The 288,358-nt window shown below is 45.2% G+C and overlaps 1 protein-coding gene across 1 annotated transcript; it reads right to left on the reverse strand.

The window, feature by feature from the left end:
- Positions 1-5,411: 5,411 nt before the first annotated feature.
- Col22a1 (collagen type XXII alpha 1 chain) lies at positions 5,412-238,658 on the reverse strand. Its single transcript, XM_037197519.1, has 64 exons — positions 238,501-238,658; positions 235,780-236,346; positions 216,634-216,701; positions 209,279-209,397; positions 204,738-204,861; positions 199,725-200,000; positions 195,428-195,508; positions 194,080-194,196; positions 187,051-187,095; positions 185,889-185,951; positions 184,112-184,150; positions 175,405-175,458; positions 175,182-175,235; positions 174,101-174,154; positions 172,742-172,786; positions 168,539-168,592; positions 167,119-167,163; positions 162,518-162,562; positions 162,088-162,117; positions 161,776-161,829; positions 157,478-157,531; positions 144,791-144,844; positions 132,362-132,415; positions 131,675-131,728; positions 129,273-129,326; positions 127,530-127,583; positions 124,592-124,636; positions 123,954-124,016; positions 123,438-123,491; positions 119,819-119,860; positions 117,546-117,578; positions 115,589-115,642; positions 115,259-115,312; positions 114,407-114,460; positions 112,451-112,504; position 112,327; positions 110,693-110,745; positions 107,848-107,952; positions 106,863-106,907; positions 96,550-96,627; positions 84,957-84,992; positions 83,299-83,352; positions 81,703-81,747; positions 78,392-78,439; positions 73,325-73,438; positions 68,622-68,675; positions 58,038-58,091; positions 56,237-56,290; positions 52,014-52,067; positions 48,028-48,081; positions 42,619-42,672; positions 37,698-37,751; positions 32,113-32,157; positions 31,299-31,352; positions 30,206-30,259; positions 24,597-24,650; positions 23,198-23,269; positions 21,664-21,699; positions 18,580-18,624; positions 14,700-14,879; positions 12,674-12,740; positions 10,673-10,855; positions 8,890-8,967; positions 5,412-6,447 (listed from the first exon to the last, which is right to left on the reverse strand). Exons 1-64 carry the CDS (start codon positions 238,589-238,591, stop codon positions 6,260-6,262), a joined length of 4,815 nt encoding a protein of 1,604 aa, XP_037053414.1. The 5' UTR covers positions 238,592-238,658; the 3' UTR covers positions 5,412-6,259.
- Positions 238,659-288,358: the final 49,700 nt, after the last annotated feature.

Raw genomic sequence — 288,358 nt, forward strand, 5'->3', positions numbered from 1 at the left:
GACACTGCTACTCCCTAGAAAGATTACTGGAACTAAACAGCTTCAATGTGGCTCTCCATCAAATGGAAGGGACAACTCTTTACTGAATAATTAAAACTACATCAGTCTGAAACTCAGCACAGCCATCATATCGAAGCAATCAGACAGAGGGAGGACCTGGTCCCCAGAGACTCCACAGGGTATACAGGGCTTGACTAACATTTGCTGTGTGGCCAGAGCAATACATCTCTCGAACTATTATATTGTTAATTATCAATAACAAGGTTAGAAATAACCACCCCTTGCAATTGTGAAACAAAGAATATGGGCACAAAATAGGTACAACAACTGCCAAGTGACATTTATACCTTTCCTGTCCAGAATTCGGTAATATTTGTAGATCTTATCATTCGTGCAGTTAATTGAATTGTGAGATTCTGTCTGTATGTCTGTCCCACTGTGTGTTGCTTAGGAACATTTTCTTTTGAAGTTACCAAGGCACTAATCTCACCAGACTTTGAGCTCCTTCAGAATTGGCCTGTGACTTGTTCTCTTTAGTATCTCAGCACCGGGGGCTGGGTTTGTAGGGCTTAAAGGACGTTCAGGGCTGCTGCATCCCACCCACTGGCACCTTCAGAGCAGAGGCTCTGCCGTGGCAACCAGCACAGACCTTCCTGCCAGCATCTCTATTCTTGTGTGACTACAGACAGCATTACAGAAGGAAGCCAAGGTGAGAGCAGGCCAGCCAAATTGAGAGATATCTCCATGACAACAGCTTGTCCATTAAGCAAAAGATACTGACTTGTCAAAGGTCAAGTTGTCCAGGTGAGGCTTTCTTTCCCAGCATATCCCTCAGAAACGTTCATCTTCCTTGTCAATATCTCTTTCCCAAACATCAGGGCTATGAGATTTGAAGACAGTGACCCAATTAGCTACTGAGAACATCTAACGCAAACAATAACAGGTCCAGCCTATATTGTTTGCTCCCAGGGTCCGCGGAGGAGTCTACCAACCAGCTGAGGATTCTAATCTGAGGGATATTCAATGAATTTAAGCACACTGAGTTCTTTAGTCCATTCACTTTATTCTTCCATGGTGATTCTATCTGCACAGTTTCTTTTCTGCTCTCTTACTTAGCTCCTCAGTCCCTCCTGCTCTTAGTCCCTCCTGCTCTTAGTCCCTTCTCTCATCATTCTACCTAGTTCTTTCCATCTCCGTCCTCATTTTTGTTCTTCTCCATCAATCCTGTTCTCCTCTCCATCAATCCTCTTCTCCCAGTGCTCACAAAGAACCAGTATATATGCCCACACAGTAATTCTTTTGTAAAGCAATGTGGGGCTTGAAGTTTTCAAGGTCTCAGAGAGAGGTGATAAGGACCCACTCATAAAGCAATTAATTGTCAGCTTCCAATTACAACTCAAAAGGGGAATGACTAAAGGGGAGTTCTCTGGCAGGGGCAACTAAAGGCTAAGATCAATTAGGGAATTTATGTGCTAAACTATAATCTAGAAATGGCTAGATAGAATGTTAGGGTCAGTAAGTCACAAGAAAGTAAACTGTCTTTGGCACTGCTTTTCCCACTCATCCCAGCTGCAGCTGCTTTCTGATAGGGAGGGGGACATATGTTAGGTGGCTAAGCAACCTATGTCAGAGCATGTAGTATTTGGTTAGTAAAAGCACTTTCACTCAGAGTAATTGCCAAGGAGAAAATCTAGGAATAGCACCTGGCTGAGGAGGAATAAAAACTTAATTTGCACAAGAAAGAAGCTTGGCACCTATTGCCTGCCTGGCCTAGAGGCAATCTCCTTGGGTCAGTGGGAAGTAACTACCTTAACTCAGTATCTAGCAAATGGCTAAAACTTCATCCCAGGAATGTGAGCAGTAAATCTCCTAAGTTAGGGTCCTGTGAAAATAACTCGGGGTGAAGGTAAGGGGTTGAGGATTTAATTGTTAGTGGTTCTTTTCTCTATCTGTGAGTGAGATGAGCTAATGTTTATCTATGTGCAGTTTTGTCCTTGGAAAAATGTATCTTTGCTGAAATACTTTTGTCAGGAGAATGGCCCTAGCCAGATATATGTTAATGAAAAATAAACACAGCTGGAGACAGTTGTCCAATTACCTCAAGTGTATAGGGAAAGTTGTGCCCAAGATTGAGATGCAATTGTGAGATTACATATACACGTAACATGGAGATGCATGGTAAGTGGGGAGACTCATATCTGTTATTGCACAAGAAGTTTACAACAAGAAACAGCCAGTTCATTCAAAAGTCAGTAATTCCATAACACCTTATGTGATGGTCCTCTCTATCAGAACCCTTAGTTCTGATAGGTTGACCTTCTGAACACTAGTTGTCACTGCTGTATACTCTCATGGACTTTCACTACCAGCGGCTCTCAATAAACACCTGAATATGTCCATATGTAGCAACAGAGAACAGGTCTTGATGTGGTTGGTGAGGCAACACTTGGTTTCCCTGCACCTTTTCAGGCTACCAATGTCTTGAGGACAATCGTAGCCCTCACATCACACATCTCAGCTGGGTCTGAGGCTTTAAATAGCTTCACTAGCTTACTATCTATAACTTTATACATTATGGCATACATTGCTTCTAAGGATACTAGTGATAGGACCACCCAGAGATGGATCTTCACAATGGGTAAGAGAGAAAGCAAGGATGCAATAATAATCCTGAAGCAGCACTTCCAGCCACATGATAGAGCAGCCAGAAGTACGCCACACTGAATTAGACATTTCCTTTACCTGTGTGGCATATCTGAGAAGCTCATTTGCCAAGCCCTCTGCATACAATCAGGAGTGCTTAGGTGCTTTTTAGAAAATGATAGCAGAGAGCCCCAGAGCCCCCAGCCTTGGGCATCAGGGGATGCAGATGCTCCTGCAGCTTGTATCACTGACTGGGGAGAGGGAAACTTTTTCCTGGCAGCTGGGTACTTGACTTGTGTATGTTCTAGAATGAGTCATTTTCAACTTCAAAAAACAGACAAACCTGTTTCATGATGAAGGACCACCCTTTCTACTTCTAGTGTGACATATTTGGTGTTGTTTTCTCAACCATGATTCCTTTGGGACAAAACAAGGACACCTGATTCTGCAGCAATCCAGGGCCCAAGGATGGTCAGGTTTCTGAGAAATAGCTATGAGCTACTATATACAATAAAACCCAATATTAAAAACAGATTTTAAAAATATACAACAAAAATCTCTCAACAGACATCTTACCAAAGAAGACATACACATGAGAAATGATGCTTGCTTCTCTTTGTCATCATAGAACTGCTAAGCAAAACAAGTAGTACTTCCATACAAGAGAAGAGCCAAGATGCAAAAACGCTGACCTCACAGAATGTGAACAAGAACTCTCCTTCACATTTAATGAATGGATGCTTACAGGAGTTTTATTCACAATTATTATAACTAGGAATCAACCAAGATGGTAGTCAGTGGATGAGGTGATGCAAAAGCTATGGTATGTCTAAACAATGGAATATTATTCAGAATAAAAAAGGAATGAGCCATCCAGCCACAAAAAGACAGAAGAATATTAAATGCACATTGCTAAGTGAAAGAAGCGAGTTTGAAAAGGCTCCAATCTATATGACCCTAACTATGGGATTCTGGAAAAAGCAAAAGTACAGGAAGAGCATAGAGATCCTCATTTATTGGGGGTCATGGGGGAGAAATGAATGATCTGACAGAGTACAACAGGTTTTGGGGACAATGGAACTTCTCTATGTGAAACTATAATGGTGGGTCCATGTATTGTAGGACCAAGTTGTAGTAACTGTAGCAAATGTGTACTCTACAGTGGAGTTTTGATAGGGGGATGTTATGTGTGCATGGGGACAGGGCATACATAGGAAATTTTACTACTTTACCCTTAATCTTTTTTGATGGCTTTGAATTTTCTATAAACATATTCCATTTAAAATAGTAACAAAAAATAAAATAAAAATAAATGTTAGAGGGCTTCTTGCTTTGTCAGGGTAAATATTTTATCCCAAAATTCTTGGTATGCACACACACAGAGAGAGAGAGAGAGAGAGAGAGAGAGAGAGAGAGAGAGACAGAGACAGAGACAGAGAGAGTTTAAATGCACCTCTTGCTGCACGTCATGCTCTCACTGAAGAAGAGTTTTAAGACCTTGAGATTTCTTCAAACAAAAATATTACATTACTTTGGCATCTCATATGTTGTTGAAGAAAACTGAGCTGTAGATGTGAAAGAGGCTCCAGAGGAACACTCTCCTGCACTGATGTATGCTACCCCTCAAATCTACCAAAAATCCACCTTCTGCATCAACATCAATTTGCCTAACAGGAGGAACAGTCTCAGATTTTATCTTAAAATTACTACAGTAATACTTCTTCTCTACCTAAGCAATCATCAGCATTCTTTGGATACTTACACTTCTGGTTCCTAAATCAATCAGAAGTGTCTAAGTCAAGGATGCAATGGAGTGGTGCGGCAGACCAATGTTGTCTAAGTGTGGCCACTTGGACGTGTGGACATGTGTGTTGGTTAATTTTATATCAACTTGACATAAGCTAAAAATCATTTGAGAAAAGGGACTCAACTGAGAACATTCTCCCATAAGACTGGCCTGTAGCCAAGTCTATAGTGCACTTTCTTGATTAATGATTGATGTGGGTGAGCTCAGCTCCCTTGGGTTTGTTTTTTCTCAAGGAAGATGGTCCTTGATGAAAGTTATGGAGAGAAAGCCAGTAAGCAGCATTCATTCATGGCTTCTACTTAGGTTCCTGACTCTAGGTTCTTACCTTGAGTTCCCCCACTGATGGAGTGTGAACTGAGAGTTGAAAGCTGAATTAAACCCTTTCCTCCACAACTTGTCTTTGGTCATGGTGTTTTATCACAGCAATTGAAACCCTAACTAAGGCAACATATGAATAGACAGCTTCATCAGACAATCCAGCAATGTCCTCAGTGAAGTGGAGAATACAGGCAGGAAGAACAATTCTTTCAGGCTGCTGGTGAGGATGCAGAAAACATCCTACTGAAGTCAACTTTCCAGTTTGCAACAAACCCTGCCCACAGTGGTTCTGAGTATAGGAAAGGGGCTTCTTTCCATATGCAAAACAGAAGGATGCATCCAAAAATGGCATGGGGATGAAGTACCCCCGGCTACTCCATGCCACACTTGTTTGTCCCAATATCTGGAGGAAACAGGTAGACAAGGTACTGCCGTTCCAAGAAGACTCACCTAGTGCTCAAGAAGTTCAGAAGATGCTAGAGAAGGGAAATAAATGCTGGAGAGCAACTGAGACAGAAACACATTTAGTGAGTGACTGTTCATGGTGTGTATATCACACACACACACACACACACACACACACACACACACACACGTGTGACTGATACAGATCCCCAGGTATGCAATAAAAAAACACCCCAAGTAAGATAGGCAAGTGGCCACTGGAAACCTTTATTTTGCAATTCACACAACTGAAACCAGCATGAGGAAATTAATGGGGTCCAGACCATGTCTCAGAAGCAAATTCATACCCCAGACCTCTTCTTCAGCAGCACCTTGTCCAGTGAGGGCCCAGACACAAGCGACTGCCAACCCCCTGTGTGACTCCTTTTGGTTCCGGTAGCTTGAAGCACCAAGGATGTCACCCCCCGAGGGTAGTTCTGAACTCCAGATGTGCACCTTGTGTCCAGAGGTCAATGCATTCTTCCAGGCTGCAAATTCTTCCTCTTTCTGCTTCAAGTCTCTCCTGGGAGGTGGGAATTCCAAACTTACTTTTTCCCTGGGCCATCTCTAGGCACACTGAGAAAAGAAGCTCCTGGGCTCCAATCCCTTAAAGTTTCCTTTCCAGGAAGGAGGTAAATTCAGCAAGTGTGTGGGCAGGGCTGCATAGCACCGAGGGTTCCTCAGAATTGGCTGCCACACTTCTGCTACTGCTGACAGGGGAGCTGAGCCAGGAAAACACTTCCTGTCCATGAGCATGCTCCCCCAGACCCATTAACATTTGAAATAACAAATAATAACAATATTAATAATAATCTGGCTGACAGCATCTGTTGGTTTTAATAACTGTGAGGTCTCTGAGGAAGAGAAGAGAGAACTGAAGGTAGGCAGGCAAGGAGGCAAGAGTATGAGGGAGGGAAACAGGATGAAAAGGTGGGAGAAAGGGGGAGGAGAGAAAAAAAGGATCTGAAATGTTTCAAGGCTTCTGGCTTCCCACTGAGCTCTGAGTTCAAGTTTCAGAAATCCATAGTAGTGATGTTCTAGAATCTTCTATGGGCCCTTCACATTACTTGGCCGGGCAGCAAGACTGGCGAAGTATGCACACTGGGAGGGGTCACACTGGCCAGGAGGGCCGGGAGGGCCTGGGGGACCAGGATGTCCAGCTGGTCCTGTCTCTCCTTGAGGGCCAGGGCTTCCTGGGAGTCCATCTTTAGCATAGCCGGGTTCCCCAGGTTGACCTAGACCAAGAAGCAAAAGAAACAGAAGGCATTCACATTCAGAAGGATTATATCCAGGAGTGAAAGATCCCTGTAATCTTTGTGACTACATGATATGAAATAGGATTCAACATGTACTCAGAGAGATTAGCCTCTGCCTGATGCTGAAGACTGAGAGAGAGAATGGCCCACGTGAGCATCAAGTAGAACAGCAGAAGGGCATCTTCACTGTCTGAGCTGGGAAAGGAATCCAGACACCATGGAGGAGAAACAGACAAAGGAAAGTGCAATCTGTTGGTGTGCAAGCTTTCCACTCCAGTCAAATGAGAAAGCAGGGCCCTCTGCTCTTATATGACATATCTGAATTCTGAGTGGGATACCAAAATAGTGAGCCTCAGCCCAGTGTACCTGTCCTTACAGGGACACCTGATGACCCTGTATAATTCAACACTCAAATTGTCTGAGATCTATTATCTTTTCTCAGTTTTATCTACATGCTAAGCTTGAACCACATACTTGAATTACATTATTTTATTATACCACGTGAAAAATATAGCATCCGGGATATACATAACTGGTCATTATAGAGTCCAAAAACTCTCTTTAGACTGAGAGAATATTACCTATAAATAAACTTCTATGCCTGCACTTACCAAATGCTATGGTATCATATGTACTAAACTCCCTCTTTTGCCTCAACATCTGGGAAGTTTGGTGCTAGATGTGGTGGCCAACCTGGGTATGTCACATTTTCCTTCACTTCTTAGCACTCTGTCAAAGTATTTTTTTAATAAAGTAAACAAGACGCAAACCTTTCCTTTGTGAGTGTCTTTAGAATTCAGGAACTCTGCTGATGGTCTGGCAAGAGTTATTTAATGCACAGCCCTGCTTGTGAGAAGTCCTTGCTTCAGCAGTGCTAATCATGCCTTCCACTGGGATGCCCTGAGGATGGTCCCTGATTCAACCTCACACTGGTGTAACCTACCCGATAGTCTACACACAGCCCCTTCTGTTCCCTTTCCTACAAGTTCTCCTATTTCAGAATAGTATTTCTATTTCATCCCATTTGAAACTCAGCAAGATATAAACAATATTTATGTCAAACCATCATCTCTAATAAAAATCAGAGCAGGTGTCCAACTGTAGCAAATTTGGAAAATCATAGAAGAATAAAACTAAAGTTAAATTAAAAATAGGTCAAATGTTCATAAATGATTCAGAGTAAGCATAAAAGTTAAGAGTTAAATTTAAAAAGTAGAATCCTCAAGTCTGGGGTAGGGGTAGGGTTCGATGGTAGAACATGCATGAGGCCTAGGTTCAATTTCTAGCACTGCCTCCCAAATACACACACACACACACACACACACACACACACACACACACACACACACACACTTAAAAACATACACACGCATGCACATGACTGCTTGTGAGATAGAATTTGACAAGCTAGAGTTGAGGGTCTTCTACACTCACACCTCCTTTCCAGGGTGACAGCTGCTGCCCTCAGGAGCTCTCCCAGTACAGACATCAAGGCATGGTGGTTGACCAGTTGCCATTTTCCCCATTATTTCCAGGTTTCAGAAATGAAAATCCCAAACCCCCACAAACCCTGAGCCTCAGGAGGCTCACCTTTGGCTGAACCTTTGGTTAAGGTTTCCTGGCCATATTTCTGAGAAAGGCTAATGGGGCATGAATGGGTGTGGGGTTTAAGAAGATGAATGTCACCTTGCCGGTGGGGAGTCTTACCACTTCAGGTGAGTTGAAGTGTAGAAGGAAAGTCCTAAAAAGAGATGTATCTCCAACATGCCTAGGCTTATTTAGCATATGCTGATCCCTCTCTCCCCTCAGACCATTTCTCATATTTGGTCATTTATTATTTCTAATTGCAACATAATAATTCTGTATGTTTCTGGGGCATGATTTGCTTTTTGATGGATATTTATTTATATTTTATGTACATTCTGTTTTTCTTGCATGTATGTATTGTGTACCAAGTGCTTCCATCCCGGTGGATACCAGGAAGGGGCAGTAAATCCCCTAGAAGTGAAGTTACAGATATTGTGAGCTGCCCCGTGGGTGCTGGGAATCAAACCCAGTTCCTCCACAAGAGCAGTGTGTTTTCTTTTCAGGACATGGGTACAATATGTAATGAACAAATCCAAACCAAACAAATCCACACATAATTAGCTTCTATACCATCCCAAATATTCATCATATTTTTATGTTGGAAACACCAATATCCGTTCTTCTGGCTATTTTGAAACAGTAAATAAGTGATTGAGACTTTTGATTTAAGAGGTATACCTTGAGGACTTGCAAAATATTTCATTAAACAATGAGTGCTCCTGTTTCTCCTTAGAGTGGCCCAGCTCCTTCTCTTCCCACAAGCAGGGGTACCGCTATGTGCCCCCTGCCTCTATGGTTGATGTTCACCCAGCCTGAGGCACTGAACCTTCATACCTGGTATTCCAGGGGGACCCATCTCTCCTCGGAGGCCAACTCCAGGTGTGCCAGGGTCACCTTTGACTCCTCTTTCACCTGATGGGAAGATATATACACCTTGAGTGGTGCAGACTCATGATGAGAGTAGAGACAGCAAGGTCCAACTCACAGGGCACAGATGCACCCCAGTATCATAGAAGCGTTCCGCTCACACCAGCTTGTTCACATCTACTCCTGTAAAATACCCCAGCTCTCATGTACACACACACACACACACACACACACACACACACACACACACACACACAGAGAGAGAGAGAGAGAGAGAGAGAGAGAGAGAGGCATATTTTTCAGACTCAAAATATGTACATGCAAACACTAAAGGAAGCAGATACTTTCTCCTGAACACATCCTCAGATACACTTCTCTATACATACACATTCACTCAAGCACCTATCTATCCAGCTACATACATATTTACACATTCGCACAACCAGAAGTAAATACAAAGTACACAGATCTATACCTACACTAAACCACAAGCAACTAACTTCACATACCCACAGCTCACTCACACACATATCAGTTTTTATGTGTGCCCTCATCATTGGTGTCCTCACTCACTCACACACACATCAGTCTGCATGTGTGCCCTCATCATTGGTGTCCTCACTCACACACACATCAGTCTGCATGTGTGCCCTCATCATTGGTGTCCTTGTCAGTGTACTCAAAGCTTTTCATCCAAACCTTCATGAAGAAGGAACTGGGTTGATAAACACATGAAGTCAACATGTACCACATGTGTGCCTAGTACCCGAGAAGGGCAGAGTACAGCACTGGATACCCCAGAACTTCAGTTGTGAGCAGCTATGTTGGTATTGGGAACTGAACCTATGTCCTCTCCAAGAGCAGCAAAAGCTCTTAACCACTGAGTCATCTCTCCAGCTCCTCGTTTCCACTGTTTTAACTGTTACATTTGTCAATATTCTGCCACAAACCAATGTAGTCTATAAATTATGCTTCCTATAGACAGTTATTTTATGCAATAGTCAAGAGCACACAAATTTAACAAAAACCCTTTAAATGGAAGAAATACCACAGGGGATGGATGGCTAAATAATCATAAGGATATGAGCGATCAAAAGAGAAGATGGTAGGTTCATCCATTTCCCTAGCCTAAGGTCACCAAAATGAACCCGTAACTCCATCCACCAGAAGGGAGTGAACCCCAGGCTGGGAAGTTTGGAGCCTAGTCCTTCCTCCCTGCTCTTCAGATCTGCTCACCTGCAAGGAAAGCATTCTGACCTTCTTGCCACTGGGCAACTTGGGACGGCCTCCCCCACTTGAGAGAGAGCCTCCTATTATCCAGAGCTCCATTGTTCAGATAGGTTAGCCAGACAGCCAGACAGTTAGTGCCCATTTTAGCTGTAGCTCAAAGTCATTTGGTTGGATTTTAAAGCTGACATTTAATATCCATTGCCTGGAGATTAAATGTCATATCACTCAGTCACAGTTCCCACTGGGTGGGGGAAGAAGAAAATATTTGCACCACCCCTGTAACTTGAGCAAGGGAGATGGAGAGAAAGTAAGAGAAAACAGGTTCAATCTTCCTGGCATAATTTCTCAAAACTGTCAAGTATGAAAATCTTGAATGTATGAAAAAAAATTACACGATGCCAAAATTCAGTGTTGCTGAGCTGACGGGAAGGAAAACAAGATAAATAATGCAGGCTCTGCCGGGGATGCACCCCATACCCAGACCCCACTCAGTCCTGTTTCTGAAATGCTGTCCACTCACCTTTGGGGCCCATAGGTCCAGAGGGTCCTTCCAGACCCCCTTGGCCAGGCCGGCCTGGCTCACCTATGGGGCCTGTCCTGCCCGGAAGCCCATCTTTTCCAGGGGGTCCTGGGGGCCCAGGTCTGCCTTGGGAGGACTTCATGTGTGCGGGAGGCATCTGGGCCACGAGGTAGGCAAGTTTAGCTATGGAATAGGAAAATCAGAGATGTTTATGAAGAATGGATCGAGGATGAGGGACAGAGTGGCAGCTCACTACAAGCTAGAAATGAGCAACAAAACCAACAGGACAAGGGACAGCTCCTGTACACACACTTCTGTGGGACCACTGCAGCATCCGCAGTAATAGTGATAATTAACAGCAGTATTAACAATACAGTAGCATTGGCTCTGGAGACAGCCGCATTATTGGTGTTTGTGATGACAGCAGCAGTAATAACAGTCACGGAGACTGCCGGTTGGAGAAACTGAGGCCTGGGATGTTTAAGTGGCTTACACAAAACTATTTATTGACTTTTATCTTTTGGATATCAGGTCCCTCATCTACAACTGAAGGGATGAATGAGCTGTTAATAATGATGCTTATACATCTGTGATACAAGCAATACAGAATTAATTTAAAACCTAGAGCTCCAAATAGATGGGCTCATTTTCCTGATTGACAAGGGATCCAGTGCTCACCTAGCAGTTGACAAGAACCACCTAGGTTTATATAGTCAGAGAGAACTGGATCCAAATGCCAGTCCAGTGGGTGGAGTGACCAGGATAAGGACTGGCATTTTGGTTGGTAAGTGTGGTGATATTTTATTTGTGTACTCCAATAAAACTTATCTAGGGATCAGAGAACACAGTCAGCCACCAAATTAGACATTGAGGTCGGGCGTGGTGGCACACACCCTTAATCCTATCACTGGAGAGGCAGAGATCCCTCTGGATCTCTGAGTTCAAAGCTACACTGGGAACAGAGCCAGGCATGATGGCACACCTTTAATCCCAGCACTTGAGATCTCAAGTCTTTGCTTGGGAAGGACACACACACGCCTTTAATCCTAGGGAAGTGATGGCAGGAAGCAGAAAGGCATGAGGACCAGGAACTAGAAGCTTTTGAGCAGCACTTCAGCTGAGATCCATTTGAGTGAGGACTCAGAGGCTTTCAGTTTGAGGAAACAAGATCAGCTGAGGAGTTGGCAAGGTGAGGTTGGCTGTGGCTTGTTCTGATTCTCTGATCTTTCAGAATTCACCCTAATATCTGGCTCCAGATTTTTTATTATAAGACATTTTAAGATTCATGTTATAAGCAAGAGTAAGGAAGAGGTGGAACTTCTCACAGCCTCATTGACTCCCTCTGCCATTGCACCTTCACAAGGCGCCAGGGCTCTACGGAGTCCACCTCAGTGACCTTGGTCATTTGCTGAACTTTTCAGGGTCTTGATTTTCTTAATTTTAGTGGAAGTCGATGTTTCTCCCTCAAAGGCTGTTTGGAAAAAGGGACTCGTCCCAGCAGATGTTCCCAGATCCATTCAAAACCAGGGGCTGGCAGTGCACTAGAGCAGAGGCCATTCCATCACTAACAGCTCTAACACTCAAGAGGTAGAACTTGGAACTCTGGGTCACTCCTCAGATCTGCCCTGCCCAGTGGGGCTTACACTCTCTCCAGCCTACCTCCTGCCGACTCCCTTACCTCCCTCATCCATAGCCCATCCATGTCCAGCTAGACTCCCGAGGGGCAAGGGGGAGTCACAGCAGGTGGTGATACGTGCTGTCATCGTTCACTAGGAGTCACTTTCACTAGAGGTGACAAGGCAGAAGCTACAGCCCCATTTGAGGGAGGCTCTGGAGCGTGAGGCCTCAGTTTAAGTAAGGCTGGGCCTTCAAGGAACCTCAAAAGCCTGTGGCTCCACTTTAGCCTGCCCCCAGGGTGCTGCCCTGGTTCTTAATGATGAAAGCAGCAGTTGCTCCCTGGGGATCTTACCCTGAAAGCTGCAGTGAAGTCCAGCTACTTACCTTCTAGCTGCTTCCCAAGCTCTTCCTGAATGAGGCGCCGCAGGGTGTCAATGGATGGAGACTCGCCCTAGGATGGAGGTGTGGTAGTTGAATGAAAATGGCCCCCATTAGGCTTATAGGACATGGCACTATTTTTAGTAGGTGTGGCCTTGTTGGAGGAAATGTGTCACTGGGGGGAGGTGGAGAGGCTTTGAGGTCTCTGAAGCTCAAGCTAGGCCCAGTGGCTCACTTACCCTACCTGCTGCCTGATGATCCAGATGTACAACTCTCAGCTACCTCTCCAGCACCATATCTGCCTGTGGGCCACCATGTTTCCTGCCATGATGTTAATGGATTAAACCTCTGAACTATAACGCCACCCCAGATTAAATGTTTTCCTTTATAAGAGTTGCCCTGGTCATGGTGTCTATTCATAGCAATAAAACACTAAGACAGGGGAGAAGCAGAGTTACTTGTCTTCCCAGTAACTCTCATCAAAGACCCCAGTGTCACACCCGCCCCCAAATCAAGAAGCTGGTGAGCAGCGCAGAAATGGGCAAATCATACCCTCTGTCTACCCCATTCCATATCTGCAGCCCATTCCTTTCCTGTCTGCCATTCAGACCATGCCACACCATCAGCAAAGCAGCTTAGACCTTCAGCTCTCAGATCTATAATGTCTTTCCCTCAAGACCTTTATTTATTCTTCAGGTTATTTCCTCCTAGTACAAACCATTATGTTCATAAAACCAGCCCCACATTGGGTCTAGACAGCATGTCCTCAAAAGCTTGCCCACCTCCAGAACATAGCTTATAGGCAACCTGCTACACAAGCTCATGTTTAACTCTCCTGATTGGTATCTTGTCCCTATACTCCCCAGGGCCAGATCTGTCCTGTTCAAGTCTATACTGGCCATGTACAAATGAGTGATCCATGGAAGCTGAGGAATTTATCTACAGGAAAGACTGAATGCTCACATTCTGACAACAGTTCTCAGAAGGGTCTAAGAAAGGATTGTCTATGCCCTATCAGGATCCACCCTTCCTGTGTGACTCCTGTAGGGTAGCACTCCCCTCAAGAGTGGGCCCCCCTGTGCTTCTATCAGTTCAACAAGTTGCATGGAATAGATTCCATTCCCTTGCTCTCTTACTCTTATATGGCCAGAAACCTCAGATGTATAAACCTCATATGGTTCATTGCTCCCACACAGCACAGGACACACAGAGCTTGGCAAGGCTTCATGGGGGGTTTGGATGCCAACTGAGCCTTTTGATTTCCCCCGGATTTATCCAAGAGGGTAGGCTATAGGCAGTAAGATTCTTAAGAGTCACCACAACCAGAAGCAAATGAAACCATGGAGTGTCGATGCTGGCAGGGACAGAGAGTGACCACATCTGTGCTTAGAGAACATATAATTTTCCAGATGACTAAGTTTGGTGCTAAGGAGAAGAGGCAGTCACAGGGACTGGACAAAAAAACCCATCAAGAGTTCAGCTCTTGTTATCTAGCTGGCAACCTGTGTCTGTGATCCAAGAGAGGCTAAAACAAGAGTTCTGCCACTAGAATGACCTATGTGAGAAGACAGTAACCAGGCTCTCAGCTGACATTCAGTGCCAAGGAAAGCACAGAGAAGAAAGTCAATGCCTGCCACGAATGGATGGTGAACCACCTACAATGCAGGTTGGACCACTGAGATCCCATCTTCTCAATTACCTCTGCACAGGGCACCAAGACCAAAGGGATTTACAGCCTATGAAATGAATGAAGCCTTGCAATTCATCATCCCTGGGGTGGAGGACACAATAGAGAAGAGACTCTCTTTCTGAGCACCCCTTGAGTTACGTGAATCACATCACTGCATCCTAACAAATTTAAAGAGCATTTTCTCAATAGGATAGGCTCAGAGAGAGGGAGTACCCTGCCCCCTGCCATATAGCAAGTCCCCAGAAACTTGGTACCCACATGCCATATACCCTGAAGGTCACAGACTCCGCTTTCCCTCCATTCTCATGGAATCTGTGTCTGAAATGTTATCATCATCCTTACCCGAAGTCCTGGAAATCCTGGCTGGCCAGGTGGCCCTGGAGGCCCAGGGGGGCCACTTTCCCCTGGTTGTCCTTGGGGACCCATCAGGCCAGTATGACCCTTGTGGCCTGGGATTCCAGGGTCTCCAGGCTGGCCCTTCCCGCCTGGTAATCCTTTGTCACCTTTGGTCCCAGGGTCTCCCTAAATAGGAGAGAAGAATATCAGCAAATGGGTATGGGCTGGAAACTGGCCTGGACACACAAGCTGCAGCCCATGGCACCATCATCTTCCTGCTGGGGCCCTGGCAGGGATAGATGGGTCTCGCAGGGGTGGGGGTGGGGTCTCAGTACTGAAATGAGTCATGGATAACTCCAATAAGAAGGGCCTAGAATTATCCCACCCCTAGTCCTGATTGTACAAAACAGGGCAAGGGAGCCCAAAAATAGAATCCTACCTTACACAGTATGTGTGCAAGTCAGGAGAACTTTTATTTTCACACCCACACCAAATAAGCCACTAACCGGGCTGACACCATAGGAGCAGCAAGGCATACTGGCATTCTCATACCACAGAACACGCTACAGTTGTCAGCACTGGGGCTGTGCATCAGGGACTATGTGGACCGGCCACCAGGTATCATTATTATATGAGAAGTTCAAACTGTAGAACAGTGTCCACAGTATGCAAAAGTTGGAGAAGAATAAAAATATCCACAAATTTTCTTTGTGGGCATAAAACATTGAGAAAGGCTCCATAAGTCGGTAATTGTAAGGATGACAGGAAGGGGACTGAAGAGATAATTCAACTCTGTAGTCTGCCTCACAAGTGTGAGAATCTGAATTTGGATCTCAAGTATCCACACAAAAACCAAGTGTGACTACTTATATCTGGGGCCATAGACAGGCAGAACCCTGGAACTGACTAGGAAGCTAGCCTAACAATTTGGTAATATCTGGATTCGATGAGAGAACCTATAATCTCAAACAATGGAGAGTGATTCAGAGAGACAGCCAATGCCAACCCTGGCCTGAACATACACATGTACACATTCACAGATGCATTCACCCACACACCACATATGCCATATACCATATATATACAACACACACATACACACATACACATACACACACACACACACACACATACACACACACACAAGTGTAACAAGGAAAAGCATAGAAACACAGCTGTCATTTTACACAATCTTTAAAAAGGAAGAATTTTCAATGGACTTAGTGACATAGACCTGTCATTATAACTACTTAGGAGGCCAAGGTAGAAGGATTGCAGCTTAAGACCAGCCAGCCTGCAGTGTGTTCAAAGCCAGCCTGGACAACTTAAGTGAGACTATTAAGTCACAAACTACTATGTCAAGGGATATAGCTCAGTTATAAAGTACTTCCTTAGCATGCACAAGGCCCTACATTCAATCTACATTACCACAGCACATGTGCATGCACACACACACACACACACACACACAACACACACACACACAATAATTTCCTAGTTCCAGACCAAACCACAAATGTGCATCCCTGGAGAAAGCTGCCAAGCTGTGGAAACTGAGGCCAAGCTGTCACTACATTCCTAGAGTGGGTTTGGCCTCTGTCGATAGGAGAGACAGTCTATTAGCTCAGCAGCCTCTCTTTGCCAGCCTCCCTTCAGCTCCAACAAGTTCATGGAGGATGGGCAGGCTCACTCTATGATGCACTCCCTGGCCCCTTTTCCCCCATACGTGAATCAAATCCTAAAGTTCTGGGTCAGTGACTTGGGGCACAGCAACCTCAGGGCAGACAGCCTAGTTGTTGTTCTTATATACTACTGTGTGTCTAGACAGCAAGCTTCTGTGGCTAGTTAGGTCTGAACACACAGTAGTTTTATTAAGACCATCACTACTATTAAGCCATAACTACTGTGATACATCACAGAAAGGGAGGGGCAGGAGAAATAAGGAGGATCAAGATGGAACCACACATGTGTTGCCACGGGCAGGGCAGGAGCCTCTGAGAAGTATTAGAGCATGCTCACGGTTCTGAAATGCAATTATTGTGCATGCTAAAGCAAGCAATGACAGGAACATGGTATGGAGAAGGTGTGATGTGCTGGAGTCAGGGAGGACAAAGGTGAAGGCACATGCATGTTTGGAACACCCTCCTCTGTGTACATAGACCCCAGAATGAAAGACAGCATTACAGGAAGGGGAGCTTTGAGGCGAGGTGGGAGGGATACCTGAGTTCCACTACGTTCACTCTTGTAATTTCTGTTTTTTAACCAGGCCCCTGCATGGCTTTCAATTTTTCAACAATAATCCAAGTATCAATGACTTTTTGCATTATAATTTAAGGCAAACCCAAGAGAGTTGCTCCAGTTTTCCAGATCTGATGTACTTCATGGGGTCTTGAAATCCATTGGATGATCTTGGACTCAGAGGTCTAGAACACCCTGGTCCTGAGTTACCTGGAGGCCGGGTACCATCACACATGTGGCACAGCCTTTCTATTTAACAACCCCCCTATCTCTATCACTTTGCTATGAAATGATATGATCCCCTATTTTATTTATTTATTTATTTAATGATTATTTATTATTTATTTGTATTTTATGTGCCGTGGTGTTTTGTCTGTATGCATGTCTGTGTGAGGGTTATCAGGGTACTGAATCCCCTGGAGCTGGAGTTACAGACAATTGTGAGCTGCCACATGGTTGCTGGGAATTGAACTCAGGACCTCTGGAAGAGCAGCCAGTGCTCTTAACTGCTGATCCATCTCTCCAGGCCCTGATTCTCCATTTTAAACATTCCAGGATGAAGGAATAAGGAATCTAAGGGCTTGGTGGCAAGGTTCCATGGAACCACGTACCAGAGGACAGACAAGCTCCCTACCTATTGATTGTGTATGAAGAACAGCTTCCTGTCTGTGGGCTGAACGCCCTGGCTCTGAGCCAGGACTCAGGCCCAAACTCCTTGGCAATCGCTCTCAAGACCCTGATGTGGCACTCTCAGGAGAAAATCATTTCAGTGGCAGGCAAGTACAAGGTTCCAATATTCAAGATCAAACAGCCACAGGACAGGGGCAACAAAGTCATCAGAAGGAGAGACAGGCGGGGAAGGAAAGAATGCCAGAGACCACTTCCATTTTTCTCTTCCCAAATTGCAGGAAAAAGCCTGCCAGCTCACTACCCATCCAACTTGTGAAGAAAGCTGAGATAAATTCTTTGCAGGACCACGGAAAACAAGCATGGGTGGGCGGGGGAGGGAGGGGAGAGTCGGGTACCGTCCATGTAGTACAACATCCTGACAGCTGACCAGACACAGGACTGTGGGCAAACCAGCCATGCAGAGCCCTGAATGGAGCAAGAGTCCGTGAGTGTGAGCATGAGCATGAACATGCTCCCTGCCCCCACCCTAGCACTTCCGCAAGGGAAAAAAAAAATGACTCTCCCCTGTTGGTTTTTGGAGAAATGAAATGTAAAGAAAGGCTTTCAGAGTGTGGCGCCAAGGCGACTCATTATGGGAAAATCTGTTCCCTTGTCACCTCCAGTGACAAATCTGGCTCACAGCAAATTGGCACTTAGGGAGCCAGGCACATCCTGCATGCGCCTTCACACATGGTGAGCATGGAATCTGTCAGAGTCTCCCAACACTTGCCTTGCATTGATAATTACGGTCATGATTTTATTCCTCAAAATAACAACCAAAAAGAAACAAGAGAGAAAACTGACTATTGGGAGAAAAGAGCCCCACTGCTTGAAGGGCTTGAGCTGTTTCATGGAAAGTCACTGCAGGGGACAGCAGTTCCACTGGGCTGCTTATTAACTGTCCTGAATAAATTCCGGCCTTGCGACTGGAGGAAGGTCACCTTGAGCTTGCTCAGATGGCTGCCCATCCCCCACTTACCCTCTCTCCTTTGGATCCCGGCTCTCCAGGCTTCCCAGGAGCACCCTGCAATGGGATAACAGGACAGGAGTCACTTCACCACGGCCATCTCTGCCTCCATCTTTGCCTTTCTTGGTTTTTCTACACAGCACTTGTTGGGGGAAAGGGAGATTGGAAAAAAAAAGCCCGCCCCCCTCCCCCAAACTCCTACCAGGTCAGTCTAGATAGGCAATCAAGCCTCTTCCTCTTCGTTTCACTACTCCTGACCCTGTCCATTCTTGATCTGGGGCAACATGAGCCAATGGTGTGGCTTCCAACTCGCCTTGGAACACCCCTGGGGCCTTCCACACACTGGCCTTTAGATGAGCTAACATCACCTCTGATGTTCTGGCTCACTCCTCTGCAGCCAAACATAGTAACCTTAGGTTCCCAAAGCAGAGAACCTGCTGGTCTGCAGTTTCACAGCCTCTGCCTACCATCTGCCCCTGGGCCCTTCATCCTAGATGACCTGGCCTGGCCTCAGACTTCCTACCCAGAAAGCTCTCTCTTCTTACCCAACATATGAAAAAGAATCAGCCTAATGCTATGTTCTCACAGCCCTCTCAGGGTATGGGGACAGTCACATGAGGAATAAAAGACATATCCCCATACTTGCTACTGCTGAGACACTGTTGCCTTCCCACCTACGTTACTGCCATCCTCTCCACATGGAATATCATTTCCTTCCTTCTCTCCCTCCCTCCCTCTCTCCCTCCCTCCTCTCCTCTTTCCTCCCTCCCTCCCTCCCTCCCACCCTTCCTCCTTCTTTTTCTTTCTCCCACCCTACTTTCTTCCCTTCCATCCCTCTTCCTTTTCCTCTCCTCCAGACTCTTGACATCCCCTCTGAGAAGCTTTGGCTGTGGTCTCTGACCAGTATCTACCCTCAGACAGGCGTCACCTTCCTTCCAGCTGCCACCTAGCTTTCTTCTTCCCAGATGTGGAAACACAGACATGCTTGTTTGCTTATCCTTAGGCAGCAAAAGTTTGGCAAGCAGGGCCTATGTTTATTTACTAAACGAGGGCATCATATTCCTATCCCAAATCCTACCCTTGTGGTGATGTTTTGTTAGTGCTCTAACAAGTAAAGCTTGACTGAAGAACAGAGGGCAGAGCTAGCCTAGCCACTAGAGGCCAGGCAGTGGTGGCACACACTTGGGAGGATGAAGCAAGAAGATCAGGAGTTCAAGGCCACCCTGGGCTACATAAGATTGAATCTGTCTAAAAGAGAAACAGAGCCACATGGTGGTGGTGGCTCACACCTTCAATCCCAGCACTAGGGAGGTGGAGACAGGATCTCAGTCCATTCAGTCTGGGGATTTGTAGAAAGAGGATCTTGCCCCCGCTTCAGCCTGAGGATTCGGTAGAGGTAAGAAGTCTCTCTACTGACTGATCTTTCTGCATTTACCCCAATATCTGGCTCTGAGTTTTTATTAAAACCAACTAGGGTTCGTGCTACACACCCTGCACTTGCAGGTATTCAAAATATGCCAACCCCAAGGTTTGCCACTGCAACAATCAGTACAGCCTAGCCTGTCATAGATGATAGACACAGTTAGACACTTAGAATGCATACATGATCTGGAGAGATGGCTTAGAAGTTAAGGGCATGTACTGCTTTTGCAGAAAATTGAGCTCAGTTCCAAGCATCCTTTCAGAGGGCTCACAGTAACTTGTCACTCCAGCTCTGGGGGATCTGATATCTTCTTCTGGCCTCCAAGGCTACTCACCTGCACATATCTACCCAAACACACACACACACACACACACACACACACACACACACACACACACACGTAACATATAATTAAAAGTCAAATAAATCTGCGTTTTAAAAAGGGCCTTTTGTGTATATCCCACCAAAAGGGAGGAAGTCACATTTGAAAGAGAACATTTGAAAGAGAATGTGGGTCAGTTTAAAGGAAAATTTGCTAGGCCTGGTTAGACCAAATTTTATTCTGGGGGGCAATGAAAAGGTAGAGAGAACTCACATATGCAGCAGCCCAACTGAAAGCTCACAGAGTTGATGCAACCCTGAGAAATGGGAGCTGGGGTATTATTACCTCCAACTCAACCCAGTAAGCAAGAGCAAGGACTGGTCAACAAGTGAGGAGCAGGTCTAGTGAGTGACAAGCTATGTCTGGGCCCAAAGCACAGGGTACTCAGATTTGGAACATCTGATCCAGCCTCAGAGAAGGCAATCACTTCTAACAGTGGTCCAAAGGCACACAGTGACAAGGGTGTTCTCTTTCAGGGCAAGAGTGCGGGCTTTGATATACACATGAGCAATTTCCCTGAAAGTCTTTTCTCTACTCCTGTTCATCTACTCCTTCATCATGGAACACTTTTAGTGTCTTGTCTGGGACAGAACAGAGCAGGTGATCAGTAGAGCAAGTCAATAAGTGCTACCCTCTGGTGGTCCACAAAGTCCACAGAAGTCTACAAAATTCCACAGAAGTCCACAAGAGAAGGAAAAGGGATAGTAGAAATGAAGGCATTTGGGGGAAGAAAAAAGGGGAACCTGTAAACTAATTTAGTATTTCAGGAACAGACCAGAGTGGATGGAGCTGATAGGAGGAAGAAAAATGAGAAGAACCAGGGCACCTCAGGGGCCATTTGCACTGCAAGGGAGATCACAACTGCCATTTGAGCTGTAGAGTGGCATGAAATGTCATTGTCCCACACATCTCCAGCTGTTGTGGAAGGTCATGGTTGGGCAAAGGAAACCATTAGGGAGACGACAGCAGTGGTCCTTTTAAAAAAGGACTCAGGATTGGACAGGCTCCACGGACAGAATTGAGAAGCATCACAAAGACAAAGATGGAAGGATTTGTTGACAATGACACTGAAGGAGGGTGGCTAAGGAGATAGAGTCATCTACCTGGTGTCCCTGGTGGCTGTATAACCTGAGATTTTGTGAAGTTAAAAAGCTCCCGAGTCCCAAAAGCACACTGAAGCTTTTGAGGGGTTTTGATAAGCTCGGGAATTACTTCTCAGCCTTATCACCTATCTGTGGTTTCCACAGGAAAGGGCTACCAAGTGGAAAGGGCAGGGTTGGGTAATACTTGCCTCCTTGCCTGGAGCTCCTATCTCTCCTGCTTCTCCCTGTGAAAAAAACAACATGAGGTCAGGGGGGCTCGGCAGCATCAGCCCAGTACATGTCCGTCTTCATGACAGACATTTCATACATCATGTTCCAGAAAAGACAGCAATCAGTGGTCCAAACAGTCTACCTGACAAGGCCATCCCACATGCGGCCTTCTGGTCAGTTTATGCAGGAGACGGTAGAGAATTGCCCTAGCCTGTGAACAAACTCTGCTTCTGGGCTCTTTGTCAATGGGGTGGATGTATCTGTACTAAGCATGTCTTTAAGAAGATAATTTTACCAGTTGTCTAGTGTGAGGAAGGTCACTCTTATCAACAAGGGACAGTGTGTTAAATAAGATGGTGGGTTCTGACTTTAAATTGATTCTTCTATTGATTGGTTTTTCTGACCTTAGATGACCTCCTTGCTAATCTCTTAAGTTCACTATGCTTCAGTTTACTCATCTACTAAGTAAGAGGAGTCACGTCATCTATGTCATAGGTTACAGTGATACTTATTTTCATTGAGATATGTAAAGCACAGTGACTAGCATGTACCAAAGCTGGATAATTCATCTGTTTTTATGATTAAGGAGTCATTTTTGCAGAAAGTATGTAATTGGCTGCTGAGTGGCAGCCAAATTATAAACCAGGACTGGAAAAGAGAACAATTGAGCAAATGCATGTGACTAGAGAAACCATCCATACACATCTTGGAACAGAAGTGGAAAACAGTAGACAGGTTACCACGAGGAAAGGATGGAACCAGCTGGCCCTGTGGTCACATGGAAAGGGCAAAATCAAACTGGAGGGTATATGCAGGACCATGGGAGCATTTCTATCGTGAAGTGTCACATACAACCTTTACCCATCCATCAGTGCAGGCCAGAGTCTACAGCACACTCCAATGACTTCAGTGTGGCTATGAATGAGTACTCACTATCCCTTTAACAGCTTCAATATACACTACAAGGCCAAGTCAGGGGACCCAGACTAAAACTCCAGATAGGTACAAATGTATATACTGTGGCCTTGAATCAATCACCGATACGTTCTGACCCTGTGACCCAAACTTGTTCATCTTCACAGTCATTACAGGCATCCTTCAAGTTCCAAGGCCATCACTGCCAGCACTGTCCACCACAAGCACCAACAAATACCATCACAACCACCTGCACTTATTGATCACTGCAATGGGGTGGACATTGCCACAATCCTGTATGTGGACTATAGCATTTAATGAGTGATTCTGTCACACCATTAGATTAAGGCGATAGCCACATAATGAGATTTTACACCACTTTCCTAAAGTCTCATAATTAGAGCAGTGGATCCCATAGAAATGTCAATTATGAGCCCTCAACTGTCTCCTAAATCATGAGGCACTCTGACTCCACAATATCTCATCATGACATGAAAAAATAATGGCCCTGAAGACATGAGTTGGCAGGGACAGTAGTGAAACTCCAGGTCACATCTAGATCCAGGCACCTTGGCCCCCATTAGGTTCTCTGCTTACCGGAGGCCCACGGGGACCTAGAAAACCCGGAAGTCCTGGGCTGCCATTTTCTCCTTTGTTTCCCTTCTGTCCCTGTGAAGGAAAGACAGGGAATTAATTATCCAAGGTCAAATAAGAGTTCATCAGTTATAGAAACTTGATGATACTCCCAATCTGTGGAGCCCTGACATCCCCTACCCCTTCCCTGCATTGGAGAGAGGATGGGTCAGTAAGAGATATGGGGTCTGTGAAACTTGCTATCATCAAAGAGGGTCAGGGAAGGAAGATGAGATGAGGGGAAATCTCCACAGACAGAGGCTAGCCTTTCCATTCAAGTGGTGTCATCTTATGAAATGGAGTCTTAGAAGCAACACCTAGATCTAGATGTGTGCAGCCTCTCTGAAGTGGGCATGGCTTCCCGTGATGCTCCCAAGGCTCAAGGTGTGATGGTTGCAGCCTTTGCAGTCCAATGCTTTAGTTTTTCACCAAGTGACCACAAGTGGGTCAGCTCCTCTGGGGCAAGTTCCTCCCCTGCATGGGTCCATCCCTCAGGATCCACCCCTACCCTATCTACTGTGTCTCAGTAGGACTGACAGATCTTACATTGAAGCTCCTGGTGAAGATGACTGGAATTGTCAGAATGATAGACACTCACTGTTGTTATCCCTGGACCAGCATGGTGACTACCTGCTGTGACTAGTCGTCCTGGGATTTTGTGGGTTTCTGGTCACCCTGGTTTCTACAGTTCTAGCAATTATATGGAAAGCATTGTCTAACACACTGTCCTGGCCAATTTTTAAATGACCTTTTATACTTGTAAGTGGCTCCTGAATAGATCTCAATATAAGCAAATAAAGCATATAAGCAGGCTTGGCAGGAAGGAAATTCATACCCAGACTTGAACGTACTGAAACCTAGAACCCATAAAGAACCATCTGCTCTATTGTGTCTCCCCACTGACCTGGCATGAACCTCAAAACCAGAATCTACTCAGTGCTCAGGAGCCTACCCGCCATACTCTTTCCACTACCTACCACTGAACTTCCTTGCTCTCCACCCATGACTGCCCTCTCTGTTCCCAGGCTGCATACCACCTTGTCACCTGACATGATCAAGGTTGCCTGGTGTGACCCTGCCCTGTATTTCAGTCATTAGACACTCACTGTGAATCTTACTATACAATTTTGACATTGACTATTTGGAGGTATCCATGGTTTAAACAACAGAGATTGCGCGGGGTAGTTAAGTGTATGGTAAACTTTTCAAGAGCTAAATACTCTGATTCTCAGGCTTCGGGACTATTTGTACCATTAAAATAAGGATTCACTCTCCAGTGTTTTCAGGGATAGAGAACAAACAACCTGTGGCATTAGACCCTTCTTGCCCCAACACCATCAGGAAGCTGGGGATGAGCACTCACCGGGGCTCCTGGACGGCCAGGGTCTCCTGGGGCTCCAGGTGATCCACTGCTACCCTGGTGGGAGAAACAGAAATGTTTATTCCTGCCAGCACTCTGTGCCAGGGCATCACCAAGCAGGGCACTGGAGCAAACGTGGCTGCAGGTGGACGACTTAATTACACAGGCTGTTCTCACTCAGGCTGGCATGGCTCTCTGAAAAAAAATCACTTCATTTTGCAGAGGATGTTTTTCAACGTGTAAAAGGAACCCATGATATTTAATTCGTAACATTATTATGGCGTGAAATGAGTCCATGGGCATGAAAAGGCCTAGCTCACTGACTGGTGCCCACTGCACTGCACAGTCAATGAGGAGGACCAGCTTCATTCATTCTTCCATTCATCCTTCAACTCGCAGGCTGGGCTATGAACAATAGCCATGTAACACAACCCAACTCAGGAATAGTTGCTTACATCATAAGGCGTGTCTGAGGAAGCAGCTTGGCCTGCTCTTCCCATTGCAAACTGCCTCCCCCAGAGCATGATCACAAATGCAAAGAATACATTAAAGCACAAAGCTATCAGGGGACTAAGGTAAACACTGGCTTGTTCTGTCATGCTGTTGGAGATTGAAAGAATCCCAGGTTATAGGAATCTACTATTCTCTAACTTGACAGTCATTTTAAGCACATTTGTAATCTTGGCAAATACTTCTCAATAAGATCTCTCATAGTGGCACTCACTTGTGATTCCAGCCACTCTGTGAGTAGTGGCAGGGGAGGGGGGGTCAGGAATTCAAAGTCATCCTCGGCTACACAGTGAGTTAGAAGTCTGCCTCAGCTATATGAGACCATTTGTCAAAGTCAACACATACAGAAAGATCCATTATAGAGTAAATGTCAGGAAGCTGAAGAATTCTCCTAGCTACCCCGTTTCGCTCCCAAATAAATCCCTATTGCCTAAAATGCACAGCTCAACTTCCCAAGGCTCAACACTTTCTGCCCACCAGACTTCCTACGGGGATGCTCTCTCTGCTCAGCTCACATCCCTGCCATTAGTCTGTGGCTTGTGGCTCTTATATCTCCAGCATCAAGTGAGTGACAGACACTGGAGTTCTCTGTTTATTGAAAAGACCAAGAACATTACAGAGATCTATTCGGTGTTAATCCTGAAAATGTAAGATTTGAATGATGTCTTACAACTGTGAATTATGTACTCAGGAAGGTGTCATCCCCAAAATTTGATAGAGTCAACAACCTTCAGCTGACCCTGGCCAGGACCTCTTATATTACATACCAGTCCCTCTTATAAATCATTCACGCCTCATACCAAATGCAAATGTCATTACCATTTTACATGTGCAGAAACTGAGGCACAGAAATGCTAGGCCACATATCTGAGAGAGAAGTGGAAAAGCTGAGTTCTGAGCATAATCAGTACTCTGTACTGTACTGCCCTCATTACAGATGTACTTGTAGATCAGTAACCAGAAAAACAGTCTCTGCCTTTTGTCTAAAATGTGCCCATGAGACCATGGGTATTCAAACACCTCATCTCACCAGATGCACCCAGAAATCATGCAGCATAGATAACCTTACTTCATGAGGAAATCAAGACACAGAGAAAGTCCAAGCTCTGCCTGGGATCTCTGCTAGTGGGTGCAGAATGGAAGTCCTGAGCATTATTTCTGATTGGCAGGCGCACTCAGACCTTCTAGTGAGTGCTGCCTGCTGCCCCTCCCTATACTCCCTCCACCCACCAACCCATCTGTGTCTCTCTAAAAATATGTACTTTGGCTCATCCCTATGGAAATGATATCTCTCCTGCTTCTTGCTCTGGTCCTCCCTCTGCCTCTGTGGAAGGAGGAGGACCACCAGACATTAGCACATGGTGCCAACACTAGTTTTGGTGGCCACCTGTTTTCATTCCCTGTGAACTTTGACCTTTTGATGTTAGGACCAGGTCCTCCCTGGTCGGTCTGTCTATCTATCTATCTATCTATCTATCTATCTATCTATCTATCTATCTATCTATCTATCTATCTACCTACCTACCTACCTACCTATCTATCATCTACCAATAAGGAGCCCCTCTGGGTACTATGCTGCCCATAGTAGTCACCTTCCCAAGCTTCTGGTCTCCAGACTCCTGTTTTAAACCCTTTCATGCAGGACAATTTTTCTGACAAGACAATCTAGTCCATAGACATTTAAGGTATGGTCTTAAACTTCAGACACTTGGCCCAGACTGTTTGAGTCTAAAGGCTGACATCAATTGCTGATGAGCCATGTGATCTTGTACAAACTACGAGCATCTCTGCATCTTCATTCCTTATCTTTGCACATGCAGATTCATAATGTAGTTTCATAACTCAGAAGTCTTAGGAGGAAACCAAATGAATGATATCTGTGCTTTGCACAGTGAACACTCCCATCTTTCTTTGAAGCTAGTGGCTGTGAGGTAGTCATCCCTATGTGAGTGTAGATTTTAAAGAAAGCAAAGTGAAGAATTTGTAGATGTAACTATCTACAATTACCACAACATGAATGAAATCGATCTGCAAATATGATCATGCACAAGAGTACACAATTGTTGTTATTGTTCCCCAATATTTGTATTCTAATAATTTATCTGTCAGAACAGACAGCACTAGATACAAGCTAGATGTGCACACCTTTTCCTACATTCAGAGATAGAAATCCCCTGATCTTGTGAGTCAAGCCATGAAACAGCATGTGACACTTTAATCAGAAAGCATAAAATAGAAAAGAAAAAAAAGGTGAGAAAGAAAAGAAGGTGGTTAAGTATTTGGTTAAGATTCGGCGGTTAAGCTTAGCTTGGAGAACACAGCTGGACCATCGATAGACTCAGAGCTCTAGTTGAGAGACAAGACAGCTGAGACCAGCGAGTGAGATAGCTGTGGCTTATTCTGTCTCTCTGATTCCAGTATTCACCCAATAACTGCTCAGTTTATTTTATTTTTAAGATCTGCTACAATGTCCATGCCCAAGCATGCAGCAGAGCCAAAAAGTTCATACTTCTGAGTAACATCATATCCATCCCATTGTCACAGCACAGTACATCACTTAGACATTAGCAACTTCATTGAGCAACCAAACTATAGCAACAGGTATAAAAATGCTACAAGCTAAAGTGATCCATGGAACACTATACTTGCCAATGACAATAAACAAGGGTACTGGTTTACATATTTCAAATGATACACTTTTCATCTTTTAGAGTGCACTCCCACTTACTAGAAGCAAAGTTTATTGTTCATAGTATGCTAAGTTACATGCACAGCTGCCTCTTACGGGTTTCCAAGGCTTTTCTCTTTACACAACACTGGGTATCCTGACACCTACTTTCTACCTTTGCTCATACTCTATGGACTTGCCTACATATATGAATGAAAATAGGTAAACTCCAAATATTTACCAATGTGGAATATTATGGGTTAAATTCACATGTTAAAATGCTAATGCCTATGCCCTTGGAATTTGAATTTGTTAATAGAATGATCAAAGATGTAATCAGTTAAGTGAGTTTATGGTTAATAGGTTGGACCCTTAATTCAATAGGACCAATGACTGTATGTAAGGGTAATTTAGGATACATACATTCACACACACACATACACACACGCACACACACATACACCATATATATATATAGTGAGAAATATTCCATGAAGACAGAAACATAGATGGAGTGATACCTCTCTAAGCCAAGGAATATAATTATAGTCAGTCAACTCTAATATTGCTGCATGAGGATCAGCCTTCAGCAGCTCAGATACTGAGGGGGATCCATGGAGTCAGTGAACTAATCACTCAACTTGACTTTTCTATCTGAGGGAGCAAAACTTAATTCTCTAGGGCCAGCAAAAAATGGGAGAAACACATACACATGCATGGGCGCGCGCGCGCGCACACACACACACACACACACACACACACACACACACACTCCCCTCCAACATGTCAGGATCTCCCCTAGGGTGCTAATGAATGGAAAGCCTTCAGCAGGTCAGAGAAACTGAAGAGGAGATGCAGGTGAACTACTGGACAGACAGACACATGAGGACATTTCTGAGGGTCAAAACTTAATTCTTTATTAGTCTTTCTCTTGCTTGTTCTACACTATTCCTTTTCTGTTCTTCTCCCTTGATGTTTCCCTCTGTCTCTTCCTAATTTTTTCCTTCTAGCTAACTTTATTTTTTCCTTTACAGCTTTTATACTCCAGAAAAATCTTTGAACCTGTATGAAAATTACAATGTGGTTACATTCCATTTTTCAAGTAAATGGTTACAATGAATACAAGTTAAAAAAAAAAAAAACAACAGCATGTTCTCCATAACCCTTACATGATTAAGTATTTTACATATTACAGGTGAAAAACAAGTTGCCCCAAGAACCCACATAAACTCATACCCAAGCAACTTGTTATAGATTAGCAAGTGTAAGCAAGCAAGGTATTTTTCTCAGTCAGTTCTTTTACTGGTAGGCTGCATTTTGCAGTTACAAAGAAAGGATCAATCATTTTACTATTTATCTCAACAGATAATCTTATAAAAAAAACTTAAAAGAATCACATATCTAAACTTCTATATATGAAAACCTGTCAGCTCTACTTTAAATCCTCAGGGTATATACCCACCCACAAAGATATATTTATATATATATAAGCTGAGGGTAGAAATGGGTACAACTATCTGTCATCAACCTATCCTAGCAAGAAAGGTACATCAGCCAGACTGCCATTGTTCCTGTTCACTGACCTTAAGGAGTCCCTTGTTCAACTGTTAAAAGTGTGTCTTTATAAACTTTAAATTGTTTCCCAAAATTTTCCACCTCAAATCCATTAACAAAAGCATCTTACCCTAACCTTGCTAACAATCTACATGTCTAAATTCTAAGGGTGGTGGTTGAATCATTAATCTGCTCCAGCAGCAATGCATGGGAAAAGTCAGTCACTATTATTGTTAAGTACCAGTAACACTACCCAGTGAGGGATTAGAAACTCCTTGAAAGTTTTCATACAACACACAGATAATGATGTCCATGAACGCAACAATCAGAGCTGTGCTCAATAACAGCATGAGATCCTCAGGACACACAGTCCTCAGGGTTTTGCCACTCCAAGGCTCACTCAGGTGTGGCTTTGCCAACCACCCAGCCATGTTCCATGAGTTCTAATGCTGCCTGTTGGTCCCTTCACATAGCCCTGGACACCCTAGGAAGCTGAAGATGCAGGGATGCTTTCCCTCGTGGCTGGTACCTTAAGTTCCTTCCTCTTGTTTCCATAAACAAACGTAAATGTTTCTGTATAGAAGCTACTAGTTGTGGTACTTACAGGAAACTCATGTGTGGTACATAAAACTATGTAATGGCCCCAAACTGGAAGTATGGCAGCTCTTGGAGTCTCTGTGGGTAGACTGTCAGTGGGTTGTCCTAGGGTACATATAGGAAGGCACTTGGGGCAAAGGGCAGTGGCTGTTTAACATCCTCTAGGACACAGAGCATCATTTTAAAACAATACATGTATTCATACCAGGGTGAAACACCAAACGTCACCATGGTAACAGCTTTACAGTACTGTGCAGCAAGTTAATGTCAAAAGAGAACTCACCGGTGGGCCCCTTGGTCCTCTGGGACCCTGTGGTCCTACAGGTCCAGTGTCACCCTGGAACAGAGAGGGGTCATAAAATCACCAAGCTACATGAGAAGATGACAAAGGTCTAATTTGGACCAGATTTTACCAACAGACCCAAGAAGCCAGCACTGTGTCCAAACACTTCCTTTTGAGTGTCAAGGACTTCAGACACATACAAGTTTGTTTCCCCCAGATGAGGAGATGCTTTTCAGTTCACATTTATAAATGAGTACGTTTATTTACCTGCATAGGCATAGTTTACCTCTTTCCCCAGTAGTTTAAGGTAGTCAGATCTCAAACCAAGCAAAGTCAAAATGACAAATTCACTGGACAATAACCTAGAACCATTCCTGCCCGAGTCACCACAGTATGAAAGCGCCACCCAACACCACCACCAGCCCACACTGTGTCTTAGGTAGCCTCAAGGGCTCTACCTACTAGACTGGTTTTTATAACTGTCTTAGTTAGGGTTACCATTGCTCTGCAATGAAACACCATGACCAAGAACAACCCAGAAAGGAAAGAGTTTCTCTTACTCTTCCTTATCACAGTGCATCATCTAGGCAGCCAAGGCAGAAACTCTGATGCAGAGGCCATTAAGGAGTCCTGTTTGCTGGTGTGCTCCTTAGTAATGGTAGTAATGATGGGGGATGTGGTGCAGTGGTGCTGTTGATAATGGTGGTAACCACAGTGGCAGCAATAGTGGTGCTGGTGATGGCAAACGTGTTGATATCAAATGATGGTAGGGAGTTTCAGGGATTCAGAATTGCTATGAGCACCAAAAAGATCAAGAGATGGAAAAGCGATTTGGGAGAAAACATGAAATGCCTCTCAAATCATGTAAGATAGATATGGTGGGACCATCATTAGATACTAGACAAATCAGATGAACCCAAAAAGCCTCCATGAACGGTGAAATAAATCCTGACCCCAAGGATAGAAGAAAATGAAAACCAATTATGTGTCAACCCAAGTCCTTCACAGAACTGCTACCTGCCACTGTGGTAGGGTTTCTAGGTGCTCCTCCCTTGTTCTCTGAACCACTGAAGGGCAAGGCATCCCAACTTACATCTTTTCCTGGTGATCCTTCCCTTCCAGGGGGGCCAATAGTCCCAGGTTCTCCCTAGGAACAAAAAATTACTGTTAGGGACAGGGGTGATTTAGATATAGGCCATCTCAAACACATGGTATCTCAAGGTGTGGGAGAGATCCAAAGACCCAGGGGGATGTCAGACAGAAGGGTCCCCCACAGAGTATGGCAGCCTCTGCAGCAGAACTGGATCCCAGGAGAGTAGGTGGAGCCCTAAGTGCCTCCCAACAGGGAAGGCGGGAAGAAGACAAGATGATGGGTCAGGGGAACCTATTTGAGCCTCCTGTTATCTGCTTCTCACTGGCTTCTCTCTATAGGATAGCTCTGTCCTGGTTATCCACAACACTCAGGGAATCTGACCACTGACTCAACCGTCTCTTCAGTTTGGGGCATTTTGAAGAGACAAGTGTTAGAGAGTAAGAAAAGGTTCTAGGGTCTACCCATCTGGGATAAGGCCTATGTGTTAACATACATTCTCTATGACCGGGGAAAGTTACCCATGACCTCTGACCTGAGTTTGCTCCTCTGTAAACGAAGCCTAATACCATGGCTTGCTTCCCAGGCCTTAGGGGACATGTGAACAGCCCACATAATACAGGCAACCTGAGTTCAGGTTCCTTTAGCTAATTTGGCTGTATGTCATTGTGGGCCCAGAAGAACCATTTACAAGATTCAAATCAAAAGATGGGAGGGTGCCACCCACTGTTCTTTCCTAAGTAGAACAGCAAGGTGATGTCCTGCAAACCCTGGAATCTTCTCCCTGGTGAGTGTCATCACAGAGTCACCTACTTACCCTCAGACCAGGTGGGCCAGGATCACCTGTGTGTCCCTTGAAGCCCTGGAAGAAATATGAGGAAGTTATGACTCCACCAAAGAACAGGCTGGGACAGCACAAAGGCAGAGAGCTGCAAAGATGTCCTATGCCATCCTATCTTCCTGTCATGGTTGACCCTGCTGCTTCTCACTTGCCACCAGTTTCAGGGTGTCATGGGTGGGTAGAAGAAAAGCAGAGAGGAGAGGCAAGAAACAGGAAAGAGAGAAGGTCTTCTCTATGGAGTCCGACTTTGCATTGGGATATAACCATTCAAAATGCTCATTTAATGGTCTTGAAGTCCTGAAACATGGGTTCTGTTTTCCCCATTTTATAAAGAAACCCAAGCTCAGTCCTGTGCATCATTCAGTAGTGAGGAAGTGCCATGATTCACACATAGGCCCATCTGATATTGAGGACACCTCTCTATGGCCATTCTCAATGCAAGGAGGACAGAGAGCCCATGGAATCAAATTACCACCTGGCTGCATCCACCAGGCTCCACTCTGATTTCATCTCCTAACAACACAAGCAAATGAAGATACAACCAGGGACCAGAAAGCCCTAGGGCAAGGCCTGTGGGAGCCCATTTTCAGGTTCCTAGTGGCTTTACCCAGCAGGTCTGCATAGAGAGGATGATTGGACCACAGGCCTAAGTGCAGATGTCTGAGATGGTCTGCATTTGGTTGTGCTGGTGGGGAGGTCTTTTGCTCCACCCCTTGGCATTTCTATAAATACCCTGGAGCAGAGACAGTCAGGGCCCAATGGACTAGGTTCCAGGCCCTCTTGAGGCTATCCTGTATTTTCTATCTTTATCTCCCCTCTCTAATTCTTCTATCTAATATTTCCCGCTGTTACTACTCAAGAGCACTCTGGGGAAATGTGGGGGTGGTGGGTAGCCCCTCCACAGAGGCTATCCAGGGAAAACTCCATCTTAACAGGCTCTTCAGGGTATTAAGGTCACAACTGAGAAATGCAGTCTGTGCATCTGCACCCACCATGGCTGACTAGAATATACAATCTCCTATCCTCTATAGGATGAGACAGTAGAATGAGGTAGCAGAATGTGGTCCCTCTAGAACCCAGTAAGGGCAGTAGACAGGAAGACCCAGTCTAAATATATGATGATTTCTTCATCCAAATCTAGGCTTATAATTGGGGTTCAATGACATTCTGTCTAGCAACTATACAGTCAGCTATTAGAGCATTGTATCCATTGATGGGGAAAGATGAAATACGGGAGGCTAAGAGGGGGATGGAGTCACCTAATATTTAGATTCAGTTTCAACCACTCTATGCCATACCTCAGAAGGGGTATTTGCCCCTGGAGCCCTGATATCACTATGTGTAAGATAACGGAAAGACTGTGACGCCTAGTCCTCTCTTTCCAGCTGCCAATGCCCACTGTGCCCCTGCATCTGATGCACCAGGGCTGATCATGGGCTGGGGGGTAAATCAAGTCTCTGCTCTCCTCTGCCAAAGTGGGACCGAAGTGCTTCACTTCTCTTTGCTGGGATTCAGTTTCTACACATTTCTGTAGGGCTGCTGTCTGGAATGAATAAAGCAACGCTCTTCGATTATTCAGAACTTGGCAAGGTTCTGGAACCATCTTTAAATGACTGAATTCCACAGCTACCTGGGTCCAAAGATGGGTCTCTAACTTGCTCTTGTTCCATAAACTTAGGACAAAAGCCCCAAGTAGGGGTGGGTGTCCCACACTGCCAGGCACTCGCTGAGAGTTTTATAGGTACTCTTCTCTCCTTTAACATGTGTAGCCACTGCACAAGGTGTGGCAACTACTATCATCTCCATTACATAGATGAGGAATCAGGTCCAGAAGTGCCCTCTTTGATCAATAAATGACAAAGGAAAGGACCCAGGTATATCTCTATCCAAACTCAAAGCCAACCAGAGGAACCTGTGCTGTGGGATGGTCTGTATGTCAAATTGCTCTGATTGGTCAATAAATAAAACACTGATTGGCCAGTGGCTAGGCAGGAAGTATAGGCGGGACTAACAGAGAGGAGAAAAGAAAGAACAGGAAGGTGGAAGGTGTCACTGCCAGCAGCTGCCATGACAAGCAGCCTGTGAAGATGCCAGTAAGCCACGAGCCACATGGCAAGGTATAGATTTATGGAAATGGAATAATTTAAGCTATAAGAACAGTTAGTAAGAAGCCTGCCATGGCCATACAGTTTGTAAGCAATATAAGTCTCTGTGTTTACTTGGTTGGGTCTGAGCGGCTGTGGGACTGGTGGGTGACAAAGATTTGTCCTGACTGTGGGCAAGGCAGGAGAACTCTAGCTACAAACCTGTCATTTCACCAGCTTAGGTCTCTACACTGCACCCCTACCTTGAAATCCCAGAAATGCAGAAATGGATCCAACTCCTAAGTCAGAACCCAGCAAATGGGTCCCTCCAGCTAACAGGGAACCCCTCTTATCCCTTGAATCCAGGAGCCACCTGATAAAACTGGGACATTATTCACCAAAATCACTTAGTTAAAGGGAATAGACTGTGAGTCACAATATGTAACCATCTGCCATATTTAAGAAGCTTTAAGAAAGGATTTAATGGGACCATCAATTTAAAGTATGTTTTAGAGAAAAACAGCCAGCCACTGATTCATGGTTGTAGTCTGTATAGGCCAAAGCATTCATCCCCCTGCCTGGGTTCCTCCTGCTGCATGTGGGAGAAGCAGGGGGATTGGGGAAAATGAACATTGATTTTCATGTTTTGTTTCCTCCTTAATGAATAGTTGCCAGATGATTTATTGATTTTTCAAAAGAAAAATAACACAAAGGAAACAGAAGCGGTGTTCTGATCCATTACCTCTGGACAGATAATTGGATTTCAGGATTTTCATTAAGCACCATTTTTTTAAATTAAAAAATTACATTAAAAATTCAACAGCATGAAGAGGTAAAGCATTTAAAAACTAAAATCTTAAAAATATTTTTATTATTTCAGAAAATAACCTGTGTTTAGTGCAATAATTAGATATAGATTTAAATAAAGCTATAATCCATATAACGATAGACGTTAGGCATAAAGAAAGGGACTAGGGAAAGGATCTCCTGAGAAACAGAAAATAGAATAAATACATAGTTATGAATTAATGGAGTGGTGTTGGGGCTACCGCAGTGGAAGTATTGAGGGGAGGGGGTAAGGAAGAGCATATGGGGAGAGACAAAAGAGTCATATGGAAACCTACTCCAGTAGATGCTTTTTAAAATACATACATGTATATATATACATATGTATATGTATATATATACATATGTATATGTATGTATATATATAAAAAAAATTTAATTGGAATTACCAAATAATGGAGGAGACAAAGCCCCAACTAGATGTCTCTTGCCACCAAATGAAATTTCCAGTGCCAGGTATGGGTTACATCTAATTGAATTCTTGGCCAAAGAGACTTTATGGATACCACCAAAGAACCCAGGCTATTGCCAAAGTTATGGGTTTGTCTCCACAAACTGATAAGACCTACTGCTGAAGAGGTCTAGACAACTACATACCTACACAACTCATTCAACACGGAGAAGATGAGTTAGTGCCTACTTCAAGCCTTCACCCCTAGTGTTCATGTTACTGGAAGGTGCACTGTACACTACCAGAGGAAAAGGCATTCTATCTACAGTGGTGTCCAGCCTGCATGTTATGCTGGTGCCAAAGTGGAACAATAGTTGTGGGAGTAACCAACGACTCTCTGATTGTAGTTAGGTCCACTCCATGAGATCAAACCCACGCCTGTGACTGCTCGGGTGGCCAAGAACCTGAGACTAAATAGGCCACAGGCCCAGGGGGCAAACCAAATACTATTGCTCTGCTAAAGGGACATAGCAATAAATACAATGATTCCTAATGACATTCTTCTACACTCGTAGATCAGACTCTTGCTCAGCCACCATCAGAGAAACTTCCTCCTGTAGCAAATGGGAACAAATATAGAGACACACAGACAGTGACAGACCTTGAAACATTCAGTTCTAAATGGGATGTCCCCATGAAATACTTCCCCACCTGGGCTCAAGGAACTTAGCAGAAGAGGCAGTGGAAAGATTTTAAGAGCCAGAGGGGATGGAGAACACCATGGAAACAAGGCCTTCTAGACACAGCAGAGCTGACACCCATATGAACTCACGGACACCAGGGCAGCATCTACATGGCCTCCAGGGGCCTAAGCCACATGGGGTACCAGTGCTAAGATGGGAAGTGGACACAAGCTCCCATCTATAACCCAGAAGCTATCTCCAGCTGAAAACATCTTGCAAAGGAAAGATTAGTTTTCTCCAATGGAGTCATAGCGGGCATAAACCACATTTCAGGGTAGACTCATGCCCAGCAGTAGATGGCCAACACAAAACATCAATGATTTTTTGGAGGGTTTTTTTTTCCCTCATAATGCTTTCTGGGCATTTTTTTTTTTTAACCTACAGGTCTTTTACTTATAGTTTCTGATTTTGTGTTTTTATGGGATTTCTGTGTGTGCAAGTGTGTGTCCCTGCATCTTTAAGTGGTTTTATTCTCATTCTCTCTTCTCTCTCTCTCTCTCTCTCTCTCTCTCTCTCTCTCTCTCTCTCTCTCTCTCTCTCTCTCTCTCTCCTGATTGTTTTGTCATATTCTGGTTTGTTTTTTTTTTGGGGGGGGGCTTTTTAGTTGCTTTTTTGTTTTCTAATGAGACAGGAAAAAAGGGGTGTGGATTTGGGTGGATGGAGAGATGGAAGGAACCTGGGAGGATCTGGGAAAGGGTGAACAGTGATCAGAATTTACTATATTAAAATAATCTATTTTCCATTTAAATGAATAGAAAGGCCATAATTCATTTAAGAAATAATAAATGTGGTAACACAGTACGTGTTGACTGTCCTTCCTTCTGTTGGAGAAGCAGAAGCGGGTCACTTTCCTCTTTACACCATGCTTGCCTTTCTTTCTAGTGTCACCATCACGACTTAGAATGGATTTCCACAACTGGAAAAGGGTTATTAGGGCACTGAAGGAAAGGGCAGGAGATGTTCTTCTGGTGACCAAGAACAAGCATGTCCAAGGCCCTAGGCACCCCCATTCCCAGCACTGCAAAACTCAGCATAGTGCTGTGTGCCTGTAATCCCAGCAAGCAGAAGGGAGAAGCAAAATCAGAACTTGAACATCATCCTCAGTGACATAATGAGTTCAAGACCAGCCTGGGTTACATGAAACTATGTCTTCAAACACAAGTTTTTTTTTTTTTTTTTTTTTTTTTTTTTTTTTAAAAAAAAAAAGCCACTAACGTCAAAGCAAACAAAAAGCCAGGAACAAACAAAACACCCTGTTTTTTTCTTTCAGAGTAGAGAACATTCATGTTGGGATAAAGAGGGAAAGAATGAAGCAATTTTAAAATGCTAACTAGCCTGAGATAACTTTCAATCTAGGGGATAGATGCTACAGCAGCCTGCAGAGAAAGCAGAAATGGTCACAAGCATCAGAATGTCGGGAGACAGACTTCGGGAACTCAGAAGGCCTGCACACATTCGTTCCTGGGGACAGCGGCACAAGACCAGACCGACACTTACCTGTGGACCTCTGGCTCCCTCTGCTCCTGCTAGGCCTGGCTCTCCTGCCTTGCCCTGAATTGAGGAAGAAAAGAAGAGGCTCAGTCTCCCATCTTTAGGATCTTTAGATGTTCAGCTGCCTGTCCTTCATTCACTGCATTCCCACACGCCATTGGCCAAGCAGGCTATCAGCCCTGGTGCCAGCACTCCTAATGTATTTCCTCCAGTCCCGCCTCCACAGCACATTCAGGCCTGGTGTATTCCCAGTCTTTCTGCTGGGAAGATAGTTCAAGCCTTATCCCCCAGTTAACCATTCACAGGGATGCTTCTCTGTCCGAGAGCCCTGCCCAGATGAAAAACTATAAAACCATCTTAGTTATTAATTGACTTGATTCCCAAGAGCACTAGGAACTACTACATTTTTCCAATGGCCACATTAAAGACCAGAGCAGTTTTATTTTACCAGATTTCTAAGGACAAAGCTAAAGAACATCTCAGCTTCCTGTCACCCAGGCAGAGGCTCTGCTCAGGCTACCAGGGGCACCACTCACCAGGGGCCCGTGATCTGATTTACACAGCCTTTCCATACCCTATGTTCTCAGATACAAAGAAATACGAGGATACAGTTGCTACACAAAATTGCTGCCTACAGTTTGATATAATTCCAGACAGAACCAAGGCATGAAGAAAGGCAACTGAGGTCCAGACAAATGGCTCAGAGGTAGGGGTGAGGATGCTGAGGAAAAGGTGAAAGGGTGCTGTTTGATGGGCAGCTGTGCCAGTTCTGGATCTCTCTCCATTATAGCTTGAGAACACGGCCCTCCTTAAATACTCTGCACATCATTTTACACAGAGTGAATTTTTAGGACTTATGTGAAGCAAGTTCACATTACAAGAGAAGGGAGAGAGAATGGAACATTCCTAAATTTAGAGGGAAATTTTGAACAGAAGCTGGGGAGCAAAGGTTGGCTTTCAAGTTATCTTTCTTGTGGCTTTCTGACCCAACTTATCCAAGTCTATCTGTGTGGTGTTGATGTCATTTCCCCCAGCATCTGTTTCTGCAGTTTTAACTTTCAGATGGTCCTCCCTTGTAGGTCTTGGCCTTGACCCATAATCAAGATGATTATCATTACTAGTCCAGTTACTAGCAGACAAACAGCCAGTATCAAAGGAGAGTTATTCCTGCATTAGACATAATTAAAGTGTGTTTGGAATTATGATGCATCCTCACTGAGAACCAATGGAAGATACCTCTTAGGAAAACCACAGGGGCAGAGGAACACACAGTGAGGGTTGTAATTGGAAGGATAACTGAAAATCTGTGCTTCATCCTAAACAACAATAGATGATCAACTGCATCTTATTAAAACACTTAACAATTTGAAATGTTGTTTATCTGTCTATCTACACATTGAAATGTTCATTCATCCACTGGGCTATTATCTACCACTTATCTGTCCATCAGTCTGTTTCTCCATGTACTCCTCTCACATGAGAATGGGTCAAAGTGGAGAAGAGCCATGTACTAACCATTGCTATTCGCTATCCTCCTACCCCAGCCTCAGACATAAGGGCACCTGCTGCAGTGGAAAACATAGATGTTCTCAGTATGCTCCTTACAGCTTCTCAGGCGACCAAGAGAGCCTGGATCCCAGCTGTTTCTAGAGGTACCACTCAACAACTGTCTTTTATGACCTCCCCTCCCCATGGTCCATTTGTTCCCTCACTCTGTGGGGCTCCACTGTGTAGAATACCCTTCTGGAACCAGAGTCTCTACCTCAAGATCTCAGGGGAATCTCAGACTCCACCCATCCAGTGCCAACTTCCTCCTAACACAACTCAGGGTAATAAACTACCAGAATGACTCTATAGTGAAATTCCACAGCAAGCCAGGATGACTCTGGGCTACATAGCTCAGGGTCTCAGAGTCCTACTCTCTTTGAGGGATCACTGAGTCTGACCTGGTCCATGAGAACCAGCTACCTCCTGTGTGATCCTTGATGGCCTGGAACAGGACTGGTCTTGTACCACAATGACAGACCCTGGAGCAGGCATTCAATAAACTGATGGAAGGAAGACTAGTGACCCTGCCCTATAGGGACAACTTTTAGGGACAATACTCATTCAGCACACAGGTAGATCCTGACTCTTGAGATCTGAGCACTGAGCTCTGGGTCAGCCTCAGAGATACGATTCCCAAAGACTTCACTCACCAGCTGGAGAACCTTGGTCCAGCTCTTAGCCTCTGTGTATCCTGTTTCCTCATCTGGGGACAATAAGGGCTTTCCTGAGGTAGAAATGGAGTGAAGTGCTGGCTGCTCCCAGCCCCAGGTATCCCCAAGAATGCCTCTCTGTCCCTCATGCACCCCCTTCCAATCCCTCCACCCTCTGTCTACCATTTGCCTCTTTGGGTAACTCCACAGAGCATCCCACTTTGTTCTCCCTGGCAAGGCTCTTTCTTTTCCCCGCAGCAGTGAGCTTGGGCTGTTGCAACCGGTAAACAGTCTAAAGTGATGAAGAAGGTGCTTTCGGGCAAACTGTGTAAGATTCGGAATGAGTCATAATAGTTTACGGCCGAGCAAATTAAACAGACCATGAACCCTGCTAGAAAAACTTTTATGTAATCCCATTTAGTGGCTGTAAAGGCTCCACAGTTCTGACCTCACCAGCAGTTAAAGTAGGGCAGGTGCAAAGAGGACCTCAGTAAAATAATTAAGAGTTAGATAAACCTGGTGCACTGTGCATTCCTCACCTCATTTGCTCTCCAAATTCTAGCAAGTTAGTACATTACCCTCCATCTAATTGAAGAAGACTGAAGCTCAGGGAGGTTATTTGACTCACTCAAGGTCACACAGCTTATGAGAAGGGACACCAGCCTCCAACACCACTTTGTTGCTATTGTTATTGCTGGGGCAGGGTATAAAAAGAATTGCATTTCTTCTATTAAATTTAGTTCTACCAATAAGTAGTACATAGAGATTGCTTTAAAATATTGGAAGAGGGACTGGAGAGATGGCTTAGCTGCTAAGAGTCCTTGCTGTTCTTCTGTAAGATCAGAGTTTTGTTATCACCACCCACATCAGGTGGTTCACAATTGCCTACGACTCTAGTTCCTAAGGATCTGATGCCCTTTTATGCCCCATGCTCTGGCACTGCACAGTCACAGTACACATAAACAAACGCAGGAGAGAAACATTCATTCATTCATTAAACTGACTGATTTATTTCAAAGACAGAAATCAGCCCAGTGAGATGTCTGGCAGGTAAAGGTACTTGCCACTAAGCCTGACAACCTAAGTTAGATCTCCGGAACCCACGTGATAGAAGGAGAGAACTGATTTCTGCAAGCTGACTTCTGACCTTTGCCTGTCTACTTCACAGACATACACAAATCAACAAGCAAATGCAATTTAAAAAAAAAAAAAACTTTTTAAAGCTAAATTTTCATGGAGTATAAAAATTGCAAATGCAATTAAAAAAAAAACTTTTTAAAGCAAAGTAACTAAAATATCACGAGGTATAAAGTCACCTGCCTGTTCCTTCATGCAGAACAATCCCTCCATGGGTGGAGCCTTCACTCTCCTCAGAGCTGCCCCGTGTTCTAGGAGATGCACTCCTGTTATGTAAGCAGGCAGACACGGGGAGAACCAGGCCTCTCTCTCCCTATCCCTGTAGCCCTTTATTCCCCCCCACCTCATGTGTGTGGTTTGCTAGAGTATTGTTTTGATTTGTGGTGCATTGCTTCCCTTTGCTGCAGTGGACCCAGGGCCCCGCATGACAGGAGAACACTCCACTGAGCCACACTACAGCTCTAGATTTGTGAAGACAAAAGTAATGCCAGAAACTCTGGAGCCATCATCATCATCATCATCATCATTTCAAAACCCTGAATCTGGGCAAGAGAGGTCCCTGACTCCTAGGAACAGACTTTGAGCTCATAAGTAAGTCATGAAGCTATCGGACCACCTTAAGCTAAGATAACCTTAGGAGTACTGTGTATGTCCACCTCACTGGAGGCTCCTAATGAATGTCACTATAGAAAAATAAAAGCAACAACAAACACCTGCAGCCAGATTTAAAACATGAAGCTGGGAAGCAGCTCTCAAGACCAGCAGTCAGTGAAGCTCACTTTGCCCCCTAATTCCCTTCCATACCCACAGGGCTGAGGCTATGTGGGCAGTAAAGTACAGTGTGGAAGGATGGGAGACCTGAACTCAGAATTTCTGGACTGTCACCAGACTATTATATGACTTTAGGCTGGTCAACTTCCAACCTAAATAGTTTCTTATTTCATTTGCAAAGCATGGCTGTTTTCCTTGCAGGACTATGAGAAGTAAGGGAAGTGATATATGGGTCATGACTGTGTGTGTAGATCATAGGAGCCCTTCAATACTCAGAAGAGCTGTTGAGAATGGACAGACTTAATAATGTGGTAATACATTTTGTACCCTAATAAACTTGCCTGGGGATCGGAGGATAGAGCCAGTCCCTAGATTAGATATAGAGGCCAGACAGTTGTAGCACACACCCTTAATCCTATCAGTCTGGAGGCAGAGATCCATTTGGATCTCTGAGTTCAAGGTCACACTGGAAATAGAGTCAGGCAGTGGTGGCACACACCTTTAATCCAAGTACTGGGAAATACACACGCCTTTAATCCCAGGAAGTGACTGGAAGGGCAGAGAAAGGTATATAAGGCACGAAGACATGGGAACTAAAGCAGTTCAGCTGAGATCCTTTTGGGTAAGGATTCAGAGGCTTTCACTCTGAGGCTGAGGAGTTGGTGAGGTGAGGTTGGCTGTGTCCTGTTCTGCTTCTCTGATTTTTCAGCTTTTACCCTAATATCTGGCTCTGTTTTTTTTTTTTTTTTTTTTTTTTTTTTTTTAAGACCTTTTAAGATTCATGTTATATTTGACATGAGAGTAAGTGTAGAGTCCCTTACCGGTTCTCCAGGGGGACCAGGCTTTCCATCTCTGCCCTGTTTGCCTTCTTCTCCCTGCAAGATAAACTCAAATTGCTTAGTGAGCCAAGGAAGATTAGAGAGAAGGAAGGGCAGACACAAAGGCAACCATGTGCATCTCTCTGTGCAGCAGCAACAGTTTTATGTTCTGGTAGCAGAACATGGGCATCTCCCCCAACTCCTGGAGTCTGGATGAGGATTTCTGAGTGAGAACCTGACATCATGGAAAAGCAGACGTTTTGCGATTGCACCGTGAATCTTTTTATTTATCTACAAAAGCCCCCATTTTGTTCCTCACCGTGGGCCTCTTTAATGAGTAAGTTGACTAGGGTATGGGTGATGGGAGAAAGAAGAAAACACACAGAAAATCACCTTTCAACGCTCCCGAGGCATTATGGGGTACAGGGAAAGAAGGCTGGTGCTGCTTGGTTCTAGAAAGTCCAGTGATGCTTTATATGTCTCTCCACAAAACTAAGCTATGAGTCTCTCTCTAGTCCCTGTACCCCAGTTGATCTCAGCTCTAGATGAGGATACTGTAACCTTGACATTTGTTTGATAGCTAAATACACATTCAAGCTCTCAGAAGACAAAGCCAGAAGAGCATGCAATCCCAGGCCATCCGAATTCAAAAGGAAGTAGCAAAGCTGAGAAAAAAAGAATTCAGTCAAGTGAGGCTTAAATTCTACTTGCGCTCCTGAGGCATAGGAACTTGGCGTCTTGGTGGCTTTTAGCCTAAGAAGACATACTAAATATGCCCTGTGGCGAGTCACAGGCTCCCGTTCACAATGCTCAGCAAAACACTAACACTGTCCAGTGAGTCAGCCATTTACAGACAGCTGTCAAGGCAAGTGTCCACTAGTGCCCTTAGCCTGTAGTGTCTGGGCGTGGAGGATGCTGCTGCAAGCAGTGATCAGAATGTACTGCCTATCCAGGATGCTGTCCCATTGCTTGCTTCATTGGTACCTGTCATATTTTATGGATGCTGTTTCCAGCATTATTATATGAACTTCAAATAAACCAACTCATGGACCCATCTTCTCTGCAGTTAAAAGCTCCAGGAACATCAAGGAAGAAAGAGCAGAAAGACAATACCAGACAGAGAATCAGAAAGTCTGCTGTGAAATTGTATCTCCTAGAAATGACCGGAAAGCTTCACCAATGATACCGTAACAATACAGCAGCCTATACAAGAGCCGGTGACACCAATATACATACTAATGTAGAAGGAAGAAATCTCAGGGTACCGTTACCAGACAAAGAACTACAGGAAACTCAGGAGTGAGTGCTGGAAGAGAATTAGTCTTCCCCAGGAATGATGCCCCCAACTGACTATCCATACCAAATGACCTTGAAATCATATACATACAAGCCAAGCAACACTAAATTAACTCAGAAGGTTGTATTTACATATACATGTAAATACATAATTATTTATAAATTTATATATAACATCATATACATATGTATACATATAGCTATATAATAATTAAAGAAAAAGAGGCCATGAATTTGAAAGTGAGTTCATGGAAGACATGTAGGAGGGAGAGAAGGGATGGGGAAATGATATAATTAATATTTTAATTAAAATATGCAAAGATTAAAAAGTTCAATTGTTCCTCCCTCCACACAGAGGCCATGGGGAGGAGGGTCCAGAGAGCTGTACAGCCAGTTTGACAGAGGCCATGGGAAAGAAGGACACCAGCAAACTTGGGCTAGAGAAGGCAATGTCTGGGGACTTCAGGTGTGACCCTCTGAGACTGAATGCAGTGACTTGAGAGTCTTCTGTGGCCTCTTGTGCAATCTGAGAAATAAACAGGGCTTCCCAAGACAGGAAGGCTGCCTTTTGGGAGTTGCTTGGATGGACAGTTCCTAACCTTCGCAACCTTGGCTTCTTCACTTTAAATTAACAGACATGCATTTGAGTCCGTACTGCAGGGTTAAGATTATATAAAATACGACAGATGCAGAGAGCTCTAGGCAGCAAGAATGGCAAGGAGATGGCCCTCAATAAATGGACAGATTCATTGTTTCACTTTCTGGTGTTGGTCCTTGGATATTAGTCAGCTTCCTGGTTCTTGCATTCCTCAAGGCAACCAACAGAAGCAGAAGGGGTTAAATTCTGCCCATCGGTAATACATACATACATACATACATACATACATACATAATCATGTCTGTCTGCAGCTGCTTTTACCTGTCACATCTTCTTCCTTACCCCTGTCAAAACTTCTCTGCATACATACTTTGACCTTGACTAAGTTCCTCTATACCTTTCTCAGGAAGCTCCAGGAGTCTCATCAGTCCAGCTTGGGTGCCCATCCCTGAGTCCCTATAGCCTTTATGGTCTCAAAGATAACTCAGCACATCTTGCTCTGTACCAATGCTTCTCGCTCTTTGATTTGTCTTCTCATGAAATTTCAGTCTACTGTGGAACTGGGACTTTGCATGCACAGTTCAGGGGCTTGCTGTCACTCATGTATCACTCATTTGGCTTGTCCACCATTTAGACCAGACTGAGAAAGTACTTACTTGGGACAGAGAAGGAAGAGATGTTCAAGGCTATGTCCTAAATTTTGTGGTAGGGCTTTCAAAAGCTGGTATTAAGTTTGGGTTTCATTTTTTAATTTTAATTTCATTTTTATTAATGTGTGTGTGCATACCCCATGTGTATGCACAACCACACAGGCCCAAAAAAGGCATTGACTCCCCAAGAACTACAGGTGATTGTGAACTTCCCAGTGTGGGTGTTGGCAACTGAACTCATGTTCTCTAGGAGGACAGCAAGCACTCTTCAGAGTTAAGCCAGCTCTCCAGCCTCTGGTTTTAAATCTAGTTCAAGTCCATACCTAATCCTGCTGGGAGGTCACAGGCATGTCTCAGGAATACATGTCTAACAGTGTGGTTTAGTAATAAGTGGGATACACTCATGTGTGAAAGGTACTATGTACACAGCAAACTATGGGGACTGTGATGCACCTGGAAATCATAGTGGTTCTCACTGTTCAGGTACAAGGCAAAGGTGGGTGTCTGGTAGGTACTACTTGATAGAGGAAGGAAAAGGAGCTGGAATGATTATGCAACTAGGGAGGGAATTAAGAGAAATGGATAAGAATAAGCTGGAGAGGAAAGGCGGCTGGGTAACGTGAGCTAAGGAGAAACCATATCCTTATTCTGCCCTTTATACAAAAGCCACAGGGAGGATGGCCCACTGCCATGCACAGAAAGAAGCCAGTCTTGGTATAATAGTGATGGCAGGCAGTAGAAAGACAGTGGTATGATTAGGGCTACATTGAAAGGGAAGAGGGAGATGGGAGAATAAGTAGAGAACGCAAGGAAAGTAAGACCTTTAACCTCTGTGTTAAAGGCCAGAAAGGAGAAGAGTGAGACAGAGAACTGGACAGATTGAAGAAGACACCACGATTCTATCTATGGCTTCCTGCCTCTAGTCTCGTCTCATACTAAGGATAAGGGGTGGGTGCAAAGCCCAAACTGGAGATTTTCTTTACTTGGCTTTACCTGATAGAATCAAATCACTACGATTTGAGAGCCTCAACAGGTTCCTTAACTTCTAGGGTCACAATGGTTTACATGATAGCTGCCTAGGAGAGGTCTTTTCCATGGTGGTCATGACTGTTAGACAGGTGGGTAGGAAGGGACCTCAGAGAGCTATTTACCCACTCCCACATTTCTTTTGTTACTCTTCGTTGTGTGGAGAACCAAGACTGAACACAAATACATGGCTTCATTAGAGAAGCTGAAACCCATAATATAATTCCCAATTATGCTTCCTTATTTTGTCCCCCATTCTAGTATATAGGAACTTACTAACTAGAGATACAGAATATTAATAAAAGAGGGAGTATGACCAGAGCCAGAGTGGAGATTCAGAAATAAAGGAAAAAGAGACTAGAGACTAGGAGTTGACTCTGACTGAGAAGGAAGCAGGAATGGATGCCTGGGCTGGGATTGGGATTAAGAACAAAGGCTTCAATCAAGGGGGGCTGCAACTGCCTAGCCTGTTCAACATACTAGGTCTGATCAGAATCAGTAAATAGTAACAACATAAATGTGTCTGTGTGTGTACTTGCACACACATGCATGATTTCATAATATACATATATACACAATAAATCTAAGGAGGAGGAAAACAGATCAGGAGATAAACTGAATTAGGGTATAGGATATGACTCAGTGGTAGAGTATTTGCTTAGTGTATATGAAACCCTAGAATCCATTCCCAGTACCCAAGAGTTGAGGAGCATCAACTAATAAAGAGAGGTAATCAGGGGTCATTCTGGGCAGACAAAAATACACATGCAAAATTCCTGAGGTTGGGAGAGGATCAGTTGGGTCAGGGGAGACCATATTGTGTCCTAGGAGACAAAAGAATATCAGTGAGGCTGGAATAAAAGAATGCATGATGGAGAGCAGGAGGGGGATTCTGTGGGGCGTTAATCAAAAGAGCTTATTCTCACAAGACAAGAACTTCCCAGACAGACAATTAGTATAAGCTGGAGATCTCAACCCTACTGAGGTGTATATTAAATAGCAGAGCTGAGAACAAACATTTGTGTGAGGTCTTTCCAGCATATATATATAAAAAAAACCTTGGCTATAACTACAGTATAACAATTAAACTCCACTCTAAGGAGTCATCCCAAAGGAACTGGATTACTGTTCTGCATGTGAAGCTGCCCACTATATGTCTTAAATGAAATAATTGGTTTTATGAGGCAACAGAGGAGCATCACATGTAATGCAGTACCCATTACATATTATATGCAAATTTTATGAATATGTAACAGCAGTGCTGTAAATAAAAAATGTATGTGTCTGTGCATGTAGGCATACATACATACACATACACACACACACACACACACACACACACACACACACACACACACACATATATATATAGTTGTGTAACTATAGGAGGAGAAAGAAAATGAGAATGATTTAAATCAGTAAGAAACCTCAATTTTTGCGTAAAGGAGATAAGACATTTAAGACATGCTCTACTCAAGTTTAGAAGTCCTTTATAATAACCAGATGCAAGACTATTTTCCTTATAATTTTCTAAAATACCATAAATTCCACTAATGGCCACTTCTTGCTATTATGACACATTCTTTTGGGGGAAAGAGAGAAATTTTTTATTAAGAAAATTTCTACTCACCCTACATACCTCCCACAGATCCCACCTCCTCCCTCCTACCACCCCAAGAGAGAAATCTTTTAAGATAGCATCTCCTGTACCTCAGGCTAGCCTTAAGCCTGCCTCACCTCCTTAGTGCTGGGAATATAGGTGCATCACCACATCTGGCTGAGATACATTTCTGCTTGCTAACTTTTCTGATGAGAAACCAGACCCTTCGAAATGATACTTACTTGGAGTCCTGGAATGCCTGATGGACCTTGGGGACCAGGAGGGCCTTCTTTGCCCTGAAAGAGCCAAGACATAAGAACATCATGAAATCTTTAGTCAACTGCTCTGGAAAGAAATCTCACAGGAAGCTGTCCTGTGAGCTAGGAGGAGTTGATTAAAAGCTAGGGTGTAACTGCAGCCTCCTTGCTTCACAGGCTATGCCCCTATCAAGAGTTGTGATAGCGTCAACAAAGCATGTTCACATAGTGCTGGCACAGAGAGACCCACTCTACATTACAGAGACTTGGGGAATCCAACATCAGAAGACGTGGAAGATTTGGGGCATTGGCGTTCATAAGACTTGGGTCCAGATTCAACTCAGCCTTTGTTCATTCCCACAGAACCACCGAGGACTATGTTCTGCACCTACAGAGCCCAGCACAAGTGAAAGGCTGGTCAGGAGGCCTGTGTGATCTATGGTCTCATTATTTTCATTGTGTATTTTTCCCAGAGATTCCCAAACTTTTAACCAGAAATAGCTACAAGTCATTATTCCCTCCATGGAAAACGTGTGGTATTTTGAATGTCTGTATTGCCAAATTGCATCAATTGGTATTTTGTTTCCCATTTTATTCATGAAGGCCTATAGCTGCCACCAGGGCTTCAACCTCTGTTCTAACCACACTGCTCAGCTTCCTATCACCCCATGTCTCTGCCATGAGTATGTGAAGCTCTTGACAACTTTCCAATCTCTGCCAGTGCCTTTGCAAGACAAGATTCTGATGCCTCTAATCACATAAAATAGGATAGTCTAAAGCAGTGGTTCTCAACCTTCCTAATGCTGCAACCCTTTAATGCAGTTCCTCATGCTGTGGTGACCCCCAAGCATAAAATTATTATTTTTGCTACTTCCCAACTGCAATTTTGCTACTTTTATGAATAACAATGTAAATATCTTTGCTTTCTGATGGTCTTAGGCAACTCTTGTGAAAGGGACATTCGACCCCCAAAGGGTTATGACCCACAAGTTGAGAACCTCTGTTCTAAAGGGTTATGATTTTACCATCAAAATATGAGTGAAAACAAGCAAAAGTGTGTATTTATTCTACATTTATATAGATTTTTTAAAATGGCTCCATCAGTGGACCAAAACACAGTTCCTTTATGAAGCACTAGTTGTACTGTATGTAAACTGCATGACTATGTTTTAGCCAAATCTAAACCATGAAGAAGATAGCAACACATGCTTACAACATAGAGAGATTGTTGTACAGATACTTGAGTTTGGTGCAGAAAGGATCATGCTTTATTTTTATCATTGTTAAAAGCTTCTGCAATGTATTCACATTTTTTCATATGCATGGAAAAAAGTTACTAAAATAATATAGAGAAGGTAATATGCCTTTGGGTTGATTTCAATTTGCTGCAAGACATTTAGGACAATATGAACACACTGCCACTCAGATCTATGGCGAATAACTGATCCAGTGAAACACAGCATCTCTCCTCCATTACAGAATCTACCATCACATATGCAAATAGTGTAAATATATACTATCAAATATTCAATTAACACTGGGGAATTTTAAATACTGATAATAAAACATTCTGGATACCTCTCTAGATGCTCCTTGTTCCAAGAACCTTCAAATGGAAAAACAGTGATTCCAGAACAGGGTCAACAATTTCCAGTCCTCTGTCTGTTCTTGTAAATAAACTTTTATTAGCAGAAATTCATACCCTATCAGTATATGTATTGTCTATGGCTCATGCTGCCTTACTGAAGCTCAGTTCAGTAGTTACAACACAGAATTGTGTGTCACAAGTATGAAAAGTCTCCTATTTGTTTCTTCATAGATAAAACTAAGCCTTGAGCTAAACCATTCACTTGATTCTCAGGTGAGGGAGACAAGTTCAGGAGAGGACTCTGCCTCTTGACATCCCAGCCATCATAAACACTTCTCTAATATTTACAAAGCAGTTCTCTTGACTGAGAGCAGGAGACAGACACTCTCTAACTAGCTTCCAGCGACAAATTCCAGCACACAGAGCCAGCTCTGCCAATCTTCCAGAACACCCTGGCCCAGTCTGCACACAGCATCTCCCCAATCTCTCTTTAGAGCTGAATGCTCACAAGGTGACATGGGACTTTCCCCCTTAACTTTGCTTGTACCAATCACTTACTGTGGAATTAACACATTTAAATATTTATTAAGCAACTAATTGAAACCAGGCAGAAAATAGAAAATAATGATTTTTTTTCAAATTAATTCAGCTTTGAAAATTCGAGCTCCTTGCCATGTAAATAGATAGCTATACAGCAGCTATAAAAGATCAACAGAAATTCCAACAATCTAAAATTCTCCATTCATGTTGCTTCAGAGGAGCTATGTCCTCAAACCACTTTTAGTACCAAGGAGTGGCTATTTAGACATTGTATTCTACAAGAGTAATTGTAACAGGTGCCATCTGGGGACTCAATGTCATACTGTGGCCCTTCATGTCATATCAAAATAATGGTGAATGGTTCATGTTTTAATTCAAAAAAGTGAGAATACTCAGGATTTCATGAACTGTGTGTATCCATATTACCCAGCCAACATCATTTCACCTAAGAAAACTTTACCCATACCCGAATTTAATATTTATAGTAATCTATCAGGACTATGGGCAGCTCCAACTGCTCCCATAGCTTTCCAAGGGGTCCCATGACAGAATCAAAGTTTTATTTAATAGAGTTTAATTCGTAGCAATGTAATGATTTTACAACTGGGCTCAGTATCTTATTCTCCTCAGGCAAACAGTCCATTAGTTTTATTGGGAAAATCTTTTATGGCCTGAGAATCAATAAAAAGCTGCCTGCGGTACTTTCTACCCTGGGATTTATGCATGGGCTGCTTCAAACGGATTGACCGCGGGATGATCCTACAAAGGGCTGTGGGACTGCCAGCTATTCAATCTCAGCGCTCCATGGTGAGCTGGGGTGAAACAGTCGAAAGAACACCAAAGTGATGTCTTCAAATTGACTTAAGTCCCAAGCTGAACATTAATTTCCTGTGTGCCTTTGTCTACCGGGCACCACTTTTCCATGCTGGCAAAGAATGATGTGCTGTTGCTAACTGCACCCTCAGGGTCCTTCTGCACAAAAGCTTGCCAGAGACACAAGAGCAGGAGCCCAACCTCATGCTTGTGACAATGCTGCCGGGCTTCCTGCAACCAGCTGTTGGCTCTGACTCTTCTCTTAAAGGCTGACTGCTTCTCCAGTCTCACTTTCCTTATTCATAAAATGGGCATGACAACTCTAGGCTTCTCTATATTACAAGGCTGACATGGCTGGAGAGAAGCCAGAAGGGATAAGGAGTACTGATATATTGGATGTATATCTTTAAACGCTACGCATGTATTCAACCAGCATGATGCACCCCCAAAGTTGTATTTCAGCTTTTGCTTTATGGCGCTGAATCCAGATGTGGTTCTAGCAGCTTGATGAAAAGAAAAGAATTCTAGGTTTTGAGATTAAAGAGCATTGAGTTCAACTGAAAACAACACCAGCTGTGATTTGGGGATCTTGAGCAATGACCGTCCTTTCCCGACTTGTACCTTCCTCTGGAACAGTTGTGATAACAGAGCTGTCGCCAGCCTGAAACACAGCTGAGCATACCATAGCCCAGGATGGGTGTCTCCATCACCTGCGGTTACTCAGAACCACACTCAGACACTATGCTGATAAGGAGAGATGAAATGGACATTTAGAGCTTGTTTTCACTGGGGAATCACAGGTCACCAGACCACTCCATCAAAACCTTCATTTTAACGGTAAAGTAATGAGACACCTAGCAGAAGGCAATTTGCCCTGCATTTTCCCTACAAGAAACCATGGCAGTGAACAGAGCCTCAGGAATATGGGGGGCTCACAATATGAGAGGACAGGAGCAGAGCTGGCAAACACAAGGCTCTAAAAAGTCCTAACGGTCAGCGTAAGGATGATTCTGTCTCCCACAGAACTTACCGGGGGCCCTTGAAGTCCTGGTGGTCCTGCAGGGCCTGCATTTCCATCCGCTCCCTACAAAGACAAGGCAGAAGACCAGTTTCAGAGCAGCTGGAATGAGGCTGGGGGAGCAACCACAGTCCAGGAAAGGGCGAAGCATTGATCAACCAGTCATTCCTAAGACAACAGAAAATCTTCACACTTGCAAAAAAAGGTGGTAGAAGAGTTCCGGAGAAATGAGTAGGCAGTGCAGGGTGAGCCCCAGGCATGATACCTATACCATTGCTTTGGGGGCTGTTGTTCCTTCTGCCTACAGCCTTGTCCCCATATCCACAGGTTCACCTCAGGCACCAGTTTCTAAGAGAGATACTCGATACCTGCAAGATTGAGAAGTTCAAGCACTGGCCCTTCACAAACCATGGTAATGTCTTTCTCCCTTTTGTAGCTATTTTTTGCTGTAGCACGTGTCAATGTCTTATACCCCAGTGTTCAATGACTTCAAATTCATTTATTGCCTATATTCCTCTTTTCCAACCCCTCCTACATCACAAACTTCATGATTTCTTCTCTTCCTGGGAACTTACGAAGCTCCTGGAGTAGACTGGATACTTAGTCCATATTTTTGAACAATCAGACGGGAGTAGGGGGCAGAATGAGCTAGGGGATGAAGGGAGCAATTCTTTAGGTGAATTTAGACATTTGCCTCTTGCTAGCATTCAAAAGCTGCATGTGAGCCAAGCTCAGTTTCTGCCCCTCTGAATGTATGGAAACTGCCTCCATCCTAAGGAGATGGGGAACGTTTGAGATGGGTTGGAAGAAATGCTGGGTATAGGACAGGGGGACTGGCTCAGACAGAACCTCAGACTCAGAATTCTGGGTGTGCATCCTACCTTTTCACAGAGTAGCTCTGCAACCCAGTGCAGGTTACGTTACCCCTCCACATCCCAGAAATGCAGAAATGTGAAATGCAGAAAAAGAGAGCAACTACCACATGTGGGTTGTTGAATGGGTTGAAAAGAGCAACACGTATAAAGAAGTAGCCATCACCAAAAACACCCCAAGGACTCTCTCTGCACAAAAGGCCATCCATCTAATACCAAAAGTCTATCTTCCATCCAAGGACCAGAGCCACAGCACTTACTGACTAATGGTGGAAGCATGCACAAACAAGTTCTCACAGAACTTTATTGATAACTATTCAGAGGCTTTTGATTGATTTATATGTACCAATTCAGTGTTGTTGGTGGGTTTTCCCCCTTGGGTGCTAGTCATGTTATAGGAATAGAGAAATAACCATATTATAGCCTTGCACTTCAATGAAACTTGATGCTATAAATATGACTGTTTTTCTATGGATTGCAAGTTCTTAGGGCAGAATGCTGTTTGATATGCCTACACCTCTTAGGCTAGATAAGAAGCCAAATAATGTTCATGAACTACAGGGATACGGGTAATAGTTAAACAAATAGCATGAAGTTCTGTTTTGTTTTTCTACAAAAATTTAGCCAAAGTTTCTTTCTCCACACCCTGGACTTTGTAAAGTTGGAATCAAAAGCATAGCAGGAAAGTGGTAAAAGTTTTATCTGGTGGAGGCACACTGGCTGGAAGAGCTCTGAGGCTTGGAGCCTAGACCATGGGATACCCTGGACAGGACCTGCCAAACAGTAAGCACTTCTGCATAAATGGCCAAGCTGCTTGCTTCTCTGCTCTGGCATTGCTTCTGTGGGACCAGCCACTGAGCCTATGGGCTGACTCATCACCCAAGCTCCAGCACAGCAGCACAAAGCACAGCATAAGACAGATGCTCAGTAAGCATTTACATAAGCTGAAAGCATTCCTCCTTGGAAACAGACCCACTGGCTTCTGACTGTGACCTGCCTCTGTGTCTCAGACTCATCCTTTTGCATGAGCATTCAAAGCCAGGACCTGTGATTATCAAGGAACTCTAAGTTATAGCCATTTCTGGTGGGAAGGTACTAGAGCCATGTACCCATTTTGGAACTCTCAGGATGAAGGAAAGAAGGTTTAAGGGTGGGTCCATCCTCTGTGAGTCTCAGCTGATGGGGTGCACTTGGAGGTTAAAGCTACTATGGCAAGAAATTACTCACCAATGAACTGATTTTTAATAAAGCCACTTGTCTCTCATATGATCTTTTTTGATTAATGCCAATGGCATTCCTCGATATCCACTGGAGTCCCACCTTTGCCAGGATTTCATCTGCCTGATTTCTGGATCTAACAATAAAATAGGTGTTCTGGTTGTGTTGTGGTTTCTCTCTCTGTCTCTCTCTTCTCTCTTCTCTCTCTCTCTCTCTCTCTCTCTCTCTCTCTCTCTCTCCTTCTTCCTTCCTTCCTTCTTCCTTCCTTCCTTTCTTGTCAACTTGGCACAGCTAAAGTTTTCTGGGGGAAAAGAGGAACCTCAACTGAGAAAATGTCTCCATCAGATGGGACTCTGTGCATATCTATGGAACATTTTCTTGACTAGTGATTGATATTAGAGGGCCCAGCCCACTTACAGCAGTACTACCCCTGGGAAGGTGGTCCTAGGTGCTATAAGGAGGCAGCTTAAGTAAGCTTTAGAGAGTAAGCCAGTAAGCCGTGTTCTTCCATGGTCTCTGCTTCAGTTCCTGCCTTGAGTTCCTGCCCTCAGTGATGGAATGTGACCTGGGTTGTGTGAAACAAATAAATTCTTTAATCTCCATGTTGCTTCTGGTCATGGTATTTTATCATAGCAACAGGAAGCTTACTGGGACAGTATGCAAATACAATGCAACATGATTTACTAAGGAAAATTACAAACCTTGAAAGAATTTTAAAGCTCTATGCAGTTCAATGATAACAAATGAATCAGTCTCTTATGATTTCCTCCACAAAAGCACATAGCAGAACAAGATCAGGTAGGAATTGAGGCTGGGGAATTAAAAAAGCTGTTGACATCAGAGATATTAGGAGTGGGGAGATGATATCAGAGATTTAAAGTGAATTATTCATTCTTTGAAATGACTGATTTTATTGTGAACTTCATGTAAAGGTTTACTATAAAAGGCCAATTGCTGTTTCATGCTCTTACATGATTTCATTCAACAAATACTTTTTTTAATTTGATTTTTAATCAATTAACACAACTAGAAGTCAGTGAGTTGCTATTTAAAAAGACAAAGCAGGGACAGAAAAGATGGTATAATTGTTAAAAACATTTTCTGCTCTTGCAGAGGACATGGGTTTGGTTCATAGCACCTACAAAGCATCTTATAATTATCTGTCACTCCAGTTTGAAGAGCTCTTATGCCCCCTTCCTGGACTCTGCAGGCATCTCCATGCACATACATGTACACATGCATATACATACACAAACACACACATGCACCCACACACAGTCTATAAAAAGCAAAGAAAACAACAAAAATATCAGGCTTAATTTCGAAACTTTTAACTTCATAATCCAATCTGACTCCCTTTTACAAAATTTACTTTAAAATCCTGTTTTCTGTTAGGCCCAGGTTCCTTTTCAGTAGGCTTTGAGTCATCTGGAGTGGCTGTGTTTGCAAAGTCTGAGAGACAGAGTTTCATAAAGAATCCATGAAAATCTCTGGGGTCCTGGGCCCAGCGTGGACAGTAATTGCCACTGCTGGTTGTCATGGCTACCTTCCATGAATCTAAGAGCTGCAATTGCAGTTGGCTCTAAGCAGAGAAACAATGTGACTAATCTGTAGGAGCAGAAAAATGCCAAGGCCCTGTGTCAATGTCATGGCTACAGTTACTACAAGAGCAAGGAAATTCTTTGCTTAAATGGCACACTAAATTGAATGGTAGAAATAGTAGACGTTTATAGTTATCAAAAATGCCAGAGAATAACAATAAGTGGTTAAAAAGAATAATAGTGAACAATAATTTATTATTGTTAGTTATTGATTCCAGAAAACTGGAGAGGATCTAGCTTACATGGGCATCTTCAAGTTCAATGTAAAGGAGTTCTTTACTCAAGAGCCTACCTTGAAATACTTGCTTCAACATTCCTTACCAGGGACCCTCAGGCCTAAGATCACCCTGAGTAGCCCATCTTTCAAGGCTACTCAAATCCCTCAATATTCATCCCATTCACTTCTTTCTTACTCCTGGACACTTTAAGGGTAAGCCATCCCTTCAAATATGATAGGTCCAGTGTGATGCAATCTCCATGGAGAATGGATACATGCCTTGAATACCAAAACCAAGAGACAAAGGTCATTAGAGAGTCTACTTACTGGTGGCCCAGGATTCCCTGGTGGGCCCATGAAGCCTGGAACTCCAGGGTGACCCTAGTAATACACAGAAGATAATTATTTTAAAAGTGACTCCTTAAAAGAGCTTTCAACTTGAAATAACAACAGTTTTCAACTGAAACAAGGTAGTTTCAACAACCAATCTAGAGTCTGCCTCTTAAGCTGAGTGACAAGTCTGGTTGAAGTCTCTGGGAACAAAGGGTCTCTTTATCATGTACCTTTAGTGACTCCATAGGTTCAAAAGAGTTAATTATAATATTTATAAAAATTAATAGATCTTGAGAGAGAATTTGCTTCAAAATCATCTGTGGTGGAGAAAAAGCATATGGAAGTAGCTGAGGATGCAGATCAAAACAAAATGGACTGTATCTTATATCTACATGGAACCTGAAAAATGATTTGTATTATACTCCCAACCTTCCAGATATGCATCTGGATATGCATGGATCATGTGTTTGCACTATCCCAGTGCTGAGATTACAACTGCAGGCCACCACAATAGCTTTTTGTTTGTTTGTTTGTTTGTTTTGTTGTTTGTTTTTAACGTGGGCCCTGGGGAATCAAACTCATCCCTCATGCCTTCAAGACAAGTACTTTACTGTTACCCACCAAGCTCCATATCTATAGTGTGTGCTTTCTGTGTGTGTGTGTGTGTGTGTGTGTATGCATGTGCGTGTATGTGTGCGTACCTCCTTAACAGAATAAGCTTGGAGTAATTTAGCTATGACAACAATACTATGACAATATTACAGAAATAATCTATTTTCACATCTGGAGTTTCCTGTGAGTTATAGAATGAGCCGTTCATATATATATATATATAATGAGAATTTAATCTTTCTCTCTCCTACGTCTCCAAACCTGCAATTGGAAAACACAAGCACTACTCATCACAATGCATAGAGTAGTTGCTGCTGGCAGGCTGTCCTTGGTATAATAACCCAGATACCTTTTGTTTTTCCAGATACAGGGGAGAAAACCTTAAGCACAGCTCTCCTTTGGCTGCTTGAGGATCCCTGGCTCGGTAGCTCACCCTCCACCCACCTGCATCAATATGCCCTGAGGTCAGGATCCACCCTTGCTCATTTTGTATCTCAGATTCTGGAGCAGGGCCCGACAGGGAATCGGTTACCGTGAGCACTGGAGTGAGATGCAGAGCAGTGTGAAAGCAGAAAGGGGAGGGCTGGTGGAGACTGGGAAAGAGAAGGCAGGGGAAATGATGGCTGTGGAGACAATGCACAAGTCACTTAGTAATCACGAAAGCTGCCCAGGCAAGGCTGTATGGAATCAGCCAGCGCTACTTGTTAGGGGGCAATGGGAAAGCAATATTTCAGAATCATATGGGGAAGAGCGCTTCAGTATTGGTGCCAGCCTCCCATGCATTAGCAGAAGGGTCCAGCTAGCCGGAAGGGGCAAGGACTGGCTCAGGGAGTGCTGTGAAGCACTTCAAACAGTGCCATGAGTGTAAAAAGAAGTGCTCAAGAAATGGAGGGAGGGATAAAGGGGTGCTTCCTGAAGAATGAAAACACCAGTGAGGGAGAAGCAATCATGGGGAGGGAGGGGAGGAAATGAAAAGGTGAAGGCTCCTCCGACAACTGGGAGATGGATCAGGATGAGCGTAAGCAGAGCAGTCACGATGGAAAGCAGGAAATCAAGACCTATACATTCCTCTGCAGGCACAGAAGAGGCAAGGATGGAATCAGAAGCAGTGGGTGGACTCAGCTGAGAGCAAGGCCTTTCTCACAACCAATGAAAGCTTCTTTATGATGGAAATCGGCTTTACCTGTTCGCCTTTCTGTCCCACCTCACCCTCTGCGCCACGCTCTCCTTGGTTTCCCTTGGAAAGAAAACAGAAAGGACAAGTCAGGTCACAAGACATTTCACTAGAGTGTCCGTCACTGCAAATATACAAGTACGCCTCGGTGCTTTTGCTCACTCTTCAAATTCTTAGCAGATTATTGCTGCACACCAACCACGGTGACAGCAGACAGACGCAAGCCCTGATTGAAAGACTACTGGTGACATTGTTTAGTTGTGTTTCCGATCCCTTGGGGAAGCATAAGCAAACAGGGCTGGGAGGAAGGCAGGATTGAGTTCTCTAAGTCTGGTATATCACTCCCGAAACCTGAACACAGGGATGGATGGCAGATATCACTAGAAGAGTGGATGGTGGTCCTAGATTGTATCTGTAACCACAGTGAGAGGTGGACAGAAAGGCCCAGGTTGAGGGAAAGAGAAAGCATGAGGTCTTCCAGGAAGGTGAGACAGAGGAAGAAGTGTGGGTCGCTCGGTGGGTCTTGAAGAGCAGGTGTGTGAGAAAGGGAGAAGGAAGGTAGAGACAGGAGACCAGGGAGCGCTGCACACTGAACGCTGTGGTCACTTTCTCCACATACATGTTCTGTAGGCCCCTAGTATTGGCTGTGGGACCTGAAGGAACGACTCAAACACTCATAGTACTTTTCTTAACAAATTACCAGCAACGACAAAAATAATTAATGATAACCACCTCAGAGAATGCCCAGATTAAACTGCTAGATGATGCATGGAAGCATTTCACATAGAGAGTGGTACTATTATAACTATTTGTTATAATTATCATTTTCTTATTTGGCGCTTTGATCCTCACTTTATCTTTTGCTGCCTGCCACTGGGAAGAGGGCTTGGACCCCTCCCTTCCGTCTATATGAGAGTGGTGATAATGACACATCTGTTAAGGAGCTACCGTGAAAACTATAAGTAACCTAAAAATCCATTGAAGTTCATAGGCCAGTGATAGGCTCAGGTAGAGTACTTAGTGACCATCTGCATCATCATCACTACCTGACAATCATTCTTACCACTGTCAGGACCACCACCATGGTCAGCAGCATCACTATATCCTAATCATCACCTCTATCACCATCTCCACCTCACTACTATCACTACCATCACTGTCACTATGGTTACCATCATCAGCACCACTGTCAACATGATCATCACCATCCCCTTTTCATCACTAGCGTCACCACCATCGTTATGGTTACCACCACCAGCACCAGTACCTAACAGTCATCACCCAATCCCTACCCTCTTCTTATCACCATTATTATCACAACAGTCACCACAATACTTATAGCATGCAACCTATGGGAAGTATTTTTATAGACTCAACTTAAAAGTTATGATTCAAATTTCCAAAATTTTAACTGTCATCTCTCCTGGTTCTGCAGTTTTAAACTATTTTGAGATTATAATATTTCTCCTTTCCTTTCCTCCCCTTCTGCTCTCCTTCAAATCCATGGCCTTTTATCATTGTTATTACATGCATATATATATGTATATATATATATATATATGTATATATATATGCCTAAATATCCCTAAATATAACTTACTCAGTCCATATAATGTTATTTGTATATATGTTTTCAGGGCTGACCATTTGGCACTGAACAACTAATTAGTATGCTCTTCCCTAGGGAAGGCCACCTCTTCTGCTCCCAGCATTTCTTAGTTGTCTACAATTCTTTGTATAGGGTTGAGGCCTTGTGGGCTTTTTCTCACCCACTTTGGCATGTCTGTTGGTATCATCCTTGTTCAGCTCACGTTTGGGCAGTCATGTTGGTATTTTGGTTTTGTTTTGTTCTTTGAGACTGAATGGCATAAAGCTCAAACTGACCTCAAACTCACTATGCAGCTGAGGCTAGCCTTGAACTCCTAATTCTCCAGCCTTCATTAGTGTTGGGGTTATAGAAGTGTCCACTTCATCCAGTTTACTTGTCATGTCTTTTGCTTTTGGGTTTTTTCTGTGTTTTATTTTGTTTTAGTTTAATTTTGATACAAGTTCTTGAACTATAGCCCAGGCTATCCTGGCACTATGTAGATGAAATTGGCCTCAAACCTACAGCAACACTCCTGCATTTGCTTCATGAGAACTGGAAATACAAGTGTGAGCCACCAGATGTGGCTTTTTTTTTTTTTTTTTTTTAACTAGGACAGGCTCTTATGCTGTATCCAAAACAGCCCTGAGACTCATTTTGTAGCACAGGCTAGGCTCTAACTTGTACCATTATTCTTGCCTCAGCCTCCTAAGTGCTAAGATCACAGAAGTGAGCCACCACACCAAGTATACTTACTGTATTAACAACTGTATTACAGTAAACTTGAATACAGCATCTCTTTGGTTCCTTTAAAATAATCTACTGTGCTATGAAGAGTCCTAGGCATTGAATCAGTCTAGTACTCGTTTCATTCCTGTTCCCCCTCATCTCTGCATCTAAGCAGGTCATACCCCTCCCTAGATCTCAATCTGTCCATCCAGAATGACTAGGGATGGGTGCAGGTCAAAATGAGAGAGTCCAGAGAGTCGAAAGCCACAGTTTTCTCATGAGGTATGAAGTCTAGTCCTCTTCCCATCCAGCTCATTCTAGTGCACGGTGGCTCATTGATGTCATGCTAATGGCACTCTTTCTCACAGACCCCAGGCTGTGCTATGAGGGTTAGATGAACTGACCCTTATAAAGTGCTAGGTGTCATTGTTTAGAGGAAGGAATAGACTAGTTCATAGGAAAAACACTCATTCCAACATCGTTGCATGCTATTATATCTAGTGTTGCTCGGTGTCTAAAGTTGGCACTCTGTCTGCAGCCACTGCATAATCAGAGAAGTGCCATAGAGCTTGCATGCTGCTTCAGTGACATTCAGGACAACTGGCCTTAAAGGTAAATGGATCTCTTTCAAATTGCAGCCTTCAGCCTAGCCGTAGAGTGGTTTCAACGTGCAGCTGGCAACAATAAAAGTGCCAGCAGCTCAGAATCCCCACAGTTGTCCCTGTCTCTGTGCCCACTACAGCCGAAGAGCTGTGCAAACACAGCCACCTCCAAACATGACTCACTTCCTTGCAGGAAGGGGTCTGACATTTATGGATACCCTGCCTTGCTGGGCACGGTGTCAGAGCTTTCCACAAAAGATCCTGTTCCATGCAGCTCTTTGTCTACAAGCTGAGCTCATGGCTAAGTATGCATAATGTCTAAGACACCTGATTTTTTGCACTGAAACTGCTTCTGACCTTGATCTTTGCAGACTGATAAGAAATCTGGGCTGAGAACTGTGGCACCTGCTATATATAATTCCCATACTTGGACAAGGAGGGCAGGAAGTTAAGAAGTTCAAGATAATCAGCATTTACATAGTGTGCTCCAGACTAGGCTGGGCAACATGAGACCCTACCTCATTTAAAAAAAAAAATCAGTCAATAAGCAGATCAAATCCCCACCTGTGGTCACAAAACATCAGTAAGCTCTGGGATCTAAGCTAGGTCAATCTGCCTGATTATCAAATACCCAAGCAGCAGCCTTCCCCAACCACGTTACTTTCCTGACTCTTCCAAGGTCATGATGCCTGGTTTGGGTGGCTTCTGGCATCCTGAGATTTAATTGATGGTGGAGAAAACAGATCATCCAGGTTAACAGCAGATGGAGCACATGGTTGTTCACTGAAAGCACCACAATCAAAAGACAGATCTAAATCTCATCTTCCCAGGTCTTTCTCCTTACAAAACTATAGGACCATTTCACTCGTCCAGTTCTCTATAGATGTTTATTGAGCAACTTTTCCAAAGGCTTCATTTTTGTTTCTCAGTTCAATACTAAAGAAAGTACTCTAGGCCACTAAGGAGTGAGGAGAGTGGGAGAAATAGTCTTCCCCAGGGAAGAGCAGAGCAATTGCTTGTCTGTACCAAGTGGTCAGCCCTGAAAACATACATATGAGTAACATTATATGGACTGAGCAGGTTATACTTAGGAAACACAAACACAAACACACACACACACACACACACACACACACACACACACACACACATGCATGCAAAAAAATCAATGATAAAAGAGGAGACGAATTTCAATGAGAGTAAGGAGGGGTATATGGGGAGACCTGAAGGGAGAAAATGGAGAAAGGAAGAATGTTGTAATTATAATCTCAATTTTAAAAAAAAAGATTTTAAAAAATAAATAGGATTGGGTACATTTTGCCTGATATCTGTTTCAAGTAGCTAATTACAGAACAGCAATAAACTTGATTATATAGTAAAAAATTAATTAATTAATAATAAGATATTATATCACACCACAATACAGTTTTCTTAAAATACTTGCATAGTTATGACCAAATACCTGAGAGAAAGAGATGAATTATTTATTTTGGCTCACATTTTCAGAGATATTAGTCATCATGGTAGAAGCAGCACAGGAGAGCAGAAAAGTTTGTATCAGGGAAGTCATGAAGCAGAGAACAGAGAACAGAGGCACAGGAGGGATCTGGGGCAGGGCATACTCCAAGGGCCTGATGACCTGCTTTCCACTGCTGTGTTTTATCACAGCAATAGAAAGGTAACTAATAGACAAATCTTCTGCCTATTTATTGCCAGGAACTCAATTATGTCTTTCTCAGAACCTAGTAATCATCTCTTTGGAATTTAATAAACATGGGGAAAAAAAAATACTCCCTTTCCCCGTTCCTGCTGGAAGGCAGGAACTAACATTGGCAGAAGCCTGGACCACAGGCACAAAACTACCCGCTGTGACAGAGACCGGAGATGCTTGTATGCCCCCTCAGTTCTACAACAAGCAAGCCAGGGAGCTTATGGATGACTACCCGGGTACCTAGCACATCTGGAATGAATGTGGTTGACAAATGGCGTCACCACGTCTTCTATCTTAGTAGCAGTTAGCACTCCCTGAGATATGTAAACTGCACTCCCTGAGATATGTATACATGCTGAGGTCAACCATGCAGACTGGCTCCCTAAGACTAAAGTCTCTCTAATCCCCAGCCTCCTATTGAGCATGTGGTTGGTACACACTGCATTCTGGATCAGTGTTTGGGTATTGATAAGATTGTTTCTTTTTCTATCTTTGAGGAGAGGTTTCTTAGGCTGGAAAGAGACTTTGATTTGATTTTTTAAAATTATATATTAATATAAGCATTAATTTTCAAACCATGGTACCATTTTATTTATATTTCCACTATTTACAGTCTGCCTTTGTGCTATCCTTTGTAAGTCAACTCTGCTGGATTGATATCCTAATGGGATCTGTAAGCTGTGGAGGAGAAGGCATGAACTCCTGAAGCAAATAAGGCTTTGCTCCTCTCACATGAGGCCCAGCTGTTTCCTACCTAGAATGCCCCACACACTGACCCCATCCCGACCCAATGCATGGCAAATCCTGCCTAATCCCTCTGTGCAACTAAAGTCCACCTCCTCAGGGGGCATCATGGTTGCCCCTTATCCCATGACACTAGTTTCTTTAAAGTTGTCTGCTCTTCTCCAGATTCCTGTTGTGTTTGTTATTAAGTCCAATGACCTAAGAGCCATAAGGACCACCATCAATCACGTGTATTAAATGCTTCCTACATGCCAGACTTTATAAATGTTCTTTTGTTTGGTTCCTAGACATTCCTGGACACTTAGATTTTACAAAGAGAGTTATAATCAGGTTTGGGCTACTAAAACTCATGAGCAAACCATCTGTCCAGGCAGAATCTTTAAATAGCTGACTGAAGAGTAGGAGACGTTGACTAAATGTCCAATTACTGTAATTAGTGAGTCAATTCATTCAGGTAGCAGAAGGCAGGGGAGTTTGGAGAGGTACCAGCTTCTAAAGCCAAGCCCATGACTGCCGATATAAGGGTCTCCAGCCACACTGCCTTCTCTGTGTGCCCCCACAAGACTGTTGGTTTCTTCTCTGCATCAAAAGAATGGCCTATATCTCATCTCTCCCTGTACCACTTGACTTGGAAGACAGGTATTAAAGGGAGCATGTGACAGCCCCCAGGACTGAGCACCTGTGGATGGAAGATATGCCTGCTCATACAGATCATAGAGCAAATGGCCCTGATGACCTCTGACAGATGGGGTTGCCAGGTACTATCTGTCAATAGGAACAGCAATAAGTATTACCTCTGCCTCCACAAAATTATTTGGAACTTCCCAAAGAGGATGTCTGCTCTCTGGGATATCTCCAGGTCCATTTTTGGGTCCCATTAGACCCATGGACTGATTGCGAATGTGCAGTGAGCAGGAAATAAAATGCTTTGCAGAGGCAGCTGTTAAACAATCACCATGACCAACGCCAGAGAAGCTCCTATAGCTGAATGAAGAAACACGTGCTCCAGGGCTGTCACCATGACTGCCATCTTACCCCCTGTTCCTCCTCTACAAGGACATCCAGCACAACAGCACCCAGTCTCTGGGCCCTGGCCCAGAGTTTCAAAACTCAGGATGCAACCCTGAAGCTATCCATGGTGCTGGCTCCTCATCCCCAGCCTCAGCTTCTGCAGACAGCCTAACACAGAGGCAGGCAGGATGAATCACAGGAGGCTGCTGGCCAGATACTGAGTCATAGCAGCAAACCAAGAGCCAGGCCTTCTTTTCTTGGCAATGCAGGGAGACCAGTGAACACTCAAGATCTTCAGTGACCAAAGGATGCTTACAGTGGCTATTGTCTCTCTGTCATGGGGGCATTTTCTGCTGAATAAATTCATCTTTGTGTCCATAAATCTTGCAAAGCTGTTGTTTGATGGGTGAGAATGAACAGAGAAGAAACAAGTCTGTTTTCTGGAAAGAGGCATGGGGAAACGGAAGAGCAGAAAATGTAGCTTGATTTCAAAACCAATAACCAAGATGCCAACCTGTGGGCTTTCAAATGAGGCACCAATGCCTCTGTGACTCATTTATTAACACTCCATGGTGACAAGGACAGGCTACCCCCAAGGGTCTTACTTTCAGTCTAGAATGAAGGAACACTGGTTTCCACTGGAAGCTGTTCTGGGTGCTGGTGCTGGTGTTGGTATTAGTTAGAAATATGATGACCTACAGACTTGTAGGTCAACTTCAGCTATACTATATGTAGGCTTGGTTCCTCACATCTTGTATTGCTAAATTCTGGCTTCCTCATCTCTAAGATGAGAAAAGCTCCCCCTTGCAGTATCATGTTCAGTTCTGCAGGAGGCCATATCATCTAGGCAATAGCCTGGCCCTTTAGAACATTGCTACTGTAGAGGCTCTCCTTGAGCACCAAAGACTTTTCAAGATCACTAACCAGAAACCAACGGGAGGAGCAAAGGCCTTGGCTTTTAGATGCAGCACCAAGCTTTGTTCTTTTTCTGGTGAGAGTTCTTTCAAAATATTTAAAGAACGCCCTCCCTTGCAGTAAGTCATGAGAGAACAAGAATGGAGACTCCATCCCAAAAGATCAGCGCTTGCTGCCAGGTTGAAATGACAGAGAAATTGTCTCTTTTCAATGCAGGAAGTGCACTGGTTTAATTGATTTACTTTTGTCTCTCTGGATAAAGGCTCCTTCTTGTCAGAAACTAAGCCCAGCAGCCAGCATAATGGCAGCAAAGGTCAACTAAGGAAAAAGCTGAAGTTGCTGCATAGAATTCTCCAGGGGAATGGCTGAGCCTTCCCTGCAGGATCAGAGAAGGAGATTCGCATGCAGTGGCTAGTGGTACATTCAGTGACGCCACACTTTCTTGGTATTGCTCACTATATAAAAGTGCCCTTGGCAAAATCTCCTGGTCTGTACAATGGGATCTAATAATGGCAGTTTTTGAAGCCAAACTCTTTTTTTTTTTATTATTATTATCTTAATTCATTTTTCTTTTATTTTTGGAGAGGATAAAAATAAAAAAGTGTTTGAAACACTAGATTAGTAAAGCAAGTTTTATATATATATATATATATATATATATATATATCCCAAAGAAGCTTATGAATTATAAATGTTTCTGTTTTTTTTTAATTTTTTTTTATTTTACAATACCATTCAGTTCTACATATCAGCCACGGGTTCCCCTATTCTCCCCCCTCCCACCCCCTCCCTTACCCCCAGCCCACCCTCCATTCCCACCTCCTCCAGGACAAATCCTCCCACGAGGACTGCAATCAACCTGGTAGACTCAGTCCAGGCAGGTCCAGTCCCTTCCTCCCAGACTGAGCCAAGTGTCCCTGCATAAGCTCCAGGTTTCAAAAAGCCAACTCATGAAATGAGCACAGGACTTGGTCCCACTGCCTAGTTGCCTCCCAAACTGATCAAGCCAATCAACTGTCTCACCTATTCAGAGGGCCTGATCCAGCTGGGGGGCCCTTAGCCTTTGGTTCACAGTTCATGTGTTTCCATTCATTTGGCTATTTTTTTCAATAATTGAGTAAAACCGAAATTTATTATAAGCCACAGTCGTCCTAGGGACCTCCATGCTATATATATAGCCTCCATGGTTCTATGGGTTGTGGTCTGATTGTTCTTTATTTTATATCTAGAATCCACTTATGAGTGAGTACATACCATGACTGTCTTTCTGGGTTTGGGTTACCTCACTCAGGATGATTTTTTTTCTAGTTCCATCCATTTGCCTGCAAATTTCATGTGAAGCCAAACTCTTAACTGTATCAAAACCATCTAAATCTTGACAAAGTATATGGATCACAAATGGTAGCCATCTCAAGCTGCCAGCAGGGCCCGGGAGACCTAGATATTTCTCATCACGATCCATCCAAGGTCTGGTTTTGGTCAGACCACTTGTTTTTACTTGCTTGGTTTATTGCTTTGTGATAGTAGTAAGTATGACGCTGTTGGCAGTACTGGCTGCCCTTGCAGAGGAACTGGGTTCAGCTTGTAGCAGCTTACAACTATCTGTAACCCTAGGTCCAGAGGATCCAACAACCTCTTCTAGCCTCCCTAGGCACTTCACACATGTAGTGTACATACTTACATCCCAACAAAATAAACGTGGCTAAATCTAAAATAAGTCAACACCACGTGAAAGGGCTGGGTCTAGATTAAGACAAGGCAAGGATTCACCTTTGAATATTTTTTATGTTTATTTATTTTGAGGGGAGTCACACACCACAGGGAATGTATGCTGGTCAGAGGACAACTTTCAGAAGTTGGTTCTCTCCTTCTACCAGATAGGTTCTGGGGATTGAACCCAGGTCATTAAGCCTTGAAGCAAGCACTTTAACCACTAGGCCATCTAAACAGCCCAAGCACTTGGATTAAAAAAATTTTTTAATAACCAAGATTAAAGTGCAACACCAAGCAATATTTTAAAACTCTAAAATCAATTAAGAGAAACCAAAATGAACAGAATTTCAAAATGTAACCAGGCAGAGGTTCTGACCACCTGGAACTAACATAAAGGGGGTGAGGACAGTCAGTTAAGTGGGGGTTGGTCTTGCCTTTGCTTAAATTGTGATTTTTTTTTTTGTTCCTTTTGACTCTACTATTTTCATTTCAAGTTTTCCAAAGGTATTACATGAAAGTCTTTTCTTCTACCTTGGTTACTGAGATTTCTGGCTACCTCTTGGATTTTCTACCTACTATCGTTTTTGGCCCCCTCCACAGGCCGTGACTCCAGGGACTTAAAGAACAATAAACTGAGAGTCTGCAAGTTGCCAGGTGCTGGTGACAGCATTTTACCTTCCGGTTGTCAAGAGGACACTTCCCAGTTTACTAAAACAGCAAGGCAGCACAGTGAAGAAACTCTAAGATGCCAGGCTGAGAGTCCAAACCCATGTCTCCCTCCTGACCTCAAATCCCTCCTACCCACACTATTTGAAGAGTGGCACTCTACTCAGGCAGGACACAGGAAGAGGCACACAGAACCACTCCTCCCTACCCACTGGTACCGAGGCCACAGGAGACCAGAGAGTACTTACCAGTGAGCATGAAGGGGGACAGCGGTGGGAGGTGAGCCTGCCTCTGCTCTTCCTCTCCCAGCTCTGTGCATTCTCTTCTTATAGCTGAGTCCTGACCCTGACAGTCCCTGTGGCTCCAGGCCAGGAACACCTGACAGCCAAAGAGCATTTCCCTATCTACTCGTTGGTTGAGAGCATGCCTCCCTTCTCAGTGGTGGCCTCCCCCACTCCATCTTTGTGGCTTCACATAGCTGACTTTAAATGTGTGTCTCGTGTTCCCATGGAGGTAGCAGGGCCCAATTACATTTATGAATCACATTCCTCACTGCTTTATTATTGATCACCTTTATTATTGAACACCCATTATTTTATGCATCCTACAACTCAGTGCTAACACTCCTCTGAATGTTGTCTTATTCTATGCACTGAAGTTGAGGTGTCTGATACCAAGTTCATTATTAGTAAGTACCACACATTCCAGAGCCCTTGATGATCATAGTGTGCATACCAGGTGTAAGGGAGAAACTGAGGGTCAGTGGGCTGCATTGAGTTTCCCAGGTCACTAGAACATCAGATACACAACCAGGGACCTGACTCCCCAGATATTAAGGCTATTGGGCATTACTTACCTCAAACTTAGATGAAGCACTGAAGTGAGAAAATACAGGATGTTTATTGGGATTCACTGACCTGTGGTCCAGCTACTCCTGGAGGCCCTGGGAGGCCTTGGGGCCCAGTATCTCCCTGTAATAGAGGCAAATGGACAAAGTACACCAAGAAAATAGTAATTCCAAAGATGAGCTCAAATTGAAATCACCACCAGGCATCAGCCTTACAATGCAGCCAGAATCTTCCTAACATATGGACAAGGGGTCTAGGCAAGCAATGGTATCAAATGTGGCCATGAAATCAGAGGCCTAAGCACCACTAATACATCTAGCTAGTGTTGATGTGTTATCCAGGTATCAAGCCTGATACCTCCTTCCTTCCATGTTCACATGAATCATAATTGGTCTCTGTGGCCAGCAGAATAGGGTAGGAATTAATAGTGTACTGTTTTTGCAATCAGGGCAAAAAAATATGACAAGCTCCCACCTTGTTTTTTTTAATTATTATTAAGAAATTTTTTATTTATTTTACATACCAATCAAAGATCCTGCTCTTCTCTCCTCCCAATCCCCCAGCCTCTGCTCCACCCCCACTCACAGCCCATTCCCTCCTACAAGAATGTAAGGCCTCCCTTAGGGAGTCAGCAGATCCTGGCACATTCAGTAGGGGCAGGTCCAAGCCCCTCCCCTGCCTCAAGGCTGCATGAGGTATCCCACCATAGGTAGTGGGCTCCAAAAAGCCAGCTCATGCACCAGGGATGGATCCTGATCCTACCGCCAAGGGGTCCCTTAAGCAGATCAAGCTACACAACTGTCTCGCCTATGCAGAGGGCCTAGTCCAGTCCCATGGAGGCTCCAGCTGTTGATCTAAAGGTCATGAGTTCCCACTAGTTTGGCTTGGTTGTCTCTGCAGATTTCCCCACCATGATCTTGATGCCCTATGCTCACAAAATCCCTCTTCTCTCTCATTGACTAGACATCTGGGAGCTCCACCTCGTATTGCCTGCTTCATCTTTGCTTCATGCCAAACCACTCATTTTAGGAAAACCAGCTTCTCAGTCTTGATCTCACTAGACAGCTCTATGGCACATTCATGTGGAAAGAGAGGGATGGATGAAGACAGTGTGGAGACCAGTGTGGAGTCAGCACTGAGCTGAAAGCCATGGAAAAACCTTGCCTGTTTGTCATACAGAACTTAAAGAAATTATAGTTCAGGGATTGAGAGCCACCACACAGGGCACCTGATACAGAACTAAACAACATGGCCACGTACTCTTATTGCTTTGAGCAAAAGTGTAATGAACTGACAAATATCCAGTGTACTCAAGGTGGGTGATGAAGTTGGGATCATGGAGTGCCTCACTTATGTATGTCCATGTGCTTCATATGTACACATACATACATGATCATACACAGTAGGCACTTTGGGATGGTTGTTCTTGCCTTATAAAATCTAGAATAGCAGATGTTCAACTCTGAAGAGCGGCTTCCCAGAGGGCAGGATGGGAATCACAGATAACCACCAGCTCCTCCAGGAGGAACAGAACAGAGTGGATCTGAACTTCAGAATGGCTTGAGTTGCAACTGATGTTTTCAACCCTCAGGATGCATATCCCTTTGCTGGCACTGTGATGAAAGAGTCTGTCGTGGGGAGTCCTGAAAGGATTTATCTAAAATGCTCCCTCAGTGATTTGGAGCAGTCACCCCGAGAGCCACCTGCTGGCAGCACCCCAAAGTGAGGGCTCCTGAGAGTAACCATAACATGTTCAACTTAAACACGAGGCTGCCTTTGTTTCTTTCTTCTTTCTCTTCCTTCCTTCCTTCTCTCTTTCTTTCTTTCTCTCCCTCTTTCTTCATTTCTTCCTTTATTCATTTGTTTATTTATTTTGGCTTTAAAACTAATTGTTTAGTATGCAGAGTTATGGACTTTTTATGGTATGTTCACATCTTTATGTTGTTATACTTTATTCTTATTTACCCATATGCTGCCCTTCCCTGCCCTCACATCACTGGTCCCCTGCCTCCTGCAACAACCCTGCTTGCATGTCATATACATTCTATCACTGTCTCCTTTTCCCTGCCCCCTATCCCTTTAGAACACTTTCTCCTATCTCCTTTCTTCATGCAGGCCTAGAGACTAAATTAAAAAGTTCCTTGTGTTATTAAAAATAAGCCAGGAGAAGAAAGATCTGTAAGAATCCAACATACCCACTTCACAGCCTATAAGATATTGCATGAGAAATGTCACAAACAAACACGTTTACTTTGATGACTTCATCACCTGGAGAACTGGGTCAAGGGCAAGTATTCTTACTTAAGGTGGTTCTAGGATTCATTTTCTGACCCTAGTTCCAGAGTATCTAGAGGGATGTCTGGGTTCCTGTCATACATGCACAAGCTAAATGTACCTACATGTGTGATCTCTGCAGGGGAAACAGACAGTGTTTAAGGTACAGGAAAGAAAAAAAAAAAGACTGTATTTCAGATCTGTGTTTCTATTTGTCCCATAAAAGTATGGAATTTATTATTAATTAGGAACTTGACTCTTCCTTTTTATAATAAGAAAAGACACACCCCGCCGCCCCTACAAACCCATTTCCTGAGCAGGCACTTTGGATAATGTAATCGTGAGTTCTCACATTGAAATATACACAAATGATTTTCAAACCTAAATGGGTTTTTTTGCCAGATTTTTAACTCATGAGTGACTTTCTCTCAAGGGTCATCTCTGGAATACAATCAGCAAGGAAGTGTCTCTAACATCTGATTTCTGTAGAATGCTAACACAATCCATGTTCCAAGTTTCATAGCTTCCTCCTATCACACAGAGGGAAAATATTCTCTCTCTCAACTCCAGATAAAGCCAATCAGCTGACCCAGTGTCACAGTTACCAGGTGAATATATGGCAAGAATATATATTAAAAAATGGTATTGTTGAGCCCTCTTTTTAAAGGGCTTACTGTGGCCTTTCGTGAGAAAATGCCTACAATGGGCGGTTGGTGTGCTTAGCTATATGAAGTGGGAATTCTCTTTGCCTTAGCCACCTCTTAACATATTGCCTGCAGTGTGCCACATATTCTGTCTAGATGCTTATTTGCTGTGGGATGTTCTGTATGGCAAATTGCTCTGATTGGTCAATAAATAAAACACTGATTGGCCAGTGGCTAGGCAGGAAGTATAGGCAGGACTAACAGAGAGGAGAAAAGAAAGACCAGGAAGGCAGAAGGAGTCACTGCCAGCTGCCGCCAGGACAAGCAGCATGTGAAGATGCTGGTAAGCTATGAGCCATGTGGCAAGGTATAGATTTATGGAAATGGAATAATTTAAGCTATAAGAACAATTAGCAAGAAGCCTGCCACAGCCATACAGTTTGTAAGCAATGTAAGTCTCTGTGTTTACTTGGTTGGGTCTGAGCGGCTGTGGGACTGGTGAGTGACAAAGATTTGTCCTGACTGTGGGCAAGGCAGGAAAACTCTAGCTACACTTATTCAATATCAAAACTGTTTTTTCTTCTTTTCTGCATTTGTGGAGTAGTTTTCACTGCTAGAATGGGATTTTGCTCTCAGTTTTATCCTTGTACTCTAGGAGAAACTACCTATGCATCATTCTACCGAAGCCAGCCCTTAAATTCCATGAAAACCAGCCTCAAGCTTTTGATTTTGGATCTCTCCAGTGCCTATTGACCAACATACAGAATACACATTTTTGTGGAGTAGGGGGATGATAGATGGTCTCACTGGGCTGGCCTGTAACTTATTATACAGTCCAGGATAGCTTCAAACTTGTGATCCTCCTCTTCAATCTCACAAGTACTGAAGTTACAGGTGTGTGCCACTAGATCTTAGCACACATTTAATGGAGTATCAAAAATAGGTAGTGGCTGGTCGGTGGTGGCGCACGCCTTTAATCCCAGCACTCAGGAGGCAGAGGCAGGCAGATCTTTGTGAGTTCGAGGCCAGCCTGGTCTACAAAGTGAGATCCAGGAAAAGCACAAAGCTACACAGAGAAACCCTGTCTCGAAAAACCAAAAAAAAAGGTAGTGATGAAGTGAATATATGGATAAATGGGTAAGAACAGCAGATTACACTCTATATTAGAAGAATACATTTGGACTTTATCCTAAAGGAAGGAGTCTTTATGTACACATGACTTATGGTTGGCTTATGCTGGGTTAACCTTAATTCTAGGTGTCATAAAATGTCTTGGGATGTATGTAAAACCCAATTGCCTAGGTGTGTCTCTGCCCTGCCACTAAAAGATGATAACAGAGAGAGGGGAATCTCAGAAACTAAACCCAGAAGGACACAACTAAATTTGGATTGATTGACTGCCTCTGATCTGGTTCTCTATAAAAAATGTTAAAGAGAAAGAGAATCTGGAAGGCAGAGTTTGCTCTGAGTTCCCAGACTGCTGGCTCCAAAGAAGGCACCATTTCTTCAGCTCCTGGGCTTTGTCTATGTGACAGGTAAACATGGGTTTGAAGGTCCACTGTGGCAACTAGACATACTAGATAGCTCACTATCAGACAGACGGACTGACAAGAGGCAGTGGGGAAGACCCATCAAAGAAGCGTGGATGTCTAGATATCACCACACACTGGAATGCCACAGGCAGTATTTTCATAAAATGGCAAAGACCTACAGATATCCAGTTTGCCTTCTTTGCACTCCCCTGTGGCCTAAACAGTCCCCAAGTCTGAATCCTTCTAGAGCAATGAGGGCCATGCTGGGATCTAGTGGAATTCTTCATTGCTGGAATGGAGACTCGGCTCCCCTTCTCCTTACCTTTTTGCCTTCTGTCCCTTCTCTCCCTGGCTTTCCCGGGAGCCCTTTGTCCCCTTTGAAACCTGGAAGACCTGGGAGGCCTGGGGGACCAGGAGGGCAGTCGTTGCACACATCCTTAGAGAAGAAAAAGAAACTTAAGTAAGTAATGTAGCTACTTACAAGACAAAGTGGCCCCAGGCCCTACCCCTCTGGGTGATATTTGGTTATAAATGCCAACAAAGATGGAAAAACAAATTGATGGATTGTCTTGACCCAGGCACTTTTGTGTCCAAATTTATTTCAGCACAAATGCATCTGGATTGTTACCCCATTTTTTTCTTGAGTTCTAGCCAGTCACCTGGCTGGAAGTATGGCCTGAGAAAATGATGCCAAAATGCATATAAAAATGCCTGTGGGCATGAACAAAAACATTAAGAGAGCACACTGAAGGCAAACATTTAGTGTTACTAGAAATAGAATGCTCTGCCCTGAGGACAGAGTCAAACAAAGCTGGGAAGGACAGTCTCTGTGGTGTGCCTTCCTAAGGAAGGAGAACAAAGGGGGCCGCAGGTACCTAGCACAGTGTGTCCTGGCTGTGACACAAAGCCTTGCTCTGACCGTGCTTAGCACTGTTCTTTTCCCAGGACAGGCATTCAATAAATGTTCCCAGGAGCTCAGCTTTGTTCTTCAAGACAGGCAAATGCTGTTCCAGGAGTAAATGTAAGCTTTCACACCCGTCTGTGTCACCTCTAGATCTGAAAAGTTCACAGCATGCTAAGTACCAAGTCAGGAGACTACGCTCGCGCAACCTCCTCCAACACTCCTCTCTTGGATGACTTCCTCCTAAGCTCTTCTGTCCATTCTCCCATCCTCCCCCTCTCTCCTCTTATAGTAAAGTTAAATAAGATAGCACGAAGAAACACTAAGAAAATTGTGAGACCAGGTAGACAATGCCCAGGACATTCAGGCATTGTTATTGGCCCACTATTCGTTTAGAGGAAGCACTCTTATAAAAGATATTGCAAAGCCTCTGGTCTACTGGATGCTATGCTGAGCTTTGAGACTACTACCTGCATGAACCTGAAGTTTGCTAGGTGTTAACCAACGCAAAGTAAATGCACTAGCTAAGGTCCACTGAGGGCTCTGCATGGAAGGGTGAATAAAAACATGTGGCCACTCTGTGGGTTCATACTCAGTGACCTACAGTCTAAAGGAATTCCACATTCACCTGGATTGATCTCTAATTTCAGAATGTAGTTTTTCTGTTATAAAAGCAAGCTCTCCTTTCTCTTGCTTCTCTCCTATGTAATCTCCAAGTATACTTTATGCATCTTCTACTCTAAGCTTCCCTGATGGCATCTGGACAGGGAAAGCTCACCATGCCCCATGGACTTGTCTACTGGGTACTCCAACTGTAACTCCATTCTCTCCCCACAAAGTAGAGAGTGGAACAGTCTTGATCTTCGCAGGGCCAGGTCATAACAAATGGTCTTTCATGGTGCTGAGGTTAATAAATGAAACAAAACACCCAGCCAATTGCTTAACAATGAGCCAACTAATCAACCACTTGACTTTTTCATGTCTTGTTCTATCATCTTTCAGTATGCTGTTTGAGAAACTGACTATTTGGAAGGACTGATTGTTAGAGTATATGAAGCAAGGATGAGTGGGATAAAATGGAGCAAACTACATGTTTCCAAGTTTCATTCTTTCTTTAAAATTAGAAAAGCAGAGAAGAACTGGGCTTTCTATTACAGTACTTTTAAATGAGATACATCAATGGACCACTGCAACAATGGATGGATGTACAGATGGATGGCTAGAGATGTCTGTTGGCAGATGGATATAAGGGTAGGTGGATGACTGGAAGATATAGATGGGTGGGTGGATAGATGGCTCGTGGATTATATTTCAATGAATAAGTGTATGGGTGGATGGAGAGAGGGAGGGGGGAAAAGGAGGAAGGGAGGGAGGTGGGAGGGATATATAAATGAGAATGAAGCTAGCCTGATGACAAAGAATTTAAGCCACTAAGACTTTTTCTGGACTTGGAAATATAAAATGCTTACCACATTTTGTTCCCAGAAAGCTTTCAGCTCAGATCTTTCCTAGTTGCGGGCTATGCAAGGCTGTTGCCTGAAGATCAGAGCTATCTGTAATCCCAGTTGTTCCAGTATGAAGACTAGACTCAACCCACTGGACCAGTCTAGAATATCAGTCAGCACAAACTGAGAGGAGTACCACCTATAGTCCTACTGATGCTCTCCTTGGCTGTTGACATCCTGGAACCCCAATTTCTCTAGATTCTACAATCTAGAGGTGCCGAGAACATCAGAAGAACATTGCCCACAGAATCAACTAAGCAGGGCTCAAAAGGGCTCAAGACTGAAGCAGCAATCATGGAGCCTGCGTGGGTCTGTGCTAGGTCCTCTGCATACAGGCTATGGTTGTTTAGCTTGGAGTTTTTGTGGGATTCATAACAGTGGAAGTGGGAGATGTCTCTGACTCTTTTGGATGCTCTTAGGACCCTTTTCCTCCTACTGGGCTGTCTTGTACAGACTTGATATGAGGGTTTGTGCCTAGTCTTATTGCATCTTGTTATGCCATATTCAGTTGATATCCCTGGGAGGCCCACTCTTTTCTGAAGGGAAATGGAAGAACTATGGATCTGGGGAGGAGAGGGAACTCAGAGGAGTGGAAGGAGAGGAGGCTGTGGTCAGGATGTATTGTATGAAAAAATAGATAAGAAAAAAAGAAACCAAATTATTTTTAAAAACAAATAAAAAAAGAAAGAATGGAAAATGTCCAACATTTCATCAGGCACAAAATGAAAGCACAATATAGTCTAGTCACTATATATTTGTGTGCTTTATTATTTTACAGCCCAAATCTGATGTCTTGCTCCATTTATAGACTCATCCATGCCTCAACCTCCTATTCTATAAAAGGAAGTCAGTAATGGAACACTGCCCAAGAATTTAGGGGAGGAGGTGGATAAGTAAGATTTATAAACGGAGTCATTTCATGAAGACACCCTGATGTTGGCCTCCCGGGGCACAAATCTCACTACAGAAGTCCATCTCATAGGGCGGGTCTTAGATGAACCCTCTACCTAGGCAGTGTCCATCCTGCCATGATGAGAGATATGGGCTGTTCTAAAATGCTTAGGTGCAGCAGTAATTTTTGTAATGAAAGATACCTTCTGAGTCCCAGTCACCTGGACTAGACTGTCAGATGTTACCCTATAGCATCACAGTGGCAGTAGACTCCAAAATCAGAAAGCTAAAGATGGCCAGCTCCAGCCAAAACCAGTAGAATAGGCTGGAGTCTACAGTTTTCCATCACGGTGCAGCTTCCCTGACCACAAGTGCTCACGTTTCTCTGAGTTTTCGGATGCCCAGATGAGCACAACTGCATCCTTCAGAGCAGCTGCGGAATCAACACTGGATTAATGTCTGTCTCAGTGCTCTCTCTGGCACTGAGGTGTGAGGTTTGGTCCTTGCAGCTGCATCCTCTCCCGTGTCATTGGCATACCCATCAGGATATCCTAAGGTTTAAATCCTGAGAAGTGGCAGATGATACAAACCCAGGTCCTCACAGAACCTGGAAACCATGAAGAATTATCTAAGCTAATAAAAGCCTTTAATAAAGAAGAGATCAAATCAAGGAACAACTATTTCTTATAGTCTCCTTGATGGTTAAAAAAAAACTGTCAATAAAAATCTATAAAGATTAGTCTACTCTTCATATTTTAATAAAGTTTGATTTTTTCCATTAATACATCTCAATGTTTAAGAAGATTAAAAGCCTCAAGCTTTATAAGGTTATTTGGGGAGTTTTGTTTTGTTTTTTTTGTTTTTCCATTTGGGTTCATACGTTAACCAGAGACCTTCTGCTATCATCCAGTGGCTTTTAGAATACAAGAAGATGAGGCCTAGAGTCACATGAAATATAGCACTGTGACAAAGGCTTGAAGCAGAGCCAGCCAAGGGGTCTCCGCTCCCGCCACCATGACAACAGTGTTTCTTTCTGAATAGAAATCCAAAGCTGCTGTAGCCCTGCCCAACTATTCACCAGTCAAAACTCAAGGCCCTGAAGCAAAGCACCTGGGCACCTCCACAATTCAGCTTCCAGGTGTGACTCTGGCCAGATCCCACTTTATTCCAGCTATGATAAGCACTTTGTACCTCTCAGAAAAGAAAAAGAAAAAACCATTCTGGAAAACAGGTAAGCACCCCATCAAGTCAGGACTGTGAAGGCTGCAGAGCCCAGCATCTGTCCTTACTTCCATGGGCCTGTGCTTCTATTCTTGAACCAGCAGGATCCAGAAACCAACTGTTTGGCTCTGCCTCCTGCCATTTTCCAAACAGAAGACATTCTTATATAAGCCAAGTCCAGTCTTTGACTATGAACACTGGATTCTGTTTCTGAGATAATTTATTCTATCCATTGACTCTATTTATGTGTCTGGTTTCATATATGCAAAGCAGTAACATGAATCACACCTACCTCGTGGAATCTAAAATTGAATAAACAATGTTCATTAGGCATTTCAACATTACCCTGTGAAGAACTTTCTGCTCCATGTCTGTACTGTCCCATAAGGTAGCTCCCAACTGCATGGGGGCACTAGGTACTTGTAAAGTGCCTAGTATGGCCATGGACCTTAATTTTATTAGGTAGATGCATGTGAGTACTGGAGTAATGGCTCGGCAGTTAAGAGCACTGGTTAGTCTTCTAGAGGACTAGTCAGATTTCCAGCATCTACATGGTGGCTCACAATCATCTATAACTCCAGTTCCAGGGGATCTTCTTCTGTGGGCACTGCATGTACATAGTACCCATTAATACATGCAAGCAAAATACCCATACACATAAAACAAAAATAAGTACATCTTTGATGTATGTGGATGCTTGCTGCCATATTGGATCGTGTAGATTTAGCAGACACTGGTCACACAACGGTTTCATAACAGATGTTGCTGGGGCTGTACTTAACACTACAGGATATTGGTTCAGAGGGGAAGAGAAGAGGGTTTTGAGGTCTATACTCGCCCAGCACAATTTTCAACACACATGCATTTTTACCTTTACTAAGAGATTTATGTCCTCTGGAGACAGCAGTGAAGCAGGGCCCTGTCAAAGCAAAAATAAGTAAGTGCAGACACACACGCAGACACGCAGTATCGTCCCTGCATCTTCAGAGAGTGAATGGCCTTCAAGAGCATAAGCTGTAACTCACAACCGATTTGAGGAGTCATTGGATGCAAACAGGTCTATCAAAGTCCCAAGCCTGGGAATCACCAAAGGAGACTCAGGCTGCCTAGCTGTGGACATCTCTGAAGGACTTCAGGTCTTCTTGTCCCCAATCTCCTCAGGTTCCCTTCTGTTCTCCCTCCCTCCCCTCATCAAAGCATGACAGGTCACATAGACAGTATGGAAAGCAAAGGGATGGACTGCCTACAATTCACCTGTCACGAATCTCCCAGATGGCCCATAGCTGTTGCTGTTAATCATTAATGGCCTAGTATGAATGTAAACCAGTGTCTTCTGCTCGGTAAAAGAGCATTTTAAATGCCATCCTTTATTCTGGGATGAAAGTCTCTGGTTCTGTAAAGGGAATCTGAGACATGTCTGAAGGTATGTGTGCAAGATGCTGCAGCCACCAGACTCACAAACCCACCAAATTGGAACATGCCCTGTGATAACCATAGCCAACCTGTGGCACAGGACAGGAGGAGAGCTCAGAATGCACTGGGCACAAGGAACATGGAGTACATGGAAAGGAAGACAATCCTTCTAGGGAACAAGGACCCATAAGTATTCACTAGGGATTGGAACTCTCTGCTGCAAGTTACAGATTGTGCAATGGGAAGATGCAGATTGTGCAGTAGGAAGAGGCACACAGGATCATCTTCCCAGAGACAGGCATGACTCCATCCCACATCATGGGATGCTTGGGCCACCATCATCGATAGCAGTGACTCTTGAGGAGCGGAAGGCCTAGACAATTTTTCTAGAAATTTCCATTTTTTCCCTAGATCAGCGGCTTTGTCTCATCCTGCAACTAACTGACAAGCCATCTGACTGTTTCACAGAATTAACCACTGCAGCATCTACAGGGGGTTGAGGTTGTTTCCTGTGCTGAGAAGTTCAACAATTCAATCAACTCTCTGGGCAACTGTAAGGTTTCTGAGAGACATTGGGTCTAGAATTCCCAGATTTGGGAGAGAGGGGGGGTAGAGTCACTAGCCTGGCAAGCAGAACCTATTTAGCATGCATTTGCTAAAGACACATCAGAGTGAGACACTCCCTTGCCCCCAGTTGTCAGAGTGAGACACTCTGGAAAAAAATCTGACCTTCTAAGAGCAATTTATTAACCTTTTAACTCAAAAGGGGAAAGTTTTAGTTTGAGGTCTTATATGTTTCCCTGAGAATGTCATGAGTTTTCGGGGCGGGGGAAGGAGTCTCATATAGCTCACAGTGAGACATTCTTAGACAGCTGGCACTGTACTGTCTGTGAGGTCATTACACTGTCATTTGTGCTCCTTTAATACCTGGCATGAGCCCTTTGACTATGTTGGGCATTATTCACAGTGAGACAGAGAACAAGGGGTAAATACAGTCAGCAGCAAGGCTTCTTGATGACTTCTCTGGGGTCTCACTCATATCACTTTCCTATCACCCTCAGAAGTCTGAAGAAAGTCATTTGGGCTTTGTATGGAAGTGGTAACCTTACGTCACAGGACACAAGATGCACAGCAGGGTGTCATGGATGCCTTGCAGAAGTTGATCACATGCCGGAGGTTAGGTTCAATGGCCTTAGGTAACACATGGTGGGACGTGTTAGGACAGAGAAGACACGATCTATACCCACCTAGAGTCTACTTACTCCTGGCCAGCCTCTGCTGCTGGGAACATTGGTTAGAACTTCTGGAGAAGTCCTACTGCCAGTGACTGACATGGAGGTGCAGAGGTCAGGCCTTGCCTGCAGGCGAGACAGCTCTATAGGCCTCTCACTGTACATTTCCATGCAGGATCTGGACAGTCGGATAAAGATGGAGCTCTCTGTTCTATGGTGACCATCTGGGAGACACAACTGCCTACATTGTCTGCTGTACTCTGCCAGTTTATCTTTGCAGGGTGGCATCAAGGACTAGCATGTGGCAGATGGGATTTAAACTTTCAACGCCTCTGGCCTGAGACTCTCTCTTTCACCTGCTTCACGATGGCCTTGCCCTTTGATGATGACACAGCATGCAAACAACGTATCTGGCTGCTATCTAGCTGCGTCCATGGAGGAAAAGAGGTATTTCCACAGTTCCCAATGTGACTCGTACTCATCCCTTTAGATGTTGTCAGTGAAAAGTGTCGTGGCCCCAGAAACAGAACAAGACCCCACTTTTGCTCTCTGCTGTGGCCACCAGCTCTAACAAGATAAGGGGGGTTGTATGGGTCCACAACATTCTCTGTACCTTGGGCACTTGTCTGAAACCAGGTCACGCTTGCAAAGAGGACAAGCAACCCTTCAGACCCAACATGGGATGAAGCTTCTTCATTCTGGTGAGCAACTTTATTCCAACAGCAGACTGTGGGGTGAGTCTTGAGGTCTGAGATACTTGTCTGATGGCCACTTTCTCTTAGACCCTGGTTAGCATCTTCTAATGGTCTACCTCCTCCAGAAGCTGCCTCTTCCACCCCCCCAGGCATGATCAGGCTCATGAGTCCTTCCCTGGATGGAGGGTCGACGAATGACCTGGTCACCTGGCTAAAACTATGGGACTTCTTTGTCATTGCCAATTCAGGGGGTGCCCCAGAAGATGACGGTACTGTATCTCAGAGACACATGCTGGACCTCTAATTTGCCTGTTCTCAAGCAAAGGGCCTGTCAATATCTCCTCAAGCTCTTAGAGAGTCTCCCATTCTCATGTGAAACAAAACAACTGATCCTGGCTGTCTAAACAGTGCCAATAGGCAACCTAGGCAAAAAACAGGAAATGGGCAAGTTTCTACCCTAGTTCCACACTCTGTCTTCTGTCTTGTTTCACTACATCTCAGGACTGGCCTGTTCGCTAGCCCCTGGCTGAACTGAACCAAAAGGAGGCATTGCCAGGGGCTTGGAAGGTAAGAAGATATCCACCTGCCTCGGGCCAGGCTTTCTGGCAGTGGCTTTGAATCCACAGCCCTTATCCCACATTCTAGCCAGAGACCAAGCTCTGCAGAGCGACGACATGGCTCCCCACTATGGCTTATCCCTGGTCGCACTGCACCCAGAATCACTTCCCTCTGCCCAGTGTGTCCCCTGGTTAAAGCCTCTTGAACTGCCTCAGTTGTGCTTTATTTCTTGCTGGCACCCTGCCTGACAGTCAGCATTCATCCAGACCCGGAAGGTGACATACTGGTTTTCCAGGAGGCCCTCTTTCTCCTGGATTTCCTGGTGCACCCTAAGAGAGAAAAGAAAGAAAGCCATGACTGTGGTGATGAGGTCATTCCTATCTATCCTACACGCCCCTCCAACCACCTCTGTCTCTGCTAACTGTGACTTGGCTGGGGAGGAATTCCCCCAACTCTAAGATGGGCCCAGCTGACCTTCCAAGTGACAGTAGCAAGTGTATAGGGCAAAGTAAACCTTCCTAAAAGTCCCTTCCAGAACCCCAAACTAAAACCACCTTGTGCACAATGTGCCCGTGCAAACACAATCACATACAAACCTGACTTAATCTTTTATTCCAAATATGAAGGGTACGAGTAGCTTTGAGAAGAAAATGTTTTCATTGATGACTGGCTATAAGAATGCAAGAATGATAGGGGAGGAGCTAAATAAAAATGTTGGGGAACAAGAACTAGAGGGGGGCTGTGGGATGTCTTTTTGTATGCTATGCATGTGTTTCTCTGATCGGTTGACAAATGAAGCTGTATTGGCCTATGGCAAGGCAGCTTAGAGGCAGGCAGAAAATACAAGCGGATAGACAGAAAGAAGAAGGGCAGAAGAGAAGAGACACCATCCCACCATCCAGGGAGCAGCATGTAATGGCACACAGGTAAAGCCACAGAACATGTGGCGACATATAGATTAACAGAAATGGGCTGCGTTTAGTTATAAGAGTTACCTAGTAAGAAGCCTGAGCCATAGGCCATGTAATTTACAAATGAATATTAAGCCTCTAAATTATTATTTTGTAAGTGGCTGCAGGACTGTGGGTGAGAGATTTGTCTGGACTACCACGAGGCTGGGCAGGACACAGAAAATTTCTGACTACAAGAGGGGATTTCTTTTCAGGAGCAGAACCCAAGGAAGGGAAGAGGCTGTATGGTCCCTGTCTGATGGGGACTAAATGGGGACTAAGGAAGCAGAAGCAAGGGAAGGCAGATAGGCAGTGAATACTGCTGCTTATTGAAGCCATGCATCTTGTGCCTCTAAAACCTCCTTGCAGCCACTGATTCATTTTGCCAGTGAGTATAATCTGAATGCCTCTGATGCTTAGCATGCTACTGAGTATCCGGGACCTACAGACACTGAAGACTCAGGAGTTCAGAGCTATCTGATTGAAGGCCAAGAGAGGAAGACAAAAGGTGACTGCTGTCATCATCATAAAAGGGTTTTGTCCCAAGGGGCCTCATCTGAGCCTCTGTAATTCCCTGAGGAGAGGGGGCCAAAACAGGGCCAGGAAGAAGTGCATGGAAGAATCAGACCTCACTCATTTCATCAAGACAGATGAGCAAGAAAGAAGAGACAGTGATTGGAGACCCAGGAGTATTCAGGGTTTTGAAAACATGACAAAAATGCTTAAGAAAGAAAATCTGAATAATGCAAAAAGCCACAACAGACAGAAAATCAAAAATACATAAATAAATACCCTGGGCTTCACAGAAATCCCTGACTGAGCAAGGATTTGGTGCTGGCCATGTGGACAAGGGAGGCCAGGAGATGGTAGATGAGCTCACAGGGGTGACTCTACACACTCTCTAAGCCGGTGGCTTTTCTCTTTACTTACATCCTGGCCAGCTGGTCCCTGGGGGCCGGGGAGTCCAGGTAAACCTCGAGATCCCTGATGAAAAAGAAGAAAAGACAGGATCCAACTGTGGGAATACAGGGCTCACCTTTGTCTGACAATAGTTGGCTACGGCTATACAAATGATCGACTAATGGGGAACCATCATTGGTGTGAACTGTCAACCTAACAGAATCTAAAATCACCCTAGAGATGGGCCTCTGGACATGCCTGTGGGGATTATCACAATTATACTAAGTGATGAGTGTCCCCTGACTGTGGATGAGATGTGAGCAGCTGCTGTCTGCTCCTTCTGCTTTGACTTCCCTGCTACAACAGACTGCACCTTGAACAGAGCTAAAGTCAGTCCTCTCTTCCTTAAGGTGCTTCCATCAGGGTTTATTACCACAGCAGCATGGACAGAAATCCCACAATAATGCATGTGTCAAAAGTACCCTCCTCATACCCCACTGAGCAGGACCTGCTCTGTGGACATCTGTGCTCTGTGCACCGATACAATGCTCAGGGAAACGCTCTCTGGGAACCTAACATGAGCCCCATGCATTGTCCCCTTTGCTAGTGTGGATGACACAGCTCCTGTGGAGAACCAGCACCCACCTTAGAACACACCTCCCATGCACCTTGACGACAGCCAGCCCCTTGAGCTTCTACTTGGTTACAAAAGTTTCCTTGCACAAAGCCCAACAAAATGCTTGGCTCCTGATGACCCTGGTTGCTTTCTATAAGATCACTCTCATTATGTTAACATTTTCTGGGTGGCATCAGAAAGTGGCACAGGCAACAGATCTCATTACATTTATAGGTGGAAATCAGCCCTTCTCAGGTCATTGGCTGACCTCAAGCCACCTGCTCTGCAGGAGTTAACCTGCCTCCTCTGGAATCCACAGACCTCTCCTCAAACCTACCCTTCATCCAGAATCCCACCTTCCTCAGCTTTACTCAGCATAATTTACTTTGAAATCTCATGGTCATGAACCTCAATTGTTCTGAGCCTCTGTTTCCTCATCCAGCAAAATGGGTACAAGACTCCCTTGCCCTCCTTAATCAGAAATCATGAATGAACATTACTTTAAAAAATGTGCACAGAGCAAAAGGCTAGGCATCAGCCCAGCTGTTGACATGTAGCTCTTCTGCTCATGAGGTGACTTAAAAGCGGAAGACACAGCAGCAAACATTTAGTGAATGCTTGAAAATGGCCACCAACAATGGTGGCTCTTCCTGAGAACAATGCACCCTGGGAGCTCTTGTGTTGCATTAGCATAAAAATGGGCCCAACGGATTTCTATAATGGCTCATAGGTATTGCTGCCTCCATACTACAAATCAAGAGACGTGTTCTTGGCTCTGTGGCTGTTAAGCCAGAATTCAAAAACAGTTCTTCTAGCCATTTGACTGAATTCCCTAACCTGAAGCTCCACTTCTGTAGTGGAGATGCTAAGCAATGAAGCCAGTCTCAATGTGCCCAACTATGAAACAGTTGTGCTGGATTAAATGAGTTCACCTCTACCTCCCTCCCCATATGTCCCATAAGCCTATGCACATATTTTGGAGAGTCTGTCTAGTGCAAAGAATTTCTAATAACTTTTGATTGCCTCTAATTTAGAATTGGGTTGACAGTCCTCCACCTAAAGCATACTATACCGGGGGTCCTTTGTCTCCTGGTCGTCCTGAAGGGCCCTAAGAAAAGAACAAACAGATTAGCAAACAAAATAGGAATGCTCATTTCAACATTTCAACATGCTATGATATCTTAAAACAAAACAAAACAAAACAAAAAACAACAACAAAACAAAAAAAACCTAGGGCTTCATGTAGCCCAGGGTGGCCTCAACACTATGTAGTCAAGGATAACCTTTAACTCCTGATCCTTTTGCCTCCACTTCCCAAGTTCTGGGACTAGAGACATGTACCACCAAGCTCTGTTCTGTAAAGTTTATTGCTAGGCCAGGTTTCCTCTGTCCTTTCTTAAACAACTACCACCCACTGTTATTCCCACATGCTTCCTCAGTCCTGATCTACCACTTCCTTATACCTTATAGTGTGCCCAGGGTTTCCCATATTTCACACCCTTGGAGAGGCACTGGTTCTTCCTGCTTAGGCTAGATTTTTATCAATGAGCAGCTCTCAGTTTCCCACGACCAGATCAACCTGCACCCTGAGCCTCTGCTACCAGATTGATGTTTCCATATGGAAGGCTGACAGGCCTTTATGTCCGGACTCACCCTGTCACATTTGGGAAGGCCTTGCACAGTGGAGTTAGTTAGGCCTCTGTCCTCAGCTCAAGAGGTCCTGCATCTTGCTGTATGTAGCAACTCCCAGGAGAACATGGTAAGTATTCCCAAGAGGGAGAAGGGCTTTCCCAAAGAGGCATATGTCCCTGCACTGTGATGAAGTAGCCAGATCTCCTATTGTTTATGACCCTGGGCGGCCAGACAGCAGATCAGCATCCTTTCAAGTGCATAGTGGAGCATAAGGGAAGCAGATATCTAGAGACACGGGAGAAGCAGAGCCCTGAGGGCAGTAGATCTGTTGGGGCTGTAATGTTAGGAGCTTTGTAGGGGCAGAAAATGAGGACAAGGGCTCTTTAGATTAAGATGTTTGAAACACACACACAAACAAACAAAAACAAAACAACAATTTGAACATTTAGTGGATCATAACAAAAACTCACAAACATTTATGTCATTTTTTTCTTTTTTCTGGAGGAAGTATCACAAGCTTGTATGACAAGGTCTCTACCATAACACCACACTCTGCTAGTGAGTAGATCATCAGCAAATGATCCCTATAGACACAAGCATTTCCACTCTCTGTGTGCACTGTTGACTGGGATATGATCATCAGTGAGCAAGCAATTTTCTAGTCAGAGGTATTCCAGCTAATAAAAGCTGATGGGATGTGAACAGCATCACTTAGCCATTGATAAGTTCTTATTATCCATCTCTCAAACTTTTACAGCACTCAGTAATGACTGAATCCTTATCCACACACAAGAAAGACAAGTTAAATGCATACAGAGCTGTGTGAAGAAGGGGACCTTCCATTTTTGTTCTCCATGACAGGAGAAGCACCAGATGCTACACACACACACACACACACACACACACACACACACACACGGGTTGGGGGAGGCACAAGCTTCACTTTAGCTCCAGCAGGATGCCTGCACACTGGATACCCTCATCATCCCTTTGGCATAGAAAAAGAACCTGAAGTTGAAATGCAGTTAGTAACTTGGCTGAAGTCAAACAAACAGGCTCAGAAGTCACCCCTGCTGCATTGGCTCAGAGGCTACTGATTCCTCTATCATAACACATTGTGAATCTGAATTTTGTTCACCCCAGGTAGTTTCCAATGGGGTTGTAATATATTACTGAAAGAACTGCAATGAGGGCAGCTTGTCCCTGGCATGAGGAATGTCACCATTTCATTTTTAGTGTCACTCTTTGTTTTCAGATTAAAGTTCCAACTTTAAAACATTTAACTTGCTCATGAAGCCAGGTTCCAAATTACTTTCTTATGCTACTTTGATGGATGGATTTTGCAGTCAAAGATGTTCATTTCAAATCTTAGCTTTATCAAATATTAGCTGTCTGACTTAAAAAAAAATCTTTTATCTGAGTTTTTTTTATTGTAATACAAAGCTAGATGGTCACTTTTCCTCGTGTTATTAAAAATAAAAGAAAATGGAGTTGAAAAGCCACCTGATGTCTGTATCATAAAAAGCATGCCCATGGCTATTCTGTATACTTTTAGAGGTTTTTTGTTTTTGTTTTTGTTTTTGTTTTTTTTTTTGTGCATCGGATGAAAGTTAATATGGAAATCCACAACTAAGAAAAGTGCAAAGAATAAAGTGGAAATGCTCAGCCACTAATGGGACACCTATGCCATGTCCCTCTGCCCAAGACTCATGGGCCATCACAGAAGAAGAGACAGAAAGACAGTAAGAGCCAGAGGTCAGGGAAGACCAGAGCAAAACAGTGTCTTCTGGATAGGACAGGACTACTGTGCTCATGAACTCACAGCAACCGTGGCTGCCCATAAGATCAACCCAGTGAACACGCCAACATGGAGGGAGTAGAAGGCCATGAGCTCCCCGACCCCCAGCTGAAGAACTATGGACAGTTGGTGGCTTCTGAGAGAAGGAAAGTCAGTATTCTTCAAGGGTGTGGTTCATGGGAGATCACCCACACTCCAATGGAGAGTCCCATACCTGAGTATATGGGTTACACAAATGGAATCAGTAGACTATGAAAAATTATGTTTAAAAAGAGGACATGGATTTGAGATTGGCTTAGAGATGTATATGGCAGGAGTAAGGGGGAGGAGTAGGGGATGAATATGAGCAAAATACCTTGTATAGATGTATTAAATTTTTAAAAAATCAATTAAAATGTTTTAGGTGTCGTGGAAGAGTCATTTCCTTCCTAGTTCTGATGTCTAAGCATCTCTTTGTATGCTATGGTTTGAATGTGAAATGGTCCCAGGAGAGCACATCTCTCAACAGTTGGTCCTGAGATGATGATGCTGTCTGAGGAAGATGTGAAACATGAGGGAGCTGAAGCCTACCTGGAGGCAGTGGGTAGTTGCTGTAAGAGTATGCTCTTTTGGGAATACACTAAAACAGTTCAGATATATTAAAACACCAAATGCACTTAAATCCTTGAGTTCAAGCATTCTTTAAAAATATTCAAACAAGTCTAATGAGTATTCTTTATAGAAACATCTAGTGAAAGTATTCAATGAGGAAGACCCAGCATTCCAATTCACACTAAGTATAGAAGCTGTGTAGACCAGTTGTAGAGGAGGGAGCTTTCCTCTACAAAGAAACAGCCCAGCTAATAAAAACAGACCCTGACGAATCAACTGATAGAACTACCATAGCACCAATTTTTCAGTCCTTGATGTGTTAATTGATGGGGCTTTGGACATCAAAGGGTGTGAACATCACAGAAAGAAACCCACCAGACATCCTCAGTGTCTCCTGATGTGCAACAGGCCATCTGTGAAGTCTTGCCAAAAACATCAAACCTGAGTCTGATCAAGCCTCTGGACCTGGATACTGACTAATGAGAACCACAGGGGTGGCGGCTCCTGCTAAACCATCATATTAGCCAATCCTATTAGCAAACCAAAAGCAACCCCATGGACCAAAATAAGAATAAGCCCTATTTCCTCTATAAACACGTAACAAAATGAAAAGGGAGGGTCTACAAATTAGCCAGAGATCTCCTTTTGAAGATTGAGCAATTGCTGTTTGTTCACTTGGCTCTTGATTCAGAGACAGAAAGCAGCTGACCAGGGTACTGGTCAGACAATCAAGGGGTGAGCGGCGGAGGCAGCATATTTGGCACTGTGCTTTCCATGTGTGATGATGAAGTTGTCGCTAACATTTTAAAAGTTCTTATTTGTCATCCATACAGTCTAAAAATAAGCAGGGGATAAAAGTATGTATACCTGGGCATGATTCAAAATAGGAGGATCAAGAGGATGATAAAAGGAAAATAGGGATCACTAACTGAGAGATCCTGGTAGATGGCTGTTTTAAGGTTTATGTTGCTGTGATAAAAAAAAATACCATAACCAAACGCAGTACGGGGAGGGGTGTTTCAGCTCACAATTCCAATTCAAGGCAACAGTCCATCAATGAGGGAAATCATGAAAGGAACTCAAGACAGAAAAACATAGAGGCAGGAGCTGATGCAGAGGCCATGAAAGAGTGCTGCTTACTGGCTTGCCCCTCACAATTTGCTCAGCCTGCTTTCTTATAGTATCCAGGACCACCAGCCATGGGGTGGCAGCACCCACAGTGAGCTGGGCCCTCCTACATCAATCATCAATCAAGAAAATGTACCACAGGCTTGTCCGTGGGCTGATCTAGTGGGGGGGAGGGGCATTTTCTCAAATGAGGTTCCTTCTTCAAAAATAACATTAATTTATGTCAAGTTGACATAAAAACTAGCTAGCACAATAGCCACATGGCTGCATGGAGTGGCATTGGGGGGATCATTATACTGTTCTGCCTACTGTTGGTATATCTAGCATTCTGTATCATTATAACAGAGAGAAAAAGAGACAGACAGACAGACAGACAGGAGGGGATTAGTTCTCTTCTGTGCAAAGCCTGGCACTCTTTTCTTGCACGGCATCTCCTCTGCAAGGACAGACACCATGTATCTCTTCTCTGCAAAGCTCCTTGCTCTTAAGCTTTCCTCACCTGTATTCCCTCTGAGTAGAGTCCCCAGCTTTTCTGGGGTAGATCTCATTGGGTCTTAGTATCTCTTAACCCTGATGTACTGAGTCCTGATGAGGTGTCACAGGATGGCTTACTTCATTCCTTTGCTGTTCCTGGTTCTGTGAGTCAATGCCCTCTGCCCTCAGCATATAAGACACATCATAGGCATATAGGAACAAAAGTTCTGGAGAATAAAAACTTGCTGCTTTACTTCCTCATGTCTATGGCAAGAGGAAGAGAGCTGATCAAATTTGTGAAGATGGAACGAAGTGCAGTGCAACAGCAGAGATAAAGGTGTGCGCCACATGCTAGACCCTTGGGACTCCATCTTGTCAGTTTCCATTAGCCACACCTGTCAACAAGCACCAGTGTAGCAATGTGTATGCATTACCAAGTGTATTAGTATTTGCGCATGTGTGCCTGTGTGATATATATCTGTATGCCTGTGGTGTGTATGCAGCTTAAAGACAGAGGTATGCTCCAACAATGCAGTGTTAGGCAATTTCATCATTGTCCTTATAGGAACTAAGATGGCTATGGCATCACTAAACAAAATAGTCTTAGGGGACTTTATTACACACACATCGCCCTTCATTGGTTGGAGTATCCTTATGTAGAGAGGGCACCAGTCAAAGAAAGTTTGTCAAGACTTTCTGCACAGAAGAGAACTAGAGGCAGTTTCAAAGGAAACTGAAGTCTGGAGAGGACTGGATGTCTCCAAACAGGCGAGAAGTGATTCAGGTCTAGGGTTCAGAAAGACAACTGTAGGCTTGCATTCTGGGAAGAGTACAGGGAACAGAAGAGAGATGCAGAGGCCTGGAGTAAGAGAGACCAGTGGCCACTCAGGAGCAGAGGGAGATAAAATGAAGACAGAGCCAGCTGGATGTTGAAGCAAGGAGTTCCAGGCGGGTCCGTGGCAAGCGTGGGGGCTATGGAAGAAGCAGTGACAACAGGAGGCCAAGGTCTTTCTCATCAGGACCAAGAGCACTGTCTTGTGATGACATTAGTGTGTACAACCAGAACTAGCCTGGAGAGCTAAGGTCCCAGCATGTCATGAAGCAAGCAGGTACCCCAGACCAGCAAAACAGCAGAGGCTGAGGACACTGCCTCCATCCAGAGGAAAGAGCAACTTGTTTCAAGGGGATCCCATGCCTCTCATGAGTAGTGGCAGGGCCAGGTGTCTAGCACATCATTTTTCTCATCCTTAGAGTGAGACTGTAACCATGGTCACCTCACAGACTAAAAGTACAACAGAGAAGACATGCCCAGAGCCTGGTCTACTTAACTGTGCCCTAGGAAGCATTGGTGACAACAGATGTCTGTTCCATTTATAAGGGAGAACGCCTGAATTTATGGCAGAAACATCTTTTTTTAAATCATCCCTTCCCCACAGAAGAAGGTTCTTGACTTTTCCCTAAGGCTTCCTTTTGAAATCTGGCTACACAGAAAGCAGTGCTGAAGCCCAGGAGTCTGGAGGAAGGCAGATGATCACACCTTCTGTAACCTCCTTTGCTGTCCACAGGACCTACAGAGCTGTGAGAGGGCTTCAAAGAATCCAGCCCTGTCCCTTTCCTGCATGCCACCATGGCGGGGGTGGAGGGGCAAGGCTGTTGTGAAGATGGCCCTGGTTCACTACTGACCAGCACCCACTTATCCCCTACAGTGACCAGAGAAGCCTGGATAGTCAACTGTAATCTTATCTAAAAGAAAATAGCTAACCCAACTCTCTCTTTCTACAACTAAACAACATAGACCAAATCAGATAGATAAGATACATAAACAGAGAGAGCATTTGGTTGGCCACATAAGTCCAGTCCAGGAACAATAATGGACATAAAAAGGCATAAGGAGACCTGAAGATTGGACATGTGAAATGGACACAGCCCCCCTGTCGTCCTGCTAGAAGAGCCACTTTGGCATCTGCTTTCAGGGTGCTGAGTGTTCAAGGCCAGTTTCCCATGTCCTCGATGTGCCTTCAGGGGAGTGGATTCCCATCTTCATGTCTGCTTCCTCACAGGCAAGCAGAGATGGTTTGGTCGGCTGTTGGAAGGATTAAATGAGAACAAAGGAGGAAGACCTGACCTGAGGCCTCTGTTCAAACTGCCAGCCAGAGGCAGTGGATGTTAGATAACACTATTCTAATTCTCACACTTCATTGGCTGCCAGCTCTATGATTTTTACATTATCCCATAGAAACTAGAGAAATGCACAAAGCACACTTATGCTTTGGTCTGGGGTACATGCTTTAGAATGCTTCCTTGCCTGAAATCAGTTAGCTCTGGGCTTCCTGCCACTCTCTTAAGCTATCAAGCCATTGGAGGGCTGTAATGATGCCTCAGTCCATGTGCACTTTAAGCATCTTGACTGGTCCAGGCATCCTATAGCTATCTTTTGGACATTTCAGGTTTTGAAGGCTCAGAAGTACAGAAGAGGAATTCAATGACACCACAGAAGCAAAAGTAGGGTGCTAGACATCATCTCCAATAGCATCAGGCCACATTCTCCCAGTTCCCCTGATGGTGTTGCTGGAATTGCTGGCACTTGGTCCACAGGGAAACTGATGATTGGAATAGGAAAGAGTCTCGGATTATGTGGCTGTCAGTGAGAGCCTTGTCCTTACAAAGCTCCTGGTATCAACCCCATGAGCACTTTGATCTCACCAAAGCCTGAAAGAGCTCATGATTTTAGCTCTTAAATCTTACCAAAGGAAGATCAGAGACAACTTGAAGATGAAAGGAGAATTTTGTTTGTGAATTCTGGAAACAGAAAGTTAAAAGCTCAAACAACTGCATAGCCTCACTGTTGATGGGTCAACCTAGCAGGATCAACATACCAGCCCCTGGCTCCCTTCCAGTGGGTAGCAAAGCCTATGAATGAGAAAGGCTTGAGGAACAAGCTCCAGAGGAGGCAGGAGGCAGAGGACAACTCACAACAGAATCTGCCTCATGCTCCGGGGTTCTTTATCCAGAGTGAACATGTCAGCCCAAGGTCTGGCTGACAGTTCCTGGGAGCAGCTCACAAGCTACGGTATTGATACATCAAGATTCTAGCTCCCTTATTCTTTTTGCAGGCATCTCTGAGAGTGTGCCATGTAGTGACTCAGGGGTCAAAAGAGCAAGACTCAACTGCCCACAGTGCCCATCTGTTCAATAACAAACTCTACCTGGGCTCTCTTCCTATCTCTACTCACTTTGTTACCCTCTAAAAGTGAATTTCTGAAATCATCTCTCAAATAAACTCATACTTGGGATACCTACCTTAACCCTTAACTCTGAAGGATAACCCATCTCCTCCATGAGTGGGGTGGGGGATATGATCCTTTGTACCCCAATATAAAACAGAGAGAGACATTGGGCTGCTGAGAAAAGATCCATATTCCCCAATAACTTGACACACCCCTTCCTCACTTCTACTACATGCCTGCTATCAGCAAATCCTTGAACCTTCCATGTAGCTCCTCTGGCCATCACCAGCCTAGGCTGCTGGCCAATGAGATTTATGGCAATGCAATAAGGTTTCATCCACCAGGAAGCTTTTAATAAGCCCAAGTGGTAGGAACACACTAAAGAGTTGATTTACAACCTCTTGGCTGCAGCCAGCAAATTATTTTTCCTGTGGAATCAGCTAGGCAGGAAGATATTTCATGGTGATTTCAGCTAGTTAGATTTGGGGTGAATTGTGCCACCTCTGTTGCCTGGCTGTCTAAATGAGCTTGATGCAGTGTATCCTTGGAGAATAGACAGGACACGTGGGGACAATCATATCCTAGGCAATCAACATGGACTGTCTAAAGATGAGCTTGATGGGGTGGATCCTTGAGGAGTGGACAGGAAACAAGGGACAACCACATCCCAGGCACACAGCATTAGGTATTTTCTGTTCTAAGGCTCAAGTCCATCAGGAGTCAAACTCCTAACTTTAGGGCAAGGGGCCCTTCTGAGAGGAAGCCTCCAGGAATAAGAAGTCTGGGCTACTGTTTCTTTATCTGTTGCCCTAGTATCTAGACACTAAAATTACAAAGAAATCCAAGACCAAGAAATATAATCAATGTAATGGAGAACATTGATTGTCAGAAATTCTAGCTAACATTTTCTATGAAATAGAACAAACCAAACAGGGATTCCACGGGGGAATTCATTTGCTCCTGCCACAGTGTTTATGGAACTCTAGGAAGACCGAGAGCCCCCCTGTAATTCTGCCACCTTGAAGGAGTCCCCATTGCTGTAGGAGGGAGAAGTAGGTGGTCTTCTCCAGTGGGGAAGCACCCAGGCCTATTGGAAAGAACCATGTGTGAGGAGAGAGGCCTAAACTGACTCAGATGTTATTATAGATAATAAATTAGATCTCTCTTCTTTTTCTTCGGGAGTTATATATGAAGAATTATGTTAGTTGGTCTATGAATCACAACAATGACCAAAACAGCAAGATAGGGATGAAACCGTGTCACTTACATCTTAGGGATAAACAAATACTGTCTAATTGGACTTAAGGGCTGCTCAATAGGAGAGAATTTATGCCTGGTACTATAAATGTAGCCAACTACCCACAATGGTAAGGCCATGTGCCCTGGAAAACCTACTACTGCCACTATCCTAAGCCAGTATCATTTTAAGTACATTTAAATATTTACTCTTATACCCACAGATAAATGTAGTTTGTAACCCTCATCAAAAAAAAAAAAAACCTTTTGCAGCAAAGAACATTCTAGAAATGCACAACTAGTCAAATTGTAGAGAACAACTGGCCATGGGCTGCCCAACCTCAAGTGATATATCAACAACACAACTCTTTTTTGTTTTTTCGACACAGGGTTTTTCTGTGTAGTTTTGGTGCCTGTCCTGGATCTCACTCTGTAGTCCAGGCTGGCCTCAAACTTACAGCTCTGCCTCCTCCTGAGTGATGGGATTAAAGGTATGTGCCGCCACCACCACCCATCTTAACAACACAACTCTTTATACCAAAGGCTCAGAGAACATTATGGAAGATGGGGAAGGAAAGATTGTAAGAGTCTAAGGACCAAGATGTCTGCTGGAAGAGTGTGTTTTCTGTATATGACAGAGAATTTGCACCTAGGAAATCTCAACAATATTATAGATAGGGGAAATCTTACAAACCTCACCCCTAAATGAAGAGATAAAGGCAATTAATAGTTCTCTAATACCAAGTAGTCAGCCCTAAGTCAGCCTTAAGCATATAAATACATGAGCAACACTACATGGATTCAATAGGCTGGATTTACAAGCATATAGACACACACACACACACACACACACACACACACACACACACACACACCCAACAGTAAAGATAAGAGGTAGTGATTATGATAGGGAGTTTGAGATGGACACAGGAGGAGTTGGGGGGGATAATGTGAATACAGAACTCTACATGAAATTCTCCATAAAATGAAGAAAAAAAATGGTATTACTTGAGATCTTTTTGGTTGTGGTCTGCATTTCTCAAATGTGGAAAAAGCAGAGACTGGGCGATGTGCTCTTTTGGTTTCTATCCAGGTTATGTTTAGCAGGGGTGAAGTTAAGACTAGGCCCATGGCTTAAAATAATAGTTATATGTGGGTAGCTGAGCTATTCCAAGGCTTAGCTGAGTATTTGAGTTTCTCTCAAGTAATAGTAAGACATGGTTGGCTGTCAAGAAAAAAAAATGCAGTTGAGGCTGAATCAATATTCTGCCTTTAGCAAAGATGAGAGCAGATGGAAAAATAGACAGCCTCAGATTGGAAGCTGTCCTTAAGTTCTGAAAGCTATCATTCAGTGGCAGAGAGAAGAAAAGACACACTTCCGTGATGGTGAAAAGACACAGAACGTGATTCTATTCTCAAGAAAAGAAATTTAGTTCTTCACTGAAAACAACTCTAAATTTCAACACCATGTGTCCTACGCTTTGGACAAAGTGTGTCTTCCACAGGGGATGTCTGGCTGAGGACCTGGATGAGCCTGGATAACTCGGAGATAACACAGCTACAAGCTCTATGGGTTTAAGAAGCCTGTACCTACTACATGATGTAAACGACTCCTTAAAACCAACAATACGAGGGCCATTTGTGGATGCTGTTTTGGAGCCATGAGATATGTTCTCACCTTTACCAATTAGAGGAATCAGGACAATTAGCTTATTTTGTTTTTGTTTTGTTTTGTTTTGTTTAGTTTGGGGCCTAAGATATACAAAACCACAATGTTTTCCCAGATCACACTCCTTCCCCAGCTTAGTTTTATTAGCTATGATTTTATTACTCATAGTTTGGTCCATGGGTCTTTTATTTTTCTTTAAAATCATTGGGTAGCATCACAGCAGCAGTAACTACCACACAATGCTGGGCGCATCAACACAGCATCATGAAAATAGGCAGGACTAACAAGACCCCACCCAACCCTGAGAAGCTGTAGACACTCGCTGCTGCGGATAGAAGTCAGACTCCTCAGTGGTAGTCACATGTAGAGTGCCCTTGCTCAAGTAAATAAGCGCACAGATGTATTTACACAGGCAACCCTAATTAAGTTCAGTTGGCAATACGCAAGAGACATGGAAATAGGAAGATAACTTGGTGGGAAGAAGGCCTTCAGTAGGAGGACAAGAAAAAAAAAGGTAATAGCGGGGAATAAGACGTGTGTGTGTGTGTGTGTGTGTGTGTGTGTGTGTGTGTGTGTGTATCACACTTCATATGTGTGTAATGGAATTATAAAAGAACCAATACAAAGTTAGTGAGATTTGTTGTTGTCCTTGTTTTGAATCAGACCCCGTGCATTGGTCCAAAGGTTGTATTCTTCTTATTTCCATTAGAAGTACAAGTTTTGCACCAACTGCAGCCATGTATACAAACCCTGCATTTAATGGACCCAAGGATTCACAGCCCACTGCCATACCAGCTGAAACAGGACTGTCTATTCAGGAACCTATGCTGTAGACTCCCAAGGGAGCCAGCAGGGATCTGCAGTGTGAATGTGACCTGAAAACAAGGATGTTAGCTGAATAAGGACTCACGGGTGGACCAGCAACCCCGATGCCTGGGTCGCCACGGCTGCCAGGAGAGCCAGGGATCCCAGGTGTTCCTCGGTCACCCTAAGGAGATAGAAAAGCACAATAAATAGGTCAGCACTGGCAAGATCAGGAACAATGTACAGGAATAATTATGCTTCTCACAGAATCCTGACTGTTGATCCATCAGCTCCTCTCCTATCTATCCTTCATTCATCCTCCATTCCATGATGTACTAAAGGAGCCCATGCTTCTTCTTGGTACAGTACCACATGAACCATAGCCCTATGGCTGTGATAGCATACCTCTCAAAGTTACCCCAATTTGAACATGATATTCACTCTGACTAGAACACTAAGTCTACTCCCCATGTTTGGAGCACCTAGCTACGGTGTTTCCCCCATGCCCATCATACCTCCACCCCAACCACATATGCGCCCATATTTCAACTCAGATCCCACATCATCAGTAAATAAATACATTGATGTTTCAACATTTTCCCAATACCTACACTTCATGAGTAGCTCTTCATGGTGTGACAGAAGAGCCTCAAAGATAACTCAAGTAAGACCATAACTTCAAGCAGTGCGCTTAAAAGTATAGATCTGTGGCCAGGTGGTGGTAGCACATGCCTTTAATCCCAGCATTTGGGAGGCAGAGGCAGGCGGATCTCAGTGAGTTTGAGGCCAGTCTGTACTACAGAGTGAGTTCCAGGGAAGGCGCAAAGCTACACAGAGAAACTCTGACTCAAAAAACCAAAAAAATAGATAGATAGATAGATAGATAGATAGATAGATAGATAGATAGATAGATAGATAGAGAGATAGATTTGGCACGATGAACTGCTAACTTAAACCATGACAAGAGGGCTGGAGAGATGGCTCAGCCGTTGCCAATGTGGTAGTATGCTGATTCAATGGGTTCAGCACAAAGGGAATATGTTGTGATCCCACCACTCAGTCCACACAAGCCACCTGCTGCATTTGCTGCTGCTCTCACCGTGTGACATTCTGGACTTGACGGGAAAAATAAGAGAGGAGAGGGATAAAAAGACTTGGCCATTTCCCATAGAAGGAAGCTGAGGTTCCGGGTTCTGGTGTTTTAAATCCCTCAGTGGCAGACAAAGAAGTGTCTCCGGCTAAGGCTGACTCTGAGGGGGGCAGCGAGCCTGATTTGTACTGACGTAGGCATTTCCAGTCTTGGATCACCACATTTTGTACAAATACTCAGGTTATGGGTACCTAGTGGCTAGTGAGTTTGTTTGCTGTGCCTCTCCAACCCTACAGGCAACATGCTGCGGGCCGCAGGAATATCATAAGAACTCAGCTGGTTATGGCAAAGTCACTACCTGGAGGAATCAGGGAATTCCTCCAGAGGAAGCCAAATCCCAAGGAGTTTTTGGTGTTACTTGGCTTGTTATATATCAGCTGTCTTCTGTTATGAAAATCATGTGTGCCTTCATAGTTTTCCTAATTGACCTTTCCCTAAGAAGGGCTAACAGTGTGGACTGTTCACTCTCTGGACATACACATTCCAGGTATTTGGAGAACAGCCTCAGGAAAGGCTTTCCCTGGAATCAGATATCTCCCTTAGCCACTTTCAAGGACTAGCAGTAATAACAGCCCACAGGCAAGTCTCCTGATTTAAGGTAAATTCCACAAGGAGACACCACCTAGGTCAGGTGGACGTTAGTAATAGCTTCGCACAATTCAGCTCGGACCCTCCTTTCTTACAGCCTTACCAACTTTATAGACCGCTAACTCCTTACCTAACCACTTCTAGGAATATTTAGATAACCTTCTTCACTGACAGCTATGCTCAGCCAAAACTCCCAGTTCAAGCCTCCCTGTAATTATCATTATTGGTAGCATCCGGCCAGGTCCATCCCTGGATGGAGGAAAGTACCTTATCAGAGATACCTCTGTACTCTCTAAGAACAGACTTAAGCATCCAGGCTACCTGTTTGAGAAGGCCTGGCAGATGTGTCAATTAAGCCTTACTTCCTCCTTTCCTAAACTTTACCTCTGGTTCCAGATCTCCCTTTAACTATCACCAGAGGCATCTAGCTGTACACAGGTTGCCTAGCAACTGAGCACACTTTCCCCCACCCTGCAGAAAAACGGCAGATAGCTTGGACAGATAGGAGCTACAGGAAAAAAGAAGACAGTTTTATTTTCTCCCATTGACCTAGCAACTTATAGATTCTTAACACTTTCTACCAACCACGTTTAAGATTATAGTTGAGCACATAAGAGCCCTCTTCTTAGATATTACCTGAATTTAGCCTTTAGTTAATTCATTTCCCCATTGGTCACTTCCCTTTGGGGTTGCAAGTGATAATTAACGGTTATTGCCTCCCTGTGTGATTCTTATCACCCCTCCATTTGACCCTGGAAGCCTGGCTTTGCACTGCTAAGGGAATAATGCTTGTAAGTGTATATATATACCAGGACTCCCAGGGCACGAGAAGACAGAGAAGAGAGAAGAGAATGGAAGAACTAGATGGGTAAGAACTTGAGAGGAACAAACTGAGATGGGGAAGAAGTAGATTGAAGGGCTACAGAGAGTACTAGAGGAACGAGATGGAGATGAGGAAGAGCCAGATGAGAGAGAAGAGATGGAGAGGAAATGAATGGAAGAACAAGATGGAGAAACTAGAAGGCAGAACTAGATGAAGGAATTAAGATAGAATTAGAGGAGATCGCAGACATGTGTAGAGAGAAATCAGGCTAAAGATGACCTAAATATGAGAGCAGAATATAAGCTTATAACTGTCACAGAATAATAAAGTATATGGACTAAGGAGTTTTGTGTACATAGACTCATTTCTTTTCAAAGATTAATTATCAGCTGGTTGTAGATTCTTCCGACCTGGAGGGACTATCGAGGGTGGAATAGGATAGCAACATTAGGAGATGCAACTTGCCTAGGACTCTTTCTCACAACCCAGATTCAAAATACGCATTACCAGAGGCTCTGCTGACTCCCCATGGGAGGCCTTACCTTCTTGTAGGAGGGAATGGGGGGTAGCATGGGAGGGGAGGCTAGAGGGGCGGGAGGAGGGAAGATGGGGATCTGTGATTGGTATGTAAAATGAATTTTAAAAAATCTTAATAAAAATACATATTACCACATTACATAAAAGATTGTCCACCTATCCCTCCAGTCTGAAAATGCAATGTTAGGTGTCCTTACTCAGACCACTTACGATCCCTGGGATGAGTCAAGCAGCCCAGAAGCTAGTCACAAAGAGCCAAAGAGTTGCTTTCAGAAAGCTGACTCTAGGAAACACTGATTTATTAACATCTATGTTTTACAGCATTTAAAATATATTGTTAATAATCAGGCTATAGTTTGGCCCATAATGGCTACTGGAAACCCTTACATTTAGGTTTAAGAAAGTAATTCTGGTCCTTGTGCAGGTCACCATCACTGCCAAGAGTTTGTGTGTACAACAGTCATGTCATATCCAAACAATATTTCACAGAACTCTTTCTCATGTGCCAAGCCCTGCAGGCTCTCCTCCTGCTCCTCTGTGTTTTCTGAGCCTCATGGGTGAGAGGATGGTAGAGATGCATCTTCTAGAGCTGATACTCATGTTTATCTATTCCCAGCATGTTCAGTCTCTGCACTAACAACTGCCCATGGCATAAAAAAGCTTCTCTGACCACAGCTGATAGGTCGCCCATTCCTTATGGATAATCCCACTTGCATACAGGAAGCCATAGTTACACTCAGTGGGTTTTGTTTGTTTGTTTTTTGTTTTTTTTTTTTTCAAAAAAGGAGGACATGAAGTTGGGCGTGAGATGTACTAGAGAGTCCAGGGAAATCTGGAGAGGGGTAAATGGAAGGATGGCTATGATAGAGATAAATTGGGTACATGTATGAAATCTTCAAAGAATAAGTAAAAGACATTATTCAAAAATAAAGAAGAAAAGTCATGCTTCTAAGATAATTTGTTTTTTCCTGCTCCTGTGATGACTACAGTTAGATTTTCATTCAGCTAACACTCATTGTGTGTCCCATGTAAGCCAAGATCTAGGCTCCAATCCCCACCTGTGATTCAGTCACGATGCCTGCGTACTGTAAGTACTCAGTGCTAAGTCCTGAAGTGGAGTATCAATCACGAAGCTGAAAAGGAAGCTTAAAAGTCCTTCCACAAAAATGTAAAAACTAAACTCAAATCCCTCACTAAGCCCCCTGAATAACCTGCTATTTCTCTTCCTTGTCCTTCCAAGCCCAACATGGCTATTCCACCCATCGTTAACAATCTCTGAGAAACAGATCAGCCATTGCCCCACCCTCAACTCTTCTACTAGATCTTTCCTAATTTCTCTTCAAAAATTCCTACTTAGTACATTCCATTTCTCTGGGGTGCTATAATATGGCCTGGCCTGGGAATCGTAACATGCTTTGGATCTAGAAACTCTAAGAAGTATAAGGAAGGGGGATCAAGAAGATAAATACAGAAACAAGTGTGAACCTGACCCATGACTCATCTGCCAGCAGCTCTTTACAAGAGTGAAGGGGGCCAGGTAGGAATATCTCGGGCATAGCTGAATGACTCTTGGTCTGGCCCCAGCATAATGTCATGCTCCTACCTTGGGAAGGCCTCATGGTGTCTCTACACTTTAAGACCTTCGTCAATAAAATATTAAGATTTTACTAAGTTCCTCTGCATCTTGTGTATAATCACTTAGAAGGAAAATGACTATGAAGTTGAGAGATATACCAAGTACTGCAGTTATACCATTACCATTTTATTGAGGGTTAGCAGAAAGAAAAATTAGATGGATACATAAAAGTCAAATAAATCCATCATCCATTTTGTACCTTGGTTTTGCTTTGACTTGACTGACACAGACTTCCCTGCTGTTGCTAGCCTCCTGTTCCCTTCCCAAGGCCACATTCCATGTACATTAGTAACCCCAACACTCAAATGACAAGTTACACTAGGAATCTATATTCTTCTGTGTTGTTTTTGTGGTTTAGATGAGAAATGTCCTCCACTGGCTCATGGATTTGAACATTTGGTCCACAGTTGGTGGCACTGTTTGGGAAGGTGACAGAAACTTTAGGAAGTACTTCACTAGGGTAGGGGTGGGGCCAAGGTTTTATAGATGGTCCCCACTTCCCGTTTTCACTCCCTCCCCACTCCTCTCCCCCACCTCTGCTTCCGGCTTCTTTCATATAGATAAAATCTAATCTCTCTGCTTCCAGCTGGGGTTATCCCCCAACCTCTGCTTCCTTGAGCCTATTGTGAGGCTTCCTGTGTCTGGACAAAGTGTGATCACTCTGCTTCCTGTCATGCTGACCTCACATTCCGGATGTCATGCCTTCTCGATAATGGACTCAACCCACTCTGGAACTGCAAGTCAAAAGAAATTCTGTCTTCTGTGGCTTGCTTTTTGTCATACTCTTCTGTCACAATCAACAGCAAAGTAACAGATACACCCCTGCCTGGTGCACATACCATTGCCTCTGAGAGCATGCTTAAACTTTCATGCCCCAGGCTCCCCAACACTGACCCAGCCACTGCCTGGGTCCAGTCATTCCTTCCACAGAGCTGTCTCAGCCCGCGCTCCCTGTCTGTCTGTCGGATATCAATAATTTGCACATACCTTCATTAATCTTCACATTAACCTCCTACTTTCCATGTGTCCACCTCACCTCTGACTTTTCGGTAAACTACATTAAAATAGACTTCCTATTCATTTGCTTATTCAACAAAATTTACCACCACGTATTTCAAATGAGTCAGACCCAACGTAGAGTAGATATCTACATATCTCTGCACCAAGTGTCCGGTTTAAGGCCTGATCCTGGCTTTAATGCCCTCTGCCTGGATGCCAGAACAAGCAATGCACAGCTGCATTGTGTCAGCCACTGAATTCTGCCTCCTCCCAAATAAGCTCCTCTCCTACACCCCAGAAGAAAAAGCATGCTAGCAAGGCCTCTCTGACCCAACTTAGCAGCAGTGAGTCTATGATTGATTTTTCTGCACAGTGGCCAGGTCTGGTCCCATCTGTGTCTATAGCCTATTGTGATGCTAAAAATTCCCCTCAAGAAACCATTTCCTAGCTTTAATGAACAGACACTTTTAGAAAATGTCCCCCAAAGGACAGAAAAATAAACCTAGCCCTCTGTCATCAAGCACAAGAGGACCAGTGGGTAGGAAGGGACAGGGCCCAAGAGTGAGCATCTGGGAGTCACACTCCAGGAGGAATGTGTGAAGAAGTTTGGGGTTCTGCAAAGAGATGGAAGTTACAGAATGGTGGCTATGTGCCGTAAGATCATATCTCTCTCAAGGAGCCCGTTAGTGGCAAACATTCATTAGTCCTTCAAACAGAAAAGTAGGAGTGTAGTAGGAATCTTAAAACGTACTTATTAATAAAATCAAACATGAGGCCAGGTATTGGGGTGAACCTTGGAAGATCAGAGAAGTAGAACAAGCCACAGCTACCTCACCTCACCAATTCCTCAGCTGGTCCTGTTTCCTCAGACTGGAAGCCTCTGAGTCCTCATCCGGAATAAATCTCAGCTCAACTGTGCTGCTAGAAGCCTGAAAGCTTAACCAGCCAAATGCTTCTAGTTGCTGGTCTTCACACCTGCCTCATATACCTTTCTGCTTTCTGCTATCACTCCTAGAGATTAAAGGCTCACTTCTTGGGATTAAAGGTTTTGTTACCATGCCTGGCTATTTCCAATGTGGCCTTGAACTCACAGAGATCCAGAGGGATTTCTGCCTCTGGAATGCTAGAATTAAAGGTGTGAGTGCCACCATTTTCTAGCCTTTGTATCTAGTGGCTGTTCTCTCTCTGACCCCAGATAAGTTTATTAGGGTGCACAATATTTTGGGGAACACAATAACACCACATAAGAGTCTCAGAAAGCTAAACCCATTTGCTTTCCAATCATCTATCCTGTAGATAGTTGAGCTAGAATTTAAAATAAGTTCTCTATGAAGCCCAAACATGTTCACTTTGCAGGAAACAAATGTCACTCACCGAGTAACGTGGAACTTAGCACCAACCAGGAGGCATTAAGATGTGCAAAAGGAAAACTTCTAGATTGCTTCCTCCGATAATCCAATGAGGCATATCCTCTCAACACCTGGGACAAGGCTGAACACAGCTCTCCATATTTCTCCTTTCCTTTTCTCTTACATCACTTCCTCTACGCCCCACCCCCTGAGCAATCCATTCTCCAAATAAAGACGTCCTTGAATCTTGACTTACTTTCTAAATTCCTCAACAGTGGGAACCTCTAAACCCCAAACACAGTAACTTACACATCTGTACATCATCCACAGTGTGATGAGTGAATATTTAAGGGGAAAGGTTGGTCCAGAGACAGCATGACTTACCCTGAGCTCCCATGATAATGAAACTGCTCAGCTACACTGGGTCAGAAGTCCGAGCCCACCTTCTACATTTATTGATGTTTTCACTGGTTCCCACATGACTTTTTCCAACAGTGTGTGTATAGATTAGATATAGGCTACCTAGGTGAACAACTTCCTGTTGCAACAGAAAAGCTGAAAACACAGGATAACAATGTTTTAAGCCCCACAGTAGGGAGTTATTTCTTATAGATATGGGAACATGCCCCCCCCCACACACACACACTTTTCTTGGAAGAAAGAAAAAAATATATTTTATGGCTCTATTGTTAAGATCCTAAGATACAACTGCGGGATAAAAGGAATTTAAAGTGTCTCCTACTGTTAGATAAAGGTTATATTTGATTATGGTGGAAAATGAGACAAGTCAAGCCATTTACTTCTCTGCCACTTCTGACACCCTGTTTTTGCTTCTAAAAGGTTACCACTGTCCTCTGGGTCCTGAAGGTCCTTCTCAAGAGAGAAGGGTCAAAATGCTTGGGCACTGAAGGAGAATCTGGACAGGACTCACCAATGACAGACAGACTCCCTTATACAATCCTGATACTACCCCTGCCCCAGAAAATATGCAGCTGATATACATTTACTCCTACCATATAGATAATTCTCTCACTTAGGGAAATGTTTGATCATAGGTAATGCAATCAAATTAACATACTGCAAACAAATTAGTATACTACAATCTCGCTTAATGAAGGTTTAGGATAGTTACAGAGATAGCCTGCTTGAACAGGGAGAAAATTATGATGCTGAGACCTACGCTTTGCTCCTGTCAACATCTATGGAATCTCAAACTTCCTTATGCTAGATATTAGTTTGGTAAGTTTTTAAATTCAATTCACTCTGTTGTCATCAGATGTTTCTCTCCCACATACCTGTTCCCAAATACCTGGCAGCCACTTTCCAAATAATTGACTGGGAGCTTAATATTACTTATAAATGCTTGGCCACTAGCTCAGGCTTGTTACTAACTAGCTCTTACACTTAAATTAACCCATAATTCTTATCTATGTTTAGCTATGTGGCTTGGTACCTTTTCTCAGTACAACATTCTCATCTTGCTTCTCTGCGCTTACTAGTGACTCTCTGAATCTGTCCTTTTCTTTTCCATCATCCTTAGTTTGATAGCCCTGCCTATACTTCCTGCCTGGCTACTGGCCAATCAGTGTTTTAAACCAGTTAGAGTGACAAATCTTTACAGTATACAACAGGATTATTTCACAGCACTCTGTAGCTGTATAACTGAGCCAAAAGTACAGCTGTAAAATCAAAGGAACAAACAGAGCAATGGTCACCTGTCATGTGGGTGGACTCAAGGGCTGGGAACCAAACTTCCGGTCACAGCAGCATATATGGAAGCTTAAAACGACATCTGGGATGGGAAGCAGTGCACTTCACACAGTGCTGGCTGGCTCAGGGTGACTTGGAGGACAATAAAAACCATAGTGTGGAAGATAAATAGGAATAGGTTCTCCATGTTTTTTAGGATGTTTTTGTTCATTGAGAGACACCTTTATTCTGTAGCCCAGGCTGGCCTAGACCCAACCTAGTGACCCAGTCTAGCCTCAGACCCTAGATTCTCCTAATCCTATCTCTACCTCTTAAATTCTGGGATTACAGGCATGTACCACCACTCCTGGCAAGAAGGATTTTTTAAAGAAATGGTTTTTATAAATAGGCACAAGTGTTAAGAAGTGATTTTATAATAACATCTTTATGTAATTTAAATATGCATGTCCCATTAAAGCCAAATATCCAAGTATCCCATTCTGACATCAATGAGTGATTCCGGCCCACATCTTCTCAAGTTATGTATCCGAGTTGATGTCATGATTCTCCCTGTGTGTGGGTATGGATATAGTTAAATTTGCTTCATTCCCTGCCTCAGTGTCCCTCCATGCTCAACCTTGCCAAGGCCTACAGCAGCATTTCTTCCCACACCAGCTGCCACATGCAATTTCAAATGAGGACAAGTACACCTCACTCTCCAAGTAGCCACTCACAACCAAACCAGGTTAAGAACCTCCCTGAACATGCTCGGAGCTCACACTCCCCCAAACACCTGCCTGCCTTTGCAGTTTATACCTCCATATGTCCCCTGAGCCATGAGCCAACAGAGGCCCAGGAATGTACCAGAATCACTATTATGTCTTACAGTCCATTCTATAGATGTGCCATGATGGAACTAATAAGGCTAGTCATCCAGGCAAGCTTGAATAAATGAATGAGGGATTCAGTGTTGAGAGACCTTGGGGCAATCCCCTGCTTGTTCAGGGGGATACTGCCTTTCAGGCCCATGGCTGCTGATGAATTGAGGTAGACTCGGGCTGGTATTCATCCATTTCCTTCTTCCTCTTTGGTGCCCAACTAGGTGACATTCTCTGGCCTTCCTTGTCATGAATGTCACTAGAATTTAGTGGGTGGACATAATAACCAATTTCCAGTGCTGACTCATAAAATTCTGCCTGCAGGTCCTTCCCTCTCCCTCTACCCACCAGGTATGCCAAGGCTTGGGGAAGGAGAGCAGTGTTGGCACAGTGCTGGAGTGTTTAGACTAGGACCACCCCCCTCAACACCACACACACACACACACACACACACACACACACACACACACACACACACCAGACTCCTAGACTCCCATTAGAATTACGTTAAAGTTTGGGGATCATCCACTACCAAAATCTCACCAGTAACAAGAGAAGACTTAGCACACAGCCTGGCTTAGGTAAAAGGCAACAGCTCTCCAAAGCTCATTTAATTAGCATTTATGAGGCACTGCTGTGGACATTACCTCACGATCTCAGGAGTCTCAGATGAGAAATGTGAGCGTGGCTGAGGTGACCAGAGATGCATATAATAAAAATGTCCACACTCTCTAAAGGTTCATCTCCAATTTGCTTGGACAAGCACTTACCTTGGTTCCCAAGGGACCAGGTAAACCAGGCGGTCCACGAAGTCCCTGTTGAAATGAACAACAGGGGACCATGAGAGCTGATCACCCAATCACTCACCACATACCTGGCTGCCTGCCCTCTGCTGGAGCAGGAGTATAAGGGCAGCTACCGAGGGGACTCTCACTCCAATGTGACTACACTCCGTCATAGGTCCTGGGTGTTACTTCTGACTCTTCCATTCCCTGCCCCTATCTGGACAAAAACAAGCCTCTCTACCCCTTAGTGTATTTTTCCTCTTCAGATCTTCATGCTAAGGGACCCCAAAGGAAGCAGCAAGATCAAGCTTCAAAGCAATGCTCACCTGACCCCATGACCCCAAAGCTTAGTCTCTTTCTTCTTATCACACTTACAGAGACATGGGGCGGCCTATGGGAGGGGCTTCTATTCCCAGCCAATGAGCTTGGCCTACCATGTCACTCATGAATACACTTGACATCCAGATCTATTTTCAGCCAGAGGAGCTCAGTGTGGACCAAGAAACCCTTTTTGTGTGTGTGCGCGTGCCATGACCACTGGGTAATTTGAAACTCATTTGCATGACTGGCTCCCCTGGATCCTGAGCATGCAGCCAGAGCTCCACGTGCTCAGGGCTGGCTGTGAGCAATTGCCCATCTGTGGTTTCACTTCCAAGGATCCAGTTTCCTGTGGTCAACCACAGGCAGAAAGCACTAAGTCAAAGATTTCAGCAATAATTCACAAGTTAGTGAAAACCGTCATGGAAGTACAGTGTTATACATTTTCTACTTTATTGTTATTATGAAGCAAGCTGGTTGGCAGGACTGTATCCCTGGGTTAAGGGGCACCCCAAGCCTTACAGCAACCCTTCCCACCCAGCTCATCAACTATGGCTCACTTTCTAAAACGAGTCTCTGCTTTTGCTCTTGTTTTATTTTCCATTGCTAGCCTGGCTTCCCAAAGTTCAAAGCACGTCAGCCTGACACTTACCGGCTCCCCATCCTTCCCTTTTCCAGGTGGCCCAGGGAGGCCAGGAGCACCAGGATCGCCCCGTGGACCAGCTGGCCCAGGGCTGCCTTCCTCCCCTGCTGTTCCCTGGAGAGAAAAGAGGACACTGATGAGCATCTGTAGTGTGCAGAACTCAGCTTTCCAAATGGCAACTGAGCCCGAGCCTTTGTGGAGGCTTTTGGAGCTGCCTGGATAACTTTAAAATACTTGTCCCGGCTGGGCGGTGGTGGCGCACGCCTTTAATCCCAGCACTCGGGAGGCAGAGGCAGGTGGATCTCTGTGAGTTTGAGGCCAGCCTGGGCTACAGAGTGAGACCCAGGACAAGCACCAAAACTACACAGAGAAACCCTCTCAAAAAAAAAGAAAAAGTAAATAAATAAATATTAAAAAAAACTAAAATAAAATACTTGTTCCTCTGTGGCATCAGAAGACAGACTGCTCGTAACTATCAAAAGTTCAATTCTGTCCCCCGACACTGGTGTGCTGAAGTCCTTTACTGGGCAGAGCCTCCACCAAGCTTCACCCTGCCTGTCCCTATCCCTTCTCTGATGGAGAAGTGCAGGAAAACCAGCCAAGGCTGCAAGCCGGTGATGGAGAGGGTCTCTTCAAGCCTAGAGAGCAGCTTTCTCAGGCCGCCCCAGGCCAGTCACAGGACATGCTAAAGAGCAGACTGTGATTTCAGGAATTTTGCCCTTTTGCAGAAGTCTGGACCCTTGGAGCCCTGGGCCTGGCTCAACCTTCATGACGTTTCTGATCAGTCAAGAGGTATTTGGCTCCCCCTGGAGGACAAATGGGCCAACAGCACACATGAAATTCGGATTTATCCATCTCTAAGTTAGGTGCTCTTTTGTTTCTGCAACTTAACTTGGCATTATTTTTTTTTTTAAAGCACCAGCAGTGTATTGTAGCATACATTTATAATTCCAGCACTTGGTAATTAGAAGAAGGGGAATTATTGCAAGTTGTATGCCAGCCTGGTTGACAAAGAAAGCTCCAGGCATCCAGGACTACATAGTGAGACCCTGTTTCCAAAACCCAACATACACACACACACACACACACACACACACACACACACACACACACACACACACACACCAAAAAAACATTGTACCTGCACCACCCAGGGCTTATTATTAAACTTGCAGTCGTCAGACAACAAGCCAAAGATATTTTCTATAGTTTGTTTTTTCCTCTAGAATAAATCATTTCTCTCCCCCCGCACGCTGGAATTTGTATTTTAAAATCAAGTCTTTTGCTAAAATTAAAAATACACTTACTCTTGTTAAATTTTTACTGAAATAAAAAAAAATATGCCGGGCAGTGGTGGCACACGCCTTTAATCCCAGCACTCAGGAGGCAGAGGCAGGTGGATCTCTGTGAGTTTGAGGCCAGCCTGGGCTACCAAGTAAGTTCCATCCAGGAAAGGTGCAAAGCTACACAGAGAAACCCTGTCTCGAAAAACCAAATATATATATATATATATATATATATATATATATATATATATATATGATAAAAATGATCACTTCTTTAAAAGTTTCCAGGAGAAGCATCTAGAAGGAATCTACTTGATGAATTTGGAATAGCTCTCACCTCTAATCATAGTACTTGGGAGTTTGAGGCAAGGGAATTACCATGGATAAGAGGCTGGCCTGAACTACAGAATGAGTTCAAGGCCAGCACGAGGCACAGAGTGAGACGCTATCTAAAATACAACTCCATGTTTGAGCAACTGTGTAGACTTCTGCAGATGATACATCTGAAGAAAGGATACCTGACTTGTAAAGGGAACAAGACACATCACTATGTCCTTGTCGTCACACATTTTCTCCCAAGGCCATGCCCCTGTCCCCAGTCCTTGGAGTGATGGTCATAAGCCTGGACCCAATGTCTGCTATTGCCTTCTTCACTTAACACCTGAGCAAACTCAGGTGCGATGAGAATATGCCATGTGCTAGGGTGATTGTTTCCCAGCCTTGGTCCTGCTGACACTGAGGACGGCTGAACTGTGGATGTTGTGAGGTTTGGCTCATGTGTGTTGTGATAGATAGATAGATAGATAGATAGATGGATGGATGATAGATATGATGATAGAGTAGATAGATAGATAGATAGATAGATAGATAGATAGATAGATAGATAGATACAGAATCCTGTTCTGTATATGCTATGCCAGCTTCACCCCTCCCCCTTGTGGGAGGACAACCAGATGTCAGGAGGAGGTGGGACTGTCCCTACGCTAATCACTGTTGTCATCCTAGTCCAGAGTCACACAACCAGGACATGGAACCAGCTTTAATGAGTCTGAACCTCTAGATCTCCCTTGGGCACCGAGGAGCACTGTGGGTTCCCCAAGCTCTGACTCAGCCTCACGAACACATAAAAATGTGCAGCAAGGCTGTAGAGGTTGCCTTGCTCCTCCCCAGACTGTAGGCAGTTTCTGATGGTTAGAAACTAGGATGTTGTTTCTTTCTTCTAATAAACAAAACACTTTCCCAGGCTCGGGAAGGGTTCCCTGGCAATCATGGTGCTCGGTGAATGATGGGACGCTGAGTTCAAAGAGGGATGTACAGTGAGATCCAGTTCTGCTGCTCACCAGCTATGAGATATGGGACCATGAAGTCCCTGGGAGCTTCTGTTGGCATCTGTAAAGGGGGCATTACTCTGACCCCAGGGTGAGAAGTATGAGATGTCACATTCCCTCGCACAGTCCCTTCTTGTGCCTGGGCCCTCAGGCAGCCCTGAGCAATGCAAGCTCCTCAACTACTGCCCACATGAAGCCTTCAACAACAGAATGTCTTTCTGCAGTCTGCATTGCTCTTACCTTCTCCCCACGCTCCCCGTCTTTCCCAGGAGCACCTCTGATGCCGGGGGACCCTGAAAAAAAAGGAGGGTTGTTCACACGGTCAGTTTTTGAAGGACATTAGTCCCCATGGGTATGCCCCCAGGCTTCCTTTCTCTTCTTCGCACATGTTTCCCATCCTGTCTTAAACTCACTAATGCCCATCTCCTGGCCAGGGGGCTTGTACATCAAAACTTTGAGAATAGATATGGTCTGCCCAATGCTTGACCCTCATACCCTTAGTCTTTGAGTGGACAGACCAGGTAAGGGCAGATACCAAAAAGGTTTCAGTAAACCCCAAAAACCTGACTTGGTGTCAGAGACCTACCCTTCCAGTGTCTGAGGTTCTCCCCAACACCTCAAGGATAAACATTCTGTGGACACACCAGGGTGGGCATACGGTCATGAGAAAGAAAACAGCCAGCTAGTCACTGAGCAACTGGAGCTCAGCCCTGCTGAGGACTCTGGAGCCCACCTAGGACATCCTGTAGAGCAACCTCACCTTAGGACAAAGTACGAAGCTACTAGGAGTAGGGAGATGGGTAAGTGGTTAAGAGCTTCGCCTCCTCTACCAGAGGATCTGGGTTCAAATCTCAACACCTGAACGGTAGCTCACAACTACACATTCCACTTCCAGGATACCTGAAGCCCTTTTTCTAGCCTCCATAACCACCAGCACACAGTGGTACACGATGTGTTGAAGGCAAACACCTAAACACACACAAAGTATTTTTTTATATATTTAAAGAGGTGGCTGCTTCTTCTCCCACCACCTTGCAGATACTTCAGGTATCAATTCTGCCCCTTTCCTGTGGATGACTGGATACAATGCTCTCCAATAGCTGGGGGCAGGGATGGGCAAAGGAAAAAGGGTTGCCTGATGTTGACTATGTATGCATGTGGGAAAGGAAAGACTGGACAGGAAAGAGCCACTCCAACCACTTCCCCCATGACTCAGTCTCCTCCTGCCTCCATTTCCTTCTGTATAAAATGGGGTCAAGGATGGTATCCACCCAACAGGCTTGCTATGTGGATGAAATTAACGTATTGTGCATTAAGACTCTAAATGCCATGCAACTGTCCTCTGAGTCACAGCTACCTGGGAAGGTTTAGAGAGCAAGCCTGGCCTAATCTATTGCAGAGGACAAAGTCTCTGTAGCCTGTGACCAGATGCCACTGTGTATTTTACTGAAAATCATGAAAGGCTAAATCAATGCTTATGCTGAATCATAAAACTAGCCCATTAAGAGACATCTTGGAGCTCCATCCGGGAGAGGGAGGGGAGGAATCTCAGCAGCTGATGTGGGACCTAAAAGATAAGCTGGCCTAACCCTATCTCATTTCTTCAGATGAAAGATTTTAGGAACGGCTGACCAAGGTCTTAATACCAGTTTGGGGGAAAGCTGGGTTAGAATCTGGGTCTCTAACAGCCATCGGGACCTCTGACTTCTTTGGGGTCACTTATTTCTTGATGTTGATTCCAACATCAGTGAAATGTCCAACATCAGCCTCTCTGTCATCAGTCCAAGTCCATCTATCACTTATGGAGCTGGAGTGCTACCTAGAACCTTGGGTTGGTAATGTTCTGGGTTGCCCTCATTAGTGCCCTGATGAACCCTCCTGTGGGGAAATCCTGCCCACACTCTGTGTGGATGGGAAGGAGGATAAGGTAGGGAACCATGACAGACACTGCAGGTTCACGACCCACATTGACACTCTTGCTCTCTTCATAACACTCACCAAACTTCCTGGAGGGCCACTGAGACCGGGAGGTCCTGCAGGTCCTGGAGCACCCTAATCAGAGATGGAGCAATTGAGAAAAGCCAAATGTATTGGCTACAAACAACTGACCCCAGCCAGACTCCCCATACATGTCTTGTATGACTCAATTCACCTTGAATTGCCAGAACAACCTTCAAACTGACACTCATAGATGTTACAATCTACCCCTCCCTGAGACTATAGTATCCCCACCATCCAGACTCAAGTGAATGGGCTTGGAGGTGGAGTGAACAAGAGACAGGGAGATTCTTATAGCTCCTCAAGGCCAGGTTATGATGGGAGCGTTGCTGAGGAGCAGGGTAGTGTAGATGGCAAGAACAAGGCAGAGAAAAAAGCCATCCAGCATGCTTAAGATGTTTAGGTGACCATCAGCCTTGATCCTATGCATAGGGAATTGTTATGAGTTGAGTTAGGAAGAGGCCCCTGGCACACTGAGGTGTTGAAGGACTTTGGGCAAACCTTGCAGGACACAGATGATAAACGACAGGGTTGAGCAGTGGCTGACCATGAGGTGGACAGAAAGGGACTTTTGGAGGGTACGTAGAGAGGGCTTGTGATGAGCTACTGGGTCGCAGGTGATCACAGGTCTATGCGTCTGAGAAGGCTGCTTTAAGATAGCACCATGCTGAAGATGCTGGCACCATTCCCAGAGCAAGAGCATCTGGGGAGGGAGGGGAGGAGGGAGTGTGAAGGTATGTGTGTGAGCTGTTTGCACATTACATGTGTGTGCTTGACTGGATGATGGGTGACTGGTTCCTGAAGTGGACTTTAATTAGAACTTGACGACTGGGTTGTGACTCTGAGAGGGGGTGTGGCTGAGTTCATTTTGGAGGTCAGTGCCACAGAATGGGAACTAAGGGATACTCAAAGTATTAGAGATTGCTTAGGTTCTTGGTGTTATCTACTATCACAGGCCCTGTGTGTCGGTAAGAAATCACAGGGCACACTCCTAGCCTCCTTACCCAAACTGCTTCCATTCTACCCAGGCTGAGCACAGGGCAGGCTGCCTTTGCTACAGGAAACACCCATATCTGCACCTTCTGTGTCATCCACACTAGCCACTATTCATGGCGACCCCATCTCCTCTAAGCCATGGTCACAGATGATCTGATCATATAACGATGTTCTGGCCTGTACATTTGATCTCTGAGGTCCAAGGACCAGATTGGACACTGGATTCTCCTGTTGCTAACTGGCTACCACTCCTGGGAGACCAGTCAGGTGTCTGCAGGGAAGAGTGAATCTGTAGGATGCCTTGACTGCTGCTTTGTGTTTGAGGGTGTGTGTGTGTGTGTGTGTGTGTGTGTGTGTGTGTGTGTGAGAGAGAGAGAGAGAGAGAGAGAGAGAGAGAGAGAGAGAGAGAGAGAGAGAGAGAGAGAGATGAAGACAGGCATAGAGAAAACACAGAGCGATACAGAGACACACAGAAAGAAAGAAGTAGAAAAACACTTAAAAATAAAGATCTTTATCCTTAGAATGTGTATACATGGCTGTGAACCCTGACAATTCTCATAATGGCAAACATCTTGGAATGATCCTCTTTGTGCATGAAGATCCTTTGAGTGTCTTCTATGTGCACCGAAGATTTCTCTCACTGATGGGCATGCAGATACAGCATGGGCTTGCACTGGGATCGTGCTCTGTAGCACCCATATGTACAGGAGGAAATGTGTCTCGGGGTTGGACATGTGGACAAAGTCCAGACCTGATAAGAATACTGTGCAGACCAGAACAGCTCCCATTTTGCTTCAGGTTCAAATGCCACCCCACCCAGGTCTGGACAGCCCCACAAGTGTGAATTTTCTTTTTTAGCTACATCCCAGTAGTAGTCCAGAACTATGAGACAGGGAAAAGATGCTCATCTGCCCCCCTTCTAGGAAGTCCTCAGAAGTAGGGCAGGGCAGAAGGACTTACAGGGTTTCCAGCTGCTCCAGGAGTTCCATGTGCACCATCATGTCCCTTGGCACCCTGTGCAGGAAAAATAAAAAAGGAGGTGGGTCAGAGGCCTACCATCTTGTGTAGTGCTAGCCTGCTGTCCAAACCTGACTCACCAAAACAAAGACAGAACAGAAAACAGGTTCTATCAGGTGCAGAAAAGCCACCATTCCCTGGCCCAGCACACCTCCATCACTTCCCCTAAAATCATGTATTTATCATCATTGACCCACTATGTAAATGAGGTACACAGAGTTAGATAGCTGTGACCTCGGGGGTTTTAAACAACTAATAGGTTCTTTCAAACCATATAGGGTCCCTTCCCCCATCCCCAAAATAACTGAACAATTGTCAGGAAACATCCTCTCAGCCCAAACCATACCAGAAAAATAAAATAAAATTGCTAATATGTCCCAGGCATCTTATAAACCTGCTTGCCCATCAATGGCTGGGGAGGAGAAGCCCTGCATCTGAAAATGCACAGGACATCGAGAGAAACCCTGCTTCCTGGGCAACCTGTCTCCAGAACACTCTGAGTCTAAGGGATCTCTCCTCAGCCACAGCTGACTTTTAGTGGAAGGGCAGGGACAACTAGCGTCCTAGCGCCTGGTCCAGGTAGTTGCTTTGTGAGGTGGGGTGGGCAACTTTGCAAGATGCTGAGACCCTTAGTTCTGGGGATTGCCACAACCCATGTCTCCAATACCCCCGCACACACCCTAGTAAGAATTCACAAAATGTCAAGTCAGAAGACTGGTGAGTAAGGTAGGAAGGAATACATGACCAGGGGCAGCATGGGCCAGGAACTAAGAGGTGGACAAAGAGCTCTCTTACCGGAGGTCCAGTGGGTCCTCGAGGGCCCAATTCTCCAGGATGACCCTGGGGTCCCTGCAATGAAAGAAAACCATGCTGGTGAACTAGCTCAGCACCTTTGTTCTGAGCAGATGGGGCTGTGTGCGGGGATGTGCAATGGCTGTAATCTGAAATCCACAGAAGAACTAATACCGAAGTTCTGAGGACTGAAACAGGATATATTCAGTTTAACTAATCCTCCAGTGTGTAGTGTGGCCAGTGGGGTTCAGACCTAGAGCCAGCTAGGCCTGGACTCCTGGTCTTCAGGGAACTTGGGGAATGGTAAGCAGTATCTGGGGTGTAGATACTCACCAGAGCACCAGGGTCACCAGGGTCACCCTTTTCTCCTTTTGGCCCTTGCTCTCCCTGTGGGTTAGAAGCACATGGTACAGGTGACTCGAGAATGACCCCATCTAATGCTTCTAGCACATTGCTCCACCCCTCAGCATTGACACCAGGATCCCTTCCATGGTAACCACATCCAAAGATGTTCCTGTTGGCTGGGTTTGGTGCTCTTCCCTCTCCTTCCTGTGCCTCAGAGTGATCCTAACTTATTGTACAGAAGAGCTCATCCATGAACGCAATGCAGAGCGAGGTCTTTCAAAGTCAGTCTCTTTCTTGAAGGAGACGTGGAGAGATATTTGCTGAGCAGATTCGGCTCTTGACAAACAGGAAAAGGGAGGAAGCCTTTGCCTCAAAATGCAGAAATTTTTCTATAGATGTAATTTCCTTGCTTTGATTCTAAGAGTGGCTACTGACTTCCTCAAAAGCACACATTCTGAAAGAAGGACGCCCCACTGAGACACAAAGTGGGGGACAGGCAGCACACTCTTCCACCTGTCTCCTTAGTTGCTCTTCCAGTGAAATATTCTAGACATTGTCTCTATGGAGCATCTATAGACTAGCTTTAATTCCCCAGGCTCGGGTGCATCCAAGAGGGGGAAATGGGAGGGTTCAGAAGCAGGCATTCAATTAATAGATGACAGAGGTGTGCAGGGAGGGAGGTGGTGAGGTGGGCAGCCTGCCTGTATATGGGAAATGAGCCTTGAAACACCAAGACAGATGAAGACATCACTAAAGGCAGCTGCTATGGCTGACAGACATCTCCTGACAACCCCTGAAATCCAGGTGGCATGGAGATGGGCCCCCTGCACTCCCTTCCCCGTCTCAAGTTCAAAGCTTAATGTCCTTCCTTATCCTTCAAAAACTTCAGCATCGGACTCAGTGTCCCCTGGCTCCACACCTTTCTACCAGATACAAGATCTGTGTCTTTGAAGTTGCATCGACTTATTAAAGAAATGGAGACTGTATGTCTTTCTACTCCATCCTCTCAGCTGTCCTGTGTTGTAAAACACAGAATATATCATAATGAGAGAAGAACCACAAAAGAAGGAGAGGAGCCAGGCATGGTGGCCTTTCATCCAAGCACTCAGGAGGCAGAGGCAGGAGGATCTCTGCATTTGAAGCCACCCTGGTCTCCACAGTGCAGTTAGAGATCAACCAAGGTTATACATTGAGACCCTGTATTAAAAAGAGGAGGGTGGTATGGGGTTATGGGGTGGTGGGGTGGTGGGGTGGGGGGGGGGTGGGGTGGTGGGGTGGCGGTGGCGGTGTCATCAAAATAACATTTCCTGGCCTCAGTATTGCCAGTTGCATAAAGAGATTCTGAAAAGAGTTATTTTTCAGAGCACTTCATGGAAGAAGGAGGAAACGGGCCTTCAGTCTGCAGGCTGTGGAGCTGATTTCCACCTTTCTGTTGCGTGTCTCAGTATCTGCAGGAAGCCACTGAAGCTAAGACTCCCCAAGCAGTCTGAATGGAATATTCTGAAAATCGTCTCTATGGAGCAACACAACTTCAGGGGATTAAGGGTTTGAAGTGTTCCCATCGCTGATCTCTTCACTGCCAACATTGACAGAGAATGTTTTGGCGGCTCAGATAGCCTTCATTTCAAAGCAATCAGCAGTTCTGGCCACAGCAAAAATAAATTCTACTCAGAGAGTATGGCCTTTGCTCTTGACCCCTGAGCTATGTCCTGAGAATGTCTACTGGCCATGAGAACCAGGTTCTTGTAATAATGTATCCCTACGTTTGCTGGAACAAGCTCTAGAAACCCTGATGCTGCCTACCCAGCATGAAGGGCTGAGAATGGAATCCAGAAAACTCCAACTGCCAAGGTCACCCCCACCCCACCCCCACCCTACCCCCACCCCGCAGCACCAGCAGATGTGCTGAGGCACCAGGCTGCATCCAGGGCTCACTGTTACTTACTGGCATTCTCGGGTGTGGTGTGAACATGGATGGCTGAAAAGAAAACCACACGGGTTAGAAAGTTCAGAATCTAAGGCGTCTTCCATTTCATTTTTAAAATCCTGCTGCCTCTAAGAGATTTGCTGAGCCAAAGAGCATAGCCTTGAAGTGCCTTTTTTTTAATATCTTTTCTTGGGGGGGGTAGTATTCTTTATACATTCTTCAAAATATGAATCTATGTGTACCATGTATCTTGATCACATTCATTCCCCACTACCTCCCTCCAACTATCCCCAAATGCTCCCATCGTATGTCCCTCCCTCCCAGTTCCATGTCCTCTTTTTTTAATGGCCTACTGAGTATTAGTGCTGTCCATATGTACATGGTATGGAGTTGTCTGCTAGGGTATGGGCAACCTACTTGATGTTTTATGTAAAATATATCATCAGCAAATATGGATAATTTGACTGCTTTTCCTATTTGTACACCTTAATTTCCTTCCTCTAGGAGCCTACATGTTCTCTGTGAGGCCTGAGACCTGCCAGTGGTTGGCCCAGAGCCAAAGCCTGAGCGACAAAATGAGTAGGCTGAGGAAATGAAGATCCACCACAAAAGATAAAATGTAGCTTCCTCTCTTTCCCTTCAAGTCTCCAGTTCCAGACTCCTCCCAGCTCAACCAATGTTTTGTTTCACACATTAGAGCCCACGTGAATGTTTACAAGCAACTATGAAGATGTGGAAAGACAGCATTTTGTGCAAGAAGTATATGAATAGTAAACCTGAGTACATTATTGATAGTAGATCACATGGACCAAGGGATGATCACCAGCCGGTGACAGGTGGTGATCTGCCTCCGCCATGCTTTAAGGACAGAGACATGAGCTTCCTGGAGGCATCTGAGCAAGAGACCATGTAGGGTCAGAAACTGACATCCATGCAGAGGATGGGAGCCTTTGCTCTCAGTCCTTCAACAACCAATGATTTACAAACTGGTTTTTCCTGCTTAGCTTGTTCAATTTAGTGTGTTTATCCATAAAATTTCAAGACCGCAGAGTGTGTGTATGTGTGCACGGGTGAGAATGAGTGTATTTGTATGCATGTGTGTGTGTGTGTGTGTGTGTGTGTGTGTGTGTTTATATGTCTACGGGGTTGTGTAAGTGTGTGTATGCGAGGATATGTGTGCCTATGTGCATGTTGTATAAAATTGGGTTTTGTCATATGGATATTCCACGACTTACTTAATCCTAAGCTATAGTCATGTAGATATTTTGTAATTTGTCATCATTATAAGCAACACTACAATGTACACAAAGTTTTTAGATAAATGTAGCCATCCTGGCAGGAGAGAATATATTCTAAAGAAAGACATTGGTACCCGCCCTATGAACAAACCCCTCAAGAAACTTTATTTTCCCCAGGACACTGGTGCTGGTAGAGGGAAAAGGCTAAAACCTGGTTCCAGCCAGAGGGGGAATCTGCCTCCAGGCCTGCCAGGACTTGCAAATGGAGCCACATGCAATGTCTCTGTCAACTGCCCAAACAGATTCATAAAAAGCACAAGAAATATTGAAATAAAACATAATTCCCAAACCAGGCCCATTGCAGAATTCTTGGGAATCAAGTAACTGATAACAAAAGTAGCCATCTTATATTTATTAGTATAAACTAAAGATCCCAGATAAAAGCTACATCTACACTAAATATGCTAACAGGTTCTGATTAGACCTTTGTGATCACGGGAAAGTGGAATGTTGCCAATACAGAACCATATTATCTTTTGCTGTCTTTCCTCCCTTCACAGCCATTCATGTTCAATTCTGTACCTGATCTAAAACTCTACTCAGTATTAGGCAAGAATCTATTGGAATATATTAACAGACCACCAAATGACCAGCTTTCTAAGAATGTCATCAGACAGCCTTGAAAATCCCTAGACACTGAAAATGCCTGTGGAAGGTGGGAGAGGAATCCTAGGTTATGATACTGTGGTCCTACCCTGAGCAAATGGCTTCTTGTCTCCAAATCTCAGCTTCCCTGTATGGATGGATGGATATACTCTCAGTGTCTATGATATATTCTGATAAACAGTAATTGCGCTTTTGTTGAATAAAGTGAATAAAACAAGGAAGAGCTTCCTAGCTAATGGTGAACTTATCAGAGCATATTAATAACTAAGCGGTGAGGGGTGTGTGTGTTGTGTGTGCATGCACACATGCACAAGTGTGGGTGTAGAGGGAACCCCATTGCCTTGCGAATTCAGAAGAGAGGATAAGATTAGGGTCAGAGTAACTTACACTTCCAGGTAAGCCAGGGGACCCTGCTGGACCAGCCTCACCCTAGAAGAAATGAAAAAAAAAAAAAAAAAAAACATGATCTTAATCCTGTCGATTCTGCTTATGCCAGAAAAGGTCTATAATAACACATCCCCCCAGAAAACAGAACCATTCTCCATGGAGGACTTTGATAGATTATAGTTAGGTGGGCCAGGACATGGGGGGATAGGCAGACAGATACACATATACACTCTAAATTATAAAATATCTCAGACATGTATTTTAAAGTATCTAGACTGACCTGTGTATCTACAGGTTAACTAAGTACCATGTATCACTCTAGAATTTTGAAATAATAGTGAGGATACTGAATTTGTTTCTACTGCTGCCATCAAAGGCAGTGTTTGACCTGTTATAGCGAATGCTCCCACACACGTGCTTTAGCTCAGTGGCCACACTGAAGTCTAGTCCCTTGGAGATACCCCAAGAGCTGCCCAAGCCCCTCTGAAGAGGCAGGTTGCTCTCATATGCATATATCCCTACGTATACCAGGGTTGTTACCGTAACAGCACAAGTTTGGGAGCTGATTCAGTTGAACTTGAAACCCAATTCTACCATATCCATAAGCACTAAAAAGGTAGGATTCCTTTGCTTGTTTCTTCTGTTACAAAGCACATTCTAACTTATGGATCTCACCTTTGTGAACTGATTTATCTCTGTAGGTAGGTCCACAAAGTATTTATATTTTCAGTTTTTCATGTATGCAAAATGATTGGTTTCCTAATGACATTTTCATGTATTTATATAATAAATACATGATGCACTCTGCTCCTCAACCTCATCCTCCTGATGGTCCCTTCCTTATTCAAATAGTCCACCTTTACTTTAATGTCATATATATTCACCTAATCATATATGTCACCCACATACACATTTTATAAAATCTAGATGCCACATATGAGAGGAAGCATGTGGTATTTGTCTTTCTAAGTCTGATTTATTATTGTTAATGTGATTTCTTCTGTGTTGTAAAAATAAAGACTCCCAAGACGCAAAAGCCTCAGCCCTGCTCCACAAACACAGGCGAGCAGCCAGACAAGCAGCCAGTTTCACATTCAGAACCCAGCTTTTCACTTGGACTGACATGGCAGAAATTCCAGGAGCACCTCCCCGAGAGTCATGGGATGACTGACTTCTCTGCCTCCTTCCTCATAGGGCAAGTCCATGTTCTAGAGCTCTGGAGACAATCATGCCTACCCTATCATCCTGCCATTAACAAAGCCAGGGGATCTAAACCCAACGCTTCCTTGTGGGGGCTGTGGACGAACACACAAATGGGTGCAAATGGAGAGAGAGGCAGAAAGAGGTGTCTAAAGCAGAGGACACAGGATGCCTTGGCAGAAGTCTCCTTGCCCATCCCCAGATCTGTACAGGAAGAATGGTGACCAGTAGGGCAGGTTGAGGGAGGGACACTGTCCAACTTTGAGTGAGAGGCTTGACTTCAGAAAAGCCATAGGTTTGAGATGACTTTGACATCGATAGGTCTGGATTCCAATCCTGTTTCTTTGTGTGTTTTCAACTCTCAGTCGCCCTTGACAAGCAAGAAATACTATCCCCAGTTCCAAGATGCTAAGTGTAGGGCAAAAGGACCAGGACTAGGAATGCATCAATGGAAGGCAAGGCTGAAGCAGGGACTTGCAACGCCCAGTCAGAGAGGGGCAGTGTTGCCTTAGTGTCTTATTTTACACTTATTACCCAAATCTCTAGGGAACCTAACGTGACCCAGATTCCTTAGCAGCCTACATGCAATTCTGTCAAAACAATTACAGCTTTGTGGTCTCCCTAAGCCTCTGTATTCTGGAAAGGAGTATCTCTAACAGAAATTGCATTTCTGAGAATCCAAGTTTGAACATAAGTTCCTGGAAAGAAGAGGCATCTTTTCCAGAACCTTCCATGGCTGATTAACTGATGAGGACTTCAAATGAGGACTTTGTGAATTCCTCATTGTTGGAATGTTGCAGGAGCCATTCCTTTCCCACCCATGTCTGATCTAACAATCCGTGGCTGTCAGGAAACCTTTTTGAAATGTATTAACACACAGTACTAGCTTCCACTAACCCAAAAGCTAAGAGTGTCATCATGTAACATCTGCGGCCTGCAACAGAAGTTTCCCCCACTCTGTGGCAAACCCCCTCATCTGATGTTTCCACTGGTGTATCTGGAAAGCATCTTCACATCTGACCTCCTTTGTTCTGTTTCTACTAAACCTTTGTGAAATCCCTACCTCGTGGGAAACACAGTATTCGGGGTGACCTAAATCTGTGTTCCCAGGTCATGGTTGCTCGTATTTCACGCCAGGACAAACTATCTCTTATTCATTTGAAGTGAGAGCTATTTCTTAGACATTAAGAAATCAGCAGACTTGCAGAGCCTCACCCAGGGCCATGCTGTCAACATGGCCGAAGTCAAGGAATGGGAAAGGCAGAAGGTAAGCTGAAAATGAAGTGTGGAAAGTGCAATGTCAGAGCAGACACCTTTCAGGAGGAAGGAGACTACAGGCCTCTAAGCATCGCTGACCCCTGGAACCAAGAAGTCAGCTCTACATGCCATCACTTGTAGCTGAAAGATTTCCTGTGTCCTGGCCTGCCGACAGTCGGGACAAATCTCTCCCACTTGCACTCCCCAAGTAAACACACAGAGGCTTATATTAATTAAAACTGCCCGGCCATAAACTCAGGCTTACTACTGACTAGCTCGGGCTTACTACTGACTAGCTCTTACGCTTAAACTCAGCCCATTTCTGTTAATCTATATGTTGCCATGTGTTCTGTGGATTTACCTGTGTGCCATTACATGCTGCTCCCTGGATGGCAGGCTGGCATCTCTTGACTCAGCCTTTCTCTTCCCAGAATTCTCCTTGTCTGTTTATCCCACCTATACTTTCTGCCTGGCTATGGGCCAATCAGCATTTTATTTATCATCCAATCAGAGCAACACATCCACAGCATACAGAACATCCCACAGCAATCACTCTGTGAGTCTACTGGGAGGAAGTTGGTCAAATATCAGTGGGATTGGAGGTCAATGTGGATGAATGAATCTCCTTCCTTCATGATCAGCAGCTTGTGACACCAGGAACTGAAACTGAATGACTTTGACAACTGGTCAGAGTGAGTTCTGGGTCCTACTCTGGTCCTGGGTGGAGAAATGACATTCTAAACTGCCCCAAAGATCATAAGATCCCTATCTAGCCAGAGGCTTTCTGGGGGTAAAAAAAAAAAAAAAAAAATGTCAGTGTTGACAGATCCTTAAAACAGAGTAACAATGCTTCTGTGTGTCAGGGTTACTCAGAAACATGCTTTGGAGCAATACAAATGCATCCTGTAAAACTCACTCTCTGTTCTCTCTCTCTCTCTCTCTCTCTCTTCTCTCTCTCTCTCTCTCTCTTCTCTCTCTCCTCTCCCCTCTCCCTCTCCTCTCTCTCTCTCTCTCTCTCTCTCTCTCTCCCTCTCCCTCTCTCCCTCTCCTCTCTCCCTCTCCCTCTCTCTCTCCTCTTCCTCTCTCCTCTCTCCTCTCTCCTCTCTCCTCCGGAAATCAGCTAGGAAAGATTGTGATGAGGATGAAAGCAGGCAGCTCCTACCTTTTCACCTTGGGCACCTTTTAGCCCAGGAAGTCCCAGTTCACCTTTTTCTCCCTAAAATAAAAAATACAATTCAAAATTATTAGAACCCAAAGCAATGCTAACCACTGACTGTCAAGGTAAGGGCACTTTGGCCTTAGGCAATGGGGCTGTGCGTTCACACCTGTTCCCCATCCTTCATCACTGTCCTTGCCTCATTGCCACAGTGAAGCCTGACTCCAAGCAGGCTCTTGAAGCAGCTGACTCATGACTTCGGTGTCTCACATTCCTCATTTCCTCTGAAGATGCCCTGCTCTTCCCAGAGGTGTCTCCCCAACAGTCCTTTCATCTCCACTTAAGGGAATCTAGACTCTGATCTCTGTTCATTTCTCCCCCCTCAACACCGGGAATTATTCTATTCTCCCAGTCAAAATCACCACCTCATCCCAAAGGTCTTAGACTCCAGAAGAGGCCCTCCCTCCTTGGGCACAATCACAGTGCCCAGTAGCCCTGGTGGGAAGAGGCAGTCACACTTACCTGGTCTCCTTTCTCTCCACGCACTCCTGGGAAGCCCGGAGAACCTGGAAGGCCAACTTCCCCCTATGAGAACAAAAGCAGTAGGTACCAGTGGGAGGTTCTCCCTGTGAAAGAGGCCCTGGGTCACATGCTTTATGTCCCCTCAAAGATTTCGAGCTTAGTGACATGGAAAGTAGAGCCTTGCACAAAGGGAAATTCTAGAGAATCTGTTTTAGGGTACCCCAAGCTCCTTCCTGCTTGGGTCATCTCCTCTCTCAGGAACCATCATCCTACCTCTCTGGGTATCTGACTTCTCCATCCTTTTAGAACTCAGCCACAATGTCAGCCCTTCCTTCACCATCCTTCATGACATCCCTGGCTCCCTCCTTAGGGTGGCATGTCTCCCTCACTACCCTGTTCAACTGTTCTTGTATCTTCTCAGTTCCTAACTGGGCTCTAATGCTCAAGACAACTACTGAGGCATAGGCCACGCTGAAACCTACTAATCAAACAAATGAAGGCATGCAATAACTGTAATGAACTTTCAAAAGACAAGATTCTTCTTTAAAGTTGAAAATGTTTATCTAAGATATAATGTATAATGATGATTCTTTAGTTAAAAGAATGAGTTGAACAAGTAAAAATATGAGCAAACCAACCTTTTCACCGGGTAGACCTGCAAGGCCCCGCTCCCCAACTTCACCCTGTAGACAGAGTAACAAAGCTCCATCATCTTCTATGCACACCTTCAAACATGGCTGTCATTCCTCAGTTAGACCTACACAACCACAGTACCTGCAAGCCACTGCTCTGGGCTCTCTGAAAAGGAACATTAAGTCCCAGAGACCCTGAGGCATAAAGTCAAAGTATTCATTATTTCTACAGAGAGGCATTCCACGCTCTCTCATCCTGCCTTCTGCTTCCCCTCAAACAAAAAACAACTCTTGACATGTCCAGAGCTCATGCACATTGTGTCTGCTCATCATGAAGCCAAGCATTTGCAATTCAAACCATCAAGGAGCCCATACCTAGGACTCATGGACCCACCCCAACTCCAGGTCTCAGACACATCAGGGAGCCTGAGACCCCACTCTTGGCTCACAAATGAAGAAGAAGCTGGGGCAGAATGTGTCCCTATGACTCAGGGATCCTGGTTATTGTTCTATCTTTTCATAAAAGCAGGCAGTCCCCCGTGCTCAGAAGCAGGGAAGAGTTGAATTTCTTCTTCTCCCAAATGTGTTACAATGGGGGAGCATCCTGGGAGACTATGTCTGTTAAGGAACCCAAGTTTCTAGGAGAAAGTGTGCCCTGAAGAGGTTCACATGAGTTCTTGTCCCTTGTCAGCTTTGTTCTCATCCATAACATTTCTGCTGTGGTCTGAATGCTCTCCCTAAAAAGTATATATTAAGACATACTGTTCAGTGAATTACTATGGGGTGGGCCTTTGAGAGGTGATCAGTCATGACGGTAGATTTTTCATGAATGGGATTCGTGCCTTTACAAAAAAAAAATGCTTGGGTGAACCCACTGGTCTCTTCTGACACAGAGACTGCTATCCTGTAAGTGTCCATCTTATCCTGTACCTCTGGTGCCACCATAGCATCTAGAGATATAAGGATCATCTATCTGTAAAGCAGAAAAGAGTCTGGCAGTCTCCAAACCTCCCACACCTGGACCTTGAACTTCCCAGCCTCCAGAACTGTGAACAACAAATTTCTACTGTTTTTAAGTCACCTAGCCTGCAGTAGTTTGTCATAACATATCAAAGAATTGAGACATATCTCCCACTAGCACTAAGCAGGCAGGCTGACATGAGAGAAGGGATCAGAAGGGCCCCATCCCAAGGCTGTGTCAGCAGGCCCTTGCAAGAACAGGTGCATGGCAGGTTGGTTTCTAACTATAGGCTTAAAAGTCACCAATTCCTTCAAAGGAAATCTATGCTTAGTATCTGTCACACTATTTAATAAAAAGCCTCAGTATACATATCCATAGGAAATGTGGTTTTCTGATGCATAGACACATGAATGAAAGATTGAACCAGTTGGTGATGTGGATTTTTCCCGGAGCTGGGCCAAGGCAACTAACTGGTAGTAAAGGCTTATCAGAGAGGAAGACAAAGAAAAGATTGCGGAAAAAGAGGAAGGAGATACAGGAGAGGGAAAGGAAGACCAGGAAGGCAGTAGAGATGAGGAAAACCAATGCGTGTTTAGTGTACACATCCGTCTCAGCCTGGAGGTTTGGTTCCATGAAATGATCCAACATACGGAGTTAGCACACTCTGGAATCCTCTATGCCTCCTCCGGTACCCATCAATACTCCCACGTTTACAGCACATCTCATAAAAACTGCCCTAAATGGAGCTGTGCCAATTGTTCGCCACTCAAGGTTTCAGTTGGATTCAGCTGGGATGGACTCATCTGCTGTGTGAACGGCTTCCTGAGTGGAGCCGAGGAAGAATACATGACACAGTGTGGCTGGCAACTCTGAACGTCACTCAAGTGCACACTGAATTCGATCAGTGGCCATTCACAAGGTGACCTGATAGGCTTTCCTCTGGCTCAGTCCCTGTCAGTACCATCTACAGTCCAGGCCACTCTGTACTCTAACTGGCTGTGTGATTAAACCCCTCCATATTCTGCATGTGCTTATGTAGGATCCACACTGCTCCTGATTGTGGGCTGGAAGGGGACACTATAGAGCTGGGAGACAGCATGTCAGCCACTGTGTTTAAACAGCACACACACACTGTGGAGCAGATGGAGGGTGGAGGGGCAGTTCTCCTAACACAATCTGGCTGGTTACAATGTCCCTCAGAACGAGAAGTTGGCAATATGCGTAAATGCACATCAGGGTATAGCTCTCCCCTCTTCTGGGTTGACTATTCTGAGCCCTAACTGGGCTGGGATTTTTTGAGCTGCAGGCTTTGGGAAGCAAGATCTGCAGCCCACCAGGAGAGTCCACAGTGAGGAACCCAGGCAAGGATTGAAAGCCATTGCCACAAGGCACTGGACTGTCCACTTGCACAGCAGTGTCCTGCCAATCATAGGCTAAGGGGCCTGCTTCCCCAGTCAAGCCTCATGCTGCTCCATCTGCTGGCAGTCCAGTGGGTGAGGAACTTGCAGTGCCCCAGCTGGACTTCTCTGCCACTGCATTTATGAATGGGCCCAGACACCAGAGGTCATGGGAGGGAAAACTAAGAGAAGAAAGACAGAAATACGGGGAGGAAGAGAAGGAGGAAGTGAATTGTCCCTGTCTCCTTGCTTATTCTTTAGCCAGACAAACAAGTCAGTGGATGTAATGTCTTTTTCCCAGGTCTGCAGCATTCCTTGAGGCCTCCCCTCTGCAGCAAGTCTCTCTAGCAGGACCACGCCATCCCGTAGCACTTTTCCCCAGGAGGCGACCTTGGTTCTGCTGTGTCCAGACTGGGGATCCCAATGAAGCCCCATGGATCTGCCAAGCCAGCTAACTTGTCTTTGCCAATCATCTTCACACTTCTATTGAGGCCCCCAGTGACACACCCAGATGAGGAAAGTTACCCATACAGCTACACAACCCCAACTGGAGGCACAGATATAATATGAATGGGAAGAGTCATACCCGAGGTCCAGGCATTCCAGGCACTCCACTCTCCCCAGGGTCCCCTGGTGCTCCCTGTGGGAAGACAATGCAGAGTCAACACCAAAGGGACCTAATGTGATTGAAGACACCCATTGCTGGATGTGGATGGGTCGGGAACAGGGCCATCTGTGTATAGGCGATTCTGAACTCTCATTCTTTCTGGCACTCTAAATGCAGGGCACATCCTATATCCCATACTCCCTAGCTCAGTTACTTAAAACGTTTGAGTACAAATGGCATTCTTTCCCTTCCGAGAGATTTAGACTACAGAAAGTGTGACGATACCCTTTGATTTTAAAATAGGAAGGACTCAGTTAGCCACGGAGAGGAATAAATAATATTTACATAAATTACCTTAAATAGTGGTATCCCAGGGATTCTAAATCAACATACCACAGAGATACTGTACCATTCACAATAGTCAAATTATGGAATTGTTATGACAAGCCCAGGTGCTTGTCAACAGATGAATGGAAAAAGGAAAATGTGAATATATGTATATGTGTGTGTGTCAACTTTATTCAGCCATAAAGAAAAATGAAATTATGCCATTTGCTGAAAATAGATGTAACATCAGATCACCGTATTAAATGAAATAGGCCAGATAAAGAAAGAAAAAAAAAATTTTCTCTCATTTGTGGTTCCTAGATTTTCTAGACACATAGAATCATGGGTGTGGATATGGGATGAAAGCAGACAGCTGAAGGAAGGGATGAGAGTAACGAGGAGAAGGGAGAGAGGAGGACTGACCCTGGTCAAAGCCCATGGTACACCTGAATAAAAACGTCTTTCTGAAACCCATTACTCTGCTCAACAAAGATAAGCAAATAAATGTATATGTGTCCATATCCACACTTATACTACATTTGTTATGAGAACAAACCTGAGTCTAGTTCAATGAACTTCACCAAAATATTAAAAATTTTCTTCTATAGCTCCCTCTCAAGGGCTGTGGGTAGGCACATCTGACCAGATATACAGTTACAATTTAAGAATAAAGTTTATGGCTGGGCAGTGGTGGTGCATGCCTTCAATCCCAGCACTCGGGAGGCCAGCCTGGTCTACAGAGCGAGATCCAGGGCAGGCACCAAAACTACACAGAGAAACTCTATCTCAAAAAACCAAAAAAGAAAAAGAAAAAAGGCACACATGCAGACAAAACATAAATGTTTAAATTCTTTTTTAAAAATGAAAGAGTGAAGATCTCAAGTAAGAGCACTGACTGTCTTCAGAGTCTGAGTTCAACTCAGCAACCACATGTGCTCACAAATCTGTAATAGATCTTGCCCCTTCTGTATACATAATAAATAAATAAATAAATAAATAAATAAATAAATAAATAAATAAAAAAATAGAAAAAAAAAAAAAAAAAAAAAAAAAAAAAAGAGTATTCACATGAAGCATTTAAAGTATAGATTTGATTTCTTACTTCCTAGGATCTAATCTTGACTCTCCCCGCCAAAGGTCTGTTTGAATGATCCCCGCTGGAGACTTGTATAAAAACTGAAGTCTCCCATGACTGATTTCTCTCCAGACTGACTTTAATACTTTCAGGGCCTTCCTGGGTTGCCCTGTTACATCTGACCTTGTAAACCCAGTCATTTCAACTAAGCCTTGGTCCAAAGCCCAGGCGAGGGACTCATTTCAGAGTTCAACTACCAGGAACCTCCTTTGCTCTTTGGTTTTTGATTCTCAAACTCATGCCACCCTGTGTGGACCCACCTTGGAGCCAGGCAGGCCAGGCGGTCCATCCAGCCCATCCTTCCCAGGTGGCCCCTGGAACAAGAGAGGAAAGAAATCACATGAAAACAAAGGCGGGTTTAGGGAAGACTTGTGGGGGATTGATTAAAACCAGGAGGCGACTCTGCAGTGAGACTGGGATGCACGGCCCCACCCACTCTCCAGCTATCTCTTTTTTCAAGAAGCACCCATCTCTGCCAGCCAGGCTTTCCTCACATTTTGCCAGGACTACACAGTTATTACCCTCTGGTCCACGCCCTGGCTCATTTACTATACATGCAGATAAATGAGGGGGAAGGAAAGGACTCTATTCCTAATCTTGGCTTCTAAGAGGCCCCGTAGACAAGGAGCACCATCCACATTGATCCTGTACTCTGCTCCTGAATTTCTTGGTTGCATGTCTCTTTCTTCCCACCAAGATCTTCCCTTCTTCCTGTCCTTCAAAGAAGCCAATCCCAAGCCATGGGAAGTCATGGCAGCCTCCATCACGGCTGGAATCCTAGCTGAGGAGTTTCATGCTGTATCTTCTGATTTTACTCCACCCCATCCCAAAGATGCTACCCCAGCTGTAGGGGCAGATGAGAAGACAAGGAATCCCAAGGTGGAGTGGCCTCCTTGGAGTCACAGAGGCTCCTGGATATCACTGTGAGTTCCCCCCACTACACCTAAGATGTGTTATCATTTCCGTGCATCTTCAGCACACACACTCCTTCATGAGGACAGATGGGAAACGAGTTCTTCACAGACCACTTTAGGGGCTATTTCTTAGTATCTATTAGTACTATTAAGTCAACTTCTTGTTTGTTTTTGATCTTTGAAAAAAGAGGGGTTCTCACCAAGTAGCCCTAGCTAGCCTGGTACTCATTATGTCGTCCAGCCTAGCCTTGAACACACAGCAAACCTCCTATCTCAGACTACTACATGCTGAGATTATAAGTATGTACTACATGTCTACCTTAAATTTTCATGGCTTTTTTTTTTAATGATCCTGCTTGCTCTTCTAAATGAGAATGTTCTGCCATCTGATTAAAGAATCCTCTATCTGTGTGTCCGCAGCTTTGGAAGGTGGCAGTAAGCAAAAGGCGAGAGCCCCTGCCCAGAGTAGGTCTGCAGAGTACCACAGCCACAGGAGAAGGGGTCACTAACAGCAATGGAATCATGGCAATGAACCAGAAAGATCAAAGTCCAAAGCCAGAGCTGAGTCACAGCCTCATCTTGATAAAACAGTCATATCTTTTCTAAAAATGCTGTCCCCACAGTCCCTTCCCTCTTCTGATGGTCCATGCTCATCTGAACACTTTGTTTTCTGTTCTCTTCAAGGTAGAGTCTAGCCATATAGCTCAGGATAACTTAGAACTCGGGAACTCTCCTGTCTGAACCACTCCAGTCCTGGAATTACGAATGTGTCCCATCATGCCCTGACTGATAAGCACACTTTCAAATCAACTCACTGCCACTTGTATCCTCACTGGTGACACTGCAGTTGACTGCTTAAGGAATGTCTCTTGGGACCTATGCTTTAACCAGGTGTTCCTGCAGGTCACATTCCTGCAGGTCACCTGAGCATGAATTCACACTCATCCATTCACACTGGCTTGTGCCGTTTGGAGAGCAGAGTTTCAGTTGCTGGGATGGCTTTAACCTCTGGCCTATCTCCCATGTCTAATAGCTATGTCCACAAAGGGCTCTATGACCCACATAGAATGGAGAGAGCTGCTGTGTGATGCACATTCTGCAGCATCCAGAGCCTTCATCCGTGCCCTGGCCTTTTTACCCAGCTGCTCCACAAGAAGCTTGTGGTAAATAAATCCCTCAAAGTAGGCTCCTCAAGTTGTAGGGCATTGAGTCAGTGCAGTACCTGGATTTGGGGTGAGAGACTATTCTTAGGCCACTCCACCAGTGTGTCTATAAAGAGTCTTGTACCCAAGTATCAAGGTAACATATCTACCTTTAGCTGCATAGCTATCCTGTAACATTAAAGCCAGCTAATTTCCTAGGTCTTAGAAGAAACTAGAAGGCTCTTAAATTCCTAGGGTCTTTCCTTGTATAAGTGGGAAACATAGTAGAATATAAGGATGGGGTAGTGACCCTTTGGGTAGTCCTTAAGAACAAGTTGTTACATTTTAGTGGAGGGACTTAAGGATGTGCCTTTGGAAATGAGAACAAGGGTAGCCCAGGCTGGTGGGAGGCAGTCCCAGGAGACAGCAGGAGAGAAGGGAGAACCAGCCTGTGCTGGCCTCAAGCTCCATGCTAAAGGAAGGGGCTTCTGAGGGTGTCACCAGCTCTGGGAGAGAGAGAGTCCCGCAGCTAGGGACAAATGTCTGCCTATTCCTGACATGGGACACTGTAAGGGGACAGGCAGAAGATAAGATAAAACAACTCACCATGTGACCAGAGGGCCCAGGTTTTCCGGGGAAGCCCAGCTCTCCAGGTAAACCCTGGAGAAAGGAAAAATATAAAAACTGTTAGTCTATTTGATTCTAGAGTCTTGTCTTGATGCCATCCCTGGCACAAGATCGGGCCTCGCTGGCCCTAAGGAGCGTACATCAGGGTGTCTACTACCCTCCCTGCCAGCCATTGTAAACCATAGAATTGTCCTATATTCACAATTGGTGAGTGACTTCACAGCTTGTCTGCTCTGCAGCTGAGAATACTGCCATGTCCACCCATGGCCAAATGCTTGTCAGGACTCACTCCCTCTGCCCACTGGAGGGTCTACTTTGCCCAGTACCTGCTAGTTTCCCAGCTAGCTCTTAAAGGATGAGAAGGAAGGATGTTAACAACTACTGTCCTTGATATTCTGTTTTCTGAGGCCAGACCACAAACAGCTATGTACACTTGAATAGTGGTCCAGCATAAGACACCCCCCATGCCATGTCACAGGAAGGTACCAAATGTTAGGTTGGCTTGTATGCTACTTATAACCACTGGATCCATGAGCCTCAGAGGTATCTGCATTCAGGGTCTTCCTGTCTGTGGCTTTATCCTGGACTTGGGCAGAAAAGGGCCTTTCCCGGCCCTTGAAAATGCTATCCAAGGTCCTCTTTGAGAGAAAGTCAAGCCAGGCTTACCGGGGGTCCTCCAGGTCCAGGGAGCCCGGGAACACCGGGTGGTCCAGGCGGGCCCTATATAGAGAGAGGGTGTGGTTATAAAAGTACACAGAGAAACTACCTGGGACAAATGCTGTTGGAGAGAGAAAAGGGTATGCAGCGTGGCAGTGTGGGAGGACTTCAGTTTCATCAGCCTTGCCGAATTTCAAGCAGAGAGAAAAAAGTAATAAAGGGGAAAATATGAAGAGAAATTTGCAAATTACTAACAAATGTCCTATTTGATGTATTGTGGGGGGGTATTAGTGTATTGATGCAAAAATGAGTTGCATTCTTTTACGTTGCATTTGTTTAACTCTGTGAAGCTGTGTTACTTGGCCTGTCTAAAACACCTGAATGGCCGAAAGCTCAGCAGGAGAGAGAAACGGGTGGAGCTGCCAGGCAGAGAGAATAAACAGGGGAAGAGGAGGGAGGAGCAAGAAAATGAGAAGGAGAGGAGGACACCAGGGGCCAGCCACCCAGTCACCCAGCCAGCCACAGAGTAAGAAGGGAAGAAAAACATAGGGAATAGAGGTTAAAAAGCCCAGAGGCAAAACATAGAAGAAGTGAAACAGGTTAATTTTAAGTTAGAAAACCTGGCTAGAAACAAGCCAAGCTAAGGCCAGGCATTCATAAGTAAGAATAAGTCTCCATATATTTATTTGGTAGCTGGGTGGCAGACCCCCAAAAGAGTAAAAAGAACCAACTACATGTACACTCGTTAGCTTGGGGCAATTTAGCACAAACAAGGGTCATCTGGGAAGAGGGAACCTCAACTGAAGAACTGCCTCCCTGAGACTGGTCTGTGGGGGCATTATCTTGATGGCTGATTCATGTGAGGGAGGCCCAGACCACTGTGAGCAATGTCACATATATATAGCAGGTGAGCCTGGGATATATATGAGAGATAGCTGAGCAAGCCAGTGAAAAGCAAGCCAGTGAAAATCAAGCCTGTAAGTAGCTCCATGGTCTTAGCTTCAGTTCCTGCCTTGAGATTGGGCCTCACTGGCTTTGCTCAATGATGGACTATGACACCTAAGACAAATAAACTCTTTCCTCTACGCCTTATTTTTAGCCAGTGTTTTGTCACAGCAACAAGAAACCAAACTAGAAGAAACCTGATTTATGACCTAGCATGCTGTATGGTTAAATTATTGGAACACTTAAGGAGACCACACACACACACATACATACATGCATACACAAGACTCTCCCAGAGTACTCTTAAGTCACCAAACCCATGCCACAGCTGATGTCAGTGTCAGCATCACAGAACAGACTGTAGGTCTTCGGCCATCGTCTGCTGATTTCCTAGGTTCATCTAGACCTCTCCCCTGCACACCCCTACTCCACGGGGACCAGTCTGGCCAGGAGTAGGGATGTGCATGTATGTGTACAGTGCACAGGGGTGTATAGAACTAGAGATGTGTACAATCCCAAATACCCATTACCCATGCTGATACTTTTGGGTCCTGTAAAGGCAGGGGAAATGGTAAGTATTATCTGACAAGAAGGCAGAGCTCATGTGTCCATGATCATGAGGTGGGGAGGGGCGGGGTGTGGAGAGGAACCTGTGAGCAGAGTAGGAGGTAACCTATGGACATGGAAGGCTGAGGCAAGGGGCTCGGAGGAGGCCCCTGAGCCCTGAGCAGAAGAAATGACCAACAGGCTAGACACACGACAGCAGGTCGGAACCAGCTGCATGAAGGCCAGTAGAGTCCGCTTTGTGCAATAGCCAACAGCTCCATAAGAGGACAGGGTGCTCCCACAGCAGGCCTTGAGATGCCAGTGTGAAGAGCTGAGATTTTACCTTAGGAGTAACTGGGGGGTGGGGGGGTGTTAAAAAGACATATGTCAGCCATGTGTATTTTTAGATTTTTAGATGGCATGTGGAGGCCACCAAGGGCAGAGACATGTGCTGGGTCACTATGCAATGATAGAGCCATGAGAGGGAGTGGGGATCGTTCTGTATCTGTAGGTTCGTGACAGTCCTGCCAAGTGACTGCTTCGCTGAGAACGTTCAGGCACATGGTAGACGAAGACTCTGCAGGGGCTCCTGTTCTGGGTTCTGGTGGCGGCCCGTCCTTGCTTTTTTTTTTTTTTTTTTTTTTTTTTTTTAGCCTGGCATTTTGTATTCTTCCAGAAGTATTTACAGCCTCTGCCAGCCCCCCCATACACACACCTTCTAGGCGCAATAGAAGGCACTAAGTCATGTGCTTGCCTAGGTCACCCTCTGGACGAGCCCGTCTCTGGATGTGTCCTCTCCCACTCCCACCTCTCCTCTTCATAAGCCCCCCACACACACTTCTGAGATGGCTCCTGTTGCCTGGGTCTCCTCTGTGGCCAAGGCCAGGGTAACTTCTAATCTTACCTTCGGCTACTCAGGCATCATACATTCTTGTTTCCTCTGCATCTCACCAAGAAACTAACCCAGGCCCTGGCAAGGAGCAGGCACTCAGAAAATGACAAATGTCACCTGAAAGGAATACTTTTAAGGGGCCGTTTTGCATTCAGAGACCAATAATATGACATGGCCACTGGAGGGCGACAAAAACCAAAGAATGGCATATTGGTCACCATCACGAACTGTTCCATTTACAGGCTCTGGGTGGCTCCTGTGAGTCAAACGATCATACACAAAAGCATTCACCAAACAGGGCGTTGGGACAGCATCTGTCCTGTCTGAGATGTTGGCACTGAGTCAGGGCAACCCGGGAAGGCAGCTGTCATTTCCACAGCAAGCCAGGAAATGCCCTCAGTAGGGATTAAGCTGTCCTGGTAGGACAGGGGCTGGTGAAGGAAGGCATCAAGGGTGGCTGCCCACCTCACCACATCATCCAGTCCACAGCACCGCGCCATGTGTTGCTCTTGATCGACTCTGTTCCCCTCTCTGCATATTAAGGGACCTGCAGAAACCATCAGGCCCATGAACGCACATGCCGGACCCCGCACCCACCATCACTGCAGAGGATCACGCCGGCCTCGCAGCACCCAACAATGGAGGTCAACAGCGGGCTTACCTAGACAGACCCTACCCGGCTGGCCATGGGTACATTTCTCTTTCTTCCCTCCTTACATACCTGGCCATGCAGATGGCTCTGCAATAGTCTGTGCCTTCTAAAACACTTCTCTCAGAAATCGGGCCCCCCTGGCCAGCCAGCTTATTACTTCTCTGACCTCCTTCTCCTCCTCCCCCCACCCCCACCTTACCCCCACCCCCACCCCACCCCACCCCCGCTGCTCCTTTCTGCAAACATCCTTGCTCTGCTGCTATTGCTGATGCCCTGGCTCCCAGCATTCCAGAGCTGATGATCTTTGGTGACTCCCTAGTCAAAACGAAACCTTTAGCGTGTGACAACCAAGAAATAAGCCCAGAGAGCTGAAGGACCATGCTACAGGTCACACAGCTATCTTCTCCGGGGGGGAAGAGAAGTATATGCCTCCTGAAGGGTCCAACTGGTTCAGAGCCACCTGAATTAGAGGTCATACACATAGGCACAAGAGCTCCCCGTTTAGACTCCCATTTAGGATCAGGTTCTGAAAGTCCGGGACAGGTGTGATGCCAAGTGGTCCTGATGCCTCTAGTACAGGATCATTTCACCATGTTACCAACTCTATCTATAGCCACCCCCGGTCTAGCCCTATTCCTGACGCTGTATGCATTAACAGGACAGAGAGGAGGCACACGATGCTTGGGAGACATAGGAAAGGAGGCAGAAGCCTGCAGCCGCCAGAGTGGAGCACTCCATTTGGCGTTTACACAGTCCAGAGTTTGTACACCTGCTCTACCTCGCTTTAGCCCCCACACTGATCAAGTGAGGCAGACCTTTCCAACCCAAGCTGCAAAGAAGGGAATGAGAGGGGAGTTAAATCAACTGGGAGTCCACAGGGCTGGTGTTGGAAGAGAGCAGAGCACTGTGGTCCAACGCAACTCCCAACCCTGTACTCCAGCCTGGCCTGCCAAAGTCCTGCTAAAGAAACCAGCCTCATGCCCTTCTTGCAGCCTCATTCTATGGCTGAGAGAGAATCTAGAGTAGAAATACATCTTTGGGAACTCTGGGTCCAAACCTTCAGCACCCGGTTCTCTGCCGTGCACACAGTAGGGGCTTCGAGAAGGTTTGAGGCTGTAAGCACAGGACAGCTAGGGACATCCTTGTGAATTAAACCCACCCACTGCAACAGCCATGCAGAGGAAGAAAGAGGCTGAAAGCAGCTGGAGACACTTGTTAGAAAGCTTGGAAACTGTTCCCAGGAGGCATCACACAGCTTTCAGCATCCATTCCAATTTACATAGAGCATCTTGCAAGTCTAGCTGGGGGGGGGGTGGGGGATATTAGGCAATGCAAAGCAGCATCCAGCCTGCCCCAGGGACGTGTTCCACTGGCCTTCACTGTCTTCTGATGGTAGAGATGTTTACAGGTGACAGCAGATTTGCATGAACAGCTGTCTTGCCTCTGGATCCTCTTTCTATTCAGCCTCCCGTTGTTGTCTTCATTTTTTTCCACGGCTACATAACTGGCATGTGGGTTCTCATAGGGCAAGGAAGCGCCTTATTCTCCCTACTTGCCCTCTCAAAAGAAATACCTTTAAAAACCAGAATGCTCACCACCTTTTCCCTTTGTTACAGCAAAGGTATGAGTGTCCTGAGAAAGGAATGTGGCTAATGGAAGATGGAGGATGAGATGCAAGACCCTTCCATGTCTGCAGCTTCCCCGGATGCTGCAGTCAAGAAACTCATCTTCTCTGGGCCAAGAGAAGAGCAGGCTGGAATTTATGTGGAAATTTAAGGCTTGAAGCTGGGGACATAGCTTAGTGGTATAGTGTCTGCTTGATATGCACAATTCCACATCACTGCAAAATAAAAAGATAAGATGTCTAGGACTTTGGATGCCCTAGATAAAATTCTAGATGGCCTCATGCTACCTCAATGGACTTTACCTTCAGAACCTTTATCTCCCAAAATAAAGCATAAGGGTTATACATCATTATCTGTGGACTCGTGTGTGTGTGTGTGTGTGTGTGTGTGTGTGTGTGTGTGTGTGTGTGTGTGTGTGCTATTTTTTCTTTTAAACATTAATGAAAACATCCAGCCAAATTAATCAGACTATTAACAAGCAACACATTAGCCAATAGATATAAATGTTGACAAAATGCATGCCTGTTTGTATTATCACTAATGAAAACAACAAAGCAATTACTCTCCATATTAATTAACTAATCAGTTCACTAATTATTAATGAAGCAACATTTAATCCCTATACAGTGACTAAACAGCTATCTGATGTAATTAGTAGATACAATGATGACATATAAATAGCCAATTAATCTAATTATTATTAATAAAGAAATAGCAAATAATGATTTCTACCACAGTAGTTCCAACTATGGCACATTTAGGAAGTAGGAGAGAACTTGAAGGCACATTGAAAATTGCCTGCATGAATTAATACAGCAATCAAGTTAATTCCATGTGCAGCTGGGACACTTTTGAGAGAAAGGTACTTATAATTTGTGTTTCCCCCCTGAGATGTAACTGTGATCACGGCCCATCGCAGGGAATTTCTGCAGAGTTCTACAAGCCCCCTCAGCTCTCAAACCAGCCTGTCCTCTGGCTGTGTCTCCTCCCATCCAGGGGTTTTCATTCCTTACACAGTACCAGGTATCATCCCCTTTGCACAAGCATGTAGATGTGTTCAGGTCCCACACAGACTTCTATTGTCCTCATGGGAGAAGATTCCTGCATGGATGTGTGTGTTGGACTCTGAGAGCCTACTGTTTTCTGAACACCTGAACAAAATTGGAAATTGTGGCAAAGCTAAACTGCTTCAGGTGGCAGTTCCTATTGCAACTGGTATCAGAAAGGGACAAGCATCTAAGCATGAGATTGTCACAGACAGCATGCTACCAACTTGCTAAACTCAAGAGCAACTTCCTAGGCAGTTCCAATGAACTTGGGTTTACATTGCTTCCTTTAAACATTGGCAGTGTTTAATGTTCCCATTTCCTAAAAGCACCTGTGAGGCTATGGGATAATTAGAATATGGCATGCAATTCCATCACTGTAGGTGGTATACAGGGAACACATGCAGTACTTGGTGCAGCCCTAACTCAGTGGGTAAATTTCTATGTTCCTACTCGGGTTTTTGGTTGAAGACTGCCTGATTAGAAAGCAAAAGTCTACCATTCGTTGATATTTTAAGATTAACATTTAAAAAGCTTTACACCTGTTCACAATTTAGGGATGAAAAGACAGACTCCACTTTCGGTTTAACAAAAACTGGCTCAAATATTTGTAAATAAAATTAACAAGAGAACTGTACAAACTCATACATTGAAAAATGTAATACAAGACTGTGAGAGGGCTCCATGGTTAAGAGTGCTTGCTGTTCATCCAGAGGACCTGAGTTTGGATCCCAACACCCACAATCACCTGGAACTCCAGCTCCAAAGGGTCTGACACCCTCTTCTGGCCTACAGGACACATATGTACATGTGTACACACACACACACACACACACACACACACATTAAATCATTTCTAAAAATATACCAGTGTCATGAATTTATAAAGTACTTGTTATTTGAGTTGTCTGAGCCAACACAGTTATGCATTCTTTATCTACTTAGGTAGCAATCTGTACAATTATACACAGTTTATAATACATGGAAAACTTTTAGCTATAAACATGTAGTGCAAAGAAAGTACTCAAAAAAAAAACTGAAGGAAAAAAAAAAACCAGCAAATGAAATAAAGTCCCAAAGAGAATCTTGGAAGATAACAACTTCCCTGGGGTTTCTCACGTTTTCACACCACATGGTGGACACAGCCACAAGCTACTCAACTCACTGAGGCCAGGGACACATTTGACTCAGGAGAAGGCACACTCCACTGGAAGGCAGTCAACAAGACTAGATGCAATAATGTGTGAATTCTCCAGCAGTGTTTGACAACAGCAGGAGCTAGCACATGTGTCTGCCTTCTCTCCACCCTGGCTTCCCTTTCGGGTCTTTGCCTCCCACCGTGGAATCAACTCTGACTCTGCAGGTCTGTGCAGGAGCTCTCTCAGGGGCTCCCAAGAGCCAATACTCAATGCACAGCACTGCACTCGTCTTCTCTACTGATTATTTTCAACTGATGGTTTGACATCAGGAGGCTTTGGGAATGTACAAAGGGACTGCCCCTCCCAGACTAAGCTAATCCTTAAACATAGCCAACTAGGTTCCTGAGGACAAGATTTTGCAGTGCAAACCAACCAATCCCTGGTTCAGGTCTCCATTTACTGCCTTTCAGCAGGTTCTTGGCGTGTGGACCTTTATAATATCCCTGGGCCAAATTGCTCTAGGACAAGACCCTAGTAAATAGAGGGGCACCCCATCACCCAGAAAGTGCTGAAACATTTCCAATAGTCCAGTCTTCAGCTGCTACACAGCCTTCCTTCCTCATTGTGCCTTCACTGAAAACCACAATAAAGGCTCTTAGCCATGCCTGCCCTGGATCACTCTAGGACTCCCCTGCACAGCTTCATACATATGGCACTCCATGTTATGAGAAGTGTGAGGAACTGCCTTACCAGTGGCTGTCATTTCTCATCTTTTGGTCTGGCATGTTTGGATACCAAGAGAATCAAGAGTGAAAGAAAAAGAAAAAAAAAAAAAAAACATTCTCTCTGCCTGAGTCTCTTCCTGTCCCACTAGCATGAGGGTCCTTAAGTGACAGGTTCTGGCTATTCAAGTTGTACATCTCCGGAGCGAAGTTGATATACAGCAGGTACTTAGAAGTACAGGCTAGGTTAGGAATCAGTGAACCAAAGGGGGAAATGAGGATGGAGAAAATGGTGACCAGCCCAGGAATGGTGGGGGACATGTGCCAGGAAAACAAAGGAGAAATGGCAGAGAAGCAGAAAAACTTGCCTTCTAGTAGGCATGGCTGGCTTGAAGGAGGCTTTATGTCTGACATCAGAGACCCACCCAGTGTACCAAGCAGTACATACTGTAAGGATCATAATCCCTTCTGACCCAACCCAGGACAAAAGGAAGTACTATAGGTTCTGTAACACATCTAAACACTATGAAGTACCTACTGTAAACCCCACATGGCCTGGATCTGAACACAATTTCTGTGTGAATCAGGATGCAGCGTGCTTGGCAAAGCCACCATAAGAAAGCTGGTGATGTGTGTCTGTAACACTCAGCTCAACACCTGGCGTCCAGTGACGCTCTGCCAAATGAAAATGGCCTCGATGTTAGACGTGAACACAGGAAGAAAGGAGTCTATTTTTCCAGGTAGCAAACAAAGATACAGTAGAAAAAAATTACAGCTGAAAATAATTTTGTAGAGCTACATTAATATTGAATTTTTTAAATCAAAATCTTTGAGATAATGTCTCAACCATGTTGCTCAAGCTAGCCTTGAACTCCTGGGCACAACAATCTTTCCTTCTTCCATAGCAGGTAGGTCTGTGGGTATATATACTAGAGGGACTGCTGGTGAATACTACCCTGTCCCACTTTGCCTCCTTATCTCATCCCATCTTACCTTACTAGTCTTTATGAGTCAGTGACTCACCCAATAGCCTAGGCTGGCTGAACTCACCCTGTACCTCAGCTTTTACAAAGAAGGGATGGAGGAAGGAATATGATCTAGTGAATGTTGCAAAGTATTTGATTACACAGTAAAGATGTGTCTCTGCCTAAAAGGGCTTCTGATTGGTTTAAGAAAGAGCTAAATGGCCAATAGCTAAGTAGGAGAGACAGGCGGGATTTCTGGGCAGAGAGGAAACTCGGGATGAATCTAGGTGCATGAGAGACTCCAGTCAGACACAGAAGAGTCAGACACATAGAATGGATAGAGGTAAAAGCCACATGGTAGAACATAGATTAATAAAAAAGATGAATTAAGTTATAAGAGCTAGTTAAAAACAAGCCTAAGCTAAAGGCCAAGCTTTCATAATTAGTAAGAAGTCTCCCTGTCATTATTTGGGAGCTGGCTGGAGGACAGAAAAAGACTTATTATGTATGGTATCTAATGTGGGGACATGTATTTCCAAATAAGAACTGAGAATGCTTTTTTAAAAAGTTCCAAACATGCAAACACAAAGCCAGACGCAGCTTCCTAGTTCTGCAATCTTTCGGGCAGGCCATGGAATACAGAGATGCAGTTCCTGGCTATTGCCTACAGGCTTGAGCCAGCCAGCACCATGTGCAGAGTTGGATGGCAGGTTTAAGGCTTGGCTCATGTGCTTTAGAGAAGACTACAGGCATGCAGTAAAGGGGTCCAGACGGAGAAAACCTTTAAACAAATACAGTAAAAAAAAAATGGGTATAGACAGTCATAGAAAGAAAGAGTTTAGAATAATAAAATCTTTAAAGAAAGAGTAAAGTAATATAAAAAGAATAAGCCACACAACATTGGGAAATACACAGGACATCCAGATCCTGAATGGTGTTTTGTTAACTTGGAATTTTTAATATGCTGATGAGCAAGTAGCAGATGCTGGGAGACACTGGATTGGGAAAGAGACTGCTAGATTAACCAGCCTATAGACTTTAGGGATGTCTTGGCTTCAGAATGGAAGTCAAAAAATAAATTGCATTGGGAGAGAGTCTATGCCTTTGTTTCCACAGGAAACAAAATGCTATGGATTCCTTTGAAGTTAAAAGAGATCAGACATGACCAGGGGAGACCTCCTGAGGATCTTTAATACAAACATGAGGGAAGAAGACAGAAAAGACTACAGGACGGGTGATGTATATGCTGATCCTGCTGCATGGAGCAGTTTTGAGACTGGATGAGACATGATAAATCTTCTTGGCTACAGAGTCCTCATGACTTATTATTACATGCCATCCTTTCATATTGCATGGGAAGAGGTTTGGTATATAGTCCAAACAGACTTAATAAAGTTGACAGAAGCCTTTTACCTACTCAAAGAGAAAAAAGAAAAACATCTATAGTTGACTTGTAAACACCACATGTTCCATACTTGTGTTAATGCAGATATGTATATTACCTTTAAAAGTCTGTGTGTTTTCAGAACAAAAGGAATAGACATCAATGAAGACAAGTAGCCCAGGTGATCCCACCTCTGAGAATGCCTCTATTGCAGCTTCCTCAAAAGTGTGCATTAAAAACAACTTCAAAGCTATTAGCTGAGCTGGTCCAGCCTCACAGACTATTCCAGTCAGAACTTCAGATAAGCCCTACACTTTCCCATCACGGAGAGACTAGACAACAAATGATACAGCTAGCTCTCCCAAGACCTGACCATTATCTCAATTTTCTCAGGGTCCTTGAAGATGTTGTCTCCCCCAGACAACAGGAAGTAATTTTAAGAACACAATGCCCACATTCCCAAGAGGTGGGGTGAGTAGTTTTTGGTCATTCAATGGCTGTTTGTCATTGTTTAGGAGGGTTGGTTACAAGTTGTTATTGGTCAGGGAGGAAACTAAGCAAAGGAGATTATATTCAAGGATATTTTTCTGTAAAGAAGAAGGGGAATATAGGAATGATAAAATAAAAGGGTAGATTATTGAATCTACTTTTAAACTGAAAAAGCACTTATTAGTCTTAAATATTTTACATTGGTATGAATATTTTTATACTGATACAAATTTAAGGTTACTTTTGTTATACTGTATATTTTTCTACTCTTATTTAAGGTATTAGACATATGCAATGCATTTAACAATGTAATGTAAACTTCTAGCCCTTGAAAGTTATTATTACTATTTAGGAGAATTAAGAAATACAGGTTAGTAGTTAGTCATCTAACAATCAAATTTGTGGCCATGTTAAGTATGTTTTCAAGATCAAACAGAGATAATTTAGATAGACAGATGGTCTTAAAACACTTCAGAGATCTACAGAATATAGCATTTAAGATGTTTTAATAATATAAGGCTATTCATGATAGTGAGACACATCTGCTCCTGTCAGCACCAATTTACTTCAAAAAAGGATGGTGGGCATCAAAGAACCTCCATAAGAAGTTGGATTTCATTGTGGCAAAAGTTAGCCTCTGGGCAAAAAAACTGCCCTTGCCTTGACTTCTAACAGTATGATGTCCAAACTGGACAAGCAGGACACAAAAGAATGCAACTGCGGAACTTTGACAAGGTAGGACAGTCCTTCAGAACTCCTGCTTCACAGAAGAGTCTGTCAGATATTCTAGGCCTGTAGGCTGAAGTTGGATGCCCCACCATTTCAGAGGAAACGGGTGAGTGTCCAGGCAGCCAGCTGTTTCTGTCATTTCTATAGTTTTGGAATTTGTTTGTTCTGTACTTCCTATTTATTCATGTAATATTATATCCTCTCAGTTCTCTGATGGGGTTGAAGATTGGATAGCTATATTTACAGTTTTCCACAGTTTTGACAGAAAGTAAGTCAGATACAAAACTTTGGACTCACCAAGATAGGATAGATAATGAAGTAATTTCTACAATTTGGCAAATGCAAATGGACTAGACATTGTGAATGTAATTCTTACCTGATAATTGCTCTTATTGTATATTAGTTTTACTGTATAAAATTAAAACCTTTCCCTTTTATTTAGACAAAAGGAGGTAAATGTTGTGGGATATTTGTATACTATGTAAAGATATATTGCTGTGATTGGTGTAATAAACAGCTGAATAGTGGCCAACAGCTAAGCAGGAGGTATAGATGGGACTTCCGGGCAGAAAGAGGAAGAGGAGGAGGAATCAACGTGTGTGGAGACATCAGAAGATGCAGAGCAAATAGGATGCACAGGAGAAGAGGTAACAGCCATGAACCACATGGCAGAGCATAGCTTAAGATAAATGAGTTAAGTTACAAGACCTAGTTAGGAACAAGCGTAAGCTACAGGGTGAGTTTTCATATTTCAATAAGAAGTCTCCATGTCATTATGTGGGAGTTGGTAGGATAGAGAAAGGCTCATTATAAGTGACAACCCCTTTTAGCTTTCTATTTGTGTGTTTGCTTTTATAACATTTTTACTTTATTAGTGTATATCCGCTGTATGGAACAAAGGGCTTCAAATTCTAATTTTTGTTCAATTATAATATGTCTTTGAGCATATTCACCCCCATCTCATTCTAGTCCCTTTCCTCTTCCCAAGCAACTCTATTTCTACTTTCATGTTGAGCGTGTATGTGTGTGCATGTGCATTGTGTGTCCCAGTGTGTGCATGCATACACATACACATATGATCAGGGCTCCAGATAAGAAAGAAAAGAGTCTAGCTTACTTTTTTTTGTGTTTTTTTGTTATTCGGAGTTTTTCATTTGTTTGATTTTTTATATCAGAAAATGGATGTAACTGAGAATTCTTTGATGGTGACTACCAAGATGCTGGCTGTGAGCTAAGAACTGCTACCAGGTCACTGAGTCAGAGAACACAGCATTGTGATGGAGGAACTGACAGGGAGTCCTTACCTGTGGCCCTAGTGCTCCTGGGGTTCCTGGTGGACCCACTTCGCCTTTTTTCCCCTGAGTACAGAAGAGAAGCCAGAGTTAATAGTGAAACATCATCCCATAGAGCCCAAGGAATAGTGTCTCTCAAGGAAATCCTTTCTCGATGACTCAAGCTCCCCTGCTTAATAGGTTGCATCCCCAGGAGCGCCCAACAGAGGTGCAGTGTGGTATCAGTAAAGGGGGCACATGCTTAGGAGTCATTCAGGAGGCTAGTTGGTTCCTAGCTCTGTAAGTAATTTTAAAGATAGCACATGGCATATAGCTGGGCAGAGGTGGCGCACACCTTTAATCCCAGCACTCGGGAGGCAGAGCCAGGTGGATCTCTGTGAATTCAAGGCCAGCCTGGTCTACAGAATGAGATCCAGGATGGGAACCAAAACTACACAGAGAAACCCTGTCTCAAAAAAAAAAAAAAAAAAAAAAAAAAAAAAAAAAAAAAAGAATGATAGCACAAGGCCCAAAATTCCCAAGGCAGATCAAACAAGAGCATTGGTTTTTGTGTGTGTAGTTTGTTGTTGATATACAAACATATATATTTGAAAATATTTTTCATATTTTATATATATATTCATATTTTGATTACATTCTCCCATTCCCCCAACTCCTCCCAGATCCTCCTCACCTCCCTGTACACCTAACTCCATTACTTCATAACTCCTGGGTCCCTTTCCTAACCTGCCTGATGATGCTTACTCTCGCCAAAAAAAAATGTCTGAACAAGTGTGAATCTCCCTTCTTGTCTCTCCTCTCTCACTCCTCTCCCCCACACTCCATTCTCCAGAATTCCTACATGGTACCTACTGTCTTCATGAGCCTTGCTTTCTAACAATAATTTCCCTGAGCTGCATCCTACAAGATGTGCTGAGTGCCTCTGCCTCTACCTTGTAGTCACATAGTGTGACCTCCTCTATTCATACAGATAATCCCCACCCATGGATGGGCAGGCCACTGAGTGTGTTTGCACCCTTCTGGGTGATAATCTGTGCAGCAGATACAATGCACCACTGATGAGATCATGAGGGCAGTCACCCTCATTAGACCCCATCAAACCAGCTGGGAAGTGTATTGTTGCATTTAATTTACACAATGAGCTTCATGATCTGAGTGACAGAAAATGGTCTCTTCTGCATTACTCCCTTGTTCCTGGAATGTTGCCTGATTAAATAAAGGGACTAGTTAGAAAAGAAAAAAAAAATCTGTAAAACCCACATTTCTCAAGACAGGTTTGGCAGGAAACTCTGCCTAGTTTCCCTACCTATGTATTCCAATTTAATCTGTTCATCAAGAGGACCCTGTGCAGATGTTCAGAGGCCCAGCCTATCAAGTCTGAACCCCAAAGCCTGCTTGTTATACAGATGGGAAGGCACAGGCCTGGGTTCCATCCAGTTACAGTTGAGAGCATGCTTAGGCTTAAGACAGCTCTCCAAACATCTCTGCAGATGTCTGCTTAGGTGAAAAGGACTTTAGAATTTTAGATCTCTCACTTAATGCCTCTGACCTACTGCTCTCTGTTCCCCAGTGACTCCTGCTCTTCCCTGGTGATCCTGAACCCCATCTTGTACACACAAAGCAGGCGTGGTCTCTCCCTGCACCCAGCCCCAGGTACTTTGCTTCTTGTCTTTTTCTTTCCCTTAATCCCTCCTACCCTCATTTTCTTCTTCCTATCCCCCTCCCCCTCCCTCTTTTCTCTCCTTCCTGTCATCCTTTCTTCAATCTCTCTGTTTTTTCTTCCTTCTCTTCATCTTCCTCCCATATCACATGAGCACTTAGGACTCAGGACTCAGGAAGACTCCCCTGAGGAGAGGTGCTGAGGTAATGTTGGAAGGTTTAAAAGGAGCCTTCCTGGGGATCAAACCAAGGGCAAAGAAAGAAGAAATGCAGATGTGTCCTCAGGAAGCACATGAGAATGGGACATCCTCACTCACACACTGTGGGAAACTGAGGCACATGAATAGGGGGAGGCAAAGGAGGTCAGCACAAAGCCCCAAACAGTATGTGCGTCCTGGACTTAGCTGAGTCCCGGGCTGAAAACAATCACATCTGGTTTACCGTGTGCAGACTCTGGAGCACACAGGAAATCAAGTGGGGCTTGGAGACAGAATAAGGCTGGTCAAGCCACGCCTGCATGCTCAGCACACGCCATGCCACCCAGGCATCAGCTCACCCCTGGACAACCTCAATACCCCCAGACAGATATCTTCCTTCACACATTTTCCCCTCTAAGAAGCCAGGATTATATTCATAAAACATCCATTGCTTTCCTTCTGCCCAAACATCACAGTGTTTCTTAACTCAGACCAAAATTTCAATGCCCCCCAGCCTGTCCTTCAGGATCCCATTCCTGCACGTTTTGCTCACTTCTTTCTACCCTCCCTCCACCTCTAAGCATGATGGCTCCCCGCCTCTGTCTTGAATTGGCCAAGTAACCACAAACCCAATGCCTTTTTCTCAGGTCTACCTCCTGCCTGGAGAGCTGCTTCTCCAGAGACTCATTTGGTCTCTGCTCAGTGGTCTCTCCCCTGACTGTCTCCTTGGAAACCTCATGCAAACAGCACTCTCTCTGCCTGCTATAGCCCCTCACCCTGCTGGACCTCCCTCGGTGTGTGTTACCACCAATACCCCATTGATGTCCCTGTTTATTTACTGTCTCTCTGTCCTACGGGACACACATCATTAAGTAGCAGGTACCGGTTCTGGTTTTATTTGATATTCTACCTTGAGGTCCCAGGACAGTAGCTGCCACATAGTGGATGCTCAGTGCACACTTGTGGGCTGGATAGATAAGTCGCCTTTGAGGTGGATGTGAGTCATAGCAAAGACCATAGCAGTGGGGAGATCTGTGTGGGTCGGAAGTAGACGATATTAGAAAGATAGGAGGAGTCTATGTGGTGATGCATGGTCTTTCAGAGTGTGACTGTCTGGCCAAAGCCCCTTGATCCAGACCTGGCCCTAGAGCACTTGTCCTGCAGGTGACACAGGATCCACGCCAAAATGAGTTTCTGGACACTTGTCAGATGAAATTCAAAATGTGGTCACAGATACCTTCAGAAGCAGGCTATGCCCTAGAGGCACCCAGCCTCACCTTTCATTTGGCCCTGCTCTGGTGACAGCAGACATTAAAAGGCTGACCATAAACAGAGCCCATTCCCTGCTCCTCTTCCTCAGGAAATGGAAAACAGACCCTTTAGTGTTCTACCTGGACAGACGCCCCTCCTCTTTCCCAGGTTATTTCACAGAAAGTTGCCGGTTATTCACAAGATGAATTCAGGACCAATCCAGCGCCATCCCTCTGGTGGTAGGAATGAAATACCGAATCGGTCTTGGGAGGAGTCAAAGAGGAGAAGAAAGGATGTGAAAGCCTGGCTGTTGGCTGAACAGAGTAACTCAGATGCGTGCCCACCTGTGCAGAGCAGGGGAACAAGAGCGTGAGCCCCCCTCACAGACGGGAGGCTGTGGGGTCTGTAGACGAATGTCTAAGCAGTCTTATTAAATAAAAAACATGGAACCAAATATAAGAGTGAAAGCTTTAGATCAGGAAAATAGTGAGAGCCACCAGCCAATCAACTTCACCAACTCTGCAGCTTCCAAATTCCACAACTTCTTGTCTGCCCAGGCTTTTATTGCCTTGCTGTTCTGCCCTCTCATCGGCTCTCTTAGCCTAGCTACCTCACTTCCCCTTCCTACACAGCTCTGTCACTTTCTGTCTGTCTGCACAGACTTCCAGGTCTCTATGGTTGGCACTGGGATTAAAGGCATGTGTCACCACGCTTGACTCTGTTTCCTAGTGTGGCCTTGAACACATAGAGACCCTGCCTGCTAAGTGATAGGATTAAGGGCGTGTGCTACCACTGCCTGACTTTGGTATTTACTTGCTTGCTATTTCCTCTGATCTCCAGGAGAACTTTACTTGTTAACATACAAATAAAATATCACCACAGGGGTCTCTGCTTCTTCAGCAGGCCAAGATCTTACGCTACTCAAAGGATGACATTCCCTGGAATGAAATGATAAGGAGGTATGTAACAGCCATGGGTCCAGGAAGTGCCCCACCCCTTGCCAGGATGTGAAATACAACACTCTGGAAGGGCAGACACATGTAGTAGTTTGAATGAGAAATGTCCCACATGACTCAGCTCTCTGAACACACAGTGCCCACTGGATGGCGCTGTCTGAAGAGATGGAGAGGGTATGGAGGCCAATGTTGCATGTTCATAGTCTCACTCCACTTCCTGTCCTCTTCTCCGCTGCAGATTTTCAGTTGAAGACACCGGCAGGAGCTTCCTGCTCCTGCCACCACGCCTGCCCTTTGTTCCCACGCTTCCCCACTGCGGCGGACTCTCAAAGCTCTGGAATCATAAGCCCAAGTAAACTCTTCCGTAAGTGTCCGGGGTTATGTTTTATCACAGCACCATCAGAAAACTAACACAGAACATGATGGCATGGGTTACGGCAAGAAAAGAGAACTGCAAAGAACTCTACCCACTAAAGCAAACATAACTAACATTAGGTTTTCAGTATGGAGGGAGAACCTTAGGGTGTGACGAGGGACCAGGGAAGGCCATGAAAATGTGTCCTCAAACTAGCATCATGAGGCTGCCTCTCTCCCGAAAAGAGCAGAATCTTCATCATCTATGTTGGGCATCAGCCAGAGAAACACCAGGGGAGCCATGTTCTGGCTGGCTGTGTCCCCTGAGGGCATGCCTTCAACATCCTAGCACCCAGAGCCACCGGGTGCCTCTCGGCTGGCTCTCTCTCTCTCTCTCTCTCTCTCTCTCTCTCTCTCTCTCTCTCTCTCTCTCTCTCTCTCTCTCTCTCTCTCTCTCATAGTCACAGCTCCTGAGATCATCCCCTCTAGAACTTGCTGGGCCGCTTGGTAGCAGGTCAACCCTGCTAAGGGGAAAGAAGCTGAGTCGAAGCTTCCCACCTCTAAAACAGTCACAGGCTGAACACCATATCTAAGACACATGGGAGCTATCTGGCCTGAAGATCCCTCACCCAAAATATCCTACCCTCTCTTTCAACAGCATCCAGCATTAAAACCCCCATGCCTGAAAGACAGTTCTAACACCCCTTTGGGACTTCTGACCTTTGAGATCACGGCCGCATCATTTCTGCCCCTCTAAGACGTCCTCCCCATTTCGACCTTTCCAAAAAAATCACATCCTGGGGGCAATTGCACCTCTTCCAGGAAGGCCAATAATAATAAGAAGTATAGGCAAACGTGGGGTGGAAACACACGTGAAATATGCATTCCTTTGTATCACTCACAGATGAATGAGTTAGAATCTCAAGAGCTGGACACAACAGCTGTGTTAGCGTCAGCTGAAGTCAGTGAGCAGCTGCTACACACTTCCTGAATTGGACAGGTTCTTCTGTCATAAAGAGTTATTTTGCTAACAGTAGGTCTGCTTCCTGAATTTTTAATTTTCTTCTCTTTCAAACTGCGGCCCAGCACAATATCTGGGTAAGTATTCATCATTTCTCACAAGGGCAGATTTTTTTCAAGGGATTCTGGGTGCCAAAATGTTGAGCAAAGCAGCTATTTCCAGGGCCTGTCCGCCCCGTGGAGAGCGGAGAGGCCTATAAATTCTGAACAGCAAACTTCTCCTAGCCAGGATGTGTTAACACAGCCACAGGCAGGGCCATTAGCACACAGGAGGCTTGGCTGTGCCTCTCAGCTAATGTGTGCCGTATGGTCTCTTGCTCGGCCCCTCTTCTCCATTCCTCCAAATGTCAAGAATGATCATTTTCCACTGTTTGGATCTGAAACCTGGTGTTCAGGGACTACTTAGAATGTCCTAACAAAAGCCTGGCGCCGGGCCCTGGAATGAACCACATAGTAGCCTGTGGCCCAAACACAGGGCTCCCATCTGCTCCAGCAGCAAGTTTTAACAATGGAGAATGGACGGAATGCCACCCAGACTGCCATTGACAAAAGTCTGCCCATGTTTCCCTCTGAAACCCGACAGAAGGCAGAGCTGGTGCACATACATAATAGTGTTCGGCAATCATGAGAGCTCAGCGCCAAGGGAAACAGATTAAAGTGATACACATCTGCGGTACACATCTGGATGTGCCTGGTCGCTTAGGAAGAGCCCTGGATCTCTGCAAGGCGCTCACAGCTGGGAAACCAGCTCCTGGCTTTTATCTCCGGGATGTGGAAAACACAAAGTTCTAAAGCTGGGAAGGGTGTGGAGCCAGGCAAACCTGGTTCTGACCAATCCCACCTTAGAGTCTGGGTAGCACTGGGTACTCTCACCCATTTCTTCAGGACTGGGATCTATGGTTGGTCAACAGAGACTAAGATACCATACCCCATGATACCTAGAGAAAAATGACAAGCAGGAAAACAAAATTCACAAAGCTGGGATGGGGAGGCGGCTCGGTGGGTAAGGTGTTTGGCACAAAAGGATAAAGGCCGGAGACTGGAGCATCTGTAAGCCTAGCACTAAGGGGAGGAGACAGAATTCTGGGACTCCTGGGCCTTCCAGTCTAGCTAACCCAATCGATGAGACCTTGTATCAAATAGAAGTATAGACAGAGCGGGGGAAATGCCTGATACTGACCTCTGGCCTCCACAAACATGCATTTATGCACTCACACATATATAAACTAATATACACACATGCAGAGAAGAGATGGCAAAGTTGCAGACCTGCCCTGCAGTGATGGGCCAACTATTTGCTCCCACCTCCTATCAGCTCTGTGCCTGCAAAGATGCACTCCGTTGGAAGAGCGTGCCCTCCTGACACTGATATGTGGGAAAGCAGATGAGCCATAGAGTGAACCTCTGTCTTGAGAAGAGGAGAATGAAATCTGAGAGGACCATATCTTCAGGTCTCATTAACTGATGAGAGGAAACCAGAGGATGGTAAAATCATCAAAAGGCCAAAACGATTGCTGTGAACTTGAGCAAACAGCAGAGAACAGAGATCAAGAGGCGCTTGGGAAGGGCACTGAGTTCTCACTGCGAGTTCCCAGGACCCCTTTCCTCACGATTCAGTACTCCAGATTTTATACTTCATCAAAATTTTGATATATTTTTGTCTTATCAAGACAAGAGGAACAAAAAATATTTAGGCTATACCATTAAGGGCTCTTCAGCAAAGAGCTAGGTGGCAACCACATTCTCTCCATCCATCCTGGGCACCCCCTGTCCAAGGTCAGTACCTGGGTGACCAGATATCAGTCCTGAGTCCTGCCCTTCTCCACACCACATAGTCATGTGTGTGCCCAGAGACCTGATTCCATGTTTGATTTATTTCCTCTGGCACACAAATTATCCAAGAAAATCACCAATGTCATCATATACCACTGCATATTCCCTCATGATTCTATATATTGGGTAAGTATTTCACATGTATACAAATTTATGTTTTATGCCTGTGAAATACTAATACTTCAGACATAAAACCAAGAAGAAAAGTTCTAACTCTTGTGCTTTTATATGCTAGTGTTGAGAAGACAGGTTCTCAACAAGAAGAGTATCAACAAAGTCCTATTCAGAACATGGACACAGGCTGATGTGACAAGTGTCTGGGGGTGGACAATATGGATGACAGACCTTTTGGCATGAGTTTCCTGGAAGCCTGGAATATGCAAGAACTGGAAGAGCCTTAGGCTGGCTCTGCTTCTTCCACTGGAACATTCCAGATCAGATACCACTGCTCATGTCCTCACCCCAGCTGACAGTAGTTCCTGCCTCCGCCTCCTCCTCCTCCTCCTCCTCCTCCTCCTCCTCCTCCTCCTCCTCCTCCTCCTCCTCCTCCTCTCCGAGGTCAGGCAAACAGGAGGAGGCTTAAGCAAATCACACCATTGCTTGATCCACCCTGGGCAAGCATTCCTTATTTACTGTGCTGTAACAAGGGCTGGGCATCTCTGCAGCTTAGGTACCAATTCTCTGCCTTCACTATGTCATTGGAGAAAAACATCAGCTTTGTCTAAAATGAATGCATTCACCTTGCCAAAGATTATGCTGTCTGCCTGTGGCTAAACTCTAAAGCAACTGGCCCAGATTCCTTCCCCTACCTGATGATTTAGTCTGTGTCTGCATTCACAGGTCTCTATGCCTGGTTTTATTTGCTCTATTCTTTCACACAGCCCGAGTGTGTGTGCATCTTGATGTTCAGGAGTACTTCTTGGTGATGTTTCAATTGAAATTGATGAGGAGAAAATGACAGGTCACAAGCAAGGGAAACAGATATAATTTTTTGGGTAAGTCATTCTGTCTCAGGTTTTCCTCACACAGCCAGGGACTAATGGCACAGGAAGCTGCTTCCGAGCTCACAGCATCTCAATTAGCATCTTCTCTCTTCCGTGTTGTTGCAGGCACTGAACTCAAACATTGTAGGAAATGGTGAGCAGCCCCAGACTATCAGAGGAGCAGAGGCTCCTGAATACCTCCAATCACCACTTGTAACTAGAGGTAACAGGGCAAGAGACACAGCCCTTAGCTCTCCCAATGCACCCTGGAGCAATGCCCTCCCCCATTGCTTCTCTCTGTTCTTCAAGAGCCCTTCAGGACCCAACTTCTGCCTCTTCGCCAGTCTCCTCACTGCCCAGACTGGTTGAACGGGGCCAGGTCGGGACCTCAGCAACCTCTCTTGCCTCCATGTCTCCAGCTCTGGCCTGAGCTGCCATTTTTATCCTTTGATTATCAGGGAGCTCCCGAATGATCATCTCCCTCCTCCCTGTAATTGACTCCAAACCCAAATGGATATGTTTAGAATGCAAGTCTGGGTCTCCACCATGGTATCCAATATTACAGTAAGCAAATGCAGCCAGGCACAGAGAGGACAAACCATGCTGAGCAGTGGGGTAAATATTTGATGAAATTTCAAACAGATTGGGGTTGGATAATGGTATTATGGTTTGGTTTTTCTTAAAATCCTTTATCTTTGGGAGACAGTGTGCTGAAATATTCATATACAAATGATGGGACTAAGAATTGCTTCCAACTAACCCAGTGGTGGGTAGAATTGAGTATAGCTATAAATAAAACAGACTTTTCAATGACTTCATAAATGTTAAAATGGATATTGGGGAAATAGAGGTTCACTTGGCTATTCTTTCAACTTTTGCATATTTTTTTTCCATAATAGAACATGGCGAAGGCAGACAATTGCCCCACATTTCAGACACAATGAAAGCCACAGTCCTACAATGGCCTCCAAGGCTAAATGCTAATTGCTCTGAGGTTCTCTTACTTAAGGCCCCTGCTAGACCCTGGATGGCTCTAACAATGCCTTGACTAGATAAGCCCCTGCCCCAGTCCCTCAGCTGAGACTGTTCCCTCTGCTTGCTTTCTACAGCTGTCAAGCCTGAGCAGCTACCTCACTGCCTGAGAGCCTGCTGAAATTCATCATTCTCTTGAGGGTCTTTCAGCATCGCCTGCTTAAATGCTAACTACTATATCTGCTTTTCCTGGCCTGCCAGACCACCACCAGCATGACGGCAGTTACCCTCAGGGAGCCACCAGCGTGCCCAGTCAATGACGAAGAGACGTGTTGAAGAATGAACTTAGAGTAGAAGGAAAGGAGGAAAAGGTATGGCTAGGGTAGGAGAAGAACAAGAAGACCAAAAAGAGCAAGAATGAGAAAGAAAAATAGGTAGGAAGGGGGAATGGAAGGTGTAAAGTCCCCAGTACGGTTTCAGCAGGGCTGGAATAAGAAACCATGCCATGGCTCTTTGGGGTGATAACTGATGCATACCCAAACTAGAGAATTATAAATGACACTGCTGGATGGGACCAATGCAGAGAAGCCATAGTAGTCCCCTTTGTGGGACACTTTCTATGTCCTATGGCCATCTTCAGCATCCCTTTAAGTACAAAGCTGCCCCAGACAGCACCTGCTCCCACATCACTACTCTCCGAAAGCTCAGCAGCTTTGTCTAAGTGAGCTTCCCTCGCCTCTGAGTATCCCGTAGTCCTTATCCATCTCTCTGGAGATGTGACAAAGCTTAGCCTTAGGTGACTTTGAGCATCAGCCTGGAGAGCCCTATGTCTTTCTGGCAAATCCTATGGCAGATAACAGAACATCTGTGCTTCAAACGAGCTCAAAATAAAGTTTGTGGACATATGGTACAATGAAAGACTGAGCAAAAAGTAAGACAAGTTTTGCAGAAGGGTGTATAGTCCTGGGTAGAAATACCTGAGGGGGCCACTGAGCAACTGTGTTCTGTAAGAATCTGGCCTTGACTTACAGACATTATTGCCAGGTCTAGCACAGAGCTGGAGCTTGCCACGTCTCAACCCACACCACCCACAGCTCTACCCTAGCCTCTCAATCCTTTTAGATTCCCTTGAGCCTCCTTGCTCTGTTCATCAAATCTCAAAAACTGATATACCCACTCTGTTCTCAAGTCCCTGGAGCTGTGTTAAGTAAGACCTAATCCAAGCCCACGTTTCATCTGTGGTTAACGTGGCTAACACAGAGTTAAAGAGCTTCATAGCATGATAACAGCTGATTTTGGAAGCACACACAGTAGGTTCTAGGCAATCCCAGCTAATAAAGCAAGCCCCTACAAGATGCCCCTTCTCCTCTGGGTGAGTAAACTAAAGATGTGAATAAAAATTGTTCATAGTCATCTTTACGTAAAGAGTTCTATGTACCATCTATGTCGGGAAGAGTGGCACCTGCAGAAGGTCAATGCCAATGAAGCAAAGGGCTCATAAACATTAACTATAGAACATGTGAAGATGTTGCCTTCTCTTAAGATTATATGTGGACCTAGTGAAGCCCATGAACTGTGGACTGGTGGCTGTGGAGTCCCCATGGGACTGGACTAGGCCCTCTGGATATGAAAGATGGTTGTTTAGCTCGAAGTGTTTGGGGAGCACCCTGGCAGGGAGATAGGGATCCGTCCCTGGTGCATGGGCAGGCTTTTGGGAATCCGGTGCCTGTGGTATGACACCTTGCACAGCCTTGGTGCAGTGGGGAGGGGCTTGGACCTGCCTAGGCTCAGTGTGACAGGCTCTGCTGACTCCCCATGGGAGACCTTGATTTGGGAGATGTGGGGGATGTGGGGTGGCTTGGGAGAAAGAGCTGGGAGGTGGGAGGAGGGATGAGGTGGGATCGGTAGTTGGTATGTGGAGTAGAAAATTTCTTAATTAAAAAAAAAAATGAAAAAAAAGATTGTGTGTGGACATGTTCAGAGAATAAAATCCCTTCACTGGGACAATCTGCTTCCCATTCTGAGCATCCTTTCTCACAGCAACTCAGCCATTATAAGGCTTCACCACTACAGTAAGAAAGCAAGAGGCTTGCATAGACCATTTGGCATACAAGAGTCACAGAGCCTAGAGGTCAGACCCATATCCTTGTTTCAAAGCCTAGGATCCTTCTACTACAAGGGAGAGAAAACAATATGGTAACTACTTCATTTGGCTGACAGGGGGAATTGAGATGGGCTGTGGCTGAGTATGCTGAATGTGAAAGTGACTCTCTTGTCTCCCACCCATGGCACCTTGGACACATCTTTCCACATCTCTCCTGGCCTTCACAATGAGCTTCTCTCAGAATCCTAGAGGTTCAAGATGGCCAAATTCAAAAGAATTTTTTGAGAGGTCACCAGTGCACAAGGACAGGTAGAGTTTGTTGAGTAAAAAGAGTCACACATGATTTCAGAAAGGAAGATATAGAGTGTTGTGGGCCCAACTCCCTCAGTCAACCCCCAGCATGTATTCAAAACCATCTTCCAAAGGAGCTACAAAATCTTCGGGCTAAATGGGACATTAAGTAGGTTAGGGGTTGCCTCCATCAGATGCTAGGACCTCTACCCACCCATGGATCAGTGGCTCCATGGCCTCGGGATAAAAAAAAACTGCAGGGTAGAGAAGCTCCCTGTGCCAGGAGCTGCCTGTCTCACTCCTGGAGTTAATTACCCTATGGAGAGCTCCGTGTGGGACTAGGAAAGTGAGCACAAGCGTCAGAGGTAGATTCCAGTGGATGGGTAGGCACTCTACTAGGAACTGGGGACAGAGAGCTGAGCCTGAGTCCTGGTCCAGTTTCCCAGGAGTCATACAGCAGAGTATCCAGCTTGTGTACGCTGTGGCAGCCCTTCTAGAAACCAAAGCATGAGACACTACGCCAGGTATGCAAAATTTTACAGAAGGAGGCAGTTACTAAATTAAATTAAAGATAATTACACAAAATAGACTGAAGTGAGATAAAGTATTCAAAAATAATGTAGATATTTAAATTAAAGTTGTTAATGTGTTGGCATATTGCTACTTTTGTCTCTATTTTCTCTTAGGCTTTTCTCAAAATTGAACTCCCACATCATCTCCTGTGAGAAGCTTTGGCCACAGCGAGCCTGGGTCAGTGACTTACAGCTGAGTACGGCCCCCTATTTGGCTCATTTCTGATAGGAATTCTGATTTCAAGGGGTATGTCCCTTTGTACCAGACTCATAGCCAATCACAGACTATTCTCCATGTCTCCAAGGCCCAGATCAAGGCAGAGAACAAAGTGATTCTAAACCAGATTAATGAACTGAGCCCAATCTTTCAGTTCTCAATATTCACTGCAAGCTCCTGGGGAAAGAGGCTGAACTTGAGTCCTCTGTTGGATATCAGGCAATGGAGACCATGCAATTGAAATCAGTGTGGGTGAGCAGGACACCAAAAAGAAAACATGGTTTACTTACTCGGAGACCTTGAGGCCCAGGGGGTCCCTCTCTGCCTTCTGGACCAATCAAACCCTTTAAGAGGAGAAAAAGGAAAAAGAGGGAGAGAATGTAAATTGTGGGGTTCCATGGCATGTCAAATGCTCTACTCTCTCACTCTCATTGGATAGGGACATGTCCCTGCATCCAAATGGAAAATTATGGGGTGAGAGGAGAAGCAGCAATCTTTGATCTACAATCTACTCTATAACATGCAGATGAATTTGGGCTTTTTAAACCAAGAAGACATGGGCAGTGTCACACATACAGCGGAAGAGCACAGCATGGACCACATGGTTAACTCAGTAGTTTGCATGAAGCCACAGAGACGAATCATCTAAAACCCAAATGTCTAACTCTTAAGTCTGTGCCCATTCTTTGCATCCTGCTGCCTCAGAAGGAACCAGCTTGGGTTTTCTGACTCTCGGGAAACAATAAGCAAAGTACAAAAGTTATTACAAACCAAACCTTGAAATATGGCTCCACCATTAAGAGTACCTGTTGCTCTTCCAAAGGCCCTAGATTCAGATCCCATAACCGACATGGTGGCTTGCAACCATCCATAACACAAGTTCAAACAGGTCCAACTCCTTCTGATCTCCACAGGCACCAGGCATACACATGGTACACTTACATACATGCAGGCTAAACACTCATACACATAAAGTAAAAATAAATAAATCTTAAAACAATAAAGTTGCCACATATAAAATTATCTAGGAAAGGTACACGTCAATTAGAGAAAGAATGTTGATGGCTGTAAATGCTGTGTGGCCTCTGGCATGGGGTCAACAGACATTGCCAAATCTTGATCATGTCTTCTCTAAAGTGGAGATGATGTATTCATCTGCTGCGCATTTGAAAGGACCACATGAAGAGTGGACCCTAAGCCTTGGTGCATCACTGTAATTATAAAGAACAAGTGGGAAATCTTGATGGACAGGTGAGACCCTCATCTCCAGATATGGCTACCTCACCATGTTTTGGTAAAATTTGTCCAGAAACTTTCATTGTCTTAAATAATCAGCATCACATAGGCACAGCCCCTATGGCCAAATGTTGTGGAACTCTTTGGTAACCAGACTGTATTCAGAGCCACGGTCTTTCCTTTCTATAACACTGTGTAAGTGGGAAAAATGAGTGCACCCATGGCACAGTAGGAATGGCATGTGTGAATTCTCCTTCATAAGTAGAAATAGGCTGAGCTCAGGGCCCACTAAAGGAAGAGATCTCCACAGGAGTCACTCTGCTTTAAGCATGGAAAAAACACCTGGCACTGAACAGGCCCGGTGGTGACTTAGCCATGCACTGGTAAGATTAGCACAGTCTGCTTCATCCTAGGGAAGGGAGGAAGGATGCCATCATTTGGATGTAGAATATCAGATGCGGAGTATCATATGCTGTTTCCAATTAGGGCACAGGATATATTTTCCTCTCCCTGCGTTTGCTGAACACAGACTCAAAATCTTTCCATTCTCCGCAGAAGTCACCAAAGCCAGCTTCCCAGTTTTGTTCAAGTCTATGAATATTTGAGAAGCAGGGGCTCTGTGGATGGCTCCCAAGTAGGTGCCGCTGGGGATTCAAAAGGAGGCAAGAGATGCACATTGAGATCTATCTTGGGTTTAGGAAATCTCCAAGAACACTAATTTCCACATCAATCCATTTAACCCTCACAGCATAATTATGTAAGGGATGATGGCAATGAAAATTTTCAAATTAGAGATGAACCAATTGAGAAATAGAGTCATTGGGTACTGTGAGAAAAGATGCAAATCAACATTTTGGAAGGACACAATAGGCTGTGTGGTCCAGGCCTTTGGCTTGTAATTGTGAGTGCCTTTCATGGCCACTCTGCTTTTTATTCACTCTAGTCAAGTCCCACTCTAATACTCTCTTGAGTGTCTATTGGCAGGAGCATCTCTCCATAAGTATTCATTAATATCCCATCATGTGATAAACCTTATGGATTTCAATATAGGAAAAATATCAGTCCTGGCCTTAAGAAGTTTAGTCCTAGTGTAGCAATAAAATGACTCCTAATGGCATATTTCTATAACCATTGATCAAATCATTGCTCAGCCTTCACCAGAGCAGCTTACTCAAATAGATGGGCATTGACACAGAGATCCACAACTGAACATTACATAGGGGAGAGCCTTTGGAGCACTCAGTCCTAAATGGAATGTCTTCATCAAATCCCATCCCCCAAGACTCTGAGATCTATGTAGAAGAGGAGGAAGAAAGACTGTAAGAGCCAGAGGTAGTGGATGACTCCAGAGACACTGTCTTCCAAACACAACAGGACTGATGCACTTACCAATTCCCAGAGACTGTGAACCCACGCAGAAGACCTCCACATGTTCAAACAGGATAAAACCCCAGCACTGAGAAAGGAAGTGGACACGAAGTCCACTCTAACCAAGAGTCTATTTGGAATAGATACCTTGTGGGAAGGGTAAACCAGTTTCCTCCACTGCAGTGTCTCTTGGTCTATCAACCACACTCCAGGGTAGGACCTATGCGCAGGAGTAGTCAGCAAACACAAAAGAGACTTCATGGTTGGGGGGAGACGCGTGTGTGTGTGTGTGTGTGTGTGTGTGTGTGTGTGTGTGTGTGTGTGTGTTTTGTTTGGTTATTATTTTTTTCCTATTGGTTTTGTCTTATTTTTAGTAGACTTTTCTTTTTTCAATTTTTGTTATTGAGAGAGAGAGAGAGAAAGAGAGAGAGAGAGACAGAGAGACAGAGAGACAGAGAGAGATATTAGGTGAGTAGGGGGAATCTGGGAGAAGTTGGGAGAAATGAAAGAACATGACCAGAATATACTGTCTGAAAACAAAGGAAACAAAAATGAAGGAAGATAGTAAAATATACAAATAGACAGAAAAATGTGATTCTAAAAATATATTGTCTGAAAAAAAATTAAGCAAAAATTTTTTAAAGAGGTTCAGTTCTAGAATCCTGTTCCCTTTTAACAAAGCCTTCCCCTGGGTGCTTCCTGAACTCTGACTAACATAATTTCATTATCAACACCTTTTATTGTATGAAGTCCTACTCTACAGTGACAGAAGTGTAGAGCATGGACGACGTCTTCAGTAATCTCAGACAGTTCTTCCGTCAGCAGTTCTGACTCCAGTGAAGTAACTTAGGAAAGCTTCACGACCTTCTCCATTATACACTTCAAGATGAAAAGCACCTCAGCTGGATAGACACCCAGTTCAATTTTTTGTTTTGCTTCTTAATAGCTTTTTCAGCCAGTCAACCACCACCACACCAATTCCTTCACTGCTGAAGATGAGCAACTACTGTATAGAAATTCATTCTTTTCCAATAGTGGGTCTAGAGTGTATGTTTACATACACACAGAACCTAAGTCTCTCAAAGATTACAGTTAGATAGACTGTAATATGCTAGGTAGACAGCTGTGAGGAGATGAGCCTTGGAATGGTAGAGCAGAAGACAGCTCTATTGACCCAAAAGTTTTGATATTAAATTGTTCCAATTACAATGTAATCAAACACTATCTAGGTCTGGTTTATTTTCCACCCCTTATTACGTGTCCTAATGATGAACAGCTCTAAACTTCGATGTGAATCAATTTATAGATGCAGCAGCTTCATTTCCCTCAAAAAATACGGTGATGTAATCAGAATCATGTTGCCTGGAAATAAAACTTTCACACACACACACACGCACGCACACGTGCACACACACACACACACACACACACACACACACACACACACACACACACACACACAGTTCAAGACTTTCAATGCCCCCCATAAAGTTCACTGCATTTTTATTAATTATCCTTCGATTCTTAACTTTCTCCATAAATGATCACAGGGACCCTTCCAGGTCCTCCTCCCAAACGGTGATTTTCCACATCATTAGGTTCTTAACAGAGGCAGAAATCAATGGCTGTATGCACAGAGCCTCTGAACCATCGGGGCTAATCAGGGAGGTGGGGGAAAGTAACTATGCATGAAGCGGTTCAACTGGCACTTCAGTGTCGAATCTGAACAGAAACTGATCGTAGCCTGTTTGGGGACAGGGGACTCTGAATATAGACTGTACAGTATCTGCACCTGCTTATGTGTCAACAGCAATGCCACCTGTCCACAGATCATCATCCAGTGGAGGGTGGCAAGAGCCACAGCACCTGGCCTGAGGGATAGCAGAGCTTCAGAAATAATTCCCTGTTCAGCAACAGGAAAGAATCAACATCTCCAGACTTATGGTGTTTTGGTACACCCTGCCATGGGGGAGGAGCGACTTACCGGTGCTCCTGGAGGCCCAGGTAGGCCTTGGTGACCTCTTGGTCCAGGGGCTCCCTGGAAAGACAAGTAAACAGACATCAGTCACCACTCTCCTCTCTATATGATCAAGACCACCACCACCCATGGCCTTTCATTGACAAGAACTTCCTCCCCAAGCTCCCAGAAGGCATCAAAGGCATGGCTGCAGACATTTGATTTCCAGCTGAAAGCAACTGGACACATACCTGAAAGAATTCCTGAGCCCAACCCCATAGCTGTGGCCTTTCTTCTACTACAGCTTAAATCCCCATGGGAAAGACCCATTTTCCATACCTGCTCTCCCTTCAGGCCCTCTTTCTGCACCTGAGAGACAAACAGGAGTTAGCAAAAGTGTCATCACCCCCTCAACCGTAATCAGGCACTCTCAGTTCCACCCCAGCTATTCACTCCACATGCCACAACGTGGTGGCCTATGGTTCTTCTCAAATCTGATTCGATGTTTGTGTTGAATGCTCTTGTGATTAAAGGTTTTAACGGCACACATTAAGCATACATAACAGTGGGTTTCATTACAGCCTTTTAGTGCGTGCATACAGTATTTTCTGATTGCATTCCTCCCTCAGCAACCACTACTGCCTATAGACCCTTATCCAAGTTCTCTCATCACCAGGTGAATTCTGCTTTATGCATAGAAGTCAGTACTCTTCCAGCAACCCAATTCCATGAGCTTATGAGTGCATGGGTCTCACCCTCAGTAACTTACCACAGAGCCTGGCACGCCAGGAGGTCCTGGAGGCCCCACATCTCCCTGCAGATGGACAGACATTAGATCAAGTTATTGCTGCACACTCTTCTATTGCCCTTTCTCAGGTCCTGGCTTATCCCAAACACCAAAAGGATCTTCCCTGTCTTCCATCACACATATGACCACCATGCCTGAACTCCCCCGCTACCTCAGAGTATTCTAGAAGCTTCTGCATCTGATTCTCATCTTACTCTCAAGCTCAGAGGCTACTGGAGGGCACAGGTCTTTTTATTTTTCTCTTTGTGTCCATTCAGACCAGTGTCTCGCTGGTTGTTGTGTGAGATTTGCCACATCTACATGCTATTTCAGAAATAGCATTGGACCACCATTCGAGGGATACCAGATGTAGCAGACTGTGTTAGATACAGAAACTGCAGGTATTTCTACCTTTGCAGTGGCCCTTGTGCTAAATTCATGGTTTGGCACATGGTCAGCACTTATCAAACATCTACCAAAAAAGTACTAAGAAAATGCTGTGCAGATTCCCATTCATCTTCATTGCTGTTATACAGTCATGTCCCATGTCTTCTGCTCCTTCATGTGTGGGTCACCTGGACTATGTTGGCTCTGGTTCTATCAGGTCTCCCAGGGCATGAACAGCACCATAGCTCTACATGAGGCATGTCTGTTAACTGTGACAAATAATTTCTCTGCCTTTCTTCTTTGGATAATCAACTTCTCCAAGCTGCTTCTACTCACTCTACACTTCCACAGGTTGCATTAATATTTTGGTAACATATAAATTGATCATAGCTCAACTTAGCATTTCCATTCCTGAGTTGAAAGACCCATGACCAAAATCAGCTTGAGGAGGAAATGATTTATTCCACTTACTCTTCACATCATAGTGCATTATCAAAAGGAAATCAAGGCAGGAACTTAAGGTAGGAATCTGGAGTTAGGAACTGATGCAGAGGCCATGGAGGAGTGCTTCTTACTGGCTCATTCATCATGGCTTCCTCGGCCTTTTTTCTTACAGTACTCAGGACCACCACTCCAGATGTTGGTACCACCCATAGTGACCTGGGCCCTCATATCCATCATCAAATAAGAAAATGCACCACAGGTTTGTCCATAGGCCAATCTGGTGGTACATTTTCTCAACTGAGCTTCCCTCTTCATAAATGACCCTAGCTTGTGTCAGGTTGGCATGAAACTACAGTACAGCACACAGCTATCCTGTAATTTTGTGAGGAGGCCCTACACACATTTGGACAGGCAAAATTATAAATGGCTGAATAAATGAATCTCTGGGGCTCATCGTGCCAAGACATAGCTTGTCATTAATATCACTAAACAAAAGCAAGTGCCAATAATAGTCATGAAATAAATCAATACATGTTTTAATCAGTTGCAGATCATAATGAGATAAAAATCTCAGTATATTCAATTTTCATTGAGTAAATTAGTATCTTGGTATTCATCCATCACAATTTTGTAAACATAACCAATAGTTATTGGACAATTTCTATCAGCTATTCTCCAAGGTCCTAATATAGATGAAGTCTTTCTCTGGGTTAATGTTTCTGTTATCGTTTAGATGAAGAAACTAAAGCATAGAAATGTAAGTTGTTCAAGCTCAAAAATTTAATACCTAATAGCTTCAAATCTTTTCTAGGGTCATATTTTTCAGCTATATGGAATAATCAATTTTTGTACTGATTGGTTTAGCTACTGGGGTAACTAACCTCCAGGATGACCCCCACATTTCAGTATTTATGCATAGAGCAGCATGGTGTCCCATAAGTGCCCAATAGCAAGAGTAGAAGGATGCCATATGACCTTCACATTGAGATTCTAAGAAGGGCTGTGGATTCTACGGGGTAATTTGTCACTTCCCTTTACTCAGGCCATGTACTCTGGAAAACAATATACACTATGAACAGCACTGTGAAGAAGCTATGTAGGCCAAAAGCACTGAGGACCTGGGCCCACCAGTGACCACATAAATTATTATGGGAGAAGGTTCTACAGCCATAGGGGAGGGACTCTTGACATAACCACAGCCTACTTCAGGAGAGACCCTGAGCTGGAACAACCCAGTCACATGTCTCTAGATTATTGCTCTGAAATCCCATGAGACCTTGAACAATTGCTGTTAAGCTACTGGGGTCTGGGGTAATTTGTTACATAGCAATGGATAACAGATATACTGGAGGTAATCTAGTACAATTTTCAAAACAACACAACATAGATGCTCTCACATATATAACAATGCATCATTGGATGGTCACGTGAATTAATTTAAAAGTAGATTTAATGAAGCAGTAAGGATTGTAAGAGCCAAAGGGGTCAGGGATATCACAAGAACATGGCCCACAGAATCAAGTAACCAGGGCTCATAGAAACTTAAACAACGATCAGGGAGCCTGCAAGAGTCTGAGCTAGGTCCTCTGCATACATGTGTGTGTGTGGCCTGGTGTTCTTGTGGGATTCCCAACAGTAGAAATGGGGGTTGTCTCTGACTTTTTTTGCCTGTTTATGGGACCCTTTTTCCTCCTACTGGGTTGCCAGGTCCAGCCTTGATATGAGGATATGTGCCTAGTCTTATTGTAACTTGCTATGTAATGTTTGGTTGATATCCCTGGGAGACCTGCCCTTTTCTGAAGGGAAACAGAAGAGGAGTGGGTCTGGAGGAGGGAGGAGGTTAGGGGAGGGACTGGGAGGAGTGAAAGGAGGGAAAACTATGGTCCAGATATAATATATGAGAGAAGAATAAACAAATAAATAAATAAATAGATTTAATAAAATCTATCGTGAAATCCTGGGCAAGATATTTTTGGTCTCTGTCTCTTATCTGTAAAGAGGGACTTCAGAAGACTGTCCCTCTAGTTCCTATGGCTTTCTCAATGATTGTGAGACAGTAAAGGTCTATACAGTCTTCTATTTTCACTCTCATAATGAGATGAGAGGCAACAGGCCATTTGAGCCCAGCTGATTTACAATTATGCCAATGAATGCCCCATGTAATGTGATGATCTGTGAACCTGACCTTCCATCTTTGCATCTGCCATAAGAAGTGATAACTCAGCATTTTCTCAAATACAGGAAGATAAACTAAATCTTCAAATGCAACAAAAGTATTCAGAATATAGACAACAGAGAGACACAAGTGTTTTCAGGAGCACAGGCATGCTTACACACACACACACACACACACACACACCAGGTTTGTGCAATGAGCATCATTAGGTCTTACGAACTTGAACAAGTAACTTATTTCAACATTTTACATCCCCGCAGGCTGCAGGAGTATATTAAAATCCTAACACTGGAATAACAGCAACACAAATCCCAGTTGTAAAATCACCTAGCAGGGAAGAAAAGTTAACTCAGCTAGAAATGATGTCCAGGCTGAGCAAGAGAGAAACAACAATCCCTGGCCCTGGCCCTCAGAGGCTACTTTCTATTGACTGACTCGTTGATTGATTTGCAATGCACACTGCATACCCCATGGGCTTCTGCCCAGTATTCAAAGAAATCCCTTCTTGTGCTTTAAGTGTTTGCAGGATACTGGATTGTCCCAAGATGGCCACCATCTGCCTTCTGCTAGAATCACTCTGAAAAGCAGAGATGCAAGGTTGTTCTGATCCCATGGTGTCACTACACTGCATTCTGCCCAACCCCCAGCCTTTCCACCCACCTCTGTCTGGGCCTGTCATGCTTCTTTTAAGTTCCTCTTAGGATTCAGTAAGAACAGCCTCCATGATCCTCCTCCCATAGGAGTCTATCTTACCATCCTCCTCCTGCTGTGAAGCCAAACCCACCCGCACTCCCTTCAGTTTTGCTTTGCTTGTTTGTTTGTTTTTTTTTTTTTTTTTTTTTTTTTTTTTTTTTTTTTTTTTTTGAGAGAGAGAGAGGGTTTCTCTGTGTAGTTTTGGATGCCTGTCCTGGACCTCACTCTGTAGATCAGGCTGGCCTCGAACTCACAGAGATCCACCTGGCTCTGCCTCTGGAGTGCTGGGATCAAAGGCGTGCTCCACTGCCGCCCAGCCACTTTGCTTTCTGACTGGAATGCTCAGCAAGGTTATCTATCCTCTTTGCACTCATCTTCATGCTCACGTCTCACCCTGGAAAGAACCCTACTTGCAGTCCTTTGGGTTGAGATGCTAAGTTCTAAGCATCACATTTATTAAGCTAAGCCCTTCCTGAGGGTACTCTAACACAGAGGACCAGTGTGAAGGGATAGGGCTGCTAGCATGATTATTAGAAGCCCGTTTCCAGGGACGACAGAAAACATTTGTAAGATTCTTAGGAAGACAGAAATGCAGGAACCGTAAGAAGTACAAAAGAGTTTTTAAGATTTTTTTAATGTATTCACAGCATCCCTTAGTCCAAAGCAGCATTTTAAGTACTAAAAGATTTTAATATATCTAGAGATCGTGTAATGGTTTTAGTTGGGATTTATTTTTAATGGGTATTTATTCTTAAGGCAGGAAAATAATTCAAATGCAACAGGCAGAACTGACTTGGGAGTTTCTGAGGCCCAGTGTGCCTCCTCTGTGTGCACTCTCTTCCCAGAGCTCAGTGTGCCCCTCCCCCAGTTCTGGCTTGCTTACCTTCTCTCCCTGGGGTCCTGCCACACCAGGAGGTCCTGGTCTTCCCTGGAGGAAAGAAAGCAAAGGTGGATTATGGCTGGGCCCTGGGGAAGCACAGAGATGAGTGGAGAAGGGAATGTTCAGGAGAGTGCAGCTTGAATGGGGTGGGGGGTAGGGTGGGGGTGGAGTGGGGGGTGAAGCATGGGGGTGGCAATCCTTAGGAGCCCAGTTTCCCCAACTCTAAACTTCCTGGCTTCTTTCTCTGCTGGGAAGTTCTTCCTCTGGAAATCTTATTCCCACATCACTGTGTTGCCATTTTTGGAATCATGCTGGTATTGCAACTGGACACCACAGTCTGAGAAACCAGCACAAGGCCACCTTTTGCCTAAAGACGAGAGTGCTAGAGAGAGGACCTCACAAAAGGCAAAAGCACAAACCACCCAGATCTGCCTTGGTCCAGAGGGCAGAGTCTGATAGAGCCCTTTGGAAATGCTTAGAGGTCTTGGGCCTGAATGGTCTTGAAATCAGAAAAGGGCAAGTGTCTGCCGAGACTCAGGCCAGGATTAGGAAACTGCCATGGGAAACTAAGACCCAGAGAGGTAGCCTATGAGATGCCAAAGGTGTAGGGCTACTGTTCTTCAGGTCCTCGCAGTGTGTCCTTCTGACAGAAGCCCGCAGGAAAGAGTGAGCATGAATACCTGCTACAAGGGAGCGGAGGAGAGATCAGGACCTGGCCTTTAGGCTTGTGTGTTATGCTCCTTGGGAAATGAAAGGACTTGCAGGAGAGCTGGACAAGCCACGGCCACCCAGCGGGAGTGGAAGGCAAGGGGAAGTTATTGTCATCCATGGGAAGGAGGCCCTCTCTGCCCAACACTCGCACTTCCTCCTGTTCTCAGTGGAAGTCCAACTAAGCCACCAGTCTCCAGTTTCCAGTTTCTCCTTCCAGAGCCTACGCACAGATGCACTTTCTCATGAACGATTGTGTCTATGGTGGCACAGTCCACATTTCTTCATGGATTTCACCATTCCATCTCCTTTATCCATATCAATACATCCTACTGTGCACAGCCCCATCTCCTTCATCTGCGCCAATGCATCCCGCTGCACTCAACTCATTCTTCTGGTTGAGCATCTGGGCTGCTTCTAATCGTTTCTTCTAGAGATGTGCTGCAGGCACTACCCCAGTATGCTCACCCCTCTGAGCATGCACATTACCTGTGGGCTTTACACTATGACAATATAGCCTATTACCCAAGGTATAATGGATAAAGCAATGTGTTTGCTGGAACCCCTGCAGTGTTGGGGCTTGCAGAATCAATACAGTTGAGGTCTGGGTCTTGCCCTACCCCCCACTGAGCAGGAAAGAAGCTGAGGTTGGTGCCAAGGTGCACTGGATCCTGAGGCAAAGAACATGGCCCGTCAGCCCCAAGCACCCACAGACCTGCTCTCCCGTCTCTCCAGGCTTCCCAGGGAATCCATCCAGGCCTCGTTCCCCCTGGTAAAGAAGGAAATTGAAGAAATGAAGAATGAATGAATGAATAGCTACAAGGAAACAGCTGGCTAGACACCTTATGGTCACTGTCACAGAAAGGAAAGGCAGCCTAGACCTGAGTGTCCAAACACATCCAATCCCCCTCTCCATCAGGCTCTTCTACATACAGACTTAAGCACATCACACAGGACAGCTCTAGAGCAGAAGTTATTGGGGTCAAAGAGCAGAGATAAAACACTAGGGAAACTATAGATCTCTGTTTCCCTGTGTGGCCCAGGGATCAGTCTCCTCATCACATGAATCTTTATGTGAGTAAAAGAAACAGATATGTGGCATTTGTAACATACTTAGTAAAATGGTAGGCACACTGTGTGTATTATCCACTCATCCAGCAAATATGAATACTCACGAGGCTCCCTGCCCTTGGAATGGACCTAAGAACTAACCACTAGCTAAGAACATGCCAGCATCCACCCCATCTAGCTAATACCCATCCCATCTGCTCACATTCGTGCGCAGTTGGTTTGAATCTTCTATTCAATGTAGTACCTTGGACAAGCATCCTTTCTGTACTTCCTGGGAATAATAATCCCTCCCTCAAGACACCAATGAATCAATGCGATATACCAGCCTTCTCTCTGCCACATGCTAGCTTGCTTTAGCTAAAGTCAATGGAAACCAGTGTGCTGTCTATGAGTGAGCTGATGTCTAGTGTCCTGAGCTGGAGTCCTCATCCAGAAGGACTGCAGTGGCTCAGGTGAGGGAGAAAGGCAAACAGTCCGCTGTGGTCACTCATGCTAATATTAGGATAGTCTTGGGGTGCCTCAGCTGGCATGGCCTCTTTCTTTCTCATGGCTCAGCTCCAATTCACTGCCTTGATATCTTTAGCTAATTCGATGCCCTATTCTGCTCCAGGATGGACTCAATTTTCTCTGCTTCATCTCCCCTAATTCAGTTTGCATTGATTATCCTATCTATAGGAATACATAAGGCCTGGCCATCCTCTACAATATTGTGTCCCCTAGGCCCATCCTAGAATCCCATGGTACAGCTCTACGTAACATTAACTGAGTTGCAGAAACACATGAAAGTTATTCTGGACTCTTCTGTTTCCCTGGGCTCTATTTTTGGAATTGTTCTCCATTTCTTTGTTTTTTTTGGGTTTTTTTTTTGTTTTGTTTTTTTGGTTTTTTTTTGTTGTTGTTGTTGTTTTGTTTTTTTGTTGTTTTTTTTTTTTTTTGTTTGTTTCATTTTCTTTTGTTTTGTTTTGGTGCCTCCTTCCAGAAGGTGGTTTTGGACATGTGAGTGAAGAGTCATGTCTGTCACTGACTTGTCTGAGGAGCTCAACTCTGTTGGCTACAGCCTACCTACCTCTGTGAATGCAGGGCAGGTGGGGCTTCCTCTAGGAGAAGGCTGCCTTGCTCCTATTCCTCTGAGGACTGTTGGTTAACTGAGGAATGCTCCTCTCTGGGGCTGGGAGTAGGGCAAGCACTGATGCTTCTCCTACCCATGTGAAGTAGGAGGTATGGCAGAGCTGCCCAACAGAGCTTCCCAAGTGCTACATCCCAGTTAATCATGCACAGCTATCTTAGCACCCTCCTCCTGGAACCTACTGGCTTGAACTTGGGGGTTGTTCCAGCAGCTAGCTCTCTTACCATGCAAGGTGTAATTTCCTTTCATCTGCACCGTGCAAAATGTAGCCACCATGGGTGTTTTCTACTTTCTAGAAATGACTTAGTATGTCTTGAACATTGATTTTTACTTTACAGTACTATATGGTAATTCTTTCAGAAAGCCTCCTAATCACAGGAGGTTTGGGCCATGGAGAAAAGTGATGTCTGCATATTCTCTCTCTGCCCAAGGGTTCTGCAACTTTTCTTATGCATTACCTCCTTCCTACCCACTGTGATGTTGGCCAGCTTGAGCACAGGTGAATGAGAAAACCAAGGCTCAGAGTTAAGAAGCTGTATTATCAAACTGATTGTGTATATGCAAGTAAAAACAATCCTCGGGCATCTTGACCCAAAATCCTCAGCCTATTTCCACTATCCCAAGGCCTGGGTAGGGTCTTCAGCGTAACATGCCAGGCTCCCTTTGGCTGCCTAGGCTCAGTGAGTTATAAGTCTTAGTGTCTATGGTGCCTCACTCCTCTCATCTAGCTAGGGTTATGCCTGTATCCAAAGCCACCGAGATGAAATCATGAAAAATAGTAGAAACTCCTGATTTCCAGTGCAGAATGCTCTTCCTGCTAAATGTCACCTGGTACTTGGGCCCCTCCCAGAGTTCAGAGCAAAGGTGGGCCTGATAGCCAGACACAAATCTGTAAGTTCTGACTCAAAGCAGAAGGCTCTGCCTATTCCCTGGTCCTCCATTTAGGTCTTCACATCCTAAGCCCAAATTGAGTCAAGTCCAGAGCCCAGAGTTCTCCCAGATGTAGTTCAAACAGGGACAGATCAAAGATGAGGCAGACCTGGCTGGACACCTGGACCTTGTCAGCTCAGTCGTCTGCATCATGTCTCAACAACAGATGCACCAGGCAGCAAGCAGGAATGGATGCAAACAGAGGAGCAGGGATGAGAACACAGAGGAGGGGAGCAGGGAGGGGGCTGACAGATGGGAGATAAGAGAGCCAGGCAGTGAGGCAGAGAGCAGGTCAAAGACAAGAAAGAAATGGGGAGATACAGAGGCAGCAGGCAATGGTACGGGAGCTCAGGAGAGAGAGAGACAGAGGAAGATGGGGCCAAGGAGGCAGAGACAGACAGAACATACACAGGTAAGAAACAGGGTGAGAGAAATGCAGGCAAAGAGACAGATGGACAGGGGAGAGAGAAACAAAGTGTGTGTGAGGGGGTGCATGAACAGAACAGAGAGGCTGAGACAGAAATCCAGGCTAAATACAGGAAAGAGAAGATGGGAGGGGAGGAGAGGGGAAGGCAGGGAGGAAAAAAGGAGGATGGGAGGGAGTGGGGGGAGGGACAAGAAAGACAGACAGAGCAGACATGTTTGGTGAAATGGAAGGTACAAAAATAACACTAAAAACAGTAGCCTTCGGGCTGGAGAGTTAACTCAGCAGTTAAGAACACTAGCTACTCTTGTAGAGGACCCAAGCTTGCTTCCCAGTAGCTACATGGCCCCTCACAACTGCTTGTAACTCTAGTCCCAAAGAATTTGAACCCTTTTCTGGATTCTAAGGGAGCTGAACATGTACACTACATACCTACAAGCAGGCACTCCTAAGATAAAAATAAATCTTTTAAAATATCCCTAGCCTTCCCACAGCATTTTATGTGGCTCTATGACATGAACTAGGTACCTATGAGAAAATCTGTAGGATTGTGTCAGCATCTAGGCTGTGGATACACCAGGAAGGGGAGATTGGAAACTAAGTTTTACTACATTCCAAGTGGACCAAAAGAAAACCAAATTACTTCATGAAAACATCTCATGCCTGACTGAAGAAACACATGGGTAGGAAAAGAGAATGGGGTGCAGTCTGCTAGGGTGTCAAATCACATCTGAGCGAAGGGAGCAAGTTCCAGCTCTAAGAAGACTTGGATCTTGTCCAAATCTTAAGACACTGAAGCATAGGCTGGGAAAGAGGGCTCTGAGAGGGAGGGGGCCGGGATTTGCAGCCCTTGGCTTCCAGAGGAATGCTGAACATACACAGCATTATACAGATCGAAGGAGCAAATAAGAACTAAGAAATTATATACAGTTCCATGTAACTTATGAGTCCCTGGTACTACTAGGCCTTTTTAGCACCAAACTTCTGCCCATCGGTGCAGTTTGTTTTCATGGCATGAAATGAGCTAGCACATGCCCACCTGCCACACACATGTGCACACATGAACACACATACATGTGCATGCATACACACACACACACACACACACACACACACACACACACACAAGTGAAGAGGCCCCAGCATTCGCTCTCTCTCCAGCGCTCTCTCTCTGTCCTCGTAGCTCAAGGTATCTGGGATACCTTTCCCTCCAGAGCTGAGCTGTCCCATTTGCAGGTCCAGCTGCCAGAGATGTCCTAGCAGCTCAAGGTGTCACCTGACTCCCAACAGTCAGGATACTTTTCCCCTGGAGTTGCAACACTCACCTACAGAAGTGGTATTAATCGGCCAGTATGGACTTTAAATACCTTTTCTCCTGGAGCTCCCCTTTGACCTCGTTCTCCTTGGAGACCCTGGAGAGAGAAAAAGCAATGACACCTCACAATGTGGCCTCCCTGTGCTCGCTCACTCTCTGGAGGCCCCAGGAAAAACTTCATTGCACACAGGTCCATGGCATGGTGGAGACGATCCTATCTCACTGTGTCATCCAACTGCAATCACCAGGAAGCCTGAATTCCCTCCTCAACCTGGACCTTAAACCCAGTCACTTCCAGGTGTGCTCCTGAGATTGTTTCCCTGGCCTGGGCTATAGGTCCGCAAAGCTACATACAGGAACATATCTCAGCTCCCCTGATCAAGGGAAGACCCCTGCATCAGCTCCACAGCCACCTGGAGCCTACTGTTCTGTTATCACCAATGCCAGGCAGGAGCTCCAACATGGACTCAGAAGCTCTAGTTCCCTTTATCGTCCTCTGCTCTACCTACCCCAGGGATAAAGCAGAGACCTGTGTCCATCTACCTTCCTCTAGAGCAGTATCTAGACCCTGTACTATGAACCCACACTCCCCTGTGGTCCCTCCTTCTCCTCTTCTTTCATGGAGGAGATCCTCATAGTATGCAGAAAAAAAGTGTGAAGCATAGAAGATACTTCCCAGACTGATACTGACTCCAGGGATAACATATAACATCTTTGATCTACAGAAGAGCATAAGGACCAAAGCCTTGAGATACTCATTTAAGGAAAAGGGGTCTGCAGACCACCCTGTTCCAAAGGGTGAGAGGACACAATTGCATCTAACTACTGTGTCCATGCATATTGACACCAGAGGGTCTTGAATATCCACAAGACAATGCAGCTGTTGTGTTTAATAATATTTATACAATTTCTTTAATTTGTAGATAATCTCAAATTCCTTTTACTGAGACTCAAAAATAATGGTTTAATGACTAAGAAAAAGCCATTGTGCTCATGATTTGCCATAACTGAATATCATTCATCTCTTTAAACAAAGGACACTCTGATCCCTGTCCAGCATCTAGCCCTAGTGTGGGAGCTGGGGATTCTCTAGACTCCACCTTCCTTCCGGGAGGAGATGACTGCATGTAAGTAAAAATGGCTTCCACAAGTGTCATACACTCTAAGGCTCTGCCCTGCTTCATTAAGGAAAGGGACCCCAGGAATGTGCATTTAAACTTGTTACTCTGGTGACGCATGAGTTTCACATTATTTAAGAATTTCTACTCTAAGAGAAACTAAGTTTTCCTTAACATCCAACCAGCAAGTGATAATGGTACAGACTGAGGTGAAAAAGTGGGATGGAGAACCATCTCCTGACAACCTGCAGAGAGGAACAGGGCCAGCTCCCAGACAAGTGTCTTTTACTTACTGGAGTTCCAACTTGCCCTGCAGGTCCTGGCAATCCAGGAGGTCCCTGAGGCCCCTGCAGAAGAGAGTCCACAAGGAAAGATGGGATGAAAAAAACACAAGCACTTCTCAGCCAATGATCTTTCTAGAAGGATACACTGCTTCTTATGTTAGTGTGTGACCCACACTGCCTGTACAGGGGTCTTCAGTAGACACTCCCTACCTCTGCCTCATCCTTGGCTGTGTCCTCCCACCTGATGCCTTGTGAAGCCCCAATCACAGGAAGGCAGGCTGAACTTCAAGGAGAAGCTAAAAACATGGCCTCTGAGTCACTAGGAGCCCACAGGTAACAATCCCTCTTCCACTTGCCCCAAGTCCCCTAGCTTTCTCATGATCTGACCCAGTCAGGTTGGTGGCTTCTGAACCTGTGAAGCTGACTGCTGTGGCTGAAGTTTTCAAGTAGCCACACGGTTTGTGCAGCCTGGGCAAGTCCTGTCAATGGGTCTACCAGAATTATGAACACAGCCTGGCTTAAGCAGAAAACTTCTACAGTCTGAGGACAACACATTTGTACATATCTATGAGAAATCTACTAGAATAAAAATAAATGGTCATTTCTTCTGTCAAAGCTGTCCCAACTTTTGTAAACTACTCTACAGAAACAAAAATGTGGTACATGACCCCCACACACACACACCTACATGCTTTAGTGCGTCACTGATTTTAGTTGAAAACAAAGAGAATTAAGAAAGGATGCCCAAGGCCATGAGTATGTAAAAGTTATATACATTACAATGGCATCCAAACCACTGGCTACAAGGCACCAATTGAAGAGGACTAGCAAGCTCCATCTGGATTGGTGTGGAATGATCCCTCAAGTCTCTACTGCTATAGAGCATAATAAATTTTTCAATTATATGACACATTTTTGTAAGAATTCAGGAGGAATTATACTTGTGTAGACAGACACCCAACTGTATGAAGTTACATGAGAAAGAAGCAGAAACCCACCCAAGCATCTCATGAATATCTAAAGCAACTGGTTTGCACCCCTGAGAACTGTCTGTACCCTGAGAACATAAGCAGCTCTCAGCAATACTTACCCGCATGCCCACCTCTCCAGGCAGCCCTGGCTCTCCCAGCTCTCCTGGTTCCCCCTGTACAAAATCATCACAAGGTCATAGTCAGCACGATGATGCAGGCAGGCCCAGGCATCCCTAAGTGGCTGCAAGATGCCTGGGGTATCCATTCCCCATAGCCCAGAACTCATCAGAAGTAAGGTGTTCGCCAGTGATGAAGAGCTCAAATGGTAAAATCAGAACTTACTCTCATGCCTTTATTGCCATCTCTTCCGGGTGGTCCAGGTGGGCCCATGGATCCCTAAAAGGAGAGAAAGAGAATACCAGATGGTACAGGATAAAGACAGCAAAGGGGTAGTGAGAAAGCATCAAGCAGGAGGAGGAGGCTGGACCAAGAAAATCATGAGTGATCCCTGTAGCCTCAAATATGCTCTGTTTACCACAGTTCTCCATGCCATCTTTGCCTATAGAACCTTTTCACGGGCATACAAAGAGACAGCAGTGACCCAGAGCACAGAAGGAGGTGGCCATCAGCCCCTGGGAACCTGGAGAAGAAACCTGAGTCACATACAGAATACACAAAGGTGTTTGCTGGTGAATGGTGGCGATGCCCAGGCCACTGTGGCCGCCTTCTCTTTCACCATTGGCTCAGAAGAGTTTGAGGGTCAGTCACACATGTGGAATGAAAAGAGGAAGCTAAGACAGTATTTGATCAGTAGCTCTTAAATCTATCCGGGATCTGGGGAAAGAAGAGACATTTTATTGATTTCCTGGTCTGTTTGTCCATCCTTTCTAATACAATAAGGCACAGGTCTAACTGGGGAAGTTCCCCAAGAGGAAGGATTGCTCTGAGTGAACAATGTTTCTGTGGTCAGTCATTTGGTAAGACACAGGGGTCTCTATGGGGTCCTTTTGGGTCAGACTGTCATAATCATCTTCCCTGGGGGAGTGCCACCATGGTAAGGTCTCCTTGGTTTCCATTCACCCATCAGCAAACTGGGGAGAAAACACCTTGTCTGGCTCTCCAGGGATAGGAAGGGCTCGTCACTTCAGGTAGAAGTGAGTCCTGAAGAGACTGAGCATTGACTGAATGCAAATACTTACTGGCATAATTGGGTCTGTCAGGGAAGAGTCAACAGTGATAATAGAGCCATAACAATTATTTTTTGAGCCATAACAATTATGACTAAAGAAACGGCAAAGATGCTGCAACCCTGGCTTCATCGTTATTGCATGTTTACCATGAGCTTAGCACCAGGTGCTCTGCAGTCATCTCTAAATGCAACTCATCCCCACAATCAACGTTTATCCCCAATTCACTTAGCTCAGATGTGGGAGGCCAGCTGGGAGACCGGCTCCCACATTTTACCCCAGAGTACTCTTGAGGAGGGATAAGAGATTTAGATAGAAGGATAGAGGGGAGAGAAACAGAAACACAGGACAGCCTCGGGAGGGCCTGGATCCTTATCTACTGGCCCTCCTGTCTCTTCTAAAGGGCTATTTGTAGGAATGCCAAGGGGTGGAGCAAAGACCTCCCTCTAGCTCAGCCAAGTGTAGACCCTTCCAATCACCTAATAACCATGCACATGGTCAACCAAGCCTCTAGTCAGCTCTGCTGGGTAAAGCAAGCTCAGTTCTCACTAGGAAACCTTTGTGGGCCTCCACACTCATAAAATGAAAGCACAGGAAGGTGAACTGTTTTGCCTAAAGCCACAACGTTTACTGTGGAAAGCTTGACTGGGGGCCCCAGAGAATGTCTTTTCACCTCTGCCACAGCTTCTGGACACACATCAGTCCAGTGATGCTTTATGATCCTATAGAGAGGGACCAATGCTGTCATCATGGAGCATAGAATGGTCTCTCAGGACCACTCAGGAGCCCACATGGCAAGATTAGACAAGTTGGAGGAGTTAATGCCTGAGTATGCCATCATAGCTCCCCTCTCCAGGAACCACGCTCTCCTTCAGCCCCAGCAAATCCAACTGCACTAGAAATTATTGCAGTCTCTTTATATCATGGGAGCTAGAACATCAGCACAGGGCCAAGATTCCAAAACAGTGGTCAAGTACAGGGAAAGATCAAACCCCATATGTTCTACCTGATTCCAAAGCACATGTTCCAGATCCCCTTTTTCACTGCTCATCCATTGGAAGTATCCCAGCCTCCTTAACGCTATATCCTTCTATCCTAAAAAGTTAAGTCCAAGGTTTTCCAAAAGAAAAACATCTCAAAAGAATAATTACTTCCTCTGAGGAATTCCCCCTAGAGTGCATCACTCAGAATGAGGTCTATCTGGGTACTTGGTGCAGAGTTCTCCAGACACACTGGTGACCCACTTGAAATAGCACGTTCTTTGGAAGGCCAATCTGTCTTCTGGCTCCTATAGGTTTGGCTATCCTGCAGCTGGAAGCAAGGATGAGGTGTCAGATGGGCTCCTGCCTTGAGAATAAAAGTAAGGACAGCGGGGCACAATTAGTTCAAGGGGCGTCTAATAAAGGGGGTCAGGGGTGTGACCAGTGACAATGTCAAAGAGAACTCTGAGGAGTTCCGGAACTTTGCCTGTCCTCACAGTTGTCTCTTTTCTAGCTTGTCGTTCTCTTGCAGGGACACCAAGAGGAGGCCCTTGCAGTCTGGGCCCTATATTATCTGGGAAATCTGAGTCAAGGAAACAAGAGAACATGGCACCAGTTCCTGACATGGCCCAAGGGCTCTGCAGATGTTCCCTGGGCACCAATCCTTTCTAGATCCCTTTGGCTTTGAAGGGAAGGTTATGATGGACCCCTGTTCCAAAATGAGGCTTGGCCATATGGCCCACCTGAGCACAGTGAACAGCCCAGTGTATCGGAAAGAGAATGGTCTCAAGAATTGGCACACTGCAGCTTTAAGCTCCCCCACATCTCTTAGTCTTGATGGCCTAAGGCAGGCTAGTGACAAGCTCTGATGTATCATTGGGGAATCAACACCTAGCATGAGAAGCTGGACGGTCCAAGGCCATGGACAGCTTAGTTTTAGATGACTGTGTAACAGAACTGACACCATAATGATTTGATACAAGCATGGGCTACCCCTTTGTATAATAAATACTGAAGGATGATTTTCTAAGTCAGACAATGTAACAACTCCCCCCACTCTACTCTACTCTACTCTGTCTCAATCTCTTATATAAATGTATACATTATAAATTTTATTTTTTTTTCATATTAAAATATATAATTTTTCCTTTTCTCTTTCCTCTCTCCAGCCTGTCCCATGTACACCACGTCACTCATCTTGCTCTCTCTCTCAAATTTATGGCCTCCGTTTCTTTGTTAAATAAATGGGTATGTATGTATTCGTGTTACACACACACACACACACACACACACACACACACACGATTTCACGGCTGATCAATTGGGATGTTCTTCTCTGAGGACACCACTTTCTCCCACTCTCAGAATTCCTTAGTGGCCTATCATTCTTTGCTCAGGGTTGGGGCCCTGTAAGATTTCTCCCTTCCATGTCAGCCTGTCTACTAGGTTTGTCCTTGTTTAGGCCTTGCTCAGGCAGCCAATATGATCAGACTTCATGGGTGCAGCTTCTCTGACATTTCTAAAAGATGCAATCTCACAGCAAACATATAAATAGCACTAACTGCATATGGGTAGCACTAATTGGACTCAGTGAGTTAAAATGAAATGAAGAATGAATGAATGAATGAATGAATGAACGAACGTGGGAGAAGATGTAATAGAGTTCTGGGAGAAGTGGATATGAACTACATATATTATATGCATATACAAAATTTTCAAAGAGTAAATTAAAATTTGCCCCATCCCTGGTCTTCGGTTGTAGCATCAGTACTGAACTAAAATATGTTTCCTCCTGTGCCTTGACTTCATCCACTGCAGAAGGCATGATACAGGGAGGAATCCTGTTTCTGGTCCAAGAGTGGCCAGGAAATGCTTTCAAGACAGGGAACTTCAAAACAAGCAAGGTGCTGCTGTCATTTCATTTATGAAAAGGAACTCATTGCTTGGTCTGTTAGAAAAATTGCAAATTGATAATGCACATGCACCCATTGCAAGAAAACAATGAAGGCTGCTGGGAGGGGTATCTTCCCAATTCCATGCCTGAAATTCTTACTCAAATTTTTAGTTTTGATTCCAACTCCAGACTTGGACTCCTCTGCCCCATGTGACTGTCTCCAGGATTCCATTGGGAGACCCACAGAAGACAACATCTAGCAGGACATTACTCATATACCTACACCCACTTGTCAGTATCCAGAGCCTTGGGGAATTTTCAGTACTTCATTGACCAGATGTAATTACTAAACAGCAGATGTCTCTTGCTCTCTTGGAAAGCTGACTGCCATGGCTCATTTCTAAGTGTCCTCAGCTGGAGGAACTGTGCCAATGTAATTCTTCATCTATTTGGCAGCAAGCATGCCAAGAAGACCCTCCAAGAAAAGTATCAGGAACTTTCTAGACAGTGGCCCTCAAAGTGAGAGGATCCTGGGCCAGCACTAACAGTATTGCCTGGAACCTTATTAGACAGACATGTTCCCTCACCCATGGCAGTCTTAATGAATGAGATACTCCAGGATCTAGCCAGTTGATTTAATAGATCTTCCAGGTTGTTCATTCGCTGGCTCAAGTGTGAGAAGTACTTCTCAGCACAGACAAATACAGACTATGGAGCCAGACAACATGATCTCAAACCCAACCTCGACCACATATGCTGGTACAATCACCAGTTCCCAGATCCACTGTAAAAAGAATGTCCAGCCCTAAAGTTAAGTTAAAGAGCAGGGCAAGACTCCTGAGAGGGAGGGAGTGCTTCTAAACTCTTGATGATGCTATTACTCTTAGATGCCATGTGATTTTAGGTGAACTGAAAATACGACTGGACCTCTACACTGGCACCTGTGAGATACTTTCGGTGAACACTCCCTCAGATGCCTGTAGTCTTAGAGGCTGCAGAACTCTTGCTTGAGGGGAGGACACAGGAGAACTCTGACATTCTGCAGCTGCTAACCTCTGGGGACAAGAACTTATTAGCGATGAGGGTGCAAAATATGTCATTTGGAATTAAAAATGGAGTACTGCTGGTGCTAAGAGTAATTATACGTAATGCATGAACTCTTTCCACAAATGTGAGTCATTTATTTTAGTTATTAGTTCATCTAATCGTTGCAAAAACCCATATGGTTCTGGTATTACTATATTTGCCAAACCACAGAGGTGGAAAGCCAGGACTGCAGAGGTGAAGTCATGGTCCCTGGCCATGCAGCTGCTAAGTGGCTGAGCTAAGGTCTGGACCAGTAAACCAGCACCTAGGGTCCTCCCACTTAGCCTTGCTTGATACAATCTGGCAATCCAACATTAACCTCGCCTATGTAGGCTCTCAACCTCTGGTTTGAAGCACTTGGCCTCTTGATCTGACAGGCACCTGTGTGTCAGATGAAGGGAAAAAGAAAATTGATGACTTCCCCTATTCCATTTCAGCCCTGGGCTCTGAGATGCTTCAAAAAACCAAGTATCTTCCAAGGTGTCCTTCAGCACCACAGACAGTTCCTAAAGAGACTGCTTATTCTTTCAGTATTGCCCTCAGCCTCCAAGGCTATGTGAAGATTACAAACAACCAAACTAATTTCCCCCTAAATCCTTTAATTTTTGTACAAGCAGGAGAAACTTAGCCAGTTACCCAACTCAATAACAATATAATGCACATTAATGCGTAGGCACAAGCCAGGAGCTTGGGGTGCTGAACCAGCCAGCTAAGAACAGAGCAAGAAGCAGACAACACCCATGTACAAAGGTTCAAAGCTGATATGTGTAAACACAAATGTCATTTGTATCTTCCTGTTCAAAAGCTCTACAATGAAATCTGTATTTAAAACAAGCTAGTTTACATACAGAACAGTTTTGAGGGTCAAGAATTCCTAGATACCAACATTACATTCAGAAAGGGACAGAATGGCCATGTATGTATCAGGGATCCCCAGTCTCACTACAGTCACTGACCGACTCTATGATCTTGGATACAGTCCATGTTCCTTCAGAATGTTTGAAAACTAAACACTGGATTGTATGAAAAGGCCAAGCAAGGGCTGATGTCATGAGTTTGACCATTGCACGCTACCGTCCAATCAGCACTCTAGACAAAACCATCAGCATTGGTCAATGGATCTACATAGAGGCCATAGCTGACACCTTCTGCTTCCAAAAAGAAGCCACAAACTAAAGATGTAATCATGAGTCCTTTATATCGCCCATGATTCTCCTTTCTCAGACACCCCTTGTCTCCACCCAGGTGGAGAATGTAGAAACAGTAGGCTGTTTCAAACTGTCCTGCATGCTTCAGGTCCAAGGTCAAGACATGAATAGATTCACTGTCTGGTGAGGGCCACCCATTGGTCCCTCGAGGACAGTTTCTTGCTTAGGCATGTGTAAGGGGTAAGAGGGTCTCCCTTGGGGCCCTCTCATAAGGACACAGATTCCACTCATAAAGTTTCTATTCTTACAACTTCATCACATTTCAAATACCCAAATTATAATACTACTGCTAGCAGATGGGGATTTCAAAATGTGAGATTTTTGAGGAAGCACATATCCAAACATGATGTCTCTGGTATGACTAAGTAATGTATGATATTGGAATCTCATCTCTGGCCACTATTCTAGAAGGGAGGTACCCAGATCATCCACACATGGCAGGGCTCTGTTTTCATTTCCCACTCCACTCAGCAGCCTTTTTTCTCTGATGAACTCTTCTCATTTTGAAGTTTCAAAGAGGGCCTGATTCCACAAGACTCTGAGAGTGACTGCATGAGGCTAAAAGGGCCCATTCTTACAATGTGGATGGCTCAAGGTGGGGGTGGCATGTTGGGATCAGAGAAGTAATAGTATGAGAAAAGACCTACATATCACCTGTATGATTCCCTTTAATCATAGCAGGGTCAAGTGAGAATGCCCTTTTAGATACTGGCTGTCCTATTAGCCACACCATGATAACAATGGTCTCTGTTGGAGGATGAGAATTGTATTGTGTTATTGTGTACACATACACACAATTGCATTCAGAGCCTCAGGCATGTTAGGTAAGTTCACTGATCTCTTTCATATATATATATCAGAGTCTAGCAAAGTTACTCAAGCTAGTTTGAACCTGCCATACTCCTGACTTAGCTTTCCAAGCAGCTGTGATTACTTGCCTGCATGCCCAAGACTAATTTCCGATATTTCTTTTTCCCTAGACACCTATCCTAGCTCTGCCCACCCACCTTTACTCGTAAGTGGAGGTACTGCAGTAATCACTCTTCCTACCCTCCATAACTTGGGTTATGTATATTTTACAGAATGCTTTGAAAAGTGACGAAATGCTCTATTTCTGGCCATTTTTTATTTTCCTTGTCATGATCTTGCAGTGTAGGATTCGATTAAATTATTCATGTGCATGGCTACATTTTCATGCTGTGTGCCCCCCCACATCATTTGTTTCTAGTTGCATATGTCAACTATTCATACATGTTTCTCTTATAGAGTCTATGTGGGTATGTAAACATGCATTTCATGATGCTTCTCAGAAGGGAAAAGTTTCCCCAGAAGGGAAAGCACTAAATAAAGATGGAATCTCCCTAAACACCTCATTCATATTTTCATAGATCAGATCCTGTGCGACATAATCAGCCCTATTCAAGGAGCTGACAGGACCCATCCCAAGGCATAGCAGCACAGGATCTGTCCCCATAAGAGCCAGTGCTCCAATAACGTCAGTGACACACATGTACGCCATGAAGTCTCTCGGATGCCTCTCCAGGGGAATTGCATCAGTTTAAGCCCATTCATAACACACTCGGAGTCACTAGTAATATGTCGGGTGTTGCATTAAGGAAAAGAAAATCATTTCCCCTTAGCATAATTTAACTGAGAGCAAGCCAGCCCATATTTAACTCCTCTGCTTCTCTCTCCCTGTGTCTACTGCCATTCCCTGTCAGTTGTATGAATCTGAATCTATGCCAGCCAGAATGCTGACTAGGGAATCTGTCTGTGTGCCTAGTAAAGGGCTTTGCTTTGCACAGAAAGCAACCCTGGGGTAGGAATGATACACTGTAGCAAAATCTTAAACAGTGTTTTATAAGGGATGACGTTACTGACTCCAACTAGCCCCCAAGTGACCCAGATAAACATCAAGCTAGTGCTATCAGCAATGTCTGTATGTTATCTTTACCACTATGGATATTCATTTTATATGGTTTATTTCTATGTGTTTGCTGTTTCCCACATTTATTACCATAACGTGCACACACAAATGAACTACTCTAGGTTAGGTGTATAGAGGGAAAGGAGTGTCTAACTTAAGATTACAGCTATGTACTAGTTTAGGTTGTAAAACTGATTCTATGGGAAATCCAAAGCAAGTAAAGTCATGTTCTCTTAAAGGCAGGCTAAACAAACACACTGATTACAAAACAGGATGTCCTGCCTGGTGGCCCTCAAACAGTTTCTCTGGCTCCGTCTCCATGCTGCTGAGTAGCAGAAGCTACTCTCTGCCCTAAGCACAGTAAGCCAGCTTCATCTGAAGCAAGCCCTCTTCCTGCTCTATGCACTACTGGGGTGGCCAGTATTAAGTGACCTCAAGATGCATTAAGTTAGGCTGTGAAGTCCAGCAAAAGCTCCAGGCCTCTACTTCTCAAACACTGCTCCAGTGGACTGTTCTGTGGGTCCCCAAGACATTCGGTCCCTGCTTCCCACTTCTCTCGACCACCATTTCCTGTCTCTATCTCCTCTCTCTTCCTGCTGTATCTGCATTTGCTTCTTCCACCCAACTCAGGGGACACATGGAACCCAGGCCTGCAAGCCAGGGCCCTTTTTCTCCCCCACTCAAATCCACAGAAGGTAACATAGTTACACACACCTCCCACAAATCCATGCCTGAGCCCTGGAGAAAAGCAATAAATGCAGGCTCACCTTCTCACCCTTTTCTCCTTGAAAGAAGGGTCCTCTCCCCTAGAGAAGGAAAGCAGAAGACACAGGTTTACTGAGGGGGCATCTATGTAGTGTGGCATCACCCCCAGGATTCAAGCAACTGAATACTATCTCATAAACTAGGCCCGGGCACCTCTGAAAGAGATGGTGCTGTTATTCACTGAATGTGGATTCTCATGAGTGCCCTCTCATTTAATTTTCCAATAATTTATCATTATAGATACTTGTTTTCATAACAGACTTACTGGGCTATAATTTGCACACTATATAATTCACCTGTTTAAAGCATCTAATTAGTAATTTTAATTTCCTTAGAGTTATACAACAATAATCACAATCAATTTCAGAATATCTTCACTATTTGCAAAAGTGCCCAGCCCACTAGCAGCTGCTCCCCACTTCCCATCCTCAGCCCTAAACAAACACTAATCTGTTTTCTATTGTAAGTATAAGGTGTAATAATGTTCCCCGTAATGACTACCTCCTCTCACTCAGCAAAGTCTTCTAAAGGCTCATCCATGATATACCCCATAGCATAACTTCCTCTGTTGTACACTAATATGGGAATGTACTGACCCAGCACACTTTATTTATTCATACTTTATATAATGGCCAGAAGTTGTTACTACTTTATTATTAAAAGAATAGCACTCTGAATGTGTATACATGTTTTTATGTGAATATGTGCTTGGGTTTCTTTGGGGAGGGACTGTATTGCATAGTAACTCCATTTTTAGGCCTTCAAGAATTACAAGACTGTTCACCCAGAGGCTGCACGATTCCTCAGCAGCAATGTGGGAAGACTCCCATTTTGCTACATTTCTAGCAAATCTCTAGCTTTCCTTGGAAGTGAAATATGCAAGGCTGTAGCTATTGCTGTGAAGGTGTTGATTTCTCCTTTGAATTCAATCAATTGTATGTCATGCATCTTGAAGCTCTGTTGTTGGTTGCTTGTGTTTATTGTTATATACCTTAAAGAAACCTTAAAGAACTGACCCCTCTATCCTAAAGTATCCCTTTTTTATGAACTGTTACATTCTAAAGTCCATTTTGTCTGATAATAGTATGATCATTGTCATTTTTTTTCTAATTTCAAAATGTATATTTTCAATCCTCCTTTCTCATTGTGTGTGTGTAATATTTGTGTATGTGTGTCTGTGTGTGTATGTGTATGTGAGTGTGCATGCATGCACACTTGCTGAGGATAGAACTCAGGGTCTTGTGTCAGCTAGACAAGCGCTCTACGACTGAACCACATTCCCAGTCCCCTATTTGTATTCTTGAATGTCAGGTATATCTCCTCTAGACGGGACAGTGTTAAGACATTTCTATACCCTGTCCGAAAGTCTGCTTTTTAGTTGGTCTGTTTAATACATTTGTCAATAAAGCAATTATTGAAAAAAGTAGATTTATATCGATTAGAATAAGGATGCGGTATGGCCAGAGTGAAGAGAACACTTACAAAATGGCCAATTTCAGGCATCACAGGGGTACCACTTTGGAAGAACAGAATTCTGGGGAGAGACAGAGTGAGGTACAAGGCTAAAGAATACTATGACCATGTCTAGCAGGTCGTTCTTCCTGGTGGAAAAAAGAGGTGCTTTGTCCCTTGGCTTGGATTCACTCAGTACCTGCATTCACCAGACCTTCAGCCCACACTTGCTGATCAATATGATCAGGTTGGGGTGAATGGGGGAGCTCTGGGCCTCCCACACCAGCCATGAGGCCCATTAATGTAGAAAAGCAACAGCTTACTTACAGTGTCTCCTTTCTCTCCCTTGGGCCCTGGAGCACCTGTCAGTCCAATGGGTCCTGAATCTCCCTGAAGGGTTAAAAGCAAAATGAACATTAGGTTAAATTACCTACAACAGCTCTCCTGGACTTCTGCACTCACAGGCTGCCCTCAGCCAACCTTGCCCCTGTTCCCCAGAACTGAAATCATCCTGGGTGACCGCATCATGAGGTCATCTTGGAAGAGAAAGAAGAATCTAAGTCCTATTTCCCTCACATTTCTTGAATTTGTTCATAAATCACTGTGCCCTGCCAGACCCAGGTCTTTGAGTACAGAGCTTTTGTGTGAATGTTAAAACACTCATTTATCATGGTGTCAACCCAGTGCTGAGAAAGTGTGCACTAATACCATGGTGTTTAAATCACAAACCAAGACAGACACAGTAAGAATGAGAGAGGCCAAGGTTGGGAAGGAGAAGGGAGGTGGTGTGAAGAGGGCTGTGGTGATCAGAGATGATAAAAAGAACTCTGCACATACAAGAAGACAGAAGCAGCTGTCCCCATTTCTCTACCTTCACCCTCAGCCCCAGACAAGGTATTAGTTGTGCAAAAGTGGAGCCCCACCCCCCACCCCATGCAGTGACCATTATTGTTGGAACATTCTACCCATCAATGTTTGAAGACCAAAAGAGTGATGGAGAAAGCGGCATGTTGGAGAATGAGGGAGACGTAGAAGGCAGCTTGTGACCAGAGACAGAGGACCGTACGGTAGTAGTACCTTGCTTTATGCAACCACTGAGTTTGCAAACTTTGTACACAAGAAATTTATACAGTGTATACGATTTAAATAACTCCTAAAGGTCAAGTCTTAAATGCTTCTTGAATTTGCATTTGCAAATCCAGCTCGCAAGGACTGATGCGGCATTAACTGCCTTTGGAGAGTAGAGCCTCTTTGGAGCATACTTGTGGGCTTGGGCAACCCTGCCCTTCTTTCTATAAACTTTTAGGCTGAGAGGTACAGCTCTGGGCAGGGCAGTCTCACAGCTTGAACCTCATGCCATTTGCTCTTCTTGTAGCATCTTAACAAGATCCAAGGCAACTCTGAGGCTGGTGAGACAATGATCTAACACACCCCTGCCATGCTTCCGTGGAGGTTAAAGCAAAGAGCACTATGCCATGCAGGTACTGACCTTCTGACCAGGGAGTCCCACAGGGCCAGCAAAGCCCCTTTCACCCTGCAGGAAAGAAGACAAAAAGAAACAGTAAAGGTGATATATTAATTCTCCCCATCTCTCAAAGGAGCTAACTGATCACTCCATGGGCTCTAAAACTAGTCATATGCTAAGCCAGGTTGGTCAGAGAGTTGAGCAGGAAACTGCTGACTTCAGCTGAGAGTCCTGTTCTCCAACTGCAAACCTGCATGCACAACTTTCACCACAACCTCCCAGTGCAGCCACTGGAGGGTCAAAGCTATAAACACACCCAGGAACAGAAAGGGGAACAGTCCATGTTCTCATTCATACATGGGAGCTAAAGATGTCACACAAATCAGAAAATAGAACAAGGATTCCAGGCTGGGAAGTCAGGGAATGGAGAGGGCACTGGTCAGAAGGGTCAAATTTCATTCAGATGGAAATATTATAGGTATTTGAGGTGACTGGTGTGTTCTTTATCTTGACTCACCATTTCAAAAGCAAGAGGCACATTAGAGCATCAGTTTTTACCTTATAAATAAATGATACAATTGATCAATAGACAGTATAAATTAACAAAAACGAAGTAATTTTATGGGCTCTTATTTTATCTGAATGTATAACTTAGAAAGAAAAATGTGATTTCTATTATTATCAATTTGTGTAATGATTTTTTTTTACTAAAATACAAAGTATGACATGTATAAAGCAATTTCTAAACACAAGCTGCATTCCGATTTTAAAATGTGTGAAAGATCTTGTTGGTGTGTTTATACATGATCTCTGTGCTGTGGCCACCTGTAATATTGCCAAACCAAGAACAAACACACAATTCTTGTGTTACATAACTAAAGATATCACCATATTACTGGGCCATTTGCACCTGATTCCATCCCTAACATTAATATTTTCTCCCTTGTTCTAGTTTGCATTTCTGTTGCTATAATAAGCACTCTGATTTAAAAAAAAAAAAAAACTTGGAGAGGAAAATGTTTATTTCACATTACACTTCCAGGTCACAGTCCATCAATGTGGGAAGTCAGGGAAAGAACACAAGCCAGGAACCTGAAGCCAGTAACTAAAGCGGAGACCATGAAGAGATGCAGCTTGCTCCTTCTGGACTCTCATTCACTATGACTTACTCAGCTTTCTTTTTTGAAAAAAAAAAAAAAACATATTTATTTATTTTGCACGAGTATTTTGCCTGCAGGTGTGTCTGTGTACCACATGTGTACCTACAGAAGCCAGAAGAGGGCATCAGCCACGCTAGGATTGGAGTTATAGATGGTTGTGAGCCACTATAAGGATGCTGAGAATCAAACTTCCTCTGGAAGACCAGCCTGTGCTCTTAAACACTGAGCTACCTCTCCAGCCCTTTGACTTCCTTTCTTATACAGTCCAGATCCAACTGCCTAGGGATGATGCAGCCTGTCGTGGGCTGGGCCCTCCCACATCATAAATCAACATCAATCATCAGTCAAGACATTGTCCCACATACATGCTCAAAGGCCAATCTGACTGAGGCTATTCCTCAACTGAGGTCCCTCTTTAAAAGTGACAATAAAGACTAACTGGTATAACTCTATCCATGGGTGCCCATTTACTTCAGAGTAATCACAGGTGTCCTCAGCATATGCCAATGAGTATAAATACTTATGTGCACTGAGGACCTCCTATAGTGCCCATCAGAATGCATTAGACACTACTCATGTCCATCACTATGACTGATTACAGAGACGTAAATGGGGACCCCAAAGGATATTTGACATCACTGATTAATTGAAATGAAAGACTTCAACAGCTGGAAACAAAGTGTCTATAGCCAGAGTTCGGCCCCATGAAGAAGATTGTGATTTCCTGGGCCTCATGCTGAGTTTTTATAGACACACAGATGCAGGAAGCAGGGGCCACACCAACTTCACAGGTGGGCTGGTAGCTGCTCCATTTGGCCTATTTTCCATGCAGAGTGAGTAGGTCTTCTTGTTCACCTGTTCCTGTGAAGATACTTAGCTCCCTAGGACGGTCCAGGTCTCAGAGTTCTGTCTCCCTAACCAGACAGTAGACTATGACTTGCAAGAGTCATATCCTGCTTGTCTTTAAAATCTCAGTGTGCAATACAGTGTAAAGGATATCGCAGGTGTTTACAGTCTATGGACAAAACCTAGGACTGATGACTTGAAAAAAAAAAGTATAGGTTATCAGGTGATGGCACACAGAGTATGAGGCCAAGACTGAAAAGTTCAATCGGTAGAACCTCATTCTGAGAAGGGGACAAGAGGATGTGTGCCTTTCTCCCTCACCCCCCATCTGTCCATCTTCCTATTCCCATCTTTTTAGACTCTATCTACTCATCAAGTCAACCCCTATATAAGGAGCTGCATCTGTGTCCAAATGTGAAGCAGCTCCCAAAACACAGACACTATTCAATCTCTGTTAACTGGAACTTAGGATTGTACTGAAGAAAAAAATCAAGGAAATATTATCAGCCGAGTGTGGCCATGGCTGTCGTATACTGAAGCCTCAGGAGAAAAAAAGGGGGGGCGGCTTTTCTTAGAAAAGAATATTGTGGAATGTTATTTTAGTTAGGCAAAGATGTGTTACATTTATATTATGCTACAGAATATTACTTTAACTATGTGATGGTGTGTTACATTCATTTCTGCTGCCTTTGTTAATGATGTAAAGACATGCTTCATTTGGTAGTGCTGCATCTATTTAATTATGTAAAGATGTGCTGCATTTGTTTCACCTTGCCTGCCTTAAGGCACCTGATCGGTCTAATAAAAAAGCTGAATGGCCAATAGCTAGGCAGGAGAGGGATAGGCAGGGCTGGTGGGGCAGAGAGAATAAGGAGCAGAAATTTAGGCTTGGGAGAGAAAAGGAGAAGAAAACCAGGGACAAAGAGAAAGACATGCCTGGGGCCAGAAGCCAGGCAGCCACCAGCCAGCCACACACAAGAAGCAAGAAAGTAGGATACACAAGAAAAAGAGAGAGAGGGAGAGAGGGAGGTGTGGTGTTATTGTGTTCTCCAAAATATTGTGTACTCTAATAAATTTATCTGGGGTCAGAGAACAGACAGCCACTAGATACAAAGGCTAGAAAATGGTGGCACTCACACCTTTAATCCTAGCATTCCAGAGATAGAAATCCCCTCTGGATCTCTGTGAGTTCAAGGCCACATTGGAAATAGCCAAGCATGGTGACACGCCTTTAATCCCAGAAAGCCAGCCTTTAATCCCAGGGGAGTGGTGGTAGAAAGCAAAAAGACATATAAGGCGTGAGCACCAGAAACTAGAGGCATTTGGCTAGAAGATTTTGGCTGGTTAGGCATTTGGCTGGTTAAGCTTCAGGCTTTTGAGCAGTAATCCAGCTGAGGATCCGGCGAGGTGAGATAGCTGTGGTTTATTCTGTCTCTCTGATCTACCAGCATGGACCCCAATAACTCGCCTCAGGTTTGATTTTATTAATAAGTACCTTTAAGATTCCTGCAACAGGGAGGGGGAGGAAGGGGAGAGAGAGAGGGAGGAAGGAAGGAAGGAGAAAAGGAAAAGGAAAGAAAAGTAAAAAGCCCAAAGCCAAAACATAAACAGATTAAAATAAGAGCTAAGATAAGGCTGAGCATTCATAACTGATAAGAAATATCAGTGTCTTGATTTGGGAGCTGGTTAGTGGCCCAAAGGAAGAAGCCTGCTACTAAAGAAGCTCTGGATAGTTATCATATGGGGGTGAATGACAGGGGAGAAAAGAAAACATGGAGGAAAATCATAAGGCCAACTGCTCAGCAAAGGGTCATTGCTCATGCTTCAGAAGAGCCACTGGCAGCCAGGGAGAGCTAGCTACTCAAGGAAAGGAAAAGATGTTTCATGCAGAATGTGTTGTGTCCTCAAGTGGCCAAAGGTGAGAGACAGTAGTGTCCCTACAAGAAACTGGCAGTATTGACCTGGGAACTGTCTGGGAGACAGATTGAGACACGAGATTAGAAGCGCTGTGGATGTGGCATGGGTCACACAGGGGTGGAAGTAGGGAAGAGGTACCCATGCCGAGGAGGTCAGTGCACAGCCAGGTGCCAGTGAAGAACACAGCAGTAAGATGAGTGGCAAAGGAAGAGGATGCCTCTTGGGATTCCCAGCAGTGACCACACAAGCCTCCATGAAACCCATTCAGACACAGGCCTGGAGCCAAGGAGAAGCACTGGCCTGGGGAGGGTGGGTTTGAGTTGCACTTGTCTGTGAACAGCGGAACAGCGGCAGGAGAACAAAATCTCTCCACATCCTTTCCCACTGGAGCTCTAACTGAAAGTGATACTCGGGAGAATGTGGGTTTTGACAGCTGCCTCTCTGAGGCTTCAATGGCATGTGGAAGAGATTTGTTCACAGGCTGAGGCAGCCTGAGCCTGCAGCTGGAAGACCAGCTACCCAGTCTGAGTGTGTCGATCCTATCCTCTTCTTCTGTCTGCTTCTTCCCTAACCTAGACACTGGGTATGGGGCATTGTTGTTGGTTTTTCACTCTTTTTTGGCTCTTTGTTCTTTTGGGGGGGGGCACCACCCAGCTCCCAAATAAATCACACATGGAGACTTATTCTTACTTATGACTGCCCAGCCTTAGCTTATCTTGTTTCTTGCCAGCTTTTCTGAACTTTAAATTATCCCATCTACCTTTTGCCTCTGGACTTTTCCCTTTTCTTTCTTCTGTATATCTTACTTTCACTCTTACTCCATGGCTGGCTGTGTGGCTGGGTGGCTGGCCCCTAGCATCCTCCTCTCCTCATTCTTGCTCCTCCTTTCCAGATTTCTCCTATTTGTTCTCTCTGCCTGCCAGCCCTGCCTATCCTGTCTCCTGCCTTGCTAATGGCCATTCAGCTCTTTGTTAAACCATCAGGTGTTTTAGACAGGCAAAATAACACAGCTTCACAGAATTAAACAAATGCAACATAAAAGAATGCCCACACACTCCAGAAGAGAATTTGACATTGCTGCTGCCATTGTTGCTGTTATAGCAGAGGTGGCCACCACTACTACTATTTCTGGGATTACAATTTCATAATTGCTTACTACAGTTAGCACAGTGGAGACCCTGGCAGCAAAAGTAGCTACCACAGTTAATTAATCTTTCATTCTATTGGGCATGATAAATTTAATTCAATAGTTATATACATTTCTATTGGCTTTGAAAATTATAAATTTATAAATTCAAGTTCCATTTGCTTTTGGGATACCATCTTACAAGGACTCCAATTTGCAGTAAGTCTTGTTAAGGAAGGGAATGGCTCAGTTGCCTTTAGCCCACTGGCTATGGGTGGGTTAGGACTTCTGTTGGTCTTTTCTCTGTCGAACACACAGATTGCAAGTCCAGCGCCACTTTGAGATCTTTGGCAGCAGTTAACTCTGCAGCTCACACACGATTGAGCCTGTATGATAATGAGTATTCAGAGACGGGTAATGCCTGAGGGGGGGCGCTCACCAACCTAGACAGAGCGCCTGTGTGGCCTGGGCAGGCGTTTCCATGATGGGTAAGGTGGCCTGCTGACATCCCATGCAACCTAAGTCAGAAGCTCATTTATTAGTAAAAGGGGGACCTGTAGGGCCTTGGCCCCCGTTTTGGATAACTATTGCCTTGCTTGCTGACCTTGACCTTGATATCCTCCCTATGTTAATTCCCTCCCGGGTTTCACCCTCCCGAATGCTTAAGGGAAGTTCCTTGTCTATGTATCCTGCACAATGGGCGTTAACAGGTTAGATGCAAGATTGTAAAACATCTGTAGCGAACTTCTGCCCTCCAGGGTTCTCCCATTGTGCTGTAAGCCTGTATTTAAGACCTCCTCCCTCCTTCAATAAATGGCATTGGGCATTAAAAATAATAATAATAAAGAATACAACACATCTTTGCCTCATAAAACAAATGTTCCACAGCATAAACGAATGTAACACATCTTAAAACAATATTCTAGAACAGGGCATTCTAATGTCATCTACAGCCTGACAAAAGCCCAAGCTTAGGGGATAACTAGCCATTGGCAAGTTGACCCAGTATATGGCAACTTCACTTGATGAGGAGCTCCTCAGTGACCCATGTCTTCCCAAGAGCCTGGCTCTCTGTGTAGAAAAGAAGGAATAGAAGGTGTGAAGAAGTACAGTGAGGGGGAAGCAGGGGAGAGTATACTGGCCGGATGTTCTATTGTTCCTTGGATATCCAAAGTGTCTGATCCAGCTAGCTTCAACTCTTATCTCACTGGGGTCTGGGTGTCCCTAGTACTGGGCAGAGTCTCACAGTCCTCATGTGTTGGCACCATGTGGGTGGGTACAACCATAAATGGTAGACTAAGGCACTGGGGGTACCAGTCCAGAGGCTCCTCACAGAGACTGTCCCCAGACAGGTCTGCTCCTTGACAACCTTGTTCCTACTGCTCATAATAGAAAGTGTGTGTGTGTGTGTGTGTGTGTGTGTGTGTGTGTGTGTGTGTGTAAGGCCACTACTGGCCTATAGGAAAAAAGCAAATAAATGAAAGCCTTGGGTATAGACCAAGAATTGAGCATGTCCAGTGGATAGAGGTATGGATGTTCACTAACATGAAGCACTTTCTAAAATTTACAACAATGCCCAAACCTTTATTCATTAACATACACCCACACTCTCCCCCCCCCACACACACACACATAATGACACATACTCAGATTAGTGAGTATGGCTAGCCAAAGGAAACAGGAAGAACGGTGACGGCCTAAGGGACGGCCAGAGAGTTTCCAGTAACACCTTAACAGCTGCAGAGAAACAAGATTTAGATCAAAGCCTGAGAACCTCCCTTCCCATCACGCACGAAAGTAAAGCAACCGGCATTCCAAGGAACATGATGGTGGTCTGAAAGCCACGCTGAGCCTGGACTGACAGGCCAGGTGTGATGGAAAACTCCCACTTCTCCTCACTGTCACAGAGTGGTCCTGCCAACCAGCCTTGCCTGCTGCACTCAGCTCTGATGCTCCAGGCTGGGGACTGAGGGCGGGCTGCGGAACTGGGTGGGGGCGGACTACCTTCTCTCCAGCTGGGCATGAGCAGTTGATGGTCTTCAAGAACCCAATCTGTTCGCTACCAGGAGTGGGCAGCTGTGGAGGAGCAGGCGGAGCCTCTGTCACCACAGTCACCTGACACTGGAAAGAAAGGTCAAGGGGTCAGAATCTGACTACTTCCTGGTGAGGACCATGATATATATCTGGGACTGAAGGAACTGGGCAGGCAAAAGGGAACCCAGAAGCCCCCGACCACACGTGAGTGGACGGGACACATCTAACAGCAGATGCCAACTCTCCTAAGGCCTTAGAGTGAATAGGCTAGGCAGCCAAGCTCTAGACACTGGCCAGCTTCGCAACCTACAGGAACCACTTAGCCACCTTGGCCTCAGTGTTCACTGTGTAGGATGGAGACAAGGGGTTTCCTTTATCAGCTTCTGAGACAGACTGAATGAGACTGCTTAGGGAAGCTTCTATCTACAGTCTCATACCTACACACTTCATGGCCTTACCCCTCCTCTTCCTATCCTCCCTGAAATCTCTCAGCTACTATTGCCCCTTCTTTCCTTCCTTCCTTCCTTCCTTCCTTCCTTCCTTCCTTCCTTCCTTCCTTCCTCCCTCCCTCCCTCCCTCCCTTCCTTCCTTCCTTCCTTCCTTCCTTCTTTCCTTACTTATATACTTATCTCTCTCTCTCCACACTTATATCCAGGTGTCTCCAGATCCCAGCCCCTGCATATTATAGACATACTAAGAAGAACACAGTGATGGAGCCCTTACTGTGTCCCTGGGCCTGGGCCATCAGGCACTGAACGTGGAGCTCACCCTTCAACCCTGGGAAGCAGGTTCCATCCCAACCCCACCTTTCAAGCATGACTTGGAACTAGGGTTTGGTAGAGAAATAGGGAGGAAATGGGATGTGAGGAGTGGATGATGAGGCCTGAAGGGTGTGGACCCTGTATTCAAAGGCCTAGTGGGTCCAACCCTCGGCTCTGGGGCCATTAGTGTCCTGACCACCATCTTGCCTCCTATCCCAAAGCACTGTAGCTTCCCTCCTCTGAGCACTGAATGTATAAGTCCACTGTGATCTCTGGGGGAACTCTCCAACCTATGCCTTCCACACTTCCCCAAAGCTGGGTCTCAGCATTTGCCTGGAAGCCTTGGGGTCACCCTGACTGAAGCTCTGTTTAACTTGGTTTTCCCAAACTCATGCTCTGTGTAAATGGCTAGAAGTAAAACATGAACCCAGAATCCCCCACACACACACTGATGGCCGGCCAATGCCACCCTGGCCTCAACTGTTAATTCCTGAACCCTGAACACTCAAGCCCCAGACGCCATACACATTTCTGGCCCACTCTGCATGTCTGCTCACCGGACCCGTCGGGATATCACAGCAAGTCTCCAGTTCTGCATGCCTCGAGTCACAGTAGATCACAATTCGCTGCAGGTCAAACTGGAAAGGAACATGAGGAGAGAAGGAAGAACTGGAATCTCTGTGGTATGAGACAGCCACTTGCTCTTGGGATCCTTCCCACCCTGGGCTGCACTGCTGGGTTGCATGGGGAGGCTCTGCATTGTCTGTGTACCCAAATGCCATCTAGAGAAAGCCTCTTTGTATGGGAGGCTCGAGGAAAGAGGTGAGCCCATGCTTGCTTCCACTCTACAGGGATCGTGGGCTTAGCCCCAGGCACACACATAGGCACACCTGCTCCTATCCAGGTCACCACTGCTGCAGGCAACACAGTACACTGATGATGGGACAGGTCCCAGACCGAAAGTTCAATGTGTCCCTACTCTCACCCTGTTGGGGCATCATCTCCATGTAGTAGCTTACATGAACTTTTGAGATAAATATCTACTGCTCATTCCACCTTTCATACCCTCCACCTAGACTTAGAAACTGAAAACATAAAGATCTCCATATGTAAGAATAGTAACACACACACACACACACACACACACACACACACACACACACACACACACACACACACACACACACACACACGCAACTTCTCCACACTCTGGCCTGTGCACATGGCTGCAAACTGTAAAGTTATTGCAGGCCTGGAATCTGTCTGCTTTCCGGGCCCCAGGCTCATGCAGTCAGAGACTGGTCTGCAGAAACCAGAACCAGAACTGCCTTGAGTTCTGGCTGAGGATGTCACACACTAAATACAATTCAGCAAACTCAGGCTGCTGCCCAGGCTCAGTCCTTCCACAGTCCGCCCTGATTTCCAATCAGCTTCCTTTTCTGGACTGACCTGGGCCTGTCCACACACTAAACTCTTTCCCATACATCCTGCCCTCACAGTCCCACTGCCCAGGAAGACTCTTCCCTCCTACTGTTCACAGGCAGGCTGCTCTCAACTTCCACCTTCCTCTTACTAGCCAGGCTCAGGCTCACTCCTCTCTTCATCCATCCTCACAATAGTACCTGCCATGCAGCTACACTATGTATTTCCTTCACTCTCCAGAACCTATTTCCTCTGCTACAACAAAATCTCTGTGGGAAAAGACTCTGTTCTCTCTTGTCCCCAGTTCTAGGGCAGCCCCTTGCCACAAGACAAATGTGGCCCAGGCAGACCCTCAATGGATGAAAGAACGTTTAACAAACAGAACTGGTAGGTGAGGGGCTCTGCCTGTGTGGGGCTGGGGAGCCTTCTGCTTCTACCATGTGCTCCTCAAAGCACAGCCCATCATGCCACCTGGTTCTCTTCAGAAGGACAAGAGCAGATCTACGCATGGCTATTTCATTTCCTGTTGAGGCACCAATGCAGACCAGGAGAAAATGTCAGAATGCATATTCTTGATTTGGAGCGAGACTGGTCTTTAGGAGACAGCCTGCTTTCTACATTAGCAGCGATCCCCTGACCACAACTGGGCCATCAGACAGGGCTAGGGAGCTAAGGTTGGGAGGGGCCCCAAATTCCCACCACTGCCTTTGATCCTTGATACTCCAGGAACCTTAACTCTCCCCACCCACTGTCTCCCCAAGTCGCAGAATCTCTACCCATTCTATCCTTCTGGGCCTCATTCCTGTCTGAGAGCCATACTCCGGTTCTATCTATAGCAGCTGTGGGCTGAACTATCTCCTGGGTCAGGTCCCAGCTCCCAGTCTCCCACCACATCCTCCACACAGGTACTCATTGAATGGCTCTTTGCTAGCTTGTGTGTGGAAACAGATTAGGAAGAGCTAAAAGCATAACCTGGGCCCTGCCAGGCTGAGTCTAAGGTTCAGACCAACTCGGCTGTCACGAAGTCACCTCAATTCTCTGATCCTCCATTTGCCCTTTAATGATACGGTCTCACAGAGCTATAGAGGGTAGTGAGGGGCTCATAGGATACAGTGCCTGTCCCACATCAAACCTAGATAAGCTGAGGCCTCTTCGCACTGTTTCTAAGACCCCAAACCACATGGCCACAAGTATCCTAGCCCATGAGGTGGGAAGCATATAAAATATACTGACTCTCCCTCTAAGCATTTGACCGAGAAACACAACTAGGGATGAATGTCAGAAGCCCCAGATTCCTTAGGGTTTGAGACCAATAAACCTTTCTCACTGACAGAGGGAAAAGGTGGAATGAGAGATCTTCCCACTTAAGGAACTGGTCCCTGTTCCCACATTCACAGTGTTGGATAAACAGGGACGCTTCCTGGCTGAGTGTGATGGCCAAATTCAAGAGTCAGGGTAGGACCCAGACCTAGTACCAAATGACAAAGACTGGGCTGGAAGAGACACTGCTCTCCTTGTGAATTTACAACGTGGCACAGCTCCTTCCAGTCTGTGCCTGACTTGGCCTCCTCAGGGGGACTAAGCGGTGTCAAGCACTGCTGTAAGTCGCTCAGTGTTTACAGTAACCATACAAGGGGGCCCCACTCACAGGCCACCAGAGTTTGTACTGGACGCACAAACCAAAGCAGAAGGGCAACAGACACTGCCCCACACTGGAGTGCTGAGCTCTCTCTGGTTCTGCTTAAGAACTGGATCATGGTTATGCATAGGACTGGCCGGTCTCACAGCAGTGAACTGCCTGATAATGCTCATGGAGGCTAAGCCCTTCCAAGGAGTAAGATCACCTGTGTTTGTATTTCTCAGAACCACTTCAAGCAAGTGAGCCGGATGTGGGGCCAGTGGGAACCGGCCAAAAGTCAAGGAACATGGAAGAGTGGATCCCTGGGTTCCTCAGCCCATGGACACCTCTCTTGAGACTCTGGAGAGAGGCAGAGGCCTGAGGGAAGCAGGCAGGAAAGGGAAAGAGAAGCCTGGGGCCTCTGGGAATGAACATTGAAGAGCTGAGTCAGGGTTCTGAGTCAGGGTTCTCCAGAAGATAACAAGCTCATGCGCCTCATGGGTCTGAGTAACTACCAACTCCCCAGCACCTGCTCACTGTCTCAGCAGCTGACTCTTAAGAACCTCAGTGCATTCCAGCTCCATGCCCAGTTGCTACCCCTGCACGCTGACCCAACCAAGACCCCTACCTCTCTGCCTCCTTCGCAAGCACTCTCCATCTTCCTTTGGACCCCTCTCTGCAACAAACAGAGATTGCTTGGGCATAGCACTTACTCACTTTTGCTTTTTTGGACGAGTGTCACCTGCAGGCTGATTTCCAGGATACATCCAGAAAGCTTTGGATGTTTCCTAACTATCTCTTCCACCTCATGCTTCAAGCTCCTACCCTCTGGCAATCCTGCTCCCAATAGATACATTCTACCTTGTAGCCTTTACCCTCTATGCATAAGTTCACTTCCTCTAGGAAGCCACCCTACATACCTCTCTCAGCTCCCTCCTCACAGCTACCATACTTCTGCAGTTTAGATACCCATCCTATATGTTCCATGATACATGATGCCAATGTCTATTGTGGCATTTACTTAACTAGACCGAATGGTCTCAGTGAGTCTTCCTTCTGTAGAAAAACTGGGTTTGTCAAATTCACATCTTTTTTGGTAGTCAGGCTCAAAATAACTGGGTACCCACAGTATATCAGACAGTCAAGCATATACAGAAGACAGACAAGCAGCAGCCACCACAATGGAGCTTGTGCTGCCCTGAGAAGCTACTAAAGCATACAGTAAGCACCAAATGGGTGCTCTGATGCTAATGCTGCTCTGCCACTTTGATGCTGCTAACTAATGTGGCCTGGAAGGACCAGTTTGCCATGCAAAGGATATAGGATTTAGAGCCTGTGAGCCCTCTCCATGCTGGCCCATCCCAGGATGGTGTGGCACCACCTGGGTATGATTTGTGGTTCTGTGTGTATTTGACTCAACTCATCAAAGTACCATTGTCCCTTGGTACCCTAGAAGCCCTCCCCCATAACAAAACCTAATGACGTTGAGCCCTTTATTTCAAAATGACTAGTGTTTGCATGTCAATCTTATGCTCCCTTATAGGCACCAGTATCACCAATGCTAAGCAGAGAATCTAGCAAACAGAAGGATCTCAATGTATATACAATGGATGGATGGATGAATGAGTGAACAAATGAGGAATTTGGACTCCAATTCCGAGTCAAGTGTCCTTCCTCCTCAGAAAGTCCATGGTGATGATTGATAAATTGATGATGAATTAGAACTACAGATATGGGGGACACTAAGGCACCAAGATTCCAGGGTCCACTCTGATGGCCCTGGCACTGACTACAAGATTCCCTCAGGTACTCACGTCAATGGGCACACTGTCGTAGAGACGCTTGCCAATCACAGTCTTGCCCTGGATGTCGATGTTCTCCCTCTCCTCGATGGGCAGTGTCTGAACCAGCACACAGTCAATGTAGAGGGATACATTCTGGGCCTGGATGCTTAGAGCCATCTTGTGCCAGTCACGGTCAAAGAGGTCATCAACCCGGGGACCTCGGAAGACCACCCTGACTGCATCCTTCATGGCACCCACAGCGTTGTACTCAACTGCCTTGTTCTCACCATCCAGCCGGATAGAAACCTAAGGAGACAGGCAAAAGAATGCTTGAAGACCTACTACATCCCCTGAACATAATGGGGTAAAGCAGGGACAGAGAGGGGAAGGTCGAGTCAGTCCTAACAATGCTGACCCATCCAACTGTGACTCTCACACCAGGATGCTCAGGTACCTTTCCGGCTTTGATTCCTCCTAAGCATGAGGGCATCAATAGCCACTTAGCAGGCTGCTCAAACCTGGGCAATAATTAGACTGACTGTGCCCATCCACAGGGCACAGGTCATGTACTCAGTGTGTGAAGAGGCTACCGGGGCTTCTGTAAGACTTCAAATGACCAGTGAAGAGGGACTGAGGCATGACACCAACCAGAAATCCTAATTCCAGGGTCTCTTAAGACCCTGCCCTCCCTAATGTAGATGTCAAGTGCCAGTCTGCAACCAGATGGGTGAAGATTCAACTGCAGCTCTATGAGAATGAAAACCCTTAACTGGTGAGGGCCTTGACTATCTAGGTCACTCATGCACACTTGGCCCTTTGCATCATCTCCTAGCACAGAGAAAGCACCCAGGGTTGTCTAACCTTTTGGCTCCTCTGGGCTATATTGACATCTTCAAAGTTCATGCTCAAGAACCAGACAATCAAGTTACAAAAAAAAAAAAAAAAAAAAAAAAAAAACCTCACACAAAATAATCTCATAACATTTTAAGTACATTTTCAATTTTATGCTGGGCGACATTCATAGTGATCTGTGGCTGCACACAGAACACCTCTGCAAGAAAGGTCATTTCTGTTTGCTTCTGGTGGATGAATAGTTATGTTCTCACCCATGCTCTCACTTCTTCACTCCCCCCAGGATGCTCACTGAACATGCTGTGTGGGACAGGCAAGCCAAGTGTCGGGAATGCAGCAGTGAATGTGTGGAGTCTTGGGCAGTTCATGAACATAGGGGCCATCAACTAAGATTAGTCTTCATCTGTCCTGACTCAGCCCCGCCCCCCTGCTGCCACTTCCTGCGGTTGTTAATCCAGGGTTGCATCAGCATCCCTTTGCTGGTTCCCACTCCTCTTGCCCCACTTCCACACTCTTAACTCCAGCCACTTCATCATCATCATCATGATTATTATTATTATTATTAGTAGTAGTAGTAGTAGTAGTTCAGCAGGTTAGATGTTGCCTGATCAACCCAAACCAGAAAGTAGTTTCAAGGCTTTGTGACTTCAGGTTATTTAACCTCTCTGCACTGTCATTTGCAAAATGATATTAAAAAGTGGCACTTATGCTGGGTGGCAGTGGCACACGCCTTTAATCCCAGCACTCAGGAGGCAGAGCCAGGAGGATCTCTATGAGTTCGAGGCCAGCCTGGTCTACAGAGCAAGATCCAGGACAGGAACGAAAACTACACGGAAAAACCCTGTCTCAAAAAACAAAACAAAAAGTGGCACTTAACATCATAGCTTGCTGAGGGTAAAATAAATAAGTATACATGTAAGCAATTTACATAGTATGACTATGCCAGACTCTACTCTAAATCTTAATTACAATAGCTTAAACAGGTAAGATCACAGACAGAAACCAAAGTCTTTTCTAATAATCCTGGTTTGCTTCCTATTGCTCTGCTAAAGACCATGACCAAAAGCAACTTGGAGAAAGGGTTTATTTCATCTTACAACTCCCAGGTCCCAGATCATCACTAAGAGAAGTCAGGACAGGAACCTGGAGGCAAGAACTGAAGCAGAGGCCATAGAGGAGTGCCACCTCCTGGCTGTCTTCCTGGCTTTCTCAGCTTGCTTTCTTATATGACCCAGAGGTGGCATTGGCCACAGTAGGCAAGACCCTCCCAGATGAATAACGCATCAAGAACCGCCTAAAGGTCAATCTTATAGAGGTATTTTCTCAGCTGAGTTTCCCTCTTCCCAGATGACCTAAACTTGCATCAAGTTGACAAAAAAATTAATCATCGCACCAATACACATATACCTTTGGAGTCTAACAGACTTCTCATTTGTCCAGACATTTTAATTGATTTGTACTTACTCGCCTTTACAGTTATAGATCAACACATGATGTTATTTCATTTAGTAATTGTGCATACCTGCACACCTGTTTACTTAAAGTCCACTTTCCCATCCTTTTAAACAAACGCTTGGTCTTCTCCTTTGTTAATCCCTGTAATACCAGAGCATGTGGTACGTGGTGGCATTCAAGAAAAAGGTGCTGAATGAATGAATAAATCAATCAATGGAAAAGCAAGAGTCCCTGAGAATAAATAAAGGTGCCTGAACAAAGCAGAGAATTGGCCAGAGTATTCCAAACACAGCCCTTGTCTTCTAGGTTCTCCTTTTGACTCAACCTCCTTTCAACACAACGAAGGGGTCCCTCATATTCCTTTTAATTGGCTCACCTGCATACATATTACAGGTGTCTGAACAGCCGAAAACAATGGGCTCCTCTCTGTCTAATACAGCACATACAGTGTGATTGTTTCATGATTGAACACAGCCCTCCATTTCCTCAAGGTAGTCTCACAGACCTCAGTCCTGGCCCTGACCATCTCTGGAATTCCCTGTAGACTTGGCTTCCCCATGATGTTTGTCTCAAGCAAGCAAGAAAGCTAGCCAAGGTAGTCACAGGCTTAAGTCCTGTGACCACCAACAGTAGCTGGTGACCTCCCAGAATCCACTTCATCTCTCAGATGCATCAGCAAATTGTAGTAGCTCCATTTTCCAGCTCTATGTGAACCCTGGTTACTCCAGCAGGAGGGCAACAGCAGACCTGGCAGACAGAGAGCACAAAGCTCTGCAAATGCCATGAAAGAAAGAACCCAGACGTGGGGGTGTTACGGGTTCATCCCAGAAGAATGTCATGGCAGGTGCCCAGTCCCACCCGGCCAAACTAGAGAAACTGAAGAAGCAAATCTATGGTTAACAGACAGTGGTGGTGGACAGGAACACAGAGCCGACAGAAGCCTGTGAATGCTTTCAGTCTCCCACACATAGGAAACTGGATCCCTCCATGATTAACTCTGAAAATGAGTTTACACCTCAGTGGGACCACAGATGCAATGGGAGAGCTATTCAACAGGACTGAAGACCCAGATAGGAGTAGAACAAAAGCACAGACTTGGGAGCCTTAACTGTGTGGGTTCAAATCTCAACTTCTGCTTTTACTACCCATGCCAAACAAACTCAGTTCAATTCCTGAGCCTCTCTGTGGCTATTTCTATTTCTTACCCTGAGATGGGCATGGTAGCACCAACCTATAGGCAGGATAATGAGGACGACTCAGTGCATTAAGACTTGTGAGCCATTTGAATTATACTACGAGCAGATTTGTGTCAGTGAACAGTGAAGAACAATGCCAAGGCCTTCTATGACCACAAGGAGAGTTCATCCTATCCTATTTTGGTCTGTCCTATTCTTTTTTTTGGGGGGGTGAGTTTCGAGACAGGGTTTCTCTGTGTAGTTTTGGTGCCTGTCCTGGGTCTCGCTCTGTAGACCAGGCTGGCCTCAAACTCACAGAAATCTGCCTGGCTCTGCCTCCCAAGTGCTGGGATTAAAGACATGTGCCACCGCCACCCAGCTCTGTCCTATTCTAATTCTTATTCTTATTTGACTCTTCTACTCTATTCTATCCCATTCTATTCTGTTAGGATAAATCCTATTCTACTCTGTTAGAATAGACTAAAAGTAGTGGCGGAATGTCCCGGCCATTGCCCACTTCTCCTCACAAGGTTCCTAGCACCTCAACTGTATCATCTCGTTTACTTATTTTAAGAGAAGAGGGGTAAAGGAAGAGAGAGAGAATCAAAGAGAAGAGCTTAGAAGGAGGTGGTCCATGGGGATGGGGAAGGGGGGGCAGAAGTGGCTGCTGCTGATTGTCTCTCGGACCACAGTCCATGACTGCCAGAGCCCAATTACTTGGCAAGCTTTTGTCCTGTTTTAGCCACATATTGAGAGTTTCTCCCAGCTGAAAGTGAGAATGTCTGCATGTGCACATTTCCAACGAGAGGACAAGGCTTGAGGCTCAGGCCTTTCAGCACCAAGAACAAGTAGATTGGGACTGGATCAAGAATGGAGGGTGGTATTGCTTTCCTTTTAGAACAACGCTCTGTGTTGAAGGCCTTGGCTTTGCCATCTGTCCTTCCTCACAGGGTGGCATGCTGTTGAGGAATGGTCGAACTGAAATCCAATACTCCAGAGGTGGGTAAAGACAAGTGTGTGTAACTTCACACGAGAGAAAACTTAAAAAGACAACCTTCATTTATACAAGAGATCTACTCGTGACAGATCCTACCACACATCAGGCTCTGCTGGACGCTTTTGCAAATGTGATTCCATTAACACCTGTCTCTCCCACCCACAATCCTTAGTAATTATTCTCCTTTTCCACTTTCAAGCTAAGGAAGCTAAGACTCACAGGCCATCCTACCCCATGGCCCACACCATGAAGAGAGGCAATACAACATTTGGCCAGGTCCACCTGACCCTGACCCAGTTCCTTCCACTTCTTTATGAGGTCACCAATGGAGAAGGTGCCGTAAGACAACAGAGCATGTGGTCACTTCTCTGTTTAGGCAGAAAGCCTCAGTGGACAGAGGGAAGAGGAGCTGGGCCTACAGGTTCTTTGGGGTTCTGTGCACTGGACCACCCAGCTTCTGTCTAGGCCCAGAACTGAGCATCTTGCCAAAACCACAGTAGTCAAGACTACTTCCTGGGAGCAGGACACAGCACTTGCCCCAGAGACAGGCAGCATTACCCATACCTGTGGGATGCCATACTGATCGATGACCTGCCAGATGTACCAGTCTTCTTTCCGAGATGTTTTCCGGAACCGGAAGGTTGTGACAAAGGCGTACTCATCGGGCAGACCTTGGGGGAATACATCCCTGAGAACAGAGAGACAGACTTACGGTACAAGGATTAGTGAGGAGAGTGGGGAGCTAGTAGAGGAAGCTTCCATGTCTGCTCAGCTACTGAGTCTTGGTGGTGTGAATCCCACCCCCACCCCCCAAGGATGCCCATCCTCTACTGGCTCATCACCCTCCCAATGACTGACGGAATGGTTGCAGTGGAGACTTCCAATCTTCACCTCTCCTGTCCTGTTCCCATGTTTATTTTACCAGGGATCGTATACCAAGTAGCTATAGTCTCAGTGTACATCTTCATAAAATCCTAATGCCTAGGTGGTCATGAGAGTGGAACCCTCAGGACAGATCGGTGCCCTTGTAAGAGAGGTCCCTCAGTATTCGGTATTTCTGTCACATGGTATTACAATGAGAAGACACCATCCGTGAAGACCTGACCTTAGACAACAAGCCTCTAGCTCTTCAAGAATCTTCTGCCACTTAAGAACCATGTAGACTATACAGCATTGTCACTAAGACACAGGACATCCTCTTAGAAATTCAGTAACTATGGAGGCCCAAAAGCCAATCACTCTGTGCCTGCCCAGGGCATCCTTGGGCCACCCCTCCTTCCACCTTCACCCATGTCATGGACAGAGACACCTGCACTTCCTCCTGAGCCTTAGCATAGCCCTGCAAAACAAATTTTCTTCCTTTCTTCCCCCCTCCCTTTCTCTACCAACAGAGTTCTGCAAACAGTAACTTACACACTTGCTCATTTCATCAGCTCTCACCACCACATATTCAAATGAATGTAGATTCAAAGCACCTGGTCTTGGCCTCACAGATCTCCACAGTTTCCTTGTGGTGATCCCTGTGAGAAGGTCTGATAACCCCCTGTCCGTCAGCTCTACCACAAAGCCCCTAGAACAGCAGACTTCCTACAGGTGCTAAGGAATAAAGAACCCTGAAAGCTGTCAAATGCAGTCTTTATGCAAAATCCTCTCTTTCCCCAGGCCAGGCTAGTTTTCTCAGAGGACATTGAGAGGGGTAACCTCCCATTGCCACGGAGGACACCACACCACGAACCGCCACTCCCTCTGGACAGCAGTGACATTCCTCCTACCCCAGTTGTGAAAACAATGGTGCCTCTAGACACCACCAGATCTTGCCGACTTCCCCTGGTGAATACCTGTGTTTTACCTAGGATATCCATACTATCAAAACAAAGTTCAGCCTATTTTTATAAGGTTTCTTCAATAAATTACACACATGGTCTTAATACAATAATCTAAGAGTTGATTTTAAAATGAGTACTTTGAGAAACTTAATATAAGGAGGACACTGAGTCTTCATTTCATTCTACCCTAGAAAGAACTTGTGAAGGATTATTTTTGATCTTTGCATTGTCGGTCAGGACCCCTGGACTCTTTGGGGTTAACTCAAGGAGATTTAGCAGACAGAGTTCACACCCAGAGGGTCTGGTCTCTCCATAGTTTTTCTCTTAACCACCAGCCAACTGTTCTTTCCTTCTGTAGAATTTGGCCAGGAAGGAGCCAAAGTCTACCCTGGGGGCGGAAGACTGCCTCTGGGAACACACATAGCATGGATTTTGCTACTGGAGGAGATGGAGGCTGTCTGGCCAGACATCCAGAAAGGGAAGTGGGAAGGCGTCTGGGTTCCTGGTTCTTAGATTTACAGATCCTCAGGGACCCTTCATGTAGCTACAGAACTCCTGAGCTTAGACTGGTCCTCACTGATTCTCCTCTGACAAATCCAGGCTGAGAGGTGACCCAGTTGTTCAATATCATCTCTCTGGTCAACAACATCACCGAGGATCATATAGAAACAGGAGGCAAAGAGCCTGTCACCTTCAGCACCTAGGCTTCCCTCGGGAGTTAGGAGGTCCTTTAACCACCAAGCATGTAGAAAAAGACAGAATGTCACCACCTAAGACACTTTTACTTTTTTGTTCATTTCATTCATAAATTTGTCTATTGTTTTCTTTCTAAACACACTTTACTCTTATTATTTTGAATTATCTCAACAGACATATGCAAGTGTGTGCATCCAAACAAAAGATTGTGTGTGTGTGTGTGTGTGTGTGTGTGTGTGTGTGTGTATTAACACACACATACACAGAGAGAGAGAGACAGAGACAAAGCAATGCACATATACATACCTACACACATATAGTCTGGGGTGGAGGAATCAGTTTAATCAAGGCAAGGGTAGGAAATCCAGTGAACAATTCTTTCCATAAATAATATAGCAGGTATGAAATTACAGCGCAAAGGACAAGGCTTTGGACTTCAAGTACCTGACAGGAGGCCAGCTTCTGTTTCCTGTTATCTGTGCGATTTTAACAAGTGACTGCCTTCCTTAGAGTCTCAGATGTTGTACCAGATAAATGAGAGTAATGCCTGCACTGCTCACCTCATGTTATTATAGTGAGAAGCAAATGAAGGAAGAGGTGTAAAAATGCCCTTGACGTGTTAACGAAATGAGTAACGTTGAAAGTGACATCTTTTTGCAGTATGAATAAAATTAACTTGCAAATTAAATCATGTATGTATAAGGATGAATACATTTCAAAGTACTAGAAAGGGAAGGGAAACTATCCTTTCTTGAGATGTCTGAGTTGCTAAGCTATGCTGTATGAAATGGAACACACACAGTAATCCCTACTCAGGAAACTGCCAGTGTCACAGAGGCTAAACTCATCACCCAGAAGTTGTGCCCAGTCCTCTGTTCTCTAGAGCAAGAGCTTAAAGATGTTCTGCTGATTGACAGGTGTCCCAGGAGAACAAGACATCTCTGGCAATGGGAAGGGTCCTCTGTGAGGCATCCGCCACATTTATGTAACACTCTCCCTTTTGTTCTTTATTGGCTTTTCCTCTAAATTACATACGATGCTTTTTTGTTTCTGAGTAGTGTTGCTGGTGAATTCATAAGAAGGCATGAAGTAAGAGTGGAGTCTGGAGCCTATCTTTGCATTTCCCTAAGAAGAGCCTGGGACCAGGTGATTCACATCACCCCAAGCATCTGTGCACCATTGCAGAAAATGCTCAGTACCTAGGAGGTCAGAGTACAGCCTCTGTTCCACAGGTGAAAAGATGGAGCTCAGGGAGGAGTCACGTGCCTCGTTCTCCTTTACTCTCAGGGAATGCAGGTTTGGAGCCATGGGTGAGATGATGCTACAGTATAATGCAGAGCTGGCTCTCGGAGGATGCTGAGTGAACTCAATGCTGTGTTCCAGTCTGTGTTCATGGCTCACCATGGGTAGCTGAAATCTGACTTCTCTCACTGTGGTCTAATTTATGCTGTCAAGAGAGAGCCACCAATCCCCTGCTATAGGCAGTGGTTAGCTCAGTGATGGACTCTGGAAGAGACCAAGACTTAGGTCTCTCACAAAGTTTCTAACGAAGCAGCAAAGACAGTTTGCAAAGGACCAACTGCATAGTTTGATTCACTGGACGCAAATTCACCATGCTCAATCAATGCAGGAGTGTGCTATGAGGAGAATAGAGGAAGGGAAGGTCTGTCTTAGGGTGGAGGTTCCCCAAGAGCAGCAGCTAAAGCCCGGCAGTTGAACTATACTCGAAGGAGGAGCAGAGCTAGAGAAAGGGACACAGCAAAGGTCTGGCAGTATGAGGAGGTACCTAGAATTCTCTAAACACACAGGAGTCAACAAAGGATGCTTGGGTCAGACCATGAGACACTGAAGGTGATTCCAAATTCCAGTCTGCCATTTATGGCCTCTGAGTTTAAGAAGTCATAGAGGCAATTAAAGAGTTACAAAATGGAGGAGGGATCTCATGATGCAGGAGCATCCTAGTTTTCAAACCCTCTGCCTATCTCTGGTGAGCATAGAGCACTCATTGTGGGATCATGTTTAGCCCTTCACTGGAGATACAGCAGGATCAGACACTGGACAAATACATGTAGCCTAGCTTCTCAACATCACAAAGCAGGGATACTCATCGCAGGTGGAAACAGAAGAAAAAGGAGACATTTGGTAATGTATAAACAAGGCACCCAGTCAACAACATGGGAACTGGATCTTCGCTGACCAAAAACATTACATGATTCTAGGAGATAGACATTTGCTAGGTGTGGCCATGGCTGGTCCATAGGAGGTGATATGTGGCGATAAACATAAAATGGTTGTTCTTTAATGAGTTGAAAGAAAACTGCATCCATAAATGGATGGTTAATGCCAAATGAACAGATGAGCACAAAATGAAGAGAAAATCATTAGCACAATGAGCACGGAACTGCAAAGAACGAGCTGAACTTCCCAGATCAGCAGCTAAGTTGCGTCACCTGAGTGTAAACTTCACCAGGCACTCTACCAAGTGTGTTACAGCTCAGCTCAGTGCTGAGTGAGCAGCTGTGGCAGGCTGCACCCTGCTCCCCAGAGCATGCAGATGATCTGAAAGGAGAAAGGACCACTCACTCAGTTCTCTGCACCACAGGGAAGGAACCCATCCGTACATAGGAACTCTGTGCTCCATTTTCTCTCTTCCCCAGGATCTCCTTCACACTGAACAAATCCATCAGGTCAAAACCTGTGCAAACAGAAGAGTTGGAAGTGAGTTTAGCAGAGGAAGAGTATGACAGAGACATGAACAGTGTCTTAGTTAGGGTTTCTATTGCTGTGAAGAGATATCACAACCACAGCAACTCTTGTCAAGGAAAACATTTAATTGTGTTGGCTTATACAGTTCAGAGGTTTAGTCCATTATCATCATGACAGGAAGCAAAGTAGCACACGGTAGGCACAGTGTTAGAGAAGAAGCTGAGAGTTCTTACATCTTGACTTTCAGGCAACAGGAAGTTGTCTGAGACACTGAGTATGGCTTGAGCATATATGAGACCTCAAAGCCCACCTCCACAGTGACACACTTCCTCCACCAAGGCCAGATCTACTCTAACAAAGCCACACCTCCTAATAGTGTCACACCCTTTGGGGGTCATTTTTTTTTCAAATCACCAAAACCGGTTAGCTCATTATCTTCAAAGGCAGCCCACCCACTCTGCCTCAAGGAGTGGGGACTTAGATATAAGAACACATATTAGGAAGACAAGAGGAGCTGAGCCTCAAGTCCAATGCCAGGATAAGGCACTGGGGAATGCAGACACTGGCCCCCGCACTGGAATGTGAGAACCAAGAGCATCCTGGATCGTGGTTAAGTACAACAAGACAAATGAAGGTGTTTTGGTTTCCCCTGCTGTGGGGACGTCTGTGTTCCAGAAGCGCAAATGTGCATGCAGATCCTTTAGGACATGGGTTCTCAACAGTCTTAATGCTGTGGCCCTTTAATACAGTTCCTCCATGTCGTGATGAGCCCAACCATAAAATTATTTTCACTGCTCTTTCTTAACTGTAATTTTGCTACTGTTGTGAATCGTAATGTAAATACTTTTGGAGATGGAGGTTTGCCAAAGAGGTCATGAGAACTGCTGCTTTAGGACCATCCACAACTTAAGGCTTTCCTTTCTGCAGCCACACTGCTGCCTTTCCCTTGGATCTTGCTGGGATTGCTGGCTGTGGCTTTGGAATCTCATGATTTTAAAGAGAGAAACATGAGAGAGACATAAACTAACTGCCTTTGCAGTATTTGCATTAGTAAACTGTGAGTACTTCAGCTTGCTTTGATTTCTCTTAAAAGATTACTAAGGGCCATTGTCAGCACAAAGTAAAAGAATAGTCACAGCCGAGGGCTTTAAACTGGGGGAGTAGTGAGCATGGAGATGGAAGATTAATTCTTCTCAGACAAATATTTATGGGAATCTGGCACATTTTATGACCAGCAGAGGTCTCTGGTTGCTGCACAGAGGACAGCGAAGATGCCTAGATGCCCAGCAGATGAGTCTGTTCCAACCATGACACGAGACCCTGAGTGTGCACCATTCAGTAGCAATCCTCTCTACCATCCGAAGTGCATACTTCCATGGTAAGATGCTCTACCTAGAATGCCTTGGCCGATATGGAGAGTTGGAAAGCCCTGCAACCTAGGCCCACCAAGCCTCCAGAGATCAACACCTGTTCTAGAGGCTGACAGTGTGATGGAATCTGGACGTGGGAGCCCGTGACTCTGTATGCCTGACTTTGAGCTTTAACTGAAGAAGTATGGAAGACCACACCAAATGCTGCTTATATACTAGATGCTCTGCATAACCCTTAGCCTGGGTGACAGTGTGAGCACTCCCTATCTCCTAAAAAGCTTTGAATAAAAGCCTCCGCCATGAGAAGCAACATGTTAAGATACCAGTAAGCCACAAGCCACGTGGCAACTTATAGACTAATAGATATGGGTTAATTTAAGATATAAGAACTAGATAACAAGAAGCCTGCTGCAGCCATACAATTTGTAAGCAATATAAGTCTCTGTGTGTTTACTTGGTTGGGTCTAAGCAGCTGTGGGACTGGCGGGTAAGAGAGATTTGTCCTGACTGTGAGCCAGGCAGGACTGGAGAAAACTCCAGCTACAATAACTATTCAGGATGGTTATAACAATATTTATCATGGTGTAGCTTGCCTTCCACTGCACTTCCTGTGTAACAGTGAATTCAAATGTCCAGGGTACATGCAGCAAAGGAGTCCTTAGCTCAGTGAGCACAGCTGGAGAGACAAGCTGACAGGGTAGAATGAATCACTCCCCTGTGCACCAAGTTAAGGGAATGATTGCTACAGGCATTTACTATGTTTAATGAAGCCAAAGCACCCTCTGTTAGTATTCTGACCCGCCCCTTGGGGACCCTCCAAGTGTCCTCCTAATGCCATCCTATGTTCCCTTTAAGAAGAAAACTCCTCCCCCTTTTTGTTCTCTCTCTATCCTTCTCGCCCTTCAGGTGTATACTTCGCCCCCTCTCTCCTCTCCCCTCTTTTCTTTCTCTCTGTCTTTCCATTATAATAAACTCATTTCCACATGGATGCAGTGCCCGGGGTGTGAGTGACACTGTTCACACGCTGCAGCCTGACACCCACTGCATCTGCCCAGCACCTTGGTCCGGCCAGCCAGGGCCTCCCGCCCGCCACATCATTACACTCTCTGCCCACAAAGACTCTGAGGAAGCGATCTAACTCTGTTGAGCCTGTTTCCTTAACTATAAAAAGAGGGGGACAATATCTTATTGGTCTGAGATATTTCAATCTGATAATGTCATAAGGTTTTTGAAGGTAGCTGGAGCCCAGTAATCACTCAAGAGGATACCAACAGCTCTCTCTGGAGTCTCAGGAGGATAATCTGTGGCATTGTCTACTCTTAGAGTTCCCTGACACAGGGGCCTTGAACCTCAGAAACAGTACCACCACTCTCACCCTGACTAGGTAGGACCAGGCTCTAAGAAATGACCAAGACAGAGCACAGAGCAGCCACCTCCCCTAGCAAGGAGTCCTGGGGAGTCCCTAAAAAAATCCATGAGCTGCAGGGGAGCTAGGGGCATGCAACTGAGGGAGATAATCTCTTCTGCATTTGGAGTGGCCAGGGGGTGATGCACTCCCCAGTCTGCTTGTAGTAGGAACTGGCTGTCCTAGTGACTATAATCTGAATTTATCTATGGGCAGAAGTACCCAGCATGCCCCTCAGGGACTAGAGAAAAACTATTCTCCTTATCTCTGGCGAAAGGGACCTCTGGTCCTTCCATTAACATATGCCTGTGGTGCCTATTAGCACATCAAGGTCTATGCTAGCATCTAAACTCCTTCCATCCCTACTCACAAGCACCTGTTATACACTTCAAAGTCCTGCCCCCTCCAGGTTACAGGCTCCCCTCCTCCCAGGTACCTGCTCCCTTAAAACCATGGAAAAGCACCCCCACCCCCACCCCATCATATCTCTCTGCTTTTCCTGAGATGGCCTAGGCAGTGTGGAATACATTTTTCCCTTTTTATCCACGAATCGACTATTTTTTTTTTTTTTTAAACTGGGCCCATTTCATTCAAAAACTTCAAACAGCAAGCATTTAGCTAGTGATAACAAAGCATTGCGATAACAAATGGTACTGTTAGGTTTCAAACCGGAGACAAATAGCTGAGGTGTCTATTTAACATATCAAAGCAGACCAGGCCTCCAGATTCTCCCAGCATCCCTCAGTGACAGAGCCCTAGGGCTTGCATCCCCAGCCCCTCCCTACCTTAAACTCTCCAGCCCAGTAGGCTGGGCTTCTCTTCCCTATATAATCCGGATATTTTGGTTACCCTTGACTCTCTTTGGACCTTTGGACCTCCTGGTTGCTGCACCTGGTTCCCCTCTCTCCCCTCTCCCCTTCCCCTGCCATCTCCTCACATGGCACAGCTCATGTACAATCCGGACTCTCCCAGAGGTCCTTGCTTCTGGCTAGGCTCTCCCAATATCTATAATAAACCTCCTCCATCACATCTAGGAGCAGTCATGTTTTCTTTCCTTTTTATTTCTTTTTTTTTTTCCATTTATTTGAGGCTGAAACCTGGGATAGAACCAGGGACTGAATAAAAAAAATAAAATAAAATAAAGAAATAACTATATAAAAAGGAAAAGGAACCTGAAAGGGCATGACTTTTGTCCCAGGTTTGAAACCCAACAGGCACCCATTTACCTGAAATAAGTCAGGGCTGGGAGGAAACTGGAAAGCTCTGGGGTGGCAAAGTGACTATGAGGACAGACATGCTGAGAGGAAGCAGCAGTCCTTGAATGCAAACTTTCCAAGGCTGACCAGTGCCTCATCACCACTCAGTTGACCACACAGAGGGAGACTTGGGCCACTGTTCAGGAAAGTTGTATGACACTTTTTCGTGGCCAAGCACTGGCAGAGAAGGTATTAGAACTGAGGGTGGTCATAGACATTCTTCAGATCTCTTGTTGTCTGCATGGGGAAACTGAGGTTCAGAGAAATCTGGAATTTGATCTGTAGCCACCTGGCTGGCAAGGAGCAGGCTGATCTAAGATATATGTCTCAATACTTCCTGTCTATTCTTATCTTCATCCTCACTTTTCCAGGCCAAATGAGCCCTAAAAAGTGACAGATATTTAAGGGACTGCCTGAAGATAAGGTCTTTCAGAGCTGCATTTATATTTCAGAACAAAGAAAGCTTCTCTAATGTCTCAATTATGATGAAATTGACAAGCTGGATAATCTATAACTCCCTCTTCAGCTGCAACGTAGCTGGGACACTTTCTCAAGTCCCATACCTATTAAATGACATTGCAGAGAAAGCAGAGTATCTATGCACACACAGCAGATGCCTGTGTGTGTAGATGCTCCCCCCGTACCCCCGTCCTGCACTAAGTAAGACTCATCTCCTGGGAGCCCCAGAGGGGCAGAGAAGGTGCCAGGACTTCACTGGCTGTGAGTGGATGCAAGAAGATGCATAACAGAGAATCTCACAACTGGCCAAGCACCCAGAGCACTCATCAGAGGGTTCCTGCCCATTTACGACAGATTAGGCCCACCTGTTCAAAGGTCTGCATAGTCACAAAAATAAGCACACACATACAGGCACGAGACAGCATGCACGCACATGCGCGCGCACACAAACACACATACACATACACACACACACAAGCACGTGTGGGTGCATGTATACACACATCACATCTTCTGAATCCCTCAGCAAGAAACAGAAAAGAAGCAAAACTGCACTACTCTTTAGCCTATATATAGGACAAGAAATCTGTGGACTCAACTGATTGACAGATCCTGTGCTAGATTCTTCTGTTCCTGTCTTCTGCCCTGTTCCCTCCTCTCCTCCCTCTCACCCTTATCTCTTCAGCATATTTATCTTTTTATCTTTTAGCCACTCATCCAATCTCCTTCCATTCCTTCATATTTTCACACTAAATTTAAGCTTCTTTTCTCTCATTCCACCCATCCATCTATCCATCCATCCATCCATCTATCCATTCATCCACTCAAAATACATCTTTTAAGCTCCTACATGCCAGAGGTACCACTCCATATATCCCAAGGAACACAGAATGGGAAGACAGAGACAGGTCCTGTCTTCAAACAGCTCGTGTGCTTGCAGGGGACGTAGACGGTGGCAATACCTTCAAATGGGAGTTCTTGAGATAGAGTAAAACGCCAGAAGAGCAGCTATCCTCTGAACCTCAGATTTCCCACCTGTGTGTGTGTGTGGGGGGGGACGACAATGTGCCTCTCACCTGCTGTGCTAGTTAAATGAAGAAATGCATGGGCTCTCAGCAAGCGGTGGCTGCTGCTGCTGCTATCAATGTCACCACTGTCATGAACACTCCCAGCATGGGCATACACACTGAATAATGAATTACTTGGGAGATGCTGTTCCCCCAGGCATGTGGCTCACAAAGCCAAATGTAGACAAAGCAACCAGGTAAGAATAGACTTTGAAAAGGGACTTCAAAGGGAGCTGTCCTGTGCAGAACTGAGCAGGCACATTCCTTTTGTGGGAATGGATAATGGATTGTCTGAGAGCATCATGGGGGGGGGGGGGGGGGGAATCACCGAGGCACAAAGTGGGCACGTTCAATTCAAATTGTGCAGTGGTTTCCCGTTCTGGGCAGAGCAGCTCGGCTGCAAACACGCCAGCTTCAAAGCACCTGAGTTTTCAAAGGGAAACAGGAAAAGTCACCTTCATCTTGTAAGTCGGACAAAGAAGCTGTGACAAAGACTGCACCCCTTGAGTGCCCACTCCGTTTCACAGGCCCCATCAGCAAGAAGAGATGGATACCTCTGTCTGCTGTGGCTTCCTCCAAAAGCCCCAGAAGTTTAACTGGAGTTGCTTGATGGGCAAGATGGAGCAAAGGTGACTAAGGCCTGAAGCCTTCAGGCTACCACACTGGATCCTTCACGGAAACCCTGGGAGCCAGGGTCTGCTGCCGACCTATAAGCCATGCCGAAGAGCATGGCACTGGCCTGACTCTGCACCATCGCGGTGGGAGGTGCTTCCAGGAGCATCCGCTCCCCTGCACGTTCTTCCTGCTGAACACACACAGGTATAGTGGCCTTCTACTAGAAAAATCCTCAGTCTTAAAGATACAGATGTTACATTGATGCAGTCCACTGGGGCACACTGACAGGGCACACACTTCCTGGGACTGGATGTGTCTGAACCATGCCTAGTCCTGACCTCAGGTGCTGGTGAGATATGCACACACAGCAGAAATTGGACCTGTGGACAATGGAGGAGGGAAGATGGAGAAAAGGACCTGGAACTAGGAGACAGACCTTGGTGAGGAAAGCAGAGGAGAAGCCAACAGTCCACACACTCACTCCAAGTGCTAAGCGGGACTTGTGGTCACAGGAGAACTAATCAATGTGCAACACAATCAGAGCAATGGGGACATCAACTCCCCACACTCCACAAGCTGCCATGGCCCTTCTTTCTGCCGGGCACTGCTGGAGATGGTCTTTTCATAGCCCCAGAATGCTTCTCTCTGCTGCAGGCCTTTAGTCACATGCCTGCTTCCCCACCTGCTGAGCTCCTCATCTGTGTATGCTGCTGATCCAACCCCCCTTCTCTCTGAAGTACCTCTATTTATTCATTCATCTGCTCAATTTGCCATTTGCTTGCCGATCCACCGACGCCTGCTATACTCATTGTCATGAAATTTTTAGGATGGCCCCAACCTGCCAAAAGGAAAACTGTATACAGACGCTCCTCGGTGCTGAGGGATTACTGCCACCTGCACAGTTCAAACCATCCCACCAGGACATTGGTGACAGATGAGAATGATAGAAGAGTTGGGGGGGGGGGGGACACGACACAGGACGATGACGATGACGACACCCTTAGATCTGCAAGCTTCACACGAAAGCAATCCTGTGTGTTGGAGTCTCTCATACCTGTGATTTCTTGGATCCTCCATTAGTGTGTTTAAAGCGGTCTCCTTCTACCCGAACACTGGGACAGAGCACGTCTGAAAAAAAAAGCAAGAGGAAACAGACAGGTGAGAAAACATGCCTACTGTGTCCCTATTGAGTGTGAGAGCAACAAGCCCCACTCTACCTACAGTGAAGAGCAGCACACAGAGGGGGCTGGTGGCCCTGTATTATTTAATTCTTCCACGTACCACTGGACACGTCTTGCCAGGACAGTCATTATTGTAGCTTACAGGGTTCACAGCTTGGTAAGACTGGTGCTCCATTTTCTCCTCTGGCAGCATGCACGGCATTTTCCAGCACTACGAAAGCCAGTAGGAATGAAGCTTCCAGATCAGTGCCAGCTTGATATTTCCACGTTCTAGGATTCAAGTATCTTTAACAATGCATGTGTGTGTGTGTGTGTGTGTGTGTGTGTGTGTGTGTGTGTGTACATAGACGCACAGGTTTTCAAGTGACTTTTTGAGAGGTCTTCAGTATTATTTATCTATCCCTGTATACCCTCTTCCTCTACCCTACCCTTTCATTCCCATATCAATCCAATTCCTCTTGTTTAATTAATCTTTTAGCCTTTATACCACTGATCATTTCTGTATTTTGTTATTGTTCCTTTGAGGGGAATGTCCTGGGAAAACCTCACTGTTCTTGGGCAGGCAAGCAGATGCAACCATCTATCAACTCTTATCAGAAGAGCTTCTATTTGTAGTAATGAGCGGTTAACACAGAGGCTGTGAACTGGCTAACATGCAGAGATGAAGACATGGGAAAACTAGATCACACCCCTTCCTCCAAGACTCGGGGATCATTGCAAAAGAGAAGAAAAATTTTAGGATCCAGAGGTGATGAATGATTACAAGGACGTAGTGTTTTGTAGACACAGCAGACTGACTATATGAACTCAGAGCAGTGGCAGCATGCACAAAACCCGTGAGTTCAAGCCAGACCAAATCTCCAGCATGGAGAGGGGAAGTGGGCATGAAGTCCCACCCCTAGCTGGGGTGCTACTGGAAACAGACAGCAGGAAAAGATGGAGTCAATTTTCCTTAAGAGGGTATCCCCTGGAGAGATGACCGTGCTCCAGTGAGAGGTTATATATCCAAGATTATATGGGTAGCACAAATTGGACTTGATAGGTGTTTTATTTTTTCTTTTTTAAGGAGCACATAAATTTGGCTTGGTAGGGAAGGCTCATGGATCTGGAAGGAGTTCAGGGTGGTGGTGAATATGATTAAAACATATTGTACAAATTATCTAGGAACTAATAATTTTTAAGAAATCATAAGATTGAGCCACACAGATAAGAGAACCGAAGGAGATATAGGCTGAGAAAAATCCATTTCTGGAGATATGAAATATGAAATATTTATACAAACATACATATGAAAATGATAGGCCAGTGAGCCATTCATCAAATGGGAATTGTGTGCCAGAGGGTGAGCCCCCAAGACACCTGCTCACCTCCCTCTGATCCAGCCCTGCCCAGGAAGCAATCTGGCTCTTATGTATTATTATTTTAATCACCAGGCACTTTCACCATCTATTAATTTTATGTGCAGGAACTGATCACTTTTTCTATTTGGGGACATCAACATTTGAGTGCAGGGCTGTTGGGGCACCCTTGGCTCACAACAGGGAGGGGAATGGGTGAGAGAGCCCCTGCTTTCCAGGATGTATTTTAGTGCACACCCCCTGTAAGGCACCAAGAGGTCTGACAACCACAGGGAAAGAGTTATTTTGGAAGCAGCACCAGGCTGTCTGTCTAGGACTAAATCTAAGGGAAGAAGCAGGCACAAGGCAATATTTAGACAGCTCCACCCAACCCAGGCTGCAGCTGTAGGGTGGTGAATGATTGCTGTAACTCTGGCAGCCCCCCAGAAAGACAGGCTGGGGATGGTCAGTCATTGAATGAGTCTACACTGTAAATGGAGTTGACCCAGATGGCTCTGTCCAGGATGGTGAGCAAAACCCTGGAGGCTGATGGGTGTGTCACTGAGTCACATCTACACATAGCCCATAGGAAGGAAGGACCTGGTTTGAAGACCCAGATGGCAGCGGCAATCTGGAGATCACAGACACAGAAAGACTGGGTGTCTTGTTGGGGGAGACAGACTTGTTCACACTGCTTTAAGGAATCATTCCCAACAGAACCACAGATTGTCAAAGGCCCTCAGCGCATATCATTGCTAAGCCTCCTCCATTCGAGAGGCTCACACGGCAATTCACACCCCATCTGGTTAAGTCAGCACATAAAGCTCACCAAATAACTCCCCAAGCCAGGCTTCCCAAGAATGCTAGGGGCCTTGGGCGTCACCCATGTCATAGCTGAATCGGACAGGCACCCCACAGGCTCACATTTTCAACTCCATTTCCCCCACTGGTGGCACTGTTTTGAGGAGTCCTGGCAACTTTGGGTGTATGAGCCCACCTAGCAAAAACAGCTGACTACCAAGGGTGGGGGGCTTGGAAGGTTATACCTGACTGCCATTGCTGTCTCTCCTTCCTAATGGCTGTGACGTGAAAAGCCTATACCACAGGCTCCCATTGCCATAAACTCCACTGTGCCTTCCCCATTATGATGGACTAAAACCCCCTGAAACCATGAACTAAAATAAATACTTCCTTCTGAAAACTGTTTCCCACGTGAGGCCACTGTGACACCAAAGTAGCTAACATGGCCTGCTTTCAGGGAGCTAGGCGTGGTACCCCAAGCCCAGCTAAGCCATCTTCCAGTTCCCTTTACAAAGATACCTCTACATCTTGAGTCATGGCCTGTCACTATTTGTTCAACTGAAATACATACTGACCTCTAGATCTGTCCCAAACTCACAGATTATTCAAAGGACATAGAAATGGGTAACAGAGCATACTGCAGTTCTGCCTTCAGCTCTTGTGGGCTGTGATGTCCCTACTCATTCCTACCTGGAGAAGGACCCCCTCCAGAGAGAGACCAAGTTCCAGAGCTGGTGACACAATACTCATGTCACTGTTGGGCATGTGTGCCCCCAGTCGGTGGCTGGATCTCAGTTCAAGTGTATATGCCCACTGTCTCCACCAGGTGTAGCCCAGGCCCCTGATTTAATCCAAATAGAAACAACCACTGACCCTTGAACTGGGAGGAAAATGTTGGCTGGTAGATGGTAGTATTCAAGGTACCCTGTTCACCATGATTTTGATGAGTCAAAGAGATGATATCCTAGGCTCCAACGCTCCTGGGATGGGGGTGTGACAGTCACTTTTAGTCATCAACATAATCCTCACCGTTTACTTCTGTTGGCTACAGAAATGACAGCATTTTCAACCCACAGGAAAAAAAAATCTGACTAATTGGTAATTGGTTATGTCACTGTAGTTGAGTTTTTTTTTTTTTCACTTTGCAATCAAATGCATCCAAACTTGGAAAAACCCACTTCTTGTGGGCTGCACCAAGATCCAAGATGCTGGGGCAGAGAACTCTTTGAAAGTCTGAGTTTCTGGATATGTGAGGAGAAGCAGTGGGTTATGGGAACCAATGCATTATTCCCCTGGGAGAGAAGCCACTGGCAGAGCAGGGTCCTTTCACTGTCCCAATATACATGGATTTGTCCAGTAACTACTGGGATCTACTTGAGCAAGAGTTCTGGAGCTAGAGCAGGGACAAGAGCTGAGGTTTCAAAAAAAATCCACTTACGGTGTTCTTGGCTGGTTGCATTTCCTTCTTACAAACCTGAGAACAGAAAGGGATGACTGCCAAGTCCCTGCTCCCTCAGCACCGGTTCACTGTCTACACACCAATATCCATCCACTGCATTTTAGGTTTAGAACAAGGGCCCCGTGCTTCTCAGGAGAACGCTGGTACACTTGCATCTTCACACAGATCAGGCTTCATCATGCCAGGAGCTGGTCAGAAGAGCTTCCCCAAGGAGTAACACTAGACCCCTACTTCAGTCTCTCTGGAAAAGCACTTGAACTTACTTGCCCTCAGTTTACCATATAGACAAGGAGTCCATTTGGCATATTATGGAGTGGGGAACGTTTCTGACATCCTGCACTTTATGTTGGCACATCCGTGGACCTCTCTGTGGGACATACAGTCATACCCCTCTTTGGTGTTCACCCAAGTCTTTTCCAGTTTGGAAAAAAGGAAATTGGCAATTGTTAGGAGTCCACTGCATGTCCATTGCCTGGCCCAGAACTGAACACACTACCATCCTTAGTAGAATCTGTTCCTATTACACAAATGCAACAACTAATATCTAAGAAAACTGGGGAAATTCACCAGGTCTGAGGAGCACCTGTATTTAAATTAAACACCACCTTGAATCTAGATCCCTGTAGTAGAGATGACAGGTCCTAGGGGTAAATATCAGCAGGACCGACAGAGGCCAGGCATGCAGCTGGAGCTGGGTAAGGATAAGACAGAGCAATTGCTGCTCATTCATCATCAGCTCATGGAAGGAGCTGCTGGATGCAGCTGACCACAGGGAGATGCTGATGTTCCAAGTGGACAAGGGAGAAAGTGGAGAGGGGTTGGGATAACTCACTTGTAGACACATAGCCCAGTCTTCCACTGCTCCAGCTGTGTCAGCGAGGGATCGTCTATGCTCGCCTGCTTCACAGAGGCAGCAGACAGTATACCACGTACAACGACTCCAGAGATAACATTAACAAGCATTCCATTCCTAATGGCTTCCCAGGGATGGGGTGGCCATATGTCTAAGTTCAATACTGGGCATGCTGTGTGGGCTGTTTGTGGGTTTCTTCACTACTCAATTGGGGGAAAGAATTATCTCCAGGACCAGAAGACATATGGAGCTGGCTTGCTGTGCAGCAGACACTGTTGGGAAGCATGTAAAATACATTAACAGATTTAATTACATTCTCGCTACAGCTTTATGAAGTGGATGCCCTTAATTACAGAAGCACAAAGAAGGGTATACAGAAGGCAGGAACTGCCCAAGGCTCACACTGCCAGCAGGTGGTGATTCAGCAGGCTCCCGTATCTGGTCCTCAGCACGCACGCACGCATGCACGCACGCACGCTATGGCCTCTCTAGAGGCTGGGTCACCTGACTAGAGACTCTAGCCTGCCTCCAAAGCCTGCCTGTATAGCATCCAGATGGCTTGCTACCTTCTGAAATACCCTCTGGCTTTTGAACAGTTCTGACCTGTAGAGGCATCTTCCCGAACTCTGCACCAGTAAGAATCACTTACTTATATGCCTGGGGAAGACAAAGCTCAGAGAGGTTAAGAAATTTACCCAGAACCACACAGCCAGTAAGTGGCAGAGGTAGACACATGCCCAGGGAGTCTAACTTAAGCATGTGCACTTTCAACCATTATCCATTTGATTCCCTGCCTTTGAAAGCGCTTTGGCGATAAAAGAAAAACAACCCATAGTCCAGCAGCAGTGTCTCAAAGTCACTCATGCGCCCTAATGTAACTCTCTGAACAGAGCAGCAGGAAACACATAATTATCAGTAATCTACACCCGAATCGGTTGTTAAAGGGGGGAGGTGCATAAATCACATCCAATGGCCAGTGCTGATCATGTGAGAAGGTAACCCCCTAAGGACCACACACTGTGTTCTTATGCTCAGTTCTATCCCTGATACCTGTTCTGGGACCTTTTGGAGATTCCTGGTCCTGGTCCTATCTTTCTTCCAGACCTGTCCTGACTAGTTTTATGTCAACTTGCATGAGCTAGAATCATCTGAAATAGAGGGAACCTCAATTGAGAAAAGCCCTCCATAAGATCTGGCTATCATGCCAGGCGTTGGTGGCTCACGCCTTTAATCCCGGCACTCGGGAGGCAGAGGCAGGTGAATCTCTGTGAGTTCGAGGCCAGCCTGGTCTAAAAAGCGAGTTCCAGGAAAGGCGCAAAGCTACACAGAGAAACCCTGTTTCAAAAAACCATAAAAAAAAAAAAATCCAGCTATAAGGTGTTTTCTTAATTAATGATTGATGGGGGTGGGCCCAGCCCATGGTAGGAGGTCCCATCCCTGGGCTGGAGGTCCTTGGTTCTATAAGCAGGCTGAGCAAAGCCATGGAAGCAAGCCAGTAAACAGTAACCCCCATGACTTCTGCAACATTTTCTATCTCCAGGATCCTGCCCTGCTTGAGATCCTGTCCTGACTTCCTTCAATGGTAAACAATGCTGTGGGAGTATAAAGCTCAATAAACCCTTTCCTCTCCACGTTTCTTTGGTCGTGGTGTTTCATCACAGCAAGAGTAACCCAACTAAGTAAGACAAGACCAATGTATACGACTGGGTACCTGCTGCCTCTGCAGAGGCCCTGGCTCCTCTAGCTGGGTCCACACCTCCCGGGACCTCTGGATTGCAGCGGTAGAGTCGAGGTGCCAAACTTCTAGAGAGCATTTATGTAAACATCAGGGTCATTATGCTAGGGTATGTGGCAGACACAGTAATACTAGAATAAAAAAAGTCCTGCTAGACCTGCAGCCGGCTGCACTCGCTGGTCACACAACCCCTGTCCTCCCCATTTCCCACTGTCCCAGAAAAGAGCAGGCGCAGGATGAAGGGGGAGGACAGAGCTGCCCATTGCATGATGGCAAGCTAGACACTGTCCTATTTGCAGACTGGAGAGGGAGATTAACTGACGACAAGGCAGGGTCCAGCAGAGCCATCTCTCCTCTCCTACAACCATCACATACCTCTTGCTGGAAAACTCAGAGCGAGCTGGGAGAACTGATCCCCAAGGCTGAGAATAGGAAGCCTCAACCCAGCCCTTATGTGCTGTGGAGTATCATTTTAACGAGACAAAGATATGTTACGTGTGTTTGTGCTGCAGAGTATTACTTTAACAGTGTAAAGGTGTGCTACTTTTGTTTGTGCGCACTTGTTTAACGATGTAAGGGTGTGTGTTTAATTATGTAAAGATGTCTTGCATCCACTTCACTTTGCCAGCCTAAGGTATCTGATTGGGCTGAATGGCCAGTAACTAGATGGAGAAAGGACAGGCAGGGCTAGCAGGCAGAGAGAATAAATAGGAGGAAAAAAAATCTAGGTTCAAAAGGAGAAACAGGAGGAACGAGAGAAGGAGGAGGAGAGGAGAACAAGGGAGACGCCCAGGGCAAGAATTCAGGCAGCCACCAGCCAGCCAGACACAGAGAAGCAGTGAAAGTACTATATACAGAAGTAAGAAAGGTAAAAAGCCCCGAAGCAAAAGGTAAACAAAGAGAAACAGGTTCGTTTAAGTTAAAAGAGCTAGCCAGAAACGTGCCTAAGCTAGGCTGAGCATTCAAAACTAATTAAGTCTCTTTGGGAGCTGACTGGTGGTTTAAAAGAAAAGCCTAAGCTGTGCATGGTGGCGCACACCTTTAATCCCAGCACTTGGGAGACAAAGGCAGGAGGATCTCTGTGAGTTCTAGGCCAGTTTGGTCTACAAATCGAGTTCCAGGACAGCCAGGACTCTGCTACACAGAGAAACCCTATGTCAAAAAACAAAACAAACAAACAAACAAATCCTGGTACACTTACGTGTCTATTTCCCAACTTAGAAGGATCAAAATCAGAATCCCCCTCCATCTGGGCTACCAAAGGGCTAGTGGGACAGGGCATAGGCAGTACTAGGCACGACATCTGGCATCTAACAAGTTCTCCTCGTTCATGTATTCATTCCTTCAGCCAGGACATACTTTCCATGTGTCCAATACAGTTTCCACAGCTTGTGGGGTGAACACAAGCACCACGTGACTACAATCAGGTGTTCCCTCCCCATTGGTGCCTAAATGCTAAGGGAAGCTATAGAGAACACCACAAACAAGCCAACTGGCCAGCCGTATTGCCCTCCCTACAGAGGAAGTACACCTATGTGGTGACAGGGTGATGAGTGAGCCTCTAGGATGGGCACTGGACCTCTGGGTGATATCTGAGCTGAGTGTCATGGAGAACAGCCAGAAAAGAGGCGGGCGAAGCAGGTAACTGCAGATGGCTGACGGGCACTGTTTGACAGTGTTGGTGGGAAACAAGAGCCACCTTGAAACTAGTGGCAAAAGTCAGGGAACGGGGTAGCCCCTTATAACCCAAGGCAGAGTTTGGAATCCCAGGCAATAAAGAGACCTCTGCCCGGGAGGACAAGGACAAGTGCGTTAGAAGCTGGGTGGTGACTTTCTGCTCCTGAAGGGGCTCCCTCTGAGAGTGGCGCTCATTGTGGAGCGTCACCATCCAAGGAAGTCTGAAAGGGACACTCATCCGCTGAAGCTTCCGGTGTCCCAGGGCACAGGCTCATTTCCTTCCACGGGAATGTCCCTTGGCCCAGAACCAGTAGGTGTCACCAGAGACTGTGACTAGGATTCCCAGAGATGGGTAGGCAACAGAAGCATAGCAGAACACAGTGGGGGCGTGGGGAGGGGTCAGCAGAGCTCAGAACATCCCGGGTAACACTTTCCAGGCAGCAAGGCAGTGACTACCGTCCCTCAGTGCCTAGGAGATGACACTCTACTCAGAAGCAAAGCGTTTTTTTCTTTATCCCACATCTCTAATGCCGGGTATGTATCTGGCACCGATATGAGCAAACATAATGGGTCAAATGGCAAGTCCTCTATCCACGAGAGCTATGTCCGGCCAAGAAGATGAACTGTCCTGAGTAGGTTACTGGGGCAAGCGTAAGACACTGGAGAGGTAGAAGGTGGCTGGAGGGCCAGAGATGTCTCAGCCAAGACAGCATGGAAGGAAGGAGATGAAGGCAGGAAAAAGAAGAGGGACTCACTGGAGGTACAGGCAAGGGTCTGGAAGTGGAAAACATTCGGACACCATGGCTTGGAGATGGCCAACCAAGGAAAAAACAAGGACAGAGGATGGGGCCAAAAAGGCCCTGCAGAAGGGATAGCATGATTGGACAGGGCAGGAGTATAAGCAGCAATCAGTCCAAGAGGCTGCCCTGTTGCCAGGTAAGTGACAGCAATGGTTTGTGCCTCCAGCATGGGGTGATGGCTTTAACTGTCAACCTGACACAACCTAAAACCACTTGGGAAGAGAATCTTAGTTAAAGAATTGTTTAAGTCAGGCTGGCCTGTGGGCATGTCTGTGAGGGATTACCATTATTAAGTTAACTGATGAGGAAAGAACTAGTCTATTGTGGGTGGCACTATTCCCTAGGCAGGAGTCCTGAACTGTGTGAGAGGAGAAAGGAAGCAAGAAAGTGAGCATGTATATATACATTCTGTCTCTGATCATGACAGTGGGTGTGATGCGACCAGCTATCTCAAACTCTCCCTGTGTCTTCCCTTCAATTATTGATTGTAACCTGGAATCGTGAGCTGAAATCAGACCTTTCTCCCCACACGTTGCTTTTTCTTGGGCTAGTTTATTAGTAAAACTAGAACAGCTGGAGTAGAGGTGATAAAAGTGGCCAGAATCTATTCTAACATAAAACCAGTCTGGTAGCTTTGGTGGCAAATTAAATGCCAATGATTGTCTGGGAAAGAGGATCTGTTACCCAGACCTTATCTCCAAAGACAGTTCACATTTGACATGAGTTATTAATATACAGAAGGCACCTAAATCTATACACGCAGTTTCAAGATCAAAGCCTGTCTATTTAGCAGTCATATGGACACACACACACACACACACACACACACACACACACACACACACAACACAGCTAAGTTCAGAGGTTAAATGTGTTTTCCAATGCAAAGGGCAAAAACAAAATGGGCACATTTTACAGTAAAATAAGTCACTGGAACCATCCAGTGGGGACCACTGTTGTCTCCAGTCTTCCAGCAAGTACAGCATGAATCAGGAGCATAGCAATTAGTCAGCCACATTTCCTGGAAATCCCTGAGACCCTGTGTAACCTCCTGTCCCCATTTGTTCTCTGTCACTTGAGCTAAAAAGCATTTGGGGGGAGGGGGAGCGGGAATGGGAAATGCAAAATGTCCACGAGTTTAATTATATAGATGTGTATTTATATACATAGGCTAATTTATATATAGATTCTGTGTGTTCACTTTTTACACAGAAACACTTATTGCAGTGACAGTTTACTGTGGTCACTGTAAGTTACCTCAAAACTAAAACCACGGTTTGATATTCAGTCAGCTCTCCATGGGCTGGAATGCTTTGACAGGATCCCAGTAACTGAGATTATCATACCTGGGAGGACGCAGCTCACTTTGCCAGGATGGCATCAGCACCAGATTAATAGGGCTGATGCAGACCCTATAGCTGGGTATGGCAAATGTGGGCACAGTGAATATCTTAGCTCACATCATCTCGTAGTCCCACAGAGGCATTCTGAGGCCTGAGAAGGTATAAGGGTATTTTAGGAATCTACGGGTACCACAGAGCAGTGACAGGCAGAGGAGAAGCTGCATTTGGCATGTGGAGTGACCAACTTATGATCGTGATGCTGATGGAGACACAGAATGGAAGAAAAGAATCCCTTCAATGAGAACTACACATCACACTCCGTCCGCAAGGGAAGGAAAGCCCCGAGAAACATCCTGTAAAGATCACTCAGAAGCTGGTGGCAGTAACTTCAGATTCTCAGTCATCACATGAGACTATGTCACCACGATCAGAAAACTGGCTGCAAAAGACAGTGCAGTTACCACTGCGGGCTTTGCGGGTCACACAGTCTGCTGTAGTCGGCTTGCTGCTTCCGGCAAAGCAGTCACACTGCCTAGAGGTGACACCTGGAGATGACATGCCGGGATTCCAGAAATCAAACATTTACACATGGATGCCTTCCAGGGCCAGCCTGAGGGCGATCACTGGCAACACGCCACAGTGGACCGAGAATGGCCTTTTCATCCTTTGTGGGCCAGTTCCTTCCCAAAACTCACAAAGATCTTAGGATTCTGCCTGGTGCCCTTCTCATAACAGGGAGCTTGAGGCCTATTGTTTAGTGTACTTTGATTTCATTTCTTACAGTCTTTCCATGAAAATATGACAACAATAATAACCATGGCATTTAGAGCCATATCCAGCTATTCACTGAATTTGTATCCATCGTCTCAATTTGGCAGATAAGGAAACTGAGGCAGTAACGATTGCTTCAATAAAGCGAGACAACTAAGCTGCAAAGGAGCCATTCATCTAAATAAATAGAAAAGCTTGGATTCAGCACAGGCCTTGAGGCCTGGCTCCACTGGCTGACCGGATTCTAAAAAGTCACATGATGCAAAGGAGCGAGAAATGGGATATCCACCCTACAACCCCCTCCCTAGTTCTCCTGGGGTCCCCTGCCTAGTCAGGTATTCACAGAAGGCTGGCATTATACCATGCCTACGGGACAACCACTAATGTTGGGAGACAACCTGAAATGTAATGGGTGGTGGCCTTGCAAAGCTCAGCACTGCCCGACAGCCTAAGTAGACACATACAGCACATGCAATCGTGTCTGCACGGTATTTCAACTTCAGAGAAAGGGATATTAGAGGAAAAACGTTCCTCTGGATGCCTCTGGGAGGAGATAATGGCAATAATAAAATGATGATGATGTTACTGTTGTTGTTTCCGTTGATGATGATGATGATCATAAAAGTTGAGAAAGTAAAACATACTACACTTGATCCCAATATCACTAGACTTGAACACACAAAACTCACATGTAAGTATTAATGTATGCACTTAGAGCCCCTGCTCAGCGCCACCAGAATGCCACCCCCTGCCATGAACTCACTGGATCTCTGCGCCCTCTCTAAGGTGGACTATGTGGCATCATCCTGAGCGACAGGTAGAAGGAGGTTACATAGGTCAGAGAGAGGGAAGGGAGCTGAGAAACCAGTACAGTCACCAGTTCCAGTGATTTGGCCAGAATATTCCTCTGCATCTGCTTAACACTGGGTCATGCACTTTGACCCCGGTTAAGAAGCCACCTGCAGGAGGGCCACATGGCTTGCCAAGCAAAGGCGCTTGCTGCCAAGCGTAATCACCTGAGTTCAATACCTCAGCTGCACAAAGTTGAAGAAGTCTGACCCTTACAAGTTGTCCTCTGGCCTCTACATGACCTCTCACACTAGGTAAATAAATGTAAAACTTTAAAAAAATAAAACAGCCCACGGGAACAAATTCATAAGCACGTGTGAGTTCATCATGAGACGGTCTAACCAGCAAAGGACGAAAGCAAAATAAATGGTTGTGCTGAATGAAAAGAGAGAGGATGGCTGCATTCCTGACAACCAGAGAAGATACCTTTGTCCTGGAAAATGAGAAAGAGCTGCTCACTCTAGCTTAGCAATAACTGGAGGGCAGACCATGCCAGCTGTATGAGCAGGGACAAGCGTCGGCCAAGGACATGGAGAAGGTAGGCTCAGATGTGGCTGGGCAGAGCCAGGAGAAGTCTTTCTTAAGCACGTATATTAAAAGGCTAATTCATTAACAGTAAATGAAGGGTGGTTTTCAGTTTTTCGTCCATTCAGTCACTTCCTAATAAAATTTCCTGGCCTACAACCAGAGTTAATTAGCCAGATTACAATTTCTGGTGGGCAGCAAGGCTGTGCCAAGCTTCCCTGAAAGGAACTCACAGTGACCTTCGGAGAGGGTGGGGGCCTGGGCCAGCTGCCTCTTGTGGCCCATGTGGTCCTCAGGGCCAAGCCACAGGCCCAACGTGGCACTCCAAACCCACAGCTGGGTTGCCGCCCATTTTTCTCCAGCCTGTGGATCCACCCAGGGAGAAGAGATGGGTGGGTCTCACTGTGGTCACATTTATGTCCCCAGATGTGCAGTGTGTATGTTTGAGATGTGTATGCGGAGTGTAAGAGGTGTGTGTGTGTGTGTGTGTGTGTGTGTGTGTGTGTGTGCGCGCGCGTATGTGTGTGTGTGTGTATGTGTGTATGTATGCATGTATGTAGGTGAGGAGTGTGAATATTCTAAGTGAGGTGTGGGATGTGTATGTGAGATGTAGGTCATGTGTGTATGGTACACAATCTCTTAGTGTCAGCACACTGGATGACGAATGTGTGCCAGCCCCATATACAGACCTCAGGGAGGGAAGCAGACAGCATTGTCATCCACCAATCAAAATGCAGGGTAGGGTCTCTCCAATGAGGACCCCAGATACACACTTAAGTGACAGACTTAGTTTCCCCCTCACATGGACAGGCCTCTCCCATCCCACCCCTAGTCATATTGGTAATGATCAGTAAGATAATCATATTGATCACCCAGTGATCAAAGGTACATTGGGAGTAACAGTGAGCTAAAAGAGAAAAAAAAAAAAAGGAGTAAACAGAGGATGGCCATGAGTCGAGTCGTGAGGGTTAGATGACCGTGGAAGCATGGAGAAAGTCCCCCTCTCCAAATCCAAAGCAGCACCTCAGCTCAACAAGAAAAGCAAGGACCAGAACTGTCCCTTGTCTCCAGGGACAGAGGAGAGAGGACCAGCACAGCCTGTCCTCAGAATAGAAGTAGGTGGAGGCTTCTTCCACAGAAGCTGACTTGCATTCCAGAGACCTATCCACATAGGAGATAAGCTATATAAAGATTGTTCTGTGGCCACCACAGAGTCCACCAGGATAGAAAGAGCTCTTAATTACAGCCAAGGCTCTGGGTTAAGCCTGTCCACAGCCTCCACCCCACACACTGCAGGAAGTTGACACCGAGACTGGGTTCCCTGAGAACCTTACCCAGGCCACAGAGAACAGGGAGTTGGTACTGCGAGATGGAGGTGCTTCTCCTGATGTGCCTAAAGTCAAGGGGACAGTAAGGCCCAGAACTATGGGCAGCCTTGAGAGCCTTCTGGTTCTCTAAGCTGCCCTTGTTCCCTTCAGTAACTATGCCATCTGAACATGGGAGAATATGGGTTTTGAAAGCCACCAGACCCCCATTCAGCCTCACCAACATCAACATCACCTCCATTCAGCATCCTCTCCACTCGGTATCACCCCCATTCTGCACCACAAACATCAACATTATCACCACCAAATCAACATCAGTACCATAACCATTCAGCATCACTCCACTCAGTCTCATCCCATTCAGTATCCCTCCATTTACATCATTAGTCAATATGCAGTCCCTGTTCAGAATAGTTCCCATTCAGTTCAGGCTGCAATGTCACTCACAGACATCTTCCATATGCAGAGGCTATTTCTGATGTTTGGATTCTGTGGCGTGCTTTGATTTGATCTTCCCAGACAGATGTTTCCAATATGTGATTGTTAGCTTTTTTAAAATTTTTGTTTTGCTTTGTTTATACTTGAAGTGATTGTAAGGGGATTTTGTTTCAATTGTCACCAGAACAGACCAGGCCCTCCTCATCTCACAGCTGTGTTTACAAAAATGCCTTCTCCCTGGGTGGCTGAGCGTTAACTTAAATCTCACTTCTTCTTAGGCATTTGGAGAATCCTGGCTATGGAGGGCCATGTGATTTTCTTGCGGGCATCACAGTGAGCATGTGTTGTTCTGGACTGAGGTGCATCTGTCTCCCCCTTCTCCTGATACCTTCTTCTTCTACTCACCTCAGCTTCCCTTTGGTATAAAACCCCCTTCCTTGAAGGAGGAGAGCTAGTGATTCTTTACTCTCAAATATTAAACAAGATCGTTTAAGACTCAAATATTCAGCCTATTTCCTCTCCAGGGCTAGAAACTAGACTATGAGAATTCACATGACCTGCCCTAGTCCAATTAGACCGAATGCCAGGCCTAGAAAACAGCCTCCTCTCTTACGTCTGCAGGCCTTGGAGTTCTATAGAGCAATGACAGGCTTGTACTGGCGTCCTTTCCACCCCCACATATCCACTCATCCCTGCACCCCGCTCCCAGTCCCAGCGGACACAGTGACCAATGATGGTATCACCTGGAGTCTTTGGGTGACTGATGTCCACAAGGCCAGGTCAAGGGAGGCAGCAGCCAAGGGTAGAGAGGAATAGGGACTGCTTTTCTGTTCATTTTAGCTACAGTCTAGGAAATAGCTGAGTGTTTCCTGGTGCACACCTCTGCTTGGCACCTCAGCAATTCATTCATTCATTCACCCACTCATGCATCCTTAGATCCCACTATTCTTCAAACAGAATTCTTATCAGAATGCCTTCAGTCAAACCCATTTTCTCCTTCTCACAGCAGGCAGCATCACCCTGTAGACAGATGCCTATGAATGGAAAGAGAGGAGCAAGACCTAGATTCACTCTATGAAGCTATCTGACCTTTGACCTTTCAAAGTACAAACACATACAAGTAATGTGATATGGGTTGAGCAGGTTACATTTATATATTTAGGGATAGATATACACCTAGACACACACACACACACACACACACACACACACACACACACACACACAGGAGATGCAACAATACTTAAGGAAAAAGAGGTTATGAACTTGATAGAGAGTAAGGGGGTACACTGTCAGAGGTCATAGGGAGGAGAAGGAGAGAGGGTAATTATAACATCAAAAATATTTAAAACAATGTTAAAAAGGAATACAGATCAAGGACCAGCATGCTTTGTGATGTTCCAGATACAGGACGGTGTTTTGCAGGGCACTGGGCCTCAGGGAAGACTAGGTCCTCTTCCTACCACCTCAGCATGAGATGCAGGGATGCTCTGCCTACCCCCAGACAGAAGCTGTAAGAACAGAGCCAAGAACAGGTCAGATACTAGAAGCACCATCATGGCCAGTAGAGAGGCATAACTTTACCAGGTGAATTCCAAAGCGTGCAACAGAACAGGGGCGATCTGGACTAGGTGGGTAGAAGATATAGCATGGCCTGTTTCTAGTGGTGAGGCACACCAACAGGTGTTTTACTGTAGGTCTTGTTCAGAGATGCGTGTGTAAGGCACCCTGGGAACAAGTACTAGGACCTGAAGCATACTTTGAATAGGGCCAGCTTCATTAACTGTGCCAAAGAAATACCACAATTTCATCATTATAAGTAAATATCAGGGCTGGAGAGGTGGCCTGGTGGTTAAGAGATCTTGCTCTGCAATCTTGAGCACCAGAGTGATGACCCCCCAGCACCCATGTACTAAACACCTGTAAGCCCAGCTCTGCAGAAAAAGAGGACCACCAGGGTCTTTTGGCCTCCAGCATAGCCCAAGGTTCAGAGGAAGACTGCTTCAAAGGAACAGGCAGAAAGTGACAGAGGAAACCAGCTGACGCTCTCCTCTGGCCTCTGCACATGCAGAGGTCGGTACACACACACACACACACACACACACACACACACACACACACACACACCGTTAGAAATGTCACAGGGCTCCGGATATAGATCAGTTGGGTAATAGGAGTGCCTGCCTAAAAAAAAAAAAAATGTAATCTAAATCTTGTGTCCAATTTACAGCATGATTTTGAAGTGCACAGTGATGGGAGGGGAGTGCTAATGCTGATGTCTGCAAATTAATTTTTTTAAAATAATACTGTGTGTTGATACTTGGAGAATTTTGTGTATGTATGCAATGTGTTTTGATCTTATCCATGCTCTACAACCTTGTTCCTTGTTCCCACTCCCCACAGAACCTACCAATACAACCTGTCTGCCTCCTGAGAAACTATCCACAACTAAATATACAAAATAGAAACCAGATGGCTTTCTTCTTTAAGCCATTGGAGTAGGGTTTTCTGTCACCTGTGCTCTGAGGCACTGTCCCCGATTCAGAGGCAAGGTCGGTGACAGTGAGCCCTGACCAGGAGTCACAGTTGGAGGAGGCCAACCTGTGCAAGGCACAGCCTGGAGGCAGCAGTCTGCAGGCCTGCTGTCCTATGAACTGGGCAGCATGTCTCAGGAGCTCACCTGTCAGGGGTTTTCTGCCATTCCCAGAACAGTCCTCATGCAAAGAGGTACTTACAAAACCAGATTCAGCCTTGCCAAGATCTAGAACCTGCCGGAAGCAGATGGGCAATGTGGGAAAATGCCAGTGGTCAATACCAGATGCCTCTGGCTTCCCAAAGCACTCTGGGATGACATCTGGAACTCTTACCCTTGAGTGTACGTGCTGGATCTCTGCCCCCTCTGCTAGGGCTAGGACACTGGTCTCTAGCTCTTCTCAGCTCAGACTTCTGACCGGCATTACCCTACATCAACCCCTTAGACCAGCCCCAACCAGGCTGTCTACTCTGGCATAGTTCCCTCTCCAACCCACCTCTACTGCTAAGGATGGCTTGTCTTCAGCTCTGCCTGCTAGGATCTTGGCAGCTGAGAAAAGGAATGAACATTTGGGTTGTAACGAGTGTTAAATAAAGCTGATTGTTAAGTCCATGGTCAATGCCTTGTTTGCATACCAGAAAATGGGTTATCTTCACTTAGCCCTCTGGACATCACTGTTCTCATCTGTCAAACAGAACTAGTCATCAGTGCTGAGCTCTCCCAAACTCATTCTCTGAATGGCTCCAGCTTTCTTGTAAAGGGACAATACTTTTTTTCCCCTGCTGCTCACACATTCTTTCTCTCTCTGCACAGATCTGACCATGCCCAAGCCTTGGATAACACCCTACAGTGTCCTCATGTTCACTTCAGAATCTTCTTTACTCAGGCTCCTAAAATCTGTGAAAGCCAGAAAGCTCACTGTCCTTTGTGACTGTGCTACACAGGTGTGTTAGAGTTCCCTGGTAGGTCAAAGCATCCCTAGATCCCACCTCATCTCATCTGTCAATCCCACACACTCACAATCATCCTGAGCACACTACTTCCAGAGACCCTGTGCCCCCCCAGGCTACATTCTCAGCAATGCCTCCCCAACACATGAGGTCCCAGCCTGGCTTCATGTGTCTCTGCACAGCTCATGTGTCTTTACTGACTTGGAGACAAGGATCCACTACCACAGGGGTTACTGGTCCAGATATCTGCACACGGCCCCACAGAGGCAGATCCTCAGTGTGTGCCTATTTCATTTTAACAGCAGGTTAATAAACAACACAGTCATACTGTGGTATGAAAATCTAGAGTCACACCAGTTTCTGGAATAATCTGTTGTCTTTCCCACACTGGGTTTCAGGCCACAGCCATCCTGGGGACCTGCTCCCTTTAAACCATACCCAGCTGCCCCACTACAGACCCTATCCACTACCCCTAAGTCCCTAAGGCTGCTTGCGCTCCTGGCAGACGACCGGTTGGGATTCCCATCCAGGGATGGCTCATTCCCCTGCAGTAATCAGCAAGAGTCAGAAACTCTGGTCCCAGGACCTCCTCCCCCAACCAGCCTCAAAACACAGCCCTTGCAGGACCTGGAGGGGGAAGTCACACAGTGATCTACTTACTGCCAATATCCAAGGGTCAATATCACCACAATGAAGAGGGGAGAGGTAAAAACCACAGACAGACTGGGAAAAGAGAAAATCTCTGTACTTCCCATTCTGGTTGAGGGGTGGTCCTCAGAATGACCCCTCTAAAGTCCTGGAGGTCAGACTTCAAGGTCAGCCCTGGAGCCAGGATCTGTGTGTCTGCTGTCGCCCAATGTTCATGCCCTTCCACACTCAACCCCATAACCTGCCACACTCAACAAATTCCAGGCAAACAAGTCAAGAGACCCGGGTCATCTAGAATGTCTGCAGGTCATCAGCCCCTGGGGCATACAGATGATTCGGTGCTGCTGGGCAGAATACAAAGAGTCAGCCTGCCACCATTTTTCTTTCCTGATCACTCACTGTAACTCTCTGGCTCTGCCTCTAACTTTCTTTTTTTAACTTGGGAGATTTTATTCTTTTAATTTCTAAAAACTAGAAACCTCTTTACCGTAAGGAGCTTACCAATTAAGAACATCACAAAGCCAGATTAAGGTAGCCCCCAAAACAAGCACTTGTTGAGTCCCAAACGCTATACATCCCAATGAACTTCTGTATAGTTAGAACGCCCAGGTTCAGCCTCTAACTTCAGGAGCTCTGGGTGGTCAGCAGACCAGAGATAAAGAGGACCAGGGTCACTTCAATTCCCCAAGTCGTTTCCACCTCTACCCACCACTGCCTCTGCTCAAGGGGGAGACATCAAACAGATGCTTGGATGACAGACAGCCTCTGCTGGGTGTGGGTTTTACCTCGGCCCCTTGCTTTGCTATCCCCAGGGAATGGTAGTTTCACTTGCCCTGCCTCTGCTTCTTGCCTACCCATGCCTCCTCTGAGTTTGGCACACTACCGGTCTCTGCCCACAGAATTTTCTGCGGCCAGTGTAGGTGGTAGGTGGGAGTGGCCTCGGAAGGTGACAAAGCTCCACAGGGAAGAAGGGCCACTCACTTTCACAAAGCCGACGCCTCAGCTTGCCACGGATCTTGTCAATGGCGTTGAAGTCGGAAACATGGAAGACATGCGCGGACTTGGGTTCTGAAGCGATCTCATCCAGCTCCTCCTTCAGGGCAGCGCCCACACCAACTGCAAAAATGCGAATGCCCGCTGCATGGGCAGCTGCTGCAGCATCCAGCACCAGGTCCTGGCTACGGCCATCCGTCAATAGGATGGCCACCTGCTTGAAGGCACGGTTCCCAGGCCGGCCACCTGCCTGGGCAGAGAAGCTGCGGCTGGTGATGTAACGCAGCGCATCGCCCGTGTTCGTGTTGCCCCCGTGGTAGGTGATGCGCCGGGCAGCGGCCTTCACCTCCTCGCGGGAGCTGAAGTGGCCCAGTTCAAAGGCTGTAGTGGGCCGGTCACTGTAGCGCACGACCCCCACACGGGTGTGATCAGGGCCCACCTCAAAGGTGTCTACCAGGTTGGCCACCCACTGGCGGACCTTCTCGAAGTCCTCCTTGCCCACACTGGAGGAGGTGTCCAAGAGGAAGACCAGGTCATACTGCACGCTTTTGCAGCCTGCATGGGAGAAAGAAAGGGTGACCAAGAGGAACAGGTGTTGGGAAACCTGCAGATTTAGTCCCCTCCGTCCAAACTCCTCCCCCTCAGACTTGACTCTGGTGCCTGCCTGCCTGCCTGCTTTCTTACTGACATCCCACAGCAGGATATGTATGGCTTTACAGAGTTACAGTGAGGACTAACTGAGGATGTGTGATACCACATTGAAGTGGTTTATGTCCATGGGACAGTACTAGGTGTCAAGATCTCCACTTTAACTTTGGTTAAAAAGTGATATCATCAGTGGGGCGGTGGTGGCACACACCTTTAATCCCAGCACTTGGAGACAGAGGCAGACGGATCTCTGTGAGTTCGAGGCCAGCCTGGGCTACAGAGTGAGTTCCAGGAAAGGTGCAAAGCTACACAGAGAAACCCTGTCTCGAAAAACCAAAAAAAAAGGGTATCATTTTATTTGTGTGTGTCTCTGTGTGTGTGTGTCTGTGTGGTGTGTGTGTGGTATACACATGCCTGTGTACATAGAGTACCTGTGCAAAGGCCAAAGGAAGACTTTGGGTGTCTTCCTCTATAGTGCTCTCTTAGTCCTCCAAGGCAGGGTCTCTCACTGAACCTGCCGATTTCTGGGTTTGGGCTTGACTGCCTGCCCACTGAACCCCTGCAATTCTTCTGCCTCCCTCCAGCTCAGTGCTTGGGGTACAGCACATGCTCTATCGTGCACTCAGCTTTTATATGGGTACTGCAAATGTGCCAGGCCGGGTGATCTAAGGTCTGCTTTCCCACACCCAACTGAATGCTAGAAGCAGGTTTCCAGTGGATTTCCAAGTTTCCTGTGGAATTCCATGGCTGCATAGAGTCTACTGCATGGAGTATTTTACCATTAGAAAGTATATCAAATGTATAATATTTATGTATATTAAATATGCCTATATAGACAAGTTCTATAATGCTTCCTATGCATACATTTTATAAAAATAAATTTTACATAAACATGATGCTTTTGACTAAACAAAATAAAGCATTAATATAATTATCTTCCTCATCAAGGAAGCCCTTAATATGGTGTCTACCCATCCATTTCACAGTTAGGTTGTTTTGAGAAATGGTGCTTTCTAAGCTTTATTGGGGTTCCTACAGTGTGCTGCAGGAGCCATCACAGTGGGAGCAGAAGGGAAGCAGCTCACCAGTGAGGATGTGCTTCCCAACAAGTCTAATGGAGTTCGGGTTCTGTGCTTAGAGGGAGAGATTTTCCAGTCCCGCCCGCCCGCCCCCTCCCCGTCTGTCTATCTGTCTGTCTGTCTGCGCCCCCCCTCTCTGTGTACAATTCTGCATGTATGCCTAAGAAACCCAAGGCATACAGAGCTATGAAAGAGCTATTAATTTTACTATTTTATATGTTTCGCTTTTATACTTGTAAATCAGTAAAAAGCAAATCCCAGAAACACACACACACACACACACACACACACACACACACACTTCACAGTGTGATCTGAGCCTATGCTTTACTTGAATCTCCTACACCTGCATCTCCCTCCAGTTTTCAAAGTCCAAGCTACAATCGACAGAGAATTGAGCCAAGCTCTCTCTCAGCCCTCCTCACCTTTCTTCACACACACTCCTTTCCTCACACATGCACCCTCTCTAACACACATCTTCTCTCACACATTCTCTCAAGTACATTCACATACACCATCTCTCACACATATACCCTCTCTCACAGCCCTTCTCTCATATCCCTCTTTCACACATAGCTCTTAAACCACACTCACAAACACACACCCTTCCTTACACACTCTTTCTCACAGAACCTTCTCATAAAAACCCTCTTCATAGCTCCTTTCAACACACACTCGCTTACAAATTCTTCACAGAATCATATTTGCTTACACACATTCTTACACACAGGCCCAGTCTTTCACAGTCTCTCACACACTACGGCACACTCTCACATTCTCTCACACATTATTTTGCCATCACAGGCTCCATTTGAACAGACGGCGCTTACACACGCATCAGTTGGAGGACAGCTGATACACTTGCTAGATTGCTGACACTCTTGCACACTCAGTCAGTCATGAACTAATTCACAGGATCTTACTTTCACTTGTACACATACACATGAATGTTGACCATCCTATCCCCAATTTAATGTCCTACCTGCACGCTGGGCCTGGCAGCCACTATCCCCTCCCCACAGCAGTAGCATCCACAGAAGGCAGGCTGAAGGACTCCCTCTGGGAACAGCCATGGCTTTCCTGCTCTTGGGGACAGGCGTATCTTGGTCAGGGAGAGAAGCTTCAGGATCTAGTGGAGCATTTCCTGTGTGGAAAAAGATACACCCTGAGAAGCACGCCAGAGCTGAAGGCTCAGGAGAAACGAAGGAATTCCATATGCAGGAGTCAGCCCATCTCCAGCCCTCAGCTTCACCTCTCCCCAGGGCCAACAGTGTAACCTCTCCCCAGGGCCAACAGTGTACCCTCTCCCCAGGGCCAACAGTGTAACCTCTCCCCAGGGCCAACAGTGTACCCTCTCCCCAGGGCCAACAGTGTAACCTCTCCCCAGGGCCAACAGTGTACCCTCTCCCCAGAGCCAACAGTGTAACCTCTCCCCAGGGCCAACAGTGCAACCTCTCCCCAGGGCCAACAGTGTACCCTCTCCCCAGGGCCAACAGTGCAACCTCTCCCCAGGGCCAACAGTGTACCCTCTCCCCAGGGCCAACAGTGTAACCGCTCCCCAGGGCCAACAGTATACCCTCTCCCCAGGGCCAACAGTGCAACCTCTCCCCAGGGCCAACAGTGTACCCTCTCCCCAGGGCCAACAGTATAACCGCTCCCCAGAGCCAACAGTGTAACCTCCTAAAGAATGAAAAGGGGGGGGGATATCTGGCCTGTTCCTTTCCTGGTTCATCCATTTGCCTCTCCCATCCAACTAGTGTACTGAGGAACAGCCACGCTCCCGACAAGGCAGGGGCTGCAGAGAGCAGTAATGAGCTCTTGACCCTGGGTGACCCACAGCTGAGCTCTTCCTAGAGCCCTTCATTTGTACCATCCCAGTTCCCTAATGAGCATGACTCACAGACCCACCATGACCTACAACCCCTGACCTCACCAGCCCAGCAGGCTCGAGATGCTGGCTGCAGACTTTCAAGCTGTTTTCCACAAATACCGGGTCTGCAGCAGATCTTCTCCTATGGGGAAGGTTCCCTCTCCAACTCCCCCCCCCCCCCGCCCCCGCACTTACCCTTGGAGTAACTCAACCCAGATGCTGCTCTTCCCCCTGGCATGGCTCTCTTGTGGCTGAGGGCCACCCTCAGCAGTGTCCAGTGAACAGTGAACTTCCTTCCTTATATCAACAGGCAGTCACTCATCCATTTGCCTCCCTGCCCCACCTACCATCATATCAATGCTTGGGAGCTGACTCACTGGGGCATGAATTTATATACATGAATTTACTGGTCATGCATGCCCAACCAGTACCTAGGACTGGAGTAGCAAATGAGAATCTTCCGAAGGACCCCTCCCCCAAACTTGAACAGCTGAAGTGGGAGATTTTCTTAATGTTTCAAATAATGGACAAATACATTTGCAGAGTCTGGTAAACAAGAAAGCATCAAGCAGGTGGCAAGAGAAGTAGTTGAGGGCAAATGGATGTATGCTACCGTCGTTTTCAAGGTACTGGCATGATTCAGGCATTTCTATCACAAACTGTGTGACCAAAAGAGAGGTCAATGAAACTATACCTAGGGACTGGCATGCTGCAGCTCACACTGCCACCAACGCCCTCTCCTCGTATGTGTGTGTGTGTGTGTGTGTGTGTGTGTGTGTGTGTCTGTCTGTCTGTCTGTCTGTCTGTCTCCTGCCTCTCACTCTTGCACACATACAAAGACACAATACATGCTGAATATACATTTGATAAAAAACCTACGCCTCATGGTCCACATGAGAATAGCCATGCCCATCTCTTGCTTCATGCAATTCACCTTCAGCCACACAGAGTTACTTGTGGTCCCAGGACACTCCCTGCCACCCTGTGCTACGAAGGTTGCATCAGCCACCCTAGGATGCTATCTCCAGCTTGGCTTAAGGGCTGGAAAGCCTGTAGGATTTCAATAGCTTCTCGCATCTTACGGGTAGCTGTGGTCACCCTCACTGAATAGATGATAAGTAATCCCAAGAAGGAGCTTGCTAAGGCCAGCTGTACTCCTAGCAATGGTGGAGTCAGGACCACATAGCCTGAAACTCACAGGCATGTCATTCTGAGCGTCATCTCCATGGATACTGAGTCCAAGCACTCCTGAGTCTAGTCTGCAAACCTTCAGCCCTTTGGTAGGGATGGGGACAAGCCAGGGTCAGCCAACGACTAAGGGATTCTATTCAGGACCTGTATCTCCCCATAATTCATTCGAGGGAGATGGGTCATCTGAATTTTGTTCACAGACTGACCCCTCTTCCCACATGTCTTGTAACCTTCTAGAAGGCAGAAGGCTTATGCTTGGAGGGCTCCTCCAACCCTGCACCTCCCTGTGAAATTAGTGGCAATCTGAAGCTGGCTATACCCCTACTTGAAGTTTAAGCATGTCTGTTTTCACAGAGTCTGACAAGGAGCCATGCTATAACCAGCTACCCATGAGTGTGTCCCCCTGGTGTCAAGGGAGCTCTTTAAGGGTGGGGAAGGGGTCTTAGTGGATTCTGTAGCCCTGGTGACAAGTACAAAACCTAGAAAAAAAGCAACACAGTTAATGCTGATAGATGAGGGGAAAGAAGGGAGGGAAGACGGGAAGGAGCAAGAGAGGGAGGAAAGGAGGGAGGGAGGAAAGGAGGGAGGGAGGGAGGGAGGGAGGGAAGGAGGGAGGGAGGGAGGGAGAAAGGGAGGGGGAGGAGGGAGGGAAGAATGAAAAGAAAGTTAATACTCAGCTGCCACAGGGGGAAAGCTGAGCTCAGAGACTGGACTGTTGGCTTGGGGACAGGATCATCCAGGCCATTCTCCCCAGACACAGCAGCACCCAGACGTCATCTTTAGTTCCGGAATAGAATAGAAAAGCTATCCCCACTGTCTGTCACTGACAGTAGGGGGTACTACTTGCCTGTTCCCATGAGTGAGCTGCTTTCCACTCTTCCTTTTTATTTAATCCACAGGCCTAAGCTCTGTGCTGGTACCATGATCTCCCTCCACTATACAAGTGAAAAGCTACAGCATGAAGGGATGACAGCCTCATGGATGTCAGTGGCGGTGCCCAGAATTGAACCCTGAAGTCAAAGCCTATTGGCCAGGGCCTAGGGCACCCCATATCCTCCTTTTCATGCCAGGGACGTGTTTCTGCCAACATTATATATTGAGCAGTCCTGTCTACTCCACATTCCTCATATGCTCTTAACTCTTTTTAATGTTTGTTTAAGATACTACTGAGTAAACTTCAGTACCTAAGTCTTGCTCATGTACAACCCTTTTCCTGGGGTGTGAGTGTAGGGAAATGCCTGGAGGGCCCTATGCATTTTATAAAGACCCTGACACGAGTTCCCAAATTATTCTACAGAAGAGCACCAGTTTCCTCTGCCTCCACAACACATGAACCTCCTTACCGAGTAGTCAGCATTAAGTGGATCGTCCCTTAGTGGATCCATCTTTTCTAGCTCAAATAGGATACATGGTTTCTTGTTTTCTATGTGTATCTTTGGTCCATGAGGTTTGTTATTCAAATGTTTGGCCCATTCTGCATATTCAAATGTCCATTTCACCTTTTATTTGAAGTGTGTGTGTGTGTGTGTGTGTGTGTGTGTGTGTGTGTGTGCATGCTGTGGTGCACATGAGTGTTAAATTTTGTCTGGGGGTGTGCTCAGTCATGTATGCACCTGAAAAGGCAAAAGGTCTTGTGTGTGTGTGTGTGTGTGTGTGTGTGTGTGTGTGTGTGTGTATTTAGAGGCAGAATCTCTCAGTGAATGTGCTTTCCCTGGTTTCAGCTAGACTGGCTCTCAAGTTCCTGCTACTTGTGCTCCACCCCAGTGCTGTGGTTACAGATACATGCCACTGTATACAGCTTTTCTGTGGGTTCCTAAGGTCTGAACTCAGTTCCTCATGTTTACACAGACAACAATTTACCCACTGAGCCATCTCCCCAGCCTGTAAATGTAAGTTTTTTTAAAAAAAAAATTTGCAAGTGTAAAGCCAACATCTGGACAAAGAAGTATGTTTATAGATTCGTTAGCACTGATTTGTTTTCATTTAATAAATATTCCTTACTCCATCACATGCCTAGGACAGGTAGGTAAAGGGCGATGAGCCACCCTGCACAGGTCCTCATTGACTTCTAGGGTCTAAGATGCATTACATGCCAGGACAGGGAAGGGTCCATCGAGCACAGGAAGAAGAAAGCCCAGGGAGTTATGGGAGCAAAGTCAGATGTAGTTATCACCTGGACATTTGGGAAAAGGTCAGGCTTCCTGAGATTTTTTTTTTTTCTGAGTGGAGTTTGGAAAACTGAGCAGAAGTCAAGCCAATGTATACAAAGCAGGTAACAACTTTAGACAAAAGGAGCATCATTTGCCAGGCCTCAGAGGGTAGCAGGGTGTTTAGGAAAGTTCCTCAGAGGGCAGATAAATGAACTCTATAACCAGATCTCTACCACCTTCAGGGCAATGTGGCACACTTCTCAAGGCACTGAAGGCAACCTCTCAAGTGCCTGGGCTATAAAGGGCCAGAATAAAGATATGCAGAGAACATCAGGAGGCAGATGCAGGATCAAAAGGAAAGATGCTGTACCTAAAGAACAAGCAGGGTAGCCATAGCTCTGGGCTCAGGAGTCAGACAGCCCAAGAAGGAAAGGAGATGGGAATAAACAAGTCTGTTGGTTGCCCAACTCTTCCATCTTTCAATGCCTTGTGAATGCAGAGTTTGTCTGTCATGTCCCTGCTGCTGCCCAGGACCTAGGACAGTTCCAAGCAATGCTGTGCACCTCAGTAATACTAGCTTTATGGATAAATGATCAAAGGCCAGTATCAAAGCCTACCCATCATCTTATTATCTCGTAGTGGCTAGGAGTCATTTGTTTGATGAGTAGTAATGTCATCGGAGAGCTATGAGCTAAGATGGCTAGCTACCATCTGCCATCTGCCAGACACTCTCTGATTCTGGCATGATCCCCTGTGTCCTCTCAAGGCAGGCTCTGTCACTTCCATGAGGGGTAGGAAGAGACTGGGATGGAGTGAAGTCACCTCTTTCCAAGATCTCTAAGTTGATGAGAGCTGAGAAGACAGACTGGGATTTGAACACAGGCCTCTTCTGGACTGACCCACATGCTATCATCTCCATAGATGCAGAAAATCCAACAACAGCAACCTCTATGTGGCTACTTTGGGGGAAATAAGAAAGACAATGGACAGGTAGATAAAGCAGTAGTATATACCCTGATTCAATATTTTTCATGGCTTAAGAAATTTTATTATTTTCCTGACTGAGAAAACCAGGCACCATTATATTCTTTAACTATTCAAAACTCTTACGGCATACCTTCCCCCAAGGCACACAGGAGAAAAATATAAGGACATATCTTTATGAACAAAGCTATGGAGCAAAGAATAAGCAGGCTGATTGGTATGAGTTGCTGAGGTATCAAATGCCATGCCCAAATGCAATTTATGTCAGGAAGAGGATTTCACAAAGAACAACAAACTGACCTAATTATCATATCAATAAAGGGAAGGAAAACACATGTGACTCCCATTGGCACACACAAAAAAAGCATGTGACACAAGTCAGTGTCTTTTCAACATACAAGACACCCACTTCATTAATTAAGACCACAATGGCATTTCTCAAGATAATAAAGGCCAAATGTGAACACCCAGAGCCAACATCATACTTAACAGTAAAATGTTAAATGATTTTCCTTTAATGTCAAAAAACAATATAATCCCTGCTACACAACTGTATTCAGCACTTTGCCAGAACAATCTGCATAAAAAATAATAACAAAGGCCACCTGACCTGGAAAATTAGATGTCAAAGTCCCTATATCTGCAGAAGATATGATCTTATCTACACAAAATACTAGAGCATCCACAAAACTATTACAACAAATAACTCCACCAGAGTCACAAAATGAAAAATTGGCACTCACATATTGCCTGTGTCTCTGTGTGCTGGCAATGAACCATCCAAAAAGGAGTGTTGTAAGTCTCATGCATAGTAACATCAAGAAAGATAAAATACTTAGAACAACTGTAACAGGGCAGTGTGGCACATAATCAGCAAGGCGAGCAGGCGGATCTCTGTGAGTTCGAAGCTGGCTACCAGTGAGTTCAGGAAAAAACTACAAGAGAAACCTGTCGAAACCACAAAAAAAAAAAAAAAAAAAAAAAGAATTGTAGCTAAAATATGAACACTGAAAAAGAAATTAAGGCTTGAGTCAGTGTGGAGGGATTCAAGTCATCATTTAAGAGATCAACAGGTCTATCTGGGGTGATAAAAAGTTCTCATGAACTGTTCTGATGAATGGTGGCCACAGTTCTACAACATGCAGATCTAATCAGCAATGTTTAACTGTGCACTCAAAATTGCTAAGAAAATTATAGGTATGTGTACATCCTCCATATAGCATATGCATATATACAAAAACAAAATAAAAATAAAAATGTACTCTGTTTTCCATATCCTTCACCAAGCTTCAAAAAAGCATTGATAAAAAGACAGAAAGAGAGTCAGCAGACCTTTTTAAAATGGGATGATGAGCTGGAGCTGGAGAGATGGCTCAGTGGCTAAGAGCACCTGTTGCTCTTGCAAGAGGACCGAGGTTTGATTGCCAGCACACACATGGCAGCTCATGACCATCTAGTTCTTGGGGATCCAGTGCTTTCTTGTGACCTCTGCAGATATCAAGCATGAACACAGTGCACATTCATACATGCAGGCAAAACACTCATACACATTAAGAAAGAGAGAGAGAAACAGAAAGAACATAAGAGCCAGGGAGTGGGAAACAGAGCTGTGAAATGTTGTCTTCTGGACAGGACCTGGTTATCAAACTCATGAACTCATAGCAACTCTGAGTACCTAAGTAAGACCTGTGTAGTATCAGGCCAACCAAATTTCTGACATAAATAGGAGAGAAGCTCTTGAGGATATGACCTTTACTGAGGAACTATTGGCAATTGAGAGTTGCAAGAAAGAGAATCATTCTTTGACAGAGTAGCCTGAGTAGGCTTCTCATGCTCAAATGGATGGTCCCACACCCAAGTATATATGGACATCACTAACTAGACTTAGTAGATTATAAAAATAATAAGAGGACATGAAGTTGGGAGTGGATTTGATCCTATTTTGTTATGTATGGTATTATCAAATAATACACTAAAAGTATTTTCATTACATATCCATCTTCCTGCCCTCTAGGCTGGAATTTTGTCTGGATGGAGTGTGCACAGGTCTTATGCATGCTGTCACAATCACTGTGAGTTCATATGTGCATGTTCCCTTTTGTTCCTGGAAAATACTGTTATTCACAGCTATAAGCATTTGATGGCTGCTAAGGGAGAGGTCAGTTTATTTAATGATGTGACCCTTAGTGGGCTGACCACACACCAGAACAAGACCTGAGTCACAAGACTACCTGCAAAACACAAACTGGACTCTATGGGGAAAGATGAAGAAAAGTAGAGGAGGAGGAAGAGAAGGAGGAGCAGGTAGTAGTAGAAGTAATCTCAAAATTGAGTAGGCAGCAATGGGAGGGTTGAGAGGGAGTGAATATGTTCAAAATATACTATATTTCTCAAAGAATTAACGTAAAACTATCCTCAAAACTAAATCAAAATAAGTAAATAAAAATAGCAAACAAATATTTTTAATTAAAGAAAAATAAAACAAAGATGTTCACATAACAATTCTTCTGAATGTGTTGCCTCCATAGTAAGCAGAAAATACAAGTATAGGTGAAATACAGGTTGATGATCAGCCCATGATTTAATATGGAAATCAATTTTTTTTTCTGATTGCTTTCCTTGTCTTCATGAAGGTCTTTCTAGATGAAGGAAGGCAACTCAGAACCAGGCATAGAGCTCAAGGAAAGACATAACTGGCCACCGGTGGCTCTGAAGATGAAGAAACCATAACAAGCTAAGGAATGCAGGTGGCTTCTAGAAGCTGAAAATTCAAGAGAAGGAATTCTAGGGGAATATAGATAGCATTGACCTCTGACCTTCAGAACTTGAACAAAAGTCACTTTGATGCACTAGGCATAGGTCGATTTGTTATAGCAGCAACACAAAACTGATACAGACCTAAAATATCAGTGAGGGCAAAAGGGAACAGAGGGCTTCCTCCTAGCATCCCTTCACTGATTGCCTCTTTGTCTTCCCTGCTTTCTGCAAGGTTTGCTCATGTCCTAGCTCATGCTAGTAGTGCCAGAGGGAAAAACAGGATCCTTCCTTGGAAATATTGTTATCCTGAGACTTAGCAAGAAGTCAACATAAATGACAAGGGTTGTAGGAGCTCCTCTACGCATGAAGGCAGACTCACTGACCTGAGAGAAAATAGGGGGCAGCAGGTTCCACAATGCCCAATGACATCACTGCCTGGGCATGGTCTGAATCTTAACACCCTATATGGAGGCAGCAAGATGCTTTCTGTGTTTCCAATACCCCATCAGTGCCATGAAAAGAGTTGTGCAGACCAGGGGTTCTGTGGACACTGGGGTATCATGTACAAGAGTCAGAAACAGAAACTCTAATCATAGCGCTCAAGGCCTTACCCAGCAGAAGGTAAGAATGACAAAATGAGCCAGTTACAGAAATAAAGGCCAGACCTACATGTTCCTTACACTCACAGAAGCCAAAGTTTCCCCAGGCAAAGCCTGGCATTGGTGGAGATTGTCTGTGATGAAGACACTGCATGTTCTTGTCTCCACCACAACCACACAGGGTGGACATCTCCACCTCCAAACTGACTACTCCCTGACTGTCAGCTCTTACAGAAGGTCTGTGCCAAAACTCACCCTCACAGGCCAGGGTTCACCATTCAATTTGGAGCAGGAATATGCTTGTAGAGAAAAAGGTAGATGATTCCAATGCTTAGCTCTTTAAGGGAAGGTCTAGGGAAAGGTAAGTGCTGTGTGTGTGTGTGTGTGTGTGTGTGTGTGTGTGTGTTGTGTGTGTGTGTGTGCATGCTCATACACTGTAAGCAAGGTACACTGTACAAATCTCATGGTATACTTGCAAGGCACATTATCATCCCCACTCTACTGGTGATGTATATATAGAGCAGAGAGCATATAAACTCCCCCAAGCACACACCACTAGTAATGCTGGACTTAGGGCCAGGTCTCAGTGATACCAAGATGTATACTTCCAGCCACTAACCATTATGTATCTCATGCTCACTAAACTCCAGGGACCATTCTAAAAGTTTCATATATAACATCCATTTTATATGGATGGTAGGCATGCTACACCCATTTTCAGAGTAAGAAACAGAAGAACAAAAGGCCTTGGCAACTTTCATGACTTCACATGGAGGAGCCGGGATTCAGCCCCAGGGTAAGTCCAGCCCACCTCAGAATTCTACCTCTTTGGGTGTCTAGAGTATGTCTGGATAAACATTACTGCAAAGAAAGAGAAGGGATATAAGTACAGAATCTAATCACAAATCAAACCATGCAGTTCCCAATTTATAGGAAGGGGGAACCCAGGATTCCAGAAGTGAAGGAGCAGGATTTTGGGAACAGACTTCTAGGTAAGACACTCGAGGGAAAAAGGTAGACTTCTTGTTTGGTTCTTGGCAGACAGTAATTGGTTTGATGCCACTGAACCAACCTTGCATACCTGTGATAAACCCCACCTGCTGTGCATAATTTTTTCATTGTTAGATTTGGATGACTAAGGCTTATTGAGGCGTTTTTTATATTTATATTCAGGAATGATGTTAGTTAGTCTGTAGTCCTGCTTTCTTCCAAAATTTTGCTTGGTTTAGATCTTCAGGTGATGCAGTCTTTATAAAGTGAGTTAGGATCCCTCTGCTCCTTTCTTCCAGATAGCATGGCAGAGAAGAGAATTGCCTTCCATCATGATAAATAGAGTGCTCACTCCCTAGACATCCACAGAGAGAGGAGCCTAGGGGGTAGAATCCCTGACTGTGCTCCTCAGTGACTGGATGAGCAGTTCTAGCTCTCTGTTCCCTTGTGCATCAAAAGACGACCATCTCTGTTCCAGGACGGTAGCTTGAGTTGTGGGAAGTGACTTCTGCAAAGCATGCTGCAGGGATCTGACAGAACTGAAGAAATGTTAAAGTTCCAGTAGATCCCCACCCTCTCCATCTCACCATAGGTGGCATCCCAGTGGGCAGGCACAACCATTGTGCCAACTCCCTCCCACTTGGCTTTGAGCTACCTCCAGGGGCTAGCTGCCAAGCTGGAATGACGTAGGCCACACCGATGTCCCTGGGAGGCAGAGCACTGCCATTAGTCCCCCCAAAGTCCAGCAATTAATTTAGTGAGCTGAGTTTCTTCCACTAGCCAGTCCATTGCCATAGTAACCAACATTCCTTATTCAGGGACCCAGAGAAGGGGGGAGAAAGACAAATACTGGGCAGAAACCAATTTAAGAGAGAAAATGAAATCCAGCACACTACAGGGCAGCCTGGGCAGAGTCGCTGCTGCTGAGGGTGGGGGGCAGGGTGTCATGGAGCACAACTGCCGTGTTGCTGGGTGATGAGCCGGGTTCTGGGCAGGAATCTGGCTAGGACATAAAGGCATGATGGGGACAGCACAGGCCACTGAGATGTGTCTTTCTTCCTATCATGACCCAGCTCTAAGCCTCTGGCCCAGACTTGCTGAACTTTGCAAGATGCAGACTCCACTTGTAGGAGAGAGCTGGCAGATGAAGGCTAGGCAGCTTCCAGTCCAACAGGGCTGCCAGGAAGCCAGGCGAGAACCTAGGTTTGAAATCGGGCTCTGCAAGGCTTGGTACATGTCGTCATTCCTCAACACATACACACTGAGGATGGTGTCTGTGTCAGGACAAACACTGTCATCGTCACTGTTGATTTGTCTTGCAGCAGCTCATAAAGTGGTATGTCAGGACCCATGTTCAAATTCCAGGCTGCTCCAGGAGTATGCAAACTAGACCCTTAGCATCTTTGAACAGCTCTCTCATGCATTCAATTGGGGTAAAATACCCATCTCTCAGGCTTGTTATATTTTGTCACACGAGTTGGAAGCTTTGAATACAACTGGGCCATGAAGAGAGTCCAGGGCATTACCACTATTATTCTCTAATCCTTAGATGTTTCACCCATAAAATGAGAACAATGTCCCTACTTCAGAGATCTGGGGAACCGATGACTTAAGAAACTGGTATGCTAATATTCATGAAGTAGAATGTAACCCTTGGAATCCCAATTGGCTATCCACACAGCCAGGTCACCTGACCTACTCCACTGATGCTGATTCTACAGGGTAGCAGTGATGGCTCTGCTTCCATCTCGGATCTAATCATTTTCTAAATGGATGTCAAGCGCTTCACGTACATTGTTTCTGATGGCCCAGTGGTGCAGAGGGACAAGCAAGGAGATGTTATGTATCCATACGATGGGTGTTCTGCTCAGAGAGGATCCCAAGTCATGGGAACTGAGAGCACAAACTTCCACGTCTGGCTCAGGAGGCCCAGGGCTTTCTGGAGGAGCTGACACTGAGCCTGAGAAGGTATGCTAGGAGTAAGCAGGCTGGCAACAGCTACTTCACAACCAACAGCCCATCTCCTGTTGGTGATTGCTCCTGTAGTAAGCAGAATACAAAGATTGGAGGAAGCGTGGGGAGGAGGCACTCAGGGGTGAAGAAATGGTGTGAGCAAAGAAGCCCAGAGACTTGTGCTATGAAGCACAGCAAGGGTCCAGACATGGGGCTGCAGGTGTTCACTTGCATGGCAGTGGCGTCTCCTAATGAGAATTCAGAAACCGTATCCACAAAGACAAATTGAAGGGACCAATGAGGAGGCCACCACCATATCAGAAAGGAGATGCCAAGAGTGTTGCCCAACACAGCCACTGCCCCAGCTACAGTCTGTGGTATCAGATGACTGACCAAACGGAGTAGGGACACACAGAGGGAAGAGCATCCGAAAGGAAGCTATGTTCAGTTTGAGCCTCTGGAAGCCAGTTTGTGAGGGAACAGGATGATGAGTTCAGGCTAGACTCAATGAGGCTACTGGAGAGGTTGGAGTCAGATCATTAATTTGAGTGTATAGATCAGAAGAGCAAATGGAGCTGGAAATACTCCTGAGAAAGTGAGGAGGGTGAAGAGGGTCCGAGGCTATCCGAGGCTATCCGTTCAGATAGAGATTGAAAAATGAAGACAATCACAGTGCCCATCTTTGAGGGCATCAACAATGTAAGCAATCAGGCTACAGTATCTAAGTATGTTAGGTTCTCTTCCCCATCCCAATATTTTCCAGTGACCCTCATGATAGAAAATTCTGTGATGTGTATGTTTGTGAGTGTGTGTGTGTATGCCTATGTGTATCATTTAAATAATTAGTTTTATTTTGTTCTTGTTATTAGATAAAATCAGAAAGGTCCAAGGAGCTGAACAAATGTCCTTACCTTGGTAACAAAATAATTGTCTGCTAAACAACAAAATTATATGAGGCCCATACTTTCACAGAATATTGCCCAAAATAGCAATGATGCTATTATGCATATGGCCCCAGATGATTAGAGACAGAAAAAATCAGGACAATTACAACTTGACAGGAAAATTCATTCAAAGGATTACAATACCACAATCTTTCAAATTGTCTCCAACTAATTTTTAAAGGTGTATTCATGCAGCTGGTTCAATAAGCAATAAAAACCACTCAAAACAGATGAAAAAAATCAGCAAGTAATTAGAGGATATAGTTGGCTTATGGTGGTACACACCCCTAGCCCCAGCAATTGAGAGACAAAAGAAGATTTTCAAGTTTGAAGCCAGTCTGGACTACACTGCAAAGCATGGTCTCAAAAACAAACAAAAACAAAACAAAACGTGGCCCCTGAGAGGATACCAGCTCCAGTAGATGATTCTACACCTATGAAGACGCAGGTATCACTAAGTGAACTCCACAGGTTTTAAAAAGGGAGTACACGGAGTTGGGAGGGAAAAGTGATGGGGAGAACAGGAAGAACTGGAGAGGAGGAAAGGGGAGACGCATTTGATCAAAACACACTACATGCATGTGTGAAATTATCAAACAATCAAGTTTAAAGGGTGCAAGGATACATGAAAGAAATAAAGGAAAGAGGGAAGAGGAAAAGAACCAGAAGGAGAGTCAAGAACTGAAACCAGACCAGGAGAGCCAAGGTTTAGCAAGCTCTGGCCAAAAGCACAGTACAGATAAGGAAATGGAGGAGCAGCCATTGAATGGGCACAGTCTCTTCGCTACAGAAGCAGGAGCAAGGGGCTGTCTGGGAACGAGAGCAGAGCCTTGGAAATCCAAGAGGTGAGAGCATAGCACCTGATTCTCAGACAACTAGCATCAGTAAAGACAGAGGATGCATAGGGCTGAAACATACATATTTTCTCAAGGAGCATGAGAGACTCTAAACTTTGTTGAGACCCTAAAAGCTACAGGTTCCATATCATTATAACTAATCTCCTGAAAACTAGAGACAAAATTCCTGAAGATGCCTAGAGAGATGGAGAATGTTATTTGTAGAGAAAAGACAACATGACAGAGGGGTATCTCCAAGGGAAATCATGAAGTAAAAAAAAAAGACACATTTTTCAAGTGTTAAAAGGAAAGATTTGCCAGGCAGCAGTGGTACACACACGCCTTTAATCCCAGCACTCGGGAGGCAGAGCCAGGCAGATCTCTGTGAGTTTGAGGCCAGCCTGGTCTACAGAGTGAGATCAAGGACAGGCACCAAAACTACACAGAGAAACCCTGTCTCAAAAAAAAAAAAAAAGCCAAAAAAGCGGGGGGGGGGGGGGAGACTTATTGACCAGCAACTTTATATATATTTAAAAAAAAAAAAAAAAAAAAACTATCCTTCAGGAATGAGGAGGGAAGAACTTATTCCCCTTAATGGGAATATGAATATGAGATTTTGCTGCTCACAGAGGGTGAGTCCTGAAAGAACTGCAGAAGCAAGCTACCTGAGCAGAAAGGAAAGTCTATGAAAAAGAGGATGAGGTTTGGGGAAGACTTGTGATACGGGTGACATGGGGACAAGGCCACGTCTTGAGGGGTTTCAGCCATTTGATGAGCGAGGCAAACGTTATTAGATGGCACACTGCCCAGCATATGCAGAGGCCATCCTGAGGTGAGATTCTAAAGAGAAGAGATGAGCGATGTGAGGCAAGGGGGTCTGCTGTGGATATCGCGCTGTATGCTGTAAATGTGTTGCTCTGATTGGTTAATAAAGATGATGGGCCAGTAGCCAGGCAGGAAATATAGGCGGGACAAAGAGAGAGGCAAATTCTGGGAACAGAAAGGCTGAGTGAGGAGTTGCCAGCCAGACACAGAGGAAGCAAGATGTGAAGGCAGAACTGGGAAAAGGTACCAAGCCACGTGGCTAAAAATAAATAAGAATTAGGGGTTAATTTAAGATGTAAGATCTAGTTAGCAAGAAGCCTGAGCCATTAGGCCATACAGTTTTAATTAATACAAGCCTGTGTGTTTACTTGGGTCCAAGTGGTTGCAGGACTGGTGGGTGAGAGAGATTTGTCCTGACCGTGGGCCAGGTGGGACACAGGAAAACTTCAGTTACTGGGGTCCCACACCTTAAGTGGCAGACCAGCCAAAGCTGCAGTCAGTGTCAGTTATACATGTCTGTGGCAGTACTCACGTCAATTGCTAAGACTACAGAGCCCGCCAAGGGACATGGATCTGTCATTCCAGATGTGCTGCACGGGAGGCTGAGGCAGAAGGACCATAAAGTCCAAGGCTAAGGAGTGTATTCAACGACAGCCTGGACACATGTGTATTCGAAACTTCCATGGAGAAATCAAAGGGGATTTAATAAAAGTTGTTTGAATAATCTATAAGAAGGTGTGTGTGTGTGTGTGTGTGTGTGTGTGTGTGAGAGAGAGAGAGAGAGAGAGAGAGAGAGAGAGAGAGAGAGAGAGAGAGAGAGAGAGAGAGAGAGAGAGAGATATGAATGGAAAAGCAAATGGATGGAAGAAACACACAAATGACCCAGTGGAAGACTTGCCCTGTAAACACCTTGTAGGGCAAAGCAAAATTCCCCTGAGCGGTCCAAAACTTCACTCAGTCTGAAAGATGCTTTCAGTCCTTCAGCTGCCCAGATCAGCAGCTGCCCAGGTGACTTCATTCAGTAGTAGCCTTGCTCACTATGTGGCAAAGCATGACCCCCTGCTTCATTTATCTTCTATTTACAAATATTTAATAACGTAATAAAATGTTTGATAAACCAATTAAATCATATATATACATATCCTCATATTTATACAAAGTGAAAATTCAAGTATATACAAAAAAAATTAAACAAAACAGTGTGAACAGAAGTCACATCTGGGTGCTAGATCACCCTGTTTTGTTTTTTATAATTGTTTAGGGTTAGATCAACAGCGTGCAATGGAGAGGAGACTAGAATCCAGGCCTGGTGGAAGGGCTGAAGGAAGGACATTGTCACAGTATGTTGTGATTGCTCTGTGCCTGGCATTTGCCCTTGTGTTAACTCCCTTCATGAACAAAGTCCCTGCAGAGTCCCTAAGGTCAAGCTGTGTCCCCACCGCCCAGCTCAGGGACCAAAGAATGACCTTCAAGCATCAGAATCCATCTATTGCTTTGGGGAAACTTCCTTCTACTCCAGTCAAAGTGCTTCCCACGAAGGTACCCATTTCCCTGGCTAGCAGGTGGCATGGGAAAGACCTGGGTCACCTGGGACTTTACCATTTCCTTGGAGACTGGAATCTGATGACAAGGCAAATGCACAGGCCTCCACTATCCCTGTGGGGGGCGGGGGAGGTGTTCCCAATAAGGTGACTGGGTGCAAATGGCCACCTGTCACCACAGAAAGGTAATCATATGTTGAGGTGAGAAAGATAATGGCTGTGATTTTGCCACATTGACCCAGCTTTCTCCAAGAGACAAGCACTTCCCCATCCCTCTGTTTCAAATGTAAGCAGAGTCAAGCTGTGTTCTTTCACTTAGCAGCTTGAAGCAGACTCTTGCCTATCTCCAGAAGCCTCAGTTTCCCCTCCTCTTTGAAGCTCTGCCTCCTCCTCTCCAACTATCCCTGCTTCCTCCAACTCCCTCCAGTCCTGGTGGCCTCGTCTCTTCCTCTTATTTGACTGCAACCTCAATTTAGATATGGTTTCTGAGAATTACCCAGCCTGACCTCTCCTTCCAAAGTCCAACTTCCAAAACCCATCTAGACACACACTCTGCACAGCCCTCTGGAGCCAACATTGTCATGGCACAGATAGGAAGGCGCCCCCCCTCCGCCCCCCGCAATCAGTCCCTCCATCAGCAGGAGAAAATTCAAGTGTCTCTTTACCGCTTACTAGATTCTCCAGGCATCTGAGGGCTGTCAAAGCACCATGCCTCATTCTTTCACATTTTCGGCATGGAATTCTGCCCAGTTCATTCATAGATCAGCTCAGATTACAGGGGCTTCAGGACACGGGATATTTCTGCTTAATGTATTTTAAGAGTGTCTGCCCTGGTGAAGCAATGCATATAAATAGTGTTCTAGACTCCATGCTGTCTCAGAGGGCTCCCCCTTTTTTTGGGAGTAGATGAGAAGGCACATGGCAGGATCACAGAGGGCTGAGCGAGAGCCACAGGTCTGCAAAGGGCCACACTGACTTTGGCTCAGTTCTGCCCTACATCACTTTATGGCAGTGTTCGTGGAAGCTAGTCTCTCTCCAGCTTCAGTCACCTCAACTCCAAGAGGGGCAGACTGATCTGACTCACCTGCTGTTTGGGGGCTGGGGAAGTGATTGCTAATGCAGAGCCTGATTGACAGGCAATGGAGGGGGTGGGGCAGCTAAGAGAGAGAAGCGTGTGGGGGGGGATAAGGGCAGGCACTCGATAAGAGCAGACTTGTTGAAAGCAGAGAATCTTTTTCAGTCTGCTTCCATACTCAGAGCTCTCTGCACCATGGCATAGCTGTGTTGAGAAGACTTCATCCAAAGTCACAGGCTTCCCCAACACCCTCCATCAGTCAGTGCCCAACTGTCATCTCCATTCTTACTCACGTCTCTTAAATGCCCGCCCCCCCACACACACACAGGAGCTCACTGCCTTGCCAAACAGTAGGTCCCACTCATCATTCCAGCAGCGTAAATAAAGCAGGGGCTCTGAGACAGGAGCCATCTGTAGATGGGGCAGCTGAAGGAGGACAGGAAGTCCCTGTCCCCACTCCTGATCCAACAGCATTCGCTGCGTTCAGAGTCCTCTGGTGTTGGGTTATTGGGGGCCCTGTCTTGGGCATATCGGTGGTCTGTAACTCAGCTCCCCACCCTGTCTTGGGGCACCCACTACCTTCCCTCTGAGCGTGAGGTTCTGTATCTCAGTTTACCAGATTATAAACCCCTACTTCCTTCACTCTGCACTTGTGAATGGCTTCTCCACCAATCCTAAATTCAAATGCTCTCATGTAGGGCATTTGGAGTTTGTTTGTTTGTTTGTTGTTTGTTTGTTTGTCTTTATTCTTGTGTTTTGAGGCAGGATTTATCTGTGTAACAGCTCTAGCTGTCCTGGAACTCACTTTGTAGACCAGGTTGGCCTTGAACACAGAGATCCACTTGCGTCTGCCTCTGCCTCTGCCTCCTGAGTGCTGGGATCCAAGGCGTGCACCAACACCACCCGGGTACATTTGGATTCTTACAGTTTTAAGTCTTCTCTGTGCTCTCCTAATGTAACTTCTCTTGGTCTGACCCCAGCCCCTTTTTCCTGCTCCATGGCTCTTCACTCCAGCTCATGAGCCTCATTCTCCATCTCAAAGGCCACTCTGCCTACAACACTTGTGCTTTATTCTCCTAATGTCATGGCACTAAGAGATGGTGTATGTCCCTTGCCAGGCAGACTCCTACTCAGCCTTCAAACTCCAGCTTCCGTGTTAGCAAAACCTCCCCCAGTTTCTCAGAGAAGGAGTATGTCACTATCCTCCTCAGGCTCCCACAAGCCTGCTTTTAACACTTCTTAGGTGTATTAAAAGTGGCCCACTGGCAGGACTTAGTGGCACATGCCTATATTCCCAGAACCCAGAAAGCTAAGGTAGAAATAGCAGCAGTTCAAGAACAGTCGAGGCCACATAGTAAGACCGTGCCTCAAGAAAAGAAGTAGCCTATTAATTGTGGTCACTACTAAACTCCTTAGAATTAGGAACTCTGTGGTCTGGTCTGTGTTCCTCAGTGCCTGGAACAGTGATGGAGATGAGTGAGTGCTCACAGAGGCTATGCAATAGAGAGCAATGAGTCCATGAGTTTAATGTCTGGGCTACATGTGTAGCCTAATAAAATGGAGCTATTATTACATACATACATACATACATACATACATACATACATACATGCATGCATACATATTTTTCCCAGAGAGCAGAGAAAACATAGGCTAGCGCAAGTCTCTCTCTTTGCCTAGTTAATTCAGGCATGCTTCTTTTCTCCAAAGAGATGGCCTCAGTTTCTACTATAACGCTGCAGGCCTGCAGGGGTGAGCACACAGAGGTCAGACCTGCTCTCAAAGGACCAAGAACAGTGGCCTGCAGGGTGAGTCTCTCCCATAGAACAGAGCCACAAACATGTCCAGTGCAAGGGACCAAGAGGAACCTTTTTTTTTTTTTTGTTTGTTTTTCGAGACAAGGTTTCTCTGCGTAGCTTTGCGCCTTTCCTGGAGCTCACTTGGTAGCCCAGGCTGGCCTCAAACTCACAGAGATCCACCTGGCTCTGCCTCCCGAGTGCTGGGATTAAAGTCGTGCGCCACCACCGCCCGGCTAAGAGGAACCTTTTATCAGTCACAGGAGGGACTCTCTAGCCAGTTTCCTGTAGAAGTCTGAAGCTTTGGCAAAAGCCAGCCTGCCAAGACTCAAAGGTGTCATATTTGTTTGCTGACCAGATGGTGCTTATCCACCTTCCACATCTGGTCCCTAAGCTCCAACCCAGAGACCCTATGCAGGGCTCTGGAAAGTGTACAGCTACCTAACAGAAATGCTAAATTCAGATGTAGGCCAAGCTCCTGACCACTAGCACAGCCAGGCCATAAATCAGGGCCCCAGGCTCAATGGGACACCTCCACATGGCCAGGGTGCCAGAGTGACTAGCAAACAGATAGGATCCTCCCTGAACCTATTAAACCAGACTCACTCATGCTCACATGCCTTTCTCAATTTCAATATTTCACTGGCTTATGTAACCGCAATATAAATTTAATTGCAATTTCATAAATCTAAGACCACTATGAGCCATGAATCATGAGTAGATTTCAACCTGAGAGACTGGCTGAATCTCTCATGCACCCAGCATCAAGCAGATGGCTCCAAGGGATATAATTCCAAGCTCGTTGCCTGGACTCCAAGATATGCCAAAGGTGATTATAACAGGTGGTTAACAGTGTTGGATCATGGCAAGTAGAGGGGCACCTAGAGTTACAGCCAGATGAGTCTTGGGTCCATGTTTCTCCAGCACCCTGGTGGCTTCCCATCTATTTTTCCCTCTACCATTTACACTGTTGACAAAGTTGGGGAGTTGCAGCACTGGACCACAACGGACTCCCAAGGAAGCATCGGACCAGGCAAGCCAAAAGTGATATAAAGACACCTCCCCTGAGCCAGACACCATGATATACAAACATGTCCTTTGACATTAGTCAACCGCTATTCCAAAATTGTTCCAATGAACCAGGCACAGCGCCGGGCAACACATCTGCTGAGTTTGAGCACCGTAACCGATCCACACCGGCCTAACTGAAGCGTTAGTTAGACCCATCTTTCAAACAAAACCTCATCTGTCTTGGTGCTGTGGTTTGTTTGCCTTTTCTTGCCTTTCTGGTGCTGACAGAAGACTATGCCCCTGCAATTTGGCTCCTGGGCAGACCAGGCCAGCTACAAATGCCCAGCATCTGCTAGTATACTGTCCCAGAAACAGCTTGTCTCTAGAGATGGCTCCAACCAAAAGATGGGGTAAATTCTGGATACTTTCACTACTTTATCACTAACCAATTTTTTTTAAATGTATTTAAAGATACTCTCTCTCTCTCCTGTGTACCAAATCATAGCCATGGTGAGACAGAAGTAGCCATCCCAGGACAAGTGAAAGCGAAGGCAGGTGTATGTGGATGAGAGGAAGGCATTAGGGAGATCGGGTGCAGTTTGTCACAGGCCTCTGCATGTTTCTGGCAGTGTGTCTTCAGGGGCACAGCAAGCAGGCACTGTCGTCCTCTCTCACACATTCCCTGGGTGTCTGCCAAACTGTCCTTTGTGCGTGCTGATGGCACTCCAGTGTTTAGCCTGTCCTGAATCCTCCCTCAGTCCCAGTGTGTCCTGAGAACTAACCTCTGACCCAGAAATCCTATTCCTTGCGAACCATCTGAGGCACATTCTTGCCCACATCCATGCACCAGAGATGCTCAAGGCCCCACTGTAAAAAGGCAGTTAGCCGGGGAGGCTCGTCCATTTGAGGGGTGCTCAGAGGCAACCTGAGATGTGAGGACCAAAGAAGAAGTGACAGATTTGACTAAGTTATAAAGCTGAGAGGTGGTCGTATCAGAACATTCACTCATTCAGTTATTTATTTTACAGTCATCCACACATTCATTAACCCAGTCAGCCTTGTGCTGAAGCCCAGACAGGTACAAAGTAAAGTATTTCAGCCTGGCCACCTTGCTTTACTTGCTAATAGTTCTGCCCTCAACACACACACACACACACACACACACACACACACACACACACACACACACATATGTACATATCTGTGTTTTCTCTCTCTGCCTCTGTCTCTCTCTCTCACACACACAGAGAGAGAGAAAGAGAGAGCAAGAGAGAGAGAGAGAGAGAGAGAGAGAGAGAGAGAGAGACTCTGTCCTAGTGCCTTCTGAGACCTGTATTAGAGATTCAGTGCTGTTTTTACAGGCCAAGCAAGTAGGTCACCACCACTCTTCAGATCTCCATTTTCTCATCTGTAAAATGGGCATAATGCACCCTCCACATCTCACCAGGTTTTGTAGCTATTTCTGTCAAGGAGCTTGGCACATTGTCAATTTTTGAACAGAGGCTGGTTAAAACAATCCTCAGGCACCTTTCCTACTCTAAAATATCCACAATAGTCCTTTCTCATCTTCTGGCTCTGTTAGGGAGCAACAATAGTGTGCTGAGAAGTTTTCCCAGCATGGGGAGGAGGGCTTCTTTTGATATGAAAATGGCCTTTTTCTCCCTCTGTATTTGCTCTGCCCCTGTAAGCTAACTCATTCCCCTCTCTGACATTTATTTATAAACTCATAGAAGAGCACAGGCCATTCACAGTCAATGCCACCACAATCACACACCAGGGTGAGCCTCCCTCAAAACCAACTGAAGAAAAGGAGGAGGAAATTCAGGACTGGAAGGGATGTGCTTCCAAATGGCTGCATGTCAAGCTCGCAAGAATCCTTAAAGGCTCATCTGACCCCAGCACTCAGATTTAGAGTGACCTTTCAAATGCCCTGGGAAATGGCTGTCCAGCCTTTGTCTTAATACTCCCCATCGTGGGAGACTCACCACCTAGTGAAGAGTTAGCTGGATGGCTTTTTCAACTGACCTGGAATTCAGAGTTCAAGGTTCCTTCCCCACTAGTCCTAATCCACCCATCAGAGACAAAAGGACACGTCGGTCGGTGTCTATTCCTCAAGACATCCCAGGGTACAGAGGCCACCTGCCTTTTCCTCTCCATACCAAAAGATCTTTCCAGGTATTATTAATATTTTCATGCAAGTAAGGCCTCTGTCCCAAAGGTATTTCTTGAATGCGTGTCCCATTATATGTGAACCTCTTTACAGTAGACCCCTAAGGAGGGAGGTGAGTTGTTCATCAGGTCAAGGCAGGCACACTTCGGGGACATCCCAAAGCTCCAGATGACCAGGGAGCCCATGCATGTCTGAAGTGCTCATCACTTCTCTGACCGCCATTGAAGATCTTGCAGGAATTCAGAAAAATAAGGACCTCGGAGGGTTCGATCTGTGTGTGAGATCTGGACATGTGACACTAGTGAGCAATGAAAACAGCTCTGGGAGAGTTGCTGAAATCTCTGTGAGTGGCTGGCGTGCTACTCACTACCATTTTGCAGGTATAAGAACACCAGGGAACGTGTTGAAACTCTGAACAAACCCCAGGAACAAACAAGATACAAATTCATTTCTACTGCAGATATGTCCAAGGGGCCATGACCAGAGTCCTGCCCTGGAAAGGAGCCCCTTACCCCTTTCAACCTCTTTCCCAGCAACATGAGGGTGATGATCCTCTGTGGTCTCTCAGTAGCAGTGTCGAGGGGAGCCAGCACAGGGAGGGGAGCCACCCACAGCTCCCAAGTTTATGAGGCAGAAACAAGCTAAGATATCAAATGCCTGGCACGTGGCAGCCACCTCCCTTGTAGAGGAGTCAATCCCTCCTACCTTGACAAATGGGAAAATGGAAGCCCTCTGGGTGCAGCCCTCTGGGTGCAGCCCTTAGCTGCGGTGCAGCCCTTAGCTGCGAGCAGCCAGTCTAAGGAAACAGTATAAGGCAGACCTGGGTCCACACACAGCAGAGCACAAAGCCCATGCAGCGCTGTCTTTAACAGATCACAGCCCCACGAAGAACTTCCTAGGGTAAGCAGGACTAATCCAAAAGGGATCTCTGGCTTTCTTAGCCTTTTCCCAGACACACATCAACGAGAGACAGGTGAGGAGCTAGAGAGTCCCACGTCCACAAAGAAGTGCCAATACAGCCACAGAGGGTTGAAGGATGGCAAGGGAAGGTCACACTGATGCTCAGAGTAACGGGACATCCCAAATGCCACCGAGGCATGAATGCCTGTCATCGCCGAGCCCGTCCACACACAAACCAATCCAAGTCAAGTTTCATTGACTGTCTGCCATCGAACATGATATTCAGAAGCAGACAGACTAAGGCACCTCTCTGGTCTAGAAGAGGGACAATAGCATGCTCAAAAAGGAAAGAGAAATACATTTAGACCAAGAAGGCCTGTCGATGGATGGCAAATCAAAGGGAGGCTATTCTTCCTGCCTCTGCTCCCCCATGGTCCCTTTCACCCCACCAGAGGCCAGTACATCCCAACAGCTCTAAGAACAACTCCAATGGGCTCTAGTGACAGACACGTGGCCACTGTGCTCTCTGTCTTCTTGGGCAGCTCCTGAGAATCAATCAGGCACATTCTAGGGATTTCATTTCCCTCTGGAGTTGGGGCAAAGTTTGTCTCCTTCATACTGTAGGTCCCCCAAAGGTCTTCAACAGGGATGCTAGGAGCACTGTGCCTAGCTCTCATGTCCTCTCATCCCTCACTGAAGCCTATGACCCCCAACACAGGCAGCTGAGAAAACTGGGCCTTACCTGCTAGGGAGATGTTCAAGGGGTCCGGCCTGGGCTTGTGTCCTAGTATCAGAGCTACTGGAAGCAGTGCTCAGGGAAGATGCCAGGCTCAGGCAGCTCGGTCCTGGAACTCCCCTGTAGCATACAGCCACCCTGCCTGCACTGGAGAAAAAGACCTAACACCCTCCGTCTCCAGGCAAAAATGTGGGAGTCTTCTCCTAGGCCATGGGTCCAAAAACAGAACTAGCTTTCAAGGCAGGAGTGCAAGGCTGAAACTTACAGAGCAGAATGGCAAGTGTGTGAGAGAGGGCAAAGCAGAAAACGGGCCAAGCAGGTCCTCGGGGAGAAGCCACAGCCCTCTCCAGTCTGCGATGCCCAGGAACAAAGCTGCCCCGGGCCTCCCCAGGGGCTCACTGGCCGGACGACTCTGGGATTCCCCGGCTAAAAGCTCCCAGCGCGAGGTGGAGCCAGGAGTGGGCGGGGTCGCGAACACGGGCCGGGGCGTGGCTAGAGGGGGTGGGCTCAGCCTTTTCCCCCTGGGAGTCCAGAGGGCGGGGCCTGGGCTGGTGGAGACCTCAGACCCAAGAGCAGAGGCTTAGGAGACTGCAGGGGCCAAGCTGGGGAGGGAGAGGAGGCCGGCGGCTGTGCAGATAAGGGTCTTGAGGTTCCAGAGTCAGAGCGGCCTTAAGAAGCCCAGGAGAGCATGGACAACTGTCCAGTTAAGGACTTGACTGGATGTTTTGGTCCCTTTACAGAGAGCTCTGAAATAACCCACCGAGTTGAGTCTAGAGGCAGCTGCTCGGGACCGGTTTGGAAAGTTTAGAGGACAGGGAGATGGGTCTGGGAGGGGTGTGTGTGCCTGGCACCCTTTGTCTGGCCCTCACACTCTGCTGGAACAGGAACACATGTATCAGTGCTAGGGACTCTTTCCATGAGTACCCCTATTTAGGAAGCCCTCACTCCAACCTTGGGATAAGCAAGGGCTATGATTCTGTTGCCCATCTCTGATGAGGACAGTGGAGGCTGAGAAAGAGCCTTGGTCACCCACCAGCCTGGTGTCCCCATCAAGGCAAGGAGGGAGTCCAGGTAGAGCTGAGGTCACCAAGCGAAGAAAGAGCAGGAACAGGTGCTGGCGCAGACGCCCTTCGACTTTTTCTTTCTGAGCACTGTTCCTAAAAATGGGCCAGGCAGGGTATTTTGAAACGGACACGATGAGAACATTGCTTAACTGGCAAAGCCTCTCCCACCCCAACCCCCCTCACCCCTGCCCCCCCCCCACCCCCGCCATCCCTACACTCAGTCTCCTAAGCTACAGAGTACCTTTATTTGGCTGTCTGGGTAGCAACATTTATAAACAGACACACTGGGCTCCTCTGTGACCAAGGGACTCACAACAGCTGCCCCCTGTTCCCTTTCCCTGTTTTATGCAGTGAAAGGTGCTGGGTAAGTGGACCAGAGCCTGGGAAAGGCTTGATGATAGTCACTCAACAATGTGCAACCAGGTGCCAGGAATATGACAATGACTAGACAAACCACAGTGTCTCCCATCCAGGTAGAAGGAAGGGAGAATGATAAATGAGACAAGGATAGAAAAACTGGAGGAGTATGCTGGGCAGATGAACAGCCAGAACAAGAGTCCACTGAAAATGGATTCCGCATACTTGTGAGGCAGCCGTGATGGGGTTTCCAGACTGGCCTTTCCTGTCTGGTGTCCCTTGTGATAAAACTGATGCCTAGTCGTGAGGACAGACTCCACCCCCATCATGAACCCTGCACCACAGCTTTCCTGGGGCTTAGCACACATCCCTGTCCCACTCTTTGTTTCTAGCCAGAGCTCCTGAGATCAGTTAGTGGCTAGGACTCAAGGCCTCCCAGCCCACGCTCTTCTTCAGGTAGTTCCTCTGTCTCTTGCTTTATAAATTTTATTTTTGTTTTATTGAACACATGCCGGCCATGTATTTTTTTGAGGGAGGAGGTATGGGAGTTTCTACTCCTGTGTACACTCTGCTATTCCTCCCAAGAAACTAGACGAACATCTCCACCAGTGGGGGGAACCTGCAAGCCTGTGTAGATGTTAGGGTTTCAGCAGCACTCTTCACACAGGGCACTGGCGCTCCAGAAGCCAGGCAGGAACTGCCACTCACACTAGCCCCGCCTCCATGGTCTGAGTCCAGCTGACTGTGTGGAAATGGTTCACAGCTCTGAGAGGAGCTACTCTGCCATAATGCTCAGAAACTCAGAGGCAAGTGCTCTGTCTTCTCACTGCTGTGATAAGAGACCACCAGGCCAGAGGCATGAGCAGGCACTCTGGAAAGGTACTTCCAAAAGCTCCGCATCTCACTTCCTCCCCCTTCTGGATCACTGCTTTGCCAGGATGACAAACCATACAAACATCTGAGATGTACGAAACAGGGGTAGAAAATCCACACGCACGCACGTCACTGTACCCACAGATAGGAGGATATGCATTTAACAGAGAGTAAGAAAATGTCTCCTCTGGGATATATTTTTGTTATCGTTTCTGTTTTTCGATCAGTGTGGAAATTAACACGAAAGATAAATAAAACACAAGTTCAGACTTCGTGCTGTTTCAGTCACAATCTGTTTCTCTCAATTGCTAAAATTCCTTCAGAGAGTGAGGGTGGTGTGAATCACGTCGACCCCCTCCTCAGGTTTTATCAACAAGCTAAAGTACAATTCCACCCCGGGTTCACCCTGGAGAACCAGTGAGTTTCTTGGGCTTCCTTACAGACTACAGTGAAGAGGATGCTAACGGAAGTGTGAGTGACCCCCAAGCAACTGCACTAGGAAGTCTTAACCCAGTGTAGATGATGACTCCCCCATAGCTGCATAGATAGAGCCCCTGTCCCCTGGTCCTCCCCAGCCATACTCTTCCCTCCCCTAGATCCAGAGGCCCTGCACAATTAGGGCAAAATTGCATACAATGGTTGGGACATCAGGTGAGGGTCCAGTAACCTTCCTTCTCCTCCAGTTGATCACAGGCCAGTCATTATGGACACTCTCAGTAGGCATAGTTCATCTCATGAAGATGGCCACAGTTTAAGCTGGAGGATTCTGAAATACCTTGCATTTTATATTCAAGTAGATGCCTACATGTATCTATCTGTCTCGGTCCTCTGAATCAGGGCCTCCAAAGGATGTAGTGAGGCACTGGACAGGCCATGCATCCTTAAGTAGTCTCTGGAGGAAGCCCTGTCAGATCCAGGCTGTTGGCAACCCTTGTCCAGTCCCTCACCAGGGGGCTTTCTTTCTATCTGTCAGCACAGGCTTGTCCATAGCAGACTTTTTTTTTTTCTTTAGGGTTGCCTGATAGCATCCCTAACCCTTTCTCAACCTGACCTGAAGTGAAATCTCCCTGAGGGAGGGAAGGGGTGTGAATGCTTCATTGAGACCCTCAAATGGCATGCCTATAAATACATATTGAATCTATTCGTGAATGGCTAGATTGTGTGTGTGTTTGGCAGTCTTGGTGCATTGCATTTTCAACTGGCTCTTTCTCTGTGGGTTTGGATTTTTGTCTCTCCCAACTATATTGTACAACTTCATGGGGCAGGACAAGTGTGTATTTCCCAGGACATCTAGAAAAATTGCTATGCGCACAAGAGCAGTGTAATTAAAGAGAGATGTAATTTTTTTTCCAAATTATTAAGTGCTCAGTTTTTAAACTCCTCTGAGATCAGCAAAAAAAGAAAAAAAAATCCTTCAAATCTGTTTCACGAGGATGAAAATTTGAGTAGGATTCCTTAGTATGTTAATTTGTTTTAAACTAATGTATGTCCTACAATTTCTATTTGGTGAAATTGTCTTCAGTTTGGTTACATTTATTCTTTTTTAGGGAAGGTTCATTATAATATTCTTATTTAGTTCTTTTAAATGATACTTGTGCCGGGTGGTGATGGTGCACGCCTTTAATCCCAGCACTTGGGAGGAGGATCTTTGTGAGTTCGAGGCCAGCCTGGTCTACAGAGCGAGATCCAGGAAAGGCACAAAGCTACACAGAGAAACCCTGTCTCAAAAAAAAAAAAAAAAAAAAGATACTTGTATTTATTTCTTTATTTATTTTTTTTATTTTATTTATTTTTATTTATTTTTTTTATTTATTTATTTATTTATTTTTTTTTTTTCGAGACAGGGTTTCTTTGTAGTTTCTGGACTCATTGGTAGCCAGCTGCTCGGACTCACAGAGATCCACCTGCCTCTGCCTCCCGAGTGCTGGGATTAAAGGCGTGCGCCACCACCGCCCAGCATATTTATTTTTTTAATACATCAGCATTTTATCAAGCCATAAAGTTTTGCAGTTTTATGAACTCTCAGAAGCAGTGTAGAATGATGAAACTTAGCCTTTGTCCTCCTAGGACACCCTAATGTCCACCAGAAAGTAGTAATGATGTCAACATTCGTGGCCACTGGTAAAGTGCTTGTGGCCAGAGACAACTCCAGACACCTCAGGAGCATCTTATTTCTGATGTGAATCACACCTGGTAAGATGATGATACCATCCTCAATGCAGGAATGTGGTGCAGGATGTTGAGGGTTGGCAAGGAACTAGCTAGAAGGGACAGAACCTGGCTTCCAGGACAAGTCTGTCTTTTCCAGAGATTTGTACTTCTCTGTGCTGGCCTGAGACATGACTTCAAGTCTGCTGTTCAGGGAAAGTTAGTTGTAATGTCTGTACAGAAATCAAATTCTCCCTTCAGAGTAGCTCAAGTGAAGGGATGGTACAACCAGCCACTGTGTGGGCGGGCTCTCTCTCTCTCTCTCTCTCTCTCTCTCTCTCTCTCTCTCTCTCTCTCTCTCCCCCTCTCTCTCTCCCCCTCCCCTCTCTCCCTCTTCCCGCTCTGTCTCTGTTTCTTTCTCTGATGTGTCTTTCTCTTTCTCTGTCTCTCTGTCTCTCTCTCTCTCTTTCTGTCTCTCTTTTTCTGTGTGTGTATGTGTGTGTGCACGTGCACATGCACGCACATAAGTGTACATGTGCCATGGCACGAGACTCGAGGAGAAGACACTCTCAGACGTTGGTTCTTGCCTTCTCCCTTGTTTGAAAGAAGCTTTTCTTATTATTCTGCACTGCGTGCACTGGGCAAACAAGGCCCATGACCTTCCAAGGATTCTCCTCTCTCCACCTCTGGACACTGGGATTACAGATGTGTTCTCCTACATCTGGTTTTCTGTTCGTTCTGGGGATCTGAACTCAGGTCCTCACACTTGTGTGGCAAGCACTTTACTCACTGAGCCACCTCCCCTGTCTAGTTTCCATGTTTTAGAACTCATATCCGTCCCATCAATGTCAGTAACTGCTCTCTTTATCCTGTTCCCTCCTTGGTATTCACAGACATGCCGGGACGACTAAACTCCGACCATCCTTAGATCTGTCCTGTCATCATCTCAGTTAGCAGGACCTCAACTTGTAGGCTTCCACTTTACAGAAGAAGAAAGTGAATGTCCTAGCTCGGTTTAACTCATCTTGGAACCATGAAAAGGCTGAGCTCCACGACTTTGAAAGCAGTCAAATAGCACGTAGTGATTGCAGCAGCATCCATAACAATGACAGCTATGTTTCCAGTGATGCATTGTTCATGAGAAATAATATTCCCAAGCACGACTAGCTTGGCCCTGCATAAGAAAGGGAGGATTTGCAGTAACTAAGGGATTAACACAGGAGATTGCTAAATAAGTGATGAGAAGTCACTTCAGTGGTGAGATCAGGGTTAGAGTCATGACCATGCCAAGATGGCCATGCTAGGGTGTTAAATAGAAAAAAACAGAAGCCAAATTCATAAAGCAGAAATCCTCATTTATCCTTTCAAAACATCATCGATAAAGTGACTTTCTGTGGCTTCCTGGCATTTTTGTGCATTTAACATATCCAGACCGTCGCTGTTACAGATACCTCCTGTTTTAGGAAGCAGGGACATATTCTACAAATCCTGTCCTACAGCACCACTTCCTCACCCAACCATGTACCCTGGGCACCTGCCAACAACAGTCTATTTAGACCTGGCTCATTCTGCCAATGGCTGTCTTGTGTTCCATTTGTTTTTACTTTCATTCCACAGATGTTTAATGCTTGTTCAGTGCCAGGCGCTATGCTGGGGAGAGCTTCGCTCAGCTTTGTAAACTGCCGTTTTCTTTACAAAGCCTCAACTGATAGATGTCTCTTTCAGTCTCTTTCTTGTAGATAAAATATGCTGCAGCATACAATTTTGTTTATACGGTTGGTCCACTAAATCCATGGGTCCACCTCCCTCAATTCAAAAAACCATGGATTGATTATGGTAAACAAAATTGCATCTAGATTGAATGACTATGCATAGACTTTTCTTGTTATTGTTAGATAAATAATGTAGTATATTAGCAATTTGCAAAGCATTGCCCTGCTTTGGGTACACTACAAGTAATACAAAAACGATTTAAAGCAGGCTGTGTGCAAACACTATACCAACTTACATAAGGAAAATAAACATTGCAGATTTGGAGTCTGTAAGAATGCTGGAACAAACTGCCCCAAGTTGGCAAAGGATGCACACAATTAAAATTTTGATTGGCACATTTTTCCCTGGATCACCTTAAATATTAGACTCCAACAAAGAAGGGCTTCATCTTGGCAGGACAATGCCACAAGGAGTTTTTGGAGCTGCAATGCTAATCAATACACTGGAGGATTGAGGAAGCACACATTCACATTTATCAGTTGTCATAAGCAACCCACATACTAACTGGCCTTGCTTGGAAGATGTGTGTTGGTGTTCCTTGACTGCATTGGAAATGATAGAAATAGTGCACATGGAGTCTACAGTACCACCCCCTTTGAATCAGTGATAAGACTGAAGATCAGAGCTATTAAAAACCTGCTTGAAGCCTTGCTGTCTAGCTACAGTGAACCTGAAATCAACCAGTTTCCATAACTATCATCTTGGAGGGTAGGAGGTGCAAGAGGATAGACTTGCAGTGTTACCAGCTGAAGGTGGATAATTCTAGAGAAAGAGTTGGGGAAGTAGAACAAAGAAATAATTCCAAACTTTCTGAAGTCAGCCCTGGATGCCTAGAGTGACATTGTGCATCCCGGTTGTTCAAGACAAACAAATCTACCTTCCTAAATTACATGCCTCTGTCTGTATTATAGGGATTACACATCTTCCCCATCTGCTCTGCAAGCATCCATTGTGCGTGGCCTCTGGCTTAGCAGTATCAATTATTATGACAAACTGCCTGTGCTCACATGCCCTGCCTGGCTTTGCACTCACTCACCTTTTACTGGGATAAAGAGTGCCCTTTGAAAAATATTTACAGGGTGAAAATAAACCAGAGTGGTGGGAGGCTGTAAGAGTGGGTGAACTCAGGCTGCAGGCAAGCTGGACATGGGAGAGGATGGAAGGGGCTGCCTTCTGTTTCTAAACAGCATAGAGAGTGGGAGACCCACACACACCTCTGAATCTCTGCTTTTCCACTTAATTCACTGTGTGGGTTTGACAAAATCCCACCATCTCTGGCCCTATATACAAGGCATCTGTAATGTGGGCATTGCAAAAAAAAAAAAAAAAAAAAAAAAGATTCTTCTTTTACAGAGCATTTACTACCTGACATTGGCCATACGTCCTGGCAATTGCTAAACTTTCAAAGGCATTTGTGATCGCCTTCTTAGGGAGCCAGAGAGTCCTTGAATGGTAGTTGGAAGACTTCATGGAACACTGGGAGCAAAAGAGGAGATATAGATGGGTCCAAGAGAGAAAATAAGCTAATCCCAAGGGACCAAAGGTATACCATGACTCACTGGGTGATTAGCATCTGTGTCTCCCTGGCCCCCACTCTCAGTTAAATAACATACAATTGTACATTTTGGAGCTGGGGTCAGGTGTGGACCTCCATGGACAACCACCTGCCATTGGAAAGCACAGATTGGCCTGGCTGTGTTTGATCATTGCATGCCAGTGCTCATTGTATTGTGTGCTTTGGGTGACATTCCATACCAGTTATCATACTGCTTTTCTTCATGTTGCTTCTACGTGATTTCATCTTTTACAGGATCGGTTTTGAAGCCCCCTTCTATCTCCTGTCTCAGATTGTATCTGGTTTGGGGTTTGTGTTTTATACGCTGGGAGTTCTTTTCCTTTCTCTGTGTCCTGACGAAAGGCTTGATAGAAGCGAGGTAGGAGATGGGAGCCCTCGTTTGGCTCACGGTTCCAGAGGGATTTCAGGCCATTGTGATCGAGAGAACAGGCAGCTCTAGCTGTCATGCTGGTGGAAGACCCTCATACGATGGTGAACCAAGAAGCAGAGACAGTGTCAGGAACCAGAAGCAGGCCTAACCACCCATTGCTAATGACCTAATTTCATTAGCCAGGCTCCGCCTCCTAACTAAAGGCTCCAGAGCCTTTAAAACAGTGTCACAAGCAGGAGAATAAAGCATTCAACCTCTGAGCCAGTCAGAGACATTTCCTATAAGACCATAAACAACAATTTTATGATTTTTATTTGTAAGCATGCCTTATGGTATATAAGATAACATTAATAATCAGAGGCACATCACAAAATATGCTTCATCATATGGGATAGGTTCCACACATTTCTACACCCATGACGATGTTCTGGGAAGTACCAACCTAGCGTATCAGAGCTGGACAAGGCTTTAGCAGCTTAGGTGTTCCCCTTCCTTGTCTTAAAGGGTCCCTCCTTTAGCTAAGATACGGCATTGACTTGGGGTCAGAGGCGTTGGGTACAGTCCAGGCCCCTCTCTTTGAGAAAGGCCCTGTATCATTCTGGTGTTTTCATCCTTGGACCACACTTGGAAGAAACAGCGCTAAAATATCTTTCTCGCAGGTAGAACCACTGACATTGGAGAAGGAAGGGCCTTGTCTGAGTTCTCACTCGTGGAATGCATCAGCTGACATAGCAGCCCCAGCCTGGGACTCACGATGTACTGCAGGCTGCCTCCTTTTCACAGGCTCGGTGACCCTGGGTGTCCCCAGGGTGCCTGTCCACGCAGCCCCTGCCCTTTGCTCTTTATGACTACTCCCTCTGGTTTTCGACATTCAAGACTCAGATAGCATTAAGTGGGTTTTCCCTTCTCTGGCTTTTAAAAGGGTTTTCTGGATGACCTGAGACCTGAACCTCCCCCTTTCTCTGTCCTCCTCAGAATTTCTTTGTCCTTTACCTGAAGATTACTTTCACTGCTGGCTCCAGATTTGTTGTGGAGCATATGGAAGCAATTTCAGCCCCTAGCCCCAGAAATGCAGGATGAGAGGTTCTCATCTTGCCAACAGCCCTAAGGACTACAAGAAATTACAAGCTGGGAAGATGGCTCAGTCCATGAGTGCTGGCCAGTGTTGTGTCCACATGACATTCGCCAGAGTCACCTCAGAAGAGAAAACCTCAGTGAAGAAAATACCCCTGCAACCGCCTGACCTGTGGGCCAGCCTGTGATACATTTTCTTGATTGATGGTTGGTGTGGGAGGGCCCAACTCACTGTGGGTGGTACCACCTCTCAGCTGGTGCTCCTGGATGCTCTAAGAAAGCAGGGTGCACAAACCATGAAGAGCAAGCCAGTAAGTAAGCAGCACTCCTTCATGGCCTCTGCATTGGTTTCTACCTCCAGGTTCCTTCCCTGTTCAAGTCCCTGCCCTAACCGCCTTTGATGATGAGCTGTGATGTGGATGTACAGGCAACGTAAACTCTTTCCTCCCCAAGTTCCTTGTGGTTGTGGTATTTTGCCATAAAAGTAGAGACTGTAACCAAGATACCTTGCAACCCCAAAAACCTAAGTTTGATCATTAGTACCCTTCCTTTAAAAAAAAAAAGCTGGGAGCAGTGGCATGGGGTAGAGACAGAAGGAACCCTAAGATTCCCTGGCCAGCTAGCCTACTCTACCCTGGCAAACTTGAGGCCAGTCATACACACACACACACACACACACACACACACACACACACACAGAGTCACACAGTGGTGGATAGGAAGAGGGAGGGTAAGGGCTTAAGTGGCAAGCCAGAATGTGAGTTTATACCCCTATACCCATCTTATCACACTACTCCGGGTGCATGAGGTATAGGGGAGGATGTCAGCACTCAAACGGAGAGGGAGTCACACGGAAAAGAGCAGTGTCCTATACACACAGGAGGGTTAAGCCTCTGAACCAGCACTGGACTGGCCACCAAGGCAGATTTAAGGTTCCGGGGTGAGTGTGGGCTCACTCTGGTGTTCAGAAGCACACTCACGCCTGTCTGGAGCCAGGGACCCAGAGGGTCAGAGATGCATGGACCGAATCAGGTGGCCAGGAAATAATGCCAAGACCTTTCTGTGCTGCAGGCTGGAAGCAGGTCAGATGAGAAAGAGGGAGGGAAAAGTTGAGGGGGGCAGTGTTGAGTGAGCAATCCTTGGCAAGGAGTGGAGCAGCACTATGCTTCTAACCGGGGAGGGGGAACACTGTTGAAGGAAGTATCACTGATCACAAACCTGGTCTTCCAGAGTCCTTCCCAGTGCTTTGAACACTCCCTCTGCCCGGCCCACACACCCAGCCCTCAGCCCTCAGGCAGCTTTTACATTCATAGCAGAGCATCCTCTCTTACCCATCCAAGATGCACTGAACAAGTTAACCTTGCAAATGACCTTCAGATTCAAAGCCACCAGTAGGATGATGTCATGGGAAAACTGAGGCACCAGCAACCAAGGGGTGAACATGGTCCCCCAGGCTCCAACAAGACATGCCCCTCTGCTTTTCTCAGCACTGGAAGGCACCCTTCTTTCTCTGGGTACAATACAGTGAATATGGCTGGGATTCCAAGCTGAGTGGGATATTCTTGTATTGTGTAGGCCACAATGAGTGGTTTTCTACAGACCACAGGTCTCCCAGCATGGGAGTTCACATGGCTAAAATATGCTGTTGGGAAGGGGCAAGGGTTCCAGGGCTTTCTCAGAAAACAGTTCCATAGACTGTGTCTGCCCTCAAAGCAGGTCACCATAGAATGCCCCACCGGCCAGGATGCTGGGACCATGCCGCTTTTTGGCAAAGCTCCAAACATGGAAGGCATGTGGGTTATGGGAGAGATTAGTTGGCTGAAGGCTGAGTGGGATAGGACCCCGAGCAGGAGGCTCACTTCCACACTAACACAGCTTAAGGCTCAGTTTCCACACTCGTAAAAGAGAGGGCTTCAACACTACAAATTCTCTTTCATCTTTAGAATATTCTCTCCGGGACTGGCTATAAATAAATAGGACAAGTCACTACCAAGAGTACAGAAATGCAACTTTTTCTTCCTTCCCACTTTTCTTGAGCTGTTATTGAAGTTTTTATTTTCTATTTAACATTGTCTAAGTAAAGAAAAAGTAAAATTTTTGCACACCTGGAAGGAATGTTATTCTCCATCTTTGTTCTATATGGTGACAGTTTCAAAGCAGAATAAGAGTCTTTAACTCAGAAACAGAAGCACTCAGATCACAGTTTCTGTTTTGGGTTACTCCGTGGGTGTGCATTTAAAAATAGTCCTCTTTATATGTGCTTTTATTTTTATTATATATTATTCATTATTATTTTTATGGGTGTTTTGGCTGGATGTATGTCTGTGTACCGGGTGAATGCCTGGTACCCACTGAAGCCAGAAAGGGGCAATGGGATCCTTTGTAACTGGAGTTACAGACAGCTGCGAACTGCCAGGTGGGTGTTGGGACTGAAACCCACCCACATCCTCCAGAAGAGTAGCTGATGCTCATAACCACTGAGCCATCTCTCCAACCCTGGTAAGTGTGTCTTTTGATCTGACTAGCTGGAGGATAGCAAAGATTTTGGATTTGGAGGACAGCTATGTTTGCCTCATACAATGTGGACACTCTTCTGTAGCTTATCCTGTCTACTTACTGGTCAGGGAGGAAGGACTGGTGGGAAGGAGCAGTGTAATACCCAACACCCCTTCTTCCTCTAGACCAGTGGTTCTCAACCTGTGCCTCATGACCACTTGGGGGTGCATATCAGATATACTGCGAATCAGATATTTATATTATGGTTCGTGGAATTCGTAGCAGTAGCAAAACGACAGTTATAAAGTAGCAACAAAATAATTTTATGTTTGGGAGTCAGTACAACATGAGGAAGTGTATTAAAGGGTCATGGCATTAGGAAGTTTGAGAATCACTGCTCTAGACTGTCATCTTCCAAATGCATAGGCCAATAACAGGGTAAGGAAGGATGTTGTCAGGTTTCTTGGCATCTATAATGTCCCTGCCTCCTCAGGCATTATATTAGTTTTTAAGCACTATGGAAATACACTTGAGAATAAAATTTTTTTTGAAAAGGATCTTCTTTGTCTTATGGCTTCAGGGGCTTCCACTATCTGGCTCCATTTTTTAGGGCCTTGGGCAAGTCAGAATATAATGACATCAGGAGGGCAGAGCAAAGCTGCTCAATTTGTAGTAGCCTAGAACGAGAGAGGGGGCAGGCAGATAAGCAAGGGAGCAGACATACTTTTAAAAAGCTTGTCTTCATTTTCACTAATTCAGCCTCACCTCACTTCAGCAAAGTTCCACCTTCCAGTTATGATGTCAAGCTTGGAATCCACTAGAGGAGCCTTTGTGTTCTTCATGGTTAATTAATTCAAAAGGTTTCTCCTCTGAGTATTACACTGGGACACTGCCTTCAACATGGGCATGTGTGCTTACCAGTCACTAAGAGTATCACATGTTCTGTGTCAAGGGACACAGGCTCACAATGCTCCCACCCTAGCTGGCAGCTGACCCTAGGTTTCTCAACTTCTTCCCAATCCTGAGCTCAGGGACCCTCAGCCCTTGCTCCTAGACTGTCTGAGAAATGTGCAAATGGACAGCAAAGAGGGGAAGGCTGAACACTGGGCACATCTACACTTACACACCTCTTCTCCTGTCCCATCATATTTCTGTAACACAAATTTCCAGGTAAAATTACTAATAATTTCAAGATAATGACTGCTAAGTTTTATACCAAGTTTGGAGCTCCTATGAATATGAAGCTTCATGCTACCACCTACACCTCAAACCCAGGAAGCCAGTCCTTTCTGCTACTTCCATTACCTTCCACCTCTCCAGGACTTGGTTTGTTCTGCTGGACCTAGACCCTCCCACATGGATGAATAAATCTAGGACACATATCCACCTGTTACCAGGCATCCTCAAAAGAGTGTCTTGCACCCTATTATTGCCAGTTTCTGCATCTGGAAAATAAGGCTCTTCTAGAAAGTACTTATGGTCACAAATACCACATTAAATTACCCCAGAGAAGCATCTGGCATGCACCAGAATGCTTATTTTAATAATCACAGCAGTATCTTTCCACATGGGTAGAGGATAGAAGCAAGAGACTGTGGACTGGGTAAAAGTTGGCTTCCAATATCCATTTTAGAGCCAGAAATGGCGGTACGTAGAGTCCCAGATACTCCAGAGGCAGAGACAGGAGGATTACAAAGTCAAGGACAGCCTAGACAATTTAGGGTGCCACTATCTCAAAATAAAATTTAGAAAGAGCAGGATATAGAGCTCAATGGCCAATTACTTGCACAGCATGAATGAGACCATGTCTTTAATCACTAGTAACAGGTGCGTGTGCGCACACACACGCGTACGTATACACACACACACACACACACACACACACACACACACACACACACACATCTGATGTGGAACAGGGTCAGAGCTGCCATGGCCTAGTATCACAATCAAGAGCTCTGGCTCCTAGAAGTGGTCTCTCCTGCTAGACTGGAGCTCAAGTACAGATCAGGAAACTGAGGCAGAAACTCAGCTTCTCAACAATAGAAGCTATAGTCCACAGATCCGAGATGCAGATACTCAAAGCTTCCCCCACCTTGCCTCCTTCTTCTACTCACACTTTGCTTTGGGCCATCCAGAGTCCAGGCAGCACTTGTCTTCTGGGCTCCAGCCTTTGTGGAAGTGTTCATATGCCTTCTGTGATACCTGTGGAGATGCCCCAAAAGAGAAATATTTCCACACCAATGTGAATCAATTGGCAATGGATGTTTCAAATTAAAGAAGATATGGAAAAGGGTGAGAGAGAGGAAGTAAAGGCAAAAATGAATGAAGATGTGAGGAAAAGTGGGGGAGAAGAGAGGAAGAAGGGAGAAAGATGGACATCCTGACTAGTTTTATGTCAACTTGACACAAGCTAGAATCATCTAAGAGGAGGGAACCACTGCTATTGAGAAAACGCCTCCAGAAGATGGGCTATCAGCAAGCCTGTAGGGAATTTTCTTAATTGGTCATTGATGGGGAGGCCCCAGCCCATTGTGGGTAATACCACCCCTGGGCACATGGCCCTGGGTTCTATAAGAAAGCAGGCTGAGCAAATCATGAGAAGCAAGGCAGTAAGCAGCACCCCTCCACGACCTCTGCATCAGCTCCTGCCTCCAGATTCCTGCCCTGCTAGAGTTCCTGTCTTGAATTCCTTTGATGATGAACTGTGATGTGGAAGCATAAGTCAAATAAACCCTTTCCTCCCCAACTTGTTTTGGTCACGGTGTTTCATTGCAGCAACAGCAACCTTAGTTAAGACAATGGAGAAAGAGGATAACATGATATGATGATAACATGATATTTGGGAAATAGCAAATCACACAAGCTGCAACAGATTCTTTATACAGGGGATGCTCAGTAGCCTTCATATATCTCCAAGCCCGTGGCTCACCAGACAGTATTTCCTGAACTGTTTGAACAAGGAAAATTTTCCTAAGAACATTATACAGAGCATAATCAAGCAGCTCTGATGCTCAGAAACCAGAGAAGGTCGGTGCTGAGGTTTGGCTATCAGTCACTACCAGATAGTGGACGAGATACAGGTTGGGACCAACTCCCAGTACTCTGTGGTAGGATCCAGAGCCCAGCAACCAGGAAAGAGAAGACAGAGCAGGTAAGGGCTGAGCATGCAGCTGTTCTAGTCCTCAGAGATGTAGTATGATGAATGGATATAAAACTTCTAGGGAGCCTGGTCTTACAAGGTCATAGCACCTGAGAGCCATGAGGACACTCCAGGAGAAGACTTCTGTCTTTACACATGATGGAAATCAGACTCTTCCTCTGCCCAAGGCCAAGCATGATCTCACAGCTCCATCTTCCAGGTTTTTTTTTTTTTTTCCAGAGACCCATCCCTAAACCTCAGAGCTTCTATGTCCCCAGTTTTCCCAAAACAAATGTCCATATGCCCTACACCATGGTCATTGTTTGACATTTCCTTGTGCTCTGTGATGTGGGGGCACTGTGAATTTGCCGCATGCTAAACTTCCTCGCTACTGTTATCAACAGGAGGAAGTCAAGAGCTGTACACTACAAAGGTCAAGTGAGCATCTTTGTATTTTCCCATTCAGTCTTTCAAACATCTCACTTTCTCTCTTTCACTGGAACATGGGGAGCTACACATGGCTACAAATACAAGCCCAGAACTTCCCAGTGATTGGTAGATCACTGGTCCTCTCTGAGCCTCAGATATGTATGCCAGGAAGCAAAGGACTCAGGTACATTTTTAACTTATAAAACAAATATGGGAAAGTGCTAGGTTGGTTCCTCAGCTGGTCACCAGAGAGGAAGCTTTCAACCTTACCATGGAAATCATAGGGATACAGGCTTCTGATGGGAAGACAGTGTGCTCTCAGCTCTCATCACAATAGGCAAGAGGGGTCTGTACAAGATCCACTGAGGGCCAGGGCCTAACCTTTGATGTAAAACTAGCACATCACTGTTGGTCTTCTACCATGTCTTCCCTTGCTGTAGGCTAGAGGGCCATAGACTCAGTGTTAGGGCTGTGAGCACAAGCTGAGAGCTGCCATCAGTTCATCTGCAAATTGGTCATCCATTCATCCAGTACTGATTCTTCATTGGCTTACCTGTGGGCTTCGGTGCAACATTGCAACAGCAGCCAAGGGTGATTTGGGCTTGTTGTATGGCATTCCTGAGGAATGTGAACAAATGTCTATTCATCCCAGATAAGAGTCGGACAACAGAACAAAATAATAATGCTATCAAAGTCATCTTGGTGAACCAATGATTTTGTTGTTGTTACTTAAAGGAGTGTGAGTGAGGAATTCCTTTCAAGAGCTACATCACTGAAAGCATGGGAGTTGACTTAGGAAACCCAGAACCTGGAGTTATCTACATGACTTTCAGGTAATTCAGCAGGTCCCCCCTCTTCGGCTATTCTTGCTGCTTATGCAACCTTGGGGTGTAGACATAACCATCTTGTTAAATAAGAAACACAGAGCCAATGCAGAGATGAAAGCCCAAGAGGTCAGAGTGATAGCTAAGAGCTAAAAACCTTACCCTTCACTACCGCTGCTGTCCTCCTCAGCAAGAGACCTACACCCTGTGTGCTTGTCCTTTTTATTGACTTTCTATTCTGCCTTTTCATTGGTTGTAAACCCAACCATATGACCTCCTCTTCACTGCCCATCTATACAGACCTCCAGGTCTTCTATGGTTGGTATTGAGATTAAAGGTGTGTGTCTCCATGCTGGCTGTATCCTTGAACACATAGAGATCTGCCTAGCTCTGCCTCCCAAGTGCTGGGATTAAAGGTGTACACCACGACCACCCAGCTTCTGCTATGGCTTGTGATTAGCTCTGACCCCCAGGCAACTTTATTTATTAACATATAAATAAAATCACATTTCAGTACAAATAAAATATCACCAGATTGGGGAGTAAGGGACTTTGTGAAGTCTGGTTTCAGGGATATCCTGAGACTGGTGAGTTGTTTGAATCCTGAGCTTTAATGAGCCTCCCTTCGGAACTTTCTAGACTTAATGAACTTCCTTCCAGGACAGAATATTTCTGTTTGGAGCAAAGTGCTCTACAACAGTGATGCTGGGAGAAAAGTTCCCGAGTGAAGTGATGGGGCAGCCAAGAAAAAGCTAGATGCTGCTAATACAGGGGCATGGTGGGGCTAGTCCCAAAGGGATATTGCTCTTGCCTAGGGGCCCACTGGGTCTCTGTAGTGGTTTGAATAAGAATGACCCCATAAGTTCATATGTTTGAATGTTTAATCACCAAGGAGTAGAACTGTTTGAAGGGGTTGTAAAGATTAGGAGGTGTGGCCTTGTTGGAAGAAGAATGCCATTAGGGATGGGCTTTGAGGATTCAAAAGCCCATGCCAGGCCCAGTCTTTCTTTCTACTGACTGTGGTTCAGGATGTAGAAACTCTTAGCTACTTCTCCAGCACCATGTTGACAATGGACTAGACCTTTGATTCTGTAAAGAACCCCTCAATTGAATGCTTTCTTTTATGAGAGTTACCTTGGTCATGGTGTCTCTTCCCAGCCATAGAGCAGTGACTAAGACAGCCTTCTCTGGTTTCCTACAGATAAAGGGGTCAATCTCAGACCAACCCAACCACTAAGAGGGAGCACATTCTATGGATCTCCCCAAAGGGCCAGACCAGTACAGAGAAGGCTGAGAGGAGATAATTTCTAGAGCCTGCAGCACTTCTGCGCCCCTGCCAGGATGATTCCTGGTGGGAGATGGCCCTCTGGTGGTCAAGAGTAGTAATGGGCCTGGCTAGGGCTGTGACCTCTTCCAAGGATGTATGTGATCCCAGAACAATGGCCTCCCTGAAACAGTGCTTTATGATGGGGGGGGGGGGGAGACAGTCCCTAGGGCACTGTGGAAGGGAGGTTAGACAGGTGTACTTTAAGACCCAGTGTTCCCCCACCCAGGGACTTTTCTGGAAGTTCCTTTCATCTCACCCCCTCCAGTTGCGGCTGTGGCAGTCCGGTTCTCTGGGAGTCGTGTGTGTGGGCTCGGGGTGAGGAGCCACAACCAGTGTGGACTCTCTTGATTTCGTGGAAGCCTTCAGCAGAGTGCTTCTCACAATGGACACATTTCCGAAGATGACGCAGTTGGTGAATGGCTGCCCCGAGGACTCGCCAGCTGTTCGCTTTCTGAACATTTCCACCCCCGCTTGCTTTTTATGGAACTAATTACTCTGTAGGCCTGCATGCTTCTGCCCCTTTACAGGCCATTGCTGCTCAGTGTCTGTACTCGGAGGCAGTCATTCCCAGGCATCACCACCAGCTGTAACCACCACCCGACCACAGCTCATCCAGCACGATACCAGTTCAATGCTCTGCACGGCCACTCACACGCTGTGCCTGCCAGTGGTTTATGAAGCTCACGAGATAGATGAAGCAACCCACAGACCCATCAGGATCTCCGCAGCTGGCTACTTAAATGGCAACCTATAAGGAACATTTTCATGGGGTTCACCAGAGAGGAAAGGCTTGAGGTGGTTAATTCTCTATGTCCACTATGCTGGGCCATGGCTCAGAGATGTGTGGTCAAACATTTACTCTGGAAATTTCTCGGAAGAGTTCTCAAATGATATGAACATTTAAGCTCATGGATTTTCTTTTCTTTTCTTTTTTTTTTTGGATAATGCACACTGCTTTCCCTCAAACAAGTGGACTCATCCAGTCAGCTGAAGTCTGAATGAAGCAACAGACTGACTTTACTTAAGCACATTAGCACACACACACACACACACACACACACACACACACACTCACGCACACACGCACGCATGCACGCACCCACACTCACACACTCACTCGCTCATACTCACAGAGGCTTATCCCTAAATAGGAAGATGGGCTAAGACATTGCTCTGATGCTCCAATCACTCTGAGCCTTAGGTGTGACCATCACATGCCCATCAGGGAGTCCCTGGGCTCCCTCTGCTGGACACAAAGAAAAGCTTCATTTTTCTGATCTTGGCCTGTCCAGGGGCCGGGACCACTTGCCCCTTCTTCCACATTTGAGCCTTTTCAGCTAATCTGCCTCTGGAGCATCTTGTGGGAGCTACGCAGACACAAGAAGGGAGGATGTCTTTGGGTTCTTCATCTCTGGAACGCAGAGAGCAGAGAGATGTGGGAAGGTGGGAGATGAAAACAAGACTGCAAGAGAATGACGTTTAATCTAAGAGGCACATCAGATGACTTGTATAGATGAACCCTTCAGCTGAGGAATAAACCTTTCTAGAGCCCCTGGGTGGGGGGAGTGTTCTTCAAGGAAAAGTAACAGTGAGGCTGTGGTGGTTCCACAGGACATCTGAAGATGACACAAAGAACAGGAAGAGGATGCATCAGAGGGAGAGATGAGCCCATAGTCCTGAATAATATAGTCCTGTATAATCCTTCCTGTTGTTTGGATTAGAGTCACCTCCCACCTGAGCCTTCTGCTTGTCCGTGGTCCTGTAGCTTCCCTATAATGTGGACAATCTCAGCCTCCCAGGATGCCTGGTGCAGGGGGAAAAAAGGATGCTAAGGCCCATGCTCCAGTGTAATGATTCACAGTACAACTGTGGCATGGCCTTATGAATTACCCAGGTAGGCTTTGCAAGAGCACTCATTGCCCACTGTGCTCCTCATGTGGACAGGATACATGCCACTGCCAACCAGAAGAAAGACTCTCAGACACCTGGATGAAGTAATATTTTGTATGAAGATGTGTGCAAAATTTAAAATAGACTCCAGATGTTTTAATGTGGATTATATGTTATATCACACATTATATATTTGCATATATAATATGAATTATATACATATAAAATAGACAGGAGAATAGCTATTGAAAAGCACAAAAGAGTCTTGTGTTCATGTGTATTATACACCAATGTGTGCAGATTAGTATATTTACATTTTAAGGCACACATGTATATTGATTGTACATGTATATTATATATGATATTATATATACACACATTTTTTATATATATATATATATATTATATATATATAATATATATATATATATATATATATCAGACTCTTGAGAGATTAGCCTTAGGACCCCAAATCAAACCCTGCAGCTTCTTGGGTTCCTTACATAGGAATGTATAGCCTTTGCCTCCTGTATACAGTCAACCTTATCTGGATGACTTACACAATGCCTCACACAGTGTAAAGGCTTGAAATATGGGTTGTGTATGGTATTATTTAGAAAATGACAAGCAAAAGGTCTGTACACCTTTAGTATGGATGGAATTTCTTTCCAAATTCTTTTAGTGTGTGCCTGTTACTCTGCGGTGCAGAAGCTGTTCATGTCCAGGGCTGCCTGGATTCAGCCGTTTCTGCCTTTTAGGTTGCCACGCAGTTGCAGCTACCCAGGTGAGATATATCACATTAGCACCCCACCACCCCCAGTCTCTCCCCAACTTTAAGAATCATTGAGAGTGAAACAGATATAAAACCAAAAGATCGGGGTTAGTGTCTGCTCTTCTGTTTCCATTTGTTCGACTTTCAGAGAGTTGAACTGGTCTCCCTCAGTTTTGATCTCTTTGTCTGGGTTGGGGTGTCATTGCCCTTTCTTGGTAGAGTCCCATGGAGATGAGGGATGATGCAATAAAGAGTTGGGATCATTGGCTAATGCATGGCCAAGTGGTCATTGACTCCCAAATACAGAGCCCCACTCTGGGCCCTAAACACAGGGACCAACGGGAGCGAAGTCCCAACCACTGGGTGACTCGGTGGCAGAACCCTGGCCTAACAGCCCTCAAGGTACCCTTGTTTGTGGGGGGAACAGTTGTGAAAGTAGACATTAACACAGCAGAGTATGTATGGGATTGGGCAGGTATTATGAACCCTGGAAAGACTAACATCTGGAAGGTAGATATGGTTCTGCTCCTGAAAGTGAGACAAATGGTGGGAGACTCTGGGGGATGTGATGCCAAGAGGCTCGGAGAAGGGCTGGGCACGCACACTTGGGGAGGGGATAGGAATTTGGTGGGGATACTTGCTGCAGAATCTATTGTCATCAACTATCTGATAGGCTATAGATAGGATTCTATTTCCAGGCCCCGTTTTTCTACCAGATTGATGCATTTCTTTCTTTCAGTGCAAGTGGTCCAGACTCCTTCCCAGACCCTGGAGTTCCTCCCTCTTTAAAATAAAGAGATGGAACCAAACAGCTCCAAGGTCCTGTTTCATTCCAGGAGGCCAGACAACTACAGATTCAATAATGTCATAGAAGGAGGCTCTGAAGTGGGGACTGGCCTCCTGACAATGCCCTTTAAATGTCACCTCATCAAGATGTCCTGAGTCATTATTTTAATGGTTTTCTTCCTCTCTTGCTTAATAAAAAAAGGACATTAAATCTAACCTCAAACCCTGAGATAACCAATTTGTTAAAGCAATTTGAGAGAATGATTTAGCAGCCAGCATAACGCTGAGGCTGGATCCTTGATGCCTTTATCTTGAGCAAAATTTGTAGCAGTGAGGTCTCAGCATGTGCTGATCACCCAGTGTGTGTCAGGAATAGTCCAGGCACTAGGAACACATGGATGAAGGGATACAGCTTCTGTTGAAAGAGAACTCACAATTCAGAAGAGAAAGAGAAGTAAGCAGAACAATAAGATGCAGACCCAAAGGAAATGGTTAAAAGAAGTGACTGATACTCGAGGCTGAGAGTGAACAGACAGTTTCATGGAGAACCAAGCTCAACTGTAGGTAGGAAGACCACAGTACAGATGATGCCAGATAGAGGGAAGAGGCATGCTTGAGCTGTGGCCATTGACAACCAATCATGACTCATGCTGAGTTGATGTTTTCTCTATTGTACTGGGCAGGACCGTGGAGAGAAAGTCCTTTGAGTGACATTAAGTCCTCAAAGGCATTGCTAGACCCTCTGCAGTGTAGGTAGATGACCTGCAAAGGCAAGCCCTTGGCAGTAGAGCCCAGATACTCTTTAGAACAGCCAACATTGTTGCTGATGGTATGGGCTGCAGGGCCACTGATGTCTGGAGCTAAGGAAGGTGGCAGCAGATCACTTGAGGTACAGGAGAGTGGGAGAGAGAGCTTATTGATTATTTAAATAATATGAGAAGAAACGGAAAGTCCATTTGAAGGGTTGAACAGCAACCCAGTATAGGAACTGTGGGCTTGTAAGTAAGAGTCAAGTACAAACCAAAACACAGGGATGGAAAGAGGGTTGTGAGGGGCGAAAGCAGAAAACCTGATGAAGGACACTGAGCATTTGTTTCGGCTGTAATTAGAACACCAGAGAGAAAAAAGAGAAAAGGAAGGAATATCTGGAGTGAAAATGACTGGAAATTTTCACAATTGTGGAAAGCTGCCAGTCTTATAAAGCAGGACACCATAAATATGATAAGCCACACAGACAAAAGCATGCCCACATAGAATACATTCAGAAATGCCAAAATTAAAAAAAAAAAAAAAAAACAACAACAGACAAACCCTTCAATAAGCTACAGGGAAGAGGCATTGCATACAGAGGAACACTAACATAGATAAGGCAGATTTCTCACTAGCAACGATGGACACGAAAAGGTGGGTCTTTGAAATGCTGAAGAATAGGCATAACCACTGTCCAAGTTTATTTCTAGGCTGCTGTGGTAAAACACTGACCAAAAACACTTTGCGGAGGAAAAGGTCTATTTGGCTTACAGGGTACAGCCCATCATCCAGGGAAGCTAAGACAAGAACCCAGGGCAGAAACCTGGAGTGAGAGACTGAAGCTGAGACCATGGAGGAATACTGCTTATTGGCTTGCTCAGAGGCCTTTCTTATACAGCCCAGGTCTACCAGCCTATAAATGGCTCTGCCTACAGTGCGCTGGGTCCTCTTGCACCAACTAGCAATTAAGAAAATGCCCCAAAGATGACCACAAGTCAATCTGATTGAAGCAATTCTCCAGCTGAGGTTCCCTTTTCCCAGGTGACTGTAGGCTTTTGTCAAGTTGGCAGCTGAAGCTATGACAGCTACAAATTCATGATACATGTTCAATTCATCAAATATGGTTTGTAAGTAAAGGTGAGACGGACTTTTCAGACAGCTAAAACCTGAGGGGCTATGTATCCAATAGGCATGCAGTTCTTTAGTCTATAAAGAGAGGGTCCAGAAAGGGGCCTAGACCTGCAAGCAGGATAGGAAAAATGACAAAAGAAGATGTGAGCAAAGAATGAGAATTATATACTAATTAGCTACTTATGTAGACATGAACACATACCCATGGAATTAGCTATTGAGAACAACTATAACGACATTGTATATAGTTTAAATACTTCTAAAAACCAAAATGATAGCAAAATCACAAATAATATAAGGCTATGTTAATGGAATCACACCCTTGGAAGCCTGTTATGCCATTTTTAAGGCATATAATGCTACTTGAAAGTAGATTATAATATGTTAAATTTTTATATTGCAAAAGCCTCAAGAACTAGAGATTAAAAGCCAATAATAGTCTATTTTTATTTTTAATTGGCTTTAAATTTTTTTAATTCATTGTTTTGTGTGTATGGGTGTTTTGTCTGCATGTATGTCTGAGTACCAGACGTATGCCTGGTATCTGCAGAAAGTCAGAAGACGGCTTTTGATCCCTGGATGGTTGTGAACTGCCACATGGGTGCTAGGAACAGAATTTGGATCCTCCATGAGAACAGTCAGTGCTCATGACCACTGAGCCATCTTGCCACACCTAAGCTGAAATTTTAATGAAAAGTTAGTTCTACTCCGTTGACTGCAATTAAGAGAAAAACTGAATCTTTTCCTAGGATTTCTTCCTTATGTGAAATGTGCCTTCCTCTTGGCCCTAGCAGTCTTATTATCCTACTTGCCCCACATCTTTGCTTCTTTTCCTGTGGCTGTGATAAAATGCCCTGACAAAAGCAACCGCAAGGAAAGAGGGCTTATTTGGTTCACTGTTTAGGGGACCGTTTATTATGGTGGTGAAGCAAAGGCAATACAGATGGGAAATCTGAGATACCAGCTGTTAGAATTCCTAGCCACTCCCCCAGCTACATGATCCCACACGCACTGGCAAGATGCTTAGTCATCCCAGGGCCTTATGTCCTATGTAATCTGTGCACTGTGTGATCACGTAATCTATGCACATATATGGCATAGCTATGTGAACCCGTATGCACATGTGCAGGGGGAACCTATAAAAGTGGGTTCCATGTATCCCTCCCCTTTCTTCCTGAACAATCATTCCCATAGACCTAAGCACATCCCTTCTGTTCCCCTCCCTCAGTAAACTCTTATGGTGGTTTTGTTGTACCTCATGGCTTTTTATGCACCGTAAACAGCGCTATTTAATGAATAACATTGTGCTGCTTAATAAATAACACCAGCCATTGTCATGTAAACTTCGGGAAAATCAGTTGAAGACAGAAACAGAATAGGGGGTGGAGGAGAGATGGGGAAAGGAGGGAAGGAAGAAGGGAAGGAGAGAAAGAGAGATTCTATGATGAGTGTCAATTTTTCAAGACTATACAGTAGTGTAATACAATATGCATTTAGGAAGAAAGCTTTACTTTGTTCCTAAGGCACATAACATTGGGAGGGAACTATAGTAGGAGGGAATAGAAGAGAAACGAATGGGAGAGGATGGCGATGGATTTGATCAAAACACATTACACACATGTTTGAATTTTCAAATAGTAAAATGGATAGAGGTTTCTAATACAGGAAACAAGACTAATAGAACAAAGAAGAGGTAAACTTACAACTGTTTTTGAAAATTACAAAGATGGTGTTAGAGCAATCAAAAACCGTGTAGACAGAGCCAGTTGGGCAAGGAAACATCCCCCAACACCTTCCCATTCTGCACTGTGACCTCTGCAGCAGACAGTTGCTTTCCTTGGTGATGATGCCCAGGTGTGTTCCATGCACTGCAGAATGGCTAACAGCATGCCTGGTCTGGCCCATTAGACATCAGTAGCATCCTTGCCCCTGTGGTGACAATCAAAAATGTGTGCAGAAATTGCCAAGTATCTGGAGGTATTGAGACAAGGGTCTAGGCCAACATTACCATAGGGAAAAAAAATCTGTGGATCCACACCATGGACTAGAATCAAGACAAGTCTAGGCAAGTCCAAATAGATTTATAAAGTGTTAAAAACAAGCTCGGGATGTTCTCTGAATAAAATGGAATTCAGCTATTCATCAATCTTGATAAGATTTTGACACCTAAAACACAATGAATATTTACAAATTAAGCAATGCTTACCTAAGTGGCTATGAGTTGAATAGTTTACATTGGGTGTGGATGGGATAATAAAAAGTTGTCGGAATGTTGGCGAGGCAATGCTCAGAGGGAAGTTTTGAGCTCTAATGCAAATATGAGGGGGATATAAATTTAATAGCCTAAGCTTCTGTAATAACACACCTGAACTTCAGAACAAACAGAATAAAAAACAATAAAATGGCACTAAGGAAATTATGCATGGTGATGCATACCTATAATTCCAGAACTTAGGAAGCAAAGGCAGGAAGATCAGGAGTTCAAGGGCATCCCCAGCTACATAGTAAGCTTGAGGCCAGCCTGCCTCAAAACGGAAAGAAAATTAAAAAAATAAAATAAAATAAAATCAGTAAGTAGGAAGAAAGGTGAACCTGAGAGAGGCAAAGAGCCCCAGCATGCATAATTCATGTGTTCTCAGGCCTCTCTATTTCATCAGCAGCTTCCTGGGTAGCGTGGAGGTGCAGAGGTGTGTGTGGGAGGGACTTAGGCCTCAAGAGAGTGCAGTGAAAACCCAGCCTTGCTGTTTTCCTGAGCCAAACATCAGATTTTCTGTGCTTTGTCTCTTCTGTAAATGGGGCCACAGCAGTATGCAGCCCAAAGAGTTACCGTAAATATTAATTAAGACAGCGTAGGTGATGGGCAATAGGTTCATGCTGCTCAGAATGTGTACAGCTGGCTGGGGCTGTTGTTGCTAAAAGCAGGGAAAATGGTAGTGCATTCCACATCAGAGATGCAGACCCCTCCTTCCTCCTAAAGCTCTAAGATCCTTTTTCTAGTCCATGACCCAGGTATGGTATCTCTCTGTGTCTCTGTCTGTCTGTCTGTCTCTGTTTCTCTGTCTCTTCTCTCTCTCTCTCTCTCTCTCTCTCTCTCTCTCTCTCTGTCTTTCTCTGTCTCTGTCTCTCTGTCTTTTTTTTTCTTTCTTTCTTCTCTCTCTCTCTCTCTCTCTCTCTCTCTCTCTCTCTCTTGTGTGTGTGTGTGTCCCCGGGCTATTCCCAGTGACATAGTAGTTAGATGAACCATGTCAACTCATTAAGAGCAAATAACACTAGTGGCCTCCTGGTCAAATGTGCCTTTAAGATTATCATGAATATTATTATCTTCACATATGTAGCATTTACAACTTAAACTAATCACCATCATTTAATATCTTGCTGTTTCACTCTCAGATGATGTGTTTCTTCTCCTGAAGAAGAGTCTCAAAAGCCCCACTGGACTCACACACAGTCCCGCATAGTACCCAGGACTGCAGGTGAGGAGGTCTCCATCCTTAGGTACGTTGCAGTTTGCCACAAGGAGGACCACCCAGTAATCGCCAGTCCACAGGCTGCCGTGCTTCACCCTCCTTTTCATTTCAGGCCTGGCCGATTTTTCCACTTATATATTTACAGCCTCAGATTTCAGACACAGCTAATTTCATAGATGAGGATCCTGGACCCTGGAGGGGAACATAAGGAGTGTTGTACTGAGTCCGTCATCCTCAGAGCTCACAAGTTGGAAATCCTTCCT

This window comes from Peromyscus leucopus, chromosome 20, assembly GCF_004664715.2.
Source record: "Peromyscus leucopus breed LL Stock chromosome 20, UCI_PerLeu_2.1, whole genome shotgun sequence".
NCBI classification, from domain to species: Eukaryota; Metazoa; Chordata; class Mammalia; order Rodentia; family Cricetidae; genus Peromyscus; species Peromyscus leucopus.

Coding starts and splice junctions, on each gene's coding strand:
- Col22a1 (XM_037197519.1), bottom strand. CDS start 238,591: ATGGCTGTTCCCAGAGGGAGTCCTTCAGCCTGCCTTCTGTGGATGCTA. Junction 21,700..23,197: donor TAGGTCCCCGTGGGCCTCCG/GTAAGCAGAGAA, acceptor TTTTTTTCACAG/GGAGAAGCAGGAGAGATAGG. Junction 14,880..18,579: donor CGGGATCCAAAGGAGAGAGG/GTAAGTGGGGGA, acceptor TCTCCTATTTAG/GGAGACCCTGGGACCAAAGG.